Source organism: Coptis chinensis, chromosome 8 (genome assembly GCF_015680905.1).
Source record: "Coptis chinensis isolate HL-2020 chromosome 8, ASM1568090v1, whole genome shotgun sequence".
Classification (NCBI taxonomy): domain Eukaryota; kingdom Viridiplantae; phylum Streptophyta; class Magnoliopsida; order Ranunculales; family Ranunculaceae; genus Coptis; species Coptis chinensis.
Window position 1 is genome coordinate 88,571,944 of NC_141463.1, and position 213,535 is coordinate 88,785,478.

Sequence of the window (213,535 nt, forward strand, 5' to 3'; positions counted from 1 at the left end):
TGAAAGGTGGAGCAGCAGAATTTGATAGTGGCAAAAACACAGTAAGTTCCGCCCCTTCATCTAGTTTACTGTTACTAGTTAACTTAGAGACACACAACCAAGTTAGACAATAATAGACGCTCTAACCCAATAAGCACAGTTCCAGTTAAAAGTTTAGGGGACTTTGCTGACACTAAAACAGTGCTTCTTAGTAAATTTATCTTCTTTCAGCGTTTTGTATATTTTACAGGAAAATGGTGACAAGGATGTCGACTCTTGAGGGCAGGCTTACTAAATACTGGATTAAAACTCCAAAAAACTGATGCCAGAACATTCATCCTGCAGTTCACAAGTGCATACTGCATATTACTGTACTTATAGCCAAATCTGAGGACCATCCATATGACAAAAGACGAGATATACCATTAATCCTGATGCATAAATCCATTATAGCCAATACTGGATTTAACCCAGTCCATTAAAATTGGTTTTTCACTCTCATAGTCTCACCAGAAACCATCCAAAAAGTTTGGGAGAAACTCCCTCCGAGCCTACTATTATTTGTTATTAAAATTCCTCAACATAACTAAACAATTGGACAATTATAAGCTTTCATCAATATCATGGTAGCCAGTAATTCACTTAGGCACCACCAGAGCCATACTTCTTCCCGAACACAATCAGCTGTAGCTTGTCATAACCAGCAAGAACACCAGCACCAGCAACTGCACGTGGGATGTTAGCACCCGCACCCTTGAACAGAGACTTAGCACCCTCATTTTTCAAGATCTGAGAAAATGCATCCAACGAACTCTTGTACTTCACAGCTTCACCAGATGTCATCATCATTCTTCTACGGACGGTGTCGATTGGATAGGATGCAAGGCCAGCGCCATTTGTAATCAACCAACCCAAGGCAAAACTAGCAAAGAAACTATCCTGAAATGATAAAAACAAATAATTTGAAAATGATGCTAATTTAAAACAACTATATGATGATGTACTACAAGAAAACACAAAGTGTTTCACACTAACCTGCATATTTCCAGTCAAGAGCACTGGCTTCAGAGAATCATACATTCCAAAATAGAGACCTCGGTAAACGATGATGCCAACACACGAGATATTGAAACCACGGTATAGCCCAGCAATGCCATCTGTCTTAAGGGTCTTTTTGTAAACATCAACCATTCCATTGAATTGTCTCTCCCCTCCCTTCTTTGCAGCCTTAGCATCATTAGCCAGACGAGTCCGAGCATAATCAAGTGAATAGACAAACAGAAGAGATGAAGCACCAGCAGCACCACCAGATCCCAAGTTACCAGCAAACCATTTCCAGTAACCATCCCTATCTTTCTTGAAATTAAACAGCCTCTTGAAGTAATCCTTGAATGCAAAGTTCAAGGCCTAGCAAACAATTCACAATGCAGTATTAGTACACCACTACACCTACATCAAAGCAAATGAAGAAATTCCAAACAAAAAAGCATTTACAAGACTAAAGATAAGCAACCTGAGTAGGGAAGTAACGGATCACATTTGCTGTGTTTCCTCTCCACAGTGAACCAAACCCTTCCTCCTTAATTGTTCGGCTGAAACACTCTCCAATACCCTTATAGGGTTCAGAAAGCCTTCCTGTCTTAATCATCTCATCCTGATTCTGGATCAAGAGCTTCACACGCTCAATGGGAGCAGCAGCTGTTTTTGATACAGCAGCAGAGACACCACCCATAAGAAAATCGATAGCAAAGCCGGCAACGCCTTTCTCTGAGGGTGCTTGAACAAAAACAGGTGAGGCAGCATAGTTAACCATTGGGAGATCTTGGGTAACTTGGCATACCCGGTTCAATCCCCCATTGCTATAATTTCCATAGGCAATGTGTGATTGATGCATGTAAGGCCTACTGAGGCCACCATTGCGTGCCGGTACAACCTGGGAACTAGTTCTGAGATTAAACTGCCCAGTTAGCTTTTGGTACACAGAAGGAATTTGAGACTGATCAGCCATTGTTTGTTACAATCTGAAAGATCTGCAATCAAACACATACCATTTTAACCAAAAAGGCACACATAAAAACGGTTTCTTTCAACGACCATTTCCAAGAAAACTCAATTTGATCATCGAGATTGTATAAACATCAGTACAAGTAACGCATCACAAATAATTCTAAACAAGACAAATTTTCTCATATAATGTGGACAAATGAGGTTGTCCACATTATAAAACCATTAAAAAAGATTCTCAAACACAAAAATAATATCATAGAATCAGAAAAAAAAACTTAAACAAATCAATCTAATAGTAAAACATGGCCTACTAACAACGTAAAACAAGTTTTAGCATAAATGGTTAAACAAACCTGCTTGTATATCTTTTTGATCAAGTTATCATTAACAGAGTAGAAACGAAAAACAATAAACAAATAAAAAAAACAGAAAGAAGAAAAATGAGACAAATATATAAACACAAACATATAACAAAAAAAACGGCTATAAAACTGGACAATCACAACAACAACAAAAAAACAACAGAGACTCCGAACAAAACGATGGAACGTTCAAAAAGAAAACGTGTTGAATCAGTTTAACCTTAAAAATGTGTCAGTCTGTATGTATAATGTGTGTGTTGCTGACAGCCTCTCACTTTTACGAGGAAACCAAAGGCCAGTGAATGAATGAGTACTAGGTTTTTTTTTTAAAGGTGTTTATAAAGACTGATGAGAAATGATTCGATGGACTGGAAGATTTTTATGTGTTAAATGGTTTCTTAAAATGTCCATCCATTTTGATCTCATCTTTTTTAGTAGTGATTTGATCAGATGTGGTAAGGTGGTATAAACATGGACCAAAATTAATTTTAAAGAACCTTCCATGTAAATGAGTATGGAGCCCGAGACTCTGGCCAAGCCCATGGTTTACAAACCAAATACTAGTGTTGACCGTGTCAGGTCAAGTTCAGGACTTGAGGTCATTTAACGAGTGAGTTTGTGGTGCGCGCACCTAGAGCTCCGGTCTTGATGGTGACAGCTGTGGCGTCCATTACTATCCGTTGTTGCATGAGCAAGTGTGGACCTTCTAGAGGTCGTTGTAGTAATTGAACTGGTGGGACGTTTGGTTCGAGCTGCTATGAGGCGATCTGGATGCGCGTGGTGCAATAAAGCGACCTGGAGGGTGCTTGGTGGAGATCGGCTGGTGGCTTCACTTTTGCTGAACACGTGTATAATACTCATAGAATGTGGGTATTAGTCCCTCATAAGTGCAAAATGTTAAGAAATTGGAATAAATTGTAGGCCAAGCTACGTGAATCGTGATATATCTGAAAGTTGAAATAGTTGGTAATGTTATATTTATTAATTTGAAAATTATTATATATATTTTGTTGTTAGTCTATTCATACCAGCATTTCTCTTGAAACTCCCATATCACGTGCTTAATATTAGTTCAATGGATTCGACCCAACTTTGACTGGGATGTGGGCATGTGGCCACTGTGTCATTGTTCAAATTTGGCTGGTGCTTGAAGTTACATTTTGGGCCGACCGAAACTTGGTTTTAACTGAGAGGGAATTTCCCAGTCTAATTATGGTGAATGCCTGCTCCCTGCGACCCTGCATGTGTTCTTTGTTTACACCTTATCGTCATGAATGTTTCACAAAAAATTATATTATTCACATGTAATTTACCAGAAACATGAACTTAAGCAAAGTAAAAATTCTCGCCACATTTTCTTGGAAAAGGAGCTCAAAAGCTTAACATTCCATTTATTATTAGTGTTAATGAGTACAACATTGGTAGAGTTTATAGGGTCACAACTGTTCCTATGTAGACATTCATACAAAAAAATTCATCTCAGTGCTACCCAAATATTAGGAATGCAAATTTGAATGCCTAAAATATCACACGCATCAGCACCTCAAACTAGATTAGGGAAATCAATGGATCCTCGACCATCTTCTAGTACATGTAAAGGCTTCTTATAAGACTGTAACAAGAGGGAGGAGCAGACAACACTTAGTGACGAAGCAGCCATGCAGGCGCCAGCGAGCCAAGGTGGTAAGCGGATTCCAGTGAAAGGGAATAAGATTCCAGCAGCAATTGGCATGGCAAGTACATTGTAGCCAAGAGCCCAAACATAGTTGAGTCTTATGCGGGAGAGAGTCTTTCTGGAGAGATCAATGGCAGTTACCACATCTTCCAAGTTGCTTTTGATGAGAACTACATCAGCAGCTTCAATAGCGACATCAGTACCTGCACCAATCGCCATTCCAACATCAGCTGCAACTAGAGCCGGTGAATCGTTGATTCCATCACCCACCATCGCCACAGCATCCCCTTTCATCTAAGGCCCCATATGAGCACACAGTTCTATAAGCACAAAATACCTGACAAAATGATTCTAAAGTAATTGCTTTCTTCACCATCAAAGAGCTATCTCCCACACACACACACACAATGAAGGATGTCGAAGGAGGAATCTATTGCACATGGATGATTTTGCCTGGTCATGAATCTGCTAGGTTTTATAACCATGTATGTCACTAGCTCGACTAATAAAATGTTGGGTGAACTTACTAAAGGAAAGGTCTGTTAAGTATTGCAAACTTAGTAACTTGTTCAAGAGTAATCTTTCATTTTTTTTTCTTTTAACAGTAAAGAGGGAAGAACATGTTTACCTGCAACTCTTTGATTTTATCTGCTTTTCCTAGTGGGTCTGTCTCAGCAAAAACTGTGTGTATTCCCACCTCCTTGGCTATGGCAGTTGCCGTAGCCCAGTTGTCACCAGTTACCATGATGCTTGTGATGCCCATGGATCGAAGAAATGAAATTACACGCTCAGCTTCTGGCTTTACAGGATCTGTCACTGCAAATGCTCCAGAAACCATGCCATCCACAGCAACCAACACGCAAGTGCGAGCAAGCTGCTCACTCTCTGACATGTACTCCTGAACCTCCGGGTTCACTGGGATGTTGTGAGCCTTCATGAGCCTCTTGTTACCAACCAATACCATTTTCTCACTAACCATGCCGCCCACCCCAGACCCTGGGTACACCTCGAAGTCTTTAACTTCATTTACGTGTTCGATACTGGATCCATACTGCTGATGCAGCTTCTTAGCATGTGCCACTATAGCTTTTGCAATAGGATGCTCACTGTTTGCCTTGAAAATTAAAGAAAAATAAAAACAAATAAATGGTAATCCAAAACAACTATTCCCCTTTCCCTTACAAAGCACGTAATGATAAGAGAAGTAGTAGCTAGAAACAGAGACTACCTCTGCAATAGCAGCCATATCACAAAATTCTTGAATAGCCATGTCTGAAAACAGCATTGTACTAACTACCAAAGGCTTCCCTATTGTAAGAGTTCCAGTCTTATCAAACACAACACATTTCACCTGAAGCCAAAATGTTGAAATCCAATGAATCATCTTTCTATGCATTTAGTCAACATAATGTGTTTAGAATCAAAGACAAAATAGAAGATATAAAAAGTTCCATAGAACAGTTTTGAATGTTTATTAACAGATATTAGATACAGTTTCTTGCCTTGTGTGCTTTTTCAAGAGCATTTCCACCCTTGATGAGAACGCCTTGGGAAGCACCTATTCCTGTGGAAACCATGACAGCTGTTGGGGTAGCTAAACCCAGTGCACATGGGCAGGCAACTACCAGTACCGAAATACCAAACTGCAGTGCCAGTTCAAATCCATCCATAGCTTTTGGAATCCAACGTTTAGGGTAAACACCGGCTTCTCCAAAAACGAACCAGCCCAACCATGTCATGAGTGCTGCCACAACAACCTGTGAAAAATGGAGGCAAAATGATAAATCAGCTAATGAAGCAGCAACTATAAACATTGAACCAAATTTACATCTGAAAATAGTACAGAAATGCACAAATTGCTGCTAATTTCTTTTTTTTTTTTTTTTTTTTGGATTGGCAAGCCTGTTTTAAATGAGGTCAGTTTAGCATCTGAGTTGCTAATTTGAAATTCGTATTGATTAAAATGAAAGTTGACCACCAATAAAGCAAAGCAAATTGATTACTCAAATGCAGCAATAACTTATGGACAAACTACATAACTATCTTTCAGACTTGTGCTGGAGTTTTTCATACCCCTGGTAGTGCCATGCAGACTTGAATTTTACGATTCAATCAACCGATCAATCATAAACTTAACTACAATGAAATGATGCCATAATGATATCCTATTATCATGGTGCCTTAACAGCCTCTCCCAGTCGCCAGACCCACCCCAGAGATTGAGACATTCCACACACAGTGTATAAAGAGACTGTTTACTGTCATAGTGAAGGTCTCTACATTCTGAAGGTCAAAAAGCAGAACTGAACCAAGAGCATATCGAGAAATTTTTACGCTAAACACGCCAAGTGACTTGGGGATATCGTGAAGGTTACATATGTTTCAAATAGTCAACAACTCAGCATCACTTCATGTCTAAGTGCAAAAGAGATAGACCAGAGGTTACAATGTAAATATTGTTTAAACCTGATAATTAACAACCAGTGTCTCCAAACCAGTATTACAATTCCTTAATTTATTTAAGCTTCGCTTGTGTATTTCCCAAATTCGTGATAAAAAATTCAATCACTAAAAGATAGGGTAAAATATGTTAATGCATAAAACTAAGTGATGCAGGAGAATTAATATTATATTCCTGTTCTTATTTGTTGAAGCTTCTGCCTACTATATACATCACTAAGCCAACAAAAATATCAGACAATCCAGACTTGCGGAATGAACTTACTGTAGGAACGAAGAACTTGGAGATCTGGTCCGCTAGTTTCTGAACGGGAGCTCTAGCAAGCTGAGCTGCTTCAACTAGCTGAACTATTTGCGACAATGCAGTCTCTGATCCAACATGCGTAGCCTTTACTAGTAAGCATCCATTCTCATTCATGGTTCCACCAATAACCTGTAAGAACACCCACAACGGAAGTAGGTGAACTGGTGAAGTCGTATGTAATAAAGAAGAGATTGCACTTCGATTAAAATCTTAAGAATGAAAAGGAGGCATATTGAAATATGCTATGGAAACAACATAAAACAGAATGAAAAACCAACCTTGTCCCCTGGCCTTTTGGCAATGGGCCTGGCTTCTCCAGTGATCATGCTCTCATTGACATGGCTCTGACCCCTTACAACAATCCCATCGATGGGAACCTTAGACCCTGGAACAATTTTTATTATATCGTTTCTTTGTATTAGTTGAGTACTTATCTCATTTTCTGATATCACATTTCCATTCCCATCCAAAGACAGCAGAAACGCTGTTTCTGGAGTAAGATCTGTGAGCTTTGCTAGAGCTTCTGAAGTCTTTCCCTTGGCCACCACCTCCAAATACTTCCCCAAGAGAATAAATGATATCAACATTGTACTGGTCTCAAAGAAATCCTGCCCCTCGAAAGAATTCGAACTTAATGCTTTCACTAAACTATAAACAGAGTAAAAGTAAGCAGCATTAGTTCCCAATGAAACCAGGACATCCATATTGGTGGATCCTCTTTTCAATGCATGGTAGGCTCCGATGTAAAACCTGAAACATCAACAATAAATAAAGGTACAGGGTTTCCCACACAGGCATAGGCATCACATAAATAGAGGTAATGAACTATTCTCAACTGATATAAATATGTACCTTCGGCCGACAATGAACTGTACTGGTGTGCAAAGGAGCCACCTCAGAAGCATTCCAATGGTGAACATGTTGTGAAGCTTATGGGACAACCAATTCCCATAAGGAGGAAGCATAGGTAGTATCATGGAGAAGGTAAACACTGGGATGGAAAAGAGGCAGCTCCAAAGGAACTGATTCCGATAGCCTTGTATCTCATGCTGGCGTTCTGCTTCTCCTCGTCTTGGAGGAACATACAAGGTCGCGTGGTAAAGGCTGGGGCTTTGTCCAGCTTCTTGGATGCATTCTATGAGAGACCTTGGACCGGTGAGATCTGGATCATAGACAATAGTCACTTTCTTTCCTGAAGCATCCATCTCAAAATGGTTCACACCTTCATTTGACCCTAGGGCAGACTGGATGATATTCAAATCATCAGGAGAATTAATACCCTCGAGCTTTAAGTGTACTTTGTTAATGTTATCCCCGGAGCTTATAAGATCAGCTCCAAACCCAGCATCTTCAACGGCTTCAATGAGCTGGTCAGAATCAATGAGAGTTGGGTCAAAATGGATCTTTGCTTCTTCTAGGGCTAGGCCAACCACCACTTTCTTTACTCCATCAACCATTAAAAGGGCACGCTCTATAGACTCAGAGCAGCTGGTGCATGCCATTCCTTTAATTCGGAGCCTGCATACGGCTATGTCTTGCTCCTGGATCTCATTAGCCAGATAACCGAGATCTTCAATGGTCTCTTTTATTGCTTGCACCTAAGTGGAAAAAAACAAAAATATTCTAAATTTCTACTTTCTAGTTATTGTCGGTATCAAAACCCTAGAGTATATATAAATTTGAAACTAAGTCGTCTGATAGAAATGCAATGGCTTGTAACATTCTCAAGGTCATATCATCAGAAGGCGGACCATTAAATTTCAAAATGTCAACAGTTAAAAACGTTCAAGAATTATTTACAAATAACACAGAACAATATTTCTTTCTAACAGGAATGAGCTTCCACATACGCATGGAATTTGGACTCAAAGTCTTAGCCTACAGAAAGATAAGATGTGTCTTGAGGAGGATCTAAGATCCTTTCGGCACGAGGTGCGTAACCCAGTGGTGGTAGGTTCTACATATTGTTTTAGTGCTTATAAGATGCCGTTATGGTTGTTCTCGGTATGAGAAATTTTTAAGTAAAAGAATCGTTGGGAAATTTATTAATCAACAATGTGACTTTGAAAGCTTTCGTTTTGTCTCGGTAGGTGGTCCCCGTAACACCTCACCGTCAAAATGCTGTGAACTCAGCCTTTCCTTCCTGTACCAAATTATAAAAGTCGATCAAAGTCGTCTGGGGCATGACTTTGAGCGAGGCATATGTCAGGACAAGACAAGTTGAGAATTCGTACTCTAAGGCATCGGTACATCACTTTGAGCGAGGGATGTGCAATCTTTTGCTTACCAAACATAGCGTAAATTGCAATGACAGAAAACATGTCCAAAACAAAGATTTCAAAATATTAACTTACAGTGATCAACTCTGGTATAAATCGAATTACTGCCTGGCCTTGGAGTGGTGACACCACTACACTCTCGATACCATTACGCTTTCCAAGAACTGATTCTATTGATACTGCACAAGAAGCACACTTCATTCCTCCGACTTTAAACATAACCGTCCTACTTTTTTTATGTTCTTTATGATCTGGTTGAGAAACTGTAACTGCAACACTCTCCGTAGGTTGCAGTAGAGGAGCCTTAAGATCATGTTTCCCATTCACTCCTATTTCCTTGTCTTGAAACTTCAACATCTATATCATCAAACGAAAAAATTAAAAATTTAAAAAAAAAACAACAAGAAATGCTAACACTTTACAACTTCTATCTTCGCTTGTTTAATTTCCACATAAAAACAAGGTTATCCAAACAAGCTCTAAGTTTCAAGTAATCATCAACGAAACTTCTGTTCATTAAATAAAATGAGCAGGTGTTGACTAGCAAAGTCGGTTAAACCTTTGGGTGATGATACCAGAGGTCTGGGGCTCGAACCCCGCCAGCATCAAAGAGTTACTGATCTCATTTAAAACAGGCTTGCCAATCAAAAAATAAATAAATAAATAAAATGAAGCTTTCAGTGAAAAAGTGAGCTATTTTTTCTTCTCTAAAGCAACAAATTCAACTTTTAAAATGAAATACATTTAAAAATTGAATCTTTTACATAAAAATAAACAAAGAAATGAATTTACCTTCTCTAATCCTTCAAACAGCTTCATCTTCTTCACCCTAAAAGCAACAAAAGCAGAACAAACTTTCAAACTTATGAACAAAAAAGACAAATCAATTATTGAATCAAAAGTACAAAACAAACGAAACAACAAAAAAGGCAACTTTATTTCGTCGTGTAGTTCAATTCTCCAACACGTGACTCTGTTCAAACAAAAAATTAGGTTTTTTTTAGAGATAAGAAAAGAAACTGAGATGTGAAATTAGGGGTTTACTCTTTTTATTATGGCGGAGAGGAAAAGAGATGGGGCGAATGGAGAGTTTTTTTTTTTTTTTTTTTTGTCTTTCGCACCAAAATGAAGTGTTTATAGGCTTGACTTTTTTGAATTTTCGAATATCTAACGTCTCTCAATTGAAGATATAAAGGGCTTTGGGCTTTTGTACTGCAGAAAAAGTGGTGGAGAAATGTGAAATGTGCGTATTTTTGTATTAGTGGTGGTAGTTTACTCTTCAAATTTGAAGAATCTGGTCGCAAATTCCATTAGCAAAAAACAACCCACGCGATATTACCACTGTCGCCGCGACAGTTAGAGTGTCGCATGTACAATTCCAAAACAACCCACACGACATTAGGAGTGGCGCGCAACAATTCCAAAAAAAAAAAAAAACCCCCACACGACATTAGAGTGGTGGGTATGACAAGACCACGGGCGTGGTCTTGCCGGTCAAAGTAAAAAAAAAATCGGCGACATTTGTAATGGCGCGGCGACATTACTAATAATCGCCCCGCAAGATCCTGAGATCCAAATTGCCAAATTTTATAACAATAATCGCGAAACGAACAGCGATACGACCGAATTTGAGACCACCTAGAGTTGGAATTCCGAAAAATTTCGAAGTATTTCTTCAAATTTGAAGATTTTGACAGGTTATACTACCACCTAAAAATGCTGGGATAAAGAATAAAATGTCACTTTGGTACAGTTAACAAAATTTGTTCAAGCTAAACTCTAATAAGTTGATATAAGCTCAAAATTATAAGAACTGGTGATCTTGGGTGATCTTGATTTAGACGACCGTCCTTTCTAATATAATTACCTTTATTGTCTTATTATTATTTAGAGAATGGGATTAAGCATGCTGTTTTTACTCTAGTATTTTTGTCAGGCTTACTTACTGCTAAACATTTGCCCTTTAATTGTTGCGTTATATACTTACCTATTTATATCAAACATCACTACTTCAAGTCTTTTATCAAGCATCGTCACTACAGCTAGTGACCGGACATATGTTAGCTGATTCCAAGATTAGTTCTCTCATCCCTGACGCTGAACACATGGATCATCTAATAGATGGCATGGTCTACGTTCCTAAGAGATTCGTCAACTTCTTTTGCTTATAGCCTTATACAACGAGGTGCTGTAAAGAATGGTCCTCGAATAATGGAATCAGCAATCAGCTGATAGTGTTCGTTTTGAAAAGACCTACGTCTTGTCGGCCTTTTTGTAAGTTTTGGTCTTGGATTAGAATATTAGATTCTGTTTACACCGTTAATTTGATAGAGAACGCTAAGTCTAAGTTCGGCCCATTAATACTTTCAAGTTAGAAAACTCGACTTTCTAAGAGCAAGTCCAATGGAGGCTATATAGACTATTAAAGACAAATATAGCACTCCAACCGCAAAAATGTAATTCCAATGGAACTGTTAAAAGGGTTTTAAATTTGGAAGGAGTCAAAAATCCAGTCAAAGTTAAAACTTTCGCTAACAGTTGCCATAATAAATTCCGAAAGACGGGCGACATAGTTTATACTATCCGTTGCAATTTAACGTACAGACGGTAAAAACTCTCCCGATCGTATCCCAAACTTAACAACGGCTAAAAGTCTCCACTGTACTAGTTTTTTGAATTTGGGCTTCCAAATTTAACTGGGACTGCTAAAGGGCCTATGTGGTACCTTTTGGCAGCCCATTATAGCTTATCCATTGGACTTGCCCAATCACCCAGCCAAAACCCACATTAGGCTCGGATTCAGCCATCATTTCAGCCCGGGCACCTAAGTTGCACGCCGCACACGGAATCACGCAAAACTACCAAAGTCCTACATGCCACTACTTGAGACAAATAAGCATCATTTAGAGATAATAGTTTACTATTCACCTTTCAATCTGCAAATCATTCCTAAGTTAGTTATGGACTTTAGTAGAAGCAAAAAGTAACAATTATTCCTTATGCGTCAGTCAACTAAACATAATCATAGCATAAATGTTCTAGAGTCTTTCTTTAGACCAATTTGAGTGGAATTTGTTAATTACATTTCGCTTCCAACCATTGAAGCTTAAATGAAGACATTATGAAAATTACATCATCCTTTAAATGTGTTTAATTTTGATTTGGTAAATTTTCAAACCATGTTTTCACAGATAAAATATTTTATTGAGAGATTTAGATAGATAGGGAGAAAAAGAGAGAGAAAAATTGTTCAACATGCTCATCAATGTGATTTGTCTCCACTAATAACAACTTCCACCACCACATTGTCCCTTTTGTACTTTACATTATGACTAAAACTTACAACTAAGTCTTTTTCTCTATATATTGAACATCATCACTATCTATTCACAATTCTCTTCACAAATATTATTACATCAAAGTTTTGAGATCCGTGAAATGACGAAATTGCCCATACATACATGTAAACAAGCTAGGGACATACATACATACAAGAAGTGTTGGTCACCTAAATACACTATTTGCATGTGACCTTTATTACCTCCCTTTCCCACATCATCGTCAAAGTATTTGTGTATAGGTTTCATGGCAAAATTAGAGACCAATATGCACCTAAGAAAACCAAAGGTTTAAGAGCGAGCCTGCTATGCTTTCCAAACTCAGCATTTCTATGACATGGGCCGGGTTTTAGTAGTTTTATGAAACTTAAGGAAAAAGGGGTTTTAACTTTTAACACTTGTACTCGAAGGGGCAAAACGAGAAAAGCAGACAGTGAGAGAAAAAGAGAGCAATTATTCAACTTGGAAATCAAGGAAAGGAAATGAAGAGACATCTTCCAATAGATCCTCCATATCCCATTCCCCCATTCTTAAGTTTTCTTCTTCCCAGTAAGTCCCTCTTTCCACAATGTTGTGATCTATATTGTTATGGTTGTTGTTGATGATGTTGATATTATTGATGAGGTTGTTATTGTTTGTTTTCTCAAAGGTATTGTTAGTGACATTATTCTCTTCTATGCTTATACTCTCCAAAGAAGGAATGAATAGTTCACTCTGATCTACCCCTATGTTGCCACTACTCCCAATGATCCCATGACTTCCATAGAACCCTTCACCTATACCAACCTGCGTCATGCAAGCTGATATATTGAAGTACCCTGCAGCTGCAGCTGCACTAGACATATGATCATATTTATTCTCAAGCATAGGCAATGGATCAAATCTGTTTCTCATCACCATTGCTTGCATGGATGAAGATGACGATGATGATGAGTCCATGCACAAGTTCATAATGTCATGTTCATTCATGGAGAATATGACATCTGTAGGATCTGATGCATTGCTTTTGTTTGGTGAGGGTGATGCTGATGTGTTCTTCAGCCTCTTCTTTATTGTGGAATTCCAGAAATTCTTTATTTCATTGTCGGTGCGTCCAGGCAAGCGTGCTGCAATCTGTGACCACCTGAAACATTTGAAAAAAATAATAAGCTTATTACTTCAAAGAAAATCAACTGAAGGATATATTGAACTTCATATATATATTGTTGTTAATGCATGGATGGATCGATGCTTGCTTAATGTCTAAACTATAAAATGAATTAGGTAGCGCAGGGTCTTCGACTAGAAGTGCGCGCAGATGTAGTCCAGCTAGAAGCCTAGAACATTGGTCTTACTTATGGTCGTTCTCCAGATATATACAAGCAGGCTACACTTAATAAAGCATACTCAATATTCTCATCTAAAAACAAACTACTCACAAATCACAATCATGACCAACATGCGTGTTTACAAAAATTCAGTCCCATACTCCCATAGTCCCCCATGTTAGCATTAGCTCACATTGTAAGCTAGCTTGTAACTAAATAACGACTGATAATGCTTCTTACCTGGATTTCTGATCATGCTTGAACAACATGCTGGAGTGTATTTAGACAGATCTCTAAATTAGTTCAGTGAATGCATGCACACAAGGTACAGGCTGCATTGATCATAATAAAATGCGCAAAAACAATATTCGCATGCACACATATATGCATCAATCAATACAAGACTTAATTACTTCACTAAGTGTTCCACATTCATCGTCTTAATTAGCTAGCCATGTTTATCTGTGTATTTGAGAGAAATTGGTAACGACGCACAATACCTGTTTCCAAGAACAGAATGCAAATGGATGATAAGCTCTTCTTCTTGTGACGAGAATGCGCCTCGTTTGAGATCAGGCCTTAAGTAATTAATCCAACGGAGTCGACAACTCTTGCCACATCTCTGCAAACCAGCATTTCTTGCAACATCACTCCAGCAACCTTGCCCATTACTCAACATATAATTCATGAGCTTGTCGTCCTCTTCTGGTGACCACAAGCCCTTCCTAAGCTTGACATTATTAATACTGTTCATGTTGTTTTTCCCTGGGGGATCAGGCTTCCTCATTATGATCTCAGTAACCTTCCTATTCAACCCTTTTGAAGAAGTACCTTTATTTTTTTTCCCAACTGATTGATGTAGGGAAGGTAAAGCTTTATAAGAAGAAAAGAGAAGAGAAGGCTTCATGGAGTGGGAATGATGATAATGATGATGGAGATGGTTGTGGGGTTTGCTTAGAATATGGAGAAGAGATAGGAGAGGAGAAAGGGGGGATTAAAATGTTGGTTGATGAGTCAAGTGGAAACGGTTTGGAGGGGGACCTTAAAGAATTGAGATGGATGGATGGTCTTCTTGTCTTTGACTCCATACCTCGTCTTTTTCCATTGAATACTTCACTCACAAGGTAATTATAAATTTTGTGTACAATACAGGGAGAATTGAGAAACAGAATACAGAAATGAGGATTTATATTATCCAATGAGGTTTGACGAAATCGTATCCAACCATTGAGCTTTGGAGGGGATGCTGATCTCATCTTCGTATAGGAATACATAGATTATTATTAGCCTCATCAAATATATGTCATATACTCATATGTATGTAGCTTTCTATGATTTTCATTATTTTTGCCCATTTGGTTGAAATACCGTGCGGTTTACATTCATGATTATAATCATCAGATTCACCATCGTGAAATATAGATCATAGTCTAAATCCAAGTGTCCTGTATGGCTGTATACAATAGTTTGACACTTGTGTTGACACCATAGTTTTGTTTGAGCAGAAGTTGTTTAATAACCAAGTAAGATATTTGCTTCAACACAGACGAGTTTGTTTTATAACCAAGTAAGATATTTGCTTCAAGTTCACATAATAACACACACTCTCTCTCCTCCTCCTTTCTATTATGAAAGGCTACTCCATATTAAATAACTGCACTCCCTCTCTCTTTTCATATAAACAAAACTAGCAAAAGGTGACCGCTATTCTTTTCTGCTCATGTGTAGTATATTTCACACGTTCACCTTAAGGTTAGAGTACTAAAGACAACAAAGGAATTGAAGTTGGGGCAAAAGTGTACCACTTGTACTCATTTTGTTCATTCGAGAGTCTCGAAATGGAGTACTCACTTCTCTTTACATTCACTCATTGTTTGTTTCTATTGGGGTCGTACAAATTAAAACTACAAACTAGAGTTGGAAAAATTAATCAATTAATCCAGCTAATAAAGTTCATTGATTAGCGTACAACCTCCAAATACACTCCATTTATTTCTGTCCAATCAAGAGCCTTGGTAGTAAAGACATTAACATTTTATTACTTGATAATGTCATAATGCATTACAAGTTTAATCTTCACTTACAAAATTGATTTCCATATATGGGTGATATGACCATGGTATCATCAATCCCAATTGAATAATCGAACAACAGAATATCTATTTAGACTTTCTTAATAACTCTCTAGTAACTCTATATCTTAGGTCAGTTAGAGCATTTTTAGGAGTGATATCAACCTAGCATCAAACACCAAATTTCCAATAATTTGGTGTTTTTTCAACTTCAGGAGAGTCACATGTTGATGAAAACACCAAAAAAACACCAAATCGGCCAATATTTGGTTCTAGGTTTGGTGCTGTATCAAATCACTCACGCGGTTTTGCCAAAACCGCGTGGGCTTGGGCTTCTAATTGGGCTTATATAACGCGGTTTTGTGAAAATCGTGCGGTTGAAAACCGCACCAGAGATTGGGAAATAAAAAAAAAAAAAAAAGTTTATGTGCGATACATAGCGCGGTTTTCTCAAAACCAAAATTTGATGTTGCTCATAAAGTTGTTTGGTGTTTTTTTTGTTCAAAATTTTTGTGTTTTTTAGGTAGCTCTTCTAAAGATGCTCTTAGGTGGCATATGCATCCAAATTATATTTCTCTTTCCAAAAATAAAAACCAAAAATAGAAACAAATAAATAACTAATAACTGATCTAATTAAATAGCTAAAACAACCCAATATAGTAACAAATAAATAACAAAAAACTTACTTATATTTCCACACAGAAAAAAAAACAACACCCCACCCCAAAAAATTAAACTTCTTCATTATCCCCTTTCACTCTCTCTTTTGTTACAAAGTTCCACTTTTTATCACTCTAGTTTATATTCATTTTGAATAGAGAAAAAAAAAATTGTATGTGCAATCTCTATCTATTGATTTGAACAAATGTTTGGAGAAAGATAAACTAGACATAGAAGATGAATGGTCTAAATATGAAAATGGTGTCACTGAAGATGAAGATGGCAGTAGAAAAGAAAATTAATGAAACTTGATTCAACTTTTTTTTTGGCGTTAAAATTCTCTCTCTTTATTCTTTATTTTTTATTTTTTATTTTTTTGTAGAAATATTAGTAAGTCTGTTGATTTATTTGTTACTATTTATGGCTTTAATTATTTAATTAGATAAATTATTTGTTATTATTTTGTTTCTATATTTGTTTTTTGATTTTTGGAAAGAGAAAATGAAATTTGGATGTCACGGAATGAAGTCCCAAAAAACTCATAGAAGGAGTCTGAGTAGAAGTGAGGCGATCAATATGGCCATATATAGATGATATATGGATTACCTGAAACGGCAAATAAAGTAAAAAAGAAGCCAGCCGAATGAATTATCTCGCAAGTATCTGTTGTCTCCATTTGCCACAACAAGAGTTAAAAACTTAAATTAGGGGTTAGAAAGAAATGGTCAGTAAAGCAAAGTTTCCATGCACAACGAATTGCAGTTGGTGGTAATTACCTATCATGAGAGCTGCATTTTGGGTATACGCATGTCGGCATATGTCATATGTTCATTGATTTGAAAGAGGGAAAAAATGTAATATTTGTCCTGATTATCGTAAATATAGATTCAATAGTACCGTATATGTGAACTGTCTTGTAATGGAAGTATGGAGCATATATGTGAAACAAGGCAGAATTGTATATTGGACCGTACCCGTGGTTTTCCATTATCATTTAACCGTTTTAGGGAAACAATGGAGTGACATATTGAGTCGAAGGAAAAGGTGTAAATATTGGAAATATTCATATTGGACAAAAAATAATGAAATATAGAAAGATATGCTATCAATGGTCTTCGATAACCTGATAACGGACTCGAACCAACCGATAAAAAACAGTTTGGGTTTTGGTAATTTGGTTTGTACTCTATCGAACTGAACCAATACGATATTGGTTTGATTTCAGATTTGCCCTCTACCGAACCGATATGAATCCAAGCCCATAAGATAACAATTTAGTAATATTTATTATCATTAATTTTGTATAAGTTTTATCAATTATAATTATGTTGTTAAAATTAATCAATTTGATTTAAGATTTAATTGATTTTATAATTTTCGGTTCGGGTCAATTTGGGTTCGGTTTGCAATATATCTTATCGGTTCGGTTTCGGATGAAATATAATATTTTCGGTTCGGTTTCAGGTACCCAATTATCTTATCAGTTCGGGTTTGGATTTTCCAAAACCTGACCCAAACTGATCCACAGCCCTAGGTAAGAGTCTCGACAAGTCAAAATTAGGAGTGGAACTTGGACGGGTTAGGTTGGGTTGAGGCATAACCCGATCCCAACCCAAGTTTCAAATAATTCAACTCGGGCCTCAACCCAACCCCAACCCAAGTTTCAAATAATTCAACCCGAGCCCGGGACCAAGCCCTAATTGGTCCTTCAATTTTTAGTCTAAGTCCTAGCTCGACCAATTCGGGTTATGTTGGGTTGGTAAAGCTTTTCGGGGTTTTTTCTTAATTAAGAGATAAAAAAAACACCGAAATTAAAATTTTCTAAATGAAATCAAAGAGATTTGATTGTTTGAAAGGGAAGCTAACCTTGTTGATTATATTATTCTCTAATATTTTCAACCTTATTTTTTATAATAATAGAAAGATTGAAAGATATTTGTACATATATACACACGGTTCTGACATGTTAGCCCATAATCAACAAAGATTGGATTTTAGTCTATCGGGGCATCGGGCTTGGACTAAGCCGACTCAAGTTCCAGCCCTAGTCAAAATTCAAAATTTTAGCAGAAACTTATGAGATTTTTTAGCAGATTTCAGTGAGCACGTGGAAAACCCGAAATAAGTTTTACAGTATAACTTCCTAAGTTATGTTGTGGCGAATTCCTTAGACCCCGAAATTTTGTTAAACCAAGTGACCAACAAGGCAACAACCTTACAACCTCTTAAAGTTACACCAAAGCCCTGTGCAAGCTTTGTTTCCATGTCAGAAAAAGACATACGATTCTTTAAGTCTTCATTTAGAATTTTTCAAAGGAAGGCCAACCAAGAGCAGAAGCAGACTCAATTTATCAGGACTTTTGTTTCATTCCCATGTTTCCAGTGATTAGCCATGCATTCCCTGTCATAAGGACTACTCAGTCGACCTGATCACCTGAAAGTCTGCAACTACTAACATAGTTCTGCCATTCCAAAATGCGTGAACCATATGTTGAAGTACCGCTAGCATAACATTCAGACCAACTGAACTTGACAAAATAAAAGAAAAGAAACAAATTGAGACAAAAAAGGTGGAAACCAAACCTGATTTTGATTTGAACCGAGTCATCACGTTTACACTGTCAAATGATCACATATAAGGGAAGTCATGGTCACTTAGCCACTCTCGTGGAGCTACCTGCATTTAAGTTCTTTCCTTTGCCACGCTAAACGTGACAGGCATGTCGTTAAGTTTCTAGGAGCATTACAAGAACAAGGTGCCACACCAATTTTCATATTTCAGTTAGAAAAAAGATTTGTGTTCATTTCCAATACTCCAATTATACAAAAGGAATTCATCTTAGTTGTTGTTCCCTAATTAAAACATAAAAGAAAGATTTATGTTCAGTTCAAATACTCCAATAAAAAAGGAATCAACATCCTTGCTATTCCCCAAAATAAATAAATATCCTACTGGCAATGGCGCAATGCATAATGTCACAGCAATATGAAACAACATTGAACACCAGAAGCAATTGTCAATTCTCAATCTCAAACCCACGTGTCTTAGATTGCTGATGAAGTGCGCTTGACCTTCTCTGTCAGGAACTGCAGCAAATGTTCTCGTTTCCAGTTGTCAATTCTGCAGTGGAAAAAAACACAAGGACTTAAATTCACAAATTTGTACAGAAAAATATAGTGAGGGGAGACCCTAATTGGCTCATCTAGTGGGGGGTTAATACTAGTTAACCCAAAAATATTAAATATATAAAGGTTAACAGGGGGGCCAGGTAAACGCAAGAACCACAACTTAGGAAGAATGCAAACTGGAATTGGATTTTTTACCGAAGAAATCAACATATAATTCCAAGCGGATTATACTACACATTATTTTGTTACACGTGATTTAGGTAAGCTCCGGTCATAAAAATTGTAAACGTACATTGAACCATAGAAACACAAAACTAATAAGAGTTTCACTTGGTTCTTAAATGCATTCTCAATAGCAATTAAAATGGGTGTCATCCAATGACAACGCGTTTGCATGTAAAACCTAATAACAAACAAAGAAGGAATCTATTGTACCCAAAAAAAGCTTAGTCTACCAACTTTCGATCTTTTGCCTATACCTTACAGTCACTGAAGTTAATCAAGGTGACACAAATACCCTAAGGGTAGTTCATTTTGGCACAAACCAAAATTACATGCGCTAAAAGCCATTAATGGTTCTGGCTTTGGATATTTAATTCCGAGACTAAAAAATAATACAAAGCTTTTTCCATCACCCGAGTTAAGCTTAAATAAGCACAACAATAACAAGGACCAACAAAACTAATAGTGATGTTGTTTTTTCTTTTATTTTTGCTCTTCTCACCAACATAAATAATCCAACAAACAACTGAGTCCCTAGTATCAATCACTTGGACTGGTCAGTAAATTTCTCCACCATTCCCATACTTATTTTCATCATGGATGTTGTTCCACTTTCTTAAAAGAACTGACACACAAAATAAGAAAATAAGAACCCCCATCAATAATTTGGGTTAAACCCCATATATCAAAAATAAATAAATAAATAAATAAAAAAACCCCCGAAACAGATAAGAAGACAAAAAAAAAACCTGGAATTGGATTCTATTTAGAATCCATTTCCTTAGTTTGAGAGTTGCAACCATATCATGAAAAACTTAGATTCAGAGGTAAATATAATCAGCTCAGAACAAGCTTAGGAGAGCTCCCCAAATACTTGAGAGGTTCTGGTTAGCTCCTCCAGTTGGCATACATAAGGTTAACTCTAACGGGTGCTCTCTTGGTAACCCTAGTAGATCTGGTTGGGGCACTCTACTTAGGAACTGTGATGGTTTGGTGGTGGGAGTGGCTGCGGGGGGTATGGGCATAACAACAAACTTTATGGCAGAAACTCATGCTGTTATTGAGGGGGTCAAAAAAGCTTTAGAACTAGGATGGACTAGAATATGGGTTGAAATTGACTCATCTTCAGTGGCACTTGCATTTCAGTCTAACACAGGGTGCACTGGAAGCTCAAGGCACTATGGAATGACCAAAGGAGCATGCAGAGAGGATCAATGTTACATCTACTTGGAGAGAGACAAACTTTGGTGCTGATTGCCTCTCCAAGTTTGGTGCAACTCTTCCTAACAATACAAACATGTGGTGTGATGGGAAGCCTGACTTCTTACATAGGATTAAAAACCCTCACACCTCGTATTTCAGATTTGTGCATTAGTTGGTTTTAAAGGGTGTAATAGCGATGATAATGCTACTAGCCTAGTATGGAATGTAAGTCAATCTTTGTAACCTTTTCATTTTATTTATTAATCAATTATCCTTTAGCAAAAAAAATAATCAGCTCAGAACTTCTCAAGGCACTAGGAGGTCCTATTGAGGAACAAGTGAACAACAATGAATCAAACAGTAAGTTCCTTGCTAGTTTCTTTATATACAGCAATGACATCCGTTGCCATGCTTATACAAATGGCACGTATAACAGATAATTGCCAACTACTTGTAAACATAAGTGTATGAACAATAACAAGAAAAGAATAACGACCTTATAGTTTCCTTGTATTGACCGTCATTATCCAACATGACTAGCTTGGGTGGAGAATTGAATACATATTGGATTCTCACGGATGGGAATTGATCTTTCTCCTCCTCGATAAAGCCAACTACTTCAGGATAGAAAACAAGTTTTCTGGAGCACACCTCTAATACCGCACCGGAATATGTAATCTGCCACAACATCAAGCAACAAGTGGTGACAGGGGCCGTGATCAAGATGATATTTTTATAGAGAAATGAAGCATACAGGCGCCATACCTTGCTCATAGAATCATCAGAATCCTCCGTGCAACACTTCCGACAATCCGACACTAATTCTGCAATCAGTAGTTAAACAATATTTGCAAATACACCACTTAAACTTCCAATCCAAACCAATACTAAAAAATCTAAAAAATAATTGCATGAAGAAATTGAAATCAATGATAATGAATCCATAACAACAATATATACACAGATAATCAAATAGGTAATGATAAAGCCCGGGGCCAACCTTCGTTCTTAACATATTCAGCAAAAGTGTTGCAATCAGAACAAAGAGCAAGACCAGTAAATCCTAGATTCTCGCAATCTTTCGTGTTAAGCTGCTGTGAGGTAATCACCAACAGTAAAGTAAAACAAAGAACGAATTCAAGAACATTCCATTGGATCATATTTTTCTCCGCTCTCGTTTTTTCTTTCTTCTTCCTTAATCTCAAAAGGAGCTGATCTCAATTTCACGGAATATTCAATTCAATCTCGGATTCCGAAATAATTGTAAAATGCCGACAGAGGAAAGGCTTGAAATATCAAAGTTTTTATATCGAGGTCGCCTGAAGACGTGGTGTTTCAACTTCTGGTATGTCTGCTTGTGTGATGTTTCTTTTGAGATTCAAATCTGGCGCACTCTTTTCCAAAGCTCCACTTTGTTTCATTTCCAGTACCGTGCAACAAATTACCTTGCCTAAAACAACAGACAACTTTTTATTGCCCTACAAGAAGTGAGTGCGTGGACCATCAAACAGTCATTAATTTTTGTTGCAGAACGATCGATCAGGCGGAATTTAAATTTATTCTAGAGTGAGCCGATTAGCACTACAAATTTGCAGCGCAATTCAATTAGAGTGTACACATATTTCTTACTTTTCTCTTTACTTTAATATTTGTCAATCTATCCCATTTTTTTTATGCAAACATACAATTGTTAATTTAGTCTATAAATTTTTCAAAATCAAAACATATTAAAGTTTTTGTAATGAAATTTTTTTATTTGAAAGAACAATCATAACTCACATTATATTTAATAAGGAGGAAACAAGATTATTAATTGTGTAGGTTAGTTCATTAAATTGTTTGTTTTCTTAATTGATAATTTCTATAGATAAAAGCCATTTAAAAGTGTATACTCTTTCACTTTTTTTTTTGTTCTTCTTTGTTCAAACTATAATGCCATATGGCTTATGACACTTAGAGGAGCATACAAACATTCATGTGACAAACTTACTACGCACTACCATCTTTTCAGTTGAAGTGTACGTGGAAGCTATGTGCACTTGTTGTTTCAAATGCGTCCGTGTTCAAGTCAAACCAACTAATAAATTCCAAAATTACTTTCAAAACCTTAGCAGATCTAACTGGACACACTTACTCTATTTTAGGTTTTATAGGCATAATTGACAATTCAAAACATAATGGATTTGATAAAGCCCTTAAGGAAAGTGAAATTTACAATTTTACCAAGACTAAATGTTTTTTCTACCAAAACCGAGGGTGAGCCAGGGTGTACCCTGGACCCCCTGGCTCCGCCACTGGGAATGATAGAATGAGCCATTGTAGCAGTCTAGTCTATATATGTCTTTGTCACTTGTCACGGATTTTATAGTAACACAAATCATTAAATTTGGTTTAAAAAATGGGCCTTTCAAAAAACATGACTTATTTTCCAATAGCATGTTTTAACTAAAAGCTAACAACAAATTAAACTTAATTTTGAAAGGGAACCAAGCTAGCCATTTTATAGCCCTCTCAAAAAACATGACTTAGTTTCCAAGAGCATGTTTTAACTAAAAGCTAACAACAAATTAAACTTAATTTTGAAAGGAAACCTACCTAACCCAATTACCACAATTTCTATTCTTGGTCAGCTTAAATCTCTAAGTTCAAACAGAATAGTTGATAACTTGATATTAGTTAGAAATTTATTTAATGAATAATTATTAGATGATTCCATAGTTTGATATTATTCCAATGATACCAATATGCATCAAACTAATTACCATGGTAATCTATGATGAGATATTGCAGATCACTTGGCTATATCTTCTTCAGTTTCATTGATGCATCCCTCGACAATAACCTGTCCATGTTGTTGCTTGTTTCATTTCACCAAATAAGAAATCTTTTATTGGTGATTGTGTCCTGAATTCCTAGTCTAGGAAACACATTCAGTGATTAAGTTACAATGCAACGAACTATATATAGCTTGGGCCAAAAAGTTGGACGGGCATTAGAATCTGCATAAAACTAGAACTTGGGCCTTTTGAGCTCCATCTCAAAAACCAGTTTTTTCAGTCGGAGTATATCAACATAATTTATTTGCCATCTTTAATGGGCAGGATTGGATTATAATTGAAATATGAAAAGAATGATGGAAGGAGAAACAAGCTCGAGTCGTGATTATCGGGAAAAAAAAAGCTCGAGTCGTGATGGTGATAATGTTTTGCCTGAAGATGTTGTGTTTCAAATTCTAGTATGTCTCCCTGTGATGTTTCTTTTGCGATTCAAATCTGTCTGTAAGTCCTGGCGCATTCTCATCCAAAGCTCTAATTTTATCGAGCAACACCTCAATCATCATAGTCATCAGTATAGCAACTACAATTTCGTAACATGGAGTCATATTTCTACTATCCGTAAAGGTATTAACCTCTCCTTGCGCTCTGGTGACCGGTTTGAGGTCACTGCTCAAGTGAATTTACCATGCTTACGTGTGTTATACCATTATAACATAAACATGGTGGCATGTAACGGCATTGTTTGTATACATATTAAAGGCACAGACCGCACTTATAGTAAATGTATTATGAATGTTTCTCTGTGGAACCCTGCAACCAAACAATATAGAGCTCTCCCACAATCACCATTCCCTCCTCCACGACGAAATGATTTCAACGATTTCGGTATTGGATTTGGTTTTGATGTTACAACCAATGATTACAAGGTGGTAAGGTTTTTCATTTTGTTTGATTCTCCTGGTGTAACCCTAGCTGAAATGTACAACTTAAGTACTGATTCTTGGAGAACTATAGACACTGGTGTTTTACGTGTTGATTATATCGGTAGTGATCCTAAAGCTCCGTACCGTAATGGCTCTTATTGCTGGTTGGCAAGTAAAGGTCGTGCTATCGAAGCAGAAATTGGGGAGATATACAATCATTTTATTCTTTCATTCGACTTTAGCAGCGAGGTATTTGGAACTATGTCATTGCCGGAAGTTGATAGTATCAAGTTTGATCCCTGTCCACAGTTGGCTATTTTAAGGGATAACCTTGCATTAATCACTAAGGTGGTCTTTAGCTATGAAATGGATACTACCCACTTTGAAATCTGGGTGTTGAATGAATACGGCGTCAAAGAATCTTGGACTAAACTGTACAAGGTTGGACCATTTTTAGTATCTATTCCGATAGGGCTTTCGAGAAATGGAGATAATTTTTTCTTAACAACTAAGTTCAAGCCTTGCATCTACAACTTTCTTACCCAAAACATAATGTATACAGTCCAAGAAACTTGGGGATATGATACTTTTTACAAGGTTGCCATCTACAATGATAGTTTAGTCTCAATCGACAGAGGAAAGGGTGCAGCTAATAGTGCAACTTGTGTGGTATGACACTATCTCGTTTCTTAATTTTCGAACTGTTTTTGACACATAAGCTTGATATATCTAGGCAAAAGCATTTGCCAAACAATATCTGAGATTGAGTTTCTTGTGTTTTGTGGCTTGGGGTTTGATTCCACCGTGGTGAGTAATTAACTAAAAAAACACGGATGAATAAGAAGTGGGACTACATTTTAGTCTTTTTTTCTTTTTTTTTTTCTCTCTCTCTGCTTGCAAAGGGTCTTAGACTTGTTGTTTGTGTACAAAGAATACAAAGACATCCTAGTGTGCCTCCCTAACAAGAAACTAGCTCAGAAATTGAAGCTAGTGAGTTGGAAACTGACAAGTTATTAGAAGTTACATCAAAATAGAATCCCAATTCCATAGTCCTGGAAAGTCATCCGCTTAGTGAAGGCTTTCCTGTTGTCCATTCTAAGAGTAGCTGACATCAACAATTAAGATATTTAAGCCCATAGCCTCATGATCTAACACCTTCCTATTCATTTCCTACCAAATAGCCCAAAAAGTAGTTTTAGGAAATGTGTTATGCCAACCACTTTCCCCGCGGGTGAGAGAGGGGGTGGGTGGGAGAGATCGTGAAAGATTAACATGTCCTTTCGGCATGCTTTACTATGATTCCAAGCCTTGTTGAACAATGAAAGAGAATCTCCCAAATGCTACATGAAAGCCTGCTAGATATGAAAACTAAACCAACGAATGATTGCTCAGGAATATGGAAACTGAATTAAACTTTTAGTTGCTTTGGAGAAAGCCTATTTTTATGTATCATTCTTATTATTGAAATAAACAGTTAAGGGTTTTGCTAACAAGAGGGCGCCATGGGGGATGTGTAGTAAGTGCCTGTTCTACATGGATTAGAATCATTAGATCTGCCACATTTGTGTTGAAAACTTGACAAATTCGTGCAAACATACTAATATAAAATCGAGGGATGATTTTTGAATGAAATAAAGATGCATTAGAGAGATAATGGGTATGGTTTTTTTTAATAACAATACTCTTTTTATATAACACTACTCTTATTGGCAAAACCCTTAATGAACTCCTTACAAATGTTATATTTTATTCTCCTTGTCACTTCTGCAAGATACACCTCTCGTCTAAATGGTTGACTTTTGCATTGGTAGTTAAATAGATCACATCCTTTCAATATGTAAAAGTGTGTCCGGGTATTCTGTTCTTTATTTTATTTTTCCGTCAGCAGCGTTTGTCTAACGTTTTCACCTTTTGGTCTGTGAAACTATATATTTTCAAATGCAGGTGGATGGGGACAAACCTGGAAATTTGTTGATGGACAATGGTAGTGGTAGTGGCAAGTAGTGCAGACTAGGCTTCCGAGTTGGTAATACCGACTACAGAGTAATGTTTTACACTCAATTAGTTAAACTCCACTCCTATATAACATGGTATCAGAGTCTTTGACTAACTCACTCTGCGTCGCAGTTGTTGGTAGTTTGGTTTATAGCCATTGTAGCTCTGTTAAGTAGGCTATTGTTTTCTCATCATCCACTGCTATATTCGACTTTTTTTCGAGTCTTTTTTTATTCTTCCACTTCATCTTTAGAAGTGTTTACTCTGATGTTGAGTGGGCTGTGTTGTGCCATTGACAAACCTGAAAAAAAACAAAAATCTGCTACTAGTTTATGAGGAGAGCTTAGCTCTTGGTGCATCAGAAAGTAACATGTTGTCCTTCGTTCGACCAGTCTCTCCATCACACTAAAAGTAACACCACCCCAAAATTCTGTTGGCTAACTTTCTCCTATTATTTTAATACAAGGACCTGCCTTGTCTAGGTAATCCCTTTCCTTTGGAATGGCAAGCCAAATCTCGGCCTGCCCTCCAGGTACTCTCTGGTGGCTTTCCTCGTCCTTGTGGTTTCACTTAAAGGTTGAGAGCTTCCTCCTATCCATAGGCCTACTCCTCAAAATCCTTGCAATGCTTCTTCCAAGCAGGGGCAGGGACCTCCTTAGACATAATAATGTGGCCGCCTGTGCTAATATTGGATTCCACTTTTCTAGGATTCTCCCCTGCACCTTCTAATAGCATCTGTCATTAAAGTACACGGGGACAATAGCTCTAATTCGTAGTGTAAAATGCCACTATGTCATTGGTATCTTCATATTATTAAAATCTCCCGAACTGGGGATATAGGATTATATAATTAGAATGCCTCTTTTTTGGAAATGACTTCCACCATATCTCAATCTTGATGTCAATTGTTTTGGTTTTGGTTTTGGTTTGGGACCATGAAAATGAAGTGTTTGAGCATTGGCCCCATGCCTATTGCGTATACTAAAAAGACACAACTAGTGGAACTGAAGCAGGAAAGATAGTAGAGACTATCATAATTAGAACGATTATGGCTATGGTGTTGAACCCTTACTGATGAGGCTTCTAAGGTGCCCCATGCAAATTCCAAATTGTAAGCTCGCACATCATTCCCGGTCTATTATTTGAAGCATTTGGTATGGTGGGTCACTGGGTTGGGGCCTGGGGGTGGAGGAGAATGTGTCGGAAGTATCTATAAATTCTGGGTTTATATTCCATTGTTGGAGGACATCTCTTTTTTAGGATTTTTTGTGATACTTTTTACTTTAGGACATATATTAACTCACATTTCTTTGTCGATTGTTTCAATTCTAAGTTCTTGTTTCTTTTAGTACCTTCGGTAGTTCCTATACCTGTCATGTTCCCCACTCGAGAAGGGCTCTAGAAGAGAGAGCTCTTGCCACACAGCTATAAGATACCTTGAAAGGGGGACTAGAGCATGCCTTTCATCGCTTTTTTCTCGTAGGGGGGAGGTGGACCTGTGATCAGTAGGGGTTTGATGGGTCCAGAATGGATAACCTCTTTTATGATAGAGTGAAAAATCCGAAGGCTCACCATTCCCCACTACAAAATTCTCGTGGGAATCCGCATTGTCAGAAATACGAGGTATGCAGATCTGTTTAGATGCTCATTCGCTCACGATTCATGGACCCGAATAAGAGTGGTTGTTCTGTTGCACTTAGTCGAGTTGATGCATTCGGTTTCCGGTCGGTCATATTTTGAATAGTGACAAATAATGAGATTAAGGCAGACTAGTTTTTGAGCACAGATGGTGTGCTCGCAGTTCTCAGCCATCCACTTCTATTAGCGCTTCACTTTCGGACGCGCAATCGTGGTCCGGCCTTTGATACCGGCTCGTTGTCCCAAGGGTTGGCCATCGAGACTTTAATCTAATGCCATCGCCGGAGATACCATACAGCGTGGATCCTGCTTCCAGCATGAAATTGTTGGAAGCCGCTGCATTGTCATTCATTAAATATGGAACACCCATACAGCCTGTTCCTATACTGGTTCCGTGATGTAGTCTCAATTGTCAAATTTGAGTGTCTAGTCAGGTAAGACTAGTCTTATGTTCCATCCGTGAAATAATTAAAGTAGCTCTCCTTCTGGATCCCCGATTCTAAGAGGGCCTCAACTCCGTACCGATCTCGATCCTAGAATCCTCTAGCTTCCTACCCCTCATGTCCATAAGGCAAATGAACCAATTGCAGAACCACAATCTCTATCTCAGGTTCGTATAAATTGGAAACCACCTGTGTTTAAACAGGTGCGTCTAGCCTTTTGGGGAGGGAGCTGCTAGCAAGCGATCTCTTCTAGCTGGAGTGAATTTCTGGTTCATTTCCGGCTTCTCCTGTTGAGCCAGGGAAGTGAGGCACCTTTCCCTACTTATTACCTTACCTTGCCGAGCAACTGACAACTTTTTCAAAATTTATTCAACCAACTAGAATGGGATATTTTCCACATGTCTTCATCTAGAATGGGATTTTCACTAATAGACTTTGGATGCAAGTGTGATTTTCATTTTCCCTTATAATGAACTTTGGATACTCTTTGCTAACTTTTGGTAGACAAATAGCCCTTTGGAAGGCTCAATTTTAAGTATTTGTGAATTTTACAGCTCTGAGTTTCGTGCTGGCTGATTTTTGAAATGTTGCAGATCACTTGGCTGTATGGACTTTGGATATCAGTGTTGTCTACATACTTCAGTTCTACTGTTTTTTCTTCTTAGAATGCACTTTTGGTTGTGTTTGTTAGATTTTGCTAATTAAAAAATCCTTCGGGAAATGAATAATCTAAACCTTTTCCTTATGTTAATCTTGTATTTCTTTTTTTCTTCGGTTTTTGAGTTCACAATCCAGAAAGTATATCATTTGATTTTACTTCTATTGTGCATATGTGCTTCATTTGGATTGTTGTTAATCTTTGTTTTTCATGCTCAGAGTATTTGTGAATTTTACAGCTCAGAGTTTCATGCTGGGTGATTTTTGAAATGTTGCAGATCACTTGGCTGCATGGACTTTGAATATCAGTGCAGTCTACATACTTCAGTTCTACTGTCTTTTCTTTTAGAATGCACTTTTGGTTGTGTTTGTTTGATTTTGCTAATTAAAAAATCCTTCAGGAAATGGATAATGTAAACTTTTTCCTTATGTTAATCCTGTATTTCTTTTTTCCTTGGGTTTTTGAGTTCACAATCTATAAAGTGTATCATTGGGTTTTACTTCTATTGTGCATTTGTGCTTCATTTGGATTGCTGTTAATCTTTGTTTCGTTCATATGCAAATTTCAGATAATGGGGCGTGTCTCTTGAAAGAGCTTTGTGTGCACCCAAAGACTTAGTACCGGATGAAATAGTGGCCAGCAGGGAAAGTGTTGATGTTGTCAAGGTTTGTTTAGGAGTTGAAGTCTATCTGTAAACGAGTGGCTCTGCAAAAGCTAAACAAGACGTCTGCCTTTGGCTTCGCACTCTTCCAACTTGTAAGTTTTTATTCTGTAACAATTGTTTATTCTCTATATTCAACAAATACTGCCTCATGGAAAAAACTACCGGGATTATAGTCACACTCATATATTGGATGGGATGATTTGGGAGTTGGTACATTGATTGTTTTGTATTGTCATGTGAATGAAACTTGTTCACTTACATAATCTCTTAGCATAATAAAAATTGTTTGGTGTGCTGGATGTTCATTAGTTGTATGGTCAAGGTGGAACGGAATTACCGTTGAAGCACGCTCTATTGAGCCAATTTTTTAGGGGATGCACGCACCAAATAGTAGTGCAGTTAGAGACGGGATGATGGTGAAAGGTGTGCCGTGTGCCATTAGAGGACGTGATTTCCCCCGAGATAGAGCTTGAAGAAAGAAGAAGAAGATGATGATGAAGGGGTGCCGGGGACAACCTAGTCAGAATATATGGAGGAATAGTTCTTAGATATGGAATTTCCAAATCGGATGCTAGTACATCATTGACTAAGGCTGAGTCCAATGGTTTGGTGTCTGAAAACACCAAATTACAATAGTACAGTAGATAGGTTAAGAGGGATGGTGTTTAGGTGCCCAATGGGTTTTAGCGTAAACAGCAAAACAATTTTTTTTTTTTTCGATTCTAGCCGCCATTGGCAATGGCGGGTGCAAAACACTTTCTATTTTTAGTCTTTTTTTCGATTTTTCGATTCTAGCCGCCACAGTGATAGGCGTGTAGATTTATTTGGAAATTCTAGCCGCTACACACAGAAGCGGGTAGATTTATTTTTCTGGCCGTCACTCGTTCTGGTGTGCAAAGCCTACGCTATATCGTTAAAGTTGGCGGTATGCATAGCGAAACTTATACTGATAGCGTTTTGACACATCATTGGATAACAATTTTCGTGATAGTTGATGTTTTGCCGCACCATTGGACTTAGCCTAAATAAACCATTTTGCAGACAATTTGATATCTACCTAGCTATAACCCCAAATCCCCACCTCCCCCACATAAACGCAACCCTGACCAACTTAATTTCAAGTACACTCCTGCTACAGAAGCCAGTGCTCATGCACACAAATCTTCCATCATAATGTAGGAAAAGGATAGAGTTAACCAAATAGCCAGATACAATACATATTTTTGAGCCAAGAGCTGCACATATATATCTTATTTTGAAGAGATTAATCAAAACTTTAAAAAGAAAACAAAATGGTTCTTTCATTAATTGCTTAAGCTCCTTGAATAAGTTTGATCACTTCTGCTTCACTTGGGAGAGCAGGGATGGCCCCTTTTTTTGTGGTAGTAATTGCTCCACATGCATTTGCAAATTTTAGTACTTCCCTCAGCGTTATTTCATGGACACAGATTAAATACTAATTCTTGGAGAGCCATGGACACAGATTTGCCTCTTGATTTTATCGACGACTCTGATCCTAAAGCTCCATACCGTAATGGGACTTATTGTTGGTTGGGACGTAAAGGCCCCCCTATATTTTTGGAAAATGGCAATGTGATATACAACCATTTGATTCTTTCATTCGACTTTGGTAATGAGGTCTTCGGAACAATGGCACTGCCAGATGTTGATAGTTTCAAGTTCAATTGCTGGCCAATATTAGCCATTCTAAGGGATAACATTGCATGCATTAATAGGGCGACTCGTTCATCTGATGAAACGGGCACTTTGCAATGTGAAATCTGGGTGTTGAAAGAATACGGAGTCAGAGAATCGTGGGTTAAACTTTATAATATTGGACCCTTCCCAAGACCTCGTCCGTTTGTGCTTTCGGAGAATGGAGATACTCTTTTGTTAACAATGGAATTTCAACTATGCAGCTACGACCTTGCTACTCAAGAAGTAAAGAATCTCCCAGTCCAAGGGAGTCGCGGTTGTAGAAGTAATTTATTCCGAGTTGTCATGTACAAAGAGAGCCTAGTTTCAATCAAAAGAGAATATAATGCCGCTAATAGTGTGGCTTGTGTGGTATGACTGTATGAGTCCTGTCACGAGTACCTACTTAGTGACTGGAAATATAGTTTATATGTAACCCTTTCTCAGCATTAATAAAGTTTTGCTTATCCAGAAAAAAGTGACACTACATTTTGTTTCAAACTATATTTATTCTGTCTTCTAGACTGCCTTACTAAGGGCATTTCCAATAGGGGTGTAAAATTACATCTCCACTTAGGGTCTATGTAGGTGCCATTAGGATTTTATAACTATAATTATATATTATTGTATAACCTATAAATATCCACACTCTATACTCCCCAATGGAAAAGGGTAAAAAAAAATTGGATTTTAAACTCGAACGTCATTTAAAATGATGTCTCTCTTTAATTTAAATTAGGACCGTCACTTAAGTGATGTTCAAGTTAAAAAATTACTTTAGGATTAGAAAGGGACGTTATTTGAAGTGACGTCCGAATTTTTTTTTGTTCGGACGTTGGTTAAAGTGTCGCCCGAACTATTTATCAACTGATAGCGAGATGATGAATTCTCCACCTCCTCTACCAACTAATACTCTATTATCTACGGTATACCACTCCCATTGGAAAGAATTTTTTGACATTTGAAGTGTAAACTTTATACTCTATACGGTTTACACCTTCCCTGGGAGATGCCCTAAGATTATCTCTTCACTATATATGATAGCCGAGTTTCCATGAACCACCTCCCCCATCGAGTAGTGTATTTTAAATCTCCTTTGTTTCACAATTTAGACTTACCTCCCTTCCTGTTTTTGAAATTATAAAACTTCTTCAAATATTTATAGATACGCCCCTCTCAAGTCTCACCAGTCCTACTATTTTTTAATTCAATCAACTCTGCTTCTCAGTTTAGTGTTTCACTGTTTCCAAACTCTCAACTTGATAACGATTGAGATAGAGATAGAGCGGCCATTTACAATGCCTTCATCACTTCCGCATGGAGATTCACTCCAATGTATAAACTCTTCATCACTTTATCAATGGTAATTCATCTCACCTTTTGTTGTTCCAACATTTTATACACGATGATCACAAATTTATTGTTCCAAATCAGAGGTTCTGCATTAACTCTGGCCATCACAAATTTATCCTTTGGACTTATGTCTAAACTTATATACATCGTAAGCTGCAATATGTTTTTTTACATGAAATGTCCAAGTTCTTTCAGGGTACGACTAGGAGGATGGGATTCAACATTACGTAAGATTTGTAATGGCAAGGCTTGATTGTTCTTGCGGTACATAATTTCTTATTTAAAATGCATAGCGAATTGCTTTGAAAAGGGCAGCAAAGTCTGTGTTGGTACATTAGGATGATCCAGGATTGACCCCCCTCCTATCCGTAGTTCAAAATGGTTAGCCTCTGTTTAGGTGGTAAGCTGGTAATTAGCTAGTGCATGTATCAGTAGGCTCAAACAAGTGATATTCCTAATCCAAGGTATCTTTATTTGCAAACGGTAACGTGATCGTTATCCTTCTGAATTCTGATTAGATAGATATCTAAACTTTTCCAACTAAAAGAATTTTTAGGAGCAATTCTATCTTGAACATCTTAATATAGGGTTATAGCATAAATTATAAACTGATGTGTGCAACCTCCTGGCCACCCTTCCTATTAATTTGCTCTGTTGAAAGTGTACTCTTATGATATTTGGTATTCACTATTTTAATCTGTTCACTTTCTTAGGCCATATTCGAGAGATTTGACAAAGACCGCAGTGGAAAAATCGACACAATGGAACTGCGGGATGCTCTTTACAGTTTAGGATATGCAGTACCACATTCTGTCCTCCAAGTTCTGATATCGAAGTACGATGATGGAAGTGGCAGGAGGGGTGAACTAAATTTTGACAGTTATCCTGTTCTTGTAGTGCATAAAATTTAGCAACACTTTTTATGTGACTGCTTTGTTGATATATTTTGTTTGGATGTACAGGTGTGGGAATGTGGGATGATTGTAAAGGTGAAACAATAAATTTGTATAAACAACAACTTTTTGAAATGAGTGTTAGGGACTATATTTCTTACATACGTAGGGCTACTGTACAACTGTTAACGGTCGTTACCTTCTTGTGTTCTTACAGGGTTTGACAGAGAAGTTTAAGGAGAAAGATACGCATTACACTGGATCAGCAACACTCGATTATAATACTTTCATGACCATAGTCATCCCATTTATTGTACCGTGAATTCGTTTGACAACCTTTTTCTTTGTGCACTATTGGTCCTGTCATCTTTTCTTTCGCGTTTCTTTGACAGGACAATGATTTCGATTGCAGGTTATTTCTGCGATTTACATATTTGGGAATTAATTAGAATTTCGAATCTTGGGTAATGGTGGGTGTTGATTTAAAACAATCCAAACATGATGAATGTCAATCATATGATTGCTCATGTATTTCCTTGCAAGTAGAGCAGATAACCACGGTATAAGGCCTGGAAGATAGCAGGAGTCTTACAGTGAAAGACAAATTACTGTATTTGTTCTAAACCTGCTGAATTTGATGTGCTGCTGAGTGCTGGCTAAGTTGCTCTCCCCAGTGAACCTTGTATGGTATTCGCCTTGTATATATGAGCATCCTTTACATTTCGTTGTATGTTCTCTGGATTGATGTGTTTTAATGTTTCATAAAGGAGTGCCTGAGTTCTCGAGACCGTTTCCAAAGACTAGAACTCACAAATGGCATTTACAGGACATCTCTTAATTGCTGTACAAGAGCTGGCCGAGTGGCCGGCCTAGCACTCAGTTGATTGAAAAAACAACCATAAGGTTTAGGTTATACGATAACAGCCAATTTGAGTACTATAATCAAATTTCTGATTCTTAGACCCAATTACTGTTTTTTTTGGTAAAGCTGGCAGTGATATATTGACTACACAATGCTAATATCTTCGCAGTCATGTCTAGTCTTCCAAAATTGCTTAGAGTCCTAAACAGAAGCTGCAGTTTGGTGCGGTTAAACATCATTAAGAATATGGAATGCTGAAGATTATACATAACACAAAAGTCAATGTTACAATTTTAAATTGGGTACCCTTTTAAATTCGTGTTTTCTTTTATCAGGTGTTCCGGGGCTAGAGAAACAAGGTTATCTCTTCTTCTTTTTTATGGTGGGGAACCATGGAATACACTGGTCACCTAGAGAAACAAGGTTATCGGGCCTATTGGAAAAGTGGAGTTCAAGCAGGCAATGGTAAGTTAATACTAGTAAAACTACTGCAGTTTCAATAAATTTTCATGAAACCTAGACCAGATCAGCCCGAGCTTTGCTTGGCCTAAATAGGCAGAATGTTGGTTGGATCCTGTTTTTGTAGCTTGACAAAACAGGAGTTGCTAGGGCTAATTGAGGGATAGGAACAATATTTTTACGAGTAAATCGGCAGACGATCTCCTATCTTGATCTGAATACGGAAAAAACGGGCAACATTGAAATCATTGCTCGATTACACAGCAATAGTCATTTTGCATGAAAAGATGGTTGTATTTGCAGTTTTGCACTAAGAACTCCTTTGCAGCGCCTTTGTAGAGCGACTGAGTGACTAGGCTATATGCCTGTATTATCAAATATTTTTAGCCATTGACTGACATAGTAGCATTCAACAATAACACTCTGTTTTGGACTACTTCACGTTCAACAATCACAATTGATACATATTTAGGATATATAAATTAATTACAAAAAAAAAAGTAAAAAACAAAAATGGTCCATTGAACGGGCAGAAAAATAATATAGATTAAGTATGAAAAAGTAGCATGGGAGTGATTTCCATATGAAAGAACACCACTTTCTAGTCTAAAATTCAAGAAATATGAGCATCCATGGGGAATTTCAATCTGCAAATGCAATAAAGAAAAACTGTCTCGCTTGATTGCGTGATTGCTTATTACTATAAACGTGAAAGTGATGATCCAATTGGGAAGTAGGACACCAGAATGGGAGCTTTACTTTTGACCTTCTTCAATTCATTTGTGGAATTTATAACTTCACTTCCATTTGATTTATTCACCTGGGTGCTAACTTTCTCTTCTGACGAGATTCGGCTAGAACCAATAAAGCAGCTCAATAAACTAGAGGAAATGGCCATTGAGATTAGCTTGAGAGAGCTGAGAAAGATTAGTTTATTTACTAATTAAGTATGATCAACTGTGTTCTTGCCCTTTCAATAGACACAAAAGTCGATATATATAGCACTACATTTCTATGTTTTCTTGGTTGCCAAGTAAAATTCGTAATAAAATTTGAAATAGAGAGTGGCTTTTATTGACTAAATTTTCGTCACTTGGTGGTCTATTATTCAGTCACATGAGTTTCCTCACCATTTCTTCTTTTACGTTGCATTAAGTGAGGAGCAGATCCTAGGCAATATTAGTAGTGTCAGGGCAAAAACTGATCTACCCAGACACTCTTAAAACAGAAACTGACCTTCTGAATATCACCACCTTCTGTAAAACAATTTCCAGAACTCGCGCACCTTGTTGAACTTGTTGCTTAGGAAAAAATGTTCTTGTTGTTGAGACTGAACCACTTTTTAGTTCAGTGGCTGCCTACATACCCCAGAGGGATCAAGTCTCTGAAAATCTCCGGAGTATAGAGTTTTTCCCTATAGTTCTGCTGCTGAAAACTCTTCATTATGTAACAGTCCGGAAAACTAGAGAATCCCTGGATATGGATCCTTATCCTAGTTTTCAGTTACATTGGATAGAGAATCTCTGGATATAGATCCTTATCCTTAATTTTCAATTACATTGGATAGAGTCCAAATCTCCAGATTCTGCCAGATTCGGCTGGGCCTTGTTTTCATCTGATTACGGGCTTATAGTGTGGCTTGGCCCACATGCCATGTTGGGCCCTGGCTACGAACCAGGGCTAGGCCTACAGATATGAAGGGTTTAGTCTGGGTGTCATTTCCAGAGATCATGCCCAGCTGGTCCATAGAGGCATTGTGTTACTGAGCATTCCATCGAGTTGGATGTCTCACTACACAAGTCGATCCAATGAGGCCACAAATGAGGAGGATCAGGTAAAGCCATGTGGACCATTTATGAGGGTCCACACATCGCCCCCTCTCCGTCACGCGGAGCAGCCACGTGGCAGAGAAGAGAAAGAGAATCTGATAACGTTTTTCCCGAACAAGCATTCCAATGCTGATATACCCGTAGTTCCAGATTTCTTCACAGTCGACTTTGTCTCTTCGGATAGGAAGTTCATCCATCCCCATACTCATTACTTAACATGGCATACACCAGCCTACAGAGTTCAAATTTCGGGGGGGCCATGGAATGGATGTTCCAAATAATTTCTCAGGTGAGCTCCTTAAGAATTTATTTTCTTCGTCTACAGTTTTCTTTGTTTTGCAGCTCAATTTAGTTCTTTCTCTAACAGATACCTGGATTTCTGATGCTGTGGTGAGTGAAGTTGATGAGAATGCAGTTCAGCATAACCTTCAAACCTTGTTTGGTCTCCCAGAGATTATTAGGGACTTGAGTTACCCTGATACAATCGTTGCATGGGCTTCCGCATACCTCGTTCATCCTCTTCAGTCTGTGATGCCTGACACTACTGGAGCTTCAGAAAAGGGAAATGAAGTTCGTGTTAAACCTATGGCATCGAGGAGGCTTCCACGTATTGCTCCTTCAGATATTATCCTCCCTGGCTCATTGGGTGATGATATTTCGAGAATTGACATAGGTGATAGGGTAGAAGAATCACTCGCGCGTCGGTGTTACATCTATTATTCTTCTAACGAAGATGATGTTCCACCGACTATCACGAGGCATCCTGATCCTAGCTTGAGATCCCGCAGCTCGGGTTTGCATTTTCCACGAGCCACCATTTCCAAGTCTACTTCTATTCCACCTTCTCCAGTTGTTATGCGAGGCTCTAGAGAACATCCACATGCTGAGGGTGTTGTTGAGGTCACCGCCTCTGGTGTCGTCGCTGAGCAGAACCATGTTAGTGCCGATGTGAATGGAAGGGGTACTCGTTATGTTATTCCTGATAATGCGGATGATGTACAGTCGGCTCACTCTGTCCATGTCTCTAGTCACTCCGGGAACCACAGAGTGAGAGACAAGTCTACAAATAATTGCTCTGCTAAAAGAGTTAGAAAAGACCCTTGTTCCAGTTCGGTACCATTTTCACTATCTTTTCAGCATGCCGAGGAGGTCTTGCTTAAGTCCTCCACCCTTTTTCGTGAGGCTTGTGCCGGTGAGCTAGAATCTCAACGTTCACGAGACCACGTTACCACTTTGTTAGAGGAATGTCGTCGACTTAAAGAAACAATGTCTGCTCGTGATGAGATGATTGCGTCAAAAGACTTAGAACTGATTACTTTAGCTGATAAGCTCAGGGACTCCCAGAATGTTGTACGAGCTATGGAAAGTGATCGCCGATGCGAGTGAGGAGAAATACAGTCGTGTGGTGCGGGAAAACCGCATCTAGTTGAGGAGGAGTACTGCTTTCAAGAATCGTGGTTCTGGACTAGCCCGCCTTGACATTTTGCTTTTCTTATTATGTATCTTCCATTTGTAGTTCGGACATTTTGAAGGCTCCTACACTTTAGTTATCTTGAATTACCGTGATGTGGCCTGTAAGGATATTCTGAAGGCTCCTGCACTTTAGTTATCTTGAATTACCATGATGTGTCCTGTAAGAATATTTTGAAGCCATGGACTTTTCTGAAATGAAAAATCTTCAATAGCGGCTTGGCAATAAAATAGAACTTGAAAAGTATTGGCCTGAATATTAGCAAAGATATATATACTACGTTTTCCCCAACACTACATGTGGATACGATTCACGTGTAGTGTTGAATAAGAAAGTTACTGTGTATACTGGTAAAACTGGGGATTTTCACCAGCATAATGTGAAAAGAAAATAGAATTGATAAGGAATTGACGTTTGGCAATTCACCAATAGAATTCCATTGTAGAATAACTCGGTTGAACAAATACAACCGGGCTGAGCATGTCGCCATACTCAGAATATACATCGAACGATATTGTGCTGCATTTATAGAATAACCCGATTGAAGTGTAATCGGACTGAGCAATTTTGTAGTAATGCTCAGATATAAATAAGTCCATATAGTCAAACCTTTGAAGGTGTTATCTTGGGCGGTTTGAGAGAAAAAGATTATCGATTAGCCCGAAGAAAAGGGCCGAAATTTTGCTATGAAACTTCGAGATGACGGCGTTAATGCCGCAGTCGATTCTATGCATATTGTTTTCGGTTGAGAGGATCAATGTCATTCAACCGTACCAAGCGATGTTCTCTATCCAAACTTGGCGGCGCCTCCAAGGGATAGATTGCATCCAGCACCTGGGTTTTTAAAGTCCTAAAAGTTCGGAGTTACCCAGTTCACAAATAGGACCGAGCCAGAGGGTCGACGCCATTTACTCGGACCAACACACAGTGCACTTATGTATGTTGGCTTTTTGAACTTCGGGGATTTGTGTTTCACGTCGAAGCCAGGCAAGAGGGTCAAAGCCATATACTTGGACCCGATACTTTAGTCGTACGGGACATTTTTCAAGCCTGGCGCACTCACAGCACTTGCCTTATCACTGGCCTCAGTCAATTATAAGGATTTGAACAGGCGAGAGGGACGCTCTGGTCTGTACCAAGCTAGACAATTGATGCCATTCAACTGGGCTTCAGAGTGTGCATCTAGTATTCAATGCACTTCCAAGTGCAAAAAATGTTGGAGCTTGGAATTTTTGCAAGCAAAAATGAGGCTTTTTCACTTGACCGGGCATGCTGAGCATTTGAACCGGGTTTTTTAAAGCTGATAGAGATTTGATATGAAGTCGTCTATACCAACTAGGTCCTCTTAGGTTTGAACCTACGGTGTGTCTAGTTGGAGGGGCGCTTGAACCTGGATTTCTGTAGTGCAGCTGTGCTAAAAATTCATAGCACTGTTAATAAGAGTATTACATTAACTTCCAATGAGGCAAATAAGGAATGACAGCAAATGATCATTTGACTTAGTGTTATTCAACGACTCTGTACATGATGTAAAGAAAAACTTTCTAAAATGAGAAACCATGCTTTACTCGTGACATTGCCAGCGAAAGATTTTCACGGCATTATTAAATGATTTCAGTGCATCATTTATTTAAAAAACTTCCTAAGATGAGAAGCATTCCATGCTTTACTCATGACATCGCCGGCTAAAGATTTTAAGTAATAAGAACCTTTAGAGGCCAACCTATCCACAATGAATGGCCCCTCCCAATTTTCAGAAAACTTACCCACGCCTGGGTTATCAAAATTTTTGGCTTTTCTGAGGACCTAGTCACCAGGTTTGAAGACACGTTCTTTGAGTTTTCTATCATGACTGCGCTTCATGTTTTCTTGATATTTGGCTAATTGCTGAAGAGCTATATCCCGGCGTTCATCAATAAGAGCTTTGTCGTAAGCTAAGACTTCATCTTCAACCCTGGATTTTATTGCTTCATTTCTATTCATTTGCCATGATTTGTTAGAGTATCGCTTACGCACCATATGCTAAAGAGTGTGGTGAAAAACCTGTGGACCTTCTAGGAGTAGTCCTATATGCCCATAGGACAGCAGGCAGCTGGCGAACCCAGTTGCCTTTAGCTCCAATAAGCCTTTTCTTAAGGGTATCCGAATCCGCCCTATTAGTAGCCCTGCTTGGCATTTTAGCCGGGATGGTAAGGAGCAGAAAAATTGTGCTTTATGCTCATAGACCCACAAATTGTTGCATCTCTGTGGAGCCAAATTGGGAACCGTTATCCGATACTAATTAGAAGGTACTCACGAACAACCCGGATAATATCACGCCACAGAAATCGCTTTACATCAGCAGTAGTTATTGAAGCCAAAGCTGTGGCTTTGACCGACTTTGTGAAGTAGTCGGTAGCCACTAACAAAAAACGAACTCTTCCAGGTGCCCTAGACAAAGGTCCCACGATGTCGAGCCCCCATTTTGAGAAAGGCCAAGGGGAATTGGGTGCGGGTTGCATTGGTATCGGGTAGTTTTCCAACTTTAGCGTGTTTACGCACGGCACACAAATTTAAGTGATTCGTTTTATGGTCTCTCTTTGCATATCTGCCACCAATAACCCTGCGTTAAAGCCTTGTGGGCAAGACTACGACCTCCCGAAAGTGATTCCCACAAACACCGCATGAATTTCTTTAAGTATCATTTCGCTTTACTCTTAGGTAAGACATCTTAAGCGTGGCCGAACCCCATTGGTCTTTTTGTAAAGTCGGCGACTCTTTCTTTAGTGTGAACAATCTGCGAATTTCCATGCCTCTCGCTTTAACCTACGAGATAAAGCTTTCTCATGGGGAGATTTCGAGTTCGGATACTCAATGAAGGCTGACCTCAATCAGTTGTTCTAGTGCCAAGATTTCTAAGTCCCTTATCTCCAAATCATCAAGAGTTTCCTCTTGATTCTACTTCAAATTCAGACTTTTCGCTTTCGATTGGGGATGATGTCGCCCCCAGTATCTTCATGGTCGCCCCCAATCGCCAAGGTCACCGGGGTTCATTCCTTGATCCTGAATCATTTAATGTGGGATGCTTTCTTTTGAGTTGTTTTGCGTAAGGATGCCAAAGTCCGACGATCCTCAAAGATCATTTGGATCTATAGATTCTGAAGATGCCCGATCCACCTGTTCTCTTTTTCTTCGTCGAGTGTTAACAACACAGACTTGCAATGCGTTACACTCTATAACATATGCCTCATGAAGTCTCATTGGTTTAAAATTGATGCTCGGCTCTTTGCCGGAAATCAATCTGGATTTCTCTTGGTTCATCTAGTTGGACATACCGGAGAGGTAAGCTAGTGCATCGGATGCGATTTCATTCCTTGGCCTTTGGTGATGGAGATTTTTGTCGAATTGCACGACCAATTGGTGAATGGTCATCAAATATGCTGCCATCCTTTCATCTTTTGCTTGAAAAGTACCACCAAATTGATTAGCCACCAAGCGAGAATCACGTTAGCATTTGAATGTTCTTTGCTCCCCGGCTTAAGTCGCGGCATTTATACCATAGATAATGACTTCATATTCGGCTTCATTATTAGAGGCGAAAAGCCTAGTCCGACCCGACCTTTCAATTTTCGTCGCCGGGTCGGAAGTACACAACCTAGACCAGATCCGGATGCATTTTTTGAACCGTCGGTGAAGATGGTCCACAGAGCTTGATTACTGTCAAGAATGCGCTCACCCCCAGAATCGGATGTACTGGGTGAGAATTCCTCGGTTTAGGCGGGGGAAACGGAATGAATGATCGAAGTTGTTCTATTTCGGCTAATTTCGGACTCGGTTGGATGTCATCCACGGGAAAATCTGCCATAAAGAGGCGAGCATGCCCCTTTTCTCGCGGTCCTTGGCTCATAAACAATATCATATCTTACCGAGGTAACTCGACCATTCAATCGACCTATTTGATTCCTCGTGTTTGCCGAGGTCTTTCGCAGAGGATACTCAGTATAAACCCTCACCGTTCTCCCCGAAAATACGGCTTCAACCGCCGAATTTTGATGTACTAAGGCCAACGCGACTTTCTCAATTTTGGAGTAACGACTTTCTGCTGCGGTTAGTGTTTTGCTAACAAAATGAACCGGCTTTTCCTCAGAATCATCAACAAAAATGACTGCACTGGCTGCAGAGTCAGTTGCAGCAAGATAAATTCCTACAGGCTCTCCAGCCTTTGGACTAACCAAAACTGGGGGAGAGGTAAGGTAGGCTTTGACTACAGAGAAAGCCTTTTCACAGTCTTCATTCCAGGTGGATGCAACTTTCAAAATCTGAAAGAACGGCCTACATTTATCAGAGTATCGAGATATGAAACGACCGAGAGCCGCAAGACGACCTAAGAGCCTCTGTACTTCCTTTATGCAGGTAGGGGGTGGCATGTCGAGAATAGCTCGAATTTGCTCCGGGTTAGCTTCAATTCCCCTGTGGGTCATCATGAACCCTAAGAATTTGCCTGAAGATAGGCCAAATGAACATTTGGCGGGGTTAAGCCTCATTTTGTATTTCTTTAGTCGATCAAATACTTTTCTTGGTCGCAAGATGATCGCATTCTTCGCTTGACTTCACAACCATGTCGTCAATATAAACCTCCATAATAACCCCAATAAGATCAGCAAAGATAGTATTAACAAGCTTTTGGTATGTGACCCCAGCATTCTTTAGGCCGAATGGCATAACAACATAGCAATATAGGCCCTGCATGCGTGATGAATGTTGTATACTCCTGGTCATCATAGTGCGATTATAATCGATAATATCCCCGAGCTTGCATCCATAAAAGATAGTTTATTGAAGCCATATGTCGCGATCCACCATATCTGAAATGCGGGTATATGATAAGGATGCAGGTGGGCAAACTTCATTCATGTCTGTGAAGTCGACACAAATTCTGAGCTTCCCATTCTTCTTTGGTACTGCTACAATATTGGAAACCCAAGTTGGGTATTCAACTGGTCGAATAAATCCAGCCTCCAATAACTTGTCAATCTCCTTGTTCACTAAGATTTTCTTGTCTGGGGCCATTCTCCGCGGTTTCTGCCTTACCAGTTTGACTTTTGAGTCGATGTCTAATCTGTGACAAGTGACGCTGGGTCAATTCCGGGCATATCTGTTGGATTCCAAGCAAAGATAACTCTGTTACTTTTCAATAAGGCCACCAAAGCTTCTTTCTCTGTTTCAGAAAGTTCTTCAGAGATGAAAGTGGTCTGACTTTCTTCTTCTCCTATCTGCACTTCTTAAATTTTATCGATTCGTTGGAGGTCCCTTGGTTGGTGCCTCCCCAGGTGCTTTTGGCTGTCCTCATTGGTGCTCTGGTCCAACCCCTTTTGTAATTGCTATTTCGCTTTCGGTGTTGAGAATGGTGTGTCCTCTGACCTCAGACTTTTTATAATCATCCATCGCATGCTCATGGCATTTCAGGGATGCAATCTGGTCACTTCGGATCTTACAAGTTCCCTTTGATGTTGGAAACTTAATAGCTTGGTGATAAGTGGACACCACTGCATGCATTGCATGAAGCCAATCTCTGCCTAAAATAACATTATATGTGGATGGGCAGTCTACCAGAACAAAGTCAACTCCTACAACCTTAGGGGACCCTCGCGGATGGGCAAATTAATTTTACCAACCTTTTTAGCTGGAGCCCCATTAAAGCCGATAATTGGAGTATCATCTTCCTGAATAAGATCATCGTCGAGATTCATGATAGAATAGCATCCAAAGAATAGGATACAGGCAGACCTGCCAGTGTCTATCAGAATTCTTTGGACTTTGCGGATGCCAACCCATGCTGTAATCACCACAGCATCATTGTGAGGATAGTAGACTCCTCGCTCATCTTCTTCAGTAAAAGTTAGTCCTCCTTCTACAATAGTCTCAGCATAGAACCCAGATTTAAAGTTGATACTGTTTACGTGATTCCAACTACCAATTTTTTGAATCTTGTGCTTCATGCTCCATTTTCTTTCACGGTTGGATGAGCAAAAGCGACCGCTTTGAGCATGACATACAGCTATCACATCGTGCTTTCGATCGATTTACATGAGCGAGACTTTTGAGTACCCCTTTAGATACTCCTTGGTTGCCCCCATCCGCCATTCTCGAGATCTCCTTCTTGAATGCATAAAGATCATTCAAAGTATGGCGAAATCATTGTGACACTTGCATTTCTTTGACTTATCTCTCCTTCCCTCGATCGGGTTTCATAGGGAACGGCCTGGAGAGTTTTCCTTTGAGCTTGTCATACAATTCTGAGAGACTGACGCTGAGCTCTGGAAGAGTAAGATCTTTGCTCGGGCGGCCATCTTGTTTCTGACTCTGTGAGACGCCAATTTTGGCATCTTTGTTATGTTTCTTTCTATCTTTGTCATGCTGCTGTTGTTCCTGCTTTCCTCTATCACTTGAAAAATCTCCTTGCTGCTTGTACTTTGAATCTTCCTGAACAGTAGCATACCTTTCTGCTCGCACCAGCAAATCCTAAACTGTTTTTGGAGGCTTCAGAGTTAGTGAGTTGTATAGACCAGACTTATCAAAAGGAAGAGCATTTTTGAAAGCTTGCGCAACAACGTCATCTGGGACATTGCTGACCTCCTTGAGCAGCACTTTGAGTTTTCTGACAAGGTCTCGAATGCTTTCTCCTTTCTCCAGGTGGAGGTTGAAAAGAGTTCCAGAACCTTTTATGGTCTTCCTATTGTAGCGATAATGTTTTGAGAACTTGTCGGCGAGCTGCGGAAATGTATGGATTGAATGAGGATGGAGCTCCTTAAACCATGTCAAAGCTTCTCCGCTAAGGGTAGCTTGGAACATTATGCACATCAACGCATCATTGTTATTAAAAAGAGCCATAGACGATCTGTACTTCATCAAGTGCTTATCTGGACAACCATCTACATCATCGTAGGTTGGGAATTTGAAGGTTGTTTGAAAGAACCGGGGAAATGTAATCTCGATTTCATCTATAAAAGGAGATTCTTCGTGTCCTTTGATTGTCAGTTTATGTTGTTTTTTTTTCCGGAGTAGCTTTGGAATCCATAGCAGTTCTAATGAGTTCTTGGACTCGCTGCTCATTCAAGCTGTCACTATTTTCCTGCAGAGCGACATTGTTCGTGCCGACTCTGTAGGTAAGATTTCTCCTTTCAGGGCTCCAGCCAGGCTTAGCAGAGTCTTGCCTATGTTGCCTGAAATTTACTTCAGCCATGCGTGGGTTTAGCTCTCTGGTTCGAGCGTAACCACCCACAGAATTGTGGAGGGCTCCAGTTCTGTGGCTTCTAGCCCATTGTTGGCTACCCCTTCTATCTCCAACCATCTGATAACCTCCATTAGTCCTCCGGCGAGTGTTCCTCGAACCATTGTATCCTGATTCTGAGGAATCTGAACCTTCAGGACTACGATCAAATCTTCTGTTACCTCGAGCTGGTCTATATTGTCCTCTTTGTAGTACCGGACTGCGAGAGCGTTGCACGTCACACTCTAGATTGAAGTAAGCCGCAGAGGAATATCCGGAAACTGACATTGATTGTTCCTTGGGGTACTGGGAACGTCTTGACACGACCGCCCGGTGACGCTAGGCTACTTAACCCGTCCTAGAATCTGTCGGCCACCACCTAAACGTTCCACAATTGGAGTTCTGTGGTTTTGGGTGCTGCTGGAGGCATGGCTCCTTGGATGATGCCTCCTCTTTTGAGACCTGCTCTCCTTTGGTGCGGAAGATTCCTGCTGAGAGTTTTCTTCCCTAGGCCTTTTGTCGTCATTTCTCCTAAGCTGATTGTTTTCTCTGGTCAGCTTAAGCAACATAGACATTAGAGTTTCTTCATCAGATGGGTGAGCATTGTGGCTTAGATCCTGAGGGCCCGATCCAGGCCCAAGGCGGCCTTGCAAACGCCTAGGCAATATGGACGGTCCAGATTGGGTGGAAATAGCACCCGACCTAGGCCCAAGGCATTGCTGCAGACGCTGAGGCAGCATTGACGGTCTTTCCCCAATAGATGCAAATCCGTCTCTGTGTGTGACGACTCGAGTATCCCTAGTTGCATCTTGTTCCCCTGCTGGAACAGTAATTCGCAGGGTCTCCACCAAATCTTCTTCTTCATGCTGGGCGTCCAGATTTTGTGAGGGAATCTGACGTGTATATTTCTTCTGAGCATGAACCTCGTCAACAACTATGTGTTGTCCTGTCTCAAAGATATGGGAGGCGGGTTTTGTGCAATTCGGAACTTGACTAGTGTCACCCACCTTTTGATTTCTTTTGGGTCTACCAAAGCCCATTGATTGTGATATTCAATATAATAAAAGAGAAGAACGAAGGTGGGTTGATTCCCCACGACGGCCAAAAGATGTCGGGGCAAAACCGATCTACCCGGACACTCTTAAAACGTAAAACCGACGACCTCAATATCACCACCTTACGTAGAAACAATTTCGAACTTCGCGCACCTTGTTGAACTTGTTGCTTGGGAAAAAATGTTCTTGTTGTTGAGACTGAACCACTTTTTAGTTCAGTGGCTGCGTACATACCCCAGAGGGATCAAGTCTCTGAAAATCTCCGGAGTATAGAGTTTTTCCCTTCCCTGTAGTTCTGCTGCTGAAAACTCTTCATTATATAACAGTCCGGAAAACTAGAGAATCCCTGGATATGGATCCTTATCCTAGTTTTCAGTTACATTGGATAGAGAATCTCTGGATATAGATCCTTATCCTTAATTTTCAATTACATTGGATAGAGTCCAAATCTCCAGACTCTGCCAGATCCGACTGGGCCTTGTTTTCATCTGATTACGGGCTTATAATGAGGCTTGGCCCACATGCCATGTTGGGCCCTGGCTACGAACCAGGGCTAGGCCACAGATATGAAGGGTCCAGTCTAGGTGTCATGTCCAGAGATCATGCCCAGCTGGTCCATAGAGGCATTGTGCTACTGAGCATTCCATCGAGTTGGATGTCTCACTACACAAGTCGATCCAATGAGGCCACAAATGAGGAGGATCAGGTAAAGCCATGTTGACCATTTATGAAGGTCCACACAATTAGCCATCAATGAAGGACAATTCCGGATTTGCTTAGGCTTGAGCTAATTTCTAATATAATAGAATTCTTGACGAAAAGTGCATGACCAGAGATGTTCCCCATCACTATCAAGAAATGTGGATGATTTTGATGAAGTCACCGTACCAATTAGAAATTGCCATGTGCGGCAGTCAACCTTTGTGGACAGATATCACCAGCCTCCCGTAGAACTTCTGAATGAAATGACCAAGAAGGATATATATATATATAAAATTTAGAGCAGAAAAATTACAAGTAAAAATACTCATTTGTTTACTTTTTTATTTTTATTTTTTTTAGTCTTCATGACTCAAAACCCCATAAGTTACTAAAATAAGCAGGTTTTAAGTGTTTATAAGTTGTTCTAGTACTCAACCCGAACATGTCAAAGCATGTAGCATATATGAGACATAACCAGCTTGATCAAACCATGGCTGATTAACCTTGAATTATGTTAATATAAAACTTTGACATAACTTTTATATTGGGCACTTCTGCATTATCCAACCATTTCTAACAATTTCATTATTACTTATTTTCTTTCTTTTTTCGTAATAGTTTAACAAAGTCTTCTTGATGATAATATGGTCCAGGGTGAAGTCATAAAATATATAATCCACGCAATAAGACAGCGCGCAATATCATGTTAAAATTCATGTATATATGCCAATTAGAAACAAGGAAGTCTCGATCTCCACTACGTCCATATGATAGTTACTGATATTGTCTAAAATCAGGTGCATCATATAGACACGTTCGTTTAACGAAAAGAAATGTGGAGGAAAGTAATAAAAATAGTTGTGGACTTTATTATAGTCAAGAAACTTCAGCCTTTCATTTTGAAAATTCAACTCCATTTTACTTGGCAGCCAAGGAACATACTTCCTTTGGACATATATATATATATATACATATATGAACTAGCGCAGTTGATCTTGTTCTTGTTCAGCTAAACCTACTCTTTGTTCTCAACCTTTTCAGCTTTAAAAAAGTATATATACATGGCCTTCTCATTTAGCTTCTTCAGTTGTTTGGGTGGTTCTAATCGAGTCTCGTCGTCCGAGGAGAAGGTTAGCTCCGAAATTAGTAAATCAAACTCAAAAAAATCAGTTAATTTGAAAGTGTCCAAGAGTAGAGCTCCCATTACGGTGTCCTACTTCCCAGTCGGATCATCGATTTCTCGGTTATAAAAGCAGCTTGTTCTTTGTCTTGATTGAAGATGGCTTAGTTAAACATTTATCTTCGATCTGTATTGTTTAGATTTTGATCACATTTCTCTTTGTACACATTCTTTTGTTCTTCATGTGAGAAATACTCTAGCTAATTAACGCTTCATACTGAACTTGTGTAATCTCTTTTTGTACACAATCTTTGTAATCTCGTCTTATTTGCGCTGCCAGATGTTATATCAGCAAATATTAACTTCATTGTAATAAGCAATATATATAAATATATTCCTTCTAATTTTTCAATAATAACTTTGCTATTTGTAATTCACCCAAAAAAAAGATCCAAGCTAGAAATGTTAAGAAACAAGTATATTCCTTGAGTAGTAGTTAAAAAATCATGGTAAAAAAAAAGAAAAAAAAAAGAAAAAGAATAAAAATAGGAACTAGGAACTTACTTTGTTATGTGGGGCCCTGAAATCCAAAAGTCTGTTCTGTTGACTTGACCAGCACCAGACTTTGCTGATGTGTATGTATTTGCGTACAGTGGCGGAGCCAGGGGCCAGGGTACGCCCTGGCTCACCCTCAATTTTCCGGAAAAAAAAATATACTATCAGTCGAACCAAAAAAAAAAAAAAAAAAACAAACAAACAAACAAAATAAAAGGGGAAAAAAAAACACCATAAACCCAAACAAAATAAACCCCTCAGGCACTCTACTTCTCCTCCTTAACTCCCTTCTCAATTATTCTACTAAAAAGTTTCTACTCTTCTTGACTTCTTGTGGAGTAACTAGGTAAGACTCACATTATTTAGTTTCTTGTCTTCTTTTTGATCTTTTTGTACTGATTCCTATACCATATTATTTAATGGCAACTCTTACTTAATTTCTTGTCGTGAATTTACTAAATACTTAGGTTTGCAACTGTAAGGGCAATTTGTATGTTGTCTATTTTAGGTCTATTTCTGGTTGTATTTAGGAGTTTTTTAGGGGAGTCAATGTGTTCTAGTGTTAATTATGGTTGTCATTATTGTGACTGCCGACTGAGACCTGAGGTGTGCTTAATTAAATGGTGGAGTTTACTTTTTTTAGTCAATAGAGGTTGTGTTAGGGACTTAGGGACGAGTTTTTATGCCAGATGCAAGATCCCAACATATTGTTGTTCCTTATGAAGATTGAAAATGTTCCAACCCACGCTAGGGTGTTGGAAAATAATGACTGTAAATAGGTCTTTATGTGGTATGTGGATATGATGACTTTTGGTCAAAGATTGTGGAAATGGACTCGTTACTCGTTAGTGAAATTTGGTAAACTCCATTATGTGATCTTGGTTAATGGGACGTTTGGTAGGCTGCTTCTATAGGTGTTCAAGAAGGAATTTTGCACCGTGATCTTGTTCTACTAAGCGTTTTCATTATATATTTGTTAGGTGGTGGGTTTTAAAATGTTAAATGCTCCTATTGAGATCTTTTACTCTCATAACAATACTCGCTTGCAGGTCCACGCCTCAAGTTTCGCAAAGGGTTGTATACCTTAAGCGTTGGCATTTACCCGCTCACTTCAATATTCCTCGTTGTCTAGTTGTCTACTGTTTTCTACCGGCTCTTGCCCTCTTCTCTGGACATTACAGTTTAGAGACTCTTGATCCAATATTCCTATTGTATTATTTTATAAGATATTTGATGTTCGAAATATAGTTATTTTGTGGTTGGGTTAAGTTTGAATTATTAGTTAAAAGAAATTTGTTATTATTAATTATTTTTTTGTATGTTTGGTTGTTTGGGTGGCTCACCCTCACTCAAATTCCTGGCTCCGCCACTGTTTGCGTATTCCTTGCAAGCTTGTTGTTCTATAGTGGCCATGAGCTCTTCTTCAACACTTCACCAAAAGATAAAAAATCTACTTCTTTAACTCTTCTAGGCATTCCACATTTGCAAGAACCAAACAGGTATGTAGTAATGTAGTATGCTTCTTCCCCTCTTCTTTCTTGTTTATTTCTATCTCTTTATTATTTAATTTTGTTCCAAGGTTTAAGAAGGGTTTAAGCATTTAAGGTAGTATATTGTTTTGGGGTTAATGTCTCATTTGGCGTTACTGTGTACTGACACTTTAAACTAGTTTGAAGTTTGAACTATAAAAAGTTGAACAATCACACTTACTAGTTACTACTTGCTTAAACCCTTTTTTTTTTTTGGTTTTCTTTACAAAGTGTATATTATTAATTGATTCATTATGAATACTTGGGCAACAAGGACAACTGAATATGTTATTGTTGTGTGGGAATAACATTCAACTCAAACAGCTTATGTATTTCAGCAATGCCTAATGGCCCTAGTGCCCTATTGGGATTTGAGTTAGTTATTAATGTTTGTAAAATTGAAGTGTTTTCAGGGTTTTGGAAGTACAACTGGTGTTGACTTTTGAGTTTGGAATTTTCACCTTTTTTTTTATTGTGTCGTGTTTAATCCTTTAGGTTCAGAGGCGCTGTATCTATGAGGGCTCTTTTTAGGCACCGAGATCTAGTTTGCTCCACATATTCTTATAGATTGGCGAGAACTATATGTCTATATTAGCTCAAAATCAGAGCGCTATGTTGGTAGTGATGTCTGCCAAAACACGAGTTGCAGTTGCTACTCAAGAAGTAAAGAATCTCCCAGTCCAATTGAGTCGCGGTGGTAGTAAATTAGTAATAATGTATTCCGAGTTGTCATGTACAAAGAGAGCCTAGTTTCAATCAAAAGAGAATATAATGCCGCTAATAGTGTGGCTTGTGTGGTATGAGTCCTGTCAAGTGTACCTACTTAGCCACTGGAAATATGGTTTATATGTAACCCTTTCTCAGCATTATTAATAAAGTTTTGCTTATCCAGAAAAGAAAAAGAAAAAAAAACAGAAAAAAAGTGACACTATATTTTGTTTAAAATTACACCTCCACCTAGGTTCTAGGTGCTATTAGGATTTTATAACTCTAATTACATACTATTGTATAGTCTATAAATATCCACACTCTATACTCCCCAATAGAAAAGGGTAAAAAAAATTGGATTTTAAACTCGGGCGTCTCTCTTTAATTTTATATGGGACGTCCGAGTTAAAAAAATTACTTTAGAATTAGAAAGGGACGTTACTTGAAGTGACGTCCGAAATTTTTTTTGTTCGGACGTTGGTTAAAGTGTCGCCCGAGCTATTTATCAACTGATAGCGAGATGGAAAATTCCCCACCTCCTCCATCAACTAATATTCTATTATATAAGGTATATCACCCCATTGGAAAGAATTTTTTGACATTTAGAGTGTAAACTTTATACTCTATACGGTTTACACCTTCCATTGGAGAAGCCCTAAGATTATCTCTACACTATAAATCTATATACGATAGCCGAGTTTCCATGAACCACCCCCTCGAGTAGTGTATTTTAAATCTCCTTTTGTTTCACAATTTAGACTTACCTCTCTCCTATTTTTGAAATTATAAAACTTCTTCAAATATTTATATTTATAGATACGCCCCTCTCACCAGTCCTACTATTTTTTAATTCAATCAATTCTACTTCTCAGTTTAGTGTTTTACTGTTTCCAAACTCTCAACTTGATAATGATAGAGATAGAGCGGCCATTTACAACGCCTTTATCACTTCGGCAGGGAGATTCACTCCAATGTATAAACTCTTCATCACTTTATCAATGGTAATTTATCTCACCTTTTGTTGTTCCAACATTTTATACACGATGATCACAAATTTATTGTTCCAAATCAGAGGTTCTGCATTAACTCTGGCCATCACAAATTTATCCTTTTGACTTATGTCTAAACTTATATACATATACATTGTAAGCTGCAATATGTTTTTTTACATGAAGTGTCCAAATTGTTTCAGGGTACAACTAGGAGGATGGGATTCAACATTACGTAAGATTTGTAATGGCAAGGCTTGATTGTTCTTGCGGTACATAATTTCCTATTTGTAATGCATAACGAATTGCTTTGGAAAGGGCAGCAAAGTCTGTGTTGGTACTATACATTAGGATGATCCAAGAACAAGTCATGACATAATAATAGGTTTGTACATTCAGAGAGTGACTCTCAAGGACAAAAATGCCGAAAGAGTAACTTTGACACATTTTTTTTTTAATCACTCATAAGGACCGGGTGGATGAAAGGTCAAGTATACCCTTGATGCGAAATAAAAAATAGCTCCAGTAGATGAAAGTTCAAGTATACCTTTAACACGAAATAATAAACGGCTCAGCCCAACCGAAACTACCCGGTGACGACCCGGTGTATTTAGTACATACTTCAACATAATGTATGATCAGTAAGGACATCTATTGGAGTATGAACAATCATTGTTTATACACTACTACATAATGACACTTATACCACTGTTTTTAAGTGTGGTATAAATATATTTACCACTGTTATGCAACCGTGACAATAGGTGGTGTGATATATAATAATAGCAAAACTGTGGTATATAAGTTTAACGGATACCATGGTTTTTCAAAGAACCGTGGTTTGTATGCCCATGATATACCACGGTTGTCAACAGAACCGTGGCATATAAGCTATTGAAACCGTGGTTTATATTAGTGTATGTGTTATAATACCGTGGTATATAGTTATACTAAACACTACGGTTTATGCCAAACCATGGTATATATATATATATATATATATATATAATAATAATAATAATAATAATGCTAGTAACAGTCTTCCACTTAAAAACCGAACCTGCATAACAAAATTTTACATGACTGCGCCACGCATACAACATTTCCATCTTCCCAACAAATTCCAAAATGTACAAAAAACTATTAAACATTGCAAAAAAAGATAATAATAATAAAAAAAAAACTTCCATTAATTTTTTGAGTGCATGCACTAAGAAAACAAACTTCAAATTCATTTTCATAAATTAAAAAGGTAAGACTCATAAATTAGAATATAGCTAAAACTCATCTTCATTCGCTTCCGGCTGAAACACCCCATTTTCCTGGATACCAACTCTACCATTATAGGATACCCATTCACAATTTATCTCAGTTGATGGCACTGAAAGAAGACAGTTACTACAACCATGAAGAAGTTGATAGTCAAAGTGAATCTCTTGAGCAGAATGAAAGTGGTAGTTCTGCGCGTTCGTATGTCGTTTACACAGGCACATAAAATACATATAGAAAAGAGGCTATTGATACAAGCTTGTCTCACTAGGTGAAGCCACCATCATCTACAAGGAATGCTGGGGATCAGAATTGTAGATGCACATCTAGTGGAGGATCTCAAACTGCTAAACCTTCTGTTTTGGACAGGTCTATAGGGTTTCATGGTTTTCACCAGAAAACCATATTTTCTCTTTGTCTCTCATAACTTAGAAACGTGTTTTACCGTATCTCTCATATCCAATTGGATTTCAATATCCTCACTTTTATGTTTCAACGGGTCCATACGGTATTAAAGTATTTACTTTTTCCTATTCATGTATACTAGATTTCTGCATGTGCTACGCACGATTTAAGGAAAACAAAAAATAAAAAACAGAAAGAAAAAACAACAAAACAAATTGATGAAATGTAGTATTTAGGTGGGCCGTGGGCCCGAGCTTATAAAAAAACAAAACGGAACAAAATAAAAGAATTGCTGAAGTATTCATTTTTTTTTTAAAACACAAAACCAAAAAGCCAAAGAAGTGGTGCGAAGGGTTTGACTTTTTAGAGATCACCATTTAAAAAAAACACGTGTTAAACCTATAAAAGTGTGCAAACGGTATTTTCCACGGCTCACTCGCCTCATTACAATGTAGAATAGAATAGATAGTCTCTTAATCCAAGCTGCCAAACAGGGCCTCAGTGATTAAGTTACAATGCAACGAACTATATATAGCTTGGGCCAAAAAAGTTGGACGGGCATTAGAATCTGCATAAAACTAGAACTTGGGCCTTTTGAGCTCCATCTTAAGAGGACCCAAAACCTCAAAAACCAGCTTTGTGAAATGCGCTCAAAAAATCACTGCCTCTATTTCTTTCAACTGGGCAAGGTAGGTTAAATTATATAAATCCTATATTTCAGTAATAACTGATTGTTATTAATTTATTATGTTTTCTAATTCTTAATACATATATAATATATTGAGTTTATGAATTTGGTCAATCGGAGTATATCAACATAATTTATTTGCCATCTTTAATGGGCAGGATTGGATTATAATTGAAATATGAAAGGAATGATGGAAGGAGAAACAAGCTCGAGTCGTGATGGTGATAATGTTTTGCCTGAAGATGTCGTGTTTCAAATTCTAGTATGTCTCCCTGTGATGTCTCTTTTCCGATTCAAATCTGTCTGTAAGTCCTGGCGCATTCTCATTGAAAGCTCTAATTTTATCGAGCAACACCTCAATCATCATAGTCATCAGTATAGCAACTACAATTTCGTAACATTGAGTCCTCTTCGCCACTATGGCCCCCCTCCTAACCGTAGAGGTATTAACCTCTGCTTGCGCTCTGGTGACCGGTTTGAGGTCACTGCTCAAGTAGATTTACCATGCTTACGTGAAGTATACCATTATAGGATAAACACAGTGGCATGTAACGGCATTGTTTGTCTAAATATTAAAGACGTAGACTACACTTATAGAAAATGTATTATGCATGCTTCTCTGTGGAACCCTGCAACCAAACAATATAGAGCTCTCCCACAATCACCATTCCCTCCTCCACCACTAAATGACTTCAACTATTTCGGTATTGGATTTGGTTTTGATGTTAAAACCAATGATTACAAGGTGGTAAGGTTTTTCATTTTGTCTGATTCTCCTGGTGTAACCCTAGCTGAAATGTACAACTTAAGTACTGATTCTTGGACAACTATAGACACTGCTGTTTTACCTGTTGATTATATCGGTAGTGATCCTAAAGCTCCGTACCGTAATGGCTCTTATTGCTGGTTGGCAAGTAAAGGCCGTCCAACCGAATCAGAAAATGGGGAGATATTCAATCATAATCATTTTATTCTTTCATTCGACTTTAGCAGCAAGGTATTTGGAACTATGTCATTGCCGGAAGTTGATAGTGTCAAGTTTGATGTCTGTCCACAGTTGGCTATTTTAAGGGATAACCTTGCATTAATCAATACGGTGGACTTTAGCTATGAAATGTGTACCAACAACTTTGAAATCTGGGTGTTGAATGAATACGGCGTCAAAGAATCTTGGACTAAACTGTACAAGGTTGGACCATTTGTAAGATCTAGTCCGATAGGGCTTTCGAGAAATGGAGATAATTTTTTCTTAACAACTGAGTTCAAGCCTTGCATCTACAACTTTCTTACCCAAAGCATAATGTATCCAGTCCAAGAAACTTGGGCCGATGATACTGTTTACAAGGTTGCTGTCTACAATGATAGTTTAGTCTCAATCGACAGAGGAAATGGTGCAGCTAATAGTACAACTTGTGTGGTATGACACTATCTTGTTTCTTAATTTTCGAATTGTTTTGGATACGTAAGCTTGATATAAAAAAATAATTTCTGATTATCTAGGCAAAAGCATTTGCCAAACAATAACTGAGATTGAGTTTCTTGTGTTTTGTGGGTTGGGGTTTGATTCGACCGTGGTGAGTAATCAACTAAAAAAACACGGATGAATAAGAAGTGGGACTACATTTTGGTTTTTTTTTTTTGCAAAGAGTGCTTGCAAAGACTTGTTGTTTGTGTACAATTGTCCAAAGAATACAAAGACATCCTAGTGTGCCTCCCTAACAAGAAACTAGCTCAGAAATTGAAGCTAGTGAGTTGGAAACTGACAAGTTATTAGAAGTTATATCAAAATAGAATCCCAATTCCATAGTCCTGGAAAGTCATCCGCTTAGTGAAGGCTTTCCTATTGTCCATTCTAAGAGTAGCTGACATCAACAACTAGGAGATTTAAGCCCATAGCTTCATGATCTAACATCTTCCTATTCATTTCCTACCAAATAGCCCAAAAAGTGGTTTTAGGAAATGTGTTCCGCCAACCACTTGGCCCGCGGGTGAGAGAGGGGGTGGGTGGGAGAAATCGCGAGAGATTAACATGTCCTTTCGGCATGCTTTACTATGATTCCAAGCCTTGTTGAACAATGAAAGAGAATCTCCCAAATGCTGCATGAAAGCCTGCTAGATATGAAAACTAAATCAACGAATGATTGCCCAGGAATATGGAAACTGAATTAAACTTTTAGTTGCTTTGGAGAAAGCCTATTTTTATGTATCATTCTTATTATTGAAATAAACAGTAAGGGTTTTGCTAACAAGAGGGCGCCATAGGGGTTGTGTAGTAAGTGTCTGTTCTACATGGATTAGAATCATTAGACCTGCCACATTTGTGTTGAAAACTTGACAAATTCGTGCAAACATACTAATATAAAATCCAGGGATGATTTTTGAACGAAATAAAGATGCATTAGAGAGATAATGGGTATGGGGTTTTTTTTAATAACAATACTCTTTTTATTTTACAGTACTCTTATTGGCAAAACCCTTAATGAACTCCTTACGAATGTTATATATTATTCTCCTTGTCACTTCTACAAGATACACCTCTCATCTAAATGGTTGACTTTTACATTGGTAGTTAAATAGATCACATCCTTCAATATGTAAAAGTGTGCCCGGGTATTCTGTTCTTTATTTTATTTTACCGTCAGTGGCGTTTGCCTAACGTTTTCACCTTTTGGTCCGTGAAACTATATCTTTTCAAATGCAGGTGGATGGGGACAAACCTGGAAATTTGTTGATGGACAATGGTAGTGGTAGTGGTGGGTAGTGCAGACTAGGTTTCCGAGTTGTTAATACCGACTACAGAGTAATGTTTTATACCTTTGCGAGCTTTCATTAAATATTGTAATGTTCGTTTTATGTACCCCCCCCCCTCTCTTATATCCTTGAGGCTTATATTGTAGAATTGGCCACTTTCTTTACTAATTTAATGAGGGTGCTTCTTATCTTTTTTCCTCCATTAGTTAAACTCCACTCCTATATAACATGATATCAAAGTCTTCACTCTGCATCGCAGTTGTTAGTAGTTTGGTTTTTCACACCATAACTCGTCAAGACATCACGTATGTGGTTCACATTGTCAATCGGTTTATGGCCACTGTACCTCTGTTCAGTAGGTTGCTGTTTTCGCATCATCCACTGTTATATTTGACTTTTTTCCGAGTCTTTTTTTATTCTTCCACTTTATCTTTAGAAGTGTTTACTCTGATGTTGAGTGGACTTTTGTGTCAGTGACAAAAAAATAAAAATAAATAAATAAATGGCTACTGGTTTCTATACTTTTTGGGGGAGAGCTTGGCTCTTGGTGCATCAGAAAGTAATATGTTGTCCTTCGTTCGACCAGTCTCTCCATCACACTAAAAGTAACCCCACCCCAAGATTTCATTGGCTAACTTTCCCCTATTATTTTAATACAAGGACCTGCCTTGTCTAGGTAATCCCTTTCCTTTGGAATGGCGGGCCAGATCTCAGCCTACCCTCCAGGTACTCTCTGGTGGCTTTCCTCGTCCTTATGGTTTCACTTAAAGGTTGAGAGCTTCCTCCCATCTATAGGCCTACTTCTCAAAATCCTTGCAATGCTTCTTCTAAGCAGGGGCAGGGACCTCTTTAGACATAATAATGTGGCCGCCTGTGCTAATATTGGATTCCACTTGTCTAGGATTCTCCCCTGCACCTTCTAATAGCATCTGCCATTAAACTACACGGGGACGATAGCTCTAATTCGTAGTGTAAACTGCCACTATGTCATTGGTATCTTCATATTATTAAAATCTCCCGAATTGGAGATATAGGATTATATAATTAGAATGCCTCTTTTATGGAAATGGCTTCCACCATATCTCAATCTTGATGTCAATTTTTTTGGTTTTGGTTTGGGACCATGAAAATGAAGTGTTTGAACATCGGCCCATGCCTATTGCATATACTAAAAAGACACAACTGGTGGAAGTGAAGCAGGAAAGATACTAGAGACTATCATAATTAGAACGATTATGGCTATGGTGTTGAACCCTTATTGGTGAGGCTTCTAAGGTGCCCCATGCAAATTCCAAATTGTACGCTCGCACATCATTCCCACTCCATTATTTGAAGCATTTGGTATGGTGGGTTGGGGGTGGAGGAGAATGTGTCGGGAGTATCTATAAATTCCGAGTTTATATTCCATTGTTGGAGGACATTCCTTTTTTAGGATTTTTTATGATACTTTTTACTTTAGAACATATATTAACTCACATTTCTTTGTCGATTGTTTCAATTCTAAGTTCTTGTTTCTTTTAGTACCTTCGGTAGTTCCTATACCTGTCATGTTCCCCACTCGAGAAGGGCTCTTGCCACACAGCTATAAGACAGCTTGAAAGGGGGACTAGAGCACGTCTTTTTATCACTTTTTTCTCATAGGGGGGAGGTGGACCTGTGATCTGTATCAGTAGTGGTTTGATGGGTCCAGGATGGATAACCTCTTTTATGATAGAGTGGAAATCCCAAGGCTCACCATTCCCCACTACAAAATTCTCGTGGGAATCCGCTTTGTCAGAAATACGAGGTATGCAGATCTGTTTAGATGCTCATTCACTCACGATTCATGGACCTGAATAAGAGTGGGCGTTTTGTTGCACTTAGTCAAGTTGATGCAATCAGTTTCCGGTCGGTCATATTTTGAGTAGTGACAAATAATGAGATTAAGCTGGGCTAGTTTTTGAGCACAGATGGTGTGCTCGCCAGTTCTCAGCATCCACTTCTATTAGTGCTTCCCTTTCGGACGCGCAGTCGTGGTTCGGCCTTTGATACCGGCTTGTTGTCCCAAGGGTTGGCCATCGAGACTTTAATCTAATGCCATTGCCGGAGATACCATACAGCGCAGATCCTGCTTCCGGCATGAAATTGTTGGAAGCCGCTGCATTGTCATTCATCAAATATGGAACGCCCATACAGACTGTTCCTATACTGGTTCCGTGATGTAGTCTCAATTGTCAAAGTTGAGTGTCTAGTCAGGTAAGACTAGTCTTATGATTCCATCCGTGAATTAATTAAAGTAGCCCTCCTTCTGGATCCCCGATTCTAAGAGGGCCTCAACTCCGTACAGATCTTGATGCTAGAATCCTCTAGCTTCCTACCCCTCACGTCCATAGGGCAAATGAACCAATTGCAGAACCACAATCTCTATCTCAGGTTCGTATAAATTGGAAACCACCTGTCTTTAAACAGTTGCGTCTAGCCTTTTGGGGAGGGAGCTGCTAGCAAGCGATCTCTTCTAGCTGGAGTGGATTTCTGGTTCATTTCCGGCTTCTCCTGTTGAGCCAGGGAAGCAAGGCACCTTTCCCTACTTATTACCTTACCTTGCAGAGCAGCTGACAACTTTTTCAAAATTTATTCAACCAACTAGAATGGGATATTTTCCACATGTCTTCATCTAGAATGGGATTTTCGCTAATAGACTTTGGATGCAAGTGTGATTTTCATTTTTCCTTATAATGAACTTTGGATACTCTTTGCTAAATTTTGGTAGACAAATAGCCCTTTGGAAGGCGCAATTTTAAGTATTTGTGAATTTTACAGCTCAGACTTTCATGCTGAGTGATTTTTGAAATGATGCAGATCACTTGGCTGTATGGACTTTGGATATCAGTGTTGTCTACATACTTCAGTTCTACTGTTTTTTCTTCTTAGAATGCACTTTTGGTTGTGTTTGTTTGATTTTGCTAATTAAAAAATCCTTCGGGAAATGGATAATGTAAACCTTTTCCTTATGTTAATCTTGTATTTCTTTTTTCCTTAGGTGGTGCGACTGGTGGAGGATTTAAGGGGGAAGGAGCCAAGGAGGTAATGATGGTAAGCCAAATTGTGGTGAGTGTAGATTGTTTGAAGGTGGAGTTGGTAATGGTGATGTGTCTAGTGGTGCGCTTGGCAATGGTTGTGATCTAGAACGCGGTGGAGTTGACATTGTGGTGGAATTGAGCAAGGTGTTCTGATTTGATGACGATGGAGGAGTAGGAAGAAGAGGTGGTAATGGAGAAAGGGGGAAAATAGGGTGTGAGTTTACCTGAGGTGAGGAGCAAGTATCGCGTGGTTGAGAGTGGTTTTGTATGGCGGCAAATGGAAATGACCCTTCATTGAATATGACATGATGACTGATGTAAATGTGTTTGGTTGGTAAATGAAGACACTTGTAACCTTTATGTTGTGGACTAGATGCATGGTAGAGTGTGAGGTTGTAACTTGTGATTGTTGTAGGGACGTAGATAGGGATAACACTCGCAACCGAAAACACGTGAGTGTATTCTGGAGGTGTTTTGTAAAGGACTTCTATTTTGTAAAACTGGAGATGGCAAACGGTTAACAAGATAACAAGATGTATTAAACGTGTCGTACCAATAAGATTGTGGAACATGTGTACCATGTAAAAGAGCTAGACCAGTTTCGACAACATGTTAGCTTGTGACGCCGTTCAGCAATCCCATTTTGCTGGGGTGTATGTGGGCAGGAAAAACGATGTTCAATGCCATAGATGGCTAACACATTTGTGAACTTGCGGTACTCAGCAGCATTATCAGATTGAAAACATTTTATTTTTCGGTCAAAATGATTTTCAATTTAAGCTTTGAAAATAAAAAATGTTTTAAGAGCATCTGAACGATTTGTGAGAGGAAAAACCCATACATAACGACTGAATGCATCCATGAACAACATATAATAACGAAACCTTTATTATAAACAACATATAATCTAGTTGGGGATGTGAATTGAGGACCCAAGTGCTGGACACCTTACAGTTCTTTTGTTTGGGATTACATCTTGGTGAAATGTAGAATAAGTATAATTGAATCGCATTTCTACCAGTTGAATGGGATTAGCGCCGCCGCATTGTATACTTGGGTAATACCCATACTGGTTGTGGAATAAATTTAATATATTGGACAATGGATATGATCCCCCTGCATATATACCTATAGCATCTAGGCTGGGCTGAAGGTGAAGTTCACCCAAAGTCAGATCTAATGCCAAACTGAAGTATTCGAGTTGTGACAGACCGCTACAAGTACCGTGCTTATCCCACTCATGTTCCCAGAACCATTCATCTGTTCTCGAAGTAAGACTAGGCCAATACTTTTGCATGTCCGTCATTCTAGGTTGAAGCTGCCAAAGTATTCAAATTATTAGTAAATCAAACAGTAATAAAAGTATCATATATATCAAAAAGTTCAAAAGAAACAAAAATATGAAACGTAAACAAAAATACCCCACCAGCTGTTTATATCTTGAACCAATCATCAATTAAGCCGAATTTCTAAACATAACTTAATATTGCTATATTACAATACTGATTCAAAGAATAAAGAATTTTCAGCAAAATTATGTCTTGAAAATTCATTATGAACAACGTTTATTTTCGTAAACCCTTAACTTTCCATATATTTTTTCTATTTTTTGGCCGATTCGATAGTGATTGGTATTGTTTTGAAACTTTTGATGTCGATTTGATTGCTAAACAAACCTCATTAGGAGTCATCGTTCAATAACAGATCGACAACTTAATCTTGAACCTGCACTTGTGATGCATTAGCTTCCCTAGTGATGCCTAAACAATGTCTACAGGTCCAATTGGCTGGATTATTCCCCAGGTACAACACAAGAAGGTAGAAACACCTAGAACTCATGGTCCATCAATTAGTATGACGATTCAACAAGAAAGCATGGCTGGAGATAGGTTAAAAAGATAATGTGCCCTTCCCCATAGATATGTGGTTCAAGCTAGCTTTAAATATTTCAAACTACATGCTCGACTACAAGTCAGGATTCAAAACAGAGTGTGAGTACGTGAGTCACACTCCATTACAAATTGTATTGTAAACAGCCTTTACATTCATGGTAATGGTATCTCAAGCATCTATTTATTGAAGCTATTTTCCATCTATTTTTTGGCCATTCAATAGTGAACGGTGTTGTTTTGATGCCCTTTTGATTGTCAAAAGTTATTAGTTTTTATCTACACAGTTATTTTGAAGCTATAAGCGCTGATTATGGGTGTTTAGATACCCTACTAATGGGCTGTTTTTGGGTTTCTATTGGGGAAGATGATGAGTGAGTTGACTCAATAATGTATGAAAAATTGGGGTCTATATCAAATGACCACCCCAATTGGGGGTCTATGTCTAAATAACCCAAAGTTCAAAAGAAACAAAAATATGAAACGTAAGCAGATACATGAAATTAAAGCTCGTCTTACATTTTTAACGTCAAAATGGTCCTTTAAAATAGTATCACAATTCGCTAGGGGAACTGGATTGGTACTGTCTCCGGGCCACAGTCCGTGGATTGTGTACATTGCTGGATTGGCTGGTGCCCCTGGACGTCTTGGAGCCATGGATGGCCCCCATTGCAATGCAAGCAAGAAGTGATCTGTGGTTCGCTTATTAGGAAGTAATTTTGTCTGGGAAGAGGAAAATGGTATTGAAAAGGTGATCAAGAAACAAAGGAGAATGATTTTATGAGAATCCATGTGATTCACTCAAAATAAAAATTTGCACACTGACAGTCTCACCAAACCAAAGGCAGTATTTATACTACTCCATGCATGTACCCATGCATGTACGCGCGAATGCATGTCAAGTTGTCAACCTGACTCCAATAGTCCGATGTTAATATGTTATGCTCATTGAACTGGCTCCACATTGTCAAATAATCTATATCATAGAACAAACTGATTTCTTTATGCTATATAAAAAGAGATTCCTATGTGCTATAAGCGTATTTACTTAAACTAGTTTCGAGTAATAATGGTTACTGACGAAAATAGAAAATACAAAGAAAGAGAACATTTATACTGATAGAGCCCTCCCTCACCTAAGTCGATGAAAATTACATCCATCCACCCATTCCGCTTTTGAGATGCAAAACAAAGGTTTTAGACTACTAGATTAGAAGACAAATCTGTTTGATGACTTTGATCCAATCACTATTGAGATTTTAGTAGTAACATTTTCTATCAGTGATGAAATGAGAGATAATGCTCACATAGAAACAGAAACGAAACTTAATAATATTCTTTACTCTCGTAGCCCTAAATATGAAATTATGAACACGGTATTTGTTTTAGGTCTCTTTCAAATGCTTCTAAATGACATGCCTGTCTTACTAATTGTATCATGAATTTATTCTCATCTCAGTATTAGACTTGGAAGAAGTTAGTATCATTCTGTCCAGGCCACCACGTACACTTGCACCATATTAACTTCTAATAAGGGGTAGTATGGTTTTAAGTCAATGTCATTGTGATTTGAATCAGTAGAAGTTTGAGCAGGCCGGGCTAAATGATGGTGAAAAAGAAGTGAAGAAGAGAATGTGACATCCCCATACATTTGTTGTTCTTTTAATTTGTGATCTTTTTTCTTCCTTTTTAGATATATCATTAAGGTGTGTTTCAAACCTTGGAATATAGTATGATGATATGACATTTAGACCAATACATTTGCAGTGTTCTTTGAAACCTTTTGATACTTAGAAAGTTTGAAGTAATATTATGGTCGAATCTGATTGTTGAAAAATCAAAACAATTTATTGCCATTCCAGACAATTTGATATCTACCTAGCTATAAGTCTATAACCCCAAATCCCCACCTACCACACATAAACGCAACCCTGACCAACTTAATTTCAAGTACACTCCTGCTACTGAAGCCAGTGCTCATGCACACAAATCTTCCATCATATAATGTAGGAAAAAGATAGAGTTAACCAGATACAATACATATTTATGAGCCAAGAGCTGCACATATATCTTATTTTGAAGAGATTAATCAAAATTTTAAAAAGAATTTGGATCCCATTTTCTAGTTGTTACACTGCCAACGAACTAGAGCTTGGGCCAACAAGTTGGGCCGGCATAAAACTAAAACTTGAGGCCTTTTTTAAATGGGAGTACCATCTTAAAAACCAGCTTTGCGAAGTGGCACTCCCAAAAAATCGGTCGGAGGCTCGGAGCACATCACTGTATTCCTTTCAATTGGGCAAAGGATTGGATTATAATTGAAATATGATGGAAGGAGAAACAAGGTCGAGTCGTGATGATGATAATGTTTTGCCTGAAGATGCCGTGTTTCAAATTCTAGTATGTCTCCCTGTGATGTCTCTTTTGCGATTCAAATTTGTCTGTAAGTCCTGGCGCATTCTCATTGAAAGCTCTAATTTTATCGAGCAACATCTCAATCATCATAGTCATCAGTATAGCAACTACAATTTCGTAACATTGAGTCCTTTTTATCCTATCCGTAGAGGTATTAACCTCTGCTTGCGCTCTGGTGACCGGTTTGAGGTCACTGCTCAAGTGGATTTACCATGCTTACATGTGTTATACCATTATAGGATAAACATAGTGGCATGTAACGGCATTGTTTGTCTACATATTAAAGGCACAGACAGCACTTATAGTAAATTTATTATGAATGTTTATCTGTGGAACCCTGCAACCAAACAATGTACAGCTCTCCCACAATCACCATTCCCTCCTCCACCACTAAATGAATTCAAGTATTCCGGTATTGGATTTGGTTTTGATGTTAAAACCAATGATTACATGGTGGTAAGGTTTTTCATTTTGCATGATTCTCCTGGTGTAATCCTAGCTGAAATGTACAACTTAAGTACCGATTCTTGGACAACTATAGACACTGGTGTTTTACGTGTTAATTATATCGGTAGTGATCCTAAAGCTCCGTGCCGTAATGGCTCTTATTGCTGGTTTGCAAGTACAGGTTTTCCTATCGAATCAGACAATGGGAAGATATTCAATCCTTTTATTCTTTCATTCGACTTTAGCAGCAAGGTATTTGGAACTATGTCATTGCCGGAAGTTGATGGTGTCAAGTTTGATACCTATCCACAGTTGACTATTTTAAGGGATAATCTTGCATTAATCAATAAAGTGGACTTTAGCCATGAAACGTGTACTAACCACTTTGAAGTCTGGGTGTTGAATGAATACGGCGTCAAAGAATCTTGGACTAAACTGTACAAGGTTGGACCATTTGTAAGATCTAGTCCGATAGGGCTTTCGAGAAATGGAGATAATTTTTTCTTAACAACTGAGTTCAAGCCTTGCATCTACAACTTTCTTACCCAAAACATAATGTATCCAGTCCAAGAAACTTGGGGCAGTGATATTGTTTACAAGGTTGCCATCTACAAAGATAGTTTAGTCTCAATCGACAGAGGAAAGGGTGCAGCTAATAGTACAACTTGTGTGGTATGACACTATCTCGTTTCTTAATTTTCGAACTGTTTTTGACACATAAGCTTGATATAAAAAAATAATTTATGATTATCTAGGCAAAATCATTTGCCAAACAATAACTGAGATTGAGTTTCTTGTGTTTTGTGGCTTGGGGTTTGGGGTTTGATTCGACCGTGGTGATTAATCAGCTAAAAAAATATGGATGAATAAGAAGTGGGACTACATTTTAGTCTAATTTTTATTTTATTTTTTGTTTTCTCTCTGCTTGCAAAGAGTCTTAGACTTGTTGTTTGTGTACAAAGAATACAAAGACATCCTAGTGTGCCTCCCTAACAAGAAACTAGCTCGAAATTGAAGCTAGTGAGTTGGAAACCCGACAAGTTATTAGAAGTTACATCAAAATAGAATCCAATTCCATAGTCTGGAAAGTCATCCGCTTTAGTGAAGACTTTCATCAAGGCTCCATTCTAAGAGTAGTGACATCAACAATTAGGAGATTTAAGCCCATAGCCTCATGATCTAACACCTTCCTATTCATTTCCTACCAAATAGCCCAAAAAGTAGTTTTAGGAAATGTGTTATGCCAACCACTTACCCCGCGGGTGAGAGAGGGGGTGGGTGGGAGAGATCGTGAGAGATTAACATGTCCTTTCGGCATGCTTTACTATGACTCCAAGCCTTGTTGAACGATGAAAGAGAATCTCCCAAATGCTAGATGAAAGCATGCTAGATATGAACGAAATAAAGATGCATTAGAGATAATGGGTATGGTTTTTTAATATAATGATACTCTTTTATTTTACACTACTCTTATTGGCAAAACCCTTAATGAACTCCTTACAAATGTTATAGTTTATTCTCCTTGTCATACGCAAGATACACCTCTCATCTAAATGGTTGACTTTTTGCATTGGTAGTTAAATAGATCACATCCTTTCAATATGTAAAAGTGTGTCCGGGTATTCTGTTCTTTATTTTATTTTTCCGTCAGCGGCATTTGCCTAACGTTTTCACCTTTTGGTCCGTGAAACTATATCTTTTCAAATGCAGGTGGATGGGGACAAACCTGGAAATTTGTTGATGGACAATGGTAGTGGTAGTGGCAAGTAGTGCAGACTAGGCTTCCGAGTTGGTAATACCGACTACAGAGTAATGTTTTACACCTTTGTGAGCTTTGATTAAATATTGAATATTGTAATGTTCGCTTTATGTACCACCTTTCTTTCCCCTCTTATCCTTAAGGCTTATATTATAGAGTTGGTCACTCTCTTTACTAATTTAATGAGGGTGTTTCTTATCTTTTTTCCTCAATTAGTTAAACTCCACTCCTATATAACATGGTATCAGAGTCTTTGACTAACTCACTCTGCATCGCAGTTGTTGGTAGTCTGGTTTATAGCCATTGTAGCTCTGTTTAGTAGGCTATTGTTTTCTCATCATCCAATGCTATATTGGACTTTTTTCCGAGTCTTTTTTTATTCTTCCACTTCATCTTTAGAAGTGTTTACTCTGATGTTGAGTGGGCTGTGTTGTGCCAATGACAAACCTGAAAAAAAACAAAAATCTACTATTAGTTTATGTGCTTCTTGGGGGAGAGCTTAGCTCATGGTGTATCAGAAAGTAACATGTTGTCCTTCGTTCGACCAGTCTCTCCATCACACTAAAAGTAACACCACCCCAAGATTTTGTTCGCTAACTTTCTCCTATTATTTTAATACAAGGACCTGCCTTGCCTAGGTAATCCCTTTTCTTTGGAATGGCAAGCCAGATCTCGGCCTGCCCTCCAGGTACTCTCTGGTGGCTTTCCTCGTCCTTGTGGTTTCACTTAAAGGTTAAGAGCTTCCTCCCATCTATAGGCCTACTTCTCAAAATCCTTGCAATGCTTCTTCCAAGCAGGGGCAGGGACCTCTTTAGACATAATAATGTGGCCGCCTGTGCTAATATTGGATTCCACTTTTCTAGGATTCTCCCCTGCACCTTCTAATAGCATCTGCCATTAAAGTACACGGGGACAATAGCTCTAATTCGTAGTGTAAAATGCCACTGTCATTGGGATCTTCATATTATTAAAATCTACCGAACTGGGGATATAGGATTATATAATTAGAATGCCTCTTTTTTGGAAATGACTTCCACCATATCTCAATCTTGATGTCAATTGTTTTGGTTTTGGTTTTGGTTTGGGACCATGAAAATGAAGTGTTTGAACATCGGCCCATGCCTATTGCATATACTAAAAAGACACAACTAGTGAAACTGAAGCAGGAAAGATAGTAGAGACTGTCATTATTAGAACGATTATGGCTATGGTGTTGAACCCTTACTAGTGAGGCTTCTAAGGTGTCCCGTGCAAATTCCAAATTGTAAGCTCGCACATCATTCCCTGTCCATTATTTGAAGCATTTGGTATGGGATTTTTTATGATACTTTTTACTTTAGGACATATATTAACTCACATTTCTTTGTCGATTGTTTCAATTCTAAGTTCTTGTTTCTTTTAGTACCTTCGGTAGTTCCTATACCTATCATGTTCCCCACTCGAGAAGGGCTCTAGAAGAGAGAGCTCTTGCCACACAGCTATAAGACACCTTGAAAGGGGGACTAGAGCACGTCTTTCATCGCTTTTTTCTCGTAGGGGGGAGGTGGACCTGTGATCAGTAGGGGTTTGATGGGTCCAGAATGGATAACCTCTTTTATGATAGAGTGAAAATCCGAAGGCTCACCATTCCCCACTACAAAATTCTCGTGGGAATCCGCATTGTCAGAAATACGAGGTATGCAGATCTGTTTAGATGCTCATTCGCTCACGATTCATGGACCCGAATAAAGTGGTTGTTCTGTTGCACTTAGTCGAGTTGATGCAATCGGTTTCCGGTCGGTCATATTTTGAAATAGTGACAAATAATGAGATTAAGGCAGGCTAGTTTTTGAGCACAGATGGTGTGCTCGCAGTTCTCAGCCATCCACTTCTATTAGCGCTTCACTTTCGGACGCGCAATCGTGGTTCAGCCTTTGATACTGGCTCATTGTCCCAAGGGTTGGCCATCGAGACTTTAATCTAATGCCATCGCTGGAGATACCATACAGCGCGGATCCTGCTTCCGGCATGAAATTGTTGGAAGCCGCTGCATTGCCATTCATCAAATATGGAACTCCCATACAGAATGTTCCTATACTGGTTCCGTGATGTAGTCTCAATTGTCAAAGTTGAGTGTCTAGTCAGGTAAGACTAGTCTTATGATTCCATCCGTGAAATAATCTTTCTGGATCCCCGATTCTAAGAGGGCCTCAACTTCGTACAGATCTCGATCCTAGAATCCTCTAGCTTCCTACCCCTCACGTCCATAAGGCAAATGAACCAATTGCAGAACCACAATCTCTATCTCAGGTTCGTATAAATTGGAAACCACCTGTCTTTAAACAGTTACGTCTAGCCTTTTGGGGAGGGAGCTGCTAGCAAGCAATCTCTTCTAGCTGGAGTGAATTTCTGGTTCATTTCCGGCTTCTCCTGTTGAGCCAGGGAAGCAAGGCACCTTTCCCTACTTATTACCTTACCTTGCCGAGCAACTGACAACTTTTTCAAAATTTATTCAACCAACTAGAATGGGATATTTTCCACATGTCTTCATCTTGAATGGGATTTTCACTAATAGACTTTGGATGCAAGTGTGATTTTCATTTTTCCTTATAATGAACTTTGGATACTCTTTGCTAAATTTTGGTAGACAAATAGCCCTTTGGAAGGCTCAATTTTAAGTATTTGTGATTACAGCTCAGAGTTTCATGCTGGGTGATTTTTGAAATGTTGCAGATCACTTGGCTGTATGGACTTTGGATATCAATGTTGTCTACGTACTTCAGTTCTACTGTTTTTTCTTCTTAGAATGCACTTTTGGTTGTGTTTGTTTGATTTTGCTAATTAAAAAATCCTTCGGGAAATGAATAATGTAAACCTTTTTCTTATGTTAATCTTATATTTCTTTTTTCCTTCGGTTTTTGAGTTCACAATCCAGAAAGTATATCATTGGATTTTACTTCTATTGTGCATTTGTGCTTCATTTGGATTGTTGTTAATCTTTGTTTCATGCTCAGAGTATTTGTGAATTTTACAGCTCAGAGTTTCATGCTGGGTGATTTTTGAAATGTTGCAGATCACTTGGCTGCATGGACTTTGAATATCAGTGCAGTCTACATACTTCAGTTCTACTGTTTTTTCTTTTAGAATGCACTTTTGGTTGTTTTTGTTTGATTTTGCTAATTAAAAAATCCTTCGGGAAATGGATAATGTAAACCTTTTCCTTATGTTAATCCTGTATTTCTTTTTTCCTTGGGTTTTTGAGTTCACAATCTAGGAAGTGTATCATTGGGTTTTACTTCTATTGTGCATTTGTGCTTCATTTGGATTGCTGTTAATCTTTGTTTCGTTCATATGCAAATTTCAGATAATGGGGCGTGGCTCTTGAAAGAGCTTTGTTTGCACCCAAAGACTTAGTACTGGATGAAATAGTGGCCAGCAGGGAAAGTGTTGATGTTGTCAAGGTTTGCTTAGGAGTTGAAGTCTATCAGTAAATGAGTGGCTCTGCAAAAGCTAAATAAGACGTCTGCCTTTGGCTTCGTGCTCTTCCAACTTGTAAGTTTTTATTCTGGAACAATTGTTTATTCTCTATATTCAACAAATACTGCCTCATGGATAAAACCACCGGGATTATAGTCACGCCCATATATTGGATGGGATGATTTGGGAGTTGGTACATTGATTGTGTTGTATTGTCATGTGAATGAAACTTGTTCACTTACATAATCTCATAGCATAATAAAAATTGTTTGGTGGGCTGGATGTTCATTAGTTGTATGGTCAAGGTGGAACAGAATTACCGTTGAAGCACGCTCTATTGAGCCAAGTTTTTAGGGGATGCACGCACCAAATAGTAGTGCAGTTAGAGACGGGATGATGGTGAAAGGTGTGCCATGTGCCATTAGAGGACGTGATTTCCCCCGAGATAGAGCTTGAAGAAAGAAGAAGATCATGATGAAGGGGTGCCGGGGACAACCTGTGAGAATATATGGAGGAATAGTTCTTAGATATGGAACTTCCAAATCGGATGCCAATACATCATTGACTAAATAGATGGAAGGAATCGCTTGATAAGTCGATCACTTGCATAAGTAAACTTAGAAGAAGTTAGTATCATTCTGTCCAGGCCACCACAGTTGCACCATATTAACTTCTAATAAGGGGTAGTTTGGTGTTAAGTCAATGTCATTGTGATTTGAATCAGTAGAAGTTTGAGCAGGGCTAAATGATGGTGAAAAAGAAGTGAAGAAGAGAATGTGACCTCCCCGTACGTTTGTTGTTCTTTTAATTTGAATTGTGATCTTTTTTCTTCCTTTTTAGATATCTTTAAGGTGTGTTTCAAACCTTGGAATATAGTATGATGATATGACATTTAGACCAATACATTTGCAGTGTTCTTTGAAACCTTTTGCTACTTAGAAAGTTTGAAGTAATATTATGGTCGAATCTGATTGTTGAAAAATCAAAACAATTTATTGCCATTCCAGACAATTTGATATCTACCTAGCTATAACCCCAAATCCCCACCTCCCCCTGACCAACTTAATTTCAAGTACACTCCTGCTACTGAAGCCAGTGCTCATGCACACAAATCTTCCATCATAATGTAGGAAAAGGATAGAGTTAACCAGATACAATTTTAAAAAGAATTTGGATCATTGTCCGTCACTGTTTAGTTTAGTTTCCAAAATAAAATATTGGGATTGCTATATTTTCGGTGATCTGACAAGGAAGAAAACAGGGTGAGTCGTTATCTAATCTAAATCCCGAAAAAGATCTAACTCGATTGAGTGGCAACCACACAATTTACCTTGTGCGGTTAACCTCTCTGAATCCAGACTCTACACCATAAGCTTTCTTCATCCAAATGGTATTGCAAATTTCTTCGTACTCAGGTTTTTTTATTGATAACAGGTAATCAACTTGTCAGATCAACTTGAGGGAGGGTTTATTCATTTCGTTGAAGATGATTGGATAAAGGCAATGGAACAACATAAATCACTATCATTGTAAAGCATTCCAAAGTATAACACGAAACCCTAGCTGTAATATTATTTGTTAGAAATTAGCAGTTCTAGAGTGCACCTGCTGTATGGCTGCGCTGGCATCTAGAGCCTTGAATAAAGACTCTGCCATGCAATGCACACGAATCCCCTGTGTGATGGAGAGCCCAGATGACAGAGTACCCGTACAGCATGCGTACTGTAGAATTTGTCTATATATATATATATATATATATGAAAGCAATGCAGAATATTTTTCTTATTGCAAGTACTACAGATGTGTTTATTTTAGGAGTCCTAAGCCCCTTGATGTACAAAAAAGTAAATAACGTCTAGAAAATGGGCAGAAAATGAATTTAAGTGTGTCAATTGAATCAGTTTGGACTATTGACGAACATTTTTGTCATTTTTCTCTACTTTTGCATATTTTTTTTGTTCTTTTTTTGCGATTGTTGGGAATTTGTGACCTCGTTTTATGTTAGCATATACTATGCTACAAGCGGGGTCTGGCATTAGAAATATAGGTTGCGGAGGCAAGCTATTTGATAAGAAAATAATTACATTTGTGCCGAAGGCACATGTTATACCTAGTTATATATAAGTTAAACTACAAAGTTGGAGTATGTATTCTGAAAGTTTCTCGGTGGAATCTTGCAACCAAACAGTGGGGAGTTCTTGGTGAATCGTCACTTTTCCCTCTTCTACACACCAGCTGGTGAATTTCTTTCCATGTGTCTTGGATTTGGCTATGATTTTAAAGCCAATTATATATTACAACAATGTGGTAAGATTTTTCATTTTGCTTGGTTTTCTTGATGAGAGCCGGGTTAAAATTTACATCTTAAATACAGATTCTTGGAGCTATACATGTTGTTTTGCCTGTTGATTCTATCGATTCTGATCATAAAGCTTCATACATAAATGGAACTTAATGTTGGTTGGGACGACGTAGAAGCCATCATATCTTTTTTGGGGCGGCATGATAAGGTGATTTACAATCATATTGACACCACAAATTTATCAATAGCGACACAACTAACTAAGTAACTACATCTCAACTATTCTACACTATTAAAGAGGCGTAGAAAATACCGTTCGCACAAAACGATAAAAACGTTTTGTTAAAGTCAAACCCTTAGCACCACTTTCCCTGTTTTGTTTTAAAAAAAAACGTGTTGTGGGCACGTGCTAGAATACTAGTCTCAACTAATTAAACCCTAGAAACTTACAAAGAAAGACCTAAAATTCTAAAAATAAATAAATAAAATCTTTCAATTCTACCCAAATGTGTGTGTTTTTTTCTTCCTTAAAAAACTCTGAAACTCTTTTCAATCAATCATAATGTGTTTTTTTTTAAAAAAAAACAAAAACAGTCTATTGAGTTCTTTAAGAGATTGTAGAAAATAATGAACAATTTCATAATAATAGCTGGTTCTAACGAGTTTGTTTTTAAGGAGTTGGGATTTATCATTCATAAAAAACTTGCGGTGCAGCTTGTTGCATGTTTGTCTTAATTATTTGTGAAATTTGTTATCAATAAAATTTCCATTTGTTAACAACAACAACAACAACAACAACAACAACAACAACAACAACAATGAAAATGAAAATCGAAAGAGTTCTTATGTAATTAAATAAAAATGGAGACCTAAAAAGTATGAGGATTGCTAGTGTCCTCACCCATAGGGGTGCCAACGGGTCGGTTCTAGGTTGGGTTTTAGCAGTTTCAATTTTACTATTTGCAGTTCTATTGGTTCTCAATGATTTTAGTGTGGGATTTAAAAAAACCAACCCAAAATCATTAAAACCCACAGTTTTTAAACGGTTTCGGTTATTTATTTATTTATTATGATTATTAAATAATTTTAATCATTTATTAAATACTAAAACTCATTTTTTTTTTCTTTTCTTGCATAATAATATTTCATATATAATTAGTGACGTGACAACAATTATCTTTATATTTCCATGAACATATATCAATCACACACGTTACAAAATTTATCATTCAAGTGATAATTTCAAGCTTTGATGTATAAAATAATCAAATATCCAACTCCAATTTTTTTTTTTTTTTTTTTTTTTTTATTATATACGCATATGTTTGTTACCTTAATCCGTGGGTTATTAAAGAGAATTACTAGCGTCCTGACCCTATATAGGGATAGGACCATTCTCACCCGCTAAAAGACGAGAAAGGAAACGAGGGTAATGGTTCAACCGGTTCAATCTTTCCAAACTTTAAACAAAAAAGAAAAGAAATCGAATAGAGGGAAAACAGAGTTATGCAGTCTCGGTATCTTCTTCATTCCTCTTTTAGTTTCTCCAAAACTCGATCCAAAAATGGGTCGGAAACCCATTTGTGACGAAATAAATCTCGGCAACTATCATATTCATTTCTTCTCCTCATAGCTTTGAAAACCCCCCAAAATTAATACTTATAGAGAAAAAATTTCTCAAATTTGATACTTTTTTTTAGTAAAGAAACATTTTGGGTTATTGTGACTTTGTTAAAAGCGTTTACTTTGCTGCGAATTGGAATATGATTAGCATCATGCTGGAATATAAAATGTTCAATTTCTCTCCTCTATTTTTTCATCTTTGTAAGTGGTGCTTGCTGGGATTGCTTTAGTTTGACAACCAACTCGCACTTGTGCCGTAACGATCCGAAGTGAAACTACCACATAAATCTTTCTACAATGTATACCAATGAAAAAGAGAGAGAAAAGAAGGAGATCGAGAAAGTATAAAAATTGAGGCTTTGTTTTTGGTTGAAGTCCTGAGAAGACGACCAAAATTATAAAACATATCGAATAGGTAAACATGTCTTTCATTTTGTCTTTTAGTGGGTGAGAATGGTCCTACCCCTTTATAGGGTCAGGACGCTAGCAATTCTCGTTATTAAAACGTGGAATTTGGTTTTGTGAGTTGTTTCTAAAAACCCTGTCCTCTACAGTGATTTTGGCCCCATTTTCTTGTTGTTACAATGCCAACGAACTAGGGCTTGGGCCAACAATTTGGGCCGGCATAAAAGCAAAACTTGGGCCTTTTTTAGATGGGAGTACCATCTTAAAAACCAGCTTTGCTAAATCGGTCGGAGGCTCGGAGCAGATCACTGTATTCCTTTCAATTGGGCAAAGGATTGGATTATAATTGAAATATGATGGAAGGAGAAACAAGGTCGAGTCGTGATGATGATAATGTTTTGCCTGAAGATGTCGTGTTTCAAATTCTAGTATGTCTCCCTGTGATGTCTCTTTTGCGATTCAAATTTGTCTGTAAGTCCTGGCGCATTCTCATTGAAAGCTCTAATTTTATCGACCAACATCTCAATCATCATAGTCATCAGTATAGCAACTACAATTTCGTAACATCGAGTCCTTTTTCTCGTAACCGTGGAGGTATTAACCTGTACTTGCGCTCTGGTGACCGGTTTGAGGTCACTGCTCAAGTGGATTTACCATGCTTGCATGTGTTATACCATTATAGGATAAACATAGTGGCATGTAACGGCATTGTTTGTCTACATATTAAAGGCACAGACAGCACTTATAGTAAATTTATTATGAATGTTTCTCTGTGGAACCCTGCAACCAAACAATGTACAGCTCTCCCACAATCACCACTCCCTCCTCCACCACTAAATGAATTCAAGTATTCCGGTATTGGATTTGGTTTTGATGTTAAAACCAATGATTACATGGTGGTAAGGTTTTTCCTTTTGCCTTATTCTCCTGGTGTAACCCTAGCTGAAATGTACAATTTAAGTACCGATTCTTGGACAACTATAGACACTGGTGTTTTATGTGTTGATTATATCGGTAGTGATCCTAAAGCTCCGTACCGTAATGGCTCTTATTGCTGGTTTGCAAGTACAGGTCTTCCTATCGAATCAGACAATGGGGAGATATTCAATCCTTTTATTCTTTCATTCGACTTTAGCAGCAAGGTATTTGGAACTATGTCATTGCCGGAAGTTGATGGTGTCAAGTTTGATACCTATCCACAGTTGGCTATTTTAAGGGATAATCTTGCATTAATCAATAAAGTGGACTTTAGCCATGAAATGTGTACTAACCACTTTGAAGTCTGGGTGTTGAATGAATACGGCGTCAAAGAATCTTGGACTAAACTGTACAAGGTTGGACCATTTGTAAGATCTAGTCCGATAGGGCTTTCGAGAAATGGAGATAATTTTTTCTTAACAACTGAGTTCAAGCCTTGCATCTACAACTTTCTTACCCAAAACATAATGTATCCAGTCCAAGAAACTTGGGGCAGTGATATTGTTTACAAGGTTGCCATCTACAATGATAGTTTAGTCTCAATCGACAGAGGAAAGGGTGCAGCTAATAGTACAACTTGTGTGGTATGACACTATCTCGTTTCTTAATTTTCAAACTGTTTTTGACACATAAGCTTGATATAAAAAAATAATTTATGATTATCTAGGCAAAATCATTTGCCAAACAATAACTGAGATTGAGTTTCTTGTGTTTTGTGGCTTGGGGTTTGGGGTTTGATTCGACCGTGGTGATTAATCAACTAAAAAAATACAGATGAATAAGAAGTGGGACTATATTTTAGTCTAATTTTTATTTTATTTTTTTGTTTTTCTCTGCTTGCAAAGAGTCTTAGACTTGTTGTTTGTGTACAAAGAATACAAAGACATCCTAGTGTGCCTCCCTAACAAGAAACTAGCTCGAAATTGAAGCTAGTGAGTTGGAAGCCCCGACAAGTTATTAGAAGTTACATCAAAATAGAATCCCAATTCCATAGTCTTGGAAAGTCATCCGCTTAGTGAAGACTTTCCTGTTTCCCATTCTAAGAGTAGCTGACATAAACAATTAGGAGATTTAGGCCCATAGCCTCATGATCTAACACCTTCCTATTCATTTCCTACAAAATAGCCCAAAAAGTAGTTTAGGAAATGTGTTATGCCAACCACTTGCCCCGCGGGTGAGAGAGGGGTGAGTGGGAGAGATCGTGAGAGATTAACATGTCCTTTCGGCATGCTTTACTATGACTCCAAGCCTCGTTGAACGATAAAAGAGAATCTCCCAAATGCTAGATGAAAGCCTGCTAGATATGAACGAAATAAAGATGCATTAGAGATAATGGGTATGGTTTTTAATAAGCGATTACTCTTTTTATTTTACACTACTCTTATTGGCAAAACCCTTAATGAACTCCTTACAAATGTTATATTTTATTCTCCTTGTCACTACGCAAGATACACCTCTCATCTAAATGGTTGACTTTTGCATTGGTAGTTAAATAGATCACATCCTTTCAATATGTAAAAGTGTGTTAGGGTATTCGTTCGTTATTTTATTTTTCCGTCGGTGGCGTTTGCCTAATATTTTCACCTTTTGGTCCCGTGAAACTATATATTTTCAAATCACGGTGGATGGGGACAAACTTGGAAATTTGTTGATGGACAATGGTAGTGGTAGTGGCAAGTAGTGCGGACTAGGCTTCCCGAGTTGGCAATACCGACTCTGAGTAATGTTTTACACCTTTGTGAGATTTGATTAAATATTGAATATTGTAATGTTCACTTTATGTACCAACACCCCTCCCTCTCTTTCCTTTTTATCCTTGAGGCTTATATTATAGAGTTGGTCACGCTCTTTACTAATTTAATGAGGGTGTTTCTTATCTTTTTTCCTCAATTAGTTAAACTCCACTCCTATATAACATGGTATCAGAGTCTTTGACTAACTCACTCTGCGTCGCAGTTGTTGGTAGTTTGGTTTATAGCCATTGTAGCTCTGTTCAGTAGGCTGTTGTTTTCTCATCATCCACTGCTATATTGGACTTTTTTCCGAGTCTTTTTTTATTCTTCCACTTCATCTTTAGAAGTGTTTACTCTGATGTTGAGTGGGCTGTGTTGTGCCAGTGACAAACTTGAAAAAAAACAAAAATATGCTACTAGTTTATGTGCTTCTTGGGGGAGAGCTTAGCTCTTGGTGCATCAGAAAGTAACATGTTGTCCTTCGTTTGACCAGTCTCTCCATCACACTAAAAGTAACACCACCCCAAGATTTTGTTGGCTAACTTTCTCCTATTATTTTAATACAAGGACCTGCCTTGTCTAGGTAATCCCTTTCCTTTGGACTGGCAAGCCAGATCTCGGCCTGCCCTCCAGGTACTCTCTGGTGGCTTTCCTCGTCCTTGTGGTTTCACTTAAAGGTTGAGAGCTTCCTCCCATCTATAGGCCTACTTCTCAAAATCCTTGCAATGCTTCTTCCAAGCAGGGGCAGGGACCTCCTTAGACATAATAATGTGGCCGCCTGTGCTAATATTGGATTCCACTTTTCTAGGATTCTCCCCTGCACCTTCTAATAGCATCTGCCATTAAAGTACACGGGGACAATGGCTTTAATTCGTAGTGTAAAATGCCACTATGTCATTGGTATCTTCATATTATTAAATCTCCCGAACTGGGGATATAGGATTATATAATTAGAATGCCTCTTTTTTGGAAATGACTTCCACCATATCTCAATCTTGATGTCAATTGTTTTGGTTTGGGACCATGAAATGAAGTGTTTGAACATCGGCCCATGCCTATTGCATATACTAAAAAGACACAACTGGTAGAACTGAAGCAGGAAAGATAGTAGGGACTATCATAATTAGAACGATTATGGCTATGGTGTTGAACCCTTACTGGTGAGGCTTCTAAGGTGCCCCATGCAAACTCCAAATTGTAAGCTCGCACATCATTCCTGGCACATTATTTGAAGCATTTGGTATGGAATTTTTTATAATACTTTTTACTTTAGGACATATATTAACTCACATTTCTTTGTCGATTGTTTCAATTCTAAGTTCTTGTTTCTTTTAGTACCTTCGGTAGTTCCTATATCTGTCATGTTCCCCACTCGAGAAGGGCTCTAGAAGAGAGAGCTCTTGCCACACAGCTATAAGACACCTTCAAAGGGGGACTAGAGCACGTCTTTCATCGCTTTTTTCTCGTAGGGGGGAGGTGGACCTGTGATCAGTAGGGGTTTGATGGGTCCAGAATGGATAACCTCTTTTATGATAGAGTGAAAATCCGAAGGCTCACCATTCCCCACTACAAAATTCTCATGGGAATCCGCATTGTCAGAAATACAAGGTATGCAGATCTGTTTAGATGCTCATTCGCTCACGATTCGTGGACCCGAATAAGAGTGGTTGTTCTGTTGCACTTAGTCAAGCTGATGCAATCGGTTTCCGGTTGGTCATATTTTGAATAGTGACAAATAATGAGATTAAGGCAGGCTAGTTTTTTAGCACAGATGGTGTGCTCACAGTTCTCAGCCATCCACTTCTATTAGCGCTTCACTTTCGGACGCGCAATCGTGGTTCGGCCTTTGATACCGGCTCGTTGTCCCAAGGGTTGGCCATCGAGACTTTAATCTAATGCCATCGCCCGGAGATACCATACAGTGAGGATCCTGCTTCCGGCATGAAATTGCTGGAAGCCGCTGCATTGTCATTCATCAAATATGGAACGCCCATACAGACTGTTCCTATACTGGTTCCGTGATGTAGTCTCAATTGTCAAAGTTGAGTATCTAGTCAGGTAAGACTAGTCTAATGATTCCATCCGTGAAATAATTAAAGTAGCCCTCCTTCTGGATCCCCGATTCTAAGAGGGCCTCAACTCCGTACAGATCTCGATCCTAGAATCCTCCAGCTTCCTACCCCTCACGTCCATAAGGCAAATGAACCAATTGCAGAACCACAATCTCTATCTCAGGTTCGTATAAATTGGAAACCACCTGTCTTTAAACAGTTGCGTCTAGCCTTTTGGGGAGGGAGCTGCTAGCAAGCGATCTCTTCTAGCTGGAGTGAATTTCTTGTTCATTTCCGGCTTCTCCTGTTGAGCCAGGGAAGCAAGGCACCTTTCCCTACTTATTACCTTACCTTGCCGAGCAACTGACAACTTTTTCAAAATTTATTCAACCAACTAGAATGGTATATTTTCCACATGTCTTCATCTAGAATGGGATTTTCACTAATAGACTTTGGATGCAAGTGTGATTTTCATTTTTCCTTATAATGAACTTTGGATACTCTTTGCTAAATTTTGGTAGACAAATAGCCCTTTGGAAGGCTCAATTTTAAGTATTTGTGAATTTTACAGCTCAGAGTCTCATGCTGGGTGATTTTTGAAATGTTGCAGATCACTTGGCTGTATGGACTTTCGATATCAGTGTTGTCTACATACATCAGTTCTACTGTTTTTTCTTCTTAGAATGCACTTTTGGTTGTGTTTGTTTGATTTTGCTAATTAAAAAATCCTTCGGGAAATGAATAATGTAAACCTTTTCCTTCGTTAATCTTGTCTTTTATTTTTTTTTCCTTCGGTTTTTGAGTTCACAATCCAGAAAATATATCATTGGATTTTACTTCTATTGTGCATTTGTGCTTCATTTGGATTGTTGTTAATCTTTGTTTCATGCTCAGAGTATTTGTGAATTTTACAGCTCAGAGCTTCATGCTGGGTGATTTTTGAAATGTTGCAGATCACTTGGCTGCATGGACTTTGAATATCAGTGCAGTCTACATCAGTTCTACTGTTTTTTCTTTTAGAATGCACTTTTGGTTGTGTTTGTTTGATTTTGCTAATTAAAAAATCCTTCGGGAAATGGATAATGTAAACCTTTTCCTTATGTTAATCCTGTATTTCTTTTTTTCCTTGGGTTTTGAGTTCACAATCTAGAAAGTGTATCATTGGGTTTTACTTGTATTGTGCATTTGTGCTTCATTTGGATTGCTGTTAATCTTTGTTTTCGTTCATATGCAAATTTCAGCTAATGGGGCGTGGCTCTTGAAAGAGCTTTGTTTGCACCCAAAGACTTAGTACCGGATGAAATACTGGCCAGCAGGGAAAGTGTTGATGTTGTCAAGGTTTGTTTAGGAGTTGAAGTCTATCCGTAAACGAGTGGCTCTGCAAAAGCTAAACAAGACGTCTGCCTTTGGCTTCGCGCTCTTCCAACTTGTAAGTTTTATTCTGGAACAATTGTTTATTCTCTATATTCAACAAATACTGCCTCATGGAAAAAACTACCGGGATTATAGTCACGCTCATATATTGAATGGGATGATTTGGGAGTTGGTACATTGATTGTTTTGTATTGTCATGTGAATGAAACTTGTTCACTTACATAATCTCTTAGCATAATAAAAATTGTTTGGTGTGCTGGATGTTCATTAGTTGTATGGTCAAGGTGGAACGGAATTACCGTTGAAGCACGCTCTATTGAGCCAATTTTTTAGGGGATGCACGCACCAAATAGTAGTGCAGTTAGAGACGGGATGATGGTGAAAGGTGTGCCGTGTGCCGTGATTTCCCCCGAGATAGAGCTTGAAGAAAGAAGAAGATGATGATGAAGGGGTGCCGGGGACAACCTGTGAGAATATATGGAGGAATAGTTCTTAGATATGGAACTTCCAAATCGGATGCCAGTACATCATTGACTAAATAAACCATTTTGCAGAAAATTTGATATCTACCTAGCTATAACCCCAAATCCCCACCTCCCCCACATAAAAGCAACCCTGACCAACTTAATTTCAAGTACACTCCTGCTACTGAAGCCAATGCTCATGCACACAAATCTTCCATCATAATGTAGGAAAAGGATAGAGTTAACCAAATAACCAGATACAATACATATTTTTGAGCCAAGAGCTGCACAAATATATCTTATTTTGAAGAGATTAATCAAAACTTTAAAAAGAAAACAAAATGGCTCTTTCATTAATTGCTTATGCTCCTTGAATAAGTTTGATCACTTCTGCTTCACTTGGGAGAGCAGGGATGGCCCCTTTTTTTGTGGTAGTAATTGCTCCACATGCATTTGCAAATTTTAGTACTTCCCTCAGCGTTATTTCATCCTGCAAACAATTATCACAAAACACTACTTAAGAAGCAATCATAGTCCTCTAATAAGAAATTAGTGAAAATGGCGAGTCTTGTTAACATAAAAATGGGCCTCATTAAATGTGTTAATAGTTGGTAAAATGTTACGGTATTGCTCCTTAAAACTTGTAATCGTAAAACCATATTAGAAGTGAGTCATTTTATTTGCCTCAATGTTTTATGTTACAAAGGTACCAGTGATAATACCATTACCTCAATAATAGAATGATCATCAACAATCTTGCGTAGTAGAGAGCCAATGAAAGCGTCTCCTGCTCCAGTAGTATCCACTGTCTTGACAACAAATGCTTCAACAGCTCCACGAAAATGCTGTTTATCCGATGCACAGACCACGAAAGTGCTTGATTAATCAATGGTTGCAGTAACAATTAGATGGTCCTACTTTTATCAAAAAATAAATTGGATGGTTCTGTGAAACATGGGCTTGGATAAAGCCAGTTATAGAAATCTCATGGTCAAGCCTGTAAATCATCCATTGGGTTATGGATTGTGCTTGATTTCAAAGTCCAAAGAGTCTACCATGGATCAAAAGAGGGTTTAGTATACCTTGGTATAGTATTTGCAACCCTTTTCACCAAGGGTTACAAGCAAAAGCTTTAGTCCTGGATGCCATAACGACAATGCTGCTTCATCATCCACCTCTCGATTTGTCAAGAACTCTAGTTCATTATCACTGACCTTGATCAAATCTGCCTTTTCCCAAATGCTCATGATCTGCTCGCGAGCCTCCTCAGGCGATGGCCACAGTGGCAATCTTAAATTTGGGTCATAGGAGAGTAGTGCACCTGCTTCCTTAGCTATTTCCATGGCTCGTAAATGTGCTGATCGACATGGCTCCGTAATCAAACTTATCGATCCATAGTGAAAAATCTTGGCCTAATTTTATTTAAGTCACACAAAAAAATATCAGATTTCATTATTCTCACCAATGTTTAACTAATGCAATTTATGTGCAAAACTAATATAGTTAAAAGCATCAAAGCGCCACCAAAAAAAGCCACATGGCATATTTTTCCAGTGATCTAACTGTAAGCAGGTTGTGTGACCCGTCTTTAAATGGAACCACATTACAATTCCCGATTATAAATGGTCTTTCAATGGTCGACATCATATACAGAAATTTGTTAAATAAAGAGATTTAAAATGACTTGAGTATATTTGATTTTAACCAATTAAAGCCGAAATAAACAAACTTTATAATCCATAACTTAACCAAGACTAGCTACTAGTAAAATTGCTATAAGATTATATGAGAATAATAAGATAGGAAATGTCACACAGTAACTTACCTTTGAAATCAACTGGACATTGAGTTCAGCTTCAGTTAAGAGCATATCAGCACTTGGGTTCCTATAGAACATGAATTCACGATCACCATCAGATCTCAAAGTGACAAAAGCAAGCGCAGTTCTGGCGCCTTTATCGAATAAGATCCCATCACCGTTGACACCATTATCTTTCAAAATACTTGCTAACATATGACCAAATTCATCATCACCTAATTTACCGACGAAAGCAGATCGACCACCTAGTCGAGCCACAGCAATAGCAACATTAGCTGGTGCACCACCAGGTGCTTTTAAAAATCCTGGTGCTTCTGCTAATGAAACTCCAGAAACAGTTGGTACAAAGTCTATGAGCATCTCTCCAAAACTTACTATCAGACCACTTGAACTATCATGTTTTAAGTCACCGTTGTTCGAAGCCATGAAGGGAGAAAAGAGATAGAAATGAAGTTTTAGAAGTTTGGGGAGAGAGAGTTGAAACTTGAAAGTAACTTTTTATAGACTTTTTTGGATCCAGAGAGGAATTGGTGAAGGGAGAGAGTCATAATTGGTAGGTGCATGTTGGCTTAATTTTATAATAACTTTGTAATATTGCATTTGTGCGTACAGTTTTACTTTCTATGTTTATCATTGTTGTGTTTTGGTAACGTTAGTTTGTTTTTGATTTTAGTACGTTGGATCACACATCCAATAGTCTTGGAACTTTCATCCCTATGAAGATATTCTCATTGATTTTCATTTTTAAGAAGAATTCAGAATAATATCTTCATAGGAATAAAGGTTCCGAGACCGTTGGATGTGTGATCCAACGTTCCGAAAATCAAAAACAAAAAAAAAGAGAAAAATTGTGAGTTTGTTTTTTATTTTGTTTTTTGTTTTTTATTTTCAGACCGTTGAATCACACATCCAACGGTCTCGGATCTCGTCTCTATGAGAATATCCTCGGGATAGATGTACTCTATTCTCGTGGTAGTGCAGGCCTAATCTTTAGGTTCCTCATCATTGAGGTGAAGAATCTTAGTTGCCATATGAATGTAGTCTTTTCAAATGGATAAATACAAACCGATCCGACAGATTGAATTTGAGATTGGAATTTTTCTCATTACCAAAAACGAAAATGTACCTCCCATAACCAGTGCAAGGAATTAATACTACTACAAGACTTGTCAACTGATTTTTAATGGAATTAAAATTTATATCATTTTATTTGTCAACACTCAAATGTATCGTGAAATTAATCAATTCAAATTTATAATTGCGCACCAAAAATGATCTTCAACATCCAATTGGTCATGACTAATAAATAGTGTCAATAAACCACTATTTCAGCAGACATCTGATATGTTATCTCAATAAAAGCCAAGTTAGTGTTTGGTCATAGGACCATAGTACAAAATATCAGGATATGGTAAAATATTAATCCCTGATTTATGGATATGTATCATGGATATATTTCTCTTTTTGGGGATATTTGACATTGTTTCATATACAAATATCGTAGATATATCTAAAATATCGACAAATATTGTAGATATTGTGAATATTTCTTGATACATCATGATATACATTTATTTGAAATATAATGATAAATATTAAATAAAATTGTTTTTTTTTTAAAGATTATGGAGTTAAACCAGACCCCCACCTATATATAGAACCAAAGACATAAAGCTTGCAAGATCCCCAAAGAGCATGATCTTTAAAGGGATACATCTCCTACCTAAGAGAACTACAGATCCCAAAGATTAAGGTCATAAGCCATACAATCCTGAAACACTCATAAACATAACCCACTAGGGTGCACATAAGTGTAACAACACAAATATCTATCTACCACCAAACAGAAGTTTGTCATTTAAAACCGGATGATCTTTCCTTAGATGTTTCTGTGCATTCTCAAAATCATAGAAAAATTCCCACATTCACAACAAGCATATGTTAAACCAAGAGTGTCATCCCAAATCTCCTTAATGTATCCATCAAGGTTTTTACCTTTGTATTTTCCCTTGGATGCTTGCTTCATCATAGCTAGAGTAGGACTAATTTCACCAGGTAAGCACCCCCTAACCGCATTCGGAGGGGGTTCTTTAGTTACCGTAGTCGTTTCCTCGACTAGAGTTGCAGAATAAATTGTTGTCGTGTTGTTGCTGATACAAGACTTGCTTCTAGTAATTGGTGGAGAAATATGAGATTGTTTCCACCCACTAGCTCTCTTAGCCTTTGCATTCTTTTTGCTCAATACCGGAGTGAATTCTCTTTGCTCCTCTTCCCTGATAGCTTCGAATCTTGAGCAAGGAGGATCAATAGTGGACGTTATCAAGTTGATGGGTTCCTCAACAAGAGATGGTTGAATAGTACCATCTTGGTCTTCAATATGGGGGACACCATGAGCGCCAATATCAAGGTTCACATCCCCTTGGAGAAGAGGTTCATCACTATGAACCACCAACCCAAGAGCGTCTTGTTCCGTAAGTACTGCATTTTCAGTCTCTTCAGTGCCCTTTTCAGCTTGTATTTCTACGGCTTGCTGGTCATCAACCACTATGACAGGATTTTCTTCCTCACCATCTTGTAGTGGGATACCTTCGGCACTTCTCACATAGCTAGATTGACCTTGCTACATGTACTTATTAGGTGTCCATCTCTGCTGTGGTTTCTTTTTTGTCTTGATTAGTGGGGCTTTTTTAGTGGGTTGTACATCCTTGTTCCTCCTTCCTCGAGCATTTTGCATCAGTATGACCAAATGTATTACAGTGCTTGCAAACTAATGGAATCCAATCATAGTCTAAGCTAATATCAGCATTATTTCCATTCCCCATATTGACCGTAATTGACGCGGGGAATTTAAAGTCAGTATTGACGACAACACAAAAACGAGTATAGTTTAACCTTACCCTGTTTGCTATAGCATCATCTGTGCAAATGGGTTCCCCAATTATACTTGAGATAAATCCAATACCATTGTCAGTCCACAACTGTTTTGGGAAGTCAACCTTAACCCAAATTGGGACGGAGTTGATTGTTTTTCTGTGTAGTTCAATGGACTCCGACCACGGTCTTACAACAAAAATTCTACCAGCTAAGAATAGAGGACCATGTTCAATAACAAACTGACGATCTTCATCATTGATGAACTTGAAGTAAATTAAAATAGTTCTCTATCAGCAAGCATATCAAAACTACCCTTTAATTTCCACTGTTTGCTCACAGCCTCCTTAACAAATGGATAGGATAATCTTTTCTCCACAAAATACCCAACCATATATTCCTTCCAAATACTAACCCCTTCTTCCATTGTTTCAGGAGGAACTTCAGCTATGCCATTAGTAAACTTAGGGAATACCTTCTTTAGGTTAGGTTGAAGCTTAGAATTCTTGCTAGTGTTGAATAAAGAGCTCCACAACCTAAAACCATAAGGGTTAGGATTTGCAAGTTGTGTAGCTGCTCGATCTGCCACCACCACCTCAGAATTGAGGATAGCCGGTGGATCTATGCTCCCCACCTCGCCCATGTTACTTCTGTTAGCAAGTCAACGGTTGGCTCCCTCTAGAGGGCATCGGTCAAAGTTGCCAATAAAAGCAATCTTTCCTCCAAGATATGTTTACGAACTAAAAATAGATAAAAGAAAAGAAAAAGACCAGACTTAAAAATAAATAAAATTGTTACATACACAAAATATCCACAAATATCGCAATATATCCTAAAATATCGATAATATCATCGAAATATCACATATATTTACAGTTGTAAATATCTCTAAACATATCGCGATATTTACTTATCTTTTGTTGAAATATGGATATATATATCGTATATATCGCGATATTTTATACTATGCATAGGACTATTTGATGATCTCAGTTCTTACACAAATTAACAACTAATGAAAACATTAAAACATATTAAGTTGCAAAATCAAGCTCAATCAACGAGCTAGAGTATACTGTGCCTACGAAGTGTTGCCAGCAGAAAATTGCACTTAATGTTTGATGAAGTCTCAGCAAAGTTCGTAAAACCTTTGGGTGATAATACTAAAGGTCTATGGATCGAACCCCGCCATATCAAATTTAAAATAAGTTTGCCATAAGTAAAAACAAAAAATAATAATAATAATAATCTCAAATATTTTTCTATAGACATTTGAGAAAAACCGACATAAATGAATGAATAAATTGAAGGCTTGGGAGTCTATTTATTAAGAGTGATCTTGGACACACCTATAAAAACACTCATGTACCTCAATTTTAAAATAAATAAATAAATTTATTTTAGAAACGTTTAGATTTCTAAATTACAATTGTTTTATTAGGCGCACCCAAAATAAAACAAATCATTTATTAGAATATACATCGTGTGACTATTAAGTACCGTATACTAAATCCTAAATACTCTACGTTCTTCACTTGAAACCATAGTTCGGGCTTTCAGAATTATCAGAATTATGGGAAACCGAAATTCACAATATTCCGATCCATGTCATATTTTGATTTCGACTAATTTTGGAATCATCAATATTTCGACGACCCTACGTTGTTTTTTCCATTTTTTTTTAAACGAAACATCCCAACGGAATTTTGATATTCCGTTTGGGATTGTGAACACTGCTTGAAACTAAAGAAAATAAAAATAAAAAGTGTTATTAATTTATTCTCTAATAATTTACCTCTCTAGCAACATTTCTCTTACCAATAAACATAAGCATCTACTCAAAAGTAATGAGGATAAATAAAAAAAAATCAAAATCAAAATTTGATTAATAGGAGAACTCAAAGGATTATTGTACTTTGGATTACTATAATAGACAAGTACAAATATCTACGTTTTTTGTCCAGCCTAAGTCTTGATCAACAACTAATGATTTTGAATTATAAAATGCAAAATTACAAAGTCGTTTGTTTGTTTTTTTTGGAAATACTCCAAATGAATTTGGAAAATATTATTAGATTGAGAAAGTTGTTGGGTTGGATTGGAATATGACAAGACCTTTTAGTTAGCTATGGCCTATGGGACATAGGAGTGTTTTTATGAGTGTCCAAAATCCCCTTCACTTGAATTTGGAAAATATTATTAGATTGAGAGAGTTGTTGGGTTGGAATATGACAAGACCTTTTAGTTAGCTATGGGACATGGGAGTGTTTTTATGAGTGTGTCGAAGATCACCATCGCTTACGTTTCAAAGCAATAAATACAATATTATTATTATTATAGAAATAATTATAATATTTATGTGCTCATCTTATACATTGATCACAAAGGAGCCTTGCCTTTTTTATATATATACTAAACCTAAAATTTCCTGTGAAACCCAGGAAAACCGGTTTGAAAGTTTTGGGTAAAATTAAGCCTATTTTCTAAGGAAAATGGAGGTTGAAGTCATGAAGGCACGCGCGCCCATGGTATTTCATTTTATCTGGTGGGTCACATCCATGGTTTTATACTTTTATCAAACCCCACATGATACTGGTTGCAAAATATATAATATAATCACACTTTTCAAAATAAATGTATAATTAACATAACAATTCATTCTTGTATTAAGTGAGAATTAATTTGATTTAATTTATTTTATACATATATCACATAGCACGAGATTACATATGTCAACCACTTGAGTTACTTGAATAGTTTAATCATAATTCCATCATTCTTCCCACCCCCACCCCTACCCCCACCTTCCTTCCTCTCACTGGCTAATGAAGGTTGCTTAATACACGAGAATTACTAGCTGCATTTGTTGGTACAATGGTGGGGTGGGGTGGATGGAGTTTGGACCATGTTTCACCTAACAATATAAAAGTAGGGTCCGATAAAAGTAACTTTGCTTCAATGAACATTCACGAATCACGATGCCAAATGGCTACTGCGACGCACTAGAGAATTTTGGTCCTACTTCTAAAAATAATAATGAGAATAGTAACAATAACAATTTGGGTTTGAGAGACAAAGGCGCTAGCTGTGTGTATTCCTCCCGGTGAGCGGATAAAGACAAAGGCTTACATAGTCTTGACTCTTGAGTCTGGAAGCTGCATGCGAGAAGACTATTTCCATAATTCAGACCCAAAGCCTCCATGTCAAAAGGTCACAAGAAATTTGAAAGACGCTATGCAAATGTAACAAGAATTGCAACTTAGAGTATTTTTAGTATTTTTAGGAGAGCAACCAAAAAAATACCAAAATTTTGAACCAAACCAAACACCAAACTAAAAAAACACCAACCATCTTTTAGAATGAACATCAAAATTTTCGGTTTTTAATATCAAATGACGACATCAATATTTCTTTTTTTTTTTTTCTTTCACCAATCTCACGCGGTTTCGGTTTTGACAAAACCGCGCCGTAAAAGCCCAAGCCCAAGCCCATGCGGTGTTAGAAAAACCGCACAGTTTCTCCAAAATCGCGTGAGAGATTTGATACAACACCAAAGCTGAAACCAAATATTGGCCGATTTGATGTTTGGTTTGGTGTTTTCATCAACATGTGACTCTCCTGAAATTGAAAAAACACCAAATTATTGGAAATTTGGTGTTTGATGCTAGGTTGGTATCACTCCTAAAAATGCTCTTAATATTCCAAAAATCCTGTCAGACAAACACCCCCAGCTAATACATTCCCCTGTATTGGCAATATGAAACATCCTAAAAATGTAAATATGTTTTCAAGATGCAGTTTCGGATGTACCAGACATGCATACATATCAGTCATACTCAACCAAGTATTGACTAGCATGGTTCAACAATAATAAGGCTCAAAATCACTCAACAGCTCCAATATAGACTTATGTGATAAAGACTTGTTACCAAATGGAAATATAAATCAAAACCAATATAAAAAATATGAGAATTCAATTTAACATTTTATATATGAAGATCTGACTAGTTTGAGTCAGTGGTTTAAATTAATTAACAGTGTAGAATTGAGTAACATATTGCTCTTAATCTATTGAATAGACAGATCTCTATGATTTTTTTTAAGAACTTCTTAGAAAGTTAGAAACTAAGATGACAAACAAGTCCTTGTTGGGAGTTGGAACCTTGAATGTATTGGGAAGGAGAAAGCTCCAGAGATATTCTGCGTATTAATTATGGTCCACAAAATGGATAAGAACAACCGGGTCACAGTATTTCGGATTCTTTCCAGGCCCACCTATACTAAACACCTAAGGCCCAACTGTATTACCGAATTACAAACCCTTCACGTCTCATTCTATCACTGTTACTTTAATGGTTATAATTCGACCAATCACCAATATAGAGGCTTTCTCTTTTGTTTTTTAATCAGGAAAACAATATTCTATTAATAATCATAGTGATGTAGTGTTATAGCCAAGTTCCAAACATACAAAAGCTAAGTCTCAATCACGGCCCATCCCATCTAAATACAAGATCTTCCCGTTTTAATCCCCTTGGTAACTACAAGTCTACAACACCCAATCCCACATAAATAACTTGCATTTAACCATGAGCTAGACATAGACACCTTTAGACTGGTCATCAAAAGTTCTATGATTTCACTAAAGCCATAACGACTAAGTGACTGCATGAGCAACAATCAGAGAGAGGAGATGACCCGTCCTTAATATAGAGCTTTATCGTTTGATTGTTGTTTGTAACAAACAACACTTCCTTGTGGTGATTGTATTTCTCTAGAGAAAAATACTTTTAACATTTTTGGTGCACCTAAAATTTCAAATTTATATTTATTATTGAAAAAAATAATCAAAAATTTATGTTTGACTGTTTCATGTATTTCATGTTCATAAAATTCATACTTTTTAGTACTGACCTTTGTGGACAGGAAGTAACATTTTGAAGCGTCGTACCCTCATCAAGTTGGTAGAATCCTGAAGTACACATTGTGGTATCCTCTTTTTCCCCTTTTGATCGGTGAATTAATGGTTTATATCAACTTTTCGTTAAGGAGGTTCTATAGGATTTCTTGTGTGGAAGGAAATGTTTTCAGAAATAATCAATCACATCTCTTCATTTTACATCTCCGGCACCTAATGAATCTTAATAATCATAATGCGATCTACCTCACCACTGATGGTGAATCTATGCTAGAACTCTCATGTAATTCGGTGGTGCTTTCTTCATCATCGGAATGAACATAAGAACTTGATGAACTTGCATTCTCAAGATCACTTCCAGTTCCAGACAAGTCACCATCTTCAGAATCAACTCCTGTATGCTGTTCTTTAGAATAGAATTCCACATCAGAAAGTTCTGATAAGGAACCATCGCTAGTTGAATTGACGCTTTCCGTGAATAAACCCAGATTTTGTGGTTTGGTAAAACCTTTTATCACACTGGTAGAAGCTGTATATGCAGAACGCTCATTTGGGTCACCATAAAGCGCGATATGCCTATAATAAAGTTCTAATTCCTTTTCCGCTATAGCAATGAAGCGCCGCACAGATTCAAGTGATTGCTCATACTTGGATTTTTCCAATGCCTAGAAAACATCAAACCGTTTCATAAGATATACGACATAAAAAAAAAATTACGTCCAAATGATAAAAATGTTCGGTAACAAGATTCAGTTGTTCAACAAGATTTTTGAACGCAAACTAACAAGAGTTTATGAGATCATGCAAGAGAGTTATTCAGACAATAAGGGCAAAAAAAAAGGATAATACAGAAAATTATTCAGTTTCCCAATGAGATATACACAGAGGCCATGTGGCTCGAAACAAATAAGAGACATTATGTTGGGGTAAGAACAGGACGAATTGATTGTGCTGCCAAGTGCCAACTCCACAGAGAGGTGGTCAATGCTTGCTGTGAGTTGATGAAGGATCACTCCATCCTTTATCAACATGAAATCTAATGATCGAAAAGATGAAAACCAGTCGTCACCTTTGAGGTCCTTGAACGAGGTAGAATATTCGGTTCCGGAAGGAAAAGTGATCCTTCATTTTGAGGAGGTGTTACTGTTTCAGCATGTGCTGCACAAACTCCATGGACCGCAAGTTGGGAAATTGTCCTCAGGAAACTGCTATTCTTTAGCAGAAATACTTGCCAAAACAAAAAGAGGCGTGTTTGCCTAATGATTATCTTCCTCCCTCGAGCTATTCAAGGTCAGCTGCGTAGACAAGGCTTGAGGTACTTGAGAAAGGCCTTTGCAGCTGTGGCAGCAAGGCCTACCTTAAATAACATGGAAGGGGTAGTTCATAGTACGATAGAACATAGAGCCGATGCAGAGGCTGTTAACCATGAAGTGATCAAAAGAGGTCTATCAAGTAAGGAAAACAGCCTTGATTTGCAAATTCAATAAAATTGAAGAAAAAGTTTGTATACAACTGCACCATATCCTGTTGATCACTTAATCAGCTAATGCCACGATTTCCATCCATAATTGTTGGCTGGAGGAGGCACCTGGTGTTTGTAGATAAATTTGGGTCTGACATGTGGGTAACATTAAAGATCAGGATCAAAACAAAACACTGGTATAATGTATAGAACAAGGATGTTAACCAAGACTTCGGTTTGAAGGTCACATGTACGGAGAAGTGCTGTGAGACAACTAACAAGCTCAATAAAGTATACAGACACGATACAGCGTCTCTGAGCAGTGGTGCATGATGATGTGGAATTGTGGAAAAACTGCTCACTTGATTGTACATGAACCAAAGGCAACTTAGTCTTTTCACATACTAATGTAAAAAGAATGTATGGAATGACAGAGGAAAAGTAAGAGTGAATAAAATATGACCTGAGAAATATTTGAATACCAGAAAATGATGTGTTCGCAACTGAGGAACTCCAACACTGCAAATAATGATCTAATCTATCTAACAAAATCATATTTTACATGGGGTGCAGATCATATTTTCGTTTTCACATGCTGTACAAAGCCCATGCGTTTTCAAATTGGAAATTGAAGATTAACATGGGCCAACATGCAATGAGAGACATCTACCAAGTGCACGCATAAGTTAAAATGACGAAATCTTTGGCAGGAAAAATTAAACAAGATGGAAACCATACCTTCTTCTTAGACAAAGTGTCAATAGGGGACATAATATTAGGCTGAACATAATTCTTCCCTCGGTAAAAGATAATCGTATCATTCCCAATAATCTGAATTGGAGTTCCTCCACTCAGTCTAGCAATCTCTTCTGCATATTGATGTACTTGACCAGGTTTACAAGGTTTGCAGATGACCTTGACAGTTTCATGTCTCTTCCAGTGCAAATGCATATTAAGAACAACACCACCAAACACTCCTCTTCGGCCAACTGGTACATAGTTGGACCTTTTCTGTGCCATTTTTTTCATGTAGAACCTTTCCTCACCGCTAAGGTGTTCCGGCTCAACAACAGGACCTTCACTTCTACGAACTTCATACTTCTTCAGTCTTTCAATCAGTAAGGCTTCCTTGATTTTGGCCTGCAACAAGGAATAAAAAAAAAGTTATCTTTCTCATTTCTCATGGCTCAAAAAGAAGGGCCTTCAATTGTATAAACATAGGCAAAACACATTTACAGACCTGTTCAATCTTGTACTTGATCCTGTCTTCAGCATTCTGAAACTTGTGCTTCTTTTTTTCCCTTTGACACCAAGACACCTTGGGTCTCTTTTATTAGCTGATTGTCTCTTCCATTTCTCTCTCTTCCTCTGCATCTTCAGTCTCTTCTTTGTTTTCCATTTCTCCTTCTTTGGTGGCTCAGTTATATGTGTTTCAAACTTGGGTTTTCCTTCTGATATAACCAAGTTTACTAGCCCATGACTATAATTTCTACAACTCCACAAATTGTTACATTCATTAAGTTTAACTAAACTAAAACTATTTGTTGAACAAATGATAGATTGAGACTTGGAAAGGGAGAAATGGACAATAGAAGAAGCTTTACGTAGACTTCGAAAGAGACGATACGCCATATAGTTTTACTATCTATAAAATTTTGTTTATGGGGCATTTTGTTGAACAGCACGTAAGCATATTGAAGAATGATCAATTTTGAGCTGTGAGCTGATTTTTAGAGATGACCAAATTAGACCGCAGAGCTAAAGTTCGTCAAGTCTAAATAGATTGGGCCTGGGCCCTGGGTAACATAAATTTATGTCAAAACACGTAAATTGATTGACCAATAATTTCGGTTTTAGGCCTGGTTGATAATTACGGTTTTAGGACAAAAAAAGGGTGATCCATCAACATCTATCATTAATAATTTTGCTATTGTGACATTTTCGGGTTGACATAAGCAATTTATTTTTTATTAATACCAATTATAATATCTTCTAATATACATGCAAACACCACTATGCATTTATGATATGCACTGTCCATGTGTATACTAATATGCACACACTATTATGTATGTGTATATCACACAGTGACGGAGCCAGGAGGGCCCAAAGTACGTCCTGACTCACCTTGAATTCTTGCACAAAAAGTAAGTATTAGTCTAGGCAAAACTGAAATTTTCCATGTATCTCAAGGGTTTGACTATTCCCTAAATTGTCAATTTTGCTTATAGTGTTAAGGGGGGAAGTATTTAGGAGTTAGGACTACTATAGATCTATTTGTAATTTGGTGCTTTGGTAGCTATTTCACTTGAACATCATGCATTTGATGGGTCCACTTCAACTAAAAAGAAAATTAACTTCATGGGTAATGCATACTCCTCTAATTAATATAAGCCATGTGACATTTATTAAGACTATTTGACATTCCACATGTACTTTTTTATTATAGAAAAAAAATATAAATAAGAGATAAATAAAAAGTACATACAATTATACAATTAGACACGTTAGAGCATCTTTAGGTGGTGGTAGTATCACCTGCAGATTTGCTTCTAAAATTTGACAAAACTTTCCTCAAAATTTGACCAACTCTAGGTGGCAGCAACTTTCACCCCACGTGCTATTGGTACTGTCGCGCGACACTCCCAATGTCGCCCTAAGTTTATAAAAAAAACACACACACATACAATATTTGCAATGACGCACGACATTACCACTGTCGCACCGCATCTGCATCCGAAATCGCAATTTTACATCCAAAGATGCGACTAAGCAAGTGATGTGACTGTGAATGTTTTCACCTAGAATTGGAATCCACCAAAAATCCGAGAATTGTAAGCAAATCTACAGGTGATGCGGCCACCTAGAGATGCTCTTATTTGTAGAAACAATATTAATTCATAAAACAAACAATATATTGAACTAACCTACACAACTAATGATCTTATTTGGTCATAGAATTCTTTTTGATCATAGAAACTATATAGTACCTCTGAGTTGTAGTCCAACCCTTTCAAAATACAAAATATTTGTTACCTAACCTAATAATCAATTTTCAAAAATAGGCAAGATGAATTAACATTCCTAATTCTCTCCTATGGGCATATTATGGGCATATTCTCAGGTTGACAGATTGGGCCTCCAATACATTTAAATAAATAAATAAAAAAAAAGGGCCATTGGCAAAAAAAAAAAAAAAAATTGACCCGATCCAATTCTCTGTCGTGAGCGCAACTAGCTCACGACACTAAACCGCTGCAAAAATTGGATCTCCTCAATTTTTCAACGGTACTTGTTTTCAATATATATATATTTGTTTCTTTCTCTTGCATCCCATTTTTTGTTCAATTGAAAGCATTTGTTTTTAATTATTTGGTTTTGAAGTAAAGTATTTCTTCACCCTCAAGTAAACCCAATACCTTAATCTGTTGTATAATCGCGTACTCTTTTCATGTGCAATGTATAACAACAACTCACAGAAGTAATCAATGCTTTGCAGACTTACCTTATGACATCAAGAACTTTACGAAGAAGGCCACATCATGGAGAATTGGATGGAAAACGCCATGAGAATTTGGAGAGCTTGAATGAACCTTTATTAGGTGTTTATGAACAAAACGAGACTCACTCAAATGTAAAATGCTTACTCATTCAATGCATTTGTTGTGGATTCTGGTTGGAGCTTTTTGTTACTAAAGTTTTAAAATTTGCAGGGGTACAGTCATGGAGATGGAGATATTCGTGATGATGATAGGAAAAAGGAACGTCTTCATTGGACATTTTTATTCTCGAACTTAATTGCTCAATGGGCACAATGGTTGGGTAAGTAGTTAAAGTTTTTTAATTTAGTAATTGTACTTTTGGTTCTATTTATACCACTTATTGTTAATGCGATTCGTTTTGCCCACTTAATCTAAATTGTGATTTGTGAGAAACAACTAGTGTGAATAATTTTTACTTTGGTCTTTGTAGCAAATATCATCCTTGGATCTGGATCGCTTCTTGGAAGGCTTTTACCTCATCCATTTGCCACTCATAATGGACTGAACAGAAAGAGCATGTCACTTCACCTTAATCCTTTACAGGTAAAATGTTTGTTATGACCTCAATAAGATGACTCGTGACATAGAATCCCACTTTCATGTTCTAGTAGAGGTCTCATTAGGAAATGTTCACTTCTTAGGCCAAGTATTGAATGAGTTTTGATCTTGTGCTGTTATTTAAGCTTAAATTTATGTGTTTATGGATGAGAAACTCAAACTGTTGAACTATATAAGCTTCTGATACCAAAGTGACTTCATTGTTGGTTGCTCACTTGCTCATATGTTAACATTTCTATGGGTGGCGGTACCAATATTGTTACGGTAAAGATGGTTGTGACTCTCCATTTCCTGCATTTGAGGGCAAGGGTATTGTTAGTAGTGTCTGGTATAATATAATAATACAACGTCAAAATACCAGTCGCACTGGAAATGTCACAATCTGCACTCAATTGGAAAATGTTCTGGCCATTGCTTCTGATTTTTGTATCAATCCATGTTTCATTTTGAGTGAAAAGTTTAGTTTCTAGCATGCAAAACAATATCTTTGATGCTTTGATTTGGTGCACTTCTAGGAAGAGAGATTGAGAAATCTGCAACTCAGGTTGAAAGTCCCCTTTGATGGTAATCTTCTTGAACACCAAGTAAGCCTTCATTCAAAACTTAGAGTCGATTTCTGAATGTTATATTCTTCTATTTGTGCTATATTCTTGAAGTCGTTCATAGAATGTGCTATGGACCTATATTAAATGTGAATATTATTTCAGGATGCGCTTATGCAGCTATGGAGGTTAGCCTATCCAGGTAGAGAACTCCCACCTCTTAAGTCAGAACTTTGGAAGGAGATGGGTTGGCAGGGAAATGACCCTTCAACAGATTTTAGGTATAGAGGTCTGAGAAATGCTATTTATTCTCGATCCCCCACTTAAAATAAATTTGAATAAAATATTTTTGTTTGCCTTAATATCAGAGGTGGTGGACTAATATCACTGGAGAATCTTATATTTTTCGCCAAGAAATATCCGGTTCGTCCTCTTGACATGTAGACCACATTATTTGATTAACAGTCTATTAGCAATTCATAAAAGTTTATTGAAGGGTATATATCTTATTTATTTATATGCTTATTTCAGGAATCATTCCAAAGATTGTTGCACAAACAAGATGGAAATAGATCAGAGTGGGAATATCCCTTTGCTGTAGCTAGCATCAACATATCTTTTATGTTGGTTCAGATGTTGGATCTACATTCAGGTGAATTAATATACCGGAAGCCCCATACATGGGTTTTATTGTTTTTGCTTAGTACCATTGTTCATTTGTTGACAGTGTGGACCCGTGATGCATGTTACAATGAAAAACACTTGTTGGGTTATGAAACACGCATGGTAAAAATTATGCCAAATCAACCTTGTCTTTAGGACCTATCTTTGTATTAATTTTCATATAATTTAGGTAATGAATACTTAATTATAAAGAAGAAAGCTATAAAGCAACCATTTTGGCTTCAAAAACCATTCTTAGTAACGGACCGTACCATAGAAAATATAAAATTTAGCAAGGGTCTCAGAACTGCAATTGGAGTCTGTTATCAGATCGACCAATATCACCACAGGTGTGTTGGAATGTTTAGACAACTCTAATAATTCAGAAAGTCATGTAGCCTCTTCCCACTAAGTTGAGATTTTCTTACTGTTCGAAAATCCTCACCAGTGTCTTGACATAAAACTTTCAAGCCTTGTCAATGGATGCATGTCAGAGCTTCTTTGATAGTTTTGATATCCGCTCCTATAGTGAAAGAATATTTTGTTTGATAATCTGCGAACTATTGAGTAACGGTAGCAACAAACATAGTGATATGTAATGATATTTCGTATATGTGGTTTAATCAAATCACCTGGAATTTTGATTATGAGTGGTCTGCATAGCAATTAGACCTTGCAACCAACTGACCAAGATTGTGTGCTACCCAGAAAACTTTCTAACAATTTATTTTCATCTTCTTGCAGGTAAACCTTCCACTGAGGGGGGAATTCGGTTCTTAGAGTTCCTGAGAGAAGAAGATGAAATGGCCTTTGATGACCTGTATTGTGTAGCATTTCGAATGATGGATGCTCAGTGGCTTGCCAAGCATGCTTCTTACATGCAATTCAATGTAATATATCTGCCAACTTAATCTGCCTTTTCTTTTACTGGCAAGGACTACAGCTCATATGATGGTCTTCTTTTTTAATCGTTTCTTCCATCATTCTATTTCCCAGGAAGTTCTGAAATCCACGAGAATACAATTGGAACGGGAACTTGCGCTTGAGGATGTATCTAGTGTGAAAGATCTGCCAATGTATAACCTGTTGAACAGATAAAGGAATAAAATATAATTGGGTGAGCAACAGTTATTTGTTTTGCAAAGTTGCTGTACAAATCTGTATCCCTTGTATCACAAATTCACAATCAATTTATAAGAAATATTGTTTACATGTAGAAAAAACATATTGTGGATTCTAATTGGAGCTTTTTAACATACATCACTTACATCCCACCAGTTTGGCTGGTAATTGACAATTGTAAAACAGGGAATGTATCCGAAGTTGAAGATCGTGAAAAGATTGTGTTTTAGACAAATGCTGTTTCTGATCATTCGACTAAAAGTATCTGCATTTTTACTTTTTACTTACTAGCTGCTTTGAAAGAATCCGAGAAAACGAGTCTTTTAAGGGTAAAAGAAAGTGGAAATATGCTCAAAGCCTCAAACAGAACAAGTCAACAAACAGACCCAGCGCCGCCGACCTTTTAAATCTCAGCATACCGAAATATTGGCCTGACAAAGCAAGTCCAATGGAAAGCTATATGGGCTGCCATAAAAGGCAAATATAGTACCCTAACCACCAAAATGTGTTTCCAATGGGGCTGCTAAAAGGCTCTTAAATTTGGAATGAGCCATAAATCCTGTCAAAATTAAGACCTTTACTAGCAGCTGTTATAATAAGTTTTGAGAGACGGACGATACAGTTTCTAGTTGTTCGTGTGTTAAATTTTGATGGACGGAAGAAACTGTGCCAACTATACCGTCCGTATCCTTTTAACATTTTATCTTCATCCCTCCATTAGAACTGTTTTTCTATTTAGCTGCTTTCAAATTTGACTCTCCTGCTATTTACCTGACGTTGCGCCCTTTAGCACCTCATTTTGGCAGCTTTCCATTGGACTAAAAGTTACTGATGATCATGTTGACAATTTAAAATATCGTACAGAATTCTCAAAATTTCAGCCGCAATATTTTACTGCCCCACCTTGTACTGCAGTACTGTGGAGTGTGGACTTTCAAAATGATACTGATCTCCTTCTGCTCTGAATTCTTCTGGTCCTTGCATTGTGATTTTTTGTTGTTTAGTAAGTTCCGTGTCAGAGCACGTGTATTTCTGTGGTAAATACCACCATACCTTTCTAAAACCCACTCCAAAATAAGCCCTGCTCTGCTCTGCAAATCTAGATTCCTGCCATGACGGACTTAGCAACTCTCCAACGGAAGTCACAAAGTCATTAAAATTCTGCCACGTGTTCCAAATCCACGGTTACAAATTCTTCCATATATAAATACTCCTCGAACAAATCGTGTCATTTTTTTTTCTTCATCCTCAAAATTGCGCCATTTCAGATGGCCTCTCTAAACTTAACTATTTCATCATCCTATAATCCAATATTTCGATCAATCCCAACTTCAAAATCTCGTTCTTTAATCAGATCCAATATATCGTCCCTTCAATTCCCATCACTTAGAAAATCCCACTTACCAATCCTCCCCTCAAACCTTTCCTCAAAACTGTTAAAAATAAGCCCATCCTCAAATCGAACTCCTTTCATTGTAAAATCATCCGCCACAGTACTAGTACCACAACCACCTAAAAAAGAGCCATGGCAAGGAGCATCAAAAACCATTAATAGCATCAATAGCAACAGGAGTAATACTATGGTTCATTCCAGTGCCAGCTGGGGTAACAAAAAATGCATGGCAATTACTGGCCATATTTTTAGCTACAATAGTTGGAATTATTACACAACCATTACCATTAGGTGCAGTGGCTTTAATGGGATTGGGTGCATCAGTTTTAACCAAAACGTTAACATTTGGGGCGGCTTTTTCGGCATTTGGTGATCCTATACCTTGGTTAATTGCTCTGGCTTTCTTTTTTGCACGTGGGTTTATTAAAACTGGACTTGGTAATAGAATTGCTTATCAGTTTGTGTCAATTTTTGGTAGTTCTTCGTTAGGATTAGGGTATAGTTTAGTGTTTAGTGAAGCGTTATTAGCTCCGGCGATACCGTCTGTGTCAGCTAGAGCTGGTGGGATTTTTCTCCCACTTGTTAAGTCACTATGTGTTGCTTGTGGTAGTAATGTTGGAGACGGGACGGAGAGGAAATTAGGGTCTTGGTTGATGTTGACTTGTTTTCAGACATCAGTTATTTCGTCTTCGATGTTTTTAACAGCTATGGCTGCTAATCCATTGAGTGCGAATTTGACGTTTAATACAATACAACAGAATATTAGTTGGACACTTTGGGCTAAGGCTGCGATTGTACCGGGTTTGGTGTCGTTAGTTGTGGTTCCATTTATTTTATATTTGATTTATCCACCAACTGTGAAGACTAGCCCTGATGCGCCTAAACTTGCAAAGGAGAAGTTGGAGAAGATGGGGCCAATGTCCAAGAATGAGTCGATAATGGCTGTTACTCTTCTTCTCACGGTATACATTTTGATACACTTTGTACTTAGTTTCTTGTGTTCACATTGTTCTTCATTTCTCTGTTTGCTGTTTAGATATTGATATATTCATGATATTTAGTGTTCTTGATTGATTGAGTTGGTTGTAATATTACAAGGCGGAGGATACCTGCTCGTGGAGATACTGACCTGATTGAGCTGGTTGTAAAATTGCAAAGTTTTACAATCCTAGTTATGTATTTATGTTTTATATGTTAATCATGCTTCAGTGTTTGCTATGATTATAATTCAAAAGGATAGCTTATAACTTCACTTTATGATTTATATTTATTTTCCCTGAAATATATGCAATCCTCTGTTCATCCTTTAGTTTATTGTTATTTGTTAATAGTTGTCATTATTAGTGTAAAGCAAACAGAAGAAAGCAAAGCATGCCAAAATGGTGGAATCTGTGATCATGAGCAATAAACAATGAGGTTTCAAAACCTTGATATTATCCTAACATTAAGAATATCATGTCCGTTTTCTAGGATGTCTGGTATTGTTTGAATGGATCGTTGTCTGTATATTGCTTCATCTGTAGTGTTATATAGATAGATGTGATAGAGGTTTACCTCATCAAATCTGTTTCCGTGGAAATTTACTATAGTAAAACCCTTCGAGCAAAAACATTCATGGGTTGTTGATCTTGAGAGACCAAGCGAGTGAAGCAACAACGCAAGTGCCACCTGAGACACTTACAATCCTTTCATATTGATTTGAATGAGTGCAGGATCCTTAAAATTCCTTAGGTAGATACCGTTTTAACCAAGCAGTCTTTACAAAGGAGTTTTTTCCCCTGAATTCCGAGTTTGTACGCGCGCTACATTTTAGCCTTTTTGTGTTGAGTGATATTTGATTAAAGTATTAATAAATATAATCTTAGATGGAAATAATACTTGTATTCTTTCATTTCACTTTTAATATGTATTGATTGCTTTGGTGTGTTTACGGTCTTAGATACTTCAGTCCAGAAGAAGTAGAATGCTACTGATCGAAATGTCCAAACGTTTTTCCCTTGTTTCATGACTTTTTTTTTGTCTTGTTTGTAAAAAATTGTTTTTCATGATTCATATATATGTAGAGTGTTTCAAAGTGAATATTTGAAATCAAATACAGACACCATAAGTATATATATGGTAAATGCCGGTTGAGTGATAGTCGTGCTTAGGCTCTATTAGGCTCTATTAACTACAGTCAAGTGATGTTTCGGATCTGTTCAGGTTGGTCTTTGGATTTTTGGAGGAGCGCTGAAAGTGGATGCTGTCACTGCTGCAATTCTTGGATTGTCCGTCCTTCTCATAACTGGAGTTGTTACTTGGAAGGAATGCTTGGGTGAAGCAGTTGCCTGGGACACCCTCACTTGGTTTGCTGCACTCATTGCCATGGCTGGATATCTCAACAAATACGGTCTCATATCGTGGTTCAGCGAGACTGTAGTTAAGGTTCGTTATGTTTTTCTCCTCCTAGGGGAAGCCCTACACTTTTCCTCATTGTTTGCGATGCATTATTAATATGCTATACTTGTTGAAGCTCCTTACATCTCGTGGTGTTTGCATCACATTTGAGAAGGTCTCCAATCTAAAAACGTTTCAATTGATGCTTATCCATTAAAAATACTGTCTCAAACTTGTGATCTGTGATATACAATTATGTTTTTTAATAATATGTTCAATATCAATAGCAATTATGAAAGTGTTGATCCATATCCAGCTTGTTAGATGACAAATATTGTACTGTAGTACCCATTGTCTGTTTCATGTACTGGAACCCGCCGCCTTCCCCTCCCCCTTTCTCTCTGCCTTTCTAATTGTTTAATTTTGGGTATCAACACATTGTAATATCTAAGATGTAACTCTTTTTACAAGGAGACCTCAGTAGACAAATATTATGTATTCAAGAGCCATTGTTAAATTGTTCTTTTTATCAAAATGATTTGTATTAATTAGGTAACTCCAGTGAAACCATTATCAGTAACACAATTATCTACTTGTTTGCAGGTTGTTGGTGGGCTTGGTCTTTCATGGCAGTTGTCATTCGGAATTCTAGTTCTGCTTTACTTCTACTCGCATTACTTCTTTGCTAGTGGTGCTGCCCATATCGGTGCTATGTTCACAGCATTCCTTTCTGTAGCAAGTGCTCTGGGCACTCCACCACTCTTTGGGGCCATGGTACTATCTTTCCTCTCAAACCTCATGGGTGGACTTACCCACTATGGTATTGGGTCTGCCCCAGTTTTCTACGGCGCCAATTATGTGCCGCTGGCCCAGTGGTGGGGCTATGGATTCATCATCTCTGTAGTTAACATACTCATTTGGCTTGGTGTCGGAGGGGCGTGGTGGAAGTTCATTGGTTTGTGGTGAGATGCAGTATAAGATTACCTGTGTGTGTCACAACTGCAACTTTTCTGGGTTGTGATGCTATACACCTCCATGGACGGGCCACTTAATTTCTTTTTTGTATCAATTGAGACACTGTTTAGTCTTTTTGCTCTTTTGATTCTTTACTTCCAGGAGGTTTATTTGAAACATTAGTTTTTACCATGGAAAGAACGGTACTGTTTAGTCTCAAACTTGTATTCTAAATTTTGATGTCAAAGATGCGTTCCACAAACAGTGATTGGTTTGATGGTTGTTTCTATTTACTTTCAGCTGGCGCATTGGGAGAACTCGTTTCGATCATTCTGTTTCTTACTTTCTTTTATTAGAGTCACTCGAATAGTTTGAGTTTTGAACCAATGCACCCAAATCTCTACACTATATGATAGTTAGGTTTTGAGAAATCCACTCTCTACTATCGAGTAGGCAAATTGAAATCTCCCTATTTGTTCAATTTATAAACACTCCTTTCACAAAAATTAGAAAACCCCCTTTTTATTAATAATTTAGAAGAATCCTCCTAATGTAACTTAAATTATATAATTATTTTTTATTTTTTTTCCTATTCAACATTCTCACAAAAAACCACTTTATACGTGTCACTCTCCCATAGGGGTGGCAATGGGTCGTGTTGGGTCGGGTTCGTGTCGTGTCATACTCGGGTCACGTGTTAGGAGAGCAAACCCAAACCCGACCCAATTACTAATCGTGTCAAGTTTGTCAAACCCAAACCCAATCCGCATATGTAACGGGTTATCCAACGGGTGACCCGCTAAGCTAGCGGGTCAATTTCGGATCGGGTTAACAGATAACCCGTAAGTTCTATTTTTTTTTGGATAAAGAATATTTATTAATCTAAATAATAAAAGAACTTGCAAAAGTGCTCAGAGTTGTTGAAGCACATGCATGAACGCCTGAACCAAATAAGTGAAACAACCTGTTAGCCAAACAAAAAATACAACCAAACTAGAAACAACAACTATGCATGTCCAGTTTATTCACTTTGCTACCTCGTGGGCAAACCTATTATTAAATAAATGCAAATTTTATTGTGACTTCGACGGTTTCATTGTTCTCTTTATATAATTGAGACTAGGGTAAGGATTCAATGTTAATATATGTGATAATATATTTATTGAATGAATCTATAATATTCTATATGTTGGATTGCCGGCTTATCTTTCTAAATCTAGTTGATCATTTTCTGTTTAATATTTTCTTTTAGGTAATTGGGAATATGAGATTTAATAAAATTCGGAAACATATATGTTTAAGGACTTAAAACAGGTCATACAGGTCACGGGTTGATGAGCCGACCCATTGGACAAGGAAACTAATCGGGTATACTAACGGGTTACCCGGGTTAACATGTGTGACCCTAACCCAACCCATTTATTTGACGGGTTTGGCGGGTCAACCCTTAAATGACCAAAAGCCTTTTTCCAACCCAAACCAACCCAAACCCGCTTAATTTCGTGGTTTGATTCAGGCCGGTTAGCGGGGTTTGGTACAAAACGCCACCCTACTCTCCCATGTGTTTGTCCATACCCTAAATAACATTTATTTTGTGTTTTTACCATCCTCCTTTATTCTCTCATTTTTTCCGTCAGCCTCCGACCTCTCCCCTAATCCCTCCTTAAAAACTGTTTTCACACCCAAGAGTGATTTACACAATCTCAATCTCTCCTTCACTCTTCTTCTCCCTCTCCCTCTTCCTCCTTCATTCTCAACCAAACCCAGCTCTCTCTCTCCCCACCACAAACTAGGGGTGATAATTTGGCCCTCCGACCCTCAACCCGGCCCTCAACCCGGCCCTCAAAAATGCGCGTCAAAACCCTCAAAAGTTGGCCCTCCAGATTTGATTGGAGTGGCCTACCCGACCCTCATGCTTGTTAGGCCAGGCTAGGGTCTAGGGTTCGGAGCATAGGCAGGGGTTGCCCCAAGATTTGGTCTCCTTCTTCCCCCCTCACTTGGCCCCTTTTTTTTTTTTTTTTTTTTTCGATAAGATATATTTTATTTTTTTACATTATATATGTAGTACCACAATTATCTCTATTTGAACTAAATATTTTCACTACAAAATGATGTTTAATAATAGTAGTTTACCACATATCATATGAGGTATTTTGTAATTTGAGTAAAAGAGGTCAAATATAAAAAGAAAAGTGAACTATGATTATTTTGTGTAAACCCAAAATAGGAGTGATAATTTATGTATTATAATATATATTTATGTATTATAATATAATTATCTAAATTGTATAAAAAAATCATTAAATTTGTTTTCAATAGGGAATAAATTATAACATAATACAATATATGCACTTTTGTAATTGATTTAATGATATGTATATAAGTCATACATAAAGCAAATCCAACCTAACAACATAGTTAAGTATGAAAAATGTAGATGTTTTAAGAATATCATCTCTTCTACCATCTCTATCTATTTTTTTCTAAAGATATAAGAATTAGTTTTGTATACTTATATACATATCATTAAATCAATTTTTAAAAAAAAAAAAACAAAAAAAATAGTAAACTAGTGAAGTATAATTAGACCGGCCCGACCGCCCTTTTATTTGGGCCCTAAAAAATGAGGGTCGAGGGGGGTTAAGGGCTGAGTTTTCACTTGACCCTACTTTCGACCCGCCCTCAATATCAAAAGAAGGGACCGACCCCAATCTCAATCACGGGCTTTTATGGTTTGAGGGCGGGCCGCCCCGCCCTTTTATCACCCCTACCACAAACTCATCTCTCCCTCTCTCTTCTCCACCTCCGCTCACGCCTCACTGCCTTACAGTTATCTAGTATAATTATTCTTTATATTAAATTCTCCTCTATGTAATTACAAAAACCATGCTAATTATCGATCTCGAATAATGGGTTTCAAGAATTCAGGAGGAAAAAAAAAAAAAAACCTAGATGCCTAGTACGGTTTGAATACTTGTATATCAACTAATATAGCAGATCCGTAGTCAATGCCTTGATGTCCTACTTTCTTTGGACATCATAATATAGCATCCACCTATAATTGTTGTCAAACTTTTATTTGATTGCAATAACTCAATACAGGTGGCATATAATGTCGACATAATATTATTTTGTTTTCAAGTGGCCACCCACGTAGACAAATTATTATTTGCTATTTTTCGTTTTTTGAATTTAACGACTTTAATATATATTCAAAATTTTTTTACAACTGATCTTCTCCTATTTAAATCAATCATCCTCAAAACGCCGCATTACCTTTACACAAAAACAAACCCATCCTCATCTCTCAAAATTCCGCGAAAATATCGACAAACCATGCCAACATCATCATCAGCATCAACACCAGCAGCAACAGCAAATCGACCGGAGTTTCTAATCTCATATCTGAAATCAGAACAACAAGGAGAAGTGAAACTTAAAACCTTAAGAGAAGTGAAGAATCAAATCATTGGAAACAGGACAAAGAAAATTTCCTACATCAAACTTGGTGCAGTTCCCAAAATTGTTGAAATTCTAGCTTCGGCTCATGATTCTGACTTGTCAATTCTTGTGCAATCTGCAGCTACTATTGGTAGCTTTGCTTGTGGGGTCGATGCTGGTGTTAAAGCTGTTCTTGATTCTGGGGCTTTTCCTCATTTGATTCGCTTACTTTCTCATTCTGATGATAAGGTATATAATATTAATAATACATGCTTAATTTCTAGTGATGTGATGTGGTGTGGTGTGGTGTGGTGTGGTGCTAAGTTATATTGCTACTGCCTAGAATTTGGAAAGATATCTTGCCGCTCTTTTGTTGTAATTGGATATAAAAGATGTTGTCTTTGTTTACTTCATTGAACAGTTTTTACATACATTCTCATAATGATTTACTGTACTGGTCAAATTCTCACAATGTATTTGTTTCCAGGTTGTGGATGCGGGGGCCCGTTCTCTCAAGATGATATTTCAATCTAAATTAGCCCCTAAATATGATTTCCACAAAGATGAAAACATGACATTTCTTCTTTCACTCTTGAATAGTGAGAATGAAAATGTTACGGAACTCGGTGCAAGTATCATAACTCACTCTTGTGAGACAAGTGGAGAACAAAAAGCCTTGTGCGAAGCCGGCACTTTAAGGAGGCTTGTTATGTTGCTTGAAGGATCTCTTAATCAAAGAGAGGCTAGTTTAGATTCTCTAGCAGCAATTATCAAAAACAACCCTGAAGTCATTTCAAAGTTTGTGGGCCTTGATAGCGGAAGAGCTTTGAAATCAGTAACTGAGTTAATGAAGGATAGATATCCTCGTACTAGATTACTTGCCAGTGTTTGCTTGATTGTTATAGGCCGCACATCCCCTTGCTACCTGCAAGATATTGGATTAAGAACCAAATTGATAATGTTACTGATTGAGCTTCTTGAAGAGCCCGGTCGAGTTGGGGATGAAGTTCCATTTGCACTGGCAGGTTTAATTGCTGACAATGAAGATCTCCAAAAATTAGCATTTGAGGTGAATGCTCTTGATAAGCTTTGCAACTTCTTGCACAGAGACATGATACTTGCCAAGCAGTTGGAGGGACTATTGTTGGCAATAGCTGAACTTTGCTCGAGGTTGGAAATCTGCAGGGAAAGGTTCTTGTCATTGCAGGTTCGTCTTCTGTTACTATAATTGGCAACTTGTTCTACCTTTTTTCATATGAGACTTGCCCAGACTAGGAAAGATGAAGACTTGAGCTTTTGATTTTTCGATATTTTAGGTTTCCTAGATTATAAAGCAAATCTTGTCGAGAAAATGAGTTCTGAATTGCTTTAAGCTGTTTGAGATGGTATTATACTGTTTCAAACTTTCAATAGGATGGAAGCCGGACGTTATTGCCAAGCATTTTGAGATTTTGAACTGTACTACTTACTGCCTAAATGATTTAAGAATAGTTACGGATATGGTGCTTGTCATAGATCATCCCCACGAGTGCTTTCCCTACTTGTTGTTTCCAATGTAATGTCATAAATATGCGTAGATGCACGGTAAAATTATATTCAGGCTATTGAATATGAGAAGAAGAAGAAGAAGAAGGAAATGTCTGGAGAAGAAGAGAGAAAACACTATAGACTATACGGCCTAAATTAGTTTCAGCGAAGAAGAGAGAAAACACTGTATGACCTTAATTAGTTTTAGCCTTTTCTCACACATCTTTATATAGGAAAATAGTAGGGGTTTACGTCGTTGAAACATAAAAAATTGTCCCATCTGCCCAGAACTCAAACAAACACTACCTGCTACATTAGCAGGAAGATGATGTCCAGTTGCTTTGAGAAATATGCTTGGAAGCAGAAGACATTCATACATCTTGCAAAGTCACATAATTTATGTTCTTTACTAGCATATCGTTGTTTGGGTGGAAGGCCTAATAATGACGTAATGGTGTATTGTGTAGGCCCTGAAGTTGGTGACATCCACGCTTACACATGATTGTGCTGAAGTGCGAACTGCAGCTTGCATCTGTATGCAAAGCGTCACTCGGTCAGTGAAGGTTCGCAATAATTATTGATTTTTTGCTGATATTGAAATGTTAATTATTTCTTCTAGAGTTTTTTCTTATAAATTGTTTTCAGAATCTGAGTGCAGGTCATTTTTTGACTGATACAATGGTCACCCCCTTGGTCCAGCTTTTGCACGGCCCGCCTATTTCGTTGCAGGTATCCTTTCTATTTGTGTCTGTCTGGTCTTCTACAATCTTTTAGCTCTCGAGTCTACAATATTGATATCTAACATTTTCATTGTAGTTGAAGAACATTTTGCAACTTTTGGAGACCTTTATGTGATTCCATGATGTTCTTTTTCAGGTCGCAGCTCTCAAAACTATCAGTAACGTAGTGGTTAATTTTACAAACCGTAAATCTATCTTCATTCAGTGCGGAGGTTTGAAAGAGCTTGTTCAGCTATCAAAATCGATGGATTCAACTCTCAGGCTAAACTCAGTATGGGCATTGAGGAACTTGATGTTCCTTACTGAAAATAGTAATAAAGAACGTATTTTGTTGGAGCTAACAGCATCAACATTAACAAGTCTCATTTGTGGTAAATATCATGCTCATTCATTGTTCCTGGCTGAATGTAAATATCTATCCAATCTTGACCACCTTTTGTTTATATATATTGCAGACCCAGAGCCTTTTGTCCAAGAGCAAGCCCTTGCCCTGGTCCGTAATCTGGTTGATGGAGGTATCAATTCCATTGAGCATGTGTTTATTGAAGGGGGTGTTGTTGTAAATGCGGTTGGAAGGCAAGTTCGGAGTGCTTCAAAATCAGAAGTGTGCATTCAGGTCAAAACTTTGCCATACAAGTTTTTTATATAGAACTGATCAAAGGAAAGTCTTCTTCAGTAATAGGGTATGTTGGCTCTTTTAAATCTGACTGATTATCTAATCTAATTTTAGGGAATGTACGTGTTCAGTAATATCTCAACTGGGAGCGAGCTGCATAAAGAGGCAGTAATGCACCAACTACTACCTGAAGCAGATGGAGGCGCTCAATCTGTAATAATGAAGTTCCTGCAGTGTAGTGACAATCAGCTACGTGTTGCTACCATCTGGTGTGTTGTAAATCTTACTTATCCAGGAAGTCCTGGTTCGTCTGCTAGAGTTACCAGACTACGTGATTACGGCATAATCTCTCAAGTAAAGAGCATGGTTAATGATCCTTGCTTAGACGCAAAGGTTGTCATAGTACATGTCTTGAAATCTATTCATCATTCTTCATGTATTATTTCAGTACTAAGAACTATAATACAACATGTTGTCTTGCAGTTTCGAGTAAAAACGGTACTTGAACAGTGCACAGTTTTCAGCGATGCTGCAGCATGATCCTTTATATTCCTTACTGCTCCAAAACGTTGAAGAGGAAGTAGGTTGGAGCCAGTGAACAGGTGGAGTCATTGTGTTTCACTGCATCTTATCTCTGGCTTAAAGGATAAGGCACATCCTACTTTGACAGACAACTTTTATTGCCACGATGAAGATAAAAAGACTTCACAAGACCTGTTGCACCCCCGTCATTTCTGTCATCATCTGCACCATACCCCTCATACTGGGGCAGGCATTTTTGCAATCATTGGTGTGCACTTTCGACTTTCACGATGATCTAAAGGTTTGATCACCATTTAGCCATTTCTGACCCATCATCCTGAATTTTGTTTTATTATGACAATCATATTGTTGTATGTAATTACGAGTGTTGCGGTTGTACTAGGTAAACATACGTATGTAGAATCCTGCAACGCACCTGACTTGTAAAATAGAAGAGCCTCCAGTTGAGTGAAGAAGTGTTGGTTACTATTTTGGTTGTTGCTCTCGACATTGTGTTGTAACCTGTTTGAATCAAGGGGGAACGCTATACGGGAACCGGGTCTTACAAACCCAAGACCCAAGATATATCTTAGATTGCTAATGATTCATACAAATCTGAAGAGAAACTCTTGCCCCAAATGTTTACAACACCTTTACTACTCCCGATAAATCACTCATCGCGCCTTTAAACATTTGAGCATAGTCAATTGGTAAATAAGCATTTCTCAGTCACTTTGTTACAGAAATTGCATTCTTTCGTTCATGCCTTTCTTTGCTTGTTTGGTAATCATGTAGCTTTTTCAGAATCACATAAAAGTTTTGCATGTTCTGATTTTTGCAAGAGTTTTCCCTTATCACGGTCTTGCCCAAATTTTTATATAGATTTTGAGGGATGAAGGGGTCACATTTACTGAACGACATATCGACATGGTATCCCATTTATTGAACGACAAGGGCCTTGCTTCCCTTGAAAAACAACTCTAGTTTCAGCACAATGTATGTCCGCAACTCCACATAAAGAAGAAAAACTTCAACACCTATGTGATATCAAATATGTATGAACATGCTATCTTCTTTTACATACATAGAAGTCATATAGCAAGCTAGTTGAAAACTTGAAACTTAAACTATGGATCACTTGTGTTTCGACTTGGGTGATGACTTTGGTGACTTCCCTGTAACACAAGATTTCACCAAGCTCTTCAAACCCTTCTTGTGTTCTTTCTTCTTCTCCATATCGTCTCCGTCTTCCTCTTCTTTCTTCTTCGCTTTCATATCTTGCTCTAACTCTATGCACAGCTTTAGTAAACGGTCTTCTACTATGAGAAGCCTGTCAATGAGATTTCCTTTGATCTCAGTCTCCCTCAGAACAATATCGATAGGCCGACAAGATTTTTCTAGACTCTTGGGTGACGAATCAACTGATGACAATCCTTCATCACTTGCGTGGGTCCTTGTTGATGGTGTCGATGCATATGAACTCCTCGGCGACCTGTTGATTCTTCTAAGTTCCTCCAAGTGCTTTAACTAATCACATCCAACAACGCAGAAACGCAAACAGTCATCAATACAATAGTAATCAACATTTGAGAAACGAAAAATGCTATGAAGGAGATGTAAAGAGTGAAGAACTACCATGACATCAAGGCGGTCGAGGCGAGACACAATGGGTTCTTCAGTGAAAACCATGTCGCAATGTTTTTTTTCTTCTGTTTTGGCGGGTGATGTTTTCTGTATGGATGAGAAAGAGGACGGGGTTTTTTCAAGGTGTGTGTGACGGTGTATTTGTGATACTGAGGCAATACGTGTCCATCGTCAATCAAAATGTCATCAACTAAAGATGCACGTGGCTTTTGATGCATGGAATTGAAGTTGTAAGTTGTAAGTAGATAATGATGATCTTTCTGTTCACTAAACGGTCAACTTGTTTACGAAGGTTAAAGAAACATTGGCGGTTGGCCTGTGGGATTTTTTTTACTTGCAATGGGATTAAACCTCGACAACCTAAATAGCTGTGGATATTTCCATAAATAATTAACACGGAATGCACTTTCAAATAGAATTAGGCACCAAGATTTCCTATACTCGATGGCGTGTGCTTATTATGGAGATCTGGGATGTTTAAAATGATCCACAACTAACAACTGCCGTTTTCACATTTCTTCCATGTTTGGTATCGTCATTGTGAGGGAGTGATATTCTCATTCAGGAATATCAAGCACGTATCTAGCATAGCGGAAATACCACACCGACCTCTGGCCCAGTTTCCCGAACTGTCTTCAGAGCGACCTACATCATCGACTCACACCCTCGAGCTACGAGATCGCTCCAGAAGGGATTGACTCGCACATCTTCACATAGAGTGTTCTATCTCATGACTCAACCTATCTTCTAGAAGCAATCATTGCTAGAGCCTTACTTACACATTCTATTTCCGCAAATTACGAACCACCGTAACCACTCCTCATTATTACAGAGTTCCTACCACCACCAATTCAACACTTTTTATCAATCTCGACCATACATTTGTGTTTGTCAATACACGTGTTGGGTAGATATCCATGTTCACCATCTATAAATACCCCAACTACGCCGGGGTAGACATAAAGTTGGTTTCAGCCACCGTGTTGGACCTCAACACAAGTTGCATCTTCGTGGACGTGTTATGGACGCAATATCTAGACTCCTAACCACACATTTAGTGATAGATCGTGTTTGGTCGTGATCATTGAATGCTAAGAACACCCTAGCTAGCTAGTGTTTGCAGTGTGCAACCTTCAAATAAGCTACCGAATGAAGAATTGAGGTTACATACTGGGACCTTTAACTTGGGAATTGAGATTTTATCACGGTTGTTCTTCTCGTTGCTTAGAGTGATGCTTTGGTGATCAACGGAAGAAGTAGAGTGTGGGTGTAGGATTCAAGCGGTCATGTTTCAATTGCTTCTACTCCTTTCTTTCATCGTCATCAGTTTGAATAAAATTCTTCCAGTGTCTTCCATTTATTGTCCGTACGACTACGCTAATATTCAATACCCGTTTAATTACGAGGACAGGAATTTCAGATTAATGATCAAATGTTTAGATAACCATCCGTTCATAAATATCTCCAACCACCTCTATCTTGTGCAAGAAATAAGCAATAGTCGTTTCAACGCTATCTTCTTCTACAATTGTACCGACAATAACCATAAAGAGATAAGGGGACATAGAGCCTCCTTGTCTCAATCCTCTCTTTCCTTTGAAGTAGTCCTGGGGAGAACCATTTATTAGGATAGAGTATTATGGTGTGGATTAACACATCTTAATCCAATGCACTATAGATGGGAAAAAGTGAGACAGAGGAGGAGGCTTTCAATAGAAGTCCAACTGACATAGTATCAAAACTTTTACTAATGGCAACCTTCAATTAACATCTAGGGGAGATACCCTTTTTATCATGTTTTTTCACATGAGCTCATGTGAAATAAGCATATTGTCTTTGTTGAATATTTTTGGTATGAAGGCAGCTTGATTCAAGCTGATGATTAAGTCTGTAGTCTGCTGCCTTTGAAGGATTAGGAATTTTAGTTATTAAACACAGGAAAGTGAAGTTGATACCTTTAGGGAGTACATGTATCATATATACATAAATCCTCCCTAATCACAAACCAACTGAACTTGACGAATTGAGCTGTGTATCTATCTGGGCTTGGGGTTTTATAGCTATCCATCTCAAAAGAGCTTCTTAATTTGATCTCATCTCCAGTGAATGCTGATGTAAGAAGAGTTGCTTCTTCATTACTAATCTTTGAATCTACTCTAAGATTTTCAAAGAATTCTCTATTGTCTTCATTTGCATGATCATCACCAAGAATAGTTCTATGGTGGTTGACTAACACATCCATTACACATTTACACTATTCTTCAGGCCCTGGGGGATCAATATGACGGACAAAATGTATATCTCAAGCAATGGGAGAACCTGGACAACTGACATTGGGGGTGTCCCGAAACTAGTAAAGAAAATAAAGTGTTTCAGCAATGTGGTGTTTCACTGCTCATGTTGATTATCGTTTAAGTGTTAACAGAAACTCTCTACTCAGGGATGTTAGTTTTGTAAAGTAAGACAATACTAATCCTTGTTGCTCCCCTGTAACCCTTCCAGAGGAAATAAATACCCGGGTATGCCATGGGGAGTCTCTTGGAAAGCAGGTAATAAAACTTGAAGAGGGTCTCGGTTAATTATCTTATGTAAATAATATTTTCGAATATAGACGACACTAAATGATGAAATAGTTCTCATTAGCTGAATTATATTGGTACATGTTTCATCTTTTGTTCTTTTCTTGGGGGCTGAGCCGTCTCACTTGGTAGATAAGTTTTGACGATCATTGATGCTAGATCAGAGTGGGACTGCACTTACTGAGGTCACTTGCAGTTGGCCCAAAGAATGTTAAAATTCAACTCGTTTACATTGAAGTTGGACCTCAACACACCATGTGCAACTTGGACCACACAAGTTGCATCTTCGTGGACGTGTTTGGTCGTGATCATTGAATTATAAGAACACCCTATCTAGTGTTTGCAGTGTGCAACATTCAACTCATACTATAAGCTACCGAATGAAGAATTGAGGTTACATACTGGGACCTTTAACTTGGGAATTGAGATTTTATCACGGTTGTTCTTCTCGTTGCTCAGAGTGATGCTTTGGTGATCAACGGAAGAAGTAGAGTGTGGGTGTAGGAATCAAGCGGTCATGTTTCAATTGCTTCTACTCCTTTCTTTCATCGTCATCAGCTTGAATAAAATTCTTCCAGTGTCTTCCTTTTATTGTTCGTACGACTACTATAATATTAATATTAGATACCCGTTTAATTACAAGGAAAGGTATTTAAGTAGGGGAGAGGAAGAGGGATATCCAGGATTAATGATCAAATGTTTAGATAGCCGTCCGTTCATAAATATCTCCAACCACCTCTATCTTGTGCAAGAAATAAGCTACGACCGGCAAATTGTAACAATAGTAGACGCGGATATAGAAGGACAAGATTGTCCTCAACCACGAAGAAATTTCTCCTTATCCGACTCAACACCGTATTTACGCTATGATGATTTTGGCACCAACGCTATCTTTTTCTACAATTGTACCAACAATTATAGTGGTGCGCAGCTTCTCCCTTGTCTAGACAACTACAACAACAGTAATACAAATGAACGTTCTTATGCTTTCTATCAAGATTCAATCCCAGAAGGATTTGACGGGTATAGAACCTGTTCGGAGAGTGTGGTAGCACCTAACTCTTTCTCCCGAGATCGAAATTTCTCACAAGTTTTTAAATTGGGGTTTGAGCTCTCTTGGTCTACGCCTACTGAATGTCAGGACTGCGAGAAATCTGGGGGTATGTGCCTGTACAATACTACTACAAGTGTTCCTCTATGCATACTAATCTTATGCGATCATTATGGAGTTTGTCCATCTCGTAAGTTTCTAATTTCTCTCTCTTTAATCTCTTGCTCAATTGAATTCATAGATCTCTTGTGTTTCTAATGCAATCCTAGATACAATATCCAACATTCCAACTGGATAAGTTTTTCGCAAAGTTTCCGATCCCATAGGGAAAATTACAATATTGTAGTTGCGATTTTTGTTTCCATAAATTTCTTTTACATTCTCTAGAATATATCATGAATTAATATTAAACATGCCTGAAGCTAAGCTATCTTTTCGGCTAATTTTGACCAACCTGAACTTAGCTAGGCTGCACTTCGTATTGCTGGGATTGTAAAGTGCTTTTTCCTTTGTTTTTTTTTTTTTTTACATTATACGAAATTGCCTAATATCTAAGAACTCAACAAAATTGCATACTATCTAAGAGCATATCTTGGTGGTGGTAGTAAATTGTCGAACTTTGCAAACAAATTTGACAAACTTGGGTTGCAAAACAGTGCCAACTCTAGGTGCATGGTAGCAAATATTGATAGGGCCCTACACACGCGCCAGTGAAGTGGCGCGTTGAAAAAGTCAACAAAACAGTCGGGAGGCAAATGAAATGGCGTGCTCTAGATTGAGTGCAGCGCCGTATCCGGAAACTTGACACCACCTAGAGATTTTTTTATTTTATTTTTATTTTTATTTTTATTTTTATATTTTTTTTAACCAAAAGCAATTGTTTGCCACCACCTAAAGATGATCTATGAACTCATAAGTGTAAATTTAGAAGCCCGATTTTAGAATCTATGCAAAATTATTTTTCAGACAACACTTCAAATATAGTTGGTATTATAAATGGAGATAGAGTAATGCACATTCAAATTTCTAAGAAAAAGGCACAAGAGAATCATTATACAGTAGAATTCAATAATATGAGTTTGTAACTATGGTCATGCATGTATATATGTTAACGAGAATCACATGTTTGCATTGCAGACTTAAGTACTGGACAAAAGATCAAAATTGGTGAGCTATATATACTACATATTACTTGATCAACTGTTTATAGAAATTTATACATTTTTAGACTAAATTAAAAGGTTATCTCTTTGTTTACACTTTATAGGTGTATCCACTGGAGTTGGAGGACTAGTACTTCTAACCTTACTCGTTATTTATAGGAAGATTATTTCCTCATTATGCTCGCGTGGGAGGAATAAAACAAAAACTTTAACAAATGTGGAAGAGTTCTTACAGAATTATGGATGTCGTGCTCTACAAAGATACAAATATTCAAGTGTCAAGAAGATGACCAATTCCTTTAAGGACACATTAGGGAAAGGAGGATATGGCTGTGTGTTCAAAGGAAAGCTTCGCGATGGCCGTTTAGTAGCAGTCAAGGTATTGAATGAATCCAAGGGTAATGGTGAAGATTTTGTCAATGAAGTTGCCACCATTGGCGGGACAAACCATGTTAATGTGGTAAGTCTTCTTGGGTTTTGTGCCGAGAAAACCAAACGAGCCCTTGTGTATGAGTTCATGCCGAACGGATCACTTGAAAGGTTTATTTACAATGAGAAGGAGTCAAGCACCATGCCTCTTTTGGGATGGGAAAAGCTTTTACCAAATAGCACTTGGCATTGCTAAAGGGTTGGAATACTTGCATCGTGGTTGTAACACAAGCATTTTGCATTTCGACATTAAACCTCACAATATCCTTCTAGGCGAAGACTTGTGTCCCAAAATCTCGGACTTTGGGATGGCTAAACCTCATCCAACAAGAGATATTAGTGTTGTGTCAATGGTTGGAGCTCGAGGAACTATAGGTTATATTGCTCCTGAAGTATGTTGTAGAAACTTTGGAGGGGTGTCTCACAAGTCAGACGTTTATAGTTATGGAATGATGGTGTTAGAAATGATTGGGGGAAGAAAGAACATTGATGTGGCAGTGGAGAACATGAGTGAGATATATTTTCCCCAGTGGATATATAATCATCTTAAACCAGATTTCAATGTGGAAGGATCGTGTGAGATATTTGAAGAGGAAACAACCAAAAGGATGATCGTAGTGGCTCTTTGGTGTATACAGACACACCCAACAGATCGGCCTTCAATGACTAAGGTGGTAGATATGTTAGAAGGAAACAATGAAGATTTAAAAATGCCTCCAAATCCTTTTCTTCATCCACCTTCACAATCTTCGATTTCATCGTCATAAGAGTTACTCTACCATCGAATTTGGATTTGTTCTACAACACTGCTCTTTAAATTTAGATAGGTATTGTACTGCTTTTCAACACTTGTAAAAGATATATGGGTTCCATGATATATTATATCTTCTTTTTTTCACATATTATCCTCCAATGGCAAGATCGATATTCATGCTCCATATGACTCTTTGGTGCTACATAGCTTTCTCAAACTAACCAAATATCGAATGATGGCAATATCTCCGCGCCAATGACAAAATTAGAAGTGCTATTTTTTATTTATTTATTAAATAAGTATTAGTCTCATTATTTTTGAGGTAATTTTTGCAGGTTGCTGTGTTTGACATGTTTAGTCCGATTGTTTTAACTTGATGCAAAGGAAGTTGAGGTTAGTTAAGCTTAAGCTAGCTGAAGTTGTATACTATTTTGCCTCAAACGGTTAGAAAATACACAACTGTCATGACTGATTATTTAGAATGATCAAATATAGCTTTACACAACATCGACTGAAATAAGGCGGCAGGGACCTGTCCTCTATCATCTTATCGAATTTAAAGGAGTAAAGGACCCTAATATATTTACAGCCTCACATGTAGTTAACAGTTAACACCCTTTTCTGATAAGAAATCGAGTACATTTGTGAAGGAGATTCTCCTCAAGTCAAGATAAGATCTGAGATATCAAAAAACTTTCCACCCTTTTGTGATATATAGTCCTCGTTTTTTGTCGTTTAGATTCTATAACAATCATACCATAATAATTATGAAGTTCTCTGTTATGCTATATTCCCAGGTGAACTCTCTTTCTTAACCTTGATATGCTATATAAAACTTTTTTGGCCATGCCAGTCTTTCATAGGTGATATGGTAGCAGTTACATGGTTTGGCAATGATGGGTGTCTATGTCCACAAAGAAGAGGTTACCAGATGTTTTGAGTACAAACTTCACATCCGACAGTATGTATCCGAGTTACTAATCTCTTTTAAAAAGTTGGCTGTAGTGTGCTACTGGTGTGTGATGCTACAAGAGAAAAAAGAAAGATGACTTCAGGGAGACTACAATGCGAGACTGCAGAAGAGTTCAAGGAGACTGCAGAAGCGTTACTATGCGAGTGATGTGAATTTATTTGCATTGTATTGTTGCTATGCTATTAAGTATTTCCATTGTTGAAATTGTTGTGGTTTTATGAATGTAAAACAGTTGTGTATTTATGAATGTAAAACATTTGTAAGCCATTTAGTCACTTGGCTCAATGTAATGGGTGTCTATTGATGCTCTGGAAATTCCATTTGTCTATATATTAGTATCAATTTAGAAATTTAGAATTTCCTTTAGGCTGATTAAGAATATTTACAGAAAGTTCAGGGCGGCTAAATGCGTTAGAGGCAGAAGTAGCTGGAGCTGAATTGGCATGTAATCTGCTGAAGAAGTATCAGCCTAATCAGACACTTATTTTGGGAGATAGTAGATATCTTATGCAACTGCTGAGGAACAATGGAGAAGATGCAGGATGGCAACATAAGTCAGAGTGATGGATATAGTGTCTTCTTGTAATTCTCTTATTGAGAACTCAAACAGTTTGTCAGTCTTTTATTTTCTGTTGTGTTAAGAGGATCTTGGGAAAAGGTCGAATTCTCAATACCTTATTAGAGTTTGATGTGAAGGGACGATACCTTGTTAGGGTTTGATGTGAAGGAAAGTGTCTAGTCTAGTAATTATCTCATTAAACTCTAACCTTCTCATTCATTGATACCTCAGGCACAAAGCAAATGCTTGGATTTCAATATATGTGGACTTCTCATTTGGTATTTGGTTGTTGAATCTGCAGAACTCTTTTGCATTACTATGGCAGTTCGTCAGTGGTTTGAACTAGTTGTGCATGGCCGGGCTGATGGGCTCATCCTCATTTTCTGCAAAATTTGATATTTCACCCTCTTCTGTTATATGACTTTGTTCGGATTGGTAATGGCTGGCCTCCTGGGTGCTGAGTACAGACTACACTGTTATGTTTGCTAAAAAAATTGCAATACACTATAGTCCACCTGGAAAATAAAATATAACACTCCAGTTCACTGGTTCTGACTGAAGCCGCCTGACCTGGATGTTTCCAGAACAAATTCTGTTTTGGTGCAAGGCATTTAGCATAAGCATGAAGTAGATCTATTAATTTTGGCAACTTAGTCAGTGCAAGGCCTATCTAGATCTGTGAGTTTGTGCACTAAACAATTGTGTTTAAATTTTTTCAGTAAATGGGTGGATCTTGACAAAGTTTATACACCTAAAACTCAACTATGTTCCCAGTTTGGAGAGAAGAAAAATTCCCATGTGAATGCTGAATATTCTCGTGCCCTGAAACTACGGTTTGCCAGTTCAGATAATCTGTGCCGAAAAATAACATTTATACTTGTATAAACAAGATATAGTATAACGCACTCCAGTAAACACTAACAAACATTCACCAACTCAACATCAAACAAAAGCCACGCATTTGGTGGTATTGTAGGAGGTGATCCCTGCGATTCGTATCTGCATCACGGAGAGGATAACGTGGGATATTTAGCGTCGAGCTATATGAACAAATATAACAAGAAGAAAAACTAAAAAAGTCAGATAAATACATACCCCATTGATGGTGGAATTGTCAGCCTTCTCTTGTCACCAATCCGCATAACAAGTTTGTTTAAATAGTCAACAAGAATTAGTACCATTAACACCAACATCCCACCCCTTAATAACTTGTCCCACACCTGCAAAAAGAAAATCAGATTTTAGAATCACTCAAACACCAACAAAAAAAAAAAAAAAAATATAGGATAACATTAAGAAACGCACTAGCTAACCAAAAAAGTGAATCAGTACCTAAACGGAACTTGAAAGGTACTCTCCCTACGTTAGAATCGAAAATTTTGTCATTTTTCTTCAACTTCCCAATATAATGAACATATACCTGAAACCAACAAATGACAACATCACTTAAATGTTTATTAACCAATTTCTTCATAACCATAACAACATGTAGCACTGGCTAAAAGCCTAGAACATAATACTAAACCCATTAAGTATGGAAGTAGCTACCGTCTTTCCAGGAGACGCTTTTTTTCCATCTGGTTTGCCCATTTTTATCTCCTCAACAACAAGGCCGTTGGGGTAATTCCTTGCTTGTGTTGCCTTCAGTTCTGCTTTCTTGTCCTCAATTTCCACTACAGACCCTTTATTAGCTTCGTCTGCAATTGCACTTTTGTCACTCTCTGGTGTCTTATTCTTATTCTTCTTCTTCTTCTTCTTTTTCTTTTTTCCAGTAGTAGTATCTTCATCAGAAACTCCATTGCCATGAGATTTCAAATTCCTGTGAAAACAAAGAAAGAAAGCCACATGGTGATATATATTACTTTCAGTTATGACTTGTTCAATAGATACCAATCGAAACATTCTAACAAACAAAGAAAGAAAGGGTAAAGATGAGGAAAACTAAAGTGCATAAGATGCTAAATAAGATTCTCACTTGTTGTTGGATGCTTTGTCATCTGCTTCATGATAGACAGGCACCCTCTTGATGACATCAGTATTTCCTTCCTCGGTTTGAGCATTATCTTCTTTCTGGTCATCATTTATGCTATCGTCCCTATCTCCGCCACTTTTCCCCTCTTTAGTTCTTTCTTTCTTTTTCTTCTTCTTCGGCTTTTCAAAATTTTCTTGTCCAGCCTCCAAAGAATCCACAGCAGAATCATTTCGATTTTCTGTTCCTCTGCTTGTATATATAGATTAAAAATGGCACATGTGAGACAAAAGCTTCACAAATACATGCATTTTTAAGCTACTCATAATTAGGAAATTGAGACAACCATTGAGGAAATTTTTAAGCTGCTAGCTAGTGTTTGCAGCTAGTGTGCAACCTTCAACTCATACTATAAGCTACCGAATGAAGAATTGAGGTTACATACTGGGAAAATTTTGGGAATTAAGACTTTATCACGGTTGTTCTTCTGAACACTTAGAGGATGCTTTGGTGATCAACGGAAGAAGCAGATTGTGGGTAAGGATTCAAGCGGTCATTTTCAATAATGGCCATTTTCTTTCATCGTCCGAACTTGAATAAAAATTCTTCCAGTGTCTTCCATTTATTGTCCGTCAACTACGCTAATATTCAATACCCTTTTAATTACGAGGACATGATTCTAAAATCTTTTCTGGACTTGCTTAAGATTTTCCTCGCAAGTGTCATAAGCCTAATATATCCAGCAATGTGGTGACCTAGCTTTTTTTTTTATTGTTTTACATTTGCCAAAACCCTTATATGGCATCAAGTTTTGTTAAAGCGGAAAATAAATATTGTTTTGTGGGAAAATGTTTCCAGCGGGAAAATGGGGATGTCTTTAAACAACCTGTCTACATTATATTGAAGTTGGTTTCAGCCGCCGTGTTGGACCTCAACACAAGTTGCATCTTTGTGGACGTGTTATGAACGCAATATCTAGACTCCTAACCACACATTTAGTGATAGATTGTGTTTGGTCGTGATCATTGAATGCTAAGAACACCCTAGCTAGCTAGTGTTTGCAGTGTGCACCCTTCAACTCATACTATAAGCTACCGAATGAAGAATTGAGGTTACATACTGGGAACTTTAACTTGGGAATTGAAGTTAAAATTCAACGGTTGTCTATTTCTCGTTGCTTAGATTGATTTTCATTGATCAACGGAAGAAGTAGAGTGAACTTTACAGGATTCAAGCGGTCATGTTTCAATTACTTCGTTCTAATCCCCTTTCTTTCATCGTCATCATCTTGAAAAAATAAAATTCCTTCCAGTGGCTTCCATTTATTTGAACGTATCGCTAATATTCTTTGTCATTTTGAAATTACGAGGTACAATAGTATTTAATTAATGAATGATGGGGGAGGGATATCCAGGATTAATGATAAAATGTTTAGATAACCATCCGTTCATAAATATCTCCAACCAGCTCTATCTTGTGCAAGAAATAAGCAATATCGTTTCAACGCTATCTTTTTCTACAATTGTATGACAATAACCATAAAGAATTAAGGGAACATAGAGCCTCCTTGTCTCAATCCTCTCTTTCCTTTGAAGTAGTCCTGGGAAGAACCATTTATCTTTGGGACCTTTAGTCCTGGGAATTGAGATTTTATTAGGTTGTTCTTATGGTATAGATTGATGCTTCTTAATCAATGCAAGAATAGATGGGAAAAAATTGAGACGGTCATGTTTCAATTGCTTCTAAAACTTTTAAAATTCTTTCATCGTCATGGCATAACCTTCAATTAACATCTAGGGGAGATACCCTTTCTATCATGTTTTTTCACATGAGCTCATGTGAAATAAGCATATTGTCTTTGTTGAATATTTTTGGTATGAAGGCAGCTTGATTCAAGCTGATGATTAAGTCTGTAGTCTGCTGCCTTTGAAGGATTAGGAATTTTAGTTATTAAACACATGAAAGTGGAGTTGATACCTTTAGGGAGTACATGTATCATATATACATAAATCCTCTAATCACAAACCAACTGAACTTGACGAATTGAGCTGTGTATCTATCTGGGCTTGGGGTTTTATAGCTATCCATCTCTAAAGAGCTTCTTAATTCTTGTCGATCCCCTGGCCGCCCCCGATGTTGTTATTGATTGAATGCTTTAATCGCCAGAGAATAGATCTATTTCTCTCTCCTTGCCTACAAATCTTAATGTGTTGAATTTTGTGAAGTCAAGTTTTTGTGATGAACAAAAACTTTTTACTTATAGGTGGAGAGAGGACCGATTCTACCAATTAGGATTTCCTTAATTTCAGTCGTCCATCAAGGCAGAGGATATTGCACAATCTTGTGCAAGATAGAAACCAATATTTAACATATATCCTAAAATATTGGATTTCCTATAATGACCATATTTAGAGGAAGGAAAGAAAATATAAATTTTTGGGTCTCCCACTTGGTCGACAGGAAGATCCATCAGTGATTTCATTTTAGGAATCATAAGGCGCGCATTATATGTTAAACACCTCTTTAGTTGGTTATCATAAGTGTCGTGGCTAATTCGGTTGTCAATGGGAGTCATGGCGTGCACACATTATTTTGTAACATGCTTACTTCCATGTACTCGCGCCATTTACAACTTTCATAGTTAGACCGTAATAGGAGATTTACGTAATGGTCTCATAATGTCTTTGTTTAAAGACTATTTCTGTTATCATTCATCCAAACGTAAATGTGTGCACAATGGAAAACAGAAATAGCATATGTAAAATTGCTTTAAGAGCTCAATAAATGTCAAATACAAGTACAGAAATAAAAGCAGTAAAATGTTAACTAAGAACTATCTTCAAGACCCATGCTTTTCAGTATGTCCCCTCGAAATGTCTTTGGAGGTAGTCCTTTCGTTGAATATATCTGCGACCATGTATCTGTCATTATAGACTCAATGACAATTTTCTTTAATTTAACATCTTGCTTCAGTGATAGATATTTAAGGTCCATGTGTTTGGCTCCCTTAGATATCCTGTCATGCTTGGAGAAGAAGGTTGCAGCTTCATTGTCACAATAGAGTGTTAATGGCTTAGAGATGAAACTCAAAGCGTCGAATTGAGAGACAAAATTGCGCAACCATGTTCCCTAAATTGTAGCCTCATAACATGCCACGTATTCAACCATCATGGTGGATGTGTAAAGCAACTCAGATTTCTGGCTTTTCCATGATATCGCACCTCCACATAAGAGATACACATAGCCAAGAGTGCAAAGTCTAGTGTCGGGACATCCGGCCAAAATCTGGACTGAATAACCAATCAATTGTAGGTGATTTGATTTTTGTATGTGAGCATATAATTTCTTGTTCTCTTGAGGTATCTCAAAGACTTTCTTTGCAGACTTTCCAATGAGCAATTCTGGGTTACTCGAAATCTACCCAAAGATGCCAACAAGATGACTAATGTCAGTCTTGTATGGACACTGTGCATACATCAAACTCCCTACAAAGAGAAGCATAAGGATATTTTTCCATTTCTTTACGTTCCAAAGGGTCCCTGTGGACTTTGCTCAAGATCAAGCTTGTCTCCCTTTATGCAATGGAACAGGGCTAGAGGAACATGTCATCATGCCAAATCGCTCTAGAACTTTGTCAATATATGCTTTCTGAGACAATCCCAAAATACCAAGTGACCTGTCACGGAATATTTCTATTCCTATCACATAAGAAGCCTCACCCATATCTTTCATTTCAAAGTTCTTAAAGAGATAATCCTTTGTAGCATGTAATAAACCAAGGTCGCTACTAGCCAGTAATATGTCATCAACATACATAACCAAAAATATAAACTTACTCCCACTGATCTTGAGATATATGCAAGGGTCAACTATGTTTTCTTTGAAATCGAATTGCGTAATGATTTCATGAAACTTTAGATACCACTGCCTCGAAGCTTGTTTCAGTCCATATATTGATTTCTTAAGTTTGCAGACCATGTCTTCCTGACCTTCAATTTTGAAGCCTTCAGGTTGACTCATGTAGACTTCTTCGTCTAAGTTTCCATTAAGAAAGGCGGTCTTCACATCCATTTGATGTAACTCGAGGTCATAGTGAGCTACTAATGCCATGATGATTCTAAGAGAATCCTTCTTGGACACAGGGGAAAATGTCTCAGTATAATCAATGCCTTCTTTCTGATTGAAACCTTTGGCAACAAGTCTAGCTTTATATCGTTCAATATTGCCTTTACAGTCGCGTTTGGTCTTGAAGACCCATTTACTGCCAACTGGTTTGTGTCCTGGAGGCAATTGAACAACTTTCCATACTTTATTTTCATCCATAGATTTCAGTTCATCTTTCATGGCATCAATCCATTTACTAGAATTAACATCCTTAATAGCTTGTGAATAAGAAACCGGGTCTTTAATTGTCCATTCTTTAGATTCAACGTGGTAAAGCATATAATCATTGGAAATAGCGGATCTCTTTTCTCTTTGAGACCTTCTTAATGCTGGTTCCTCTGGTGCTTCATCCATGTGTTGGTTGGCGATAATATCATTATGGAGTTGTTGATCATTTATTGGGTTTTCCTCATTGTGAAAATGTTCAACAACGGGAGGGTTTCCAATATCTTTCGGAATAGAGGGAAAATTAATAGGTACCCTTATTTCCTGAATGATCACATCTTGAGTTTTATTACTCCCACTAATTTCGCCATTCTCAAAGAATTTGGCATTATTGGTTTCAACAATTCTCGTACTATGGTTAGGACAAAGAGGAACCTAAATCCTTTGGACTTTTCTGGGTAACCTATAAAGTAACCACTAATCATTTTAAAGTCCAATTTCTTTTCATGTGGATTGTAGATTCTAGCCTCAGCTGGACAACCCCATACTTGGAGATGTCTTAAACTAGGTTTCCATCCTTTCCATAGTTCAAAAGGTGTGTTTGGAACTACCTTACTGGGAACCCTGTTCAAGATATAAACAGCTGTGCGTAGAGCATCCATCCACAAGGATATAGGTAAGTTAGCATGGCTCGTCATGGATCTAACCATATCCATATATGTACGATTTCGCTTTTCGGCCTACTACACCCATTCTCGCCATGGGGAACTGTGTGTTGTGTATTGGGCAACAATTCCAAGCTTTTGGAGTAGTTTTGCAAAAGGTCCGGGATGTTGTCCTGTTTTCATCATACCTTCCATAAAACTCACCACCTCTATCGCATAATCGTGTATGATTTTTCACTTTTACGTCTAGTTGCCGCTCGACTTCAAGATAATGAACACTTGTACAAAGATCTACTGATGAGATTTGTCATGCAACAAGTATAGATAACAAGAGCGTGAGTAATCATCAATAAAGGTAATGAAATATTTTTTCTCCCAAAGGTTGGAACGTCAAAAGGTCCGCAAATATCAGATGAATTATTTCAAGAAGTCGGGTACTTCTTGTGGCTCCTTTCTTTGTGTGTTTTGTTGTTTTTCTTTTAATACAATCCACACATACTTTAATATTAGTAAAATTTAGCTCGGAAGGACACCATCTTTACTAATCGTTTGATTCTTTCTTTCGGATATGTGACCCAGTCTTTTATGCCATTACAAGAAATAAGAGTCATTTGAAGATGACTCTTGTTTTGTTTCCTTAGAATGGGGTAAGATGGGTTTCAGCAATTTGATTATCAAGATGAAACTTGTATAGACCTTCAATCAAAATTCCGAACCAATTCGACTAGAATTTTTGAATAAGCTGAAAATACCATTTTCTACTTCAAACGAATAACCAACTTTATCAAGTGCACTTTATCGAAACCAAATTACGGAAATAGATCGGAACATAAAGAGTTTGACATAAGTCTAACTGATAACCGCTATCTAAAACAAGACTTAAACGCTCCAATAGCTTCAATTTGGAGCTTTGTCTTTATTTCCCATGAAGAGGAAGTTCTCGCTTGGGTTTGTGGTTTGGATCATAAGGAATCCCTGTATTGAGTTGGAAACATGAACATTAGCACCGGTGTCAATCCACCAAGCATCGAAGAAGCATAAGTAAGATTTGATTGAAATAACTTATGAAACCCATGGGGTTACCTTTTTTTCGAACCATTCTTTTGCGTTTAGTGCGATCTGCCGAAAGTGTTAGGGTTTCTTGCAAAATTTGCATCGTCTTCCTTCTTTGTCTTCTTGGGGTTTTGACTAGCCTCATTAGATCTGGGTGGTGCCCTTTTATGGCCTGAATTATGCTTTCTCCCAGCTTTGTGTCCAGCTCCGTGAACGAGATGAGCTACTTTAATACCTTGTTGATTCAGCCTGGCCTCCTCTTGAACTAGTTTGTTAGCTAATTCATTCATTGTCCACTTGTCTGTAATAGTGTTGTAATGAATTTGGAAAGGCCCGTACGGAGGAGGTAAACTATTCAGGATAAATTGGACGAGAAAAGCCTCATCCACTGATAGTCCCAAATTCTTTAGTTTTGCTGCAAGGTTGGTCATCTCAATGACATGCTCATGCATTGAGCGAAGTGCCATCAAACTTCATGGTTGTAAGATCTCGCCATTAGTTTCCCAAAGAAGGGATTTGTCTCAGATCTTAAACCTATCTTGAATGGACTGCATGTAGTCCTTAGCATTCTGATTTAGGAAGGGATGTTTTGATGTTGGTAGCAATAGTCATTCGCCAAAAAAACATAATGCTTAGTCTGTCAGACCTCTCCCAAGTATTAAGGAGATTCTTTTCCTCAGCAGTACTTTCGGCAGTAAGTGGAGGTGGCTTATCATTAAGAAGAGCCATATCCAGTTCAAGTACCCCCAATGTGAACTCAACTTGCTCTTTCCATTCTAAGAAGTTGGTTCCATTGAGCTTAGTGACAGAGGTAGCATGCGAATTTAGATTGGTAGGTATGATAACTGCAAATAGAGATATAATAAGGCTTTGAATTAAAACAACACGAGTATGAATATATACGACATAAAATTTAGGTGCTCCTGTGGGTAGTCACCATAATTTTTACACATTATACCATCTAATTAGGTGCTCCTTAATTAATGTTTGGACGTATGAATATAATCCGTCTGTGGGCGATTAAAAGCTTCATGCGTTTGAATAATATGTAGTTTAAACATCATGATGGTACTAGTAGGGCCAAAACCAGTGTTTAATAGTTAGGGTCACTGTGGTGAAACCTAACCGTAACAGCTTGACCATTTTAAGCACTTGAAGTTCTATTTCTGTGAACAAACAACAAACAGAGATTGTCGTTATCTATGGAGCAGCGAATTGGGCAACCAATACCGTACAAAACTCCAAAAAGTTAACATTGATCCCCTGTCCTAAGAACTGTCGCAGAGTAATCTACCACGTAAACCATGTAATGTATGCTGTCAAGGAATGACCTATGATGTTGCTTTGGGTTTACAACAAGATGGTCCCATACTTTTTGTCAGTCATAATGATCACTATGTAACCGTTGCTACCACTTATATAGATCCAAATAGTGATACTTATATAGATCCAAATAGTGATATAGAAAACGTATTATGCTAATTATCTGACAATATGAGATGAAAAATATCCAGACGATGCCTTAGCCTTTTGCCCATGCCAAAAAAATACATCATCCCATGCCAAATAAATACATGATGTGAACGAAAAAACTATTTGTTATCATTGCAAACCCGTGAAGGCGAATAAGACCAACACAGTAAATATAACAAATATATTTAACTATTACATTAATTTCTCACGATCAAACAGTCGTGCATTAATTAAAATTGCGGAATAAATTAAACATAAACCATTTATGCAAACCATAATAGTTGGATCGATAAATTACTCCAAAACAGAGTAATCCTAATTAATGGACTATCATGTGTTCTAAAACAAAGCTCCTGATACCACATGTTAGATATTTCTTAACATGAATCCTAAGATCGTGAACTACATAATAATCACATATAGGATTAATCAAAAAACAATTTAAATGTTACCTCGGACATCCCCGATGCGAGAGAGCTTGTCGATCCTGCCTTGCCCGATGTTGTTATTGATTGAATGCTTTGTCGCCAGAGAATAGATCTATTTTCTCTCTTGCTACAAATCTTAATGTGTTGAATTTTGTGAAGTTAAGTTTTGTGATGAACAAAAACCTTTTACTTATAGGTGGAGAGAGGACCGATTCTACCAATTAGGATTTCCTTAGTTTCAGCCGTACATCAAGGCAGAGGATATTGCACAATTTTGTGCAAGATAGAAACCAATATTTAACATATATCCTAAAATATTGAATTTCCTATAATGACCATATTTAGAGGAAGGAAAGAAAATATAAATTCCTTACAAAGAAGAGTTGCTTCTTCATTACTAATCTAGTAATCTTTGAATCTACTCTAAAATTTTCAAAGAATTCTCTATTGTCTTCATTTGCACGATTATCACCAAGAATAGTTCTATGGTGGTTGACTAATACATCTATTACACATTTACACTATTCTTCAGCCCCGGGGGATCAATATGACGGACAAAATGTATATCTCAAGCAATGGGAGAACCTGGACAAGTGACATTGGTGGTGTCCCGAAACTAGTAAAGAAAATAAAGTGTTTCAGCAATGTGGTATGTGTTTCACTGCTCATGTTGATTATTGTTTCAGTGTTAACAGAAACTCTCTACTCAGGGATGTTAGTTTTGTAAAGTAAGACAATACTAATCCTTGTTGCTCCCCTGTAACCCTTCCAGAGGAAATAAATACCCGGGTATGGCCATGGGGAGTCTCTTGGAAAGCAGGTAATAAAACTTGAAGAGGGTCTCGGTTAATTATCTTATGTAAATAATATTTTCGAATATAGACGACACTAAATGATGAAATAGTTCTCATTAGCTGAATTATATAGTTCTCATTAGCTGAAATGTTTCATCTTTTGTTCTTTTCTTGGGGGCTGAGCCGTCTCACTTGGTAGATAAGTTTTGACGATCATGATGCTAGTCTCTTCTCTGTATTGATGCTAGATGAGAGTGTGGGACTGCACTTACTGAGGTCACTTGCAGTTGGCCCAAAGAATGTTAAAATTCAACACTTTCTATTTCATTTTTTCAAAATATTGATTTTCATTGTTCTTATTTGCAAAGGTAGCTGAACTTTTCTAATGCATTAAGTTGCAGAAGATCAATTACACCCCGAATCCCCGTATGTCCTGTCGTGGGACACTCAGTGTGGAAAGATGTAAGATAACGGTTCCTGGAACCTGCGTTTGTTTGAAAGTATCAGTCAGGCTTCTTTGTCATTTTGGAATTTTTTGTATCAATAGTATGTGTGATAATTAATGAATGATGGGGATAGAGTTAGCAATAAATGTCTTCTACGTCTTAACTCTTAAGTTCCTTTAAACAACTCGTTTACATGAAGTTGGACCTCAACACAAGTTGCATCTTCGTGGACGTGTTATGAATGCAATATCTAGACTCCTAACCACACATTTAGTGATAGATCGTGTTTGGTCGTGATCATTGAATTATAAGAACACCCTAGCTAGTGTTTGCAGTGTGCAACCTTCAACTCATACTGTAAGCTACCGAATGAAGAATTGAGGTTGCATACTGGGACCTTTAACTTGGGAATTGAGATTTTATCACGGTTGTTCTTCTCGTTGCTCAGAGTGATGCTTTGGTGATCAACGGAAGAAGTAGAGTGTGGGTATAGGAATCAAGCGGTCATGTTTCAATTGCTTCTACTCCTTTCTCTCATCGTCATCAGCTTGAATAAAATTCTTCCAGTGTCTTCCATTATTTGCCCGTACGACAACGCTAATATTAAATACCCGTTTAATTACGAGAACAGGAATTTCAGTTTGGGATGGGGAGAGGGATATCCAGGATTAATGATCAAATGTTTAGATAACCGTCCGTTCATAAATATCTCCAACCACCTCTATCTTGTGCAAGAAATAACCTACGACAGTAACGCTGTAACAATAGTAGACGCGGATATAGAAGGACAAGATTGTCCTCAACCACAAAGAAATTTCTCCTTATCCGACTCAACACCGTATTTACGCTATGAAGATTTTTACAACGCTATCTTCTTCTACAATTGTACCAACAATAACCATAATTATAGTGTTGCGCAGCTTCTCCCTTGTCTAGACAACTACAACAACAGTAATACAAATGAACGTTCTTATGCTTTCAATCAAGATTCAATCCCAAAAGGATTTGACGGGTATAGAACCTGTTCGGAGAGTGTGGTAGCACCTTACTTTCCCAGAGGTCTAACTTTCTCACAATTTTATAAATTGGGGTTTGACCTCTCTTGGTCTACGCCTACTGAATGTCAGGACTGCGAGAAATCTGGGGGTATGTGCCTGTACAATACTACTACAAGTGTTCCTCGATGCGTATGCCATGTTTTTTTGGAGGATAGAGTGTGTCCATCTCGTAAGTTTCTAATTTCTCTCTCTTTAATCTCTTGCTCAATCCTAGATCTCTTGTGTTTCTAATGCAATCCTAGATACAATATCCAACATTCCAACTGGATAAGTTTTTCGCAAAGTTTCCGATCCCATAGGGAAAATTACAATATTGTAGTTGCGATTTTTGTTTCCATAAATTCAAATTAAACATGGCCGAAGCTAAACTATCACTTCGGCTAATAATATGAGTTTGTAACTATGGTCATGCATGTATATATGTTAACGAGAATCACATGTTTGCATTGCAGACTTAAGTACTGGACAAAAGATCATAATTGGTGAGTTATATATACTACATATTACTTGATCAACTGTTTATAGAAATTTATACAGTTTTTAGACTAAATTGAAAAGTTATCTCTTTGTTTACACTTTATAGGTGTATCCACTGGAGTTGGAGGACTAGTACTTCTAACCTTACTCGTTATTTATAGGAAGATTATTTCATTATGCTATGCTGCGTGGGAGGAATAAAACGGAAACTTTAATAAATGTGGAAGAGTTCTTACAGAGTTATGGATGTCGTGCTCTACAAAGATACAAATATTCAAGTGTCAAGAAGATGACCAATTCCTTTAAGGACACATTAGGGAAAGGAGGATATGGTGTGTGTTCAAAGGAAAGCTTCACATGGCCGTTTAGTGGCAGTCAAGGTATTGAATGAATCCAAGGGTAATGGTGAAGATTTTGTCAATGAAGTTGCCACCATTGGCGGGACAAACCATGTCAATGTGGTCAACCTTCTTGGGTTTTGTGCCGAGAAAACCAAACGAGCCCTTGTGTATGAGTTTATGCCGAACGGGTCACTTGAAAGGTTTATTTACCATGAGAAGGAGTCAAGCACCATGCCTATTTTGGGATGGGAAAAGCTTTACCAAATAGCACTTGGCATTGCTAGAGGGTTGGAATACTTGCATCGTGGTTGTAACACACGCATTTTGCATTTTGACATTAAACCTCACAATATCCTTCTAGACCAAGACTTGTGTCCCAAAATCTCGGACTTTGGGATGGCTAAACTCTGTCCAACAAGAGATATTAGTGTTGTGTCAATGGTTGGAGCTCGAGGAACTATAGGTTATATTGCCCCCGAAGTATGTTGTAGAAACTTTGGAGGGGTGTCTCACAAGTCAGACGTTTATAGTTATGGAATGATGGTGTTAGAAATGATTGGGGGAAGAAAGAATATTGATGTGGCAGTGGAGAACATGAGTGAGATATATTTTCCCAGTGGATATATAGTCATCTTAAACCAGATTTCAATGTGGAAGGTTCGTGTGAGATATTTGAAGAGGAAACAACCAAAAGGATGATCGTGAGTGGCTCTTTGGTGCATCTGAGACACACCCAACAGATCGGCCTTCAATGACTAAGGTGGTAGATATGTTAGAAGGAAACAATGAAGATTTAAAAATGCCTCCAAATCCTTTTCTTCATCCACCTTCACAATCTTCGATTTCATCGTCATAAGAGTTACTCTACCATCAAATTTGGATTTGTTCTACAACACTGCTCTTTAAATTTAGATAGGTATTGTACTGCTTTTCAACACTTGTAAAAGATATATGGGTTCCATGATGTATTATATCTTCTTTTTTTCACATATTATCCTCCAATGGCAAGATCGATATTCATGCTCCATATGACTCTTTGGTGCTACATAGCTTTCTCAAACTAACCAAATATCGAATGATGGCAATATCTCTGCGTCAATGACAAAATTAGAAGTGCTATTTTTTTTAAATTTATTAAATAAGTATTAGTCTCACTATTTTTGAGGTAATTTTTGCAGGTTGCTGTGTTTGACATGTTTAGCCCGATTGTTTTAACTTGATGCAAAGGAAGTTGAGGTTGGTTAAGCTTAAGCTAGCTGAAATTGTATACTATTTTGCATCAAATGGTTAGAAATTACACAACTTTCATGACTAATTATTTAGAATGATCAAATATAGTTTTACACAACATCGACTGAAATAAGGCGGCAGGGACTTGTCCTCTATCATCTTATCGAATTTAATTGAGTAAAGGACCCTAATATATTTAGGGCCTCGCATGTGGTTAACAGTTAACACCCTTTTGTGATAAGAAATCGAGTACGTTTGTGAAGGAGATTCTCCTCAAGTCAAGATAAGATTCGAGATATCAAAAACTTTCCACCCTCTTGTGATATATAGTCCTCGTTTTTTGTCGTTTAGATTCTATAACAATCATACCATAATAATTATGAAGTTCTCTGTTATGCTATATTCCTGTGTGAACTCTCTTTCTTAACCTTGATATGCTATATAAAACTTTTGGGCCATGCCCGATCTTTCATAGGTGATATGGTAGCAGTTACATGGTTTGGCAATGATGGGTGTCTATGTCCACAAAGAAGAGGTTACCAGATGTTTTGAGTACAAACTTCACATCCGACGGTATGTATCCGAATTACTAATCTCTTTTAAAACAAGCATGCTAGTGTGTGATTTGTTGGCTTTAGTGTGTACTCTTGGTGTGATGCTACAAGAGAAAAAAGAAAGATGACTGCAGAAGAGTTCAAGGAGACTGCAGAGGCGTTACTATGCGAGTGATGTGAATTTATTTGCATTGTATTGTTGCTATGCTATTAAGTATTTCCATTGTTGAAATTGTTGTGGTTTTATGAATGTAAAAAACAGGTTGTGTATTTATGAATGTAAAACATTTGTAAACCATTTAGTCACTTTGCTCAATGTAATGGGTGTCTATTGATGCTCTGGAAATTCCATTTGTCTATATATTAGTATCATTTTAGAAATTTTAGGCTGATTAAGAATATTCTGAGAAAAGTTCGTATGCTAAATCGTTAGAGGCGTATATTTGGAGCTGAATTGGCATGTAATCTTTTTGAAGAAGTATCGACCCTAATCGACACTTTATTTTGGGAGATAGTAGATATCTTATGCAACCTGCCGAGGAACAATGGAGAAGATGCAGGATGGCAACATAAGTCCGAAAGTGATGGATATAGTGTCTTCTTGTAATTCTCTTATTGAGAACTCAAACAGGTTTATGTCAGTCTTTTATTTTCTGTTGTGTTAAGAGGATCTTGGGAAAAGGTCGAATTCTCAATACCTTATTAGAGTTTGATGTGAAGGGACGATACCTTGTTAGGGTTTGATGTGAAGGAAAGTGTCTAGTATAGTAATTATCTCATTAAACTCTAACCTTCTCATTCATTGATACCTCGGGGCACAAAGCAAATACTTGGATTTCAATATATGTGACTTCTCATTTGGTATTTGGTTGTTTAATCTGCAGAACTCTTTTGCATTACCGTGGCAGTTAAATCGCTGGTTTGAACTAGCATTGCATGGCGGGCTGATGGGCTCATCCTCATTTTCTGCAAAATTTGATATTTCACCCCCTCTTCGTTATATGACTTTGTTCGGATTGGTAATGGCTGGCCCATTGGGTCCGAAAGTACGACTACAATCTGTTATGTTTGCTAAAAAATTGCAATACACTATAGTCCACCGGAAAATAAAATATAACACTCCAGTTCAACTGGTTTCATTTGAAAGCTTCACCGACTTGGATGTTTCGAACAAATTCTGTTTTGGTGCAAGGCATTTAGCATAAGCTTGAAGTAGATCTATTAATTTTGGCAACTTAGTCGATTGCAAGGCCTATCTAGATCTGTGAGTTTGTGCACTAAACAATTGTGTTTAAATTTTTTCAGTAAATGGGTGGATCTTGACAAAGTTTATACACCTAAAACTCAACTATGTTCCCAGTTTGGAGAGAAGAAAAATTCCCATGTGAATGCTGAATATTCTCGTGCCATGAAACTACCGTTCACCGTTCGATGATCTGTGCGAAAATAACATTTATACTTGTATAAACAAGATATAGTATAACGACTCCAGTAAACACTAACAAACATTCACCAACTCAACATCAAACAAAAGCCACGATTTGGTGGTATTGTAGGAGGTGATCCCTGCGATTTGTATGCATCACGGAGAGGATAACGTGGGATATTTAGCGTCGAGCTATATGAACAAATATAACAAGAAGAAAAACTAAAAAAGTCAGATAAATACATACCCCATTGATGGTGGAATTGTCAGCCTTCTCTTGTCACCAATCCGCATAACAAGTTTGTTTAAATAGTCAACAAGAATTAGTACCATTAACACCAACATCCCACCCCTTAATAACTTGTCCCACACCTGCAAAAAGAAAATCAGATTTTAGAATCACTCAAAGAACAGAAAAAAAAAATATATAGGATAACATTAAGAAACACACTAGCTAACCAAAAAAGTGAATCAGTACCTCGACGGAACTTGAAAGGTACTCTCCCTACGTTTAGAATCGAAAATTTTGTCATTTTTCTTCAACTTCCCAATATAATGAACATATACCTGAAACCAACAAATGACAACAAATGACAACAAATGACAATACATGCATTTTTAAGCTACTCATAATTAGGAAATTGAGACAAACTGCCTTTAAAAGGACTCCATTTAATTTGCCAGAGGAATTATTCACACCATTAAAAATTTGTTCACGTGGCAAGACATGGAAACATGGGAAAATTTTGTTCTGGAGAGGAATTATTTTGGTTTAATCGAACACATGGAAATAGCATCCCCATAACGCAATTTACAATAACAATTAACATGGGATTCTTATAATGGCCATTTAGGTTTATAGCGAACTTTAAAGATAGCTACTAGCCTACAAGCTCAAGAGTTAACTACTTGAGCTTTTAGAATACCATGATTCTAAAACTCTTTTCTGGACTTGCTTAAGATTTTCCTCGCAAGTGTCAAAAGCCTAATAAATACTCACATCGAAAGCAGTATTATCAAGTACCTTTAAACAACTTGTCTACATTTTGAAGTTGGTTTCAGCCGCCCGTGTTGGACCTCAACACAAGTTGCATCTTCGTGGACGTGTTATGGACCTTAATATCTAGACTCCTAACCACACATTTAGTGATAGATCGTGTTTGGTGATCATTGAATGCTAAGAACACCCTAGCTAGTGTTTGTAGTGTGCAACCTTCAACTCATACTATAAGCTACCGAATGAAGAATTGAGGTTACATAATGATGGGAAAAAGTGAGACAGAGGAGGAGGCTTTCAATAGAAGTCCAACTGACATAGTATCAAAACTTTTACAAATGGTAACCTTCAATTAACATCTAAGGGAGATACCCTTTCTATCATGTTTTTTCACATGAGCTCATATGAAATAAGCATATTGTCTTTGTTGAATATTTTTTGGTATGAAGGCAACTTTGATTCAAGCCGATGATTAAGTCCGTAGTCTGCTGCCTTTGAAGGATTAGGAATTTCAGTTATTAAACACATGAAAGTGGAGTTGATACCTTTAGGGAGTAGTATGTATCATATATACATAAATCCTCCCTAATCACAAACCAACCGAACTTGACGAATTGAGTGTGTATCCATCCGGACTTGGGGTTTTATAGCTATCCATCTCAAAAGAGCTTCTTAATTTGATCTCATCTTCAGTGAATGCTGATGTAAGTAAGAAAAAGAAAACGAAAAAAGAAAAAGAAATATATTAATAATACCGTAATGCTTTACATCCATTATACTATACAAAAATTGAAAAGGTCCTCACAATCGTCAGTTAAGATATTAATGAAAGTAACCAAACTAGCTTAATTACCACCACATCCACAGTTCGTTCATCCTCGATCTTTTGAATTTTAACTCGACTAACATGGACTGAAAAAGCTTGAGTTAGTTGTTAATGGTGGCCTCTAAGGGGGTGATTATTAACCTTAGGGGTATTTAGGACATTTTACAAAATTTTAGGAAAAAATATGCAAAACACACGAGAGTTGAGAGTTTTAGATTTAGGAAACCCTAGCACACCAGCTGGGAGTCCAGGGAAATCATCACCAGATCAGGCAGAGTCGGATGTGGATAGCTTTGAGAGTGAAATAAAGGCTAGATATGGTGAGGGATCAGTTGAGAAATATAGAAGAAAGTTGTTTGAGGAGTTTGGAATGAATCTGAAACCGAGTCGTTTGTGTGAGGAAGCATCAGAGACTCTTACAAGTAAAGAAGACTTACTAAGAGAGGCCAAGAGATTGCTGGATGCGGTGAAAGAAGTCAAGGAGTTTGAAGAGAATAGTGATTCTGTGCAGCACATAAATCTTTCAACAAAAACAGCAGAAACACAGGGGGTATCGAGAATTAATGGTGAGGGAGAAGATGGAGACTTCATCTTCAAGAAAGTAACTGCAGACATGGGAGAGAAGAAAGGCAAAGAAGTGGATCCGATTATTTCGGATCTGACCAAAGTAAAGAGTTCATTCGTGCAACCACCACAAGTGCTGAAGAACTCGTGAGCTGAGATTCTTGGCAGAAAGTCAGTAGGTAGAGAGGAACTTTCTTACATACCTCCGACAATGGTGAATGGTAAGCAAGTGATACATGTTAAAAGTGAAAAATTTTCTGATTATAACAAGAAGTTTGAGAATCTGGTGGTTGGATCGTTTGTGGGAAAAAGAATCAGTTATAATTATGTCAAGGAGATAGTTACTCGTACATGGGGGATCAAAAGCTTTATAATGAAACCATATGGTGATAATATGTTTACTTTCAAGTTCGAAAAGGAAGAAGAAAGGAGGGCAGTGTTAGACATTGGTTCTTTTCACATAGCAAGCCATTTATTTGTAGAAATGCGACCATGGAAGCCGCTTTGTTGAAGCCGAGACACGAGAGCTGAAGACAATACCTATTTGGGTGGTTGTGAAAGGACTTCCGATGGAGATGTGGAATAGAGTTGGATTCAAAGCAAAGTATCGAAAGTGCAGTTGGTATACCCATGTTCAGCGATAAACTTGAGAATCCATGTCGAGGGACACTTTGCAAGAGTTTGTGTGGAAGTTGATACCAACCGCGGTATATCCAGAGAGTATACCGGTGGTCTTTGGACCAAAGGCGGGCATATAAGGTATCGTTTGAATACAATTGGAAACCCTCACGATGCTTACAATGTGAGGTGTTTGGTCATAATGAGCAAAATTGTCCGAGGAAGATTAAGGAGAAAAATGAACAAGGTGAGGCTATATGGTTGAAAAAGGATAGTAAAGTTGAGCAAGTCAAGGTGAATGAGGATGTTCAAACCGAGAAAGGCTTGGAGGAGGGCCGTTCAAATTGAGAAAGGCTTGGAGGAGGCAAACACAGAGTGAGGAGGCAAAACAGATAGAGGAGGTTCAAGAAGTGCACAATGTAGAGGAGGAGGGAAAATGGGAATCACCAGCAGAAAAACATACAATTAGAGCGAGGAAACAAAGCACCATTGAGGGAAAGGAAAAACGAGGAAATGAGGAAACAGTTTTGAAAGGGAAAGAGAAACAAACAAGAAGATGGAATTGAATTGAAAAGATACAAAGATTGAGAACACAATACAAGGGACCTGCTCGAGGAGGATTGAAAAGGAGAGATCAGTAGAGAATAGTAATCAAGAGAAAATAAAAGAGGGTGAGAAGAGAACGAGGGTTAGCATGATTAAGGAGAGTTCGAAAAATGGTGCCGCGATTGCAAAGTGGAGGTCGACGAGTCGCGGTAAAAGAGGTCGGTGGGCAAACAAGCAGCAAAGGCAAGAAAGTTTTCACTAAGGGTGGCACCCTTAAACAGCCCAATATTAAATGACGAGTACAGCATGTTGGAATATGAGAGGCTTCAATATGAATTTCAAGCATAATGAAGTAAAGGAGTTGATCAGAAAGTTTCATTTAAGTTTAGTAGGGTTAGTGGAGACGAAAGTTAAAGAGGAAAAAATGAATTATATAGTGAATAAATGTTTCGCTGGATGGCATATATGTCATAACTATGAAAATAGTGATAAGGGCAGAATATGGGTGGTATGGGATCCGCAAGTATACTCAGTTTTGATGGTTAAGAAGGGGCTACAATACATAACTATGGAGGTGAGGCTACAGAATGGAAGTATGTTTGTACTAACTGTGGTATATGGGAGCACTGATTTATACATAAGGCAACAGTTATGGGATGAGCCAATCAACTTCTCTTATATCAATCAGCAACCTTGGATGGTAATGGGCGATTTTAATTCAGTGTTACATTCGTATGAGAGAGTTGGTGGTGCATAGACAAGGCCGCAACACTTTGCAGACCTTTTACAGTGTGTAACCTTAACAGGGCTGATGGATCTAAAGTCTAAAGGAAATACACTTATGTGGAGTAATAAGAGAGAGATAAGGGCATGGAGGAAGCTTGACAGAGTTATGGTCAATGCTAGATGGTATGATGAGTTTGAAGAACATGAAGCAGAGTTTCTCAATCCAGGAATTGCTTCTGATCATTCTATCAAAATTGTATATCCACTTAAGCAGAGACATCAAAAGAAGAGGTCTTTTCGATTTTTTAATTTTTGGGTGAAGGAAGAGGGTTATATGGAAGTCGCCAAACATGCTTCTTGGGCAACTGAATTTGGAGGAATCCAATGTATAAACTCATGAGGAAACCGAAACAGATTAAAAGGTGAGTTGATTGAGTGGAATAAAACTAGAGTGGGTAATGTTATTACTAGAGCTGATACCACTAGAAAGGATCTGGACAGGGTACAGACGATGCTACAAGTTGACCCTTTGAATAATGGGCTTATAAAGGAGGAAAGGGTAGCTACTCGGAGACATGTCCATGCAAGCTATAGTGGAGGAAGATTTCCCACAGTAAATCAAGGGACCAAGTTATAGTAGGCGGAGATAATAATACGGCTTATTTCTTTAAGTCGGTGCAAGCAGACAAAAAGTAGAAATAGAATAACTTGTCTTTTTGAGAATGATGGTAGTGTGATTGAAGAGGGAGACCTGATAGGAGCAGAATGTGTGAAGTATTATGAAAGAGTATACAGGCCCGATAGTTTGCTAGACATAAGCTTTGAGGTATATGGCAATATGCAGCCTAGATATCAGGTAACACAAGATGAGAAGATGAGATGAAGAAATCAGTAACAAGGGATGAGATTGTGCAAGCTTTAGCTGATATTGATAGTGAAAAGGCTCCGGGGAATGATGGCTACTCTGCTCATTTTTTCAAATCTGCCTGGAGTGTTATAGGAGATGATTTTGTGAAGGCAATACAGGGGTTTTTCAGATCTAAGAGGATGTTAGGGGAGGTGAATTCTACATGCATAGCTTTGATACCAAAAGTAAAAAGCCCTACCTCTCTGGGGGATTACAGACCAATTGCATGTTGCAGTGTGGTATACAAATGTATTACAAAGATTCTTACTGCTAGAATGAAAGGGGTAATTAACTGTATTGTTTCTAATAACCAGTCAGCTTTCATCACAGGCAGAAGGATACAGGACAACATCTTATTATCACATAAGCTACTACACAACTATCATAGGAATGAAGCACCTCCTAGATGTGCGGCAAAAATTGATCTGAGGAAAGCCTATGATACGGTGAGGTGGGAAACAGTGGTGTTTGCACTGAGAAGATATGGAATGCCAGAGGAGTTCATAGCATGGGTACAAGTATGTATAGAAACTCCGATATACTCTATAATGGTGAATGGGGCACCTTATGGGTACTTTCAAGGCAAAAGAGGTATCAGGCAAGGTGATCCTATGTCTCCCTATTTGTTTGTTATGGTTATGGAGCTACTAACAGAGCTTATGCATCATAGTGTCAGGGAAGGAAAATTCAAACTTCATTATAGATGCAAGGATCCTATCATCACACATTTATCGTTTGCCGATGACCTGATAGCATTCATGTATGGTGACTTTGAAACAACAGAATCGCTTAAAGAATAACCTTCTACCGTTCAAGCAAAGTACGGGTTGGATGTGAATGTGCGTAAAAGCCAAATTTTCTTTTGCAGAGGGGATGAATGAGGAGCTATGTGATTCTATAACCAATTCTATGCAATTTGCTAGGGGAGTTTGCCTGTAAAATATCTAGGATTGCCTTTAATAACGACTAGACTCACACATACGGATGCTTTGCCGTTGATAGATAAAGTGGGAAAGAGAATACAGAGTTGGCGAGGTAAGATGCTGTCTTATGCTGGTAGAGTGCAACTCATTAAGTCGGTACTCAGCAACTTGAGTGTATACTGGTTTGCAACGTACATAATGCCTCAAAGCATCTTGGATGAGATAAATAAGTTATGTAGAAATTTTCTCCGGATCGGGAGATTGTTTACCGCCTCATGCAATCGATTGGGTGGGATGAAGTGTGTTATCCATATGAAGAAGGTGGGCTGGGAATACGGAATGTTAATACTGTGAACAAAGCTGCCATTATGCGTCATGTGTGGAATTTGGTTAGTAAAAAGGATAACTTATGGGTTGTTTGGATTTGGAAGAATCTCATCAGAACTAAGAACTTCTGGAGCATGAAGATTCCGAATGATTGCTCATATAGCTGGCGAGCTATTTTGAATAGTAGGGATGATGCAAAACTTATAGTGCGACATCAGATAGGAGATGGCAGAGATACACTCTTCTGGCAGGACCCTTGGCATCCAAGAGGTATTTTAAAGAATGTGTTCCCACAAACATTCACATATGACACAAGTTGTCATATGAATGCACCAGTTGCGAACTTTATTAATAATGGAGAATGGAGTATAACAAATAGGCTAGGGAGAGATTGTCCAGAGATAGTGAAGGAGATGAAAGAGGGAGTAACAATAAAGGTGGGAGCAGATGAGGTAGTGTGGACTGATGCGCTATATGGTGAGTTCCAGCTGAAAGAAACTTATTAGACGATGAGGAGAAAGATACAGAATAATGATTGGTACAGAACAATATGGTTTCGGAATAACATCCCGAGGCACTCGTTCATTGGGTGGATGGTAATGAAAGGAGCGCTAAAAACACTAAGTAAGATGTATGACTGGAGAGTAGTGCAATCGAAAATGTGTGTGCTGTGTTGGAGGGAAGATGAGACGGAGAAACACTTGTTTTTTCACTGTAACTATTCCAAATATATATGGATACAACTGATTACTTATGCAGGGTACTCAAGGCAGCTGGCCATGACGTGGGAAGCTGAGTGTGAATGGGTGTTGCAGGAGAGTAAAGGTAATGGAGGGAAGAAAGATGCGCTGAAGCTCATTGTCAATGCGTTCTTTTACTGGATATGGATGGAACGAAACAAGAGAATCTTCGAAAATCAGCACAGAACTTCGCAAGACCTCATTCACAGGATGCTTGGAGATGTAAAGATAAAGCTGAGTTCAGCGAACTATAAAATGGAAGAAGGGCCAGAGCGTCAAAGGTTTATGGAAAAATGGAACGTGAACACCAGAATAAAGAGGGAGACAAGAAGGATGTGTGTGTGGGAAAGAGGAGGAGAAGGTATGTACAATCTAAATTCTGATGGAACATTGCAAGGACAGATTGGAGGGTGGGCTGCTGTGATTAGAAGCGAGACAGGAGAAGTGGTTGCGGCAGCACATGGAAAATCGTCATTTTGTGAGATAGCAATGATTGAGCTACAGGGATTGCAAGAAGGATTAAAGCTGGCGAAGAGACAAAATATCAAAAGGGTGCGCGCGCAGACAGATTCAAAAAATGTTATATCATTTCTAAAGGGGACACATCCGTGGCAGGTGAGATACATCATCAAGGAAGTGAACCACATTATACAAGAGTTAGAAAAGTTTGAAATAGTACATGTGTATAGGGAGAGTAATAAATTAGCTGATGCATTAGCGGCAAATGTGCCCAATGTGAGTTTTATTGAACTGATCCCTAGTTCATTCTCAGAAGATATTAGGAAAATTGTATATGAGGATGCTAGTGGAAAACAGTATATGAGATGTAATTGACTCCAAGCTTTATTTTTATAAATAAAGGGGTAGGGGACCTCGTTAAAAACCCCGCTTGCCAACCAAAAAAAAAAAAAAATGCTGATGTAAGAAGAGTTGCTTCTTCATTACTAATCTAGTCATCTTTGAATCTACTCTAAGATTTTCAAAGAATTCTCTATTGTCTTCATTTGCATGATCATCACCAAGAATAGTTCTATGGTGGTTGACTAATACATCTATTACACATTTACACCATTCTTCAGGCCCGAGGGGATCAATATGACGGACAAAATGTATATCTCAAGCAATGGGAGAACCTGGACAACTGACATTGGTGGTGTCCCAAACTAGTAAAGAAAATAAAGTGTTTCAGCAATGTGGTACGTGTTTCACTGCTCATGTTGATTATTGTTTCAGTGTTAACAGAAACTCTCTACTCAGGGATGTTAGTTTTGTAAAGTAAGACAATACTAATCCTTGTTGCTCCCCTGTAACCCTTCCAGAGGAAATAAATACCCGGTATGGCCATGGGGAGTCTCTTGGAAAGCAGGTAATAAAACTTGAAGAGGGTCTCGGTTAATTATCTTATGTAAATAATATTTTCGAATATAGACGACACTAAATGATGAAATAGTTCTCATTAGCTGAATTATATTGGTACATGTTTTATCTTTTTTGTTCTTTTCTTGGGGGCTGAGCCGTCTCACTTGGTAGATAAGTTGTGACGATCATGATGCTAGTCAAACTCTTCTCTGTATTGATGCTAGATGAGAGTGTGGGACTGCACTTACTGAGGTCACTTGCAGTTGGCCCAAAGAATGTTAAAATTCAACACTTTCTATTTCAATTTTTCAAAATATTGATTTTCATTGTTCTTATTTGCAAAGGTAGTTGAACTTTTCTAATGTATTAAGTTGCAGAAGATCAATTACACCTCGAATCCCCGTATGTCCTGTCGTGGGACACTCAGTCTGGAAAAATGTAAGATAACGGTTCCTGGAACCTGCGTTTGTTTGAAAGTATCAGTCAGGCTTCTTTGTCATTTTGGAATTTTTTGTATCAATAGTATATGTGATAATTAATGAATGATGGGGATAGAGTTAGCAATAAATATCTTCTACGTCTTAACTCTTAAGTTCCTTTAAACAACTCGTTTACATTGAAGTTGGACCTCAACACAATGTGCAACTTGGAACACACAATGTGCATCTTCGTGAACGTGTTATGAACGCAATATCTAGACTAACCACACATTTAGTGATAGATCGTGTTTGGTCGTGATCATTGAATTATAAGAACACCCAAGCTAGTGTTTGCAGTGTGCAACCTTCAACTCATACTGTAAGCTACCGAATGAAGAATTGAGGTTGCATACTGGGACCTTTAACTTGGGAATTGAGATTTTATCACGGTTGTTCTTCTCGTTGCTTAGAGTGATGCTTTGGTGATCAACGGAAGAAGTAGAGTGTGGGCGTAGGATTCAAGCGGTCATGTTTCAATTGCTTCTACTCCTTTCTTTCATCGTCATCAGCTTGAATAAAATTCTTCCAGTGTCTTCCATGGTTTGTCCGTACGACTCTATTATTGAATATCCAGGATTAATGATGAAATGTTTAGATAACCGTCCGTTAATAAATATCTCCAACCAGCTCTATCTTGTGCAAGAAATAAGCTACTACAGTAAAGTTGTAACAATAGTAGACGCGGATATAGAAGGACAAGATTGTCCTCAACCACGAAGAAATTTCTCCTTATCCGACTCAACACCGTATTTAAGCTATGATGATTTTCACAACGCTATCTTCTTCTACAATTGTACCAACAATAACCCTAATTATAGTGTTGCGCAGCTTCTCCCTTGTCTAGACAACTACAACAACAGTAATACAAATGAACGTTCTTATGCTTTCGATCAAGATTCAATCCCAGAAGGATTTGACGGGTATAGAACCTGTTCGGAGAAATCTGGGGGTAGGTGCCTGTACAATACTGCTACAAGTGTTCCTCGATGCGTATGCGATTTTTTTAATCTTGAGGATAGAGTTTGTCCATTTCGTAAGTTTCTAATTTCTCTCTCTTTAATCTCTTGCTCAATTGAATTCATAGATCTCGTGTTTCTAATGCAATCCTAGATACAATATCCAACATTCTAACTGGATAAGTTTTTCGCAAAGTTTCCGATCCCATAGGGAAAATTACAATATTGTAGTTGCGATTTTTGTTTCCATAAATTTCTTTTACATTCTCTAGAATATATCATGAATTCAAATTAAACATGCCCGAAGCTAAACTATCACTTCGGCTAATTTTGACCAACTTGAACTTAGCTAGGCTGCATTTCGTATTGCTGGGATTGCAAAGTGCTTTTTCCTTTGGTTTTTTTTTTTTACATTATACGAAATTGCCTACCATCTAAGAACTCAACAAAATTGCATACCATCTAAGAGCATATCTTGGTGGTGGTAGTAAATTGTCGAACTTTGCAAACAAATTTGACAAACTTGGGTTGCAAAACAGTGCCAACTCTAGGTGCAAGGTAGCAAATATTGATAGGGCCCTACACACGCGCCAGTGAAGTGGCGCGTTGAAAAAGTCAACAAAACAGTCAGGAGGCAAATGAAATGGCGTGCTCCAGATTGAGTGTAGCGCCGTATCCGCAAACTTGACACCACCTAGAGATTTATTTTTATTTTATTTTTATTTTTCTTTTTATTACCAAAAGCAGTTGTTTGCCACCACCTAAAGATGATCTATGAACTCATAAGTATAAATTTAGAAGCCCGATTTTAGAATCTATGCAAAATTATTTTTCAGACAACACTTCAAATATAGTTGGTATTATAAATGGAGATAGAGTAATGCACATTCAAATTTCTAAGAAAAAGGCACAAGAGAATCATTATACAGTACAATTCAATAGTATGAGCTTGTAACTATGGTCATGCATGTATATATGTTAACGAGAATCACATGTTTGCATTGCAGACTTAAGTACTGGACAAAAGATCATAATTGGTGAGTTATATATACTACTTATTATTTGATCAACTCTTTATAGAAATTTATACAGTTTTTAGACTAAATTGAAAGGTTATCTCTTTGTTTACACTTTATAGGTGTATCCACTGGAGTTGGAGGACTAGTACTTCTAACCTTACTCGTTATTTATAGGAAGATTATTTCCTCATTATGCTCGCGTGGGAGGAATAAAACGGAAACTTTAATAAATGTGGAAGAGTTCTTACAGAGTTATGGATGTCGTGCTCTACAAAGATACAAATATTCAAGTGTCAAGAAGATGACCAATTCCTTTAAGGACACATTAGGGAAAGGAGGATATGGCTGTGTGTTCAAAGGAAAGCTTCGCGATGGCCGTTTAGTGGCAGTCAAGGTATTGAATGAATCCAAGGGTAATGGTGAAGATTTTGTCAATGAAGTTGCCACCATTGGCGGGACAAACCATGTCAATGTGGTCAGCCTTCTTGGGTTTTGTGCCGAGAAAACCAAACGAGCCCTTGTGTATGAGTTTATGCCGAACGGGTCACTTGAAAGGTTTATTTACCATGAGAAGGAGTCAAGCACCATGCCTATTTTGGGATGGGAAAAGCTTTACCAAATAGCACTTGGCATTGCTAGAGGGTTGGAATACTTGCATCGTGGTTGTAACACACGCATTTTGCATTTTGACATTAAACCTCACAATATCCTTCTAGACGAAGACTTGTGTCCCAAAATCTCGGACTTTGGGATGGCTAAACTCTGTCCAACAAGAGATATTAGTGTTGTGTCAATGGTTGGAGCTCGAGGAACTATAGGTTATATTGCCCCTGAAGTATGTTGTAGAAACTTTGGAGGGTGTCTCACAAGTCGACGCGTTTATAGTTATGGAATGATGGTGTTAGAAATGATTGGGGGAAGAAAGAATATTGATGTGGCAGTGGAGAACATGAGTGAGATATATTTTCCCCAGTGGATATATAATCATCTTAAACCAGATTTCAATGTGGAAGGATCGTGTGAGATATTTGAAGAGGAAACAACCAAAAGGATGATCGTAGTGGCTCTTTGGTGCATACAGACACACCCAACAGATCGGCCTTCAATGACTAAGGTGGTAGATATGTTAGAAGGAAACAATGAAGATTTAAAAATGCCTCCAAATCCTTTTCTTCATCCACCTTCACAATCTTCGATTTCATCGTCATAAGAGTTACTCTACCATCGAATTTGGATTTGTTCTACAACACTGCTCTTTAAATTTAGATAGGTATTGTACTGCTTTTCAACACTTGTAAAAGATATATGGGTTCCATGATATATTATATCTTCTTTTTTTCACATATTATCCTCCAATGGCAAGATCGATATTCATGCTCCATATGACTCTTTGGTGCTACATAGCTTTCTCAAACTAACCAAATATCGAATGATGGCAATATCTCTGCGTCAATGACAAAATTAGAAGTGCTATTTTTTTTTTATTTATTAAATAAGTATTAGTCTCACTATTTTTGAGGTAATTTTTGCAGGTTGCTGTGTTAGACATGTTTAGTGCGATTGTTTTAACTTGATGCAAAGGAAGTTGAGGTTGGTTAAGCTTAAGCTAGCTGAAATTGTATACTATTTTGCCTCAAACGGTTAGAAATTACACAACTGTCATGACTGATTATTTAGAATGATCAAATATAGCTTTACACAACATCGACTGAAATATAGCTTTACAGGGACATCGACTCCTCTATCATCTTATCGAATTTAAAGGAGTACAGGACCCTAATATATTTAGGGCCTCGCATGTAGTTAACAGTTAACACCCTTTTGTGATAAGAAATCGAGTACGTTTGTGAAGGAGATTCTCCTCAAGTCAAGATAAGATCTGAGATATCAAAAAACTTTCCACCCTTTTGTGATATATAGTCCTCGTTTTTTGTCGTTTAGATTCTATAACAACCATACCATAATAATTATGAAGTTCTCTGTTATGCTATATTCCCAGGTGAACTCTCTTTCTTAACCTTGATATGCTATATAAAACTTTTCGGGCCATGCCAGTCTTTCATAGGTGATATGGTAGCAGTTACATGGTTTGGCAATGATGGGTGTCTATGTCCACAAAGAAGAGGTTACCAGATGTTTTGAGTACAAACTTCACATCCGACAGTATGTATCCGAGTTACTAATCTCTTTTAAAAAGTTGGCTGTAGTGTGCTACTGGTGTGTGATGCTACAAGAGAAAAAAGAAAGATGACTTCAGGGAGACTACAATGCGAGACTGCAGTTCAAGGAGACTGCAGAAGCGTTACTATGCGAGTGATGTGAATTTATTTGCATTGTATTGTTGCTATGCTATTAAGTATTTCCATTGTTGAAATTGTTGTGGTTTTATGAATGTAAAACAGTTGTGTATTTATGAATGTAAAACATTTGTAAGCCATTTAGTCACTTCGCTCAATGTAATGGGTGTCTATTGATGCTCTGGAAATTCCATTTGTCTATATATTAGTATCAATTTAGAAATTTAGAATTTCCTTTAGGCTGATTAAGAATACTAGTAAACGGGTACGTGCGTTGCACGTTCTAGGAAAGGAAATTGGGGCGGAGAAAATCAAAGGAATAAATGCATGTAAATTAGAATAATAACATATTACATTTGTTTGAATAGATATATTATGTAATATGTTTTAGATTAATACAGGTCGAGGTCTAACAAAAAACTTCAATAAAAAAATAACACTTCAATACGCTAGTTGTGTTCTTTGTCCGATTCAATTTTTGCTGCTCTGCCACAGTGCGAATAAATATATTCGAAGATGTATTTAACCGCCTGTAATTTAGTCAATATTAGTGCATATGCCACAAATTACTTTACTAAAAAAATATGTATTATGTTGATAAAGTTAACATTTATGCTGCTGGTTGTGTAATTATCTTATCGAGCATTTATATGTGATTAAGGAACATTGTTGGATTTATATGAGTATACTATATATAAGATATAAGAATATTATATCATGGTGTGCAACATAATTGTTATTCTATACTGGAGAATAAAATATCTCAAAAAAAATGCAAGAAGAATAATTTTTTTTTTTATGATTGTTTTCAGAATGATCTAGCGAATCCATCAGCTCTCTTTTGTTGTCGTTTTAAATATTTTGGTCGGTTTAAATAAGTATGTAGCTTGGACAGAAAAAGAAACTGTAGCTAGCTAACAAAAGCAATTGTTTATTTATTTATTTAGAAACGATCACATTGAGAAACAATTGGGAAAAATACATTGGACACTATAAATATTTGTTATATATATAGATCTATTAAGGCAGATATAATATGTGGAGGGAATTGAATGTGTAAATAAAAGTTTTCTGGAAGATGACTATGTGGCAAGATTACCATTTAAAAGCTTTAAATATAATATATTTTGGTCGGTTTAAATAAGCATGTAGCTTGGACAGAGAAAGAAGTTCTAGCTAGCTAACAAATGTCATTTTTTATTTATTTATTTTTATATTTAGAAATGATCACATTAAGTAACAATTAAAAAAAATACATTGGACATTGTTGATAGTTGTTCTATAGAGCTATTAAGTCGGATATAATATGTTAGAGCTATTAAGTCGGATATAATATGTAGAGTGAATTGAATGTGTAAGTAAAAGCTTTCTGGAAGATTTCTATGTGATTACCATTTAAAACTTTCAATATATTGTTGATCTCATTTCATGTTTATGGAGATTGAATGATTCAAATGACGGAGTGGTAATTTTTTCAAATCATCTGCATGGAGGCGAAAAAAAGAAGAAATTATGGATGCTAGTCACATCGCGGAATTATATCTGTTTCACCCTGTCGTCAGTCGCACAATCCTTTGATCAATTCTTGCATTAGTTATTGGTCCCCATTCTGAAAATGCTATTATCACCCAACTCCACATGTGGTACTTTGACAGAGTGCATAATGAAAGAGTTGAGAGACGTTAAAAGCGTGATCCATTGTGCATCTTACGTGTTGACTCACAAAGTAATAATAAAAACATAAAAAACGAGAGAAAAGCCGTGAGATACAATGAAGAATCTCCACTTGACCAAGAAAATGGAGAAGACAAAAAAAGCCAGAAAAATAAACAATTAAAGGAAGAGTTATTATGACAATAATAGGGTCACCAGAATTGTGTCAAACCTTGGAAAAAGATGTTCATATAACGGTAACCACTATTCAAAATTGATTGGTACCAAAACTAATGATTGTATCCGATAATGACAATATGATTTAGGAAGAAATCCACGAGTAAACCATCAACACCCCAAATCATTGAACACCTTCTTAAAAAAATCAATATCTAGAGAATACCCAAACTCTGGAAAAAAAAAAAAAAGTACAGTATACGCTCAGTCGTAATTCCACGTAACGGAAAATTAGGAAGAGAGTGAAATGATGCCATCAAAATGCACTGAAAAATGAGTAAACCATCAACACCCCAAATCATTGAACACCTTATGTAAAAAAAAAATTCAATATCCAGACAACACCCAAACTCTGGAAAACAATAAAAGTGTCGTATACGCTCATTTTTTCCCTTTTTAATTTGGAAAATAAGCCGAAACAGTGTGTCTATTTGGCGAGGCAGTTTTCATTTTAGAAAGTAAAACCCAATAGAATAGCCATTTTGGGCCGGGATTGTTTAATTCATTGCATCTGTGAATTTATTGTGATCAAAGGTATATAATTAGAGATCAGGCCAATATGTAGTCCACTTCGTATACTAATTGACAATATTGGGTTTTACCCTTCTATTCTAGCAATTTGCTTTTTGAAGGGGCAGATGGGGAAACAAATGTATACACTTTGGGGTTTCTCAGGCACTGCTTAAGATGCTCTGACAGAGGAAGATATTATATCTGGATTACCAAACAAATACCACAATGTTCTCTTTAACCCTTTCAGGAATTGTAAACAAACATATATTTATGTCCACTGACAATTATCTCCAACTACAAACTAAGTGGGATTTGACAGCAAAACAGAAATATAGATAGGAAATCATCAACAGTTTATTTGAACTCAGTTTTCCTGACAGCAGAAGCATCTAGTAATTTTAAATATAAAGATACACATTACTAAATATAAAAGAAAATTCGACAGACGCTTGATTCTAGACGAAAAATAAAAGTAGTAAGGGCATACCATCTCCATAAAAGAAACCCAATACACAGATATGATGTACCAAGTCATTCAGCTGCCGTCAGCATTCCTTTGCGGTTTTTAACGATTGCAACTACATCCATATTCCAAACAAAATATATGAACTTACTCTAGTCTCCCTTCTGCTAGTCCCCCTTCTGCAACCTACAACATGTTGTACGGTGGTTGCTTGATGTTAATTCTGCTCAGTAAGAACCCAGTCCCAATTCAAAATTCCGTATCTGATACTGATTTATAGAGACTGATTGGCTTCAATTACCAATGTACTGATTTCAACGTATTCTGATTCGCTCTTTACCTTTTTCTCTTAGTAAAATGCTACTTAATCCGAGTCTCTCCATCAGTATATTATCAATTGTATCATGCATGAGAAACTGATATGAATACCACATATTGGCATCGCTTTCAATAGAGCTTCTCCATTAACCTGGAGCGGAACAAATTTACAGAATACCATTGTTGTAGATCGTGAAAGAAGCTTTATGTTGACTCGCGTAAAAGTATATAAATCCATATACAGAAAAAGTGATGTTTCATGTAATTTTTTGAAATCACGTTTACTGATTCAAAGCAGGTTAAGGGCTGAATCCAAACATGTAACCCCTGACAAAACCATAAGGATCTATTGGATGATCCAAACAGATACTTCATAATCCAAATGTAGATATACGCTGAGGAAAGTGAACATATCGTGCAAAAAAGGAGCCTACGACTGCATCATCAAGCCATAAGGAAAAGCAACTTCCAGGTACTATCTTGTGGACACTAATCTCAAGTAATGATACATGTCAACCCAACCTTGCACAACTGAGTATTACTTACCAATATCTAATAATATCCTTAAAGTAAACACCTGCTTGATGAGTTGGTAGAAGATGTAATGATAATGATTGAAGTGGCGCAACGTTCTAAGATAGAGTGGATGGAGGAGAAAACAAAATTGAATTAATCCAAATGTCCGTTTCAGAAATGGTTTTTGAAGGTCAACAGACATCAGGGTACTAAGCAAATAAAAACCAAAGAAAAGAAATCAAGATTAAAGAATATTAGAAAACGAAAATGAAAGAAAGTATTACCTTTGATCCTGAAAATGGAAAACAGGGTTTAAATTTATGTTCGTTGGTTGCAAAGTGTTTGATTTGAACTTTCGAACTTAACGGGTTTTAATTGGGAATATCAGGAACGCAGAAGGACGAACGATCGGTTTATTTTTTTTTAATTGGGAAACCGCCGATACACGTGTTACAAAGATAATGACTTTTTATTTGGGAAGATAAAATCTAGAATGATCTAGAAAAATTCAAGAAAAATCATATAATTTACTGCTTTAGAAAATACTTGCAAAGATTTGCATTTGTTGCATAAAATTGAAAGATTTGTTTACATAGAAATCAAGTATGCTCAAGTAAGTTCCTAATCGAGTTCTTAAAAACTACAATGAATTCCTTGATCTGCCTTAAAATGAAGAAGCTAACCCGGTTTTCTTGTGACATTGCTTAATATGTACAAAACTAAAAGTTTCAGCACTTAAGTGTGTGTTTGTTATGATGGAAACACTATGGAAAGGAAAGGAAAATAAGAGTGGTCCACCTTTTCCATAGTTTATAAGGTGTTTGTTTATCTATGGAAAGGAAATGGGCTTTTCCATATGGAAAACAAAATTATTGAAATGGAAAAGGTTTTGTGTCCCTATTAGCTAACGAAATTTTTGTGGAAAGGAAAGGAAAGAAAATAAATAGATGGGACTTACTACTAATACACCTATGACCCAACAATACCAAAAAAACAAACATGATTATTCCTTTCCCCTTTTTTTCTTTCCTTTCCCCAAAGTTTACCAAACACATACCACTTAAAATTATTTCCTTTCCATTCCATTCCAAGTAAGTTAAAATTTTCCTCTAAAGTTGATAGAATCCAAGATAGGACGGATTCTCCTTGAAGCTTCATATAAGTAACCCTGAGTGAGTACCTAGCAACCCTCAGTGTCATATAAGTAATTCCTGTAGACATATTAAAATTTAGAGTGATTCGTATACATTAAAACGAAAAAATGTAATTCTGATTACCATATCAAGAGCAATTAATCGGTTACCAGAAGAAATGGGATCCTACGGATTGTTGTAAAACTTCTCTACACATGGCAATCAGGTAAGTTCTTTAACTGGATCCGAACCAGAGTGCAACGCATGTGATGAATATTAAAAATGAGATTATAGATAATAGAGTCGTTTGTCCTTCCCTGATTGTCAATTGCCACAATCTAAGTAGTCACTACTAACTCATTTTTCTTTCGTAATCATCTACTGAATCAGTCTTCGCATGGGCAGTATACCCTTGAATTTGTTTATGAAATGAAAAAAACCAAGAAGTTAAACTAAAAGTACTGATAAGGTGAGAAAATTTGTACATACTTTCCTTCCACTGGAGATTGATTAACTTTATTTGTATAAAATGAATGTTTATTGTATATGATTGAAATATGAAACAAATGAACTCAGTATGATTTATGTACACAGCTTGGGAATGTGTCCTTGAGGAGCAAGTTGCAAGCCAGTTTACAACAATAGTGTTGTCGTACCACTTCGAAGGAAATCCCCATTATTCTTCCGTATGGTGTGTATAAGGTATTGGGACCTGCCGCACATGCCCCTTCTATGGGAAATCGGAAAGAGAAACAGAACGAAGATGCTCCAGCTTTGAGAGGTACATGCACTTGCACCAACAGCTCAAGGCTGCGAGTCCTAAAACCCAAATTTGTGGGGTTGTAAAACTGTAGTTTGAATTCTCTGGTAATGGATCCTCAATCTCCTTTCCAGTAAGATCTTTTCCTCTGCAATCAACAAAATCTACTATCAGCTTATTTACAGACAACATTACTAACACTGTTGTAACTAAATATCATGCAGTTCATTATCGCCTACAGAACCATTTCCAATGTCCTTTTTTGCTACTCATCTTTGATTTCATCATATCCATATTTTTCTATGAGAATTTTTAGTATTATCTAATTTTGAAAAAAATAAATAAAAATCATTCTATATGTTCTATATGAAATCATCAAGTGTGACAATTCCTCAAGCAAAAGTAAAGGCCATGATTACTGGATGTTCACCAGCTTTCTTTCAACAGGAGCTGAAACTTACACTTAAGTTGGTTCCTTTTAAATTCTCCAAAGACTCTGCAAGCTGCATTTGTTTTGAAGCCGTTGCATGCAATGCCTACATATAAATAATTAATATTAAGTAAAAAGGCCAAACCAGCCACAATTAGTGATAAAATGGCCATTAAAAACTGTGAATGGAAAAGAGGAAAATCCTTACTTTTCTTGTCTTTTGCAAGTCATATTCTATAGATTTGATGCGATTCATTGATTCAAGGAGCATGATGTCTTTCTCTGGAGGAATTACAACGGGTTTATTGGTCGGGTTCAATCACCAGGGCTTCTAATTTCTGCAACCTCTCCAAGCACGGATGGATAAAGTCTTCGCCTCAGAGCCTGTGAAGGAAGTTGACCCTAAGAACTCACATCAGCTAGATTTATATTCTGATGGTTTGCAACATGTTCCTGAGACAATCATTGGCAACGTATTGATAGGTTCTTCTTTAATGGTGATTATCCCCTACGATTCTGTTCTTGTTGAGCATCATGCATCGTTCGTTATCGACGTCTGCTTTTGCTTATTTCTTGTTCTCTGGTACTCTATTAATAAGAAAGCCAAACTTTTATGAGAACGAATTCAAAGCACAACAAAACTAATACCAAAAAACTAATTGCAACCAATATATTAGAATAGAACAGTAAGACTTGATTTAATATATAAGACTTGATTGCAACCAAGTTAAGAAGCAAGTATCGGCTTTATATATAAGACTCGATTTAATTCTTCTTAGCTTCATAATCTAGTCCAAACAAATTGCAAAGATATCATATTGAGATTTTGCTCATTGAATGTCTTTTAAAGCCACAAAGAGAGTCAGCAAAGGTTAACCCGTGAGCGAAGTTCTAATTAGCAAATAACGGCTGAGGAAAGTGAACATATCGTGCAAAAAGGAGCCTACGACTGCATCATCAAGCCATAAGGAAAAGCAACTTCCAGGTACTATCTTGTGGACACTAATCTCAAGTAATGATACATGTCAACCCAACCTTGCACAACTGAGTATTACTTACCAATATCTAATAATATCCTTGAAGGAATTTACCGTTGGCCATGTTGAAAGCATAACCCAATACCTTTAACTTCCTAAAGCAATTTAAAAACCATATTTTACCACACTAACCTAAATTTGAAAAGAGATCCTCCTTCCTCAGATTTCGTTGTCAACTTCCACTCTATTTATGACTCCAGGATCTCTTCTCTTACCTTAACTAACTTTTGACGGAAATGAAGTACCCCTCCGCCATACCCAACGGTAATAGTGATCGGCTGCCAGTCATTTGCATGAACTACATTCCACTTCTTTAAAGTAACTACAATATTAAAAATCTGAAGTATGTCACCCAAAGCTACATCTTTCAAGCTCAAGCAAGAATTCTTCAATGTGATAGCAGCTTCATACCTAATATAAAATGATAGACCTTTCAATTCAGAAACACAATCTTAGGGAACAAATCAAAATGTAATACTTAGAAGAAAAGAAAAACATACCTGCAACGAGATGCACCCAAATCATTCCGTCCAATAGGAGTATTTAGAAAAGTGTAGATTTAATCCCATATTGGTTCTGTGTATAGCGTGGTATCACTACCTAATGGGTTTACACACTTCCATAGTGATTCATTCCTGCCAGTATAATGGGTTTACACACTTCCATAGTGACTCATTCCTGCCGATATGACTCAAGATTGTTTTCTCGCAAAAATTGTTGTACATTCACAGAGGCTTAGCTAGTAACAGGAGAGGATATGAAGCGAGTATTAGTTGTTTGAAGAGACAAATCAAAGGACTCCCCTTCAATACCATCTGCCGAACTCCTATCGTTCAGGAGCTCAAGAGATTCCACAATATCGGACATTGTTGGCCTGAACTCTAGCTCAGTCTGTTGGCATTGCAGAGACAAAATGATATGCTAATTTCTGAAATTACAAAGTAATGCAACTGAATGCATATCTGAAATACATATAAAAGGTGTTTGAATTTTTGATTGACCTCACCTGAATACAGAGAGAGACAATGTCAGCAAACCGAGAGAGGGACCTGGAAGAGAACATTGGTCACGTATCTCCATTTCATTAAGATAATAAAGTCATTTGATTGATTTGGTGTTTTAATATTGAAAAATAGAAATAAGTCAAATCACACTGATTCAGTGAAACCTTACATTCAAACAATCTTTAGGAATAAAAATCGCACGCAATACCCCTTAAGACAGCGGCAACAGGAAAACTCATCACGTGCATCAAAGTCATGCGGAATAAACTGCTCAAACGATGCAACCTTGCTCACATGACATTACAATGGTTGGCTTAATCAAGTAATGGTCACATTTGTTTACCCTCTGGGACATAATTTCAGATCTACATAGCAGCAGTGTTGCCGTGTTGGTGTAATGTAGCCTCTGTAAAATGTGTAACACCAAAAAAAAGTAAATCAATAGATAATATGTCCATGTATTCCCTAAAGAATTGATTATAACATCCACTCGCAATACCCTTTCCATTATACAAAAGCGTTGTGCAAATATATAGAGTAAACCAAAACCAAATCCACATAGCAAGAATACACTAAGTAATCATGAGTTAACAATTTAGTGTGGACAATATATAAACTTAAAAGTGAAGGGCCATAAACGAATAAAAAGTTAAATAGGCTACGTACTAAAAGGTAAAGAAAGGGAGAAGTTTTTGGCAACGCTGCATTTAACAATGGTAAACTGAGATAATGTCAAAAGCAATGCATCCAAAGTGCAAGAATCTTTTTTTTAAGATGAATGTAATGTCTTATTACATTGTGAGTCAACACGTAAGATGCATAAAGAGCCACAAAATATTGGTAGCAAACACCCAACTAAAGATTAATATTATTGTAAACAAATAATCCAGAGAACAAAATTTTATAAAGCACTATGAAATCATTCCGAAAAAAAAAGGGAAATGCTATGAGGACTTTTATTAAACTGCAAACTCTGTCAAATGGATTTCGGAGATGAGCATTTGCAAATTTTGAACAACACCATTGTAATTAAACGTGCCTTGTACCAGTTTTCATTTCTTTATCTTATAAGACATTCTATGTAAGAAAACTTGCGACATTTGTCGTATAGATAAATAACAACTAAAGAAGAAAAAAACGAAGGACCGAGTAAAATGTTAAGACTTTAAAACCCAAAATTCAATTCACAGTAGTTTCCCTCAAAGCACGAAAGCAACAACTTGGTCAAGGCAAATAAAAGAACAACAAAATTGACGTTTACCATAATTTTGAAAAACAGGAACCTTATCCTAACAAAACAAATTCTGCATAGACAACATAACCAAAGAAAAAGAAATCACTTACAAATCCCTAAAACTACAGGGATCTTGATATTATTTTTTTTTCTTCACTTTAAGAAATACTCACTTGACTTTTAATGAAGAAATAAAACGAAATTAAGTGTGTTTCCCGAATTCAAATAATGCACTTCCTTTTATTACTAAGAGAAAAGTTTGTAATTTTTTTAAAGCAATTTATTAAAAGGACTCTTAATAATGGAAGGTATAACTTCAAACCTGACAATTAAATGAGTAACAACTAAACGAAGCTGAAAGATGAAGAATATGAAGAGCATACAATAAACATACCCAATCTTCCGTGTGGAGATGAAGAGCAGATAAAGAAAGTTGATCTCTCAAAGAAAGCATTGTTACTCTTATAAAATAATAATCCAACCTCTTCCATGTGGAGAGGAATTTTCAAGATGAAGAAGAGAGATTGTTGAATACGAACTTTTTCTTTGGGAAAGTATCGAAACGGTTGGTTGGGGAAAAAAATAACTAAAAACTTGGTATAAGAAAATGGGGCAACAGATTAGAAGACCATACCTTTAAGTTTGAAGCGGGAAATTGGGTAAAAAAGTCCTGAATGATAAAGGCACCATTCTGTGACTGGAACAAAAAAAAAAATAGAAAAGGAAAAAGTAAGAAATAGAACAATACGAAAATAGAGATTAGGCAACAGAGATTAGGACCAAATCTGAACTCGTTACTTAGAAATACAAAATTTTCGTTGAAAAAATACTCCTCCTTGTCCTCTTCATCATCTGCAAAAAAGCTGCCAGACGCAGATATACAATATATTTCATCATCAAGTAAGTTTCATCATAATAGTGGGCTTTCTAACAAAAAAACGAATAATTATCAATTAAACTGAATTCCGTGCATACCTATCTATTAGAGAACGTATTTTTGCAGACGAGGAGCACACAGTGAATTGATGCGCGCTCTACACAACAACAAACCAAAAAATAAAATTTAAAACACTGAAGCAAAGCGGCACTGAAATTTTTGCATTTAAGAGTTCAGTTTTGCAATAAAAAATAAGAAACTGAAATTAAAATTAAGACTTCCCATAGAATTCAGTTTGAAGTGAAAAGAAGAATCAAGAGAGGAAAAAGCATACTAACCTTTAAAATGATTGGCTATTGGTTCAATAGAAATCGTTCTGATGGAGAGCAAGTTTCGATTTGAAAGTTAATATGGGTATTGGCCAGGAACGAAGAAGACGACCGTTTTTTTTTTTTTTTTTAATTGTGAACCCGTCGAAACGGTGTATCTGTCTCTGTTTGCCGAAGAAGTTGACATTTATAGTTATGGGAATACTTTAAATGACAAATTTACCCTTTTAATGAAGAACAAAAAATAAGTGGCTGTCTAAATTTCCGGTACCCTTCCCATTAAAAACTTTGGTGTAAAATCGGGAATACGGCAACTAATTGGGAAATCTGGTATCCGCTTTATATATAAGATTTACAGAAAGTTCAGGGCGGCTAAATGCGTTAGAGGCAGAAGTAGCTGGAGCTGAATTGGCATGTAATCTGCTGAAGAAGTATCAGCCTAATCAGACACTTATTTTGGGAGATAGTAGATATCTTATGCAACTGCTGAGGAACAATGGAGAAGATGCAGGATGGCAACATAAGTCTGAGTGATGGATATAGTGTCTTCTTGTAATTCTCTTATTGAGAACTCAAACAGTTTATGTCAGTCTTTTATTTTCTGTTGTGTTAAGAGGATCTTGGGAAAAGGTCGAATTCTCAATACCTTATTAGAGTTTGATGTGAAGGGACGATACCTTGTTAGGGTTTGATGTGAAGGAAAGAGTCTAGTCTAGTAATTATCTCATTAAACTCTAACCTTCTCATTCATTGATACCTCAGGCACAAAGCAAATACTTGGATTTCAATATATGTGACTTCTCATTTGGTATTTGGTTGTTGAATCTGCAGAACTCTTTTGCATTACTGTGGCAGTTCGTCAGTGGTTTGAACTAGTTGTGCATGGGCTAATGGGCTCATCCTCATTTTCTGCAAAATTTGATATTTCACCCTCTTCTGTTATATAACCTGTTCGGAGAGTGTGGTAGCACCTTACAGTTTCTCCGAAGGTCGAAATATCTCACGAGATTTTAAATTGGGGTTTGTGCTCTATTGGTCTACGCCTACTGAATGTCAGGACTGCGAGAAATCTGGGGGTATGTGCCTGTACAATACTACTACAAGTGTTCCTCGATGCGTATGCCATGTTTTTTTGGAGGATAGAGTGTGTCCATCTCGTAAGTTTCTAATTTCTCTCTCTTTAATCTCTTGCTCAATTGAATTCATAGATCTCTTGTGTTTCTAATGCAATCCTAGATACAATATCCAACATTCCAACTGGATAAGTTTTTCGCAAAGTTTCCGATCCCGTAGGGAAAATTACAATATTGTAGTTGCGATTTTGTTTCCATAAATTTCTTTTACATTCTCTAGAATATATCATGAATTCAAATTAAACATGCCCGAAGCTAAACTATCACTTCTGCTAATTTTGACCAACAAAACAGTCATGAGGCAAATGAAATGGCGTGCTCCAGATTGAGTGCAGCGCCCTATCCGCAAACTTGACACCACCTAGAGTTTTTTTTATTTTATTTTTATTTTTTTTACCAAAAACAGTTGTTTGCCACCACCTAAAGATGATCTATGAACTCATAAGTGTAAATTTAGAAGCCCGATTTTAGAATCTATGCAAAATTATTTTTCAGACAACACTTCAAATATAGTTGGTATTATAAATGGAGATAGAGTAATGCACATTTCAAATTTCTAAGAAAAAGGCACAATTCAATAATATGAGCTTGTAACTATGGTCATGCATGTATATATGTTAACGAGAATCACATGTTTGCATTGCAGAATCAAGTACTGACTCAAGTACTGACTCAAGTACTAACTTAAGTATTGACTCAAGTACTGGACAAAAGATCATAATTGGTGAGCTATATATACTACATATTACTTGATCAACTCTTTATAGAAATTTATACAGTTTTTAGACTAAATTAAAAGGTTATCTCTTTGTTTACACTTTATAGGTGTATCCACTGGAGTTGGAGGACTAGTCTTTCTAACCTTACTCGTTATTTATAGGAAGATTATTTCCTCATTATGCTCACCAATTAAAGGACCCTAATATATTTAGGGCCTTGCATGTAGTTAACAGTTAACACCCTTTTGTGATAAGAAATCGAGTACGTTTGTGAAGGAGATTCTCCTCAAGTCAAGATAAGATCTGAGATATCAAAAAACTTTCCACCCTTTTGTGATATATAGTCCTCGTTTTTTGTCGTTTAGATTCTATAACAATCATACCATAATAATTATGAAGTTCTCTGTTATGCTATATTCCCAGGTGAACTCTCTTTCTTAACCTTGATATGCTATATAAAACTTTTCGGGCCATGCCAGTCTTTCATAGGTGATATGGTAGCAGTTACATGGTTTGGCAATGATGGGTGTCTATGTCCACAAAGAAGAGGTTACCAGATGTTTTGAGTACAAACTTCACATCCGACAGTATGTATCCGAGTTACTAATCTCTTTTAAAAACAAGCATGCTAGTGTGTGACTGTTGGCTTTAGTGTGCTACTGGTGTGTGATGCTACAAGAGAAAAAAGAAAGATGACTTCAGGGAGACTACAATGCGAGACTGCAGAAGAGTTCAAGGAGACTGCAGAGGCGTTACTATGCGAGTGATGTGAATTTATTTGCATTGTATTGTTGCTATGCTATTAAGTATTTCCATTGTTGAAATTGTTGTGGTTTTATGAATGTAAAACAGTTGTGTATTTATGAATGTAAAACATTTGTAAACCATTTAGTCACTTTGCTCAATGTAATGGGTGTCTATTGATGCTCTGGAATTAGTACCATTAACACCAACATCCCACCCCTTAATAACTTGTCCCACACCTGCAAAAAGAAAATCAGATTTTAGAATCACTCAAAGACCAACAGAAAAAAAAAATATATAGGATAAACATTAAGAAACACACTAGCTAACCAAAAAAGTGAATCAGTACCTAGACGGAACTTGAAAGGTACTCTCCCTACGTTTAGAATCGAAAATTTTGTCATTTTTCTTCAACTTCCCAATATAATGAACATATACCTGAAACCAACAATTGACAACATCACTTAAATGTTTATTAACCAATTTCTTCATAACCATAACAACATGTAGCACTGGCTAAAAGCCTAGAACATAATACTAAACCCATTAAGTATGGAAGTAGCTACCGTCTTTCCAGGAGACGCTTTTTTTCCATCTGGTTTGCCCATTTTTATCTCCTCAACAACAAGGCCGTTGGGGTAATTTCTTGCTTGTGTTGCCTTCAGTTCTGCTTTCTTGTCCTCAATTTCCACTACAGACCCTTTATTAGCTTCGTCTGCAGTTGCACTTTTGTCACTCTCTGGTGTCTTATTCTTCTTCTTCTTCTTTTTTCCAGTAGTAGTATCTTCATCAGAAACTCCATTGCCATGAGATTTCAAATTCCTGTGAAAACAAAGAAAGAAAGCCACATGGTGATATATATTACTTTCAGTTATGACTTGTTCAATAGAGACCAATCGAAACATTCTAACAAACAAGGAAAGAAAGGGTAAAGGTGACAGAAGTAGCAATATGGCGTCCCCAGTTATCAGAATTCAAGTCAAGGTGACAGTGTTTTTATTCTTTTAATAGTATAAGAAGACTTCCAAAGCAACAAAACCAGACTATATTATGGTCAATCAATCTCTTAAAATTCCGAAACTCTCTCCTTTTTCTCTTGAAAGGAACATTTGAAACAGATAAAGATGAGGAAAACTAAAGTGCATAAGATGCTAAATAAGATTCTCACTTGTTGTTGGATGCTTTGTCATCTGCTTCATAATAGACAGGCACCCTCTTGATGACATCAGTATTTCCTTCCTCGGTTTGAGCATTATCTTCTTTCTGGTCATCATTTATGCTATCGTCCCTATCTCCGCCACTTTTCCCCTCTTTAGTTCTTTCTTTCTTTTTCTTCTTCTTCGGCTTTTCAAAATTTTCTTGTCCAGCCTCCAAAGAATCCACAGCAGAATCATTTCGATTTTCTGTTCCTCTGCTTGTATATATAGATTAAAAATGGCACATGTGAGACAAAAGCTTCACAAATACATGCATTTTTAAGCTACTCATAATTAGGAAATTGAGACAAACTGCCTTTAAAAGGACTCCATTTAATTTGCCAGAGGAATTATTCACACCATTAAAAAATTTGTTCACAGGGCAGCATGGAAACATGGGAAAATTTTGTTCACTGAGGAATTATTTTGGTTTAACTGAACACATGGAAACAGCATCCCCATAACGCAATTTACAATAACAATTAACGTGGGATTCTTATAATGGCCATTTAGGTTTATAGCGGAACTTTAAAGATAGCTACTAGCCTACAAGCTCAAGAGCGACTACTTGAGCTTTTAGAATACCATGATTCTAAAACTCTTTTCTGGACTTGATTAAGATTTTCCCTGCATAAAGTGTCAAAAGCCTAATAAATACTCACATCGAGCAGTATTATCAAGTACCTTTAAACAACTTGTCTACATTGAAGTTGGTTTCAGCCGCCCGTGTTGGACCTCAACACAAGTTGCATCTTCGTGGGCGTGTTATGAGCGCAATATCTAGACTCCTAACCACACATTTAGTGATAGATCGTGTTTGGTGATCATTGAATGCTAAGAACACCCTAGCTAGTGTTTGTAGTGTGCAACCTTCAACTCATACTATAAGCTACCGAATGAAGAATTGAGGTTACATACGATGGAAAAAAGTGAGAGAGAGGAGGAGGAGGCTTTCAATAGAAGTCCAACCTGACATAGTATCAAAACTTTTACAAATGGTAACCTTCAATTAACATCTAAGGGAGATACCCTTTCTATCATGTTTTTTCACATGAGCTCATATGAAATAAGCATATTGTCTTTGTTGAATATTTTTGGTATGAAGGCAGCTTGATTCAAGCTGATGATTAAGTCTGTAGTCTGCTGCCTTTGAAGGATTAGGAATTTCAGTTATTAAACACATGAAAGTGGAGTTGATACCTTTAGGGAGTACATGTATCATATATACATAAATCCTCCCTAATCACAAACCAACTGAACTTGACGAATTGAGCTGTGTATCCATCTGGGCTTGGGGTTTTATAGCTATCCATCTCAAAAGAGCTTCTTAATTTGATCTCATCTTCAGTGAATGCTGATGTAAGTAAGAAAAAGAAAACGAAAAAAGAAAAAGAAATATATTAGTAATACCGTAATGCTTTACATCCATTATACTATACAAAAATTGAAAAGGTCCTCACAATCGTCAGTTAAGATATTAATAAAAGTAACCAAACTAGCTTAATTACCACCACAGTTCGTTCATCCTCGATCTTTTGAATTTTAACTCAACTAACATGGACTGAAAAAGCTTGAGTTAGTTGTTAATGGTGGCCTCTAAGGGGTGATTATTAACCTTAGGGGTATTTAGGATATTTTACAAAATTTTAGGAAAAAATGGGCGCGACTGTCACACATGGCCCAGCACAGAAAAAGACTTCAGAAGTCAGCTGTGATTGGCTGGTGAGGAGAGAGGAGAGAGAAGAGAGAGAATTTAACTCATTATTTTAAAACAATACACCAATCAGAATTGACTTCGGAGGTTTTTTCTGTGCTGGACCATGTGGGTTAGTTCTATCCGGAAAAAATATGCAAAACACACGAGAGTTGAGAGTTTTAGATTTAGGAAACCCTAGCACACCAGCTGGGAGTCCAGGGAAATCATCACCAGATCAGGCAGAGTCGGATGTGGATAGCTTTGAGAGTGAAATAAAGGCTAGATATGGTGAGGGATCAGTTGAGAAATATAGAAGAAAGTTGTTTGAGGAGTTTGGAATGAATCTGAAACCGAGTCGTTTGTGTGAGGAAGCATCAGAGACTCTTACAAGTAAAGAAGACTTACTAAGAGTGGCCAAGAGATTGCTGGATGCGGTGAAAGAAGTCGAGGAGTTTGAAGAGAATAGTGATTCTGTGCAGCACATAAATCTTTCAACAAAAACAGCAGAAACACAGGGGGTATCGAGAATTAATGGTGAGGGAGAAGATGGAGACTTCATCTTCAAGAAAGTAACTGCAGACATGGGAGAGAAGAAAGGCAAAGAAGTGGATCCGATTATTTCGGATCTGACCAAAGTAAAGAGTTCATTCGTGCAACCACCACAAGTGCTGAAGAACTCGTGGGCTGAGATTCTTGGCAGAAAGTCAGTAGGTAGAGAGGAACTTTCTTACATACCTCCGACAATGGTGAATGGTAAGCAAGTGATACGTGTTAAAAGTGAAAATTTTTCTGATTATAACAAGAAGTTTGAGAATCTGGTGGTTGGATCGTTTGTGGGAAAAAGAATAAGTTATAATTATGTCAAGGAGATAGTTACTCGTACATGGGGGATCAAAAGCTTTATAATGAAACCATATGGTGATAATATGTTTACTTTCAAGTTCGAAAAGGAAGAAGAAAGGAGGGCAGTGTTAGACATTGGTTCTTTTCACATAGCAAGCCATTTATTTGTAGTACGACCATGGAAGCTGTTTGTTGAAGCCGAGACACGAGAGCTGAAGACAATACCTATTTGGGTGGTTGTGAAAGGACTTCCGATGGAGATGTGGAATAGAGTTGGATTCAGCAAAGTATCGAGTGCAGTTGGTATACCCATGTTCACTGATAAACTAACAGAATCCATGTCGAGGACAGCCTTTGCAAGAGTTTGCGTGGAAGTTGATACCAACTGTGTATATCCAGAGAGTATACCAATGGTGCTGGACCAAAGGCGGGCATATAAGGTATCGTTTGAATACAATTGGAAACCCTCACGATGCTTACAATGTGAGGTGTTTGGTCATAATGAGCAAAATTGTCCGAGGAAGATTAAGGAGAAAAATGAACAAGGTGAGGCTATATGGTTGAAAAAGGATAGTAAAGTTGAGCAAGTCAAGGTGAATGAGGATGTTCAAACTGAGAAAGGCTTGGAGGAGGCTGTTCAAATTGAGAAAGGCTTGGAGGAGGCAACACAGAGTGAGGAGGCAAAACAGATAGAGGAGGTTCAAGAAGTGCACAATGTAGAGGAGGAGGGAAAATGGGAATCACCAGGCAGAAAACATACAATTAGAGCGAGGAAACAAAGCACCATTGAGGGAAAGGAAAAACGAGGAAATGAGGAAACAGTTTTGAAAGGGAAAGAGAAACAGCAAGAAGATGGAATTGAATTGAAAAGATACAGCATTGAGAACACAATACAAGGGACCTTGTTGAGGAGGATTGAAAAGGAGAGATCGTTAGAGAATAGTAATCAAGAGAAAATAAAAGAGGGTGAGAAGAGAGCGAGGGTTAGCATGATTAAGGAGAGTTCGGAAAAAATGGTCTTTGCATTGCAAAGTGGAGGTCGACGAGTCGCGGTAAAAAAGAGGTGGTGGGCAAACAAGCAGCAAAGGCAAGAAAGTTTTCACTAAGGGTGGCACCCTTAAACAGCCCAATATTAAATGACGAGTACAGCATGTTGGAATATGAGAGGCTTCAATATGAATTTCAAGCATAATGAAGTAAAGGAATTGATCAGAAAGTTTCATTTAAGTTTAGTAGGGTTAGTGGAGACGAAAGTTAAAGAGGAAAAAATGAATTATATAGTGAATAAATGTTTCGCTGGATGGCATATATGTCATAACTATGAAAATAGTGATAAGGGCAGAATATGGGTGGTATGGGATCCGCAAGTATACTCAGTTTTGATGGTTAAGAAGGGGCTACAATACATAACTATGGAGGTGAGGCTACAGAATGGAAGTATGTTTGTACTAACTGTGGTATATGGGAGCACTGATTTATACATAAGGCAACAGTTATGGGATGAGCTAATCAACTTCTCTTATATCAATCAGCAACCTTGGATGGTAATGGGCGATTTTAATTCAGTGTTACATTCGTATGAGAGAGTTGGTGGTGCATAGACAAGGCCCATGAACACTTTGCGAGACCTTTTACGATTGTGTAACCTTAAGGTGATGGATCTAAAGTCTAAAGGAAATACACTTATGTGGAGTAATAAAGAGAGATAAGGGCATGGAGGAAGCTTGTGAGTTATGGTCAATGCTAGATGGTATGATGAGTTTGAAGAACATGAAGCAGAGTTTCTCAATCCAGGAATTGCCCGATCATTCTATCATAATTGTATATCCACTTAAGCAGAGAGACATCAAAAGAAAGAGTCTTTTTCGATTTTTTAATTTTTGGGTGAAGGAAGAGGGTTATATGGAAGTTGTCAAACATGCTTGGGCAACTGAATTTGAGAGGAATCAATGTATAAACTCATGAGGAAACTGAAACAGTTAAAAGGTGAGTTGATTGAGTGGAATAAAACTAGAGTGGGTAATGTTATTACTAGAGGCTGATACCACTAGAAAGGATCCGGGCGAGGTACGACGATGCTACAAGTTGACCCTTTGAATAATGGGCTTATAAAGGAGGAAAGGGTAGCTACTCGGAGACATGTCCATGCAGCTATAGTGGAGGAAGATTTCCACAGGTAGAAATCAAAGGACCAAGTTATAGTAGGCGGAGATAATAATACGGCTTATTTCTTTAAGTCAGTGCAAGCGAGACAAAGTAGAAATAGAATAACTTGTCTTTTTGAGAATGATGGTAGTGTGATTGAAGAGGGAGACCTGATAGGAGCAGAATGTGTGAAGTATTATGAAAGAGTATACAGGCCCGATAGTTTGCCAGACATAAGCTTTGAGGTATATGGCAATATGCAGCCTAGATATCAGGTAACACAAGATGAGAAAGATGAGATGAAGAAATCAGTAACAAGGGATGAGATTGTGCAAGCTTTAGCTGATATTGATAGTGAAAAGGCTCGGGGAATGATGGCTACTCTGCTCATTTTTTCAAATCTGCCTGGAGTGTTATAGGAGATGATTTTGTGAAGGCAATACAGGGGTTTTTCAGATCTAAGAGGATGTTAGGGGAGGTGAATTCTACATGCATAGCTTTGATACCAAAAGTAAAAAGCCCTACCTCTCTGGGGGATTACAGACCAATTGCATGTTGCAGTGTGGTATACAAATGTATTACAAAGATTCTTACTGCTAGAATGAAAGGGGTAATTAACTGTATTGTTTCTAATAACCAGTCAGCTTTCATCACAGGCAGAAGGATACAGGACAACATCTTATTATCACATGAGCTACTACACAACTATCATAGGAATGAAGCACCTCCTAGATGTGCGGCAAAAATTGATCTGAGGAAAGCCTATGATACGGTGAGGTGGGAAACAGTGGTGTTTGCACTGAGAAGATATGGAATGCCAGAGGAGTCCATAGCATGGGTACAAGTATGTATAGAAACTCCGATATACTCTATAATGGTGAATGGGGCACCTTATGGGTACTTTCAAGGCAAAAGAGGTATCAGGCAAGGTGATCCTATGTCTCCCTATTTGTTTGTTATGGTTATGGAGCTACTAACAGAGCTTATGCATCATAGTGTCAGGGAAGGAAAATTCAAACTTCATTATAGATGCAAGGATCCTATCATCACACATTTATCGTTTGCCGATGATGACGATAGCATTCATGTATGGTGACTTTGAAACAATGAGAATGCTTAAAGAATAACTTCTTCTACCGTTCAAGCAAAGTCACGGGGTTGGATGTGAATGTGCGAGAAAAGCCAAATTTTCTTTGCAGGGATGAATGAGGAGCTATGTGATTCTATAACCAATTCTATGCAATTTGCTAGGGGAGTTTGCTGTAAAATATCTAGGATTGCCTTTAATAACGACTAGACTCACACATACGGATGCTTTGCCGTTGATAGATAAAGTGGGAAAGAGAATACAGAGTTGGCGAGGTAAGATGCTGTCTTATGCTGGTAGAGTGCAACTCATTAAGTCGGTACTCAGCAACTTGAGTGTATACTGGTTTGCAACGTACATAATGCCTCAAAGCATCTTGGATGAGATAAATAAGTTATGTAGAAATTTTCTCTGGACTGGGACAGATTGTTTACCGTCTCATGCACTGATTGGGTGGGATGAAGTGTGTTATCCATATGAAGAAGGTGGGCTGGGAATACGGAATGTTAATACTGTGAACAAAGCTGCCATTATGCGTCATGTGTGGAATTTGGTTAGTAAAAAGGATAACTTATGGGTTGTTTGGATTTGGAAGAATCTCATCAGAACTAAGAACTTCCGAGCATGAAGATTCCGAATGATTGCTCATATAGCTGGTGAGCTATTTTGAATAGTAGGGATGATGCAAAACTTATAGTCGCGACATCGATAGGAGATGGCGAGATACACTCTTTCGGCGGGACCCTTGGCATCCAAGAGGTATTTTAAAGAATGTGTTCCCACAAACATTCACATATGACACAAGTTGTCATATGAATGCACCAGTTGCGAACTTTATTAATAATGGAGAATGGAGTATAACAAATAGGCTAGGGAGAGAATGTCCAGAGATAGTGAAGGAGATGAAAGAGGGAGTAACAATAAAGGTGGGAGCAGATGAGGTAGTGTGGAGTGATGCGCTATATGGTGAGTTCCAGCTGAAAGAAACTTATTAGGCGATGAGGAGAAAGATCTGAGAATAATGATTGGTACTGAGAACAATATGGTTTTGAATAACATCCGAGGCACTCGTTCATTGGGTGGATGGTAATGAAAGGAGCGCTAAAAACACTAAGTAAGATGTATGACTGGAGAGTAGTGCAATCGAAAATGTGTGTGCTGTGTTGGAGGGAAGATGAGACGGAGAAACACTTGTTTTTTCACTGTAACTATTCCAAATATATATGGATACAACTGATTACTTATGCAGGGTACTCAAGGCAGCTGGCCATGACGTGGGAAGCTGAGTGTGAATGGGTGTTGCAGGAGAGTAAAGGTAATGGAGGGAAGAAAGATGCGCTGAAGCTCATTGTCAATGCGTTCTTTTACTGGATATGGATGGAACGAAACAAGAGAATCTTGAAAATCAGCCTGAGAACCGCAAGACCTCATTCACAGGCGGATGCTTGGAGATGTAAAGATAAAAATTTGAGTTATTGAACTATAAAATGGAAGAAGGGCGAGGCGTCAAAGGTTTATGGAAAAATGGAGCGTGAACACGGAATAAAGAGGGAGACAAGAAGGATGTGTGTGTGGGAAAGAGGAGGAGAATGTATGTACAATCTAAATTCGATGGAACATTGCAAGGGACAGATTGGAGGGTGGGCTCTTTGTGATTAGAAGCGAGGCGAGGAGAAGTGGTTGCGGCAAAGACATGGAAAATCGTCATTTTGTGAGATAGCAATGATTGAGCTACTGAGGGATTGCAAGAAGGATTAAAAAGCTGGCGAAGAGACAAAATATCAAAAAAGGGTGCTTGTGCATTGATTTCAAAAAATGTTATATCATTTCTAAAAGGGACACATCCGTGGCAGGTGAGATACATCATCAAGGAAGTGAAGCACATTATACAAGAGTTAGAAAAGTTTGAAATAGTACATGTGTATAGGGAGAGTAATAAATTAGCTGATGCATTAGCGGCAAATGTGCCCAATGTGAGTTTTATTGAACTGATCCCTAGTTCATTCTCAGAAGATATTAGGAAAATTGTATATGAGGATGCTAGTGGAAAACAGTATATGAGATGTAATTGACTCCAAGCTTTATTTTTATAAATAAAGGGGTAGGGGACCTCGTTAAAAACCCCGCTTGCCAACCAAAAAAAAAAAAATGCTGATGTAAGAAGAGTTGCTTCTTCATTACTAATCTAGTCATCTTTGAATCTACTCTAAGATTTTCAAAGAATTCTCTATTGTCTTCATTTGCATGATCATCACCAAGAATAGTTCTATGGTGGTTGACTAATACATCTATTACACATTTACACCATTCTTCAGGCCCCGGGGATCAATATGACGGACAAAATGTATATCTCAAGCAATGGGAGAACCTGGACAACTGACATTGGTGGTGTCCCGAAACTAGTAAAGAAAATAAAGTGTTTCAGCAATGTGGTACGTGTTTCACTGCTCATGTTGATTATTGTTTCAGTGTTAACAGAAACTCTCTACTCAGGGATGTTAGTTTTGTAAAGTAAGACAATACTAATCCTTGTTGCTCCCCTGTAACCCTTCCAGAGGAAATAAATACCCGGGTATGGCCATGGGGAGTCTCTTGGAAAGCAGGTAATAAAACTTGAAGAGGGTCTCGGTTAATTATCTTATGTAAATAATATTTTCGAATATAGACGACACTAAATGATGAAATAGTTCTCATTAGCTGAATTATATTGGTACATGTTTTATCTTTTGTTCTTTTCTTGGGGGCTGAGCCGTCTCACTTGGTAGATAAGTTGTGACGATCATGATGCTAGTCTCTTCTCTGTATTGATGCTAGATCAGAGTGTGGGACTGCACTTACTGAGGTCACTTGCAGTTGGCCCAAAGAATGTTAAAATTCAACACTTTCTATTTCAATTTTTCAAAATATTGATTTTCATTGTTCTTATTTGCAAAGGTAGTTGAACTTTTCTAATGTATTAAGTTGCAGAAGATCAATTACACCTCGAATCCCCGTATGTCCTGTCGTGGGACACTCAGTCTGGAAAAATGTAAGATAACGGTTCCTGGAACCTGCGTTTGTTTGAAAGTATCAGTCAGGCTTCTTTGTCATTTTGGAATTTTTTGTATCAATAGTATATGTGATAATTAATGAATGATGGGGATAGAGTTAGCAATAAATATCTTCTACGTCTTAACTCTTAAGTTCCTTTAAACAACTCGTTTACATTGAAGTTGGACCTCAACACAATGTGCATCTTCGTGGACGTGTTATGAACGCAATATCTAGACTAACCACACATTTAGTGATAGATCGTGTTTGGTCGTGATCATTGAATTATAAGAACACCCTAGCTAGTGTTTGCAGCTAGTGTGCAACCTTCAACTCATACTGTAAGCTACCTAATGAAGAATTGAGGTTACATACTGGGACCTTTAACTTGGGAATTGAGATTTTATCACGGTTGTTCTTCTCGTTGCTCAGAGTGATGCTTTGGTGATCAACGGAAGAAGTGGAGTGTGGGTACAGGAATCAAGCAGTCATGTTTCAATTGCTTCTACTCCTTTCTTTCATCGTCATCAGCTTGAATAAAATTCTTCCAGTGTCTTCCATTTATTGTCCGTACGGCTACCCTAATATTCAATACCCGTTTAATTACGAGGACAGGAATTTCAGTAGGAGATGGGGAGAGGGACATCCAGGATTAATGATCAAATGTTTAGATAGCCGTCCGTTCATAAATATCTCCAACCACCTCTATCTTGTGCAAGAAATAAGATACGACTTGCAAATTGTAACAATAGTAGACGCGGATATAGAAGGACAAGATTGTCCTCAACCACGAAGAAATTTCTCCTTATCCGACTCAACACCGTATTTACGACTCCATTATAATTTTAACAAAGCTATCTTCTTCTACAATTGTACCAACAATAACCATAATTATAGTGTTGCGCAGCTTCTCCCTTGTCTAGACAACTACAACAACAGTAATACAAATGAACGTTCTTATGCTTTCGATCAAGATTCAATCCCAAAAGGATTTGACGGGTATAGAACCTGTTCGGAGAGTGTGGTAGCACCTTACTTTCGCGTAGATCGAAATTTCTCACGAGCTTATAAATTGTTGGGGTTTGAGCTCTTTTGGTCTACGCCTACTGAATGTCAGGACTGCGAGAAATCTGGGGGTATGTGCCTGTACAATACTACTACAAGTGTTCCTCGATGCGTATGCGGTTTTCTTGATAATATTGAGGATAGAGTTTGTCCATCTCGTAAGTTTCTAATTTCTCTCTCTTTAATCTCTTGCTCAATTGAATTCATAGATCTCTTGTGTTTCTAATGCAATCCTAGATACAATATCCAACATTCCAACTGGATAAGTTTTTCGCAAAGTTTCTGATCCCATAGGGAAAATTACAATATTGTAGTTGCGATTTTTGTTTCCATAAATTCAAATTAAACATGGCCGAAGCTAAACTATCACTTCGGCTAATAATATGAGTTTGTAACTATGGTCATGCATGTATATATGTTAACGAGAATCACATGTTTGCATTGCAGACTTAAGTACTGGACAAAAGATCAAAATTGGTGAGTTATATATACTACATATTACTTGATCAGCTGTTTATAGAAATTTATACAGTTTTTAGACTAAATTGGAAGGTTATCTCTTTGTTTACACTTTATAGGTGTATCCACTGGAGTTGGAGGACTAGTACTTCTAACCTTACTAGTTATTTATAGGAAGATTATTTCCTCATTATGCTCGCGTGGGAGGAATAAAACGGAAACTTTAATAAATGTGGAAGAGTTCTTACAGAGTTATGGATGTCGTGCTCTACAAAGATACAAATATTCAAGTGTCAAGAAGATGACCAATTCCTTTAAGGACACATTAGGGAAAGGAGGATATGGCTGTGTGTTCAAAGGAAAGCTTCGCGATGGCCGTTTAGTGGCAGTCAAGGTATTGAATGAATCCAAGGGTAATGGTGAAGATTTTGTCAATGAAGTTGCCACCATTGGCGGAACAAACCATGTCAATGTGGTCAGTCTTCTTGGGTTTTGTGCCGAGAAAACCAAACGAGCCCTTGTGTATGAGTTTATGCCGAACGGGTCACTTGAAAGGTTTATTTACAATGAGAAGAAGGAGTCAAGCACCATGCCTATTTTGGGATGGGAAAAACTTTACCAAATAGCACTTGGCATTGCTAGAGGGTTGGAATACTTGCATCGTGGTTGTAACACACGCATTTTGCATTTCGACATTAAACCTCACAATATCCTTCTAGACCAAGACTTGTGTCCCAAAATCTCGGACTTTGGGATGGCTAAACTCTGTCCAACAAGAGATATTAGTGTTGTGTCAATGGTTGGAGCTCGAGGAACTATCGGTTATATTGCCCCTGAAGTATGTTGTAGAAACTTTGGAGGGGTGTCTCACAAGTCAGACGTTTATAGTTATGGAATGATGGTGTTAGAAATGATTGGGGGAAGAAAGAACATTGATGTGGCAGTGGAGAACATGAGTGAGATATATTTTCCCCAGTGGATATATAATCATCTTAAACCAGATTTCAATGTGGAAGGATCGTGTGAGATATTTGAAGAGGAAACAACCAAAAGGATGATCGTAGTGGCTCTTTGGTGCATACAGACACACCCAACAGATCGGCCTTCAATGACTAAGGTGGTAGATATGTTAGAAGGAAACAATGAAGATTTAAAAATGCCTCCAAATCCTTTTCTTCATCCACCTTCACAATCTTCGATTTCATCGTCATAAGAGTTACTCTACCATTGAATTTAGATTTGTTCTACAACACTGCTCTTTAAATTTAGATAGGTATTGTACTGCTTTTCAACACTTGTAAAAGATATATGGGTTCCATGATATATTATATCTTCTTTGGTGCTACATAACTTTCTCAAACTAACCAAATATCAAATGATGGCAATATCTCTGCCTCAATGACAAAATTTGAAGTGCTATTTTTTTTATTTATTAAATAAGTATTAGACGCACTATTTTTGAGGTAATTTTTGCAGGTTGCTGTGTTTGACATGTTTAGCCCGATTGTTTTAACTTGATGCAAAGGAAGTTGAGGTTGGTTAAGCTTAAGCTAGCTGAAATTGTATACTATTTTGCCTAAAACGGTTAGAAATTACACAACTCTCATGACTGATTATTTAGAATGATCAGCGGCTGAAATATAGCTTTACACAACAGTACCTGTGAAATATAGCTTTACACAACATCGACTGAAATAAGGCGGCAGGGACCTGTCCTCTATCATCTTATCGAATTTAAAGGAGTAAAGGACCCTAATATATTTACAGCCTCGCATGCAGTCAACACCATTTTGTGATAAGAAATCGAGTACATTTGTGAAGGAGATTCTCCTCAAGTCAAGATAAGATCTGAGATATCAAAAACTTCCACCCTTTTGTTATATATAGTCCTCGTTTTTTGTCGTTTAGATTCTATAACAATCATACCATAATAATTATGAAGTTCTCTGTTATGCTATATTCCCAAGTGAATTCTCTTTCTTAACCTTGATATGCTATATAAAACTTTTCGGGCCATGCCAGTCCTTCATAGGTGATATGGTAGCAGTTACATGGTTTGGCAATGATGGGTGTCTATGTCCACAAAGAAGAGGTTACCAGATGTTTTGAGTACAAACATCACATCCGCCAGTATGTATCCGAGTTACTAATCTCTTTTAAAAACAGGCATGCCAAAAAAAATCAAATTCAAAATTAAAACGTTTAAATGGGTGAAAATTTTAGTTTACACGAAGTGAAAATTTTAAATGAGCAACATGGGTTCAACGTGATTGAAAATGTCACTTTTGTTGAACTTGTTTATATGAATATCTATTTCATTCTTTCTTAAACCACCACCTAATCCCCATAACACCTAATAAAGACTTCTAGTTCAATTGGAAATAGGTTGTTGTGATAGTAAGTGGTAGTTGTGTTTGATCGACCTCGGCTCCTTCTGATTATCATTGAGATTGTGAGAAATAGTGTGCCCACTGCACACTGGAGTGATCGAACTTGAGTGGAAAAATCAGAGTAATTTGCGTCTTGACACATTTCTTGTGAGAACCTACTTAAAGACGTTATTCCAAAAGTTTCAAGAATGGACCTGCCATTGCATTTCATAGCATAGTTCATTGCATGTATGTTTATCCTTAGATGATTTGATTATTATGCATGTATTAATTACTTAGGTTTTAAAATGATCATTCTTTATTCATTGCTAGTGAGATTTATAGATTTATGAGATAAATTAGGGAACAAACTTTTATTTCTTAGTCGTTGTAATATAGATGAAGTTTGTGAGTATCTTCTCTAAAAAACTCTCACGAGGCTATAACTCGTCTACTAGGGAATTTCTAGTGGTTTAAGGCCTTATTGCATATGGTCAATGCAATCGCACTCTGCGAAACCAGATTAGTTAAGATTACATTTTCGGCTACTTATATGTTTTAATTTCTCATCTTTGTTTAAGGATAAATAAAATGTTGTTTGGGGGTTGTCACAGCCCGAATTTCTAAACCATTAAAAAAAATGAATATTTGAAATATAAATATCTCAAACATCACTATATTCAATTGTCTAAAACCCGGGCTATGGCCAGGTGGATCAATCGATGTCAAAACCTAAAACCACATCATAAAGAATCTTAACAACAAAAATCTCCAAAATTCCTCAACCATCACTTTATTAAAAGACTTTCTTCCATCCCAATAAAATATCAAACCACTCTAAGAATAACATGTCTTCAACATCGGATTCTCATGTCATATGAAAAGAAAACTACGTTATTACATACTTCCAAAAGATCAAACCTAATAAACTAAACTCTGAGGCTGCTCCAGGGCGAGAATCCAAATCACGCCAGCGGTTCTTTGCCTTCCACTGTGTTCCTAAGAACACACCCACGTTACCAAAACAAAGCAAACATGGGTGAAAACAAAATGGAATTTGCTGGTATGAGTAGACTAACCACAGATAAACATTATCATACTTTAATTATCCAAACAATTACTTTATATTTTCCCATAACTTAATCATTCTCAGCTTGGAAGACAGGTAGTTCCGTCATTTTCACCGGCATAATTTCTTCCCAAGCAAGACTTCCATTATATAACTCATTATCATAACTCGTTTTAATATCTAAACCATTGAATTAAAACTTACCAATATCCACTGATGTATAAGGGTAGGACCGCGTCCCTGCACAAAATGTTATTAAGTCCTACCCTCCTACAAAAGAAAGTTATAACTTCTATATAACACTAGCTACTGTGCACGTGGTAGCCACGTGAGATTCACAGATTTTTTTTTTAAAATTTATAAATATTAAATTACTATTTTACTCTTTAAAAATTAAAAAAATAATTAAAAAAATGTGAAATGACCAAAATGCCTCTACGTCCACACACATTCACTATTCACTCGACTTCTGGTTTTTCTATATATTAAAGATATGTAGATATTATATTAGGTATTCAAAAGTAAACCCAAACACTCGCATAATCAAATAATACAACTACCATGGCCGAATACCTTAGTTCCTCTACAGGGCGGTCCGAAAGAATCGGTCATTCATGGCACAAGACATTGATGAATACCCATAGATAACGCTTAACGGGCCATTTATGGCACATTCAATAAATGCCCACCTAACATATGACATCAACGGTCGTAAAACTCAATTCAAAATTTTAAGTGGAGAGTTCTAAAGGTTGCGGTAAATTGTTTACGCATTATTGAACTTTATTGTATATATCATTTTGAGGAGAGCGAATGAGTATCTTGATAAATGTATTTTTTGGTTTACGCGTTATTAGTTTTATGAATGTCTAAGTGTCATAATGTTGCGTATCATAAAATACTGCAAAATCACATAGTAGTTAATACACGTACACATGTATATATAGAAAAGACTTAGCCTAAAGCCAAGCATGCTAATAGCCCTAGACCTATCCTAATAGACCGAATCATAATCCGAGTTAAAAGGTCAAATTGGGTCAACTGGTCAAAGGTCAAAGTCAACATGTCATGGTCAAAGTCAACATGTCATGGTCAAAGTCAAAGTCAACATGCCATGGTCAAAGTCAAAGTCAACATGCCATGGTCAAAGTCAAACTGTCGACAGGTTCAGGGTCATAGCCATGGTTCGTGGCAAAAGGTCAAAATCGTGGCTCATGGGCTCATGACTAAGGTAGTGGTTAGGACCCAACTAAATGTTCCCCAAACCTTAGAACCCGAAAGTCGAACATTTAAAGACCTAAAAGATCTATTTTAAGTCAGGGGTGGCAAATAATATTAAACCGCCCAAAACTAATTAGAAGCCCAAACAAAACTTAATTAAACTGGTCCAAAACGGAAAAATAGAAATGAATCTAGTCCAACCCAAAAACTGATATGGTCCGGCCCAACCAAACTAAATCAAAATGGCCCAAGCTTAATTGAACTGGTCCAGCCCAACCAAACACTTAAACATTTCGGCCCAACAACCCTCTAACAAGCTAAGGCCCAAACCGAAACCAAAAGGCAAAGTCCAGGCCCAAGCCCAATAGATGGAACAATGTCATCTTCTCCAACAGTCACCACCAAAACCGGCCACCCAAAAATCGGCCACCACCCCTCACTTCATCAAACCGATATTGGTGAGGATGAGAAACCCCACAACTTTAATAAAAGCTAAAATCTCTAATATCAGTAAATCAACACTCTTCTTCAAACTAGATCTAAAATCAATGCATCATGATTACAACCTAAACCCTAGCCCACACACGTATACCAAAGACCTGTCTTTTCAAAAGTCTGGAAAAAGCGGTGACACGTTTCCTTACCAACTGCCCAGATTCTCTCATGTGCCAGTCACGCGCCAACTATCACCCTACATCAGTTCGTCATGCAACAAGAACTGACTTCCATAGCGCGGTGGGTATTTCCTTTCACGCCAGCTCGCTTCTTCACTCATGCTCAACCGCCACCGCTTTCACCGTTTTCTCTCGGTCAAAAGCTTCTCCCGTACGAGAGGGGAGGGCGTGAGGAGGTGATATCCTCATCCGGGAATATCAAGCGCATTAAAGATAGCGGAAATACCACACCAACCTCTGACCCAGTTTCCTGAACTGCCTTCAGAGCGACCTACATCATCGACTCACACCCTCGAGCTACAAGATCGCTCCAGAAGGGATCGACTCGCATATCTTCACATAGAGCGTTTTATCTCATGACTCAGCCTATCTTCTAGAAGCAATCATTGCTAGAGCCTTACTTACACATTCTATTTCCGCAAATTACGAACCACCGTAACCACTCCTCATCATTACAGAGTTCCTACCACCACCATTTCAACACTCTTTATCAATCTTGACCATACATTTGTGTTTGTCAATACATGTGTTGGGTAGATATCCACGTTCACCATCTATAAATACCCCCTATATGAACTACGCCGGACCTAATTCTTCTCTCCCCCATAATCGAGAGATAGATACGTAGGCAGTTCGCTCAACAACGAACTCGGTCTTCCCCATTTCCAAACCCAATCTCTTCTCCCCCCACATTTGTAAGGGATAACTAAGACACTCCTTTACAGTCATGGAATTTGCAATCTGGACGGTTTTCAGTTGGAGATAGTGTTCAACAAAACATGTGATGGCAACCTTGCCAACTCAATCATGAAATGTTGTGAGAGGGAAAAAGGAAATTGGGGGCAGTTCTTTGCGCAATGTGGAGGCGATGGACTACATGTCTACGTGGCTTTAGGAGTACGTTTAGCTAAGTACACTAGTGAAAACTTTCTAGGCAAAGCTAGTAAGTTTTGATGGCAATTCCAACTTGCCGCATGTGTGCAATGGTGCACGACTCATTGAGGATTTGAGGCACATTGTTCTGCTTCTCTGAATCAGCTCTCAGCTTTTGAGTGAAGTGGTTAACTATGGATGTGAAATCCTAAGATTCTTGTTTTAGTGATGTCTGCTCCATTTTTTAGACTAATGATTACTACAAGCAAAACTCTGAAAAGGTACGACTTCAGCCATCAGCATCTGTTTTGACCAACAAACTTTTGCTAAGTTTTATCGTAATGTAAGCTTTTGTTTAAAAACTTAATAATTCAATGACTGTTAGTTGCTATATAAATAGTTAAATACTCGTATACTGTAAAAAAAAACACATTGCATCTTGCAGTACGTGATGCTCAAATGCTCAACTAACATCAAAATTAAGATTCAAACACTAATTTATGGTGATGCTCAGCTAACATAACAACAAAACACGTCATACACTATCTATGCAGAGTGATGCTTAACTAACATCAATAAGCATTCATGCATCCGGTTTTAAATTAGTTCACTTCAATATAGACGAATAACATCCAAACGAGTTCACAATGAGGAGCTATTTGTCAAGAAACCAGGAAAAGAACTGAACAGCATCCCAATCCGACTGTAAGGTATTCCAGTTTTGTTAATTTTGAAACTTTTCTAATCAGAATGAAATTGACATGACATTGTGCTGGGCACCATTTCTTATTATGTTGCTGAAGTAAATGAATTTAATCTTCTGTAATTATAACAAGATAAACTAGATTCATACGACAAGACAAGAAACGAAAGATGAACACATCTATCCAAGGCAAGTGTAATCAATCACCCAATTTTCTCTGTGTTTGTGTCATCAGATGGCCATATGACAGTCTCCATAAGCCGCTCACGCATCAATTCCACATTCTGTTTAGAGATTTCTTCATACATTGCAGCATGATCACATTTCTGAACCGTCATGACAAGCAAGAAAAGTTTGTAAGTGAAATATGATACCAACTGTGTGTTACACAACACAAGGATTAGTTGAATTGAAGTCTGCTAATCAAATAGCATTTTACCTTAATCCACTTTCCATATAAGTGCAGCCGAGTTACCATCACTCTTTCAGCAAGATCTTGCCTCTCCTGTAGAAAAATATGGTACATATTGTCAAATGTGCAACACTTACTGTCATGCTGTTATCTCAGCTTCTGCAGCCTACCTTATTAAGGATACGAAGGAAACGCTTCCCATCCCCTGGCTTGTTTGTCACTATAAAGCTGTCAAAGTGAACAATGCAAGAATTAGGTTTAAGCTCTGTATTAAGTTTGTCACAAATAAATAAGAGCTTGATTAAATCCTCTTACTCGTAAAACCATCGGTAGTTTGTTGGGTTCATCTCATAAAGCTGGTTAAGTACAGTCCTTACTGCTTTGTATGTAAAATAGTTGACTATTTGCTGCAATTGGAAAGAGTTTTAATCAAGATCCTAATCTGTCTCAATGCAATATATATCGCTTTCCAATAAAAGATAAACTAACATAATTAAATTTTAAACTGTTAGAATCAACCTGCTTACAGGTTTCTGCTAAATGTCGAAGGAGCTAATATGAGAAATATAGCTATGCTAATTGTTATTAGAAAAGCACATTTGTGCTTGCATTTGCACCTGCAAGAGTATAAAGCAGATAACAGTGTTCATTGATTTTAGAGATGCTTTTCAAACACACAAACAAGGGAAATAAAAAGCAGAACATTTCTGGTGATGAAATCAAGAGAAATACCAATTAGCTGAGACATACTAAATGCAAATTACAACTGCAGAAGAAAGTAAAGAGTTGGCCTTGCACAAACTCAAAGCAGTTGCACAAGGATATATAATTCTAGATCTTAAAACGTAATTCTAGACCACATATGAGCTGCACAGTTTAGGTGAACAAATTCATGTTTTCAGCATTAGAACAAAATTATACATACAAATTATTTAAATGAGATCAGTTCCCTAACCCGTTTTACGTCGTCAAAGTTGTCTTCATACTGACCAGCCAGTTCATTGACGATCACAAGACTTCGAACCTTCCGTTGCCTCTTCTTAGAATATCCATTGACAATCCCAGAGAGCACTTTCGCCGAAAGGCGCCACTCATGCCAAGAATCAACAAATGAACTACTCAATTCCAATTGTTCTGTTCGCTTCAATTGCTTTTTACTCTTGAAACTCATAGTAGATGATGAAAGGGCATCCAAACAAAGACATGGGCAAGTGTGTGAGTCCACAACTGATGAACCTATAAGTGATATAGCCCCCACCATCTTCTTAGCTCTCACACACAGATTCTTTCCAAACTTCACCAAAACTTCTTCTTCAACACAGTAAACTACAGAAAAATAAGAGATACCCTCTTGGTAAAATTTGAAAATAAGTAACAGCTATTGAAGAAAACCGAATATTACCACCTTGATACCAAATATTCAACCAGATTCAAAGACAGAGTGAATAGGCAGAAATGAAGAGGGATATTCTTTATTTTTTTCAATGAAAGAAGATACTTAGAGGGTTTTGAGGGTCTGTCAACACTGACCAGACATTTTTATGAGGTCCAAATCACTCCTTGTAAGCTATTCACTTATAACTTGGCTTCTGCTCTACCATCTGTACACTTTTCTCCTACCAAATGTTGTCTTTCCAACTTGGTGGGTGTATAGTATGCCCATGTGGCAGAATTGCATAGGATATAAGAGTCGTGTAAGATTCCATGCAGAAAAAGTGGAAATAGTACATTCGAGACGAAATCTAAACCTTAGATTCCGTTGCATTTGTTTAGAGGAAAAAAAAAAGTAACGTAGGTAGGAGCATAGCTAGTAAATTCGTGGACGGAAAAAATTCGATACGCCGAAATTTTCAACAATAATACTTTTAAATATCGGTCCAATAAAGCGGTAGCGGTAAAAAAGATATCGTGTTTTAAAGGGTATATCTGAATATATTTCTTTTAAAATTTTTATATATTTTACATTTAAAATTTTGATATATAACTATATAGCGTTTTTATTTTTATTTTTACAATTTTATTAATGAAAAAAAATATCAAATGTCATTTTTATTTGCCAAACCTTATAATTAGTGGAATAATTACGCAATTATAAGCCCGACCCAACTAATTCGCTGAATTAAACCGTATCATTCAAAAATTCGATAATTATTTTTTTCAAAACCTTATAAAAATAGATTACTAGCTATGGGTAGGAGCCAGGATTTTTAAAATAGTTAAAATATTAAAGATATTATACTTCGCTTAGATTTTTCTTCCCAATATTGACCTCTTTTTTTTTATAACATACATCCAATCTGTTAAATAAACTCCACCACTAAAAATAGATTTATAAGATTAATTGAGAGCTAATTTTTTGTGAAAATAATTTTTTGGTAATGTAGAATCTTCCTAAAAAAATCAGCCCAAACAAAAATATTTAACATTATCAAAAGTTGTTTTGAAATTTGAAATATCTAGATTGTCTAATAATTTTATAACATTATAAGTAAATTTTGATACGTTTAGACATCTTCAAATTTCAAATGTGGGCTGATTTTTTTTAAGGATAATCTATATTGTGAGGAGAACATCTCCACCAAAAATCAGCTTCTAATTTATTGCTTTTCATGGTATAAATGGAGTTCATATAACGGGCATGAACATACAATTACTCAAAACACAATGGATCTGCTATTTTAAATTTCCGACTAAAACAAAATTAAATAAATTAGTTCCTAAAATATCCATATTCAATTGGACATATTACAATAGACAATAGTTTTCGATTTTATCCTCACTCTTCTCTTAAAACTACATCACCATAACAATATAAAGTTAGTAATTTGCATGGTTGAAAATGTTAAAATTGTAATTATGGTATTTTACCTAATATTTTTTTAAAGTGGGAACCATATTTTTCCAATTTTGAGTATTTTCAGCCATTTCTCTTAAATCTAAGGATTATATATTTTGCCTTCAAGATTTCATCTAAAAAAAAAATATTTTGATTTTAAGAGACTATATATGTCAGCAATACTTTTCTCCAAAAAAAAACAAATTTTACAATAATAAGTTACTAACACGTTTTCTTTTTCTTTCCAAAACCTTTGCATTATTGTCTCTCTCTCAAGTCTCACCAGCTTTAAAGGCAACAGATACACATTCCCGCTCTCTTTGAGCAAAGCAAGCATCATAGGTATGCTACTTTACTAGTCTTTCCACTTGCATGTTTCTTTCTTTATAGTTTTAGTTTAGTGAGTTTTTAGTATGTTTTTTTCAGTGAACTTAGTGCATAATATCGCTTGTAGTATGTTTTCATTCAAGAACGTTTCATTTCTATCTTAAAATCAGTTCGGGGGTGCTAGATTTTAGTTCTTTATTAGCAAGAATGGATCAAAATGAGTTCTTTTTTTGGCTTCTCCAATTACAGTGACTGAGAAGTGACTAGTCCCTGTAAGTTGGAACATCTTTGCTATGCAATTTGAAAACTTTAGAGAGTGGTGGAGGTGGGGCGGTGGCCTCGCAAGTCTCTCTAATTCTCAGAAGTTACTGAAAGAACTCCAGTTTTCCAAAGGATTGGTTAGTGCCGACTACGGATGACATGGTGACAGTGATTAACTAATTAGCCCCTGCTTCAAAATTTTGGACTGGGGGAAATGAAAGACAAAGTGTACTTTGATGGTTTTGTTGCGTTGGGCAAAAGGCATAAAATGAACTCTTGTTTGATAATTGGTGTTAAGCAAAGCAACTTTTGGTTTTGTCCAACATTTGGTATTTGAGGGGATTAGGGTGTTGTCATGTCTTTGTTTAGGTGTTACAGCGTTAGCCGTTAGCCCAAATTGATTGCTTGAAGGCCAAGTTTGAACGAGTCTTTGTAGCCTGGTAGTCACAGTAAAGTTCTCATCGCATCTCCGTTATCTTCAGTGGTGATTTGATAGTAGACAAAACAATGTTCCCAGCAAACTTTTGCTTTATTCTAGTTATCCATTAGATTAATCATGAATATTGTCTCCACCATCACTTTTCCTGCATGACTCTGATTTTATTTAGAAGGCAATTTAGAGTTTATTGGTTTCATGTGTATCTATATTTATTGACATATTTGAATGAATTGCAGTTATTTGCACACAGAAAATCGTTGTTAGCGATGGAACTTCTCTTCTCCTGTTATGCTGAATCTTATCCTGTTCGATGCTCAAACTGGAATTTTACTGAGAAAAGCCTACATACAAGTCAATCTAAGTTCTGTCTCACAAGTAGTGCTCAAGTTGTATGTGGTAGATTAAATCCCAAAAGGGATTCATTGCGATTCTGGGAACTTGACCATCAGAATTACTCCAAGAAAAAAAATTATAACCACGTGAAGTGTCTAAATTGTATGGATCAACTAACTTGGATGTGATTGTTGGGAATGAGGACATGGGAAATATTTTGGATAGGGAGGAATCGTACCCGAAGGTTCTAGTTCCTGGTCTGCCCGATGAAACCGCTGGAGATAGTGGGTGTCCAGTCAGTAGTTGTTTTTGGGAATGGAAACCGAAGTTTAATGTGCATTATGAAAAATCAGGGTCTGAAAATGTTAATGCATCGTCAGTGCTCCTTCCCGGTTTTGGTGTAGGTTCTTTTCATTATGAGAAGCACTTGAAGGATTTTGGTCGTGAATATAGAGTATGGGCAGTGGATTTTCTAGGACAAGGTATGGCGTTGCCTGTTGAAGACCCTGCCCCTTTGGCCAAGGATAGTGCTTCGGGAGAGATGGATTTGGTGTGGGGTTTTGGAGAACAAGCTGAGCCCTGGGAAAATGAGTTGGTGTACTCGATTGATCTGTGGAGGGACCAAGTTCATCATTTTGTAGAAGAGGTACTTTTCTGGGTTTATAAATTTACTGTAATTTAGTATTGTTTCAATGTGATATTAGTGTCATGATCATTTATTGTTCAGTGGTTCCTTTTTTGGTATTTCTGTCACTCTTTGGACAGTTGTTTCAAACTTTTACGATGCAGTGGTGCCTACATACATACTTTATCTGAGACCCTTTATCATGAATTTTATCACCATGAGGCGTGTAGATAACACAAACTTCCTAATTATGCAGTTTGGGGTACGTTTAGCAAAACCATTATCTCACCCCTCTTCTCCTGCTGCCACCACTTCCCTTCAAGAACTTGCTAACAAGCACAAAGGTATCAAGTTTTTTTTTTGTTATCGTTTATATCTCAAACTTATCTTATTTTCAGTAATTTGAAGCTCTTAAGTTCACTTGGGTGTCTTTTATTATACTTCTTGTGCTGTTTAGTATAATTGGTATTGGATTATTTATATTAAAAATGTGTTTTTTATATGATACCCTTAAAATTAAATCTTTTGTGTTAACTGTTGGCTGTACCTGAAAGGTGTTGCAAAGGTTGTCTTGAAGAAGGGGAAGGTACAACTGTTTCAGGATGGAAGTCCAATGGTCTACAGCGGTGCGGTTGATAGAATAATTGGGAGACCACCACCCAAGACTGGAGATGTTGTGCTAGTAGCTGATGGAACTGAAAAGCCCATTGGTTGGGGTGTATATAATTCAGTATCGATGTTTTGTGTTCAACTCATGCAGCTAGAAGGTGATGCAGCAAGGTATACCCCTCCATGAGGCTTTCAAGTGTAATAATCTTATTCTGGAAGACATAAAATGAATCATGCCTAAAATGAAATGCATAATCCAGTTTTGGTGCAGAGATCCATCATCGGCATTGAGCATGGAACAGCTGCTCCAAACTAGAATTGATGCTGCTATAGAATTACGTAGGTTCTTGGGGCTTCCCTCCACACACACAAATGCTTATTGTCTCGTGAATAGTGAAGGAGATAGGTGAACTTCCTTACTGATTTCCGGAGATTCCTTACTTATTAGTTATAAAGAAAGACGACTTTCCAAATTCCGGTAAATTCGCTTCTTAGATAGTGCAAGTGAACAATTTACACTAGCCCAAGACTCACAACCAAAAAACTGAAGAAGAAGAAGATCAACAACTCAACTAAAGATAGAAAAGATTGATTGTATTACTAATAGAAATTGTATTACATAAACATGGGCAGAAACTAACTTCAAACTTGCACAAGGACTTGAGGCTACAGGAGAATTGGATTGATTTTGGGAGTTGAGCTGAATTTATAGCATGTGGGTGAATAATGTGAAAAATGACAGAAGGTTGTTGTTCTAAGGAAAAGGAAGGGTCAAGTGAGGTTTAATGGTGGTTCTTTCTAGATGGTGGAGTATTGGAGTGCTGTGCAAGTTTGACAGAACCAATAACAAAACAAATGCCCAGACCAAAATACTACAGCAACTCCTATTCTAGAAAATTTCTTTAATTTTAACATTGGTTATGTCTGCCACTGTCATTTAACAGAAGCTTGTATCATTTGGAAATCACATATGGTAACTTCAGCTTCGTATGAACTTTACATCTGTTTATAATATTTGTGTTACACAGGAACAACCCTGATTCAATAACATAGTTTCTACCACCTAGTTCCTGTAGAGTTCAATTGAAAGTATAGATCAGTACTTAGTACGTCATAACTCGGCTGAAAGATCATAACTCGTACTAATATATAATGCTAAACTTGTGTGTGTGTGTGTGTGTGAAGGGGCAGGGGGTATGGTAGTTCCCAACTTTTCCAAGTGTTGAAAAAAAAAAACGATCAGCTAATGGCTAGAAATCAGAATTAAAACATTATTTTTCGCATGTGGGATTACAAGTCCTGTAAAAGTGAACGTTGAAAAGCTCATGGTCAATTTGGTCATAATGGTCTGTTACTGATTCACTGGCTGATCCCAGTTGACTAAATGATGCTCTTTTTCAATTCTACTATCTAATTGGAAGGAGAAATAGTGTTTTCCTCGATGTGAATTTCATATTCAGTTTCTACTATTGAATGTGACAATGCCACATGTTCTGTATAAATGCAGATATTCTCCATTTTCATTCCATAAAAAACTGCCCAATCCACATAACCTGAATTTGGTTATAGTTCTTAATCTATGAGCTCTTCTTTTGTTTTGACGGTTTTCTGAATCTTTAGGCCCATCATCTGACATGCTGCAGAAACTATTAATAAACATCATCAGTTATGGTATTCTTTTTAAAAATGTTTATCATAAGGATTATAAATTTTATTGCAGACTTTATATGCATCCATTCTCTTCCCTCCATTATTTGTGGTAACCTCCTTGTATTTTGGTTATGTTTTATTGATTTCTTTCAGGCTGTCAGGTTTAATAGTTGATGTTTTTGAAGATTTAGCTGTTATAGCATCATCTGCTGCTTGGGTTGAGAAATATAAACCAGTAATAACTTCATGCATCAGTTGAATCGATGGCATCAATCATGTGAAATGGAGACCGTCAATTGACAGTCTAAAGGAAGAAGGATTAGAGTTGTCAGACCTTGATGGCTCCCATTTGTCTCTGTCTCTAGAAACAGTAAAGGTAGGAATCCTCTTACATAATTATCAGTTGCAAATTTCTAGTTGTCGTTTGTAATCTTTAGGCTCCCCTAACTTTGGTAACAACTCGAGTCATGACATGTCAATATGACATGAATCTAAGCATTGTCCCATTCTTTCGCCAGGTTCTGGAAAATGGAATATCATATTCAATCTCATTGGATGGTCAGAAAACTGGATTTTATGCTGACCAGAGAGATAACCGTCAGTTTATATCCTCAATTGTGCAGGGTCAGAATGTCCTTGACATGTGCTGCTACAGTGGCGGTTTTGCTCTAATTATAGCAAGTGGCGGTGCTGCAAATGACATTGGTAACAGATTGCTGAGTTTTAGTTCTTCCATGTTTTCATATTTCTTCAATGTGGCGAGTTATCATTGTTTACTCAAATGTAGAATTGTAGACAGATATGAATAGGATGAAAATTCTCAGAACAGAGGGATGACTAACTCAAAATCGGAAAGATAGCATTCATCTAGTTGAATGTAATTCAGAATGAAAAATCAACAGCTTCTGGTTTCACAACAAATTATGGAGTTCAAATATTAAGAAGCTATCTTATTTTGAAAATTATCTACCTAGTAGACATGTAAAACTCATCCAAAAGACAGCTAATAGAGAAGTCCTGTTCATAACTTGAAAACTTTCTCCAAGGTAATAATAGGTATGTCCTTCTCTCTAATGTGCTTGACTAATATCTCTAAATGTCTTGTCAGACATCGACAGTTCATTGCCTGCTTTGGAGCTTGCAAAGGAAAATATCACTCTAAACAACCTAGATCTAGAGAGAATATCTTTTTTGAGAAAAGATGCAACTGAGTTTATGAAAGAGGCCGTTTCTAGGCAAGAATCATGGGATTTTGTGATTTTGAACCCTCCAAAACTGGCACCTTGGAGAAAGGTATCTTTTTGTATTCAGAACATTTTATTGTGTGTGTTGTTTGGTTTTAAAAAATATTGTTTGTCACTTTCTTTTTATATGATGCATATTATTAACCAGTGTAGCTTGATTTCAGAATGGGTTGATTGTTCATGACTTGATATTCATTAGATATCTCTCTTACAAGAACTTATTACCAACATCATACTTATTGCTGAGTGACAATTCCATGTTTCGTTTGTTGTTTCTTATATAGAACCTACAGGGTGCGTCTGGAATGTATAGAAACTCAAATTCATTAGCTATCCAAGTAACGAAGAGAGGTGGGCTGCTCATGACTTGTTCATGTTCAGGAGCTATGACCCAAAGTGGAATGTTTTTGCTGTGTTCTTCAGGCAAGTTTTTAGTTCAGTTCTTTGATTTACAAGGAACTTTCACTTTCTTAAACTGCTTCAAGTATAGCTGATATAATGATTTTTTGGCAACCATCTTTCTTCAGGGTGCGGCCTCAATGGCAGTTAGAAAAGTGACAGTTTTTAGGCAATCTGGAGCTGCTTGTGATCACCCTATTGACCCATCTTACCCTGAGGGTGCAGACCTTTCCAATATCTTACTGAGAGTAGTATAGATGAGATCGAGATGTATTCAGTAGCAGTGCACTCAATATTAGGTTCACCAATTGTGTCGATGTAGTTCAATTATTTGTTTAGTTTTGAAAAATGGAATAGTTAATGTATGCATCCTATAATTGTCGCAAAGTACCTGCTCCAAAAATCATCACTCTCAGAGATTAAATCTAGCTTCTGAAGTTGGCTATGAGTCTTATTTTAAGTGCTCAAACTAATGAGATAAAAAGATTGTGATCCACCTCAGCTAGGATTGTTGAATTCTATTACTTTGTTATGATATTGGAATTTAGCTTGTGCTTTTTCATTGGCAAACATTTGAGAGAGTCAAGCGTACAGAAATAAAGAAAATCCTTGTTTTTCATACACAAAGGTATAATAATACCAAAGATAATACTAAATGCTTTGATATAACAAAACAGATTATTAAAATGTTTTAAGTAGAATGTTAAAATGCTTTGAACTTAATTATTACAATTCTTATTACTACCAGGTGTTGCTTCAAGTCTAGCAAGTCGCTCCTTTAAATCATAAAAAAAGAATAAAAATAAAATTATGTTAAATGAGATAATTAAGTTAAAACCCCGAGGGCCCAAATATTTGTATGAGTCTCGTTCCAAAGCCCACAACCCAAATATTTGTATGGGTCTAGTTGGTTTACCTCATTCCAAACAGGGCAGGTTCTACCCTATAGCAAAATAAGTAGCCGCTTAGGGCCCGCAGTCCAAGGGGCCCAATATATTCTAGACCACCTACTGTCCTAAGTCTATTATTGTTTTATTGTGGACACAAAAAAAAAAAAAACTCGCTATTTATTTTTCATTTATTTTAATCCGTTAGATAAACGATTTTACATTGGAAAATTGGAAATTAGAAAATCGCATTAAACCCCTTTGTTTCCCTTGCGTTTTCGCCTTCTCCAATAAATAAATAGGCACGCCACCATAACTAATTAAACTTCTTCAACACTCTATGACAATTTATCAAATTGAAGCCAACACTTCAATATTATTTATATCATTCTTTTGCCTTATTTGGTTTTTCTATATTGTTTAATTTGGTGTAGAATTCTCTCTCTCTCTCTTGTGTAATTCTTTGTTAAATAAATCTATTGAAATTTCAAGTTTGTGACGTTGTTGTTTGGCCATGATCTGCTACAATGTTATAGGTGTAGAACATTTTTTTATTCTTCCACTATTCCTTATGTATTTATGGTGTTTTGTCTTAGATCTCTCTGTATGTGAGGATCTCCCTCACAACACTCCTATGTATTCTACTTCACTTTGTATTTATGTTATTTTTATCAATAAAATTCAATTAAAAAAAAGTTTGTGAAGAGACTATTCAAGAAAGAATAAAGAAAATGTTATGATCAATTTTGACAATAATTGTTTAAAGAAAAAAATGTTTGTGGGGGAGAGACTATTCAAGAAAGAAAAAAGAAAATGTTAGGATCAATTTTTACAATAATTGTTATCTTCTAAATTTTTTGTTATAAAAAAAAAAGTTTGTGGGGGAGACTATTTAAGAAAGACAAAAAGAAAATATTATGATCAATTTTTACAATAATTGTTATTTTCTAAATTTTTTGTTATAAAAAAAAAATATTTGTGGGGGAGACTGTTCAAGAAAGAAAAAAATAAAATGTTAGGATCAATTTTTACAATAATTGTTATCTTCTAAATTTTTTGTTAAATAAACTAAGCGATTGCATTCATATGAAATAACATAAACAAATCATATCGATCTATAAGATGTAACAATTCTATTGGAACTTTGTTTAGGCCCCGATAAAACCAAAACCATGGTTGAAACCCAAATTTCTAAAACCTTTCTCTAAACCCTTCGAATTCCTTTCACTCTTCCCGGTGGGAAAAACTCGTCCGATCAACAGAAAAGTTTGTTTGGAAGTACTGGTTCTTCCATCGAAGTAATGGATGGTTGGTGTTGTCTTCACATTTCAAAAAGAATCGAAAACAAAGTGAAGCCATAATTGAGAAAATCAACAAAGAATATAATAAAGATATTAGCAAATTAGAGGTGAAGTTTATGGTCTCTTCCAAGTTCAACAACAAGTGGAAACATGCGACCACTACATCAAATGAGCAAAGTGTAATTCTATATGGTTGTGGTACGTTTTATACGTTCAGCTTTAGTTCTTTTTCTTTTATCCCTTGTGATTTGAGGAGATTTCTTTTAGTTTTAGTTTTAATTCTCATTTTCTCCAATTATATTGGGCCTGGTTTCATATTGTGTCCGTGTCCATAAGATGTTGTAAAAAAAAAATAAGCATGTTAAAGGGTATAATGAACGCATAGATGAGAATATACTACAAATTTTAGGGCAAGAGATTGATTTGCTTGAGATGGGAAATCGAGATTCTGAAGATGCGGGGACTTCTGGTGTTGATGATGAGATTTGTGCACTTGAACTCCAGTCTTTTAAAGTGGATGAGACTACCTAGGGAATCACACATTGGTGATTCTCTTTTGGACTGCTTGCGCATTTCGGATTTTTAAGTTTTGTGATGTTTTTTTGGGGTGTGTTGCCGCACACTTCCAAACACACAAATGCTAGGTAAGTATTTACTTAAGCTACTTATTGTTTTTTGGAGGATAGTAGGATTTTTGACAAAGGTGTGAATTCTTCACTTGGGCGGATGAGCAGGCCGGAAAATGAAAAGATCAAAGCACTTGAGACGGAAAAGGAAAGACTGGAGAGCCAAGTCTGAAGAAGGCGAATGAAATGAAAAAAAATTATCATTGTTATTCTTGTTTGTTTCATATGCTTTTATTTGTTTAAGTGATTGTAATGGAGTGATGTAACGGAGCTTTAGTCTAAAATGTGGTAATTGAGTGTTGTAAGTGACTATAATAGTATTGTAGTGGAGTTTCATTAATGAAATGTTGGAATTTGTATTCAAATACTTGCAATGAATGGATGAAATGTTATTTGAATTTGTGAATAACTTTGTTCAGTTCAGTTCACCACATTATATTGTTTAGTAACGTGGTGCAAAATGATGGTCGATTCGAGTCTCATTTTAGATTACTTTTTAAAAGATGTCATAAAAATAAAGATACAACATCATTTCTCAAAGTGGTGCACAAAAGTGATGTTATAAGAATAGAAATCACTTTTTACCTAATGTAATATCTAACAATTTGACATCACTTTTGAGAAGTGACGTTAGAAAATCCTATTGACATCACTTAAAAAGGGGTGCTTGATTCACAAAATTACATATTTAAATTCAAAAACAAAAATATAATTGGATTTAGATGGATTCGAACCATCAACCTCTCAAAATTTGAGTGCTCTTGCCATTTTGAACTTATGGATCCATTTTATCACAAACAAACATAGACTAACTACTATACTATAAGAATACTTGGTTAATAGGATATTGAAGTTATTGAAGTTGCTATAATACTAGAAACAAAACAAGTGTAAAGCCTATATAAAGCGGGCATGGGGACTTAACGCAACTCAGAATTATGAAAAGAGCGTAAATATATACTTGTGTGACACGACATGCATACATGACCAAAGAGCATTCCTTTTACTTTTTGTTGTATAACCGAACTGAAATTAAAAACTTTACTAACGAAACTACATAGGCCCTCTAGGCCTCTACTTACTGTATATAGGTAGTCCTTAGAGTTTACAAAAGTCTCCACTTACTGTCCATTTTAGCTCCTTGTATCCTTGGGCATGTGCGACCGTTACGTGTCTATGCTCAACAAATTGCCTCAATGGAAATTTCCTGTTACCTTCAATCTTAATAGTTTCAAAACAATATAATTAACCGAAAAGCTAGTGTGTGCAGGGTGTACCCATGCACAGGCCTCTGGGCCACTCATATAGGCAGGAGAGTATTGCAACAAAGAAATACTGTCAACGGCTAGATATCCTACGCACACATACATCATGATGCACCCTAGATGTTCTCTATAGTTAATCCATCAATGTTCACATTTCTAACAGGACCTTCAAACTTTTGGGTAACGTGTTAGATTTAGAAAAAATAAAAAACTAATTGATTGGAAGTGGATAGTAAAAAATCCAGCAACTAACATATACCAAAAAGATAAAAATCTGAGGACAACACTAAAACAAGGGCCAGGATTGGGATTCAAAGTCAAACAAACCCTAAAACCCAAGAACAAAAATAAAATTTGAAGAAACAAGGAAATCATGCATGGTTATGCTGAAAAGACAGACCTGATTTTGCCTTTTACTCTACGCTCCTTCAAAATTCAAAGAGAGCAATTCTTCTACTGAACAAAAAGAAAATCTGTAAAAAATTTTGAACAGATAATCAACCACAGTTAAGCATCTAAATTACAATTCTACAACTCTAATCCGTAGTAAAAATTTAAAATGTCTAGTTATAAGGATCAATCCAACATATTCAATCTATAATAAAAAAGTAGAATATACCTGAGTTGTAACTGGTAATATATAAAGGGAGGGGTTTTAGGAACATATTTTATCAATACGTAAACAAACTAAAAATCGTTAAGGCATTTATAAGTTTTGGATTAGGCTAATTTTTTTGTAGATGTGATTTTGTAACTATTCTAAACATTGTCACAAATAATAAAATATATATATATATATATATATATATATATATATATATATATATATATATATAAAATTGCCAAATATAATATCAAAAATGGTGAAAATAAACTGTCTACAATTAACCAAATTTTATAAATTGTTAATTACATTTGGTAAGTTTAGAATTTTTTGATTTTTTTTTATTATTTGTGACAATGTTTAGAATAGTTAGGAGATAATATCTACAAAAAATTTAGCATAATCCAAAACTTATAAATATCCTAAGAATTTGTTTACGTGTTAAGATAAAATATGTCCCTAAAACCCTCCCATATATAAATCGACAACAGGCTACAAGTCGTGGTAATCACTAGTTGTTAGAGTTAAGCTTTTTAAAATTGGTGGGCTAACGCAGCCAGCGTCCATAAGGAACTGCCTAAAGTTGGAACTTTTGGTTTTCAAAGCCAGCGAATATCAAATCTAGCCAAGTGATCGGAACAAACACTTAGTAATGCGGAAAAATAATAATAATATTACTTACAATCTAGTTTGCACCCAGAAATATTATCGCAACTGGTAATAGTTAGTTAAAATCAAAACAAGAGAGAATCCATAGAAAAGCAGGAAGTTTGAGATTTATAAGTAGCTGAAAGTCGATAGGTAGAAGAAGAAAAAGGGAGGGGAGAGGCCATTGACTTTCCCCTTTCAATTTTGGATAAGTTTTTAGAGGGGAAAAATGAGCTACCACATAAGTAGTTTTGAAAATTTGTACTGAACTTGTCTGAGCATTTACTTGAAATGAAGATAGAATATGTAGTGAAAGATTTGGGTTACCCTTTACAATCTTTGGAGGTATTCCCAACATTTTTATTTATGTTATGATATAGAGAAGATCAAGCTAAGATATTCGATGTATATGTGGCTTAGGGAGAACAGTTTAGAAAATTTTAGGAAGGCCTTGAGTACAATTCTTGCTACTTCTGATGCAAAATTTGTAAAACATTTTGTAAATGTCCATCCAGAAAGGCCCAGCTGAGTGGGAAAGATTGAAGAAACCTTTACCGTAAACCTAGATAATACTTGTCTTCTTTTCTGTCTATCCCCATGTCCTGGTACCAAGGTTCACCAGGGTATTGTTGTTAATTTATTCTTATGAGGGTTCCCGGCAGATTGTAATATGGAAAGTTTTCAGAACTGAAACTGATACATGATATAGTGTGGTAAAAAAGAAAAGATTCGAAGAAAGGACCAAAGCTGGTATGTGATTTGTATTAGAAAGTATGTTTTGTCTAAGTCTACGGACATTTCATTGATGCAATGGTTTTATCGTCAAGACTACCAATACGGGGTCTTGTCTGTCTGGTCATTTTTTTTTTCTGTATGTTTTAGTTACTTATGTTTATGGCTTCTGATTATGTATATGACTGCTTAGCCTTTTCTTGTATGTTTCTTTATGTTTTACTCTTAGATATTCTTTATAAAACTTGTAATGTGACAGGAGGTAGGTTGTATTGATTTCCACAGGATAAAAAACATGCGGGATATCAAAGAAAAAAGTGCTCCCAAGGGCCAGGTAGTTATTGGTAAAATTGACGGTGTCAAAATAAATAAGAAGGCACTAGAAACTACTATTGGAATTCATTCTCGTAATATCCCGCCTCATGATACAATCGCTGATACACCAGAAAGGGCTTATCCTTTAGACCAGATCATTCTAAGAGCATTTGCAATGCAGGTGATAGTTGTCACCCCCTCTATCACCGCCACCTCCTCACTTTTCACCCCCTCTATCACCAACCCGGTGATAAACAAGGTGAAGCTGTGCAATGCAAAGGTGATAAAAAACATCTCGGACGGAATGTTAGATTCCGTGCGGAGTTTTATCTGAGGGCGGAATGTAACATCCCGTCGATATTTTATAACGAGGCGGGATGTAACATCCCGTCGATGGCTCAATACCAACAGACGAGCGGGCTCCATTTTCACTTCATTTCCAACCAAAAATTCGATTTTGTAGCCTCCATTAACAACCTTTTAACACAAATTTCCATTCATAATGACTTCTCCACCCCCAACCCATCCCCACCAACCTCACCACATGAAGAGCATTAAGATGGTTTGGAAATGTTAAAATTTCCAAAAAGGGGCAAAAGGATCGTCGTCGAGAAGCGGCGTAATGTGGTAGGAGGAGGACGAAATTGAACTTGGGTTTAATTTTCCACCGCGTTAATGAAATCGAGGAACACCCACCATTAAGCGTCAACATCGGTCCGACACGTAGCAAATCGAGTGGCGGAATCTCAAATAAGTTTTGATTTTTTTTTTTATGTTAATTATTATTATTTATGTTAGTTTATATCAAGTTTGTTGTTGTGTAATTAGTTTGAATTTGTCGCATTATTTTTAAAAAAAATAGTTGTAATTATATCGTATTGCGTGTTTGTTGAATGTAGGAAGTACACTTATGGAAAGTGCGTTGTGCACTTTCAAATGTTAAGGTCGTGGTGGCGTTGTATGAAATCAAAACGGATCCTAATTTTGTCACGGTTACCGATATTATATCCGCCACACCATTTGGGAGTTTTTGAATTCTAATTTGGGACAAAATGATCGGCGTTGTTGTTTGGGATAGTTGAGCGGTGGTGGCCAACTACCCACACATTCCATTTCCCATGGGGTGAGCTTGGGATTACCCCTCTTGATTTCACAATGCTCACGGGTATCCCAATTGGTTATGGAGATGCCGTTCCTTTTGATGAAACTTTAGAGGTTTTTACTACGGCGATGAGTTTCTTTGAAGGTTTTGATTTGGTTGAAGATGATGAGCAAGGCGAGTTTTTGAGATTATCGGTGAAAGCGGTTTAAAGGGAGGAGCTATAAATATGAGTTGGTTTACTTCGAGATATTTGAATAGACTCAAGGAGAAGCCGAAAGACTATCATATTGGTGAGGAGTCGATCCACGAGTATGTACGTGCCTTCCTCTTCTACTTTGTTGGTGCGGTATTATTTGGATATCTTGATAGTTATTTACGTGATCGGGATTGGATGGCATTTGTCTCGGGCGTAGAGAGGATGTGGGATTATGGACCGGGTCAATCCATCTTGGCATACCTTTACGGTGGCTAGACCTCGCATGAGTTGAGACGAAAGCCGCTAAAAGGCAATTTCCAGCGGCTTTGTTTGGATTATACCGGTAAGTCTTATTTATTAAGTTATTGTTTCATTTCATTTATTTATCTAATTATTAATGTTGAGATGTTTATATATATATTGATATTGTATTTTATCTATTGATGATGATATTGGGTAATACGAGCATTTCCGTGTGATGCATCCTGTGTTGAAGAGGTTGGAAGAGGATGAGACTCATGACCTGATTCCACGTATTCAAGCATGGGGGCTTCATCGTAAAGCGAGGGGTATGGGGACCTATCGCGATAATATTCATAACACTTTCGTCGCCAGATTGAGCTTTTAGGAGCTAGTCGAATTGAGTGGCAACCCCGGGCGAGTCCTTCATCTTTCGGACCCTTTATGCGGATATTCGGATGTTCGAGAGAACACCGAGTACCGTGAGACTATCATATATGTGTCATAGAGCAAGGTTTCTTTCACCGGTGAATGATACTTATAGGGTCGATCAACGCATGGTACCTTTTGGGGACGGATGTTGGCGGCAAGTATCACGGAGAGATTGTTATACCTTACCCACCACCTATAGATATGATGACCTCGATATTCTTCTGTTGTTCTTTCACACTATAGAGCAAACCCAAATGAGTGGCGAGGCGATCGACTTTCAGTTTCACGAGGCGACTATGACTTATATTGGAAGAGGGTTGGTCGAGGTCTCTTGCTAGGTGCGTTATACCGGGGCACCAATTTTGAAGGGTTATACGGAGCATTGAGGGCCGACATTCATTTCCCGGAGGAGTGGAGTTGCCACGATCAATTCCAGGGTGGTGTTTCATGATATTCGGATGCATGAAAGAACTCCACAGATATTTGATGATGATGACCTTTGGCATTGGAGCATGATTACTTCGGGGGCAAGATATGAGAATACCTATTCCACCGATGTAGATGCCTTGATGGTAGCAGATTTGTCGATCTGATTCGGCGATTAGCGAGAGGTTAGTATGATTTGAATTTATTTATGATTTGTTATTATTAGTATTCACTATAACCCCTAACTTGCATTTGTTTTGTTAAACGGGATGAAGTAAGGTCGAGCTCTTAACTTCTGACTCTCTCGGTTATGCCATCGTGAGTCCTTCATGGAGTCCTCTCGTTAAGTAGTTTTGAGTACTTACAAGAAGAACGTGTCGAACTTTGCAGCTTGAGGCGTGTGCAAGAGTTGGAGAATGCTAGAAGTGGAGTACCTCAAGCTCAAGCTCAACCGCAGAGGCGACAACGACGTAGGGGGGAGAGCTCTTCAACCGAGCCTTCGTAGGGGAGGAGGTCTCGATAGATATTTTTGTAGTTTGTAATAACCGTGGCGCCATTACTTGTCTTATGGCGTTTGGGATTGTTGTTTGTAATGAATTTTTGATTAGCAGGTTTTTTTCTTTGATGAGTTTTGGATATGAATATGTCATTAAACAAAGGAGGTTATGTCCAATTTTTTTAGAAATTATAAGTTAGTTTTTTACCGAAGTTTTACGTGTTAGACTTGGGTGTTGTTCATGATTGTTGTTTGTCTTATTTATTATTTTCAAAGTATATTAGCAGGTTTTGATATGAATATGTCAATAAAACAAATGAGGTTATGGCCAAAAAAATTAAAAAATTTATAAGTTCAGTATGTTTCCAAAAATGGAACATTCGTTTTATTTCGTTTCACATTCGTTTCACTCGTTTCACATTTGTTTCACTCATTTCGTCTTTGTTGAAACGAGAAAATTTTTAGTTTGGAATATCACTCATTTTTGCACAAGGTGAAGTTCGACAGTTTTCGACAGCCGGGGAATAGTGTATGGGGATACGAGGAGGCGGAATGTAACATCCCGTCTGGGTTTTTTAAACCGAGATGGAATGTAACATCCCGTCTGGTTTTTAAGCCCTCCTCCCTGCACATTTTACTATTCCAAACAATGCAATTATGGATGGGGATGGTGGCCCATTTGGAATTATTGAGGGTACATTTGGATAGACATTTGGATACAATGTGTTGTCACTTGGAGAGTGAACAAAAATCTAATAAAATGTGTTGTCAATTGGTAAGTGGACCAAAATCGAAGTATCACATGTGACCTTATCATATGTGACCTTACCTTTCATATTTCGTTTTACTCTTCTTTCTTTTAGATCAAACAAACAACACAGCCATCTTCTTCCCCACAACCAAGCTAAAAATAGGAAAAATGTCTAGAGAAGAAAGAATTGCATATAACCAAAGGTTATGGGGAGGATCTAGTAGTAATAGTTCGTCTTCTGGTTTCACCGGGTCGTCTTATGGTACTTCTGCTGAAGATGACTACATGGAAAGAGTAAGAGATGAGCATAATGATATGATGATGAAGGAGGAGGAGGAGGTTGCGGTTATTATCCACTGGCTGGGGCATTAATGACTCTCGACCATTGAAATTGAAGATGTGGATCTACAGGACAAACGCGGTGGATCCGTGTGAAGGCGAGAGAGTACATGTTTAGAGATGGTGGTGATTTCAATAAACAAAAGATAATGAGGGATTACTTCACAACACCTTGTAGGTGGCCTCCTCATAAGTTTAGACGAAGGTACTGGGATGACAAGAGAGCTTTTTATGTATATGTTGCATCTTGTTGCATCATTCGACGATTACTTTAAAGACAAGGTGGATGGATTGGGTCGGCAAGCATTTCGGGTTACAAAAGGGACTAGCTGCGGTTGCACAATTAGCAACCGGTTGTTCTTCCGATTCAACGGATGAGTATTTACAAATTGGAGATTCCCAAAGCAAATGTATCTATGAAGCGTTGGTGCAAGGCAATTATCACGGCGTTTGAGGAAGAGTACTTTTGAGGCGACCAGTGAGGCGCATTAATCGCTAGGATATTAGCTGAAAATGCGGCAAAGGGTTTTTCGGGGAATGCTTGGATCAATCGACCGTATGCATTGGGTGTGGAAGAATTGCCCAAGTGGATGAAATTTGGAACACATGTAGGGTACAAGAAGGAACCAACTTTGATACTTGAAGCCGTTGCTTGAGACAAACATTGTTGGATCGGCATTGCTTCTTCGCCTACCAGGTTAAGCGATAATGACATTAACGTGCTTCATCGTTCTCATGTTTTTGAATCATTAGAGCAAGGTGAGGCTCCCCGGCTGTTGCATTTAATGTCAATGGTAATGACTATGATATGGGATATTATCTTGCGATGGTATTTACCCAAAATGGGGCACATTTGTTCAAGTCATTCGTTATCCAAGAAATAAGCATGAAAAGATCTTTACTCAACGTCAAGAAGCCGCAAGAAAGGATGTTGAAAGGGCGTTTGAGTTTTGCGAGCACGATGGCATATTGTTAAGGCTTTTGGCGTTGTCATAGTGTTGTTGTTCTTGGAGATATAATGAAGGCATGCATTATAATGCATAATATGATTGTTGAGAATGAACGTGAAAGTGGAGTTTGGAATTTGAAAGGTCGAGGAAAGAAACAATACCGCTCTTTCGGAAGATGATGGTTTTCATTTTGTCTATCGGATGATTGAAGCAAGAAATAAGATCGAAATGAAGTTACACATACTAATCTTCAAAAGGACTTAGTTGAACATGTTTTTAATTGGTGGCATTGAAAAAAAGCAGATCCGGTACCAATTTATGATCCAAATTGGTGGGATCCGGATGAGGGAGAAGGAGGCTTAAAATTAAAATGGAAATGAAAGTGTATTTCCTATGTATTTCCTAACGTGAACTATTAAGTTCCAACGTATTTCCTATGTATTTCCTAATGTATTTCCTATGTAGTTCCAACGTATTTAATGAGTTGTGTTTTAATGAACTATATTACAATGTATTTTAATTTTATTGGTAATTGTATTTCTATGAAAATAATTATATTGGACAGAACATACATAGTGCATTAATTAAAAAAAACAGTTAGATAAAAATACATAGTTCATTAATTAAAAATACAATGAAATTAAAATACATAGTGCATTAATTAAAAAGACAGTGAAATTAAAATACATAGTGCATTAATTAAAATACATAAGCTTAGTTAGAGCTAGAACCACCTCTAGCCCTTCCCCATTCAGCACGTATTTCAGCTTGTTGTTGCTCGATTATAAAAGCGGTATCGGGATGGAGGACACTTGTATCGTCGCTAAAATCTTAGCTTCATATTGCATCTTTTGAAGCTTTTTTTTTTTCCAATTGAACCTGATTTTTTTCTGCTTGAATCGATTTTTTCTTCTCTTGCCATCACAGTTCTTTGACCATATGCAAGTTCCCTTTCCCTAAGTTCTAAGCATTTTTGTGTTTCATTTGCATCTTGTGAAAATGTATCCTCTAAACGATGTAAAGTAACCCTCCAACATACCAATTGATTTTTCTTGGTTCCTTTTGGACTTGGCTTTCTTCGATCCAAGAGGACGCTCCATTTCTTTTGGACGCTCTATTTCTTGAGAACCCTCCAATTCAACTCCACCAACACTTGGTGAATTAGAAGTTGAATCTTCACCATCATTTTTGCGACCTTTTCCCTTTGTGGGGCGGCTTGACCTTGCCTCAAAAACGTTACTCCACTTTGGATTATCCTTGAGTATAACGTAACAATGATCAAGTGAAAAAGCCGCTTTTTCTTGTAGTTGGTACGTCATCCTTGCCTCGGACACTAAAAAAAAAGGGTGGTAATTAGACTAAAATAATCACTAGGACTAAGATAATTAAACTGCAATAATAATTAGACTAAGATAATAATTAGACTAAGACTAAAATGGAAATAATAAATACACTAAGATAATTAGACGAAGACGGAAATAATTAGACTAAGACTAAGATAATCAATAAATTCCAAATTGACAACGTTGTAATTACCGGCTTTGTATTGTTGTACCACTTGCATGTCGAGCCTCCACCGCATTCACAATTGCAACAAATTTGTTCATCATTTTGAAATATATTTCCACCTTCCGCTAATTGAATCGGGAGACCTATCCGACCCCATGCTTGATTGAACTTCGTTTGTTACACGATTCCAAAATCCTTTTGCATTTTGGAAAGCACCAACAATAGAGTCTTCACTAATTTTTATCCAAGCAAGACATAGAGCTTGATCATCGGACATGCTAAAGTGAGCTCTCGCTTTTGCTTGAGTGCTACCACTTGCTTGAGATGCTTGAGTTGATGCCATTTGATATTTGGCTTTTTAAGAACTGATTTTAAAGAAGAAGAAATATGATATATGATTGTTGGAAGTGTGAGTTGAAATGAAACAAATGTTGTATATATACCAAAGTTTTTTTATTTTGACCGTTTTGACCGTTCGACTTTTTGACCGTTGGTAAACTAGCCGTTAGGACTCGGACCGGATGTTGGATTCCGTCGGTGATTTTTGTAATCCGCATCGAATCCAACATCCCGTCCGGTTAACAAGTCGATGAAAAACTTCGATTGGAAGGTTTCACCTTGTTTTGAATCGGGGAAAATTATCACCTTCATTATCACCCTGCATTGCACAGCAGTTTTAGACCCAAGTAGGTGATAGTTTTCACCATGGACCAAAATATCGCCGATATATCCGATATATCGCCGATATATATCGGTATTTTGGTACACCGACATCGATATTTCCGACATATATCCACCGAATATAGAACCTTTTTTTCCGATATATATCGGAATTTCCGATATGAAACTTTATATCGCCGATATAATCGATATTTCCGATATAATCGATATATATCGGTTGACTTTTTAACCATTTTAAAATATAAATCCGATATTTCCAATATATTTCCGATATATATCCGATATTTCCGATATTATATTTCCGATATATCCGATATTTACGATATTTTAAATAGTTTGAACTGGTTACCAAAAAAATGGATATATCCGAAATATCCGATATATCCGATATATATCGGTTTTTGGGTACACCGATATATTGATCGATATCGATATTTTGGGCCTTGGTTTTCACTACCCCCTCTCTATCACCTGCATTGCAAATGCTCTAATATTCTGGAACACATGCAGAGTGGGATCACCTTCTGAATATTCTGGAACACATGCAGTCCGGAACTAAAATATCCCCAGATGCTTATCCAAGTTATGTTTGCAACCGCATAGATAAACTAATGGAGATCAAGGTAAGCATTATTTGAGCAAAGCAAGCATCATAGGTATGCTACTTTACTAGTCTTTTCACTTGCATGTTTCTTTCTTTATAGTTTTAGTTTAGTGAGTTTTTAGGATTTTTTTTTTGTGAACTTAGTGCATAATATCGCTTGTAGTATGTTTTCATTCAGGAAAGTTTCATTTCTATCTTAAAATCAGTTCGGGGGTGCTAGATTTTAGCTCTTTATTAGCAAGAATGGATCAAAATGAGTTCTTTTTTTGGCTTCTCCAATTACAGTGACTGAGAAGTGACTAGTCCTGTAAGTTAGAACATCTTTGCTATGCAATTTGAAAACTTTAGAGAGTGGTGGAGGTGGGGTGGTGGCCTCGCAAGTCTCTCTAATTCTTAGAAGTTACTGAAAGAACTCCAGTTTTCCAAAGGATCAGTTAGTGCCGACTACGGACGACATGGTGACAGTGATTAACTAATTACCCCCTGCTTCAAAATTTTGGAGTGGGGGAAATGAAAGTCGAAGTGTACTTTGATGGTTTTGTTGCGTTGGGCAAAAGACATAAAATGAACTCTTGTTTGATAATTGGTGTTAAGCAAAGCAACTTTTGGTTTTGTTCAACATTTGGTATTTGAGGGGATTAGGGTGTGGTCTTGTCTTTGTATAGGTGTTACAGCGTTAGCTGTTAGCCCAAATTGATTGCTTGAAGGCCAAATTTGAATGAGTCTTTGTAGCCTGGTAGTCACAGTAAAGTTCTCATCGCATCTCCGTTATCTTCAGTGGTGATTTGATAGTAGTCAAAACAATGTTCCCAGCAAACTTTTGCTTTATTCTAGTTATCCATTAGATTAATCATGAATATTGTCTCCACCATCACTTTTCCTGCATGACTCTGATTTTATTTAGAAGACAATTTAGAGTTTATTAGTTTCATGTGTATCTATATTTATTGACATATTTGAATGAATTGCATTTATTTGCACACAGAAAATCGTTGTTAGCGATGGAACTTCTCTTCTCCTGTTATGCTGAATCTTATCCTGTTCGATGCTCAAACTGGAATTTTACTGAGAAAAGCCTACATACAAGTCAATCTAAGTTCTGTCTCACAAGTAGTGCTCAAGTTGTATGTGGTAGATTAAATCCCAAAAGGGATTCATTGCGATTCTGGGAACTTGACCATCAGAATTACTCCAAGAAAAAAAATTATAACCAACGTGAAGTGTCTAAATTGTATGGATCAACTAACTTGGATGTGATTGTTGGGAATGAGGACATGGGAAATATTTTGGATAGGGAGGAATCGTACCCGAAGGTTCTAGTTCCTGGTCTGCCTGATGAAACCACTGGAGATAGTGGGTGTCCAGTCAGTAGCTGTTTTTGGGAATGGAAACCGAAGTTTAATGTGCATTATGAAAAATCAGGGTCTGAAAATGTTAATGCATCGTCAGTGCTCCTTCCCGGTTTTGGTGTAGGTTCTTTTCATTATGAGAAGCACTTGAAGGATTTTGGTCGTGAATATAGAGTATGGGCAGTGGCTTTTCTAGGACAAGGTATGGCGTTGCCTGTTGAAGACCCTGCCCCTTTGGCCGAGGATAGTGCTTCGGGAGAGATGGATTTGGTGTGGGGTTTTGGAGAACAAGCTGAGCCCTGGGAAAATGAGTTGGTGTACTTGATTGATCTGTGGAGGGACCAAGTTCATCATTTTGTAGAAGAGGTACTTTTCTTGGTTTATAAATTAACTGTAATTTGGTATTGTTTCAATGTGATATTAGTGTCATGATCATTTATTGTTCAGTGGTTCCTTTTTTGGTATTTCTGTCACTCTTTGGACAGTTGTTTCAAACTTTTACGGTGCAGTGGTGCCTACATACATACTTTATTTGAGACCCTTTATCATGAATTTTATCACCATGAGGCGTGTAGAGAACACAAACTTCCTAATTATGCAGTTTGGGGTACGTATAGCAAAATCATTATCTCACCCCTCTTCTCCTGCTGCCACCACTTCCCTTCAAAAAACTTGCTAACAAGCACAAAGGTATCAAGTTTTTTTTTGTTATCGTTTATATCTCAAAGTTATCTTATTTTCAGTAATTTGAAGCCCTTAAGTTCACTTGGGTGTCTTTTATTATACTTCTTGTGCTGTTTAGTATAATTGGTATTGGATTATTTATATTAAAAATGTGTTTTTTATATGATACCCTTAAAAGTGAAATCTTTTCTGTTAACTGTTGGCTGTACCTGAAAGGTGTTATAGCATCATCTGCTGCTTGGGTTGAGAAATATAAACCAGTAATAACTTCATGCATCAGTTGAATCGATGGCATCAATCATGTGAAATGGAAACCGTCAATTGACAGTCTAAAGGAAGAAGGATTAGAGTTGTCAGACCTTGATGGCTCCCATTTGTCTCTGTCTCTAGAAACAGTAGAGGTAGGAATCCTCTTACATAATTATCAGTTGCAAATTTCTAGTTGTCGCTTGTAATCTTTAGGCTCCCCTAACTTTTGGTAACAACTCGTGTCATGACATGTCAATATGACATGAATCTAAGCATTGTCCCATTCTTTCGCCAGGTTCTGGAAAATGGAATATCATATTCAATCTCATTGGATGGTCAGAAAACTGGATTTTATGCTGACCAGAGAGATAACCGTCAGTTTATATCCTCAATTGTGCAGGGTCAGAATGTCCTTGACATGTGTTGCTACAGTGGCGGTTTTGCTCTAATTTTTGCAAGTGGCGGTGCTGCAAATGACATTGGTAACAGATTGCTGAGTTTTAGTTCTTCCATGTTTTCATATTTCTTCAATGTGGCGAGTTATGTTTACTCAAATGTAGAATTGTAGACAGATATGAATAGGATGAAAATTCTCAGAACAGAGGGATGACTAACTCAAAATCGGAAAGATAGCATTCATCTAGTTGAATGTAATTCACAATGAAAAATCAACAGCTTCTGGCTTCACAACAAATTATGGAGTTCAAATATTAAGAAGCTATCTTATTTGGAAAATTATCTACCTAGTAGACATGTAAAACTCATCCAAAAGACAGCTAATAGAGAAGTCCTGTTCATAACTTGAAAACTTTCTCCAAGGTAATAATAGGTATGTCCTTCTCTCTAATGTGCTTGACTAATATCTCTAAATGTCTTGTCAGACATCGACAGTTCATTGCCTGCTTTGGAGCTTGCAAAGGAAAATATCGCTCTAAACAACCTAGATCTAGAGAGAATATCTTTTTTGAGAAAAGATGCAACTGAGTTTATGAAAGAGGCCGTTTCTAGGCAAGAATGATGGGATTTTGTGATTTTGAACCCTCCAAAACTGGCACCTCGGAGAAAGGTATCTTTATGTATTCAGAACATTTTATTGTGTGTGTTGTTTGGTTTTAAAAAATATTGTTTGTCACTTTCTTTTTATATGATGCATATTATTAACCAGTGTAGCTTGATTTCAGAATGGGTTGATTGTTCATGACTTGATATTCATTAGATATCTCTCTTACAAGAACTTATTACCAACATCATACTTATTGCTGAGTGACAATTCCATGTTTCGTTTCTTGTTTCTTATATAGAACCTACAGGGTGCGTCTGGAATGTATAGAAACTCAAATTCATTAGCTATCCAAGTAACGAAGAGAGGTGGGCTGCTCATGACTTGTTCATGTTCAGGAGCTATGACCCAAAGTGGAATGTTTTTGCTGTGTTCTTCAGGCAAGTTTTTAGTTCAGTTCTTTGATTTACAAGGAACTTTCACTTTCTTAAACTGCTTCAAGTATAGCTGATATAATGATTTTTTGGCAACCACTTTCTTAAACTGCTTCAAGTATAGCTGATATAATGATTTTTTGGCAACCATCTTTCTTCAGGGTGCGGCCTCAATGGCAGTTAGAAAAGTGACAGTTTTTAGGCAATCTGGAGCTGCTTGTGATCACCCTATTGACCCATCTTACCCTGAGGGTGCAGACCTTTCCAATATCTTACTGAGAGTAGTATAGATGAGATCGAGATGTATTCAGTAGCAGTGCACTCAATATTAGGTTCACCAATTGTGTCGATGTAGTTCAATTATTTGTTTAGTTTTGAAAAATGGAATAGTTAATGTATGCATCCTGTAATTGTCGCAAAGTACCTGCTCCAAAAATCATCACTCTCAGAGATTAAATCTAGCTTCTGAAGTTGGCTATGAGTCTTATTTTAAGTGCTCAAACTAATGAGATAAAAAGATTGTGATCCGCCTCAGCCAGGATTGTTGAATTCTATTACTTTGTTATGATATTGGAATTTAGCTTGTGCTTTTTCATTGGCAAACATTTGAGAGAGCTCAAGCGTACAGAAATAAATAAAATCCTTGCTTTTCATACACAGATATAATAATACCAAAGCTAATACTAAATGCTCATTGATATAACAGAACAGATTATTAAAATGTTTTAAGTAGAATGTTAAAATGCTTCGAACTTAATTATTACAATTCTTATTACTACCAGGTGTTGCTTCAAGTCTAGCAAGTCGCTCCTTTAAATCATAAAAAAAGAATAAAAATAAAATTATGTTAAATGAGATAATTAAGCTAAAACCCCGAGGGCCCAAATATTTGTATGAGTCTCGTTCCAAAGCCCACAACCCAAATATTTGTATGGTCTAGTTGGTTTACTTCGTTCCAAACAGGGCAGGTTCTACCCTATAGCCACTGTTCTAAAAATCGGTCTAGGCGGCCGCCTAGGCGGTCTCTAGGCGCTAGGCGGTGCCCAACCGACTCGCCAAGGCCCTAGTCGTTTAAAAAATCGGTGAACCGATAAAGCGGGTCTAACGGACCGATTAAAGCGGGCTAAAGCGGGTCTAGGCGGCCTCTAGGCGGTTTTTTTTTTTTTTTTTTTTTTTTTTTAAATGATTAAATGTCGAAAAATAAAGGCCCGTATAGGCTTAAGATTTAAATGAGTTTAAAATACTTAAGTCTAATGTAAATTATGTCACTATAACAAAGAGTATGTTTTTATATGAAGTCAATATTCTTCAACTATTACACATTTTTGTAATAAGTATTTTTGTTTGTGTTTATTTTTTGAATTATGGTAAATGATTTTCTTTATTTTTTGTAGTATATGTGTATATTACTATATATATTAGGAAAAAAACTTAGCAAATTTAGAAAGGCCCGCCTAGCCTAGGCACTAGGCATCTCCCTCCCCCCCGACTACGCCCTAAGCGTTTTTTAGAACACTGCCTATAGCAAAATAAATAGCCGTTTAGGGTCCGCAGTACAAGGGACCCAATATATCCTAGACCACCTACAGTCCTAAGTCTATTATTGTTTTATTGTGAAAAAAAAACTCACTATTTGTTTTTCATTTATTTTAATCCGTTAGATAAACGATTTTATATTGGAAAATTGGAAATTAGAAAATCGCATTAAACCCCTTCGTTTCACTTGCGTTTTCGCCTTCTCCAATAAATAAATAAGCACGCCACCATAACTAATTAAACTTCTTCAACACCCTATGACAATTTATCAAATTGAAGCCAACACTTCAATATTATTTATATCATTCTTTTGCCTTATTTGTTTTTTCTATATTGTTTAATTTTGTGTAGAATTCTCTCTCTTTTGTGTAATTCTTTGTTAAATAAATCTATTGAAATTTCAAGTTTGTGACATTGTTGTTTGGCCATGATCTGCTACGATGTTATAGGTGTAGAACATTTTTTTATTTTTCCACTATTCCTTATGTATTTATGGTGTTTTGTCTTAGATCTCTCTGTATGTGAGGATCTCTCTCACAACACTCCTATGTATTCTACTTCACTTTGTATTTATGTTATTTTTATCATTCAAATTCAATTAAAAAAAAGTTTGTGAAGAGACTATTCAATAAAGAATAAAGAAAATGTTAGGATCAATTTTGACAATAATTGTTATCTTCTAAATTTTTTGTTATAAAAAAAGAAAAAAATGTTTGTGGGGGAGACTATTCAAGAAAGAAAAAAGAAAATGTTAGGATCAATTTTTACAATAATTGTTATCTTCTAAATTTTTTGTTATAAAAAAAAATGTTTGTGGGGGAGACTATTTAAGAAAGAAAAAAAGAAAATATTATGATCAATTTTTACAATAATTGTTATTTTCTAAAATTTTTGTTATAAAAAAAATGTTTGTGGGGAGACTGTTCAAGAAAGAAAAAATAAAATGTTATGATAAATTTTGACAATAATTGTTATCTTTTAAATTTTTTGTTAAATAAACTAAGTGATTGCATTTATATGAAATAACATAAACAAATCATATCAATCTATAAGATGTAACAATTTTATTGGAACTTTGCTTAGGCCCCCGATTGCCTTGAGCCGCCCCTGGTTCCAAACCCAAATTTCTAAAACCTTTCTCTAAACCCTTCAAATTCCTTTCACTCTTCCCGGTGGGAAAAACTCGTCCGATCACCAGAAAAGTTTGTTTGGAAGATCTGGTTCTTCCATCGAAGTAATGGATGGTTGGTGTTGTCTTCACATTTCAAAAAAAATCGAAAACAAAGTGAAGCCATAATAGAGAAAATCAACAAAGAATATAATAAAGATATCAGCAAATTAGAGGTGAAGTTTATGGCCTCTTCCAAGTTCAACAACAAGTGGAAACATGCGACCACTACATCAAATGAGCAAAGTGTAATTCTATATGGTTGTGGTACGTTTTATACGTTCAGCTTTAGTTCTTTTATCCCTTTGATTTGAGGAGATTTCTTTTAGTTTTAGTTTTAATTCTCATTTTCTCCAATTATATTGGGCCTGGTTTCATATTGTGTCCGTGTCCATAAGATGTTTTGTAAAAAAAATAAATAAGCATGTTAAAGGGTATAATGAACACATAGATGAGAATATGCTACAAATTTTAGGGCAAGAGATTGATTTGCTTGAGATGGGAAATCGAGATTCTGAATGGGGGACTTCTGGTGTTGATGATGAGATTTGTGCACTTGAACTCCAGTATTTTAAAGTGGATGAGGCTACCTAGGGAATCACACATTGGCGATTCTTTTTTGGACTGCTTGGGCATTTCGGATTTTTAAGTTTTGTGATGTTTTTTTGGGGTGTGTTGCCGCACACTTCCAAACACACAAATGCTAGGTAAGTATTTACTTAATAAGCTACTTATTGTTTTTTGGAGGATAGTAGGATTTTTGACAAAGGTGTGAATTCTTCACTTGGGCAGATAAGCAGGCCGGAAAATGAAAAGATCAAAGCACTTGAGACGGAAAAAGAAAGACTGGAGAGCCAAGTCTGAAGAAGGCGAATGAAATGAAAAAAAATGATCATTGTTATTCTTGTTTGTTTCATATGTTTTTATTTGTTTAAGTGATTGTAATGGAGTGATGTAACGGAGCTTTAGTCTAAAATGTGATAATTGAGTGTTGTAAGTGACTATAATAGTGTTGTAGTGGAGTTTCATTAATGAAATGTTGTTGGAATTTGTATTCAAATACTTGCAATGAATGGATGAAATGTTATTTGAATTTATGAATAACTTTGTTCAGTTCAGTTCACATATTATATTGTTCAGTAACGTGGTGCAAAATGATGGTCGATTCGAGTCTCATTTTAGATCACTTTTTAAAAGATGTCATAAAAATAAAGATACAACATCACTTCTCAAAGTGGTGCACAAAAGTGATGTTATAAGAATAGAAATCACTTTTTACCTAATGTAATATCTAACAATTTGACTTTTGAGAAGTGATGTTAGAAAATCCTATTGACATCACTTAAAAAGGGGTGTTTGATTCACAAAAGCACATATTTAAATTCAAAAACAAAAATATAATTGGATCTAAATGGATTCAAACCATCAACCTCTCAAAATTTGAATGCTCTAGTCATTTTGAACTTATGGATCCATTTTATCACAAACAAACATGGACTAACTACTATACTTGGTTAATAGGATATTAAAGTTATTGAAGTTGCTATAATACTAGAAACAAAACAAGTGTAAAGCCTATATAAAGCGGGGGCATGGGGGACTTAACGCAACTCAGAATTATAAAAAGACCGTAAATATATACCTGTGTGACACGACATGCATACATGACCGAAGAGCATTCCTTTTACTTTTTGTTGTATAACCGAACTGAAATTAAAAACTTTACTAACGAAACTACATAGGCCCTCTAGGCCTCTACTTACTGTATATAGGAAGTCCTTAGAGTTTACAAAAGTCTCCACTTACTGTCCATTTTAGCTCCTTGTATCCTTGGTTGGGCATGTGCGACCGTTACGTGTCTATGCTCAACAAATTGCCTCAATGGAAATTTCCTGTTACCTTTGATCTTAATAGTTCCAAAACAATATAATTAATCCATCAATGTTCACATTTCTAACAGGACCTTCAAACTTTTGGATAACGTGTCATATTTAGAAAAAAGAAAAAAACTAATTGATTGAAAATGGATAGTCAAAAATCCAGCAACTAACATATACCAAAAAGAAACGAGGAAATCATGCATGGTTATGCTGAAAAGACAAACCTGATTTTGCCTTTTATTCTACGCTCCTTCAAAATTCAAAGAGAGCAATGCTTCCACTGAACAAAAAGAAAATCTGTAAAAGTTTTTGAACAGATAATTAACCACAGTTAAGCATCTAAATTACAATTCTACAACTCTAATCCGTAGTAAAAATTTAAAATGTCTAGCTATAAGGATCAATCCAACATATTCAATCTATAATAAAAAAGTAGAATATACCTGAGTTGTAACCGGTAATATATAAATCGATTGCACTTTGCACTAGTATGCAACTGTTGTAGAGACTGGGACTTACAAACGTGATCTTTGAGACTGATTCCAAGTATATATACTAGTGTATTATTTCTGCTCCGAAGTTGTATGGGAGCTCCGTGTTGTCATTGGTGATATCAAAGAGTTGTTCAATTTGAACCCAATTTATATCTTGAAATGGATGTATAGGGAGTGTAATTTTGTCGCAGACGCAATGGCTAAACTTGCATCACAACAAGCAAGTGATTCAACTTGGTGGGGTAATTCAGAAGTTGTTCGTTCAAATCTGGCTGCAAGTCTATCCAATTTAGATAGGAGGGAACTTTCTTTATGGTTCTCTACACCATCAGATTGTATAAATGTTTTACTTTTCATAAATATAACTGCAACCTGTACCTATCGCACTGTATAATAATAAAAATTTCCAATTACCAACAAAAAAAAATGATTGAAAATTGGCAACAAGCTACAAGTCGTGGTAAGCATCTTAAAAGAACCCATGACATTGCAAACAATCTGTCCAATATCAAGTAAAACCAAGTTAGCATATGGTCTACAGACTTGGGCCCAAAATATAAGAACCAAATAGAATAACATGGATAGTGCACCCTAA

The 213,535-nt window shown here is 37.2% G+C and overlaps 20 protein-coding genes, 7 long non-coding RNA genes and 3 pseudogenes across 51 annotated transcripts; 17 read left to right on the forward strand and 13 right to left on the reverse strand.

Annotated features, from left to right (window-relative positions):
- Positions 1–382: 382 nt before the first annotated feature.
- Positions 383–2,787, reverse strand: LOC147484006 (ADP/ATP translocase 1, mitochondrial-like). Of its 2 annotated transcripts, none has more exons than XM_086579860.1 (4): positions 2,569–2,787; positions 1,493–2,009; positions 1,015–1,386; positions 383–918 (listed from the first exon to the last, which is right to left on the reverse strand). In XM_086579860.1, exons 2-4 carry the CDS (start codon positions 1,985–1,987, stop codon positions 622–624), a joined length of 1,164 nt encoding a protein of 387 aa, XP_086435986.1. In that variant the 5' UTR covers positions 1,988–2,009; positions 2,569–2,787; the 3' UTR covers positions 383–621. The 2 variants fall into 2 exon arrangements, with proteins under 2 accessions (XP_086435986.1, XP_086435987.1); XM_086579861.1 differs by lacking the exon at positions 2,569–2,787 and adding an exon at positions 2,340–2,453.
- A 935-nt stretch (positions 2,788–3,722) lies between these two features.
- Positions 3,723–10,245, reverse strand: LOC147484007 (copper-transporting ATPase HMA4-like). 2 transcript variants are annotated; one of them, XM_086578781.1, is made up of 11 exons: positions 10,111–10,137; positions 10,001–10,039; positions 9,859–9,895; positions 9,142–9,423; positions 7,640–8,385; positions 7,066–7,537; positions 6,749–6,916; positions 5,526–5,780; positions 5,252–5,374; positions 4,652–5,137; positions 3,723–4,317 (listed from the first exon to the last, which is right to left on the reverse strand). In XM_086578781.1, exons 3-11 carry the CDS (start codon positions 9,883–9,885, stop codon positions 3,892–3,894), a joined length of 2,985 nt encoding a protein of 994 aa, XP_086434907.1. In that variant the 5' UTR covers positions 9,886–9,895; positions 10,001–10,039; positions 10,111–10,137; the 3' UTR covers positions 3,723–3,891. The 2 variants fall into 2 exon arrangements, with proteins under 2 accessions (XP_086434907.1, XP_086434906.1); XM_086578780.1 differs by lacking the exon at positions 10,001–10,039 and having other exon boundaries at positions 10,111–10,245.
- Positions 10,246–12,312: 2,067 nt separating this feature from the next.
- On the reverse strand, positions 12,313–14,646 carry LOC147484008 (transcription factor MYB83-like). Its single transcript, XM_086576958.1, has 2 exons — positions 14,212–14,646; positions 12,313–13,527 (listed from the first exon to the last, which is right to left on the reverse strand). The coding sequence occupies exons 1-2, from the start codon at positions 14,616–14,618 to the stop codon at positions 12,858–12,860; spliced, it is 1,077 nt and encodes a 358-aa protein (XP_086433084.1). The 5' UTR covers positions 14,619–14,646; the 3' UTR covers positions 12,313–12,857.
- A 4,554-nt stretch (positions 14,647–19,200) lies between these two features.
- Positions 19,201–22,501, reverse strand: LOC147484009 (selenoprotein family protein). The gene is made up of 4 exons (XM_086576959.1): positions 21,998–22,501; positions 21,763–21,821; positions 21,494–21,675; positions 19,201–19,564 (listed from the first exon to the last, which is right to left on the reverse strand). The coding sequence occupies exons 1-4, from the start codon at positions 22,155–22,157 to the stop codon at positions 19,489–19,491; spliced, it is 477 nt and encodes a 158-aa protein (XP_086433085.1). The 5' UTR covers positions 22,158–22,501; the 3' UTR covers positions 19,201–19,488.
- A 1,570-nt stretch (positions 22,502–24,071) lies between these two features.
- On the forward strand, positions 24,072–30,390 carry LOC147484010 (putative F-box protein At3g17480). Of its 3 annotated transcripts, none has more exons than XM_086577843.1 (3): positions 24,072–25,366; positions 26,642–26,740; positions 29,709–29,993. In XM_086577843.1, exons 1-2 carry the CDS (start codon positions 24,119–24,121, stop codon positions 26,699–26,701), a joined length of 1,308 nt encoding a protein of 435 aa, XP_086433969.1. In that variant the 5' UTR covers positions 24,072–24,118; the 3' UTR covers positions 26,702–26,740; positions 29,709–29,993. The 3 variants fall into 3 exon arrangements, with proteins under 3 accessions (XP_086433969.1, XP_086433968.1, XP_086433967.1); XM_086577842.1 differs by lacking the exon at positions 29,709–29,993 and adding an exon at positions 29,367–29,686; XM_086577841.1 differs by lacking the exon at positions 29,709–29,993 and adding an exon at positions 30,000–30,390 and having other exon boundaries at positions 24,073–25,366.
- Positions 28,688–36,328, forward strand: LOC147484011 (putative calcium-binding protein CML48). Its single transcript, XM_086579696.1, has 7 exons — positions 28,688–28,764; positions 29,709–29,796; positions 30,107–30,187; positions 33,857–34,030; positions 34,106–34,132; positions 34,254–34,939; positions 35,234–36,328. Exons 1-6 carry the CDS (start codon positions 28,688–28,690, stop codon positions 34,356–34,358), a joined length of 552 nt encoding a protein of 183 aa, XP_086435822.1. The 3' UTR covers positions 34,359–34,939; positions 35,234–36,328.
- Positions 36,329–54,794: 18,466 nt separating this feature from the next.
- LOC147484012 (putative F-box protein At3g17480) lies at positions 54,795–76,931 on the forward strand. 3 transcript variants are annotated; one of them, XM_086578314.1, is made up of 4 exons: positions 54,795–54,927; positions 55,085–56,343; positions 57,628–57,726; positions 60,697–61,292. In XM_086578314.1, exons 2-3 carry the CDS (start codon positions 55,105–55,107, stop codon positions 57,685–57,687), a joined length of 1,299 nt encoding a protein of 432 aa, XP_086434440.1. In that variant the 5' UTR covers positions 54,795–54,927; positions 55,085–55,104; the 3' UTR covers positions 57,688–57,726; positions 60,697–61,292. The 3 variants fall into 3 exon arrangements, with proteins under 3 accessions (XP_086434440.1, XP_086434439.1, XP_086434441.1); XM_086578313.1 differs by lacking the exon at positions 60,697–61,292 and adding an exon at positions 60,516–60,685 and having other exon boundaries at positions 54,811–54,927; XM_086578315.1 differs by lacking the exons at positions 55,085–56,343; positions 57,628–57,726; positions 60,697–61,292 and adding an exon at positions 75,366–76,931 and having other exon boundaries at positions 54,855–54,927.
- On the forward strand, positions 64,828–81,974 carry LOC147484013 (putative F-box protein At3g17620). Of its 5 annotated transcripts, XM_086578321.1 has the most exons (4): positions 64,831–65,068; positions 65,669–66,159; positions 67,198–67,296; positions 70,590–70,984. In XM_086578321.1, the coding sequence occupies exons 1-3, from the start codon at positions 64,951–64,953 to the stop codon at positions 67,255–67,257; spliced, it is 669 nt and encodes a 222-aa protein (XP_086434447.1). In that variant the 5' UTR covers positions 64,831–64,950; the 3' UTR covers positions 67,258–67,296; positions 70,590–70,984. The 5 variants fall into 5 exon arrangements, with proteins under 5 accessions (XP_086434446.1, XP_086434444.1, XP_086434443.1 ...); XM_086578320.1 differs by lacking the exon at positions 70,590–70,984 and adding an exon at positions 70,299–70,472 and having other exon boundaries at positions 64,828–66,159; XM_086578318.1 differs by lacking the exon at positions 70,590–70,984 and adding an exon at positions 69,959–70,185 and having other exon boundaries at positions 64,828–66,159.
- On the reverse strand, positions 81,833–84,011 carry LOC147484014 (fructokinase-2-like). Its single transcript, XM_086578322.1, has 4 exons — positions 83,458–84,011; positions 82,715–83,044; positions 82,361–82,477; positions 81,833–82,122 (listed from the first exon to the last, which is right to left on the reverse strand). The coding sequence occupies exons 1-4, from the start codon at positions 83,875–83,877 to the stop codon at positions 81,994–81,996; spliced, it is 996 nt and encodes a 331-aa protein (XP_086434448.1). The 5' UTR covers positions 83,878–84,011; the 3' UTR covers positions 81,833–81,993.
- A 7,349-nt stretch (positions 84,012–91,360) lies between these two features.
- On the reverse strand, positions 91,361–94,483 carry LOC147484015 (RNA-binding CRS1 / YhbY (CRM) domain protein). Its single transcript, XM_086580696.1, is given in 4 exon segments — positions 91,361–91,905; positions 93,441–93,842; positions 93,943–93,999; positions 94,002–94,483. Coding segments are annotated over 4 exon segments (1,215 nt in total). The 5' UTR covers positions 94,335–94,483; the 3' UTR covers positions 91,361–91,482.
- A 1,390-nt stretch (positions 94,484–95,873) lies between these two features.
- Positions 95,874–99,164, forward strand: LOC147484016 (ELMO/CED-12 family protein). Of its 2 annotated transcripts, none has more exons than XM_086577340.1 (10): positions 95,874–95,990; positions 96,202–96,336; positions 96,416–96,524; positions 96,675–96,787; positions 97,318–97,386; positions 97,510–97,625; positions 97,713–97,767; positions 97,876–97,996; positions 98,752–98,897; positions 99,004–99,164. In XM_086577340.1, the coding sequence occupies exons 2-10, from the start codon at positions 96,211–96,213 to the stop codon at positions 99,103–99,105; spliced, it is 957 nt and encodes a 318-aa protein (XP_086433466.1). In that variant the 5' UTR covers positions 95,874–95,990; positions 96,202–96,210; the 3' UTR covers positions 99,106–99,164. The 2 variants fall into 2 exon arrangements, with proteins under 2 accessions (XP_086433466.1, XP_086433467.1); XM_086577341.1 differs by having other exon boundaries at positions 95,986–96,108.
- An 889-nt stretch (positions 99,165–100,053) lies between these two features.
- Positions 100,054–104,114, forward strand: DIT1 (dicarboxylate transporter 1). The gene is made up of 3 exons (XM_086577409.1): positions 100,054–101,484; positions 102,725–102,946; positions 103,502–104,114. Exons 1-3 carry the CDS (start codon positions 100,828–100,830, stop codon positions 103,862–103,864), a joined length of 1,242 nt encoding a protein of 413 aa, XP_086433535.1. The 5' UTR covers positions 100,054–100,827; the 3' UTR covers positions 103,865–104,114.
- Positions 104,115–107,045: 2,931 nt separating this feature from the next.
- Positions 107,046–111,312, forward strand: LOC147484018 (ARM repeat superfamily protein). Its single transcript, XM_086577404.1, has 8 exons — positions 107,046–107,542; positions 107,781–108,500; positions 109,288–109,383; positions 109,466–109,549; positions 109,697–109,931; positions 110,016–110,176; positions 110,291–110,569; positions 110,660–111,312. The coding sequence occupies exons 1-8, from the start codon at positions 107,189–107,191 to the stop codon at positions 110,714–110,716; spliced, it is 1,986 nt and encodes a 661-aa protein (XP_086433530.1). The 5' UTR covers positions 107,046–107,188; the 3' UTR covers positions 110,717–111,312.
- A 401-nt stretch (positions 111,313–111,713) lies between these two features.
- Positions 111,714–112,668, reverse strand: LOC147484019 (uncharacterized). Its single transcript, XM_086577410.1, has 2 exons — positions 112,334–112,668; positions 111,714–112,225 (listed from the first exon to the last, which is right to left on the reverse strand). Exons 1-2 carry the CDS (start codon positions 112,385–112,387, stop codon positions 111,833–111,835), a joined length of 447 nt encoding a protein of 148 aa, XP_086433536.1. The 5' UTR covers positions 112,388–112,668; the 3' UTR covers positions 111,714–111,832.
- A 2,301-nt stretch (positions 112,669–114,969) lies between these two features.
- On the forward strand, positions 114,970–118,464 carry LOC147484020 (LEAF RUST 10 DISEASE-RESISTANCE LOCUS RECEPTOR-LIKE PROTEIN KINASE-like 2.1). Its single transcript, XM_086577407.1, is given in 4 exon segments — positions 114,970–116,162; positions 117,110–117,139; positions 117,240–117,736; positions 117,738–118,464. Coding segments are annotated over 4 exon segments (1,845 nt in total). The 5' UTR covers positions 114,970–115,438; the 3' UTR covers positions 118,332–118,464.
- A 2,204-nt stretch (positions 118,465–120,668) lies between these two features.
- LOC147484021 (uncharacterized) lies at positions 120,669–122,085 on the reverse strand (the record flags this gene model as incomplete). The annotated part of the gene is made up of 5 exons (XM_086579697.1): positions 120,669–120,849; positions 120,946–121,070; positions 121,183–121,270; positions 121,399–121,669; positions 121,826–122,085. Coding segments are annotated over 4 exons (678 nt in total), but the record flags the coding sequence as incomplete, so codon positions are not given.
- Positions 122,086–130,149: 8,064 nt separating this feature from the next.
- LOC147484022 (uncharacterized) lies at positions 130,150–130,634 on the forward strand. The gene is made up of 2 exons (XR_015207043.1): positions 130,150–130,416; positions 130,540–130,634. It is a non-coding gene; the product is annotated as an uncharacterized LOC147484022 (long non-coding RNA).
- Positions 130,635–131,212: 578 nt separating this feature from the next.
- On the forward strand, positions 131,213–149,578 carry LOC147484023 (uncharacterized). Its single transcript, XR_015204547.1, has 4 exons — positions 131,213–132,234; positions 132,518–132,547; positions 132,649–134,119; positions 149,080–149,578. It is a non-coding gene; the product is annotated as an uncharacterized LOC147484023 (long non-coding RNA).
- LOC147484024 (uncharacterized) lies at positions 136,259–172,959 on the reverse strand. 5 transcript variants are annotated; one of them, XR_015204544.1, is made up of 5 exons: positions 172,850–172,959; positions 163,646–163,888; positions 163,021–163,299; positions 162,827–162,915; positions 136,263–136,465 (listed from the first exon to the last, which is right to left on the reverse strand). XR_015204544.1 is itself a non-coding variant. In XM_086577411.1 (3 exons), exons 1-3 carry the CDS (start codon positions 163,380–163,382, stop codon positions 136,447–136,449), a joined length of 447 nt encoding a protein of 148 aa, XP_086433537.1. In that variant the 5' UTR covers positions 163,383–163,556; the 3' UTR covers positions 136,259–136,446. The 5 variants fall into 5 exon arrangements, 2 of the variants coding, with proteins under 2 accessions (XP_086433537.1, XP_086433538.1); XR_015204543.1 differs by having other exon boundaries at positions 136,262–136,465; positions 162,827–163,299; XR_015204545.1 differs by lacking the exon at positions 136,263–136,465 and adding an exon at positions 162,075–162,716 and having other exon boundaries at positions 162,827–163,299.
- LOC147484025 (rust resistance kinase Lr10-like) lies at positions 145,678–148,423 on the forward strand. Its single transcript, XM_086577408.1, has 3 exons — positions 145,678–146,138; positions 147,069–147,098; positions 147,200–148,423. The coding sequence occupies exons 1-3, from the start codon at positions 145,685–145,687 to the stop codon at positions 148,288–148,290; spliced, it is 1,575 nt and encodes a 524-aa protein (XP_086433534.1). The 5' UTR covers positions 145,678–145,684; the 3' UTR covers positions 148,291–148,423.
- On the reverse strand, positions 145,926–160,905 carry LOC147484026 (uncharacterized). Its single transcript, XR_015204548.1, has 2 exons — positions 160,830–160,905; positions 145,926–146,034 (listed from the first exon to the last, which is right to left on the reverse strand). It is a non-coding gene; the product is annotated as an uncharacterized LOC147484026 (long non-coding RNA).
- Positions 151,997–153,893, reverse strand: LOC147484027 (uncharacterized). Its single transcript, XR_015204546.1, has 2 exons — positions 153,362–153,893; positions 151,997–153,193 (listed from the first exon to the last, which is right to left on the reverse strand). It is a non-coding gene; the product is annotated as an uncharacterized LOC147484027 (long non-coding RNA).
- Positions 154,219–160,049, reverse strand: LOC147484028 (uncharacterized). Of its 5 annotated transcripts, XR_015205906.1 has the most exons (12): positions 159,891–160,049; positions 159,651–159,709; positions 159,474–159,538; positions 159,310–159,372; positions 157,611–157,847; positions 157,444–157,486; positions 156,938–157,328; positions 156,653–156,848; positions 155,609–155,988; positions 155,432–155,506; positions 154,381–155,118; positions 154,219–154,288 (listed from the first exon to the last, which is right to left on the reverse strand). It is a non-coding gene; the product is annotated as an uncharacterized LOC147484028 (long non-coding RNA). The 5 variants fall into 5 exon arrangements; XR_015205909.1 differs by lacking the exon at positions 154,219–154,288 and having other exon boundaries at positions 154,676–155,118; positions 156,938–157,365; positions 159,891–160,047; XR_015205905.1 differs by lacking the exon at positions 154,219–154,288 and having other exon boundaries at positions 154,676–155,118; positions 159,467–159,538; positions 159,891–160,047.
- On the forward strand, positions 154,285–154,827 carry LOC147484029 (uncharacterized). Its single transcript, XR_015205910.1, has 3 exons — positions 154,285–154,436; positions 154,601–154,679; positions 154,805–154,827. It is a non-coding gene; the product is annotated as an uncharacterized LOC147484029 (long non-coding RNA).
- On the forward strand, positions 161,676–162,667 carry LOC147484030 (uncharacterized). The gene is made up of 2 exons (XR_015204549.1): positions 161,676–161,738; positions 161,840–162,667. It is a non-coding gene; the product is annotated as an uncharacterized LOC147484030 (long non-coding RNA).
- LOC147484031 (PR5-like receptor kinase) lies at positions 171,760–175,596 on the forward strand. Of its 3 annotated transcripts, none has more exons than XM_086577406.1 (4): positions 171,760–171,876; positions 173,592–173,697; positions 173,987–174,016; positions 174,118–175,348. In XM_086577406.1, exons 1-4 carry the CDS (start codon positions 171,775–171,777, stop codon positions 175,209–175,211), a joined length of 1,332 nt encoding a protein of 443 aa, XP_086433532.1. In that variant the 5' UTR covers positions 171,760–171,774; the 3' UTR covers positions 175,212–175,348. The 3 variants fall into 3 exon arrangements, 2 of the variants coding, with proteins under 2 accessions (XP_086433532.1, XP_086433531.1); XR_015204542.1 differs by lacking the exon at positions 171,760–171,876 and adding an exon at positions 175,475–175,596 and having other exon boundaries at positions 172,547–173,697; positions 174,118–175,271; XM_086577405.1 differs by lacking the exon at positions 171,760–171,876 and having other exon boundaries at positions 172,965–173,697.
- A 5,327-nt stretch (positions 175,597–180,923) lies between these two features.
- On the reverse strand, positions 180,924–182,869 carry RBCX2 (Chaperonin-like RbcX protein). The gene is made up of 5 exons (XM_086580025.1): positions 182,275–182,869; positions 181,635–181,726; positions 181,490–181,547; positions 181,347–181,412; positions 180,924–181,233 (listed from the first exon to the last, which is right to left on the reverse strand). The coding sequence occupies exons 1-5, from the start codon at positions 182,578–182,580 to the stop codon at positions 181,111–181,113; spliced, it is 645 nt and encodes a 214-aa protein (XP_086436151.1). The 5' UTR covers positions 182,581–182,869; the 3' UTR covers positions 180,924–181,110.
- A 1,483-nt stretch (positions 182,870–184,352) lies between these two features.
- LOC147484033 (uncharacterized) lies at positions 184,353–190,593 on the forward strand (annotated as a pseudogene). The gene is made up of 10 exons (XR_015206217.1): positions 184,353–184,497; positions 185,419–186,161; positions 186,397–186,484; positions 186,695–186,920; positions 187,021–187,155; positions 188,553–188,775; positions 188,918–189,104; positions 189,508–189,692; positions 189,928–190,066; positions 190,171–190,593. The product of XR_015206217.1 is annotated as an uncharacterized LOC147484033 (transcript).
- Positions 190,594–204,181: 13,588 nt separating this feature from the next.
- LOC147484034 (pheophytinase, chloroplastic pseudogene) lies at positions 204,182–206,245 on the forward strand (annotated as a pseudogene). Its single transcript, XR_015204578.1, has 2 exons — positions 204,182–204,198; positions 205,132–206,245. The product of XR_015204578.1 is annotated as a pheophytinase, chloroplastic pseudogene (transcript).
- An 83-nt stretch (positions 206,246–206,328) lies between these two features.
- Positions 206,329–208,323, forward strand: LOC147484035 (uncharacterized; annotated as a pseudogene). The gene is made up of 5 exons (XR_015205541.1): positions 206,329–206,580; positions 206,724–206,910; positions 207,310–207,494; positions 207,730–207,868; positions 208,024–208,323. The product of XR_015205541.1 is annotated as an uncharacterized LOC147484035 (transcript).
- Positions 208,324–213,535: the final 5,212 nt, after the last annotated feature.

Excerpts from the sequence above, each read along its gene's own strand:
- LOC147484008 (XM_086576958.1), bottom strand. The coding sequence starts at position 14,618 with ATGAAGCCTTCTCTTCTCTTTTCTTCTTATAAAGCTTTACCTTCCCTA. Across the intron at positions 13,528-14,211 it reads CATTCTGTTCTTGGAAACAG|GTGGTCACAGATTGCAGCAC; the intron begins GTATTGTGCGTC and ends CAAATGTTTCAG.
- LOC147484012 (XM_086578314.1), top strand. The coding sequence starts at position 55,105 with ATGAAAGGAATGATGGAAGGAGAAACAAGCTCGAGTCGTGATGGTGAT. Across the intron at positions 56,344-57,627 it reads CTAATAGTACAACTTGTGTG|GTGGATGGGGACAAACCTGG; the intron begins GTATGACACTAT and ends TTTCAAATGCAG.
- DIT1 (XM_086577409.1), top strand. The coding sequence starts at position 100,828 with ATGGGATTGGGTGCATCAGTTTTAACCAAAACGTTAACATTTGGGGCG. Across the intron at positions 101,485-102,724 it reads CTGTTACTCTTCTTCTCACG|GTTGGTCTTTGGATTTTTGG; the intron begins GTATACATTTTG and ends GGATCTGTTCAG. Across the intron at positions 102,947-103,501 it reads TCAGCGAGACTGTAGTTAAG|GTTGTTGGTGGGCTTGGTCT; the intron begins GTTCGTTATGTT and ends ACTTGTTTGCAG.
- LOC147484031 (XM_086577405.1), top strand. The coding sequence starts at position 172,965 with ATGTTTCAATTGCTTCTACTCCTTTCTTTCATCGTCATCAGCTTGAAT. Across the intron at positions 173,698-173,986 it reads GGATAGAGTTTGTCCATCTC|ACTTAAGTACTGGACAAAAG; the intron begins GTAAGTTTCTAA and ends TTTGCATTGCAG. Across the intron at positions 174,017-174,117 it reads TGGACAAAAGATCAAAATTG|GTGTATCCACTGGAGTTGGA; the intron begins GTGAGTTATATA and ends TACACTTTATAG.
- LOC147484010 (XM_086577843.1), top strand. The coding sequence starts at position 24,119 with ATGAAAAGAATGATGGAAGGAGAAACAAGCTCGAGTCGTGATTATCGG. Across the intron at positions 25,367-26,641 it reads CTAATAGTGCAACTTGTGTG|GTGGATGGGGACAAACCTGG; the intron begins GTATGACACTAT and ends TTTCAAATGCAG.
- RBCX2 (XM_086580025.1), bottom strand. The coding sequence starts at position 182,580 with ATGGTGGGGGCTATATCACTTATAGGTTCATCAGTTGTGGACTCACAC. Across the intron at positions 181,548-181,634 it reads AACTACCGATGGTTTTACGA|CTTTATAGTGACAAACAAGC; the intron begins GTAAGAGGATTT and ends TCACTTTGACAG. Across the intron at positions 181,234-181,346 it reads TATATGGAAAGTGGATTAAG|AAATGTGATCATGCTGCAAT; the intron begins GTAAAATGCTAT and ends ATGACGGTTCAG.
- LOC147484014 (XM_086578322.1), bottom strand. The coding sequence starts at position 83,877 with ATGGCTTCGAACAACGGTGACTTAAAACATGATAGTTCAAGTGGTCTG. Across the intron at positions 83,045-83,457 it reads ATGTCCAGTTGATTTCAAAG|GCCAAGATTTTTCACTATGG; the intron begins GTAAGTTACTGT and ends AAATAAAATTAG. Across the intron at positions 82,478-82,714 it reads GTTGCAAATACTATACCAAG|CATTTTCGTGGAGCTGTTGA; the intron begins GTATACTAAACC and ends TCGGATAAACAG.
- LOC147484016 (XM_086577340.1), top strand. The coding sequence starts at position 96,211 with ATGACATCAAGAACTTTACGAAGAAGGCCACATCATGGAGAATTGGAT. Across the intron at positions 96,525-96,674 it reads TCAATGGGCACAATGGTTGG|CAAATATCATCCTTGGATCT; the intron begins GTAAGTAGTTAA and ends TGGTCTTTGTAG. Across the intron at positions 97,626-97,712 it reads GACCCTTCAACAGATTTTAG|AGGTGGTGGACTAATATCAC; the intron begins GTATAGAGGTCT and ends CCTTAATATCAG.
- LOC147484024 (XM_086577411.1), bottom strand. The coding sequence starts at position 163,382 with ATGTTTCGATTGGTCTCTATTGAACAAGTCATAACTGAAAGTAATATA. Across the intron at positions 162,916-163,043 it reads AAGCGTCTCCTGGAAAGACG|GTATATGTTCATTATATTGG; the intron begins GTAGCTACTTCC and ends TGTTGGTTTCAG.
- LOC147484006 (XM_086579860.1), bottom strand. The coding sequence starts at position 1,987 with ATGGCTGATCAGTCTCAAATTCCTTCTGTGTACCAAAAGCTAACTGGG. Across the intron at positions 1,387-1,492 it reads TCCGTTACTTCCCTACTCAG|GCCTTGAACTTTGCATTCAA; the intron begins GTTGCTTATCTT and ends ATTGTTTGCTAG. Across the intron at positions 919-1,014 it reads TCTTGACTGGAAATATGCAG|GATAGTTTCTTTGCTAGTTT; the intron begins GTTAGTGTGAAA and ends TTATCATTTCAG.
- LOC147484007 (XM_086578780.1), bottom strand. The coding sequence starts at position 9,885 with ATGAAGCTGTTTGAAGGATTAGAGAAG. Across the intron at positions 7,538-7,639 it reads CAGTTCATTGTCGGCCGAAG|GTTTTACATCGGAGCCTACC; the intron begins GTACATATTTAT and ends TTGATGTTTCAG. Across the intron at positions 5,781-6,748 it reads CCAAGTTCTTCGTTCCTACA|GTTGTTGTGGCAGCACTCAT; the intron begins GTAAGTTCATTC and ends CATTTTTCACAG.
- LOC147484025 (XM_086577408.1), top strand. The coding sequence starts at position 145,685 with ATGATGAAATGTTTAGATAACCGTCCGTTAATAAATATCTCCAACCAG. Across the intron at positions 146,139-147,068 it reads GGATAGAGTTTGTCCATTTC|ACTTAAGTACTGGACAAAAG; the intron begins GTAAGTTTCTAA and ends TTTGCATTGCAG. Across the intron at positions 147,099-147,199 it reads TGGACAAAAGATCATAATTG|GTGTATCCACTGGAGTTGGA; the intron begins GTGAGTTATATA and ends TACACTTTATAG.
- LOC147484011 (XM_086579696.1), top strand. The coding sequence starts at position 28,688 with ATGGAACACCCATACAGCCTGTTCCTATACTGGTTCCGTGATGTAGTC. Across the intron at positions 29,797-30,106 it reads TAGAATGCACTTTTGGTTGT|GAGTTGAAGTCTATCTGTAA; the intron begins GTTTGTTTGATT and ends AGGTTTGTTTAG. Across the intron at positions 34,031-34,105 it reads TAAATTTTGACAGTTATCCT|GTGTGGGAATGTGGGATGAT; the intron begins GTTCTTGTAGTG and ends TTGGATGTACAG.
- LOC147484019 (XM_086577410.1), bottom strand. The coding sequence starts at position 112,387 with ATGGTTTTCACTGAAGAACCCATTGTGTCTCGCCTCGACCGCCTTGAT. Across the intron at positions 112,226-112,333 it reads TCGACCGCCTTGATGTCATG|TTAAAGCACTTGGAGGAACT; the intron begins GTAGTTCTTCAC and ends GGATGTGATTAG.
- LOC147484018 (XM_086577404.1), top strand. The coding sequence starts at position 107,189 with ATGCCAACATCATCATCAGCATCAACACCAGCAGCAACAGCAAATCGA. Across the intron at positions 109,384-109,465 it reads GCGTCACTCGGTCAGTGAAG|AATCTGAGTGCAGGTCATTT; the intron begins GTTCGCAATAAT and ends AATTGTTTTCAG. Across the intron at positions 109,550-109,696 it reads GCCCGCCTATTTCGTTGCAG|GTCGCAGCTCTCAAAACTAT; the intron begins GTATCCTTTCTA and ends GTTCTTTTTCAG.
- LOC147484009 (XM_086576959.1), bottom strand. The coding sequence starts at position 22,157 with ATGATCCAATGGAATGTTCTTGAATTCGTTCTTTGTTTTACTTTACTG. Across the intron at positions 21,822-21,997 it reads TGAATATGTTAAGAACGAAG|AATTAGTGTCGGATTGTCGG; the intron begins GTTGGCCCCGGG and ends TACTGATTGCAG. Across the intron at positions 21,676-21,762 it reads CTGATGATTCTATGAGCAAG|ATTACATATTCCGGTGCGGT; the intron begins GTATGGCGCCTG and ends ATGTTGTGGCAG.
- LOC147484013 (XM_086578320.1), top strand. The coding sequence starts at position 64,951 with ATGATGGAAGGAGAAACAAGGTCGAGTCGTGATGATGATAATGTTTTG. Across the intron at positions 66,160-67,197 it reads CTAATAGTACAACTTGTGTG|GTGGATGGGGACAAACCTGG; the intron begins GTATGACACTAT and ends TTTCAAATGCAG.